Source organism: Micrasema longulum, unplaced genomic scaffold, assembly GCF_059751315.1.
Source record: "Micrasema longulum isolate JH-2025_06_02 unplaced genomic scaffold, ASM5975131v1 h1tg000107l, whole genome shotgun sequence".
NCBI classification, from domain to species: Eukaryota; Metazoa; Arthropoda; class Insecta; order Trichoptera; family Brachycentridae; genus Micrasema; species Micrasema longulum.
In genome coordinates this window covers 59,897-348,254 of record NW_028277313.1, presented here as the reverse complement: position 1 = coordinate 348,254, position 288,358 = coordinate 59,897, and the positions used below count along the sequence as shown (strand labels likewise).

At 32.5% G+C, this 288,358-nt stretch overlaps 1 protein-coding gene across 3 annotated transcripts; it reads right to left on the bottom strand.

Moving 5' to 3' along the window:
* Nucleotides 1-110,063: 110,063 nt before the first annotated feature.
* LOC148284599 (homeobox protein caupolican-like) lies at nt 110,064-277,982 on the bottom strand. 3 transcript variants are annotated; one of them, XM_088237671.1, is made up of 7 exons: nt 277,514-277,982; nt 197,562-197,924; nt 144,334-144,452; nt 122,766-123,085; nt 117,864-118,464; nt 117,675-117,736; nt 110,064-112,075 (listed from the first exon to the last, which is right to left on the bottom strand). In XM_088237671.1, exons 1-6 carry the CDS (start codon nt 277,601-277,603, stop codon nt 117,697-117,699), a joined length of 1,533 nt encoding a protein of 510 aa, XP_088093797.1. In that variant the 5' UTR covers nt 277,604-277,982; the 3' UTR covers nt 110,064-112,075; nt 117,675-117,696. The 3 variants fall into 3 exon arrangements, with proteins under 3 accessions (XP_088093797.1, XP_088093814.1, XP_088093806.1); XM_088237688.1 differs by having other exon boundaries at nt 117,864-118,377; XM_088237680.1 differs by lacking the exon at nt 277,514-277,982 and adding an exon at nt 217,314-217,838.
* Nucleotides 277,983-288,358: the final 10,376 nt, after the last annotated feature.

Below are 288,358 nucleotides of genomic sequence, written 5' to 3'. Positions count from 1 at the left end.
GGAGTTGGCAGCCGACAGAGATGCCTGGTGGCTCTTTGTGGAAAACGTATGCTCCAACTGGGGAGAGTAGGGAGCGGGCATGAAATAGTGATAAAATATTTTTTAAAGTTTTTAATTTGACTAAATCGTGTAATTACGGGTTGCCACATTATAATTTCTTTACACCTTACACTTTTTAATGGTAAAGAACAAAGAAAATTGATGATTTAAAGTCGGCTTGGTGATGATTAATGATTTTGGTGAAATTAAATGGTCTCAGGAACGTGCTAACAGATTGACGACGTAAATAAGAATTTTAAAATACGCTTGTTTAACACGGTTCCCAACACTACGTGTTAATTTAATACTCAAAACAACGGAGATGTCGATCTCGTTATGTTTACACAATTACTCGACGTCGTTACCATTTCGTCAAGATTGTAGGACATCGATAAACAGTCGCTTTCTATTGCGATGCTAATCGGTAGATAAAAACATACTTTATTGAGCAGTAAAATTAAATAAATAAGGCAGCGAAATTAGTGAGTTTGGTGAGTTGCGTGATGCGTGTCGAGAACTATTATTCTAGCTGCAAAAGGGAGCCTAGTGGAGGGCGAGAACTTAGCCGTTCATTTTTACTATCGACAAATGTAACGTGTCTTTTCTGTAACGACAGTACTTACTTAATACAGCCTGGGAATATCACAATCCCTGTTTATGAACGATGTATTTCTATTAATGGGGAATATTTAACACGTTCTCCATTGTGTTATTTACAGATTAGAGGAGTAACAGATGCATTGAACAAGTTCAACTTTACATATTTGAATATTGTTAACTGTTTATTTATGAGGGAGAGTGCATTTACGAATCCGTATACTGTAATACAAATATTGTTTTATTAAGTCAATAAGCTAGGGTAAATAGAAATAATAATTATTACTACTGAGCGTATTCTGTACTTCTTAAATTTTGTTCAATCAATTACTTGTTAAAAGCATAATAAAATATAACCAACAATTTTGCGTGTTGTCTAGATTGAAATATAAGTTTATGTATTCTTTTTATTTTGCTATTGTCTATTAATGTGTATGCTTCCTCTTTCCATTACGTTGTATCCCAACTCAACACGGGGCTCTAGACCTCGTAGAGTTAAGGATACGTTATTAAATAAATGCCATACATACGAAATTAGATAGAAAATAAGATGAGATTACCAATGAGGTGTAAAACGGAGTCACACAACTACACGTTGTACAAGGGTTTATAACAAAGGTTTAACCTAAAGAAATAAAAGAAATGAAAAGCCTTGAAATATTTTAAATCGATTTAAAAAAATTTGTTCATTACAAATTTTGGTATGAAATGTAATGTTTTAAAAGCTTACATTAGTTCGTAAGATGTTATGAACTAACTCAATAAAGCTCAAATAATTAAAAATAAAGTTAAAAAAAAACACTTTTGTTTTTAACAACTTTTTTTTACTAACCTGTTTTAAAGCTATACAAGCTTCTTTTTCGAGGTGTAGTTAACTAATTTTTTGAATCTTATTTCATTTTGACAGTGTTTACTAAATATTAAAATATATGGAGCTAATAAGTCAAATTTTTTGTTATGTTTTTTTGTAAAGATGGGAGGTGTGAAGTGAGATAAATACGACCATTGAAACTAGACAAGAGTGGACTAAAGAAAATACTATTTAATTGCTTTTTTTTAAATGTAAATTATTAGTATATTATTTTTTTTATTTAGAAAAACAGCAGTTGTTTTATAAAAAAATTGAAATATAAAAAGTATTACATACGTCCAGTTAAAGTTTTTCACAAATATAATGAACGAACATGTTACACCGTAAAGAGAAAAATAAAATAATATAAAGGACAAGCGAAAAAAAGAGTGGAGAAATGCAGGAGAGGGATTTTCATAATCTAGTTGAACCGATTAAAAAAATTTATATGATAATAACATGAACATAATTAAAGGAACATAAACTTATTACACAGTGACAAATGTTTTATTTTACAGTGTATAAAATAGTTATTTTTTGAAGTCACAAAATTTTGTTTTAAAAATGTCTAAATAATTAAGCCAAATTTGGAGCAACTACGATAAATAAACGAAATACGAGTTTTGATGGATTACATAAAAAAAAATGTCGTGTTGACTTTACGGGACAGTATATTGAAATACGCTCTAAGATATATATGAGTAACAAGGTAGCTGAAGAAAATACAGCAGCAATGAAACATCAAGTAAAATGGCTATAACCCCTTTTTATTATAATGCGTCATAGTCTTATACGCTCTTAAAACTTGGACCTTGAGGAAAAGAACATGGACGATATGAAATAGCATGTTGGGGATTTTATAAACAGCCTGTAGAAAAAACGTTGTATCCATCAAAGATTTTGGGTAACGAATACTTTCTTCTTCCTCCGTGCAACTGCGATTTCTCAGGTAATTTGTTCATGTTATAAAGCGAACATATATAACTGAGAAATTGGAAAAATCATAGAATAAAGTCCAACGAGGTGGACCGGCTTGCTGACGGGGCTGACCGACTTTCTTGGAAGGTGGATAGATGCGGCGATGCGGGACTGGCAACGAGCTTCCTCTCCCGTGTGATCACTCCGCCCAAAATAAGACTGAATAGTAAATAGACGTATATTTCACGTGTGAAGGAAAATCATTTAGTATTTGATGGGGTATGTTATTTTACACAATAAACATTGTGTAACGTACTCTAATTTTCCATTATCATCCAAAAATAAGGCCATGCAAATGTTAGGTTTTGGAATTCGTAACATTTAGCATTTTCAAAATATTTAAACAATCGTCATTTTATTCTTTTTTCAATTTTTATTTATTCATATATAAGTATGTACATTACAAAATGGAATATCTTAATTCATACATACAGAAATAATTAAAATTATAAGGTAAAACCTTTATTTACTATATTATGCTTGTAAATTTGAAAATAAACTGAAAAATAATGAGTTCTTTCATACTATGCAACAAGAGAACTGAATATCCCAGAACTGCCTTATGTACAAGGGAATATAATTATTTGAGGAAATGCCAGAAAGCATAAAAAATTTAATAAATGTAAATTTATTTAAAATTAAATGTAAAAAGTATATATATGTGAAAAATATTAGGTAATGTATAGTGTAAATAGTGAATATAATTAATGAAAATGTACATATAAAACAGTGAATATTATAAATTAGGATATTAAGTGTATAATAGTGTATAATAGTGATAAATAATGTTAGAATGAGTATAGATGTAAATATTGTTTTGTAAATATATATTAGACTATGTTAATCATAGAACTAAATAAAATAAATAAAAATAGTAAAAACATTACACTTATAAATAACAATAAGGTGAATACGTAATATTTTAAGGTAATGCAAAGCCCTGGCAGTCTTAATTATAAGCGCCGCCCCAACACGTGGTCATAAAAATACCATTCAAAAAAGCGCTGATGTATTGTCATCTCTTTTAGTTACATTCAATAAACGACAATTTCACATTCTTTCAGTGAGATAAAATGAGATCGAATTTTTCCAGATGTCGGTTGACTCGATAAAAGGTCTTCGAGTTTGCATTTCTTAAACATTTAAAGGAATATTTTGATTTAAACGATTGAATATTTAAATAACATAAATCCAATGTATAAGGTATTTTAACTACACATAAATAAATGCTATAATAATTGCTCAAATGATACTAAATGTTTGTGGTGTATTTATGTTGAAAACTACCGAAAAAACGTATTAATGTGAAAATTTATAATATTTGATAAATACCTGTAATAACTGAAGCGTTTTCTCCCTTTTCCAGTTATATTTATTTATTATTTAATTATTTATTTATTAAAAAAAAAAACAGTCGACAATGATTAAATATCATTTTTTTTAAAAACAGTTTAAAGACAGACCAGCAAAGTTTCTAAATAAAAATCATACATATTATTAAATTATTAAATTGTGTTACAACAAAAGGATGTGTTTATGTGTATTTGTAAGTGTAGATGTGTGTTTATGTGTATTAGTGTGGGAGTAAGTGTTCAGGAGGGTGCATCATTAAATAGTAAGTGGGATCGTATCGCAGCCAGAAATAATAAGGCTTAATTTATTTTTAAATAAATTAAGGGGTATGTGAAATATATCAAAAGATAAAAAAAAAACCTTGTTTAGAGGAAAGAGTGTTGTGCATAGTTAGTGCTACAGACTGGCAGATGGAATAAATACTTATTTCTTGTCATGTGAAAGGGAACATTAAGATTAATTTTGGAGAGTAGGTTAAAAGAGTCTACTTTATTATTCAATAATTTATGTAAATAGCATAATTCAGATACAGTGCGTCTGTTGTCAAGGGTAAAAAATCCATTTTGTTTGGCAGATTTTCTGTAAGTACAGAGCGTTTTATTGTTTTTTTATAATCTAGGTATTTAAAAAAAATTCGTTGAACATTTTCAATCCTTTCTTTGTTTGTTATGTATTGTGGGCTCCACACAACGGATGTAATTTCCAAATTACTGCGTACAAAAGTGTTGTATAAAGTTTTTAATGTATTTGGTTTTTTAAAAGGTTTGGAAATTCTTAAAATAAAGCCTAGCATTTGGTAAGCTAAACATTTAAAAATAACATCTTGAACATCTTTTCATGGCACAAGTCGGCATAGTCAATTTTGATGTAATTAGCACTTAATACGTAAAATAATAATCAAAATAACGACAGAGCGTTTGACAGTTCGAAGCAATTCTGCCCAGTACGAATTTTTTTTTTTAATTTAGAACATATTGTAAAAAATGAGTCAGCTATAATAGGCAACATGCGTTGGATTGGTAAAATTTGTTGTTATCCCTCTAAAAATGTATATACTGTAAGAAAAAACCTAACTAATTAAAAATAACAGCAGTTTTTTTAATTGGGAGATAAGGCTTGCTCATATTAACATTAATAAATAATATTTTTAAAAGGAACATTATGTTATACATATTAAATGATTAGGAATGTGGGATTAGATAATGAGTTTAGAAGGAGAGAGAAAGAGGAATTAAGGATAGAAAAACGAATTAAAAAATCTTCCTGAGAAAAAAAACAAAAAAAATTTTGGGAGTTCAGGATTCTGGGGATATATAATAATGTTTCAGGCGTTTAAACCTTGAAGGTTCTTAGAGAAAGTGCATTTTGCTGAAAAATGATTTTTTGACTTTAACATAGGTAATACAAATACTTTTACATATTGTTTTTTCTACGTACGCCAACTTATGTTATATAATATCTTGATTTTAGCCATCTAAAAAAATACAATTTACAATAAGAACAATCTTTATACTTTTGACAATTTCTTAACAAGTTGGAAAAAACATTTTTTACATAAATTTATATTTTATCTCAAGACGTTAAATGTTAATGAGTTCTATGTTATGTTGTTTTTTCTTTGTTTAAAAAAACAGATTAAAAAACGAATCAACATGTAAAAGCGTGCACAAAGACATTTTATTTGTTTTTTATGATCGGAAAACTGTGAGAAAAAAGAAAAAATTCGTAGAACAAACTGCCAACAAGTAATGAAATCATATCGAGGAGTAATCTTAGAAAAAATCCGTAAAAGAACTAGAGTTACTATTTATTATCTTTGGTAAAATCAGTATGGGTAGAATTAAATAATGTTATTGCTTCACAAAATGCCACGAACTAACAGAAAAGAAAATAAACCTTATCGATCTACATTACTGTTTGTTTGTAAAGACTGGTTTAAGTTTTGTGTATTACAAAGTAATATTTATTGTAGGGGCGTGCGTTAAACACATATTGTTAGGTTAATCTTAGCTCATAAAAGACTGGGGTAAATAATTTCTTTGCGCGCGGCGATGTAACATCGTGTTACCACAAAAGACGGAATATTTTAAAGTTCAGACAATTGCAAAAAAAAACACGGAGACATATTGTTTGATAATTATTTTTCCATAATAAAAATATATTTAAATCATAAATACGACCTCGTCACTGTTAATAACAGACTGAATCTGTTTCACATAATACTGGGCACAAAACAGCGTCTCTGTCTTCTTTGTCATAAGTTCTATCTTCAAGCTCTCTCTTATACAGATTTATTGCTGAAATGGCGGACATTTTTCTTCGCGTGGTAAGGATAAATATTTTTCTATTAAAATCCAGCATATTTATAAAAACTTTACTTTCCAAATCCGATGTGAAAATGTCAATTTGAAGATGACAGAAAAGTACAACTTTTAATTTAAAAACTTAAGAGAGATATATCAAGTCTTGTATTGAGAGTAAAAATAATGATTATCAAATGATGTTAAAATTTTGTTTTTAATGAAAATTTAAATTAAAATAAAACAAACTTAATTTTAAAATATATTTTACCGTCCGATTTCGAAGCTGCACAAGCTTCCTTATTAAGGTATACTTAAATAATTAAAATTATCCTATTTTTTTAACGGTGTCATTAACATATGGAGATAATGAATCTCATCCCGTATCCCTTCCCTTTACAAAAACAAAACCCTATACGACGAAAAGACTTAACTACATGTTTTAAGATTTAATATTATTATTATTTTTTTTTTTAATATAGTTGTCTAACACAATAAGAAAAAGCTGCATAAGAATTGAATGAATGTAAAACATTCAAACATAAGCAGAACAGTGAATATCACACAGTGTATAAAGTGGTCACTTAAACCAGTCAATGACAGCTCACAAGCCCTGCAAAAATGGCTAGACTATAAAATGTTCTTCATCTCTGTTGTAATAAATTGATATCTATAACTCCCAAGAAGGTTGAATCCAGTTCTGGTCCATAAAAACTTGGATAGACTCAAAATATCATTGATAAAATCAGTTGGTCCAAGAAGACGTATAAAAATTAAAAAATATTTTCAGGCGTTGCCTATTATGTTTGTGAAAAAATTTGGTCAGAATTTCCCCTTCATCAATGAAGGCTTCAGCTCTCTAATTTTTTAATGATCAACAGATGGATGAATTGAAGGAATATAGATATTCAACATAAGCAGAACGGTGAATGTTGACATGAAATGTTATGATCCTATAAAAAAAGTACGATTAAACCGAACTGATGAAATCTATAAAACCTCTCATAAAAACTAATAAACTTATATAGGTAATACTTGTAAAATATTAAAAGTTATTTTTTTAACTTTTTGTCAACAATAACTTTAATTTGTGCAAATTTTTTTAGACGAGCACTGAATTTCTACCCCTAAATGAATCTCACCCGTAGTAACAATGGTTTCAGCTCTTTAGCTTCAATCAACAAACGGGAAAACTGAAGAAATATGGATGTTAAAACATAAACAGAATGGGAAATACTAGACTGTGCGTAAAGCGGCTACTTAATAAACTAGCCAAAGTTTTTTATTTTTAATCGAGTAAACATAGACACAATACGAGAATATCAGAACAATATCGTAAACCTACCTACAACATTCTAGAACGAGGCAAGGAAAATTGCGACCAATAAAATTGATATAAGGACTGAAATTATACAATAAACTACCAGACAAAACTAAAAAAAGACTCAGATAACCTTTTCGTAAGGTGTTAAAAATATTATTATGAACAGTAAAATAAGAATTAAATAATATTTTGTTAAATTAATGTAATCTGTAATAAATAAATTTCAAATAAAACATAAAACTTCCACATTCTCTTCTGTAGAATGTTTTCCATTTCTGTTGTAATATTTTGACCTTAAATATTTCAGTTGCATACTTGTTGGGAATTGAAATCTGGACTTCATGATAGGTAAACGTGCTTACATTTACACCATGACGCAAACTGTCAATTATACCGAATCTCCGAACAATATATTTTTTAAATTAACTTTATTTAACAAGAAAGCTTTGTAAGTTGATTATGACGATTAACTTTTAAAATAATTTCACCGGCTCTGTTGAAATATCAGTAATTAAGTGTGTTCCTATCCTGTGGCATATATCGACTCCATTCACACTGAGATCAGTCAACGAAAACGACCCATGAATAAAATTCAAATTAAATCTAAGTTGGGTCCTTTGAATAAGCGCGAACGTGTTTGCATAGAGGGAGTAAAAAAACATTAAAATGGTCGAGCGCTAGCACTAATCCGGTGCTATAAAAAGTCGGTGTTAAGGACATGCTACGAGGAGACAGGCGCCAGAAAAGAAAAGGCACTTTTGAAAAAGGTTACAAAAAAAAATTATGTAAAATTATAGCGCGTTCAAATGGTTTATAAGCCAACGTGAATGTGTTGGTGCCTGTTGGCTAAACAAGTAAACTTGAAAATTTTGTTTGTCTTAGTAAGCACACATAGTTTATTACAAAACGTTCTGCCACGCACATATCAGCAAAACTAATTCAATATTTTTTTGGACAGTACATATGGTAGTAATTACTAAGATAAATCAACGTATATGCAAAATGTCATTATCATCATTCCCTTTCCGCACCTAATGGTGCATAAGGCACTGCATTGGTGCATCAATCCCAGCGTATCTTGATCATTTTTGTTACATGATGTGCATCAGTCTTACGCTTCAGGTACCAGTCCAGGGACTATGAAATATTCTAGTGTGATAACACCCTTTCAAATAAATATTTTATATCAACGATGTCGGGAATCGAGTTCGAGACCTCTTGCATGGTAGGCAAACACGCTGACCACACCACGAGGCCGACTAAATTCTAAATAATAAATACTTTGTGCAAAATTCAATGGAAAATAATTTCGAACAAAAAAATCTCTTCGCCATTAACACAACGTGGGATGGAGATGGATTGGCATGGGTTAGCTTGAAGTCTTTAATATTGATCACGTTTTAAAAAATATTGCGTAGCATTATTTTATTTATTAATTTAACAAATGTTGGTCTGCATTACTTTAAAGGCTGTTTTATCCATTACGTAACCCAGACTGTAAATACAAGTTAGAAGTTAACGAATAGAAAGAAAATAGCTGCCAAACTGCCGGTTTGTTCAGAAAATCGATCTATATTATACACAGAAGCCGTATTCAGCAAGCGAATTGCCCTATTAGTTGGTTTGTCTTAGCTACATTTTATGTTATTTTTGTTCAGTGTCTTGTACACATGTTTCTTTATATAATTGTTGTAATTGGATTAGGCCGTATATGTCAAAAAGATTAATTAAATAAAACTCTGTAATTATTAATGTTTTTTTTTTATGGAAGCAGAATTTATGAACATAAAGACAAATATAGTGCCTTATCCCCATCTGCAACGAACAGTATATCGATCATCTGCCACGCGAAGTCGGGGATCAGACTGACGCTTCAGGCTCCAGGGACAATTAAATGAAATATTACAGAGAAAAATGAAGTCTGTCAAATAAATATTTCATTTTGACATTACCGAGAATTGAACCCGATACCTCAAACATGGTAGGCGAACGCGTCTATCACTACTCTACAAGGCGGACGTATCTCCGCTCGGTTTCCTTATTCAAGGATTTTACAAAGAGTCGAAAACACACGTTCAGGATATTGGTTCTAATTTCATAAAAAAGTATTCTTTATCCACCCAGACACATAAAAATTTGAAGTGGATACATATTAATCGTCTAGCAATATGAAATAAAAAAATAATCAAAAAAAATAAATAACATATCGGTTCAGTATTGAATATTGTACAATAAAGAAGTTCAGTAGTTTTTTTTTTCGTTTTTTTTTTTGTTAAAAGACTTTGAACGAAGCCGAATTTTTTATTTTTTAATTTTCATATATTGTTTCATTAGTGCTACGATTTTCAAAGTTTTGTATTTCTGATAGAACTCCACGTGTGACATCAGAGGTTCTTTTCCGCTTATTTTCATTCAGTACTTCCCATTGGTCCATCCATGGCAACAAACCGAAAATCTTCCTTAGCTTTTATATCATAGGTTGATTCATATGAACTAGTGACGTCATTCAAATGTTTTTTTTTTTTTTTCATTAATTTCCAAGAAACTTTACCGTACAATTTAATGCTCCAGTTTTTACCACGCGAAAAAAAAACATTTATTGTATCCAATTTCCCGTAGGGCTGAAGTTCTTCACTGAGCAAAATTAATTCAAAATCAGTATCATTTTGCACGCTTCACATTGATTCATGACTTCAGGCTTACTTAAAACACATTAAATATATTTTATTTGCTTAATAATGGTCGGCAAAATATTAAAGGATCGAATAAAGGATCTCGGACCGAACTAACGAAATGAGTACATTTAGGTATTTTCGTATGATTTTTCTTTAATTTACGTACGGGATTCCCACTGACTATTAATTTCTAAGTTCCGTCAAACATTAAGTTATGGACAAAGTTATAAAGTTATAACATCGCGTAAAGCTAACTAAGCTGGTGTGTCAGGCATAGTTTTAAATTTAGTGATCCAGTTACACAATGAATTATTTGTGATCAATGATCACTGATCATGTTACAAAAGTGATTGAATTACTCACCCTAAATAAACCCCAACGTTAATTTTAACGGAGGCAATGTTTGCCCAACAGAATAACTAACCCAGACAATAAATATCTAATTATTTGCAATTCTCTCGAGCTTTATTGTCCCTGGCAACAATGATACTATTAAATGCAATTCTCGGCCTTTATGCAAATTGGCATTTTATTGAGCCCAATAAATTCACAAATAAAAACTTACTTCTCCTGGCAATGTTTATATAACTAATCGGAGAAGGTTTTACAAGCCCAAGTCATTTTAATGAAATTACATATCCCTATATTACGTTTAATCTAACATATCATGGTGTAAAGGGCCGTTTACACGTAGACAATACAATACTGTTTTGTCCCAAGACTCGACCATTGTCCACTTGTAAACAGCAATTTGTAGAACATAAAATTCCCCTGAGACATCGCCACTGAGAGACGGGCAGGCTATCTCAGCAGAACAATGATTATCCCCACCACCGCGCGCGACCGCCAGTGGCCACATCGTCCCTCGTGTGAACAAGCGCGGACAGGACTTTGTAACAATAGCGATCTGCTTGATGTGAACGTGACGAATAAATCTAGACAGCATCCCCATTTATCTATGCCTCGCGAAGCTTAAGTTCGACCTCTTAACAATTGCAATACATCTTGCAGAGGTGCGAGGCTGTGAAAGTGAAAAAACTTAAAACCCACTTGTTCTCTAAATCATTTGAATAAATACGTAGCACGTGACAACAATTATTAGTTAATTATTAATTAATTATTTTAATTCAATTACAAATTTAAAAGCTTCAATTAAATTAATTAAACAATAGAATCACCATGTAAAGCGCCCTTGAGGTATTTTATTACGAAAATAGCGCTATATAAGTTATCCATAATAAATAATAAATAAATCTTGATATTAAATAAATAGTATTTTTTGTGATCTTGCTTGTAATAAACGCCATCGTATTTTGATTTTCGCAGCGCTCACAGTGAACTGCAGCGAAATTTTTGTATTGTCTCGGCGTTTTGTCCTGCGCGTTTGAGGCTGTTCACGAAACTAGGATAAGACAATCATTGTCATATATATTGTATTGTCTACATGTAAACGGCCCTTAATACCTTACATATATTCTAGAAGTTGTTCTTATATGTTCTCATTATTTATAAAATCACTATACATTGTTTTTATTTTTTCGACTGTGTACTATATTATGTTATTTCTCTGAATCAGCGCGGACGAAGAATATAGCATGAAAAATAGAACCAAAAACCTGGACAAGTGTTTTCGATGGGTGCTCTCAGGTTAAATTACTGAACGAGGAAATTGAGTGGAGATGAGTCCGCCTCATTGTGAAGTGGTTGACATATTTTCCACCATTCTTAAGGTTCTGGATTCGATTTCTGGTAGGATGGACGTTAAGTATTGATTTCGAAGGTTTTCAAAACTGCAAAATTTCATTGTTCCTGGGTTCATGTTCTAATGGGAAGTTGAAATGTATCTTTATTCTTCTTCTTTAGAAAAAAATAAGTAAATGGCCAATATGTAACAGGGTTTTATATTGATTATAGTTTTATGTTAACAGTCATCTATTTAAGTTTTTGACAGTATTTTCTTGTAAAAAATACGTGTGCTTTTACTTCTTAAAAATGTTTATATTACTTTTTAAATTTAAATTTTTTCTCTAACTTTTTTCTTTGTAAAGGAAAAATAAAAAACCTGCTGACATGCTGGTTTTGCGTTTTTTTTGGTTTCGTTTTTTTCCTTTTATATTTTCTGTTCGTGTTTACCTTCTTAAATAAAAATAAATACAAAATGTAAAAAAATAATATTAGCACAGTGATTTTTTTTATAACATGCTCAATTACAACGACAACGAGCATATAGATAATACAGCAAATAAATCACTGAATTTACTTGGCTTCATTAACAGAATATCCTCTAATTTTACTAATGTCCGTACAATCAAAACTCTTTATTGCCCAACTGTTCGCCCTCTTCTTGAATATGCCTCAGTGGTCTGGTCTCCATTCTATGTCAATCGCATAAATCACATTGAATCAGTCCAACATCGCTTGCTTCGAAAAATAGCGTGGATGCTTGGACTAGAGAGAGATAATTATTATCATGCTGAAATAGAGTCAATGTTAAATATTTCTAGTCTACAAAAACGTAGAACTAATATTGACTCCATATATATGTTCGGCATACTAAATGGTATAATCGATGTTCCATCATTACTGGGACAAGTAAAATTCAATATTCCGACTCGTAGATTGAGAAACAATGAAGTACTGTTCATCGATCAGCATAGAACAAACTATGGCCTAAATTCTCCAATGACCCGCCTTTGTCGTATTGTTAACTCAAGACAGGATCTGGACTTTTTTGGTTTAAGTTTACAACGATTTAAACGAGCACTAAATAAATAGTCCAGATCTTGTCTCAATGTCCCTTATGTTTGTCAATGCTTCTTTCTTTTTTTTTAAATGTTTTAAACTATTCTTTTGTTGTTATATTTAAACCTTATAAATTGTATACATGGACAATGTCCGTTAAAAAATAAATAAATTAATTAATTAATTAATTACAGGTTACCGACCAAGGTACTTTAAATTTCCATACAAATATACACTTTTTGTGCATTAATATCGATTTTACCTCATAGCGTCTCAATATGCAGCCATGAAGGTAGCATTTGTAATAGCGGCCCTGAACTGGCACAAAAAGCGTAGAACTATTATCGTTACCCTTGTGTAACAGATGACTGAGATACTGCATTTGGTTAATCGATGCGATGCCCTTTGCACCAATGGGTGCGAAACGGGATCATTATGAGTTTGTAATATCTTAGTTTATATTATTATCCACACTCATGTCTGGGCATCCGATAATAAAAATTTTGTTGATTATTAGAACTGAATTTTAATAAACATTTGACCCTTAGATGAACACTCGATTTAAGTAGTAGACTTTACAAACTTTGGCACAGCCTAACACTAGATCCCAGATCGTGTTTTTGCCATAGCCAGCCCCTCTTTTGCCTAGAACTGATTGCCTTCATGCTTGCGTGTCAAGTCCCTGTCAGTTTGAATCTTAACTTCAGACGTTTTTACATTATATCCTTGAAATCCACGTCACAAAGAACCTGAAGGACACGCCATTAAAATTCTTCTTCTTCGTCCTCTTTGTCTAGGTCATATGACCCGTTTGTGGTAGTGGGCTGTCCTGGGATGATGATATCCAGCTGTTCTTTCATCTTTTTGGTGGCCTTCCTGGTGGTTTTCTGCTGCAGGGGTTTCCAGACTTAATGATTTTTGCAAGCTTTGTATCTTCTATGTGGTTCACATGGTCCCTCCGAAAGCGCCTTCTGCTTCTTCCCTACATCATTATGTTTTCAACACCACTGACAGACCTTATCGTTTCATTTCTAAGACGCGATTTCTAGGAGTTTTGCCTTCGATGGAGCATAGGTTTCTCATTTCTGCCACTCTGAGAAGGCTTTTTGTCCTGTTGGTGTCAGCTCTCACTTCCATCCCGTAGGTCATAATGGGTCAGATGCATGTCTTGTATATCTTGACTTTACTTTCAGTTAGCATGTGTTTGTTTCTCCACAAAATGTCCCGCAAGCAGCCAGCTATGCCTGTAGCTTTATTATTCTGTGCTCATACTTCCAAATATAGGTCACCGTTGCTGGGGATCTCTACACCTACATTTTAATTCGGGTTGTGGTCCTGTGGCTAGTGTCGCAGACTCACGGACCAAAGGTTTGTGGTTCGAATCCCACTTTACCCCAACTTGATTCCCATTTTCTAATAGTGAGTTATTTACAACTCGTTGAAAATGGCCCCTTGAAATTAAATATTTGGGTAAATCTTAAGAATGCAAATATTTCTTTTAAAAAAAATAAAATAATAATAATAATTCCCTTCTCTCAAGTGTTCTCCATCTGACGTTCTCTCGGACGAAAATTGGCCCAAACTTTGAATCAGCCGAAACCTGCGGTAGGGACGTATCGAATTAAGCTTGGCTGTACTCCGGGATTTTTATTTATTTTTAATAGCATATCCCTATATTTTGATATTTCGTAATTATTGAGTCGTAATTTTCAGCGGGTTAATTAATCAATATTTTACGAAAATATCATAAAATTCATCATAAATACATTTTTACCAAACTTATTTATGGTAATAAAATATTAAATAAAACGCTATGCGTACTCCCTAGGCTCACGTCAAATGTTTATTTTTATTGATTAAAAGTTGAGTTGATTTACTGTTTGTAATTTATGTACTCATATTTAGTTTATTCAGAATAAAATATCAGTTTGTAATATTACAACTAAATATAAATTTTATTTGAATTTAACACACATTTTTTTTTTATTTGTTATCATATAATATATGTAAAATTATACATTTATACAAAGTTGCTTTGACTATCTGACTAGGGTTGTGTACCCCGTTTTAAGCCAGTCAAAATATTTATAGATATATATATAAACAGTAATCAATACGTAGCAAAAATAAATAAAGGTAGTAGACATGGTGAAAATACAGTGATAAACATAGTCAAATACATAGTTTAAAAAAATACTAAAAATGTATAAAAAAATACAGTAAAAAATTAAGTAAAAATATTGTCAAAACGTATTTAAAAACCCAGTAAAATTCAAAGTCAAAACAAAATTCATAGTTAAAACAAAATACACAGTAAGAAACATAGGAAAATACATAGTAAGAAAATATTAAAAAACCCTTAGTAAAAAACAAAATACATATCACGAAACAAAGTAAAAGACGTATCGAAAATATTTCAACATATTTATGTATATAACAAATAACAAATTTAAGAAAAGCCATAGTAAAATACATAGTAAAAAGAAAAGAAAAACACGAAAATACACATATTTAAATTTAATTTAACTTGTTTACATTAACAATTGCCATTACGATATATGCCTCGTGAAACGCCCACGTGACCTTTCATATTTATATTTGTGTAATTTATTTATGGTTAATAAGTTCCTATTGCTTACATTGAAGAACTGTTAGGTACATGAACGTTATATGTAGATATAACAAAACAACGAACCAAAAGGCGCTTAAAATGAACAAATTTATTCCAATCATTTCATTGAGTTTATTATTAAAGACTTATTTTAGTTAACTCGTAAGATTTGACAATTAAAACGCCTCATTTTGGGCATTTCAAAGTGACTTTTAACTCATATATGTTTCGGTTTTGGCGGAAAATTCTTTTTTGGTCGGTCACAACTGTTATATATTTTATTGTTTAGTCTTAGTTATTTATGTTATGTCCTTTATATCAAACTAAATTTTTATTGTGGACTTTCCATATTTACCTGAAGTGAACATCCTCTTTGAGCGTAAATAAACCTAATGAAAAACATAGGTTGGGACTAACGGCCAACAGTCTTGAGCATGTTATTATGAAAATATTATCAGGTACTTAATATACTATTTGTACAAAGACGTTTAATATTATCCGTATAAAAAGTAGTAGGTAAGGCTTATTAGGAAATGCTGCATTAATTTTGTGTTTGCATTTGAATAGAGAAAAGTTTCTCAAACAATACAAATCATAGCATGTTAGAAATATGTAAATGTGCCAAACAATGGCGTAGTACTTGGTAAGACCAAAAATTTCATTGAAAACTTTCGCCAACACCTTGTATAAATCATTAGCATACACACCGCGCCAAGTTGGAAGAATAGTTTTCTCTGGGAGTTCGTTACGAGCGCCTACCTTTATTACCTTTACGTATGTTAATTCACCTCCAATCTTTCTGGATTGTTCTCGGCTCATCTGAGAATCCGGGACTAATCTCACACCACTTGTGTGTTTTTCTGCCATCGGGGATTCTCAGCACAGCTGAACTTGTAAAATGCAGATTGCTCGAGTTCTCGTACCCTTGCTTGCATAATATTACCCCAGCAAGAAACACAACTTTATATCCCGAGAAGTTTCCGACTCGAGAGGCTGAATATTAATTTTATCAAACATCTCGCAGGGGGAAAGTTCAGCCGTTAAAATTAATTGATACCGAGATATTGTTTTAGGATAATTACGGATTCGAACGATTCTCATTTCATACTGTTCATTGTTCTCTTTCTTTAGATTTGGCTTTTGTAAAACCACCACTAACTTGACTTACCTGATAAATGATTTCCAACTCCTGACATGAGCCTGAAATCAGTTTGTTCGACAAATTCAAACAAAATTCGTTAATTTTACTACGAATATTAAATCTGTTTATTAGCGCATTCACGAGAAGAGTTCTATTTGGAACGCAAAAACAAGCAAAAATTATGAAAGTACGTCAACTAATATATTTGAATGTAATGTTTTTTGTTCATAAAATGATTAATGGTTATACCTCAAAAGAGATGACTCAAAAGGTTTTTTCTAATCAATGTGAACAAGGATATAAAACAAGAAATAAACATGAAGTAAGACTACCATTTCGTAGGAAAACAAGTACACAGAACTCATTGACGCACCGAGCTGTACAGTTATATTAAACTAAATATTAAAATAATATAAGTCAATAAATTAGAACTAAATATTAAAAAATGCAAAATAATGTCATTTCATAGAACAAAACAACCAATTTCCTTCGAGTACCTATTAGAAAACTCCAAAATTGATGTAGTCAAGTCCATCAGAGATTTATGAGTTGTTTTGGACTATAAACTGACATACAACGAGCATATAGATAATACAGTAAATAAATCACTGAAATTACTTGGCTTCATTAACAGAATATCCTCTGATTTTACTAATGTCCGTACAATCAAAACTCTTTATTGCTCAACTGTTCGCCCTCTTCTTGAATATGCCTCAGTGGTCTGGTCTCCATTCTATGTCAATCGCATAAATCACATTGAATCAGTCCAACATCGCTTGCTTCGAAAAATAGCGTGGATGCTTGGACTAGAGAGAGATAATTATTCTCATGCCGAAATAGAGTCAATGTTAAATATTTCTAGTCTACAAAAACGTAGAACTAATATTGACTCCATATATATGTTCGGCATACTAAATGGTATAATCGATGTTCCATCATTACTGGGACAAGTAAAATTCAATATTCCGACTCGTAGATTGAGAAACAATGAAGTACTGTTCATCGATCAGCATAGAACAAACTATGGCCTAAATTCTCCAATGACCCGCCTTTGTCGTATTGTTAACTCAAGACAGGATCTGGACTTTTTTGGTTTAAGTTTACAACGATTTAAACGAGCACTAAATAAATAGTCCAGATCTTGTCTCGATGTCCCTTATGTTTGTCAATGCTTCTTTCTTTTTTCTTTAAATGTTTTAAACTACTCTTTTATTTGTAATATTTAAACCTTATAAATTGTATACATGGACAATGCCCGTTAATAAATAAATAAATAAATAAATAAATATTATAAGGAAAAACCATTGGAAATAAGAGAGCAAAAAAATATTATTTAATTTAAATGTCAATTAAAAAAACATGTGTTTAGCAGATTAATTTTCGTGTTAGCTTTATAGAAGTTTTCTTTTTAAGTGTACGTATATCGTTTGAAAAATGTTAATAATTAGTATATGTTTTAATAATAATTAGATATCAGTTAATATTAGGACATTCATTCATTATGTTTGTACTATTTAAAAACAAAATAAAAAAAATAAAAAAAAATAAAAAAACGCATTGGCATTCTGTTCGTCATATTGAGTTGTCTTGTAACATAGCACACAGTTAATATTTATTTATAGTCTCAACGCGTGTATTTACATGCTAGAATTTAGTTGATATGAATTCGAAACGAAAGCCGTTTTTGGGAGAGATGTACAAGTTAGGATTTTGTCTAAGGGAAGAGACCATTGCAGGAGACTGCTGCGAGACAATGCATAGATTTATATATAGGGATATTTAGCGGGTTGTCTAGTTGTTGATTGAACATTATGTAAATGTAATCGTTTCTATTTGTTAACATATTACAACAGAGATGAAGGATATTTAAGAGAAGGTAATATGGAAGTCTAGGCATCTACAGGGCGTATGACCTGTCAATGGCTGGTTTAAGTGTCCACTTTACACACTGTGTAACATTCACCATTCTGCCTATATTTGAACATGTATATTCCTTCAATTCTTTCATCTGTTGATGTTTGTGAAGTTAAAGAGCTGAAACCTTTGCTTATGCGGGTGAGATTCATCTAATTGAATTATTTCACCTACATACTAGGCAACGCCTGAAAATATTATTTTTTCAATTTCTATACTTCTTCATGGACCAGGTAATTTATCTACAATATTTTGAGTTTCTTCTCTTAAATGTTTAGAGTTTTCTTATCTTAAATGTTATTCATTTCTGTTGTAATATGTTAATATAAACAGCTCCCCAGGGAGTTGAATCCAGTCCTTGTCTACAAAAATTTGGGCAAACTCAAAATATTGTTTTTATTTGTAGTATTCCTCGATAATATGTATTCCTCCACTTCTTATTTTATTGTATCCCAACTCAAAACAGGGCTCTTGCCTTTATATAGTTTAAGGATAAGCTATTACTTTTTTTCTTAATATCTATCTTTATATGAATAAATAACTAAACAAATAAATCAAATTCACCCGTTTATGACGATGTTAGTAGAATTATTTATTTGTATTTTTTTTTCATCAAAACATCTTTTATTTTATAAAGTACATGAAAATGACTATCGCAAAAATATTAACAAAAAAAAGTTTGTGTAAAAAAGAGCATTCTATATATGACCCTATTTTTCAGCAGACTCCCGTGGGGTATGGAAACAAAAATTTAGGGTGGAAGCAAAAAGGTAATTTTGTGAAATTTGAAAAAAATACATTTCATCATGATAACTTTAAAGAAATTCAAAATGAGTAGTATTTCTTTAAAATTAACGTGGACATGAGTATTTTATTAAAACTTATAAATGTTCAATGTTTTGTGGTGCAAAGTTCTCTTTACTTTACTTTTTTAAACTTAAAAGATATTAATAAGCAATAATTTTATAAATTGTTTCATACATATGTGATTTAAAACTGATGTGGTGCATATAGCGTTGCACTTGTGTAGTATATTGTATTAACTGCGTTAGGTTTTCATCGTTTTTTAAAGTTTTTTTAAGAGTTAAATAATATTATATAATTAAAAGCACATTTTCAGAACAGAAAATTACTTTCAGGAGTTTCTTAGTACGGGAAATAATTTATTAGAATCTGACGAAAATAAATATTTCAGCACTTTTACTTACGAAAATTGACCGGCATTAGAATTTTAATTTAATTTAAGGTCGAATGGTATACTCGTATATAATTACAAAGTGTGTAAAGTTATTAAAACAAATGTCATGGTTTGTCATAAGATTAACAAAACCTTTTACAAGTACTGACGAATTAAGAAAAAAAAAAATTTTTGTATGTGCGTATTGTCCTAGAGTTTGGCTCTCCGATTTGGAATCCTCAAGAGTTTATAAAAATCGCATTGAACTAATAAAAACTGTTTTCTTACAATTAGACAATTAGATTTTAAAAATAATGTTACGTTTTCATGTAGGACTGAGTCCGCTAATTTTCATGTCTCGCAACTCAGCGTATCATGTTGGATGTAAAATTTCTTTATAAAATTGTTAATAACCTAATCGATAGCCCAGACATTGTTAGTAGAATTTCATCATATCGAATCCCTGTCTGTAGAACTCGGCATTCTGTACTCTTCGACATTCCGAGCTCACAGACTAAGTAAATGAAGAATAGCACTATTCGAAGAATAGCACTATTCGAAGAAGAGCACTATTCGAAGAATAGCACTATTCGAAGAAGAGCACTATTCGAAGAATAGCACTATTCGAAGAATAGCACTATTCGAAGAATACACACTCCCTATACGCATTCTATATAACTGTACATATTTCGTATTTTTATCGTAGGATGCATTCTTTTCAATAAATAAAATAAATCAGTTACGCAATTATGTAATAACTTCTATTCAAATACATAAGTCATGAATTAAAAATATCTGGTACACTTCCAATTATTTGCTTGACCAATTAGCGCGTTCACCCTATAAGGGGATCATTTATTCAAAACAAAATATTTTACATTTTAAAATCATGTCGAAAGAGACACAATAATATTTAATGGAAACAGAAAGAGACAAAGTTATATGATACATGTGTTGGTAGAATGGAAGTAAACCAAGTATTTTTAATTTATAACCAATCGATTAACCCTTCACTGCCCAACTTTTCAAATTCTAACTAAAATATACATTCGGGTATGTTTTTTTGTGTAAGTATTGAGAAAAATAAATTGAAACTCTATTTTTTTTTTTTTTTTCAGTTTTACTTCCATAGTTAAGGTATATTGACAATATGATGCATCGGGCATTAAACGTTAGAAAATATAAGGAAAACAAGATCTATTGAAATAATTCTATGAAAATTACGGAATCAAATATAAATTCAAATCATTAAAAAAAAAACACAATTCCAACTTAAGTTAAATTATACTTTTGACAGAACACGTGCAACTTACTTTTCATTTAAAATTTTATCGAACAATTTTACACTTTAAATTTAAATTTTAAAGGCTATTATGTATCGGTACAATACAATAGACTTTATCACCAAGTGATACAAATGTTTAAAATCACTTAAAATCATTGGAGTTATACTTGTATCGGTATGTAGAGCAGATTTTCTACATTGGGCACTGTAGGGTTAAGTATAATTACAAAAGAATTATTATATCATTTCAAAGGAATTCGATGAAGAATTGTCAATAAATAACATCGAATAAATGAAATATCCATTTAAAAAATATAGAATGATTTATTTCGTTGTTTTACTTTACCTTTGTTTACACTTACCATTAAGAATAACGCTGCATTCGTTCTGCGACCAAGTGGAATTTTTAGTTTATAAAATGAATCGCTTGAAATATTTGCGTGCAAATTAAAAACATAAACAGTAAAATCGATCATTAAACGCATTTCGGGGCTTTCGTGCTTCCTTGCCGCTTCTGGCCAAGTAACCGGACTCCAAAACCAATAAGGCAACGGTCTCACCAAATTACGTACAAATGCATAAAATATCGCGGTACAACGTGGTAAGGGATTTATCGGAGTATGTCGATATATTTAACTTGAATTTTCGATAAAAAAATGTTTACTTGTATAAAATAAATCGGAGTCAATTTATCGGTTTGGGCACCAAACTATTCGATCCATTCACAATGAGTAGAAAGAGTACTAAATAACATTTTGAAGTAGGAATGTTGAATTCAAAACAAATTCATCGGAGGATCGTTTGCCTGATAATCAATTGATTAGTTTACTTAATTTATTAAAGCTGGGTGATAGGGGAAAATTCTCCGATCTAATCAATTTATTAAAAATCTTAAATAATATTTTAGACTGTCTCTTGTTGTTTTAAATGATAAATCTTTATGCTTCAACCAGAAATACTAGAAACCATCAACTATTTTACAGTGTTTGAATTCAATACTTCTAAACATCGAATTCAAAACCTCGGCAATGAATTTGCAGACCACATCGATTTCTGGTATATGTCAGTTCCTATGTATAAAGAGATAACAATCGCAATATTTTTTGCTAATACAGTATTTTCTATTTAAGTATACCATTATTTAGATAGATATGAATAAGACTTTTTTTAGGAGGTAATAAATATAATTAGTTTCAAACCCCTAAAACATAATTTAGAAAAAAGCATACTTATAATACATACACGTATTGGTTCAACTTACTCGTTTAGTTGTACTTAGGAAATATGCACCACTGATATTTCAATAATAACCAATGAACTAAAAATAACATATTATTTTTTACAGAATGTTTTATTTTTTCTTTCTTATGCTATACAAAATTATTAACCGTCCATTATTTATTATAGGAGCAAAAATTTGTTAACATTTTCTTGTATACCCACGAACAGGCCATGCCTTTGTGGGATTTTTCGTTTACTATTTTTCTATAAATATGTATTTCATTGGTATGTAATTGTGTTTTATTTAAAAAAAATCGGTTTTATTAATATGTTAATTGTAAAAAACAAAAAAAAAAAATATATAAAAAAAAATTTTTTATAAAATATGTTCATAAATGCAAATCAATGTCTCTAAGCACAAGAGTCTCTTTTAAGAATGTAACAGCTATAACACTAAAAAGTTATTCAAATAGATTCCATAGAGAAAATAAAATATGTGATTTTAAACAAAAAAAAACAAAAAAATAGAATATAAATAATATTGTAAATTTTTTTTTTTAATAAAACGTAATACAATATTATAATATTTTTTCATATTATGATTAAAATATAGGCACATTATGTAAAGGAACACACATAATGTGCCTATGTGTAAATAATTATATTTATGTAAGATTTATAAACTGAATGCGTATCTTATATTTTATTTATATTTAACTATGTTGTACAATTCGGACAATTAGCTACGGCCGTTAATAAAGAAATAAATAAAATGAAGTCTGTAATATGCATCAACCGACGAATACGTGTAAAAATTCAACTTAAAATTTAAATACCTGTCTAAAATATTGTAAGCAACTTGATAGATAGTACTATTAAAAGACCGGTCAAGAGAAAAGTTGGTCAAAATTTTGCACTAAAAAATATATTAAAAGATTTATCATATGTGAATCAACATAATCAAATGAAAATAACAGCTGTATTTTCAATGGGAAGATTAAGTTTTCACGCATAAACCTAATAAAAGTACATTATTTTAGACACATTAAAGGATGAGAAATGTGGGATCAAGAAATGAGTTTTGGAAGGGACAGGAAGAAGAACCAGGAAAGAGAAATAATAAAAAACAATATCGACAAACATTGATACAATTTTTACTTTTCCATTGTTATGGTTTTTAGATGGTTTAAGCTCATAAGAAACTATTTATCAAAAAGCAAAATTTTATTCTAATACTTTTTCTCAAAAATAAAACTAAATCGGTTTAGTTTTGAGGTGCGGTAAACGAAACAACGGAAGTCTATTTTAGTCAGGCAAAATCAGTCCGGCGTGCAGTTGTCTCATTTGCACAGTATAAGTGAGCCATTTGCGAAAGAGTGACAGGAAAAAAGTTCAAAAACCTGTTTATCAAAATATATCTTAAATTCATAACTTATGTAACAATATAAATTTGTCCAAAATTTTTGAGGACAAGGACTGGAAAACACCCCGTAGGGAATTATTCATCATCATTCCCTTTCCGCACCTAATGGTGCATAGGGCACTGCATCGGAACGTCAATCGTGCCCTATCTTGATATTTTTTCTTACGAAGGTAAGATAATTGGTCTTACGCTTCAGGTACCAGTCCAGGGACTATGAAATATTTTATTGTCAAAACACCTTTTAAAATTATATTTCATGTCAAACAGGGAGATATATTTATTTGATATCGAGGGATGGGCTATGTGTTTAGATTTAACAAGACTTACAGATTTTTAACTACTGTTATACTAACTACAATTTTTAACTATTATTACTAATAGGCATACAATCCAGAGTAAATGTTTTTTTTTTTTTAATCTGTTTTTAATATCCGCCATTTCTACTTTCTAAAAATAAACTAATTTGCATGTTTTTAAAAATATTAATAATTAATAATGACTTAGACCCAAGACTTTATTAAAAACCTCATTTTTTGCTATTGGGAGAGCGATCTTTTTTTATAAATCAATTATTTTATTTACAATTAGAAATTTCAATTTCTTGAAATCTAGCGTATGGAGATGACGGGTATAGGAAATACTCAAATATTGTGTCAAAAAAATTATCTAATTTATTAAATTATTTGGTCTTTCCGATGACCGACTAAAGTTTCGGTTTCGGACAATTTTTTGTGCAAAGCTTCGGCTCAGCCGAAACCTGCGGTCGAGATGTTTCGATTCTCCCCACCACCGATTGATAATATTGTTTTCCAAGCAGACTTTTTTTTTATGTATTTATTTTAATATTTTTATTATACTATTCATATGTAAAAATTAGCACAATTAAAGCTATTAGATGGTTGTCCATTAAAATAATACGTTGACGTATTGCCATTGTTTAACATAAAAAATGAACACTAGTCTGATTTTGGGATTTGTTAACTATAGATAGTAATTCTAGACTTTTCATATTTATATTTTTTAAAGTATTTTATAGTTAATTAGCGGACCCGACAGACGTTGTCCTGCCTTGGAAGAAGCTTTTCATTGATAAGTAGGTACCTAGGTATTTGTTTGTGATTAAATTCCAAAACTAAAATTGTTAATATTTAAATATTGAATTAAGGTAGGTAGGTACCTAGGTACTAGTTTATGGTTGAATTCCAAAACATAAATTATTATTTTTTCAAATGTGGCATTCTTTTTGCAAACGTCAAACTCCGGTCTTCTCACCAACCGAGGGGTGTACTTTTATAGGAATTCGATTTTTTAACATGTATTGAAGTTAATATTATTTTAGTTTTACCAAAAATAAATGGGTAGAAATTATAAGGAATCGAAAGAAAAAATTTGATTGAGAACCACAAAAAACTAATGATGTTTGTAAACATTCAAAAACAAACTTTTTCTATTCACAAAAAAACAACATCTTTCCATTTTTTTGTAAATGGATTCTCCTCGAATGCAACCCTGGTAGATCGATGAATAAATCATTTATGCTCCTTACTTTCAAAAAAAAATTATATTGAAGATTTTAATATCTACGAACACGCACAGCGCAAAGATCTATATTTCTCTATAAACCGCACGTAAATCGGTTATCCGCTTAGAAGGAGTTCAGTGACATCACACGTATGGAAGAATTATATATATATATAAAGATAAGTTTAAGTCTCTTTAGCGTACATTAAAGAACTGTTACATATAAGTCATATGTACATAACAACGAGCCAAAAAGCGCTTAAAATAAATAAGTTTGCTTTTTAATTTTTTTCCTGTTATTTCGTTGTGTATTTTATTTAACACCTATGTTCTTTTTTTTATAAAATAAATATTTACGTTCTTATAATTTAGGCAAATATTTAATTTTGAGGTCCATTTTCAACGAGTTGGAAATAACTCACCATTAGAAAATAGGAATCAAGTTGGGGTAGAATGGGATTCGAACCCCGTGAGTCCGAGACACTAGCTACGAGAACCCGATTCATTGGGTGTTATAAAGTAACTTTTAACTTGTTTCAATAGGTTTCGGTTTCGATTTAGGTTTCGGCTGAAACTAGGACAGTAGCCGACATTCGAGTTCGGTTTCGGATTCGACTGAAAATCTTGTTTCAATCAGTCACTAGTTATTACCTTATTGAATAATAAAGAGACACATTCATAAATAAAGACATTTAAAACAAAACATTGCTAGCCACATTGTGAGTTTCAAAAATCATAAAAGAGACAAAAGTGAAGATAAAAAACAATAATAAAAAATAAGCCAAAAAAAAGGAAATCAAAAATAAGAACAAAATAAAACATATGAAAAAAAATTCTGGGCCAATCATCGGGAAACTTTTGTTTCTTATTAGTGTCTTTGTGTTAATTTAAATACTTCATAATTAATTAAATTATAATTAAAAATAAAGGTTTAACACCGACTACATTACGTAGGCTCAGAAACGTTGAATTAAAATTCCTACAAATGTAATAATCACATTTTTAAATCATTAATTTAATCACATTCCATAAACGAATGCTGTTTTAAATAATTATAATGAGGGTCATTAAGATCCTTTAATTTGTTTAAAGAATGTTGATGGTATTTGGTAAAGGTATTTTTAGAATTAGGACATTCCGCAGAAAATATTTTTGGAAACCGGAAGCTAAATACCTATGTATGCATACATGTAGATAAATAGATTTGATAATATTTTTACATTTCTGAAACAAACAAATAACCTTTTTAGACGTTTCCAGTGGGGTATGCACAGTGGATAGAACGCTGCACCACTTTGACTTTTTTTTTTTTTGGGGAGTTATACAATATTACAAAATAAGAAATACATAAAAGAAGAAAAGAACTTTCACTTTTTTTTCGTTATGCGAATTCTAATATGTAGATATCATCATCATCATTCCCGTTTTCGCACCTGTATGTATGCATATGTATATATGCTTACATCACATCACATTACATACTTTAATATTGTAATTTTTAATTAAATTTCTTTACTGAAATTTTTATTTCTGCTAATATTAGCAATTAAAGCAATATTCCTTGTATTAAATTTTATTAACAACCTTAGGTTTAAAATTTTCTCTTAATATTGCTTTTTTTTTAAAATTACATGATATACCTGTTATTCTTTCCTTTTTCTCAGCCACGCTGGACATGTTTTTATAATTTTAAACTACTCTTGATTACTTTTAAAATTCTTTCTAAAAAATATATATTGCTTTTCTTTTGTATGTCATTATTTTTGAAGATGTTTTTTTAAATTAGCTTAAATTTACTGTCTTTAATTTCTTTTGAAGTTTCTTCTCATTGTTTCTTTTTTGAATTCCTTAAAATATGTATGTATATATTATATACATATTTTAATATACGATTAATAATAATATGGAAACTTTACTGGTCCATTAGAATTAAGTCTAACTGTATGTACTATAAAACTATGTTATTGTTCCGTATGTTTCCTCAATAAAAGAAAATAAATTCAAATATCCAATATATATAATAAATGTAGGTATGGATTTATTTTAATTTTCAATGTATAAATATAACCTAAAAATATTTTACAGCGCGTTCAGTATGTGTGCGCGTCGACAATTATTAAATTACGTCAGAAACGAAAGAAATTGCCAATTTTATGAACCGTTGTCTCTGTCGCACCTGTCCGGTGTAAAATAATGAATGAACTACTGAGAGAGACAGTGCTTTAGGACGCATGTGTATTCCTATGGTTTCGGATCAGTTCAACTCAAGCTTTAAAGGTCGAATTGGAACATACGAAAATGAATCCGATTTATTTAAATAAAAGAGCTCTTATTCCTATCTGCCAATTAAGTCGAACGTTTAACATAGCACGGCACAATGAAATAAAATTATGTGGATTTATTAATAATTATTTTTTAAATTATTTCATGTATTAATAGGCAGGTAAACATACAAAACAGTACACCATGATGCCGACTAACTTCCCTACTCACACGTGTGTAGAAATTTATTAAATAAAACCAATAAAGAAAATAATAAATAAGTATCCACCCACCTTAATTTTAATAGACCAAATATATTGCCGCGATACATGTAAAACGGGCCTGTTTATAAGAGATACAATCAATCATTTTTAGAATAATAACAGCGCCCTTGAAGTGATTTTCACAAAAACGGCGCTATATAAATTATCCAAATATATATATGAGATTAACCGTTAAATTTAAGATTAAATCCTTTTTCTCGTGTTTTAATTCCACATGTTTATAGGCGAGGTAAGATTCCACAAAGATTTACGTTTTAGTTTCAGTGCTGCAGAGCAGCGTTTATTTAATAATTAAAAAATACACATAAGAATTTGTTACCCAGTAAGTCTAAAAACTTTTCGGTGGGACACACTTTTTATTTTATTTTTATGACAGGGTTTATTGCAACACAAGGGAAAAACGTTTATGAGAAGGGAATGTATAAAATTATGTAAATATTTACACTTTCTTCAATTTAGTGAGTTAACATATCAGAAAAACAAATGAACGTCCAAACTCCTTTTTTTCTACATTTGCTCCTATGTGGAGCATGTGGACATCACTAGAAGCCTCCGAGAGACGCTATCTCTAACCAGCACTCTCAATACTACTCTTAGTTCCGTATTAAAAAGCTGAACGATCGTCATTGATGGTTTTCGAGGAAGGCAGGAACCCAAACACCGCCGAATCCAAAAAACGCTATTTAGGAGGCTGCTGCGTCCATTCTTAGACTTAAATGTAAGTCATGAAATCGAACCTCCTTTTAAATTTTATTCTTCTTAAGCACTTACTCTTAAAACTCAGGAGATTCGTGTTTTGGGTCACTTAATTAAGTAATTATATGAAGACAATTTTTGTTGAAAAAATTTAGTCTTGATTTTCTCATTGTTACTTAAAGCTTTGCCACCACTCACCGCACACCGCAGGACATAAGTCTCCTTGGCGGTGCCCACATACACGTTAAAAATACTCGCACCCTAACGAGAAAAGCTGCTCCAAGAAGCTCTCTGTAATCTAGTAGCCTTAAGAATATAATCCAAAAGTACATGATATGCACTTTATTGGATTGAGAAAAAGAGAAAAGTGAATTATTTACTGACTGGGAATAAATTGATTGGGCATAATCAGTTCGTCAAAATTATTACAAAACTTTTTGAAAGCATTGAAATTCTTTTTGGAAGCCATCAGATTGATATCTCCGACAGGACTTATAACAGGGCCATGGAAATTAGTATCTTAAGTAATCTCCTTGTTACTTTAATATTTAATCTATTTATTCATCTTTTTCTGGGATGGTTTTCAATGATTCCCGTATATTCAGAATTCCGTACAACTCGTTGATTTGAACGAGAGTGCCTCGGTGATATGGCAAGAGGCAAAATATTCCATCCTGTTGGAGAGGGTTCAGAAAAAATCTGAGGTATCTCTACATGAGGGAGCAGGAGCATAGACCTAAAATTGCAACAGAGAGGGAAAACATTTTCGACAAGGTAATATGGAAGTCTAGGCAATTACAGGGCTTATGATATGTCATTGGCTGGTTTATGTGGCCTACGAAACACCATTCAGCTTTTTTTTTACCATTCTGACTTCTCTAAAATGCTTTTCCTCTCTCAGAACAATTTTAGATCTAAATAATTCCCTTGAGAGGAAAGTCAGTCTTTTTTTTAATTTTATTTTTTATACACTTCAAAACATTTGGGCATACTTAAAACATTGTCAAGGAATAAAAGTTCAATCGATATTCAACCGACTGGGAACATTATGGAAGTTTTTGCATCGGACGGTGCACGAAAAAGAAAGCACCTTTGTCTTGTAAAACAAGTGTCGTTTAATCAGTAGAAATCATAATATACACTTTTATGACACCTTAATTCTGTCACATGTTTTACATAATTAACATCCTCATAGTAAATACATGTTTAGCTTTGGAATATTGACATTCGTATAGTTAACAAAACAAATACTTACATCGTTATAGTTGATTATATGAATTTCACTCATAAACAAACATAAAGCCTACCAATTGCCATGGATTCGAATAAAACCGTAGCGTTTGGAATTCAATACGAAGAAAAAAAAGCAAACATTACACCCATATTTTAATATCACAATAACCAAAACATCTTGTCTACGAGTCGCCCGGCAATAAAAATACCTTTATCATGTTAATTCAACAAATTCCAATATAAAGGGAACAAAATTGTGTGTATAATAGTATTAATCTAACACTGGATGCAATAAATCGCCGGTGATCACATAGTATGACGTCACTAAACCCGCGGGTGGTGTCCAGAGGAAAAAGGAATATAGCTTACCAACTAGATAATATAGAGCTAACAAACCGCGCACAGAACACGTAGATTGCCACAGGTAGGCATTGGAGCTGGGCCAAATTTAAACAGTCAATAGCCAATAACTAATTTAGAGATAATGAAAAAAAAAATCAACTATCACGTAAAATCTAAAAATATAGATTTTAATAATAAGGAAATAAAACTTTTTTACATTGAATAAAATCTATGAAATAGGTACTCTCCGTAAAAACACTATATTTTTGCAAATTTTTAGTAGCATATTTTTTTTTAAATTTGTAATTTTGAATTCCCGCAAAAATGGTCATTTTATTGGCCACGCCTCTTATACGTCACGAATCATGTTTATTTGTTCCTGACCATTCAAATTTGTTCAGAACATTATCACAAATCTTGACGTCACAACTAACAAAGCCGAACATGTCATGTTTTTCAAGCGACATATTTTTTATTTTATAAAATGTATGCGTGAAAACATTTCTCCGCAATATCCATATTGATTTTCAAAATACAATTATTTATTCTAAATCCATTTAATATATTTTTATCGATATTCTTAGTATATAATATTTCCCAATTGGCTTATAATAGGCCGATTAAACGATGAGCATAATCATATGAAATATATCGCAGAATGGAAAATGTTACACAATTTGTAAAGCGGCCACTTCAACCAGCCAATGACAGGTCATAAGCCCTATAAATGCCCTTTCACGTTTTTCTTTACCCTTGTTCATTTCGCTGCTGGATGCCTCTTCCAAACGTCTCCATTCCTTCCTATCACCCGCTATTTCGCATCCATGTTTTACTGGCTATCTGACCCATCTTTTCTGTGGCCTTCTAACTTCCAACACAATTATTTTGTTTGCCCGTAGTCTCCCCTATATTATTTTGGGTGTCCACCTGTCATCATTTTGTCTCCACCAAAAAGATATCTTAACCCTTATATATTTTATACTCCTAAGATTGATTACCTTACCTTCCCTTACATTTCGTCTAGCTTCCACCAGTTTCGATAATTTGTTAAATGAAAGAAAAGTGATCAGTCTAGGAAAACTACAATATTTCAGTTTTAACAATTTTAAAAATCATTATTTCACATTCATCCTTCCAGGAATAGAACCTAAAATCTTAAGAATGGTAGGCTATTGCACCAACCACTACACTTATCCTTACTCGATTATTGTATTCATTATTTTAACCTAAGAGCAGCTATCGATCCGGAAACACTCGTCCTGGGTTCTGCTTTTTTTTCACGCGTAGAACTATATTTTTCATCCACCTGGAAACAGAAATAAATTGAGAAAACAATTAAACAAATTCAACGAAATTCAGAAATCCTGACTTGGTGATTTGACATTAATTTAAGGCTCTGGTTTTCTTTCTTTATTAATCGTTAGAAGATTATGTTAAATCCCTCGCGCCGGGACTGATGGCGTTCGAAAAACAAAAAAAAACGGTGGTGCACAATAGTACGGACGCGGGGTCGGTGAAAAATGGGCGATTCACACGGAAGAGTTGGGCCATTGTACCTTGCACCTACCTTCATGCTGTTAAAACAAGATCTACTGATAACATTACATGACATAATTTCACCTTTTGTACAGCGCAACCCTTCGTCAAAATGCCGCCGTTGGTTTCCAACTATCAGTTTAGCGACGTCGTTTTATCAACAATGTTTTAAGTATGTTCAAATTTTTTTTAATATTTAAATAAAAAATTATAGATGACCAATTCTTATTTCTATTCTTTGAAGGGAGGGTCAGTACTATAAAAGCTCCTGACGTTACTGTGACCTCTATATACAATAAAAGCACCCACCCCTTTCCCGAAACTGTTCATAAAGACTTGTGTCTTTCTTCAGTTTCGCATATTCACTACCAATTTTTTAGAACTAACTAAGCGGAAATGTAATATTGTTTTAAGCTCAAATCGCAAAAATAACAAAACATACAAACTTTCTAAGGTTTCATTGCACCCCTTACCGCAGTATCGTCAAATTGTAGTCAATCAAATACAATAAGTACAAATACCTTATTCTAATTTCCCAGCATTACATTGAAGGTTGACAGTTTGAGGTTCAAATTGTGACCGCAGCTATACGCTTTAGATCCCGCTTCTTGAAAAACAAGAAGAACGTAGTAATACAAATAAAACAAACAATTACACAAAACTCTCTAGGGAGGAAATCCAGCCAGTTTGCAAGCATTTGAACATACTCAAACATTGTTATATTACAGTATAATTATTTTGAGAAAATTATTTTAGATCGATATTTTGGTCGAAAAATGCCACTGTCAAAATCTTCAAATTCGATTTTTTCAGTTAAACGCGTTAAGTCTTATAGGACTGTAAATGGGAGAGTAAGATATTTTTGTATCTATTAAAATGTTTTTTTTTTCTTCCTTCCATTTTGAAACAATAATATTATGAAAAAAAATTTACTTAAATAGTTGGGTGAAAGAAATTGCAATTTGTCAATTAGCCCGCAATGTACAAATACATAAAATTAAGTAAATCCATAAAATAAAAAAAATTGTTAGGTACCTACCTATGTTGTAAAAATAGAACATTAGTATCAAATATTTTCATATGGCTAATAGACACGCAATACAAGAAACTCATGCTACGTATTTTATCAATATCACCGAATCATGTAAGCATTAGTTAAGTTCATTATTTGATCGCCACGTGCCGAGTGCCCACTACGCCTAAAGTAGGTACAAGGTACACGGTAGCACAAAACTGGCAAGTCTAATAATTATAACGCAACTCATTAAATCATAAAAAACAGTGATTGGCAATATCTGTATTCAAATTGATGGCCCAAAAAAATAATAATGTTTTCCATTTTATAAATTAGGCCCTTGAACATTAAACCAAAAAAATATACATATAAACAATAATTGTAGGAAAGGTTCATTAATTATAAAAAAGTTCTGCTATATTTAACAAAGATAATTTAACAATAACGCCTTTTTCAATGCAATATTACCTTGTTCCTAGACTGGCGCCTGAAGTCTATAACTGATCACCTAATTTATTTATTTATTTATTATGGATAACTTATGTAGCGCTATTTTCGTAATAAAATACCTCAAGGGCGCTTTACATGGTGATTCTACTGTTAAGTTAATTTAATTGAAGCTTTTTAATTTGTAATTTAATTAAAATAATTTATTTTGTTGTCACGTGCTACGGATTTATTCAAATGATTTAGAGAACAAGTGGGTTTTAAGTTTTTTCCGAAACATCACTTCACTTTCACAGCCTCGCACATCTGCTGGGAGAGCATTCCATGCCATAGGGCCTGCGACCGCAAATGCGCGTTCACTAAATTTAGTGCGCTGTTTGCGTAGAGGTATAATAACTTTTCCTCTCGCCGAAGACGTAGCTGATCTAAGCGTGAGACGCCTGTCAGCTAACCAACTATATAACGAAAATGATTAAGATACGCTGCAATCGGAGTACCAATTCAGTGTCCTATAACACCACTGGGTACAGATAGGGAAATTATAATTGTAATTTTTTTTTTGGAAAACTTTAGTCATCATTATCATTCCACGTCCGCTCCCTAGTCGGAGCATATGATGTCCACAAAGAGTCTCCAGGCATCTCTCTCGGTTGCTAGCTCATATGCCCCCTCATCCTTAGTAAGGTTCACGACCCGTAGTTAATAAACTTCCAACGAACAGTCAGCAATGAACGTCCAGGACGCCAAGAACCTGATACTTTATAGAGTAGGCGCAAGGTAATTTTTCACTATGGATTCTTACGTCTTTCTATGTTAAAAAAATAAATCCTGCCGACAATTCAGTCTCGCGGTTTACGGTTTTTTATTTAAATATTTATATTTATTTCTAATTCATTTTAGAAAAATTTTCAAATGCATTTCTTATTATTTCATGCCTTTACTGGAATTGTATCTCCATCCGCAACAAATTAGTTTGTGTACCAAAAACAGTGTCCTATAATAGTAAAAATTGTAGATTAGTTTTAGAAAAATTTACAGTTGTTGGCCTTTATCTTGGATATTATTTTATCATCATCATGTTATGATAAATGGACATCAAAGGAGAGTAAGATGAAATTAAAAAAAACCTAATGGAAGTTCTGGAGAATTTAAAAGGTTTTGAAGATTGCAAAAAAAGGTTATTTTTTCGTTATTTTGGTGATTTAAAAAATTCTTCATAAATCCGATACCTTACAATTCTATTTATTTTTAATGTAATTTTTCAACTCGGACCCCAAAAATAATAATGGCACAACTCAAAAAACGTATTTCTACAAGACAGTGGTTACATAAATACAACCCCGGGATATCAGTACATATTTACATTTTTTCTCAAAAACGTAGACACAACTGAAATTTTACTCACTTGGGTACATCTGGATTTTAATATTTTCACAAATAACAATGGCATTTAAATCATTTTGCAAATCTTACTTCTTGAATTTGAAAATATTATATTCTCATTTTTGCTTTTATGGTCAAATAAATATTTCAGAAAATTGTGCGCATAGAAAATCCACTCATCGGTAGCATTTCTGCATATTTTATGAAGAAACGTCAATTTTCTTATTATGGCTCGGGTGCGATATACTTATGTATTCCCTAAATGTTATTAAATATTTGTATATAACCACTTACCGACTTTTCCATGTCTACCGGTTTCGAACGTACCCGTCTCTTCGTCAGGACACCAATTTAACCAACATGAAAAAGATGTAACTCCAGCTGGACGTCATCATTTCAGGACCGTCACAAACAGGTCATACGACCTAAACCAAGAGGAATAAAAAGATAAAATTATGTTCTTAAATGACTGCTAAATTTTAATATTTGGCATGTTTATCTTATTCTTACAATCGTATGCTATAAGTTTACAAGTTTTGTGTCATTCTGTACCACGTTCTTCTTCAAAGCGTGCCGTTCACGTGGATGGCAATATTTATGATCATACATGGAGGGATTATTTTTCATGGAATGTTTTCTTGGAGTAATAAATCCTTTTGAAATAATAAAACTATCGACGAATATATTAAATCAATATGTTTAATTTCTTTGCATTCTTCTCATTATATAAATGCGTTTTGGTGCAAAGTTTGCTTCCTACATTTGTGCACAATATGCATTGCGTTTAAATGTTTTATTGCTATAGTTTTTTTTCCCTTTTCGCACCAAATATTGTCGAAGTCATTTCATTGGTTTCCAAATAATTTTTGTTACATTTAAGGTATGGCGATCAGTTGTGGACTTCAGGTGCCATCCACAAATAATAATATATTTATTTACACGTTACATTTTTTTAAAACTTTAATAACTTGTGCGGGAAAAATGGAAATCGATTTGTGGTAAAGTGGGATTTGAGCCTCGGAGTTTTGGGCCGTGAGTCCAAAATACTACCACGGTACCACGGGACCACAACCCGGTTAAAAGAGTTGGGACTTATATCTCAAATAATGTGTAATAAACTGCCTTTAAGTAAATTAATAAATAAATTGTATAATTGTATGGAATATTTATTTAAATATTTCTATTATTTCATTTACCATATTTGAAAATTTCAAAAATTCCGTTAGAGTTATATAAACATATTATTATATATGTTAAGTCGTTATGACTGGTCTGGTTAAACTTTTCTCTTGTTTATTTTTTTATTTAGTCAGGTAAATCATTGTAATGTGCAAATACATTTTATAGTATTTTTGACACTCCTGCATTTGCCCTCGTTTTTTTAATGTGGCAGTGTTGTTGTTGCCTGGTATTTAATGTGTGATGTGGCGTTATATCCTCATTGCCTATCCTTACGGGGACACGGCGTGATGGTTTGTTCATGTCATCGTCTTGTATGTTTCCTAATGCAATTTTACCGTCTAAATTTTTGACTTATATTTTATTTCAAACTAATGTATTTTTTCGTGTTTCCTTCCGAGCGGAACGCACACGTTCTTTTACTCTGAACCGGCAATCACATCAAAATTTCAAAATATATCAAAGTATTGAAAATATAAAAGTATTCAAATCCAAACTAAAGAATCATATGAAACACTTTCACTATTCTACTTTATATGCTGTATTCTTCGATTATTGTAATGAAACTTACCAACCTAAATATGACAAAAAAACTGGAATGTGGTGTCACCATGGCTGTTCAACGTGTATATCGATAACTGCATGAAAGAAATGAAAGGTTTAAGAACGGGAGCAAAAATGGGTGATTGAAATGTCAATTGTCTTTAGTATGCTGACGATGCCGTGCTTCTTGCTAACAACAAAGAGGTACTGCAATTCTTGGTAACAAAGGTCTGCGATGCATGCAAGTTAAGCGATTTACTGATGAATGTCGATAAATCGAATGTGATGATTTTTGAAAGAAATGAAAGTATGACTAAATATAAAATCACTGTAAATAGGGTTATACTAAAACAAGTGCAGGAATTTGTGTATCTGGGAAGTACGTTTTCTAGGAATGGAACGACTGAGAAAGATATTGAAAGGAGGGTGAGAGCCGGGAACAGAGTGAACCTTGGCAAATATTTTTTTGTCGCAAGAAGCAAAATAAGCAGTTCACAATGGGAGTTCCTGATGTATAGGAGCGAAGCATGAATTTGGAAAAACGGCGATGAAATTAGGCTGAATTCTGTCAAAATGCGATCTCTCGGACAAATTTGTGGTAAAACTATGTACGATAGATTCACAAATGTTGAGATCCGTACATTATATAAGGCTGAGATAAGCACTATCGACAAAATCAAGAAAAAAGCTCTGCGCTGGTTTGGACATACAGAGCGAATGGACAGCAAAAGAACGGCTAAGAATATTAACAACGTAAATGTTGATGGATGCAAAAATAGAGGAAGACCGAGAAAGACATGGCATGACAAAATCTAACAAATACTTTAGGATGGACATGTTAAAAGTTGGAATAATCGGCGCGCGTGCATGAGAAGATGTATGAATGTAGAGGAAGCGAGATCTGAAAGATAGAGTGATGTGGCGTTTTATCCTCTCTGCTTAACCTTACGGAGAAACGGCGTGATGGTTTTTTGTTGTAAATTGTAAAACGAACTCCTTTCCCTCTTTAAACACGAGCCTCAATATATGTATGTCAATGAACCTTTTTTTTTTTTTACTGGGACATCATACAAATTGAGAGCTGATGGGAGTAATGTAGGTGAGGTACTTAAATAACATTTATCCTCAAATTGTTAACATTAACAAAGTTATACACACTAAAATACTTTTCAAAACATCAAACCCTTTTTACAAAATGCAGTTACTTTAAAATACTTAATATTACACGGGTCTTGTTACCGAGATCTTTTATTTGAGTTTAACAGTAAAACACGGGGTCTCTTATCTTTAAGGTTTATTTAGGACCATATAAATGGCTAGCCAATTAAATAACTTACTGAGAATTTCGACAGAACCTCCGCCAATAAATTTAAAACCTTAAATATATCAGTATAACATTTTGAAATTTAGCCCCGAAAATGTGACATTATTAATTACTGTAACAGTTAAAAAATTAAAAGGGTGCCCAATTTATTTACAAACCTTGTAAAATAATTTCATTGTAATTTTTTGTAAATTTAAAACAAAAAAAAATAACATTTTGACATTATCATAATTATTATGAAGTGTTACGGAGCCCATCAAAAAAACATATTTATCGAGCTTTATATTGCAGTGCCGCGATTATGAACGCTATCTTCATTTGTGCATATCGAGACGGTACACATATTTAAATATATTTTTTAATTGATTTAACTTTTTGTACACAATGTTATTTGTACATTGGCGGACATATTACCAAATGGCAATTTCTTCCAACTAACCAATAAAATAAAAGTTTAATTTTTATAACTCAAGTTACAGAACATATTCAATAGAAAAAAAAATTAAAAAGCTAAAGATATACAAAAATAGAAATAAACGTAAAAAAATACCTTAAATCAAAACTATTACTCTATGGAAAAAAGGAAAGAAGGACAGATTAAGGAAGAGAAAGGAGATGTTTCTTCAGACGTGATTTAAACAGAGATAATGTAGTTTTAACTTCTGTACTATCTTTATCTACCTCAATATGTTCTACCGACTTGTCATCTCGACGTCTAATGATCGAATCCAGCCCCGAAAATTAAGTCCGCGTTTCTTGTTTTATTACAATTTCAAACGGTTCAATTTTATATTTTAAATAGGCTTCTGTGATAAAAAGTGCCCCCTTCAAAGCGTTTATAAACTTCAACCAATCCCAATTCAAGCAGAAAATACTCGCTAATAATTTTAATATTACTTTTGACAATTACCGAGTCGGTATGCTTAACTATCGTCTGTATTTATCTACTAAGCAATGACAAAGCCGGCTTCTTTAACTTCTCGATACGTGCACTCTGGAAGATAGTAATACAATTGGAAAAAAATAAAATAACTAAATCTGTTTTTTAAGGTAACAACTTAAATATATTAGACAGAATCAAGAAAGGGGTGCTGCGTTGGTTTGGACATGTAGAGCGACTGGACAGCGAAAGAACGGCTAAAAGAATCTACGATGCAAACGTTGATGGATGCAGAAAACGAGGAAGACCGAGAAAGACATGGCACGATCAAGTGCATCAAATACTTGAAGATGGACATGTCAAAAGTAGGAATAATCGGCGTGCGTGCATGAGAAGATGTATGATGAACGGCGTGATGGTTTGTTTGTTTGTTTTACTGTTATGAAACCAGTCCATTACAAAAGTAAGTAAAATAAGAATATTAAAAAAATACTATGTTTTTACTGCTTTTATTAGGGCCATATAAAGCATGATTTGAAATTAATTGAAACATACAATATTTATATTGTTTATAGCAACGATTAGTAGTTTTCTGAAAATTCTAAATGTTGCACGTTTTTCTTATATTATACTTTTCTGCCATAGAAGTCTGTAAGCGCGCGTTTTTTGCGCTGAATTTGGTAAACGCGCACATGCGCGTTTACCAAATTCAATGCGCTAGTTGCATAAGGCATAATGACTTAAATAATGACCCGGTAATGTCAACAACGCTAAGAGCAGATATCTAGTTGATTTCAATTAATTCGAATGAATAATTAATCGACTAGTTTATTTTCTCATGCTGAAAGAAGATAAATAATGATTCACTTATTATACAATACTCCTACATTATTTTGAACAGGTCGTTATTTTATCTTTCGAAAAACTATTTAGAACACCCACCCTCAGAATCGTTTCCACCTTTCTGAATAAAATTAATATCCCTTATCTGAATCCCATTTCCTTAGGCTGTTTCCGTAAAGAAACTCGATCCGTTAATCCAGATAATTAATCAAGGTAATAAATAATAATAATAATAATCTAAACACCTCCGAGTGTATACGGACGGAACTACACACATCTTGAAATCTCCGTCATCACTATACCATCTCATCAAGCGGAGATCTGCTGAGATATTGGGCTTGCCTTAATGGGGAAACCATGTTTGAATGAAACTGAGCAGAGACGACACATCAATTAGGTTCACTTTTTTATTTGTGAGGTTTATTTGAGATCGGTTGTGTAGACGAGAGTTACGAGCAATGGACGAAACTGTAATTACGATTTGTAATTCTGTGGTGAAAAAAATAGGTTTGTCAAAGCACATATGTTGCTTGCAAATTAAAAGCCGCGGACACGCGTTACCTTCACATCCTTTACCCCCTACTTCACCTTGGTTTTTTGAAAAGGTTAGTATTTTCTATTTTTATGAATTTACAATTCAAAAGAATTTCAATATTTCTTTATTCAAATAATTTAGCTTCTCTTTAATCACATTTACGTCATGTCTATTGGAATAATTTTACACTTTTAGTTTTAATATTTTTTTTATGTTTTTTGCATAAACTATTTAGGATAAGTATTTTTTTAATTACCTACAAAGTGTGTGATGTATAAAATTATTAATGAAATAATATATTGCATTATAAGTTATCAGAAATCATTAGAGATTCAAACATTAACAAATGAAAAAGGAAAAATGAGCGATACAGATTAATAAATAATATTATGCAAATAATACGTTTTTGTAGTATAAAATAGCGTTTTTCAACCGTAGATCGTTGACCAGTCTGTTGAGGTCCGTTGAGATTTTATGCCGGTCGGCAGAAATACTTGTCGCCCGTTTTAAAAGTCGTGTACTAAAAAAAGCGTCATTTGTTATTTCCATACCCGTTATAATATAATACTAAAAATTAATAATCAAAATATTACAAAAATATATGTTTTTATACATTTTTTAACGGTCTTAAACACAGGCTTAAAAATGTTAGAAAACGCTGGTTTAGAGGAACCTTCGTGTTTTTATAGATATTTTTTTTAAATTTCATACATGTTTTCACTGATGTACTGTAATGCTTACCTACGTGACTTTTACATTAGTTATTATATTTTAATATCTAAGGTAAAATGTGAATAAAATTGGAAATGTTTTTATTATTATTTTACTAAGCATTTTCAGTCTCGATAAATACAGAGGTTTTTTATTTTTAATATCACGAAAAGTTCTCAGCTATTTAAAGGAGTAAGCAGGTTAGCACAAAGGTTACAGAGAGTTCGTTCGTCTATTATCGGAAACGAAGCATAAATACTATTTGAAAGCAATACAGTACGAGTGGTATAGAATACGAACCAACTTACAAAACAAAGGTATTGTTAGTATCAGTATATAACCAAAAAATAATTTGTTGTATTACAAAATAAATAGACCCTTTTTTGAAGAAAGGAAATATGGAAGTCTAAGCACAATGTGCATTGCAAAAAGGTCTGAAGAAAAGTCTGCGTCTCTGTTGTAATATCATCGCTTCAGTTCATTTATGTCCAACAGACCAAAACACAAATCAGCAAAATTAGAGTTATTAAGAAATAAGCATAAGTAATGACCACAACTTTAGACAAAATTCGTTAAAAAACCCCTTTCACAATTAAAAAAAAAAGTTTTTTTCATTTGAATTTTTATAAATAAAGGCTTTCGCTGAACTCCTGTACACTTAACTCAATTTCATTTTCAATGGTCTGTTGGACAACAACGAACGAAACAACGATTTGTCAATCTTAATAACTCCTTCAAGGGTGAAATTTTGTCCTTGCGCACAAACATTTGAACAAACTCAAGATATGTAAAAAAAATAGCATAAGGTAATATTAATGAGTCAATACGAAAATCTAGTCACATGCAATATTTTCCGTTTCACTCCATTGCCTGCTACACTTCCGCCCGACTGACCGTAAACGCTAGTCCCAAGTTTCATAGCTTTTGGACTCTACTGGGTACCAAATAACCACCTATAGACTGGCTTGTATCGGCCGGACCCTCGATAAAAATCTCATCTATACCCTCGTTGTGACAGTGCAAGAGTGGGTTGATTTATTAGTGCTGTAACAGAGAGGAGACTCTTAGCCGGAACCTGCCCACGGACCAAGAAAAGTTTCAAATTTGGACGAAAATATTTAATCATTTTTGCCTGATACATACCGTATACATAGGCTTACCATAATTATGAATCTCTAAATCGGGACAGATTTTTTTTGTCGCTTTTGCAGAGGGAGAGGCAAAGAAACAAATTTATTTTATCCCACAAAACTTTATTATTAAAATATATACAAATACACATTACGGTATTACATTTAAAAAGTAAGATTATTAACAAGAGGTTAGGGTTTTAAAGGTAGTACTGTTTCAGGAATTTCTTGACGTGTTAAAGTTCTCATTTGCATTTACGGTAAGTTACATGTAGGTAAAGAGGTCAGTCCTGCGTTTCATGTGCCAGTCCAGAAACAATATAATATTTTATTTTATTTTATTAACATAAACGGCAAATCTTCTTTTTACAAACATTTATAATACTAACATATTTGGCTTTTTTTTTTTTTAAACATAAATTTCCTTAGACCCAAGATTTTTTTAAAAAAATAACCTTAAAATTATACAAAATATTCAGTAGAAAGTTTAAATAATAAAACATCTCACAGTAATATAACAAGAGATTCATAAGTACTGTTTCATACAGGTGGGCAAATTGAACAAAAAACTGTATATTATGAAATGCATGAATTAATAAAAATAATTACCATTCACCATCTTTGAAAAAGTTCAAAAGGTTTGTTCTATATGAACAATACCCTACACTAAATATATCAGATACGTGAGAATAACTATTGCCGAGTTCATGAAGTCTATTTAATACAGCATTACAAGTATACACCGTCCGTGAATTTACAATTTTGAATAAATTTAAAAGGTCTATTATTTTTCTTCTATCGTTAAGTTTTAACAAATTTAATATTTTTACTAAAAAATCGTAATTTAATATTGAAGAAAATCAATCGTTAAAATTAATATTTTACGTCCATTCTGTCAGGAATCGAACCCAGGACCTCGAGAATGGTAGGCGAATGTGCCGAGCATTTTACAAAGAGGTGGACTTATCTCCACTCGCCTTCCAGCCAAAGAGAAGCCATTGAGTCCAAAACACTCATCTAGGGTTCTACTTTTATTTCACCCACAGAACTGTATTCCTCCCCCCCATACATTTTTAAATCAACGCAAATTTTATACATAGCTAAAATGTTTTTTCAAAATATACATATGATCGGGAAGAATTAAAAGGGAAATGAATGAAATGAACGGAAACTTCGTCACTACAACTACTGTTGAGAAGTAAACGAGGTGTGAAGAATTCTTTGTCCTAAGAGGAAGAATATTTTTAGTGAATTGTATCGTTAGGGAAGAAAGGTTGCGCAACTCCACTAACCTGCTGATGATGAGACGTGACGTGTGCTGGTACCTGGTGGAGAAGATGAAAATGACGGGTAGGTAGAAAGAGATTTGGTTGAAAGTTTTCCGAACAACTACTACCACGCCATTTCTCCCTAGGGGTAGGCAGATGGACCGCCACATACATTTCTAGCTTCTTCCACATTCATACGTATTGCATATTGTCACGCCTGCCGTATGGCCGTGTCTGCTTTTGACACGACCATACTTGAGATTTTAATTTATCTGATCATGACGCGTCTTACTTGGTCTTTCAAGTCCTACGTTACCATTCATTCTCGCCGTATATATCTGTTTTACAATTCTTTCGTCATCCATTCGTTTTACATGACCAAACCGTCTTAATGACCCTTTCTTAATCTTATCAATTACACCTATCTCAGATTTGTACTCTCGCTTGATTTCACCTTTTGTAATCCTGTCATATATTGATTTCCTACCCATTTCCTTCGGCATTTGGACCGCATTTACTCTGCTTTCAACTTTCCTCTGCTAGTTCTATGTTTTTCTTCCATACATGAGTGTTGGGACTAAAAACCTATTGTGCACTACCATTCCAGCTTCGAGTAACATATATATATTAGCAATTACTGTGCTTAGGACGCCGCTTATATTGTTGCCTGCATTCAATCTCCTTTCAACATCTTTTTTTAATCTTTCATCTCTTAAAAACGTGCTTTCCAGATACGCAAATTCTTCAACTTGTTCAAGACATTCATTCAACTCAAGACACGTTTAGTAGTTTTATTTTTGCAACCTTTAAAGTTCAAGTACAGCCTTTCAAGATTGTTAATAATTATAATATCTTATAACTTTAAAATGCGTGGTATACATTGTATACAACGTAACATTACGTATTATTTATAATGGCATCACTTGAGTGTCACTTTCACCGTATGGGCAGATTTTGAATAATTATCGTTAGGTTGAAGCGTTCGGGGTTCCCGGCATAGATCAATTACGTCAACCCCGCCTTATCAATTCATCATCGTCAGAATATGACGAAGGGGAAAATTCCCTTTTATAATTTGCAAATAATATCATACTTCTTAAAATAATAGCTAGAGCCTTTTAGATTCGTTTGTCTCTTCGTCAATACTAATTTTTAAAGTGTGAAATGCACTCTTGTGCGGAGTGTGAAGAATTTTAATTAATAAAATGATTTATCCATGTAAATGATAAAACTCCTTATTGTAACTGGGAAATAATAATAGCACAAGTCTAAAATTATCATTTTTGAGTTTAGTATGCAGAAATCTTCCTAAATTATTTCCTATTCATATTATTTACGGCACAATTTTCAGAAATATTTTTACCGTCGTGTAAAGCAAAAATGTGAAATTCATTCAAAATCGTGTTTTTTTATTCAAACTCAATTAATAATACTGTTATAATGATTGTTATATTTGAAAAAATTAAAAACTTTTGTCGTCAGAGGCAAAATAAGCAGTTCACAATGGGGTCCTGGTCCCGACCCTGATGTATGGGACTTGGAAAAAAAGGGATGAAACTAGGCTGAATGCTGTCAAAATGCGATCTTTTAGGCGAATGTGTGGTAAAACAATGTACGATAGATACACAAATGTTGAGGTCCGTATATTACGGAAGGCTGAGATAAGCACTATCGACAAAATCAAGAAAGGAGCTCTGCGCTGGTTTGGACATGTAGAGCGAATGGACAGCGAAAGAACGGCTAAGAATATTTACAATGCCAATGTTGGTGGATGCAGAAATAGAGGAAGACCTAAAATTGACCTTGCTAAAAGCTAAATATAGTGAACGCGCATTTGCGGTCGCAGGCCCTATGGCATGGAATGCTCTCCCAGCAGAGGTACGAGGCTGTGAAATTGAAGTGATGTTTCGGAAAAAACTTAAAACCCACTTGTATTCTATATTATTTGAAAAAATCCGTAGAATGTGACAACAAAATAAATGGTTTTAATTAAATTACGAATGTAAAAGCTTCAATTACATTTATTTAACAATAGAATCACTATGTAAAGCGCCCTTGAGGTATTATATTACGAAAATAGCGCAACATAAGTTATCCATAATAATAATAATAAAAGACCGAGAAAGACATGGCATGACCAAATCTAACAAATACATCACATTGAGTTTTAAATTTCAATATTTTAGTTTCTTCATTGTGTGATTTTCTGTTGCGCAAAGCAAAAACAAAAAAAATAATGCAATATCTCGTTATCCTGCGCCTTTTACTTCTTGTTTTTACAGAGTTTTTTACAGATCGCAGCACCACCTACCGGGTCCAATTGTGAATCTAAACCACTCGGGGACCCACTCAAACGCACAAAAAAATTCATCGAAATCGGTCCAGCCGTTTAGGAGGAGATAAATGAGATACACGCGTACAGAAGAATTATACATATGTATAAAGACGACTTCATTTCGAATTTTTGTTTTCGATTTTGTTAAATAATATGCATTCGTCCCTTTCTATGATATTGTACCCCAACACAGGGCTCTTGGCCTCATAGAGTAAGGGATACGATAGTATTTTTTGTAATATAGATGTGTTGCATGAATAAAATAAATAAAAATAAATAAATTAAATAAATACCTTGCATGTTCCTTACGATTCTTCTAGGACAACTTTATACAATTAAATTTGTTGCAACAAAGAGAGAAAACATTTTAGAGAAGGGAATTCAATTCTATTCAATTCATTTATTTTAAATATAACATATACTTTACAAAAATATATTCAATAAGTACATATTGTAAAAAAGAAACACGAAAGAAACTCATGTTAAAGTAGTAGGAGAATCCTGCTCCGGAAAACCCCTTCGGTTACATGGAACTGATCAATATCCAGAGCGATGTTGTTCAGCATAGCGGTAGCTCTTCCAACAGGTATAACCATAGGCAGGTTGGTCCTGAATATCGCAATATGAAACAATCTATGCAGACGCTGTCTTAGGTAATTATCAGAAACATACAAACCAATGCAACAATCGATAAAAATGTAGAGTCAAATACACATTCCTTCTAGTCTAGTCTAGCAATATAAGAGTCTTGGCATTTACAGGGCTTATGACCTGTCATTGGCTGGTTTAAGTTAACATTCACCATTCGGCCTATCTTTGAACATCCTCATTTCCTCAACTCTTCCATTGCGGGCACCTATGCGTTCATTCTGCATGCGTTCAATTGGTTCAGCCGGATGAATCTCACCCGCATGATATAGGTTTCAGCTCTTTTACTTCACACAATTCAACAGATGGAAGAGTTGAGATCTATGTAAACCATCATACATTATTGCGTAAACTGGAAAAATCAATTAGAATGTATGACCACAGAAGTATTTTTCAGTCTGTTCATTCATATTTTGGACATAATACATGTTCAAGTAGCCAATCTTAGTTCCTTTAAATTGTTGCAGTAGATAAGATTATTAAAAAAATTCGGGTAAAATTAATTAATGCTTTTCGCCAGAAAACATCAAATAAAAAATTACTTTTGGTGGATTTATACATGCTAACTTTAAAACTATTCCTCTAAGGATTTTTTTAATTTTATCAACTAATATAATATGCTCAAATCCTAAAAAATGCTAATTAATTATAATATAATATTATACGAGTATTCTATCAAAATGTTAGTAATTTACAAAAAAAAAAAAAAAATCAGAAGTTATTTTTCTGTGTAGTACCTATACTTAATTTAGGGTTAACCCAATATGCTAACAACCAATGCACACATTTATAAACATGTTAAAAAATTTGTACAAATTGTTTTTTGTCACTTTTCATTGAAAGTAAGTTATCTCTGGTTTGACTTACGAGTAGGAAAATAATAATAGGAACCACCCAACATTTAGATAAAAGCTAAATGTTGGGTGGTTCCTATTATTCTGATGTTCAACATTGCGAACAATATAGATCACATGCGAGGTACAATGTTACCAGCATGTTCCTACCCTTAAAAATATGTTCGGCAACGAAAATATCCTGACCATTCTAAATAAAGGATGTTTGACAACATATTATAGTTTACTTGTACGTAAGTATTTTACTGAGCTGCCCTCTTCATTCGTAACTTGACATAAGCGAAAGCGAAAAATCTTTTTATTTTTTCTTTTCTTCCATACATTCTCTTCCCCTCAATAATTTGCATGGAGTTTGTAATCCTTTGGAATATTTTTGCTAACTTTACTCAATGTGCAACTGACAGTCTCCCAGGACTCTATCACAGCGCGGGTGGATAGTGGGTTTTTAGATATCCTCAATCAAATTATATAGTTCTAGCGGTTTTGTGATTTTTGCATGCTCACGACCACGATTTTATTTGATTTATAATGTTATTATTATTATTATTATTATTATTGGATGGATAACTAACATAGCGCCATTTTTGTAATATAATACCTCAAGGGCGCTTTACATAAATAAATTTATTGAAGCTTTTAAATTTGTAATTTAATTCAAACAATTTATTTTGTTATCTTATGCTACGGATTTGGTCAAATAATTTAGAGAAAAGTGGGTTTTAATTTTTTTCCGAAACATCACTTCACTCTCACAGCCTCGCACCTCTGCTGGGAGAGAATTATGTTATAATTTAGTCAATTAAGGTATTACTTTTTTCTTAAAAAATGCTTGAAACTTTTCAAGCTTCGCCAAGCTTGCACCGGACTTGGCCATAATAAAAAAGATATTATAAGTGCTTGCTTAATTTTTGCGACTACCATAAAATGAAATGTGGTGGTCATAATATGTTAATTGACTGTATATATTTAAAAATAATTCATCGTTTTTAATGTAGGTATATTACAGTAAAATTATGGTTAAAAAAAATTTTTCATATTGATCTGTGGACAAAAATTAGCAATTTCAAATATTTTAAAGTCATTTTTCTCAGTTTGACGCGTTTGATTTGTGGCACTCTTGACGGGGAGGGGGATGCGAATTACTCATCAAAAACAGAAGTATTATTAAATTGAGTAAATAAATAAATTGGCAGCATCCAATCGCTTTCTGTTCCTAAAAATCTTCCCCAGCTGGGATACAGAAAAACTCAAATAGCAGTATGATGAATTAGATGCCATTACATTTCACAATAGACGGATGCCCGAAGAACAAAGCTAACCTGCCATGCTCTGCCGCCACGAAGTTGTACTTCGCCCCATTATGTCATTTGGCAGATTCCGTGAAATGAAGATAGCAAATACCCCCCCCTGAACTAAAAACTATTATACTGTTTTACTACTGCTATCACGCCGTTTACCCGTAAATTAGGCTGAGAGGATAGAACACCCTATTTTTTTTACAAATTTATGCATCTTGTCATACCTCTCGATTGTGTCCGCTTTTGACATTTCCAGAATTGAGATTTTGGTCGTTTTTTGACATCCTTGTGCTACTATCAGATTCATTCTAGCCATACTGCCCTACGTATGAAGAGTAGAGTATATCATATTATTTTATTTAGGCTAATTTATTTAGCGCCATTTTGGTGAAAATCACCTAAAGGGCGCTGGACAATAAGCATCCCAACACGCCTTGCAGCTGCAGAGCGCATAGGTGGTTGCGATTCTAGTTCGTCATTTCCATTGGGATTAAATATTAATAATTATGTAAGTGCTATAAAACAATACGTCTTGCAGCTACATAGCGCACGGACGTTTAGAAAACTAGCACCCATTTACGCTGCACAAGAAATTAGTAAAAAGTGTTTTTAATTTATAAATAATCAGTAATCTTTTAAGTTTGTCCAAATTTTTGTAAACAAGGACTGGATTCAACCCCTAAGGAGATGTTAATATCAACATAATACAACAGAGATGAAGAACACTTTAGAGTAGGGAATATAGAAGTCTAGGCATACACAGGGCTTATGACCTGTCATTGACCGGTTTAAGCGGCCACTTTACACACTGTGCAACATTCACCATTATGTCTATATTTTAACATCTATATTTCTTCAATTATTCCATCTTTTGACGTTTGTGAAGTTAAAGAGCTAAGACCTTTATTGTTGTGGGTGAGATTCATATGATTGAAATTCACCTACATACTAGGCAATGCCTGAAATTGTTTATCAATTTATATACTTCTTCTTGGACCAGGTGGATTCACAAACGTCAACAGATGGAAGAATTGAAAGAATATAGATGTTCAAATATAGGCAGAATGGTAAATGTGGAGCGAGAAACTCCATTACAATCACAAAATTCAACAGATGACGAAATGTGGTTTAATCATAGGCAGAGTGGTGAATGTTACGCAGTGTGGCCACTTAAACTATAGGCACATAAGCCCTGTAAATGCCTAGATTTCCATATTCTCTACTCAATAATGTTTTTTCTCTCTGCCTCAACAAATTTTGATCTAAATTAAGAGTAATTCATTTATTTATCTAATATAATATGTAGAAAAACAAACGTATGACTATACATTACCGGTACACTTGTTATTTATATTATTATGTATTACGTAACTTTATATTTGTTAATTAACTAAACCATTTATGTTAAGGTAACATTATGTATTCTCAGCACATATGTATAATTTTTATTTATACATAAATAATCATTCAATTCTTACATTTGACTGACTATGCAATTATAATTAAGTAGTTTTATTTTTTTGTTGTTTTTGTTATTGTTACATTAGTAAAGAAATTGTATGCTTTTAAATCATAACAAGATCTTCATCTTAGAAACAGGCTGTGCCATGTAATATGGATACTATCCTAACCCGAGGACGCTCCGTGTTCATTTTCTAATTCACTAGTTTTTCATAGATTCCCTGCTATTAAATGTGTATGCTTATTTATGCAATAAATTTATCAAATAAAATAAATATCTCTCTTTGGAGGAGATCCGGCCTATCTACAAACTTTGGACACTCTCCGAACCTTGTTAACTTGTTCCGTTTTACTTTTTAATAACACCATCAAAGATGTTACTACATTATCTTTGTTTAAATCACGTCTGAAGAAACATCTCCTTTCTCTTCCTTAATCTCTCCTTCTTTCCTCTTTCCTCTTTTTTCCTTTTTCCCATTGAGTAATAGTATTGATTAAAGGTAATTTATAAACAAATACGATTATTTCTATTTTTGTATAACTTTAGCTTTTTAATATTTTTTTTCTATTGAATATGTTCTGTAACTTGAACTATAAAAATAAAACTTTTATTTTATTGCTTAGTTGGAAGAAATTTCCATTTGGCAATAAGCCCGCCAATGTACAAATAAAATTATGTACAAAAAGTTAAATAAAAAAATAAATAAATAAATTACAGGGTAAAGGTAAAAATATCATTTTTGGTTCTACCAGTGAAAACAATGCGCATCATATTCTAAATATTTGTATGTTACTTTTGCAACGATAAAATATTTTACAATATTCTTTGTTTCGTTTATACTACCTTCATTGTTATAAGGTAGGAATAACACAATAACTACGCAAGCAGAAGCCATTGGGAGGGTCCCATTATGTTCGACATGTGGTCAGTTTTAGGACTTACTGTTTTCAATGATTAATAGCACAGACATAACGTATCTGTTTGGCCTGTTTTTGTCCCGCGCCACACGAAATTAGATCTTCCAAGAATGGTGAAACAAACACTTGTCTTGATGAGTTGGTAACATTTCAAAACTAGTCTTCGCAACATTCAAAAACATGTTGTATAACTATGATACCTTCATTGGTCATTGTGAATAAACAAAACAATGAGTCTCTTCAATTGGATATCTTTATTTACTGAACGCGATTCGAACCGAATCGTGGTCCCGCGGAAGTGTCAAAGATCCACGGATCAAAAGTTCGAACCTTACTTTTCAACAATTCGATTCGCATTTTCTGTCATTGAGACACTGTAGGCCGCGGATGACCAAAAAACCGTGCCACGATCGGATAAACTAAGATCTCAAAGATCAAGACTCGTGAGGCATTGCATTCTCTTTGCCTACCCCTAATAATATTCAACGGCTTTCAGAAAGACCATAATATTTCCTTTATCATATTTTACCCAGTGGTGCAAAGGGCTTCAAGCGTGGAATACAAACGTGCCAACCACTAAACTACTAGGCGGACTTATCTCAATTCGATACTTTTTACCTGAGAGCAACCATTGCGTCGAAAACACTTGTCCAGGGTTTTGGTTTTGTTTCACACACACAACTGTACTCTTCATCCACCCGGGATTGAAATACTCGATGTAAATATCTTTAAAAGTTTGCCGTGTTTTCGCTTGCAATATTTTTCAAATTAAGTATGAACAACTGTTTACCAGCAGAAGAGAAAAGGACCCTACATTAATATGACAATGATGGATGGTTATCTCCGCTTTGTTGTTATTTTCCATGGGATGACATGGTCCCGAGGGAGAGTAGTCTATTTTGACAAAACAGAACTTTAGACACATTGAAATACTAGCAAATGATACCTGAATGTATATTTCTATGGTACTGTGTACCTATTTACTTTGCGCACGCCATGCTGATCAATAACATCAGTCACAAAAACAAAGTACGTGGAGTCCTAATGGAATGTCAGACTAAAAGTGAATCTCATCACTCCACTACTTTGGGGACAGGACTGGCTGCACTTTCCTTATAGACTGGGTAGCTTGGCTTTTAGATAGGAGTTGCTGTTATCTTCTGGTATCTTAAGATTGGGTTACATACCAATGCTGTCTTAAATCTAGACTTAATACCGGTCCAGAATATCATTAAAATGTGCATTTCTATTGAATTGGCCATATATATATATATAAATAAATCTTTTGTGTTTTCATTTTATTTTATTTGGAAATTTAATAAGGATACATAAAATTATACAATTGGTTAGTAAGCATTGATATAATTCTTCATATACAGGGTGACTGGAACTGAACCCGCCATAGCAAATTCGCGCATAAAGGAGGTCATTTACTAATTATTTGATCAAATTATTGGAACAGTTCAGATTCCAACTAAAATCCCACTTCTTCAGACTATCATTCCCCTTAATTTTAAATCTGGAAATAAAATATATCACTTTAGATTAGTTAGAATTTAAGTTTAGGTATACAATTGTAAAGCGCTCTTGAGGTGATTTTTCACAAAAATGGCGCTTTAGAAATCAGCCAAATATTATTATTATTTTGATTTTCCCGTACTCAAGTTTTATAGTTTTGGAGATATGTCTATTTTTATACTTTATTGAGATTTTTCAATAATTTGACCTTCAATCTTTCATAACTTAATTTTTTTTCATTATTTTACTATTTTTTTTATTTTTCGATGGTAGTCATAAACATTTGTAATTAAAATACGTCGGAAATACCCTTATACTTGGGATAAAAATAAGACATTACGCTTTTTAAAAAAAAATACTTCATGATCAAATTCAGCATGAAATAAATATAAAAACTACGGTCTTTCAATTATTAATTTATTCTACTCTAAGTAAGTTCTCTAGTTCGTCACCTTTTTTTATAAAGTGAAATATCTTATTTTTTAATCCTAGTTTGAGGAAGAGTCCGACGTATTTTAATAGCAAATATTTATGTGTATCAAAAAATAATAAAATAAATACTAAAATAATGAAAAAAATAATATTCTGAATGCTTGATGGTCAAATTTTGGAAAAATCTCATCAATCTTATTATTAAATAAAAGCGCAGTTATTTTTCCAAAAAAATTAAATAAATTGTTAACTGCGGATGCCTTATGACAGCCTTAACAACATACGCTTGTTTACTTATTATTCGGGGTATCAGGTTCTCGCGGTCCTCGACTCCACGGCCGGCAGCTCATCAACAGTTCAAGTCTGAACTCCTGGACGCGAGGATACACGGGAGTTGACCGCTAACAGAGAAGTCTCAAGAGACTGAGGATACCACATCCCCTAGAGAGCGAACATTGATTAAGTAATCAGATATAACTTTTGGAATGGAGCGGTTTACAAAAGTTGTTTAATGCTGTATGGAATGTGAATTCAAAATTAAGCAATTGATTCTGGAAATAAGATAAAAAAGAGGAATACAGATTAACGTTCTTACCTAGGTTTTATTAATGATTAGTTAAGACAAGAACCTACTAAATTGATAAATACATAAAATTTCAAATATCTGCCTTCTAATAACATACAAAATGATAAATCAAACTTCTATAACTAACTTATACAAAAAAATATTCATTTAAAAATGTGAATTGAACAGGAATGTTGCGTCTCATAAAATGAAATAATACGGACCAAAATGGACACCAAGTCGTTGGAACAATAGGCATAATCCCCCAGTCTACACACGTGCGTTTCCAGAAATTCTCCAGCAGCCTAGCGGACCACATGGTGACGATATCTACCTACTGTCTACAAAAGATTCTCTTCGGACATCTATCTCCCTTTGTTAACCATGGAGTTGATACAGTGCTTTATTTATTTAGTTTTTTATTGCTTAGTTCTTGGCATGAACACTTGACAAACTTACTACTATGCTCTGTTTTTTATAAATTTATTGATATCATTCTAACTTTGCTAGAATTCCACTCGTCCATGCGCTTTGTAGCTGCACGATGATTGGTTATCTAGCTTTCATATACCAACTTAAAAATACCTAAATTTTATAAATGGGGTCTAGAATTCCAATCGTCTATGCGCTTAGTAGCTGCAAGACGTGTTGTAATCTTACTCCTTTTTATTATTCATATTATTTTTATTTTTTTTTAGTATCATTAATACAGTAAATTTATTTGTCAATTTTTAAAATGTGTAAATGGGGGCTAAATTTCTAACTGTCTATGCACTCTGTAGCTGCAAGACGTCCTGTAATCTAGCTCCTATCTGTTATAACTATTATTTTTTTGATCTTAATTGAAAACGAGGAACTAGAATCCCAACCGTCCATGCGCTCTGTAGCTGCAAGACGTACTGGGATATTTATTAATTGTACAGCGCCCTTGAGGTGATTTTCACAAAAATGGCGCTATACAAATTATCCAACTATATATATATATATAAATTGCATTGTCAACTAAATGCTTACCTTTCTTTCTAAAATTATATTCTAAGGTTAAAGCAAATTTAGTATTAGGGTGGCTCAAATACAGATATAAATTTTTCAACTAGTTACCATACCTGTCAATGTTCAACTGAAGGTTCTTTGATATTTCAATCTACTTGCAATAAATCAGAAGACATAATACTCACGCAGAGAAATTTCCTTGAATCCCATTTCTTAGGATGACCAACTTTTTAGTTCCGAGAGGAACGGATTTAAATAAAAATAATATTTTATCGAGTTTTTAATTATTATTGATAATTTATATTGTCATCGCGTTCGCCTGCAATACGAGAGATCTCTAGTTCGATTTCCAACGTGGTTGACAAGAAATATTTATTACTACTACTACTACCATCGCGCCATTTCACTGTGAAGGTAGGCAAAGAGGATGAATCGCCACACACTTCTATCCTGACGTACGTTTCTAGCTTATTCTACATTCATGCATCATGTCATAAATGCCCATCGGTTGTGTCTACTTTTGCATGACTAGATCTTAGATTTTGGTTTAACTAACTATGCCACGTCTTTTTTGGTCGTTATATATATCTGTTTGACCATTCTTTCATCATTATTATTTATATTTTGTTAAACAGTTTTCTTTAAACAATAATATGTCATAGTTCATGGGCTGGTATTTGAAACGTAAGGCATTAGGTTCGATTTATACGGTGGAACTTTTAGTACAATATAACCTGAACGGCGATTTACTCGAACATTAAACTTTCTAGAACATTTTATAACTTTTTACTTAAAAGAATATCGATGAATAATTGTTCGTCGCAGGAAGTAACGTTAGTAGTTTACAATGGAGTCTTTGTGCCGACCATTATGTATAAGTAGGAGCTAAATATGAAATTGGAAAAACAAGGATGAAAGCAGCGGAATGCTGTTGAAATGCGTTTTCTCAGGCGGCCTCCGTTGTGTAGTAGTTAAGATGCTTGACTTACACACGGAAGGTTCCGGGTTCGATTCCCGGTGAAAACACCTAAAAAAATTGTGATTTTTCTCAAGCCTGGGTGTTCTGCGATGTAGTTCACCACTGTAATTGGGCCTCCTGGCTTGTTGTGGTGCAAAAATAAAAGAATAATGTCTGGTAAAACTATGTGCTACAGGTGCGGTACGCAAATGTTGAAATATGTACATAAAGTAAGGTTTTGAAAGCATTATAGACAAAACCAAAAAATAATTCTGCTTTGGTTCATATTAGAAGATGGGCATGTCAAAAATTGGGATTATCGGCGCGCGTGCCTGAGAAGATGTATGAATGTCAATGAAGCGAAGTCTGTATGTTCTGTCTTCTGTGTCTACCCTTACGGATAAACGGCGTAACAGTTTTGTTGGTTTACATAACAGTTTTTTTTTTAAATATAGTACTTTGACGATAAATGTAGATTACTGAATGGAACTGGAATACAGTACTTTGGTTATTCTCAATATTTGAGTAAATTTATCTTATTTACCTGGCTCATATTTTTTCAGTAATCGAAATAGATCAGATGTTTGAATATGGAAGAAGCCAGTATGGCGGTCCATCTTCCCTGCCTTATCTTTGCCAAAAATAGAGTGATCGTAAAAGTAGTACTCGTAGTAGTAGAGATTAGATCAGAGATATTATGTTACGAAAATATCGCTCTAGAAAATATCACATAAAAACAATTCTAATAACGGTAACCAAATGTATGTGTAAACATTTTATTTAAGTACTATATGAAACAGGTAAATTATATTTTAGTTCTTATTTACTTCAAATTGTTCAAAAAATAAGTTTCAAGTAGGTAACATTTTGAAAACTATTGTTCAATTTACAGGTAGAAGATAGATCTTTGCACATCATGCAGCTACGGAGCGCTTGGACGGTTAGCATTGTAGCCTCACTCTAGATCAAATCACTTTAATGTGTATTTAAAAATAAAAATAAATGATTGTAAAATGTTTGGGATTGAAATTATGGTCACCGTAATCTTCGCCTATTATTTACATTGGCTTGTGACATGATTGTAGGGCAGCCATTTGTTTGGCCATACATCATGTAGCGATCCTAAGAAGGGCCGTTTTGCGTGTGGTCAGAACGGACCACGGATGGACCCATATTATGTGTACGAACATCTGTTTCCTAGAATACTCGATGCACATTAGTGATGGAATAGTTAGCATTCGCATTGCGAATTCACCAATATTATTTAAATTTGTAAATACCAATAGCAATTGGTATGCGCTTGCTAATTTTAAAGAATGCGAACGTTACGACACACGGCGATTCAAATTATACGCAAAGGGAAAACTGAACCAGCATATTAAATTAACAACAAACAAACCTCTTTTCTAAATGATTTTGAATAAATCCGTAGCGTGTGATAACAAAATGAGTTGTTTTAATTAAATTATAAATTTAAAAACTTCAACTAAATTTAATTATTTATATAATCCCTACATAAAGCGACCTTGAGGTATTATATTACGAAAATGGCGCTGTATAAGTTATCCATAATAATAATAAAAACAAACAGTCATTAATAATAATAATAATAATTACTCAAGGGCGCTTTACAAAGTGATTATATAAAGATATAAATTTAACTTTAACTTTTTAAAATCAAACAAACAAACAAATCACCACGCCGTTTCCCCGTAGGAGTAGGCAGACCTCGCTTCCTCTACATTCATACATCTCCTCATGCGCGCTCGCCTATAATGTCTACTTGTGTATGTCCATCTTCAAGTATTTGATGGACTTGATCGTGCCATATCATCCTAGTTTTCTGCATCCATCAATATTCACATCGTAAATTCTTTTACCCGTTCTTTCGCTGTTCATTCGCTCTTCATGTTCAAAAAAAGGTGGCACCCCTTTCTTAATTTTGTCGGCAATGCGTGTCTCAGCTTAGGCTTTATTTATGTTAGCATAGTTCACGGATTTCGGTATTTGTGCACCTATCATACATCGTTTTACCACACATTCGCCTGAGGGATCACATTTCTACAGCATTTAACCTACTTCTATAATTATTTTTCCAATTCCATACTTCACTCCTAAACATAAGAGTTGGCACTAGAAATTCATTGTGAACTGCTAGTTTTGCCTCCTGCGACAAACATTTGTTTGCCAAAGTAGATTTTAGTGCACCGTTCACCCTGTTTCCGGCACTCACCCTCCATTCAATATATTTTTCAGTCTTTCCATCCCTAGTAAACATACTTCCCAGATACACAAATTCTTTTCCCTGATTCAGAACATCTCCGTTCACACTGATCTCACATTTAATTATATTTTCATCCCTTTCAAAAACCACCACTTTCAATTTATCAACATTCATGAGCAAATCGTTATTCTTGCATACATCGTAGACTATTAAATTAATATAAATATTAAATTGAGATATCCAATATCGTTAATCAGTCTTTTTCAACCATATTTTTTCTTCAAATATTCATAAATGTTTTAAAGTAAGTTAAAATGCAATTTTTCAGCCAATCTGTAGTAAAACTACACAATAGGTGCACAAATGTTGAGTTCTGTGTGTTTTCTGAGTATTACGAGTATTATGGATAACTTTTATATCGCCATTTTCGTCATATTATACCTTAAGGGCGCTTTACAACGTTATTCTCTGAATATTCATTAAATTTTTACACCAAATTTAAGTAAACAGATTATTTTCGCATTACGTGCTTCGCATCACGGGCGAAAATGAACGGCAACGTGAGACGAGGACGACCAAGGAAGACGTGGCATGATCAGAGAAACCAAAATCTTAAGTCTGGTCATGTCAAAAGCAGACAGAACCGAAGAGCATGTATGACAAGATGTATGAATGTGGAGAAAGCTAGGAATGTATACTAGGATAGACATGTGTGGCGGTCCATTCTCTCTGCCTACCCTTACGGGGAAATGGCGTGATGGTAGTAGTAGTAGTAGTAGTGCTTCAGATTTATTCGGATGATTTAGAGAACAAGTGGGTGTTCACTTCACTCTCACAGTTTCGAACTTCTGCTGAAAGAGCACTCTATGCTGTAGGGCCAGCCACCGCAAATGCACGTTCTCCGAATTGAGTGCGCTGGTTGCGTAAAGGTATAAAGACTTTTTCTTTCGTCATGGATGTAGCTGATCTAAGCGTAATACGTCTGTCAGCTAGATCATCTGTAATGCATAGTTCCTTTAAATATTCCGGAGTAGAATTGTGGATTGACTTGTACATAAGCCAACAGAGTTTATATTCCACCCTGTGATTCCCGAAGTAGTGGAGAAATACGACTTAACTAAGAGATTCGAAAAGTATGTCTCGCTTTGGCATTTAATACTATTTATTATTTTTTTATATTAGTACATTTCTTTTGTTTTTTATGTTTCTTAATTTATATTTGTTTTAATTTTCTTATTATTATTAGTATATACATTTACGCTTCATTTTTTGTTATTAGGGGTATGTTTTCCAATTCATATAATTTTTTTAAAACACATGTAAAAATAGAGGTCCTGCCTAAACGTAGAAATTTCCTAGCTAGTCGAGTTCTGAAAAAAAAACCTCTGTTTGTTTTAAAGCTGTAAAAAAATTAATAAATACTGACTCTAGGCGAGTCATTTATTTATTGGTCGACCTGCGTAGAAACTAATCCAATAATCGACTCTAGACAATACAAACGCATTTATTAATTGACGGGGGGCATCAACCGGCAAATTTTGTGCATGGATTTAATCCGTCTCAGCTGGTAAAAACATGAACTTATCATCCAACTTTTGGGCCTCAATAGAGAGGTCAGAATTACGGAAGACTCCCAATAGTTTAATAATGGGTGAAGCTGTATTTTGAATCATATTCCGTCATCTGGCTAAAGCCATTAATGATAGGGAAATATCACATACTACGAATACCTATAAAAATATATGAAATGGATTAAGAATAATTAATTGTATTTTCAAAATCTATATTCATTTATTTATTTCTACAAAAACGGCATAAGTTGCCTTTAACATATACTGAACATAAATATGAAAAAAAAAACATACATAACAAAAAATTATAAAATTGCATAACTATAACAATTTATTGTAACAAGTAAGTAAATACACATCAGCAGCCAAAAATAGTAACTAAATAAATAAATAAGTAAGAAAAAACGAAAAGGGAAAACATTTTTAAATATAAAGAAAAGTTTAAGAATAATATAGCGAGAGAAAAAAAGAAATCAGACTCGTTTTATAACTATCAAGTCCAGAACCAAATATATCAGCCTTGTTCTCATACTGATTGCCATATGCACGAGTGCATGTGATAGTTGGTCCTAGAACTTGCAGAACAAAAATGAGATCTGTGGCGGGTATTTCGACCATGTATGTACACGGAAACACACCAACTCCAGTAAATCTGGACAGTCAATTAATGAATTGTTCACTTTATAAGGTAATATTATAATAAAATAAATGTACGTTGGTAGAAAAATGCAACGTGTTTGGCCTTGGTTGTTGTGACGTCAAGATTTGTGATATTGTTCTAAACAAATTTCGATGGCCAGGAACAAATATATATGAATCGTGACATATTAGGGACGTGGTTAATGGAATGGCCGTTTTTGCGGGAATTCAAAATTACAAATTTATAAGCATTTTTATGCTACTAATAACTAGCAAAAAAAATAATTTATAGGACAGTTTTTCATATTGGACCTTAATAACTTTAAAAATGTAAAAAAACAAGTGATATTTCCCTAAATTTTGGTGGTTTTAATGTAAGTCTATTTTTAGCCATGCAGTTTTCTGTTTTCTCAATGCATTCATCAATTAAGTTAACAAGCCCACATATCTTGCCTGGTTTACTGAATCAGTAATGCTACGAACAAATCTGATTCATTTAACAGAATTAGCAATAGCATTTTAAACGTTTAACTAATATTCTACGTATGCACGAAAACACAATTAGTCACTTTGTCAAATAGGAACCACTCCGTCACACCAATGTGCGGTAGTTGGCGATTGTTTTGGGGTTTCGGGAAGACGCACGCCTGGAAAGCCCAGCGGGACGTTGCGTCATATTCTATGAGCATTTTTGATAAAACAAAAAATGCTCAAATTGTTTCTAATTTAAGCAATTTTTGTCAGCTTCTTGGTAAATTTTTATTATATTTTGGATGCCGAACATGAGATTTAAGTATCAAAATGGACATAATCGAGAAAGAAAAATGAATTAATAATTCTACTTCAAACAAATATCCTTTTTACTCTAAGACATGTACATAAAAAATATCTAAAATGAAACAAGAGGTAGACGAAGAGGTAGGATGCCATATCACTATTTATTTACATATAGATCTTCCTCTTCATTCATACATGTTCTAATGAAGGCACTGCTTATTAATTCGACTTCATCTTCAAGTATTTGTTGAATTTGGTCATATCATTTTATTTTCATTCATCCTTTATTTTTCAAATGAGGAAGTTCAAGGTGTTTAAATACTACTACTACTACTACTACTACTACCATCACGCCATTTCCCCGTAGGGGTAGGCAGAGAGAATGGACCGCCACACACGTCTATCCTGGCATATATTCCTAGCTTCTTCCCATAGTTGTTCAGTTTTTGGGTTTAATGTTAGTCGGTTTTCAGCCATCCAGTTTCCTATTTTCTCGATGCATCCATCCAATTTTTGCGCTGCGAATGCTAACGGAGAAGTTTTTGTTACTCTGACTCTTAGACATACACCGAGCATCTGTCTTTCCATGGATCGTTTACATAATTACAAACATTATTTCTTAATTTCTTATCTCGGACACCCTTCAAATACGTCACTCAAATATAAATCTCATAATGATGAATACAGCAATACTTATTTTCAGGTTAATAACTAGGTACATCATTTTAATCAAGTCACGATTCTATTGTTACCGCGTGTAAAAAAAACATTTTTCATATCCAAATTCCCGTAGCACTGAACGTTTTTCTTCCCAATCAATACATATTTTTTTATAGAACATAATTTAAACTCAGAACAAGTAGGCATATATATAAAGTTCGTATTGCATTGAACCGTTAACTATTTAATAAATTACAACAGGGACAGAGAAAACCTTAAACAAGAGAATATGGAAGTCTAGGCATTTACAGGGCTTATGAACTGTCATTGGCTGGTTTAAGGGGCCATTTTACACACTGTATAACATTCACCATTTTGCCTATGTATGAACATCCACATTTCTTCAATTCTTCCATTGGTTGATTTTAGTGAAGTTAAAGAGCTGAAACCTTTATTGTTGTGAAGAGATTCATCTGACTGAATTATTTCACATTTGTATTTCTTTTGTCTACAAACATTTTGACAAACTCAAATATTGTAAGTTAACTATTTACCTATATTTTTCATTTCGAAAAGGATGTCTGCCGAGTACGAACAACAATCTTATTTTATTTACGTGCTTAAAATACTGTTTGATTTCGATTGTACACGAATCGATTTGCAATACTCTTGTGTTTTCTTGCGTTTAATTTTATTGAATGCAGATGTGGGTCTTTGTTGTATCTCCATTGGTCCAAGGAGGTCCCGTCTCGAAGTCGGAACAAGACAAACTACCAAATTATTCTCGGCCGATGACAAAATTTGTTTGGACGCTCCTCACGACGAGGCTTACCCATGGTTTTTGTATCGTGTTTTACTTACAAAGTCAGTTACACCAAAAAAAATATTGAAACTATCGTGTTTTTGACCTAAAAGGTATTGGGTCTAAGTAATAATTATTATCAGAGACCCAATAGTTTCATGCGTAGTGTTAAGTTAGTTTAGAATGTAATTCTTAATATAAACATAAGTTCAAAATTGAAAAGCGTCCGTAAAAGTAAGTTTTCACGAAAACGTCAGAGTATAAATTGGCCGACAATAATTTTTTTTATTAAAAAAAAAAATACACATTTATGTTTGTGTGATTCACCAATTTCAATTTTGTGTCCATTTTTAACGAATTGTAAAAAAAATCACAATTTTTTATTAGGGAATGGGAATCAAGTTGTGATAAAGGGGTTCGAACCTCAGACCTCCAATCCGTGAGTACATGACACTAACTACAGGACCACTACCAGGTTCATTTATATTCACTTTCATTTGAAACATTTTTTTGGTCTTAATCAAAACCCTTTTTTCATGTTTGTGGTTTTGCACTACAGTCCTTTATCGTCTCTTGACTGGTACCTGAAGCGTAAGACTAATCACTTTACCCACCTGTATCAAATGATCATGATACACTTCACTGCAGATTAGATGCATTGCCTTTTGTATAAAAGAGTTCAGGTAGGATGATGCCAGTGCGAATGGTGATTTTATTTACAGGTAAGCTATAAAAAAATATCATAAAAGTAAAAGTAAAAAGTGCATAATATAATGTAAGTAATATTACTATAAATTGATATTTTTCTGTGGTTCTTTGTGATACAACAACTCTTATCCATGAAATCAACTTAAACGATGTAACTTCGTGATATATTATATTATTTTATATAGATATATTATCCATTACTTTAATATATAATATATTAAAAAATAAATAAAAAATACCACTTTGAATTCAGTCAATATTAGGTATCCAATTGGAATGTCAACTGGCCGCATTGTTCTAGTAATTAATAGTGCTAAAACCGGCCGCGTGGAGCGCTATATGTCCTGCAATATGACGCATGAAAGTAATTATTGTCTTATGTTATAAGTAGTAGTGGTCTTATGTCAAAAGTAATAGTAGTAGTAAGTAGAAAAATAGTCCTTAAGAAACAATGTTTGAAATACTGTTTTCCAAATCAAGAATCTTCAAGTAATTTGTGTAATCTGCAAGTTTAACCTAGGAGAAAAAACCCCTACTTGTTAATACATTCAAAATAAAGTATACTTATTTGTATGAAAAAAAGAGCTGGAATAATCGACTAGTTTCTTGGCTCACCCCAGGCGCTGGGCGCGTTTTATTAAAATTTATATATATATTAGGATAAAAATATAAACGGTGGAAATGATTTTAAATAATTTTTAATTATTTATTTGTTTTTCTGTAAATTAAGTTACAATAAAACATTATTATGGTTAGTCAAATATAATGGTAAGCTACGCATAATCGCTTCTATACACGGTTCACCCGTGGAGGATGCCGATGGTCATTTGATTTCAGTGGTTTTTTTTTATTCTGTCCACGGCACAGTCAGTGACAGCCTTTGAGTAATAATACGCCATTGGCTAATAGAGTCGCCCATACGGACAAACACCCTTCTATGACTATTAACCACAAAGTTAGCTTAAGTTTACAGCAACACAACGGGCCGCAGGTATTTAGGTGTAAGCGCTAACCGAAACCATCCTTTACACGTTTATTGTTAAATTAAAAACCAATCCAACAATTGGAACACTTTAGTTTCATGCAATAGAGATAAAGGGCTTCTCTTGTAAATTATTACGCTGAAGTGACATTTAACTGTTACTTGCTAATAATAATATTTGAAGTATAAACTAACAGTGTATCGTTAGCACTCTGATTTCAGATTCATTCATTATATTTTGAGGAACGTGAGCTAATAAATAAATCTTTGCTCTGTATCAGATGTAAAAAATGTACAAAACATTGTGTAGGAACAGATCTGAATTAAGCAGCATAATAAATTAATTGTTCTATCCTCAAACTGAAACCTTAAAACCGCGGGTAATATGGCGGATTTGATTGCGTGATAGCACGCTAGAACAAAAATGGAATAAAGATGGATTGATTTCAACCGATATTTTTTTACAATTCATTCATACGGATATAAAAAACCCCTCTCAAACAAGTCAACAAATCACTCCGAAACTGCCTTAATGCCTCTCAAAAATAATCAATGATTCAAATATGTACATATTATTATGTATAATATTATATGGTCTTTACAACCGGCCGGGTCGCTCAGCGAATTTGAATATGGCAGTCGCGTTTGATGTTTTATGACTTTATTCTAAGGTTTATACAGGACAAAGAAACTCAACATTTATTCATGCTGGGACTAATATTGATGTCTGTTTGGACAAAGTCAGTCTGAACGAATGGCCGAACATCAATATTTCAAATTAAATTTGCGCATTGATTTAATTTATCGATCGGATCTTTAAGGGTGTACCCATGTAAGGAGTTTCAATATTTTTTAACTCGGTACAATACGTGCTTAAAATATGGATCACTTTAAATAAAATCCACGTGAAAACGTTATTTTAACCGTATTGTTAAATACCAATGACGGGATTAGCAAAAACCACAAGATAAAAATATATCATCGTATGTTGTAATTATAAAAAAATCACTGAGCACAGAAAGCCCTGAACCAGCTCTTATTTTTAAAAAAATGTTTTCTTTGAAATTGTTTTATTTTATTGAACACTAAACTTCATGTTGAGTATGTCCAAATGCTTGCAGACTGGCTGGATTTCCTCCCTAGGGAATTATAGTATTGTTAAATACCAATGACGGGATTAGCAAAAACCACAAGATATCATCGTATGTAATAATTATAAAAAAATCACTGAGCACAGAAAGCCCTTAACCAGCTCTTATTTAAAAAAAATGTTTTCTTTGAAATTGATTTATTTTATTGAACAAACTTCATGTTGAGTATGTTCAAATGCTTGCAGACTGGCTGGATTTCCTCCCTAGAGAATTGTTATGATCCAAATTTGATGCAAAAGAGAGGAAAAACATTATTGAGAAGGGAATATAGAAATCTAGGCAAAGTGGTCACATAAACCAGCAATTACTTAAATGACAGGTCGTGAGCCCTGTAAATGCCTAGACTTCCATATTCCCTTCTTAATAATGTTTTCCTGCTTGCAATAAATTTAAATATGAATAACACCTTAGGGAGGAAATCCAGCCAGTCTGCAAGCATTTGAAAATACTCAAACATTGTTGAATTAACTACCTGGTAAAAGAAGAAGTATAAAAATCGAAAAATTGTTTTCAGGCGTTGCCTAGTAGGTGATTTGGTGCAGCCGGATGAATCTCACCCGCATGTTAAAGGTTTCATCTCATTTACTTCACAAAAGTCAACAAATGGAAAAGTTGAGGAAACTTGGATGTTTAAACATGATAAATTCTATCCAATAAGAAGACCTTTCCGTCTAAAATGAATTTTGGTTATGTGAAGGGAGTGCTTTTACTGTTCGTGATGATTGTGTTGCAAAAACAACTTATACAGGTGCTATTTCTGCGCAACTTTTTACAAATAAGATAGAAAAATCAGACTAGCATCTAACTCAGGGAAAATTTCAGCGGACGCGGCGTCTTCAAAAGATACGATAAATTTAGACACTAATTATCTACAGAATTAAGAAAGGGGTGCGGTGTTGGTTTAGACATGTAGAGCGAATGGACAGCGAAAGAACGGCGAAAAGGATCTACGATGTTGATGGATGCAGAAAACCAGGATGAACGAGAAAGACTTGGCACAATCTCAAGTCTATCAAATACTTGAAGATGGACACGTCAAAAGTAGGAATAATTGGCGTGCGTGCATAAGGAGATGTATGCATCTAGAGGAAGCGAGGTAGGTATGAAAATACTGAGTAAGGTGGCGTTATATTCTCTCTGCCTACCGCTACGGGGAATGACGTGATGGTTTGTTTGTTTGAAAAGTGTGATATATTATCCAACAATATTTTCACTACGCAAACTCTTGATGATTGATTAAATAATATTACAACAGAAGAGGAGAATCATTTTCTATAGGGTGTATATATTCATGTATCTAGTGGGAAAATAAGAATATAGTTATGTGTCAAAAAGAATTAAAACCCTTGATGATTGTTTTCAATAAAACCAATTGATTAAGTTTTTTTTTTTTTTATTTGTATATTTTTCCATACATATATTTAGATAGAATTTTAATTACAAATATACACTTTAAAAAAATACATCTTAAAATTCAGCTGTAACATAAATTGGAAAAAAAAGCCCACAAAGATTCAGCGTCTGAGCGAGGGCTATTTCATTTTTAATCATTAATAAGTTTATAGCATATAAATATGGTATGACATGACCATGAAAAGAAAAGAAAAGTAAAAGAAAAGAAAACAAATTTAACATATGCTGATATGAAAACATAATTTATTTGCTTTATTAATACAATTTATGTGCATTTAATTTTTTTAATTTTTTTAAATCTGTTTCTTCCATGCTAATCCAAACCCACTTTAAACTGTACCGGTGATTTATATTTTATAATTCCTTAATTATAAGATTAAAGGGTCTTGGACCAACATATAAGGAGTGCCTCCGTGCGAACTTAGTTCTGCATCCTGGAACTGATAGTACACTATCGGATATATTGCTAATACGACTTAAATTATGACTTAATAATTCCCTATTTAAGTGAACATATTTCCGGCACTGGATTAAATATTATTTTCTAAAACTAAGGAGTCCACTCTCTACGTATAATTCATTACTAGTACATTTGTATATAACGACTTATCGACTTTTTTATGTCTACCGGTTTCGAGACGTACCCGTTTTTTCGTCAGGACACCAATTAAACCAACATGCAAAACCAAAAGGTTGTTGCACAAAAATATAAAACTAACACGACATGCATTTTATCGACGATTTTACCATGCACGACAGAAATGGGTAGACATAGAAAAGTCGGTAAGTGGTTATATACAAATATTCAATAACATTAAGTTTGACCACAAAGTTAATGCTTTAAATATTAATAAAACCAAGTGAATTTGAAAGAGAAAATAAATTTTATTTATGTGTTATGTTGTTATTCGATAACCAGTAATTCACCGAAATATTTAATCGTCCATAACTGGCAACTGAACAGTCAAAATGATCATCTTGCCTTTAAGTATATTACGCTGATGTTAAGAGTACTTAGTTACACTTAGCAATGTGCACCTATGTGACCTATGCACCATTGGGTGCTGATAAAGAAATGGTAATGATGATTGATGTTGGTCAGATTTTAAGTTTTCACCTTTTTATCAAATGCCTTAATATTAATTAACTATTTTTTGTTTGAATCCGGTAAGTGCCTATCTCCAGTACTTTCCTGTTAACAATTATTTACCCTTTAATTTAATTTTAATTGGAACTGTTCGCATCTCGGAGTAAAATACAATCCGGCATTAAGTGTTCGTATTAATTTAATGAAATGTAAAGCTGATATCAGGCCATTGGGCATAACATGTTTTAGCTTTATCATAAGTGCGTGTAACTTAACTTAATGTTATGGATTCGGTTTAGTGATGCGCGCAATCGATTAATGTGAACAATGAGTTTTTGGAATAATTGTATTATTCGAAGTAATATTATAAACTCAAATTTCATAGCAGTGGAACACGCCATTATTTGGAATTGGGTATTTTATAAGTTATTGTTTTTTTTTATTATAAAATGAAAAGACGAATATTTTTTTTATTTTGTTAGTTTGATTGAAATAAAATTATCTTCTTGAAAAAGTTTGACTGAAGTTTTTTTACTAAATTTTTATAAAAAAAATATTAAATTGAATTGAATGGAGTTGGCCTCGTGGTGTTATGATCAGCGCGTTTGCTTACCATGCAAAAAGTCTCAGGTTCGATTCCCGATATATTTGATTTGAAATATTTATTTTTAAAATCGTGTTTTTGCACTAGAATATTTCATAGTCCCTGGACTGGGACCTGAAGTATTTTTATAAGCTATCTTTATCGTTTTAAGCTCTCAAAAATCAATAGCTGTCTATGTGATGATTAGACACCCCAGGATGTCCTTCATTTGTTGATGCATTATCCCATTTTCAGCTAAAAGCAAACGCAGCTAAAGGCGCGCTGTGAAAGTCTGGATAAGGACCTAGAAGACATCGTAACAGTAATAAGTCACAAGGCCTTATCGTATGAGGTAATATTATGCATGGTAAAAATAGTAAAGGTAATTGTTGAATTAAATAAAAAAAGGACACAAAATGCCGAACACTCTGAAAGTGGAACGGAAGGTCTGTTGATGCCTGTCAATAGTCCGGCTTTTCTTGAATGATTTTTTTGTGATTTCCTCTTCTTAAAGCAGATGCGGAGAAATTCCTTAACAAGGCCACAGCCGATTATCCCATCAGATCCTCACTCTAAAGTTAAAGTAATTAGAAGGAACATACATTTTGCAGTTAATGTAAGCCTTGTACATAATAAGCAAGACGAAAAATAAGCAATTACTATATAAATATAAAAAAAAGTGTGAGACTAATCATCTTACCTTCATGAAACGAAAATTATCACGATACGCTGCAATTGGTATAAGAATGCAGTTCTCCATGCACCATTAGGTGAGGAAAGGGAATGATTTATATTTATTTTTATTAAAAACATTTATTAGCATAAAAAAACAATACATTCGAAATATGTGATACAAATGAAACACTTAAGGTTGAACTTGCCAAAAAAGAGTCTAGCTCTTGTGCTTGGCAAGTTTACAAAATAACATAAAAAAGAAACAAAAAATGCAAAACAAAATAATAAAATAAATAAAAAATTAAACAACTTTAAAAATTGAGAAAATATAACACTAAAAAATATTAAATATAAACACAAAATTTATAAACACAGGCACATATTAAACAAACATCTCTTTTTTAAAAATACAGTTAATGTTAATTATGTCAAAAAACTTTTCTTTAATATATGATGATGATGAATGTATATATATTCACTTTTGTCAAATGCCCTTGCAAAATATTATACATAAAAATCACTGTGCAGAGAAAGTCCTCAAAACAACTCAGACGAAGCTTTCAATTTGTTTGTGGTGACCATGTTTATAGTGTATATATTATTTTCACCAAAAAAAAATTCAGATGGTTTTATACTTCAACTAATTAACCATAATGTTTTATGCGTTATAACTTTACTCATTGTATTTAAATAAAATATTATGTAAAGAGTCATTCAAACGTTTGATTACACATTTTTGTAAATTGATTTTGAGATCGCGAATCATAAAATTGATGGTAAAATTTGCATTTTTTTATATTTTTTTGTATAAAACAAATAAGTAACATTCCCATAAGTTATTGCAACTCAATCCGGGACTAAAATCTTATTGATATTTTATTTTTAAAAAACATATTCTGAACAACAAAGACACAAAGCAAGTTTAACATTATTTTTATTACTGAATATATAACAATACTGTATAAACAAAAAAAAATCTTACACAAATAAAACTTCCTTCATTCTTAAAGAAATAAAAACCTCTTTAAGAATGAAGGAAGTTGTCAATTTAAGACTAAGGGAGATAAGGTCGTTAGTATCATATGCTACGCAGACTATGCAACTATAATGGTAGAATCAAAAGATAATTTACAATGCGTGTTACACTAATTTATCTCATTTAAATTTTTGTGATTACTATTAACACTGTTATGACAAACATTTAACGAGTTAACTTAACTCAAACTGATCAGTTACTAGAAACATATTCATGGAAAAAAATATTGATTCGATTAAATTATCACAATCTGTTATGCCCATCACTAACATAAAAAAAAGGATGTATCCTTGCTGATGCGCATTTCCTCTTTTATAATATACACGAGAGAATTAAGATAATCATAAGAAAAATGTGCTTACTTACTAGGCCCTCTAAAAATATTATCATCGTTAGTCAATTTTTAATCGCCAAATTAACTTGTAATTACTCGACCTTTATTAATAGTCAAATTTTTTAAACAGATATCACAACATTTTTTTGCTATACGTTACGTCTTAGTTATTTTTCACAAGAAGATTGTTTTACTGTTAAATAACATCTAGTATTTTAATATACAGCGTTTTAAGAATGTCTAAATGTTATGAAATTGGAGTTATCAGGATCGAAATTTGTTTTAACAGAGAGGGAAAATATTTCTGAGTAGGTAATATGGAAATCAAGGCATTTACAGGCCTCATGACATAATTGACTGGATTATGTCAATTTTTTCACACATTTTTATTATTATTAATATGGATAACTTATAAAGCGCCATTTTCGTAATAAAATACCTCAAGGGCGCTTTACATAGTGATTTTATTGTTAAATTAATTTAATTGAAGCTTTTAAATATGTAATTTAATTAAAACAATTTATTTTGTTGTCACATGTTACGGATTTATTCAAATGATTTAGAGAACGAGTGGGTTTTAAGTTTTTTCTGAAACATCACTTCACTTTCACAGCCTCGCACCTCTGCTGAGAGAGCATTCCATGCCATAGGGCCTGCGACCGCAAATGCGCGTTCACTAAATTTAGTGCGCTGTTCGCGTAGAGGTATTCGACCCTCTGTGGAAAACGTAGCCAGTGTAGTTCCCGAAGTAGTGGAGTGATATGACTGAACAGTGTAACATTCACCGTTCTGTCTATGTTGAAACATCCATATTTCTTCAACTTCCTCATCTATTGACTTTTGTAAAGTAGAAGAGGAGGAAAACACTTTTGAGAACAGAATTAAGTGGTTTTAGTCGCCACTTTACACACCGTGTAACATTCAACATTCTCTACAATTCACAAGATTCACTAAATAAAGAGTTAAGGGAATGTGGATGTTTGAAAATAGGCAGAATTCGAATGTTATACAGTGTGTAAAGTAGCCACTTGAACCAGCACAGTTGGGTTGGATCGTTCCGACGTTTCGGAAATCATTGCAGGAGACATCTTCAGGGTAAACTGTTTACGTAACGAAAACAACTTACACGGGATCACCCAAAAAGACACATATTGATAACAGTGACTGAAAATCTACGCACCTATTCATCTAATGACAGGTCAAGAGCCCTGTAAATGTCTAAACTTCCGTACCCCCTTAAAAATTAAAAATATTTTCCTTATCTGCTGCTATAAATTTAAATCTAAAAAAACTCACTAGGGAGAAAAATCCAGTAATTTCTGAAAATATTTGGACAAACTCAAAACATTGATTATTGATCTTACATACATATTACTCATGCTCTGACTATCAATAATATCTTTATATCTGGAAGTATACTGTCATGGTGTCATGTCTTATTTGTAAAATAATCAAATAAAATTAAACAGAATTTGCCTCATAGAAAAATAATGCTCATAAAACTTTTTTAATGCGGTATTTATTTAATGAATTATTAGTGTTAGTAAGTATCACCTTGTAGTTTTTTGTTCAATAAAGGGCCATTGAAAAAATACACACATAAAGGGCAGAACACATCGTTCTCTAATTAATTACAACCGGATATGGGAAATGTCGTAACGTTGATAAGGCAAGTTGGCCCTCAATCAATAACCCCCTCTTTTGAACCGGCCCAGAACTCATCCTTTTTTGTTACATCTACAGGATACTAAAAAATAAAAGCCTACATTATTTTGTATAACAATTTAAAATACAGGTTTTATTTTATATTGTTTCGATTTGGATAAGTATTTTAACAGAGTTACAGAATATTCTGTTTTTCATGTAGACAAGGACTGGACTTTACCCCCTTTTTAATTATTAAAATTAATGTATTACAATAGAGATGAAGAGCTTTTTAGAAAAGGGAATTTTGAAGTGCAGATTGTCAAATTCAGTCAAATAAAAAATGAGTGAAATCTTGTTGATTTTTTTTTTTTACTTTCAAATATGTATTTTTTAAAAAGTATTTTTACGTTTGTTGCAATGTTTATTATTAAAACTATTTATTTTATTATGAATATGTTTTGTATTTTATATTTATGTTCCAATATTTCATCAAACAAGCACAAACAAACCATTACGCCGTTTCGTAGGGGTAGGCAGAGAGGATAGAACGCCATATCACTCTATCTTTGCATACAGACCTCGATTCCTCTACAATTATACATATTTTCCTGCTAGCACGCCGATTATTCCTACTTATGACATGTCATGTGTTTCTCGGCCTTTCTCGTTTTCTACATCCATCAACATTAGCATCTTAGATCCTTTAAGCCGTTTTTTTGTTGTCCATTCGCTCTACATGTCCAAACCAGCGCACCACACCTTTCTTGATTCTGTCGATACTGGATATCTCAGCCTTACACAGTTCGCGGATCTCGACATTTGTGCACCTATCATACATCGTTTTACCACACATTTGCCAGAGGGATCGCATTTCAACAGCATTTAACCTACTTTCATCATCATTTTTCCAATTCCATACTTGCTCCCATACATTAGAGTTGGCACTAGAACTCCATTGACTCTAGTTTAGCCTCCTGCGATAAACGTTTGTTTGCCAAAGTAGATTTCAATGCACTCCTCACCCCGTTCCCGGCACTCTCTCTCCTTTCCATCCCTAGTAAACATACTTTCCAGATACACAAATTCTTCGACCTGATTCAGAATATCTCCGTTCACACTGATTTCACATTTCGTTATATTTTCATCCCTTTCTAAAACCATCACAGCAAATTGCTTTTCTTGCATACATCGTAGACTTCTGTTTCCAAGAATTTCGTATTATCATATTATTATAATTGATTTTGGTTGTTAAAGCATCATTTAATGAAAACATACATGTAACAAAATGAATCCTGCCTACACATGGAAAATGTATAGCTAGTCGGGACGTAATACAATGAAACTTAAATAGTTATACACGAAAGTAAAATGAGTAAATAAATGTATTTAAGAAATACGGATGTTCAAATATGGCAGAATGGTCAATGTTTCACAACCCTGTAAATACATAAATGCTCTACTAACTTCTTTTATCTATGTCCGCTCCCTAGATGAAGCATATGGTATCCACGAAATCTCACCGGGCCTCTCTATCTGCGGCCAACTCCCGTGTGTTTTCCCACGTCAGGTGCGCGTCCCGTAGTTCAGAAGTGTACTGCCGATAAACTGTCAGTCGTGGACGTCAGGACCGCGAGAACCTAATGCCTGGTAAATTAAGCAAGCATGATCAAGGTTCTCGGGAGGCATTCTCTATACGAGCATATGGTTTAGCCAGCCGACGATTGATGGCGGTAATCAACGGGGGTTGCTAAGACCGTCGTCTTATTTTTACATTATTTACAATGTCACACCACCGCTCACACAGTCGCCCAGTATTTTTCTGAGGTAAATTTTAAAAACATAATAATTTGTGATTTTGGGCCAGAGTGAGGTGCCACGATTCTCATCTGTTGAGAGGAATAGGTGCTATACAAATATTTTATAGGCAACATTTAGTTTTTACCGAGTAAACACCATACATGCCTAGACTTCTATATAACCTTCTTAAAAACTTTAAGATATATGTTTTTCAAATTTATTTATTTTCATGTCGGTCTTACTAGGGTTATTTAGTCAGTTCTAAAAACAAACAAACTAGCACGCCATTTCCCCGTAAGTTTAGGCAGAGAAGATAGAATTCCATATCACTTTGTCTTTGGATTCAGATCCCGCTTCCTCTACATTAATATATCTTTTCATTCACGCCCTCCGATTATTCAGACTTTTGACTTGTCCATGCTAAAGTATTTGTTTGATTCGTTCATGCCATGTCTTTCTCGATATTCCTCGTTTTCTGCATCCATGAATGTACATTCAGATCGTAAGTAAATCTATTTATTAGCTTAACACGTCAGAACTAACGCAGAACTCCTTATCGTTCTAAGACAGTCAAAATATAAAAACAGTAAATCAATAACAATAATTAAAAAAAAGAAAAACAATATTATTAGAAAAATATAGTACACATAATAAAAACGTAGGAAAACACATAGTAAAAAACATAGTAAAAAACATATTAAAATTGACAGAAACAAATCAGTATAAAAATTATGTAATTTATTTAGACCCATTTTTGTGAAATCGCCTTCAAGAGCGCCGTTTGTTAAAATTAATTTATTTATTCATTTCAAATTACATTTCTGTCGTATTGTATATGTAACTTGTAAGGCTGTGCCTGTGTCAAGCCATAATAATGAATAAACAACACCAAAATACAAAGTAAATTATAATAATTAATAAAAGTTCAGACAAATCTATAAAGTAAAAAAATAAAATATTTTTTTATGTATATTTTTTTCCACTACAACAAGCCAGAAAGCCCAATTATAATGCTGAATTCAAACACACAATACCCTGGCTTGAGAATGATAGTAACTTTTCTGTTTTTACCGGAAATCGAACCCAATGTGAGTCAAGCGTCTTAACTACTACACCAAGAAGGCTACTTTGTTTAGTGGAGAAATCACATTATACACTGATGCAGCTTCTTAGTGCATGAACGGTAGAGATTTCAGTTCTTCGTTTCCAATTTGATAGCAGATAGAGTCTGGATTACAACACGCCTTGCAGCTACAGAACGCATGGACGGTATGAGATCTAGCTCCATTTACACTTTATTAAAATTGAATTATTAAAAGTTTAGAAATAAGAGCTAGATTACACGTTCTGCAGCCATAAAGTGCATAGATGCGGACGCGGACGGTTAGAATTCTAGACCCTGTTTTCAAACAATGTTTTCAGTATGTTCAAATACTTGTAGACAGGCTGGATTGCTCCTTAAGGAATTATTAAGATCCGAATTTGATGCAGAAGAGAAAAAAAACATTTTTTAGAAGGGAATATGGATCTAGGCATTTACTGGGCTTATGGCCCATTAGCTGGTTTATACGCCCAAACCATATTCCCTTCTCAAAGGGTTATCCATTTTTGTTTATTAAACATTTTTGTTACCAAATTTGGTATAATTTTTATAAAATAATTTTGTTTAATGTACTTATTAAAAGAAGATATATGAAGCCCACTATTGAAGATGGCCAAGCAATTCCATGCATAAGTTTTGGAAATCTGTAAAAGCACTTTATAATTAAAATATTTTTCAAAAATGCTTTGTATTTGATAAAATTTGGTGCCAAATACTTTGAACAATTAACCTGAAGGTTAACATAACAAGAAAGTTGTTTTTTTTTAAAGAATTAAATATGCTGTTGGCCGCTATTGACACTATTTTTAGCGTTTGGCCATCTCTGATGCCCCATACCAACTAGTCCATTTTTACAAATATTTTTCCGATTTTTAATTTTTGTATGGTAGTATTTTTCTCATTTTCTGCACAATATGTCAGCGTGTTCACTGTATGAAACCGCTGTGCTATAAAATGTACATATAAACTTTTTTTTCGTTTACCTTACTGTATATTTTAAGTGTTTATTTCTAAACACTAATTATTTTTGCACTGTAAAAGTCATTTTGTTCCATGTATATTTATAAATAAATAAGTTGATTAAATTTACTATGGGTAGCATAGTTTTTTTTCTCACTAACTCATACAAAATTAATATATCTGAAATTACAAAATTGGTTTCGTAAATATGGATATGTTTGAGTATTTTTTATTGTTTCCTCAGATCGAATTAAATTTATGAAAGTAAGTTTAGTTTTTTTTCTCCACTATCTTGTTCAAAATCGTAAAGGATCGGCGCAGGCGCTCACGTCAAATAATGAAATAACTCTGTCGCCACGGGGTTTGATAAATAGACGACATCTTTGAAAATATGTATTCGGGATAAAAATAATCCTACAAACGTTGAATTATTATATATTACAAAGGTAGGCAGTAAAATTTGAGTCATAATATTTATATTATGATATATGAATGCGCCCTGCCATATTTGAAAACTAATGCAAATATTTGTCTAATCTGGTGTATGTACATATAATATATAAAAAGGTTAATACATTTAGAAAAATGCGCCGGAAATTTTCTTATGTTTTTTTTAACTCATATTTTTTTAAATAGTACGCTTGAAAACTAAATATTATTTTACGTAAAAAAAAAGTAAATTATTGAATCATTTTCATCTCGATAAACTTTCAACTGATTATTTTTATCGAGTGTACAAAGGTTTAACAACTCATGTGAAATAAAAGGGTACAAGTTTCTAACATAATATTCTATCCGTACATATAAAATAATTAAAACGCTCTTACAATAGTTTTAATTTTCTAAAAAAATAAATTCATGTAGGTTACTCAAACTGCAAAAAAAAGGTTAACAAAAAAATGACCGTTAAAATAGTATAAAGAAAGCGCAAAAAGAAATAACACTTATTATTTTTGCTATATATAAAGATATATTTTTAATCTGTAACACATTTTTTTTTTCTTTTTTGGTCCAATTACAGTACAAAACAAGCTTATTTATTTATTTAACACTTTATATACATATACAATACAATATATATATACATATAAGGGCGGGCATATTGCCTTAAGGCAATTTCTTCCTACCTACACAAACCGTTCAGTTTGAGAAAATTACAAATACATGGACATATTCCAAGGACGAATTTTATACAAAATGTAAAAAAAAAAACTAACCTAAAAAAACAGTTAAGGCTATACTATGAAGAGAGGAGAGATGGAAAGGAAAGAAGAAGGAGAAAGGAACCACTCAAATATTTAGATAAAGACATTTCAATCTTAATTTTAAAGTAAATTAAGAAGGGGTGTCTCTAACATTAGTGAGTAGATTATTCCTTAATTGAGCAGCTTGGAATTTTTTTATATTTTTATTATTAATAAAACATTTAATACAAAAAATGCATATTATACTCCCGGGAGTTATTAAAAAAACTATTTTATTCGTTTCGTAACATTTTTGTAGTCTTACCGGGAATTGAATCCGAAACCCTTCGTGAGTGAGGCAAGCGTCTTTGGCATTTTACCACGGGGGCCACTAAATGTTATTTTTTTCAAATCATGTGGCAAGTTTAATATTTTCAGAATAATTTAATGTAATGTTTGCTTCCATAAATATAACTCATTTATTTAAAAATCGGATCGAACCCGAGACCTCAAGCATAGTAGGCGAACGCGCCAACCACTACACAACGAGGGGGACTTACCTCCACTCGTTTTCCTTATTCAGAATGTTTACCTGGCCATCGAGTCGAAAGCACTCGTCCAGGATTCTTGTTCTTGTCCACATTCAGAGCTGTATTCTGATTCCTTCCGGGATGGTTTCTAAAGTGTTCATAAATTCAAGCGGATTCGTATTAAATTTCATTTACTTGTAAACACCATTCTTTTGTTAATACGCCATCTCAAACATTTAACCATTCGTCGCGAACATTAATATTAATTTATTGAATGAACAATTAGTAGATAGATCGTGTATACTCCTCCTATCATATTACATCGATCGAACTTGGGTCCACAGCATGCTAAGATGGATTATTAGCTTTGTGACTAATATATTTCTAGACGCGGCACTAATATTTTTCTCAGGTGGTGAGATTTAACTTGGAAAAAGTGTGCGGGGGTCCCAAAATTCTTTATGAATTCCAAGCTCAGTGGGGCACTCGGTTTATCCCTGTCTAGCGACCACTCGTGTACATAAGCTCGTCTCTTTTCACTTAGCTCACCATCAGTGGTCCACTTGCCTGTCTCAAACTAAGTGACCCCTACTGTTTTTTGGCTCGTAGCTTTGATACCCAGATTCTGAATATCGTTGTTGGGTACAATATAGTATTCAGTAAAAGGATATTATTACTTTATCATTTTCGTGCGTGCCAACAAATAAATATGATCAACATACCCGATACTGCATATGGCACTGTATTAGTGAACCAGATGCATCGTATCTCGACTCTCGATCATCTCTTACATGAAGGCGCGGTGATCAGGCTAAACAGTCTTACGGACTGTGCCAGTCCAGGTTGGTATTTATCAAGATAGGGTATGTAAGTGTAATTCATTCTTCAGCTTTCCTATTTTGTTTAAGGTGTCTGACTTAGGAATGCGCTACTTCTTCATATAATTATGAAATCCACCTTCCTTTACATTATTATATAGAATATCCTTAGAATCCTAATTTTCCTTCATTTATTTTCTTTCCTGGATCCTATTCCAGTCTCCTTCCGAACTAATAACCTTTTCCTCATCATGTAATGTCTATAACAAAAGTATTTATATCAAATAGTTTATTTGTGCAGGATCTACCTGCCCACTAAAAAACAGCGGTAATTTGTTTTTTTGCACAATATGTGAATTTATATAAAAATATAAAAAAATGACTAATTTTGACAATTTTTTCTTTTGAACAGTCTGTTTTTGGTTACTACTACTTCCATAACGCCATTTCTCCAAAGAAGTAGGCAGAAAAAGTGAACCGCCACACACGACTATCCTGACATGAATTCATAACTTCTTCCACATTCATACATATTTTCATTTATGCCCTTTTGTGTCTGCTTTTAACGTGACTAGACTTAATATTTTTATTTATCTGATCATGCCACGTCTTTCTTGATCGTCTACGTCCCAAGTTACCATTCATTATTGTACTCATTCCGATTTTGTAAATATTACTTTTGACAATTTGCCGTGCTTTTTTTGTACTTGAAGTTTTAAATAAACAAATGAAATAACCCTGCAATCTAATATTTCATGCTGACTTTGCCAAGGATTGAACTCACAAGGTTAGCAAGCAAACATGCCAATCACTGTACTACGAAGCGGAGTTATCTCCACTTGATTCCGTTTTTTAGGATTATTATCTAAGTATCCATCGAGTCGGAAACACTTGTCCAAGAGTCCAAGATAGTTTTTTTCTTATTTTACCCACTGAATCGTAATCTTTGTCTGCCCGGATATGGACTAGATTTCATCATCATAATCATTATCATCGTTTCCTTTTCTGCACCCAGTGATGCATATAGCACTTCATTGAAAATCAAAACGCAAAGTATATCAATCATTTCTTAGATGAAGGTAGGTGATCAGTCTAACGCTCCAGGTTACAGTCCAAGAACGATGCATTTCAAACAGCCTTTAAAATCAGTATTTCTTATCTACCTCGTCAGGAATCGAATCAAAAACTTCAAGAATGGTTGGTAAGCAGGTTAATCACTTTTACCTGAGAGCGGCCATCGTCTCGAGTCGAAAACACTCGTCCAGGATTCTAGTTTTATTTCATACACTGTCCTTCATATACTTGGAGACGAATTAAAAAATACGACTAAAAATACAATTTTATTGTAGTCCGTTTTAGTTCCAACAACTGTTTAAGCAACAGAGAGATAAAACATTCATTGATCTGCCTATACTTAAACATCCATATTTCCTCGACTCTTCCATCGAATGACTATTGTAAAATAAGTTTGGACATACTCGAAATATTGTTGACAACCAACAACAAACTATTACGCCGTTTCCCCGTAGGTGCAGGCAGATGAGACAAAACACTACATCACTCTTCTCGTGAACGCACGCCGATTATTTCTACAATTGACATGTCTCTCTTAAAGTGTTTGTTGGATGTAATCGTGAGATGTCTTTCTCGGTCTTCCTCGCTTTCTGCATCTATCAACGTTCCCATCCTAGATCCTTTTAGTTCGCTGTCCATTCGCTATACATGTCCAAACTAACGCATCGCTTTCTTAAATGTTTCTCATAATGATTCTATCAACCTTACAAAACGCACGAATCTCGATATTTGTGCACCTATAACACATCGTTTTACCCCACATTCGCCTGAGAGATCGCATGTCGACAACATTCAACCTACTTTCATCATTATTCCATTCTTCGCTCCCATACATTAGGGTTGGCACCAGAATTCCACGGTTGATAACTGTTTTCTTTATCTACGAATGACTTACAAAATTTAGGCTTGAAAACTTTCATAGTGACGATGCCCCGAGCATCAGTATAGGCAAACAAAACACTCTTCTTATCCCTTCTCTCCTTATACAATTGTTTCGTTTAGTACGGCGCCATCCCTGTCTGCCGTTTTTTTTTAAGAGCCATGTTGAAGGAAGGAAGTCTCCCCAGGGGGCAAAACTTGACCTCCCTTGGGTCGAAAAACAAACGAAACCATCAGGGGGTATTATGCCAACAGAGTACCTAAAGCCTTATACACTTGATTCGGATTTAATGTGTTTATTTTAACTAAAGATCGCACCAAGCGATCGTTTCATTATTTTATTACATTTGTATGCTAAATAAGTTGGTTTTCAATACGAGAAAATCAACACTCAATAGGGAGGGAAGCTTGAAACAAAGGATAATAAGCGGTAATCACTTTAATAAGGAATTTATTTTTATATCAGCGTGGTTTATGTTGGTGCAATGTAAATAAATAATGTAAATTTAAAAATACACGATTCTATATAATAGCTATGGGTATATTATTATCAACACCATCGTTCCCTCTCCTCATCTAATGGTGCATAGGGCACTGTGTTGGTGTACCAATGGGGGGAAAGGGAATGATGATCAGTTTTACGCTTCAGGTGCCAGTCCAGGAAATATGAAAGATTATATTGTTAAAACATTATTTAAAATCACTTTTAAACATCAATAAATAAAAAATCACGTTTTCTCATCAGTAAAAATTTTAGCGCGAAAGATCTTTTTACAAAATTATATCAAAATTGCGATAGAGACGTCCCAAGACCAAATTTTGAAGTTACTTTTAAAAAATTTTGTTTACTTATTGGTTTTCATTATTTTATTATTTATTATATATATGTACGCGTATGTATGTGCATTAGTGTATGCGTATATGTTCATGTGTGTATATGTGTGTATGTTTGTATGCAGTGGCGTGCGTTCCATAAAGGCACATAAGCAGTGCCTACCCTACTAGAATTTCATTAAAATAATAGCAAAAAATAATATCAAAAATATTAGTAACAATTTTAAAAATTTGAAAAACGCGCCAGAGATAATTCAGTTAAGTAATATATTGTACCGATCAGCGCGCCGCTATCGGCCTGGGTCGGGAGAAGCACGAACTACAAATGCCTTTTTCTTCCATATGAACATAACGCGATGCGGGAAAGAAATGTGTATGCGTTGGTTTTATTTCAGTTGTAATTACGCTTGTATGTGTAAGCTAGTAGGCAGTGCTTTTCGAACGTTGGTAGGTACATTGTTTTAGAAAAAACAAACAAATACGTTACTGACATCTAGCGTTTTTTTCGATTATTATTTAATAAAAGACAGTGATGTCGAATAAATAACCTCAAATTGGTATCTGTTTTAGTTATACAATCGAGAGTATTTTTGTTTCGTGTTTATTTAAAATAATTAAGGTAATTTTTTGGAACTTACTGATTTGCTACCAAAATATATCGGTATCTTGGAAAATCACTTGCAATTATCTTGTAGTGCATTTATGGGAATATCATATAAATTTAGCATTTATTTGGATAGTTGATGTAGCTTAGGTAATTTCAATATTAACTACCTAAGGCATAGTGATTCAAACTAATGTGACTAGTGAAGGAAACTGTTTGGTAAGATTGATTAGGTACTTATAAAACGTACTTTTTTTCTACTGCCTACCCTAGTTAAAAATTCTGTGCACGCGACTGTTTGTTTGTGTATGTAGGTATGTATATATATATATACACTTAAAACACTTTATTGCTCTTTAGTTCGCCCTATTCTTGAATATGCATCTGTAATCTGGTCCCCTCATTATGCTGTTCATATCAAGCGCCTTGAATCAGTTCAACATCGTTTTATAAGAAAAATTGCATGGAAGATGGGATTGGAAAGAGGAGACTATTCATATTCTGATATGGAGAGGTTTTTAAGCATATCAAGTCTTGAAAAACGCAGATGCATTGCAGATATAATCTGCATGTATAAAATTATGAACTGTCTCATTGATGCCCCTGAAATTTTGCAAAAGATTCTTTTTAACGTTCCCACCCGTAGACTAAGAAATAATGAAATGCTTTTCCTCGGTCACTACAGGACCAATTGTGGTGCACAGTCGCCTTTGCCCAGAATGATCAGGCGGGTGAACGATCATCAAGATCTTGATTATTATGGTGTAAGGATGTCTTTCTTTACAAATCAGCTAAAGAATCTGTATAGTTAGCCTATGCTTTTTACTTAATCTAAAAAATCTATCATCTGTCTTTGCTGCTTATTTCTGTTCCTTATATTTTTTTATTCCTTTGTAAAAACTTCTTTTAATTGTAATGTTTATAATGGACTTTGTCCGTAAATAAATAAATAAATAAATAAATATGTAAATATATGGATGTGTGTGTATGTTGTATTTGTACATTTACATACATTATTATTTATTTTTTCATTGTTTGATATTGAATTACTATTTCTTTTTCTTTTCTTCCTTCCCTTTTTTCCCATCCCACTTCCTTTTCCCCCTAGCGAACCATACGTTTTGTTTTTTTTTATATTTTTGTTCCTATATGAAACCCATAAATATTCTTGTTGTATGTTGTTATTCTTTATGTATTGTTTATTACTATGACTGTGTTGGTTTCGGAAATAAATTAATTAATAAAATTAAATTTTTAAAAAACATGTCGGGAACGAACCCGAGACCTCTTGCAAGTAAGGCAAACGCGCTGACCACTACACCACGACGCCGACAAAAATAGATATTTATATTTCGTTTTATGTAACTCCCGTGAGTTCACATTATTTTTATTATTGTTTATAGTTTGTAAAAGTAAAATATCAATAAATAAAATAAAATAAATGTTTTTCGTTACCATATTAATTACTTTAATTCACACTCTACACACTGTGTTTTTATTATTATTTGGTTTATGTTATTTATTCTGTTAATTTGAATGATTCTCTTGTTTTAATAATAAAAATACGTATTTAGTTATATTCCATTTGTATTTTTATTATTATAATTAAAAATGCAGTTCCACCAAAAAATGTCAGTAGAAAAACTCAATGTATTATGATTCTATTGTTTTGAACACTGGTTTACGTTTGTAAATAAATATTCATATGTATATTTTAGGTAATTTATTTTATTTGGATTGTTATTTTTTATTGATTTATTTGATTTTTAACATTGTTTCACATGCAATTAAAATTTAAAGAATAAAATGTTGTTTTTTTCGATTCGGAATATTATTCTCAAATTTTAATAATTTTTTTTTTTTATTTAACAAGACTTAAATATTTCTTATAATGGACTTAAATAATAATGCACAATTTTTGTCTGAAACTGTTATTATTTTTACCTACCTACTTTTATGCACAAAATATTTTTTTTTTTTTCCAAGAATAAAAAACTATTTATTTAGTTAGGATTGTTATTTTTTGCGTTGTTTTAATACAAAATGTGATTCTAAAATTTTAGTATTACATTCTCAAAATATTTCATGTATTTTTTTCTATTCAATCTATCTAGTTTTGTTTTCACTATTAATTTAAAGTTACTTTATATTGTTTATGTTATTATTTATGGTTTAACAAAGGCACAGCCCATAAAGCCATAAAAAGTTAGCGGATATGTATGTTAACAAATGTAAATTACATGAAATGTTTTGAAAAAAAAGTGTAGATCAGTGTACAAACATTCTGCTAAGTACACCTCACACTTCGCCTGAAATATGTATGTATAAATGATTGACACAAATACCTGTGAGTTTTTTTTATTTAATAATTGGTATGCTTCAAAAAATTCAAAGCTCTTTTTTTTAGTATATCCAAATGTTTATATCATAGATATAATTGGCTAATTTTTATAGCGCCGCGCCGCTTGCATGAAAAATCACCTCAATGGCGCATTACATTTTTTTATGTACATAGTAAAACTTACATTCTAACTATACTATTTAACACAAAATATTGAACAAAACTGGATTGCTCCAGTTGAGAAAATATGGATGCTTAAATATATGCAAAATGTTGTATTGTACACTGGGGTCAATTAAACCCGCCAACCATAAGTCAGCCAAAAGACTTATAAATTCATGAACTTCCAAATTCTTTTCCTGAGAGTATTTTCCATTTCTGTCGCAATAAACGTCAATTCTACAAGTTTATCGCCAGGTTTAGTACAGTATAATTTTTCTCTACTTTGGATTTGGTGTTGAAATTCTGTTTTTCGTTAAATTATTAGCATCACAAATTAGTTTAAAAAATATTTATCGCGTTTCACTTTTTTGACAAAAAGTTATTTTTATTTGTTATTTAATATTTGGACCCTATTTCTTAATATTTCCATGCACTTAATTAGGTGATTTCTTATTTTCTTATATCCAAAATCAACAATGCAAATGGTTTCTCAATAGTAGGGATATAAAAAGACCATTTAATTAAGATAGGTGAGCAATTATAACAACAATTTTTATGTAAACTGTGTACGTACAATCATGATAAATATCGACACCAGCTTGTTAGAAAAAAGCACACAATTCCTGCAATTAATTTATAATTATCGACAAAGCGTATTTTCAAATTATGATTTCACGATTGGTTGACTATACAAAAAAAGTTAAGTAAAATATGCGTAACTTCTGCAAAGCAGCTTGCACGCATGCGTGCGTGTTTTATCAGAATAAGCCAATAGTCTATGAAAAAACGTGTTCACGATTATAATTACTTGCTGCCGGAAATAAAAAATATCGCGGAGTATTTAAAATTCTTTCCCTAGCTGCTAACTAAAGCACCAACAGTCAATATTTGCTTTTTTTAATGAAAAACTTGAATTAAAATGCAACTCGTTCAAAAAGCGCGTAATTGAGAATGAGAACAAGTTTTTCGCATGTATAAATTGCGGTAATATTTATGCTTTTATATTGTTTACACACAAGTCCAATGGTTTTCTTTTGGTTTAATAATTATTAATAGCAGGCTCTTGCACCAAGGTCTGTAAGGATCTTGAGCACCTTGAAATATTGTCTATTTGGGCCTAACAATTTTGTTTTGTTCAGAGTAATCTAAATGGAAAAAAAATAATTAGTCTTTCAGGATAATTCTATCGGAAGCGCACAAAATTTACAGATATAATATATTCAATATCTACAAAAAAAATCGATTAGTAAGCGATTAAGATTGAACAGCGAAGAATCTGTAATTTGAAATAATAACAGTCAGCTATGGCTGTTTATTACATAGTAGTTATTTCGGCACATCTGGTCTCATATAATCAGCCCTGCGGGCTTTAATGCAATTGTTCCAAAGTCTTTGGCATTGAAATTTCTAATGCGCTGTATACGTTATCCATAACACAAAAATAAAAATATATAAATCACTTTGTAAAGCGCCCTTGAAGGATTACATTACAAAAAGGCGCTGTATACACTATCCATAATAATAATAATGACAAAAAATACGTACGCCATTACTATCAATTATAAAATTATGCCTAGACATAGTGGTAGAACAAGGATGGTATTTCAAAATTTTGAAAATTCCATATGAAGTTATAATCGGTATAAAACTGTGGTAGCGACCATAGTTACTTATTCTACCTGGGTCCAACGTGAAATTGATTCTATTTTAAATGAAATTTAAACAATTTATAAAACATGCTTTTTTTCCGGAGATTTTATATTAAAATATCATTTATGAGTGTAAAAATGATCATCAAACTTTCATTTCGTTCGGATAAATTTTATTGAGCAGATATTTTATCAATGATTCTCGTTTTGTTTTGCCGTATGTAAACATAAAAGATTTATTGTAATGCATATTTAAATTAACCTTCATCCTATTGTCTAAATATTTTTATCAATGGCATATTTAGGTATGTAATTTATTGGTTTCATGACAAATGTCGATGCTAATGTCAATAATTTGTGAGAGGTGTAATATCTAAGAATGGACTTTCTTTATTTATAACAAACTCCGCGTGTTCTATTATAACAAACTCCGAGTGCAAAACACCACAGTAATCAAATAATACATCAATAAATAAATATCATTGTTGATTTTATTAGACTTAGATTTTGTTAGACGCTTGATATTTGTATAGTTTGTTTTGTGTTGTTACTAATACGAATAACGTGTTAATATTTGTAACTAAACATACGCACGCAGCTTCTTCATAGATGTGCGTTAAAATGGTGCATGGTTAAAAAATAATTAGAATAAGCTTAGTAGGTATACTTATTCTACGTCGTAAATGTTTTTATAAGTAAGGTTTTTTATTCCTGGTGCAAATAAGTGATACCGGGTATAGTTATTCCTTAATATAACCTTGGTAAAAGTAAATCTAATAAGTAAAGCTAATTTAATTATTTAAGATACTTATATTACAAAAATGTAGCTATATACGTTATTCATAAAAATAAAAATAGTAAAAAGCATACTATTGTTTACATTATTGGGAATATTTTTTTATTTTTTGAAATACATAACGTTGAATTGGGTGGTCAAAGGTTCGAGGAGTCCGCATACTAGGAATATTTGTGTAAATAAAAAAAATTGATTAAAAATGAAAATTATTGTGAATATTTTGTTAAAAAGAATTCATAAATGTAAATATACAGAAAAAATGAACAACTTACCCCTTTAAATATTTAAATGGCAAAGTACTCGAGAGCGCAGAATTGACAGCCGGATAGATCTGGTATATACGTTTATAACCTCAAATTGACACATTACTTTTCGTATGTAGCGTAATTTATTACATTGAGAAACATTATTCAATGTAATTGAATTGAAAGGTTGTAATTTTACTATGTGACATTTGAACAGTGTGTAGTTAAAAATTAGAGCAAAATAATATATACTCGTCTTACTAAAATTTTATGATTTTTTCATCATGTTAAGTTACATTTCAAAAAAATTTTAATTGACGTTATAAGTGGAAAATTTAGACCCCTTTCTCCCTCATACACCCCGTTTAGACGGTGCTATACCGAATGAGCTTTAAACAACAAATTTTATCAGACAAAACTGAGTGTATTTATTTAAGGAAGAGAGGTCAAATTCCCATCCGCTAATGACGTTGAACGTTCAACATAGCACTGCAGTATTAAATAAAATAGGGTAGATTTATTGGTATACGTATAGTTTTATTATTTCATTTATTAATAGACACGTAAACACAAAAAACAGTACACCATGTAGCAGACTAATCTCTACTCGATTTTTTTAGCAAAAACTTCACCCGAGAAAAGAAATTAAATAAATCAAATCAAAAAATAAGTTAGTATTCACCCACACTAATTTTACCGGACCGAGTGGATTGGCGCGATACATGTGGCGCGTGTGAAACGGGCCAGTGCATGACAGATGCAATCAATAATTTTTAGAATAAAAATATATAAGATTACAAAAAGAGCTGTATTATTTACCGTATAAAAATATATTTAAAGGATGTACCGATTTTTGCTCCTACATATATTGTATGTTGCATTACTGATTTAATTTTCACATTTGAAATGTCACTTCCTGAATATTTTAGTTTTTTCTTTCTCCGTCCTCTTTCCTTCCGTCTTTGCCCCTCCCTTCTCTTCATAGCATACTGTAAATATTTATTCAATTTTATTTCTGAAAAAGATTGACCAGCGGAGATAGCAAGTATCGTCGATGTCGACCTTGATAAGCAAAACAAGTATTACAGTAAAAAGCACGGACTGTTTAAATTTATCTACTGAAAGTTCTATTCTGTATGTCACTGTTTTCCGCATACTCGTCACCTTTGATTGTTGTTTCGCTTTACGCCCAACTAACTGAGCAGGACGGAGACAAAAGATAACTCACGAATTGTAACATATTAATAAGATGTTTTTTCACATTGAAATAGCTTAATCTTAAACAAGTATTTATTAAGATAAGAACATTACTTGCCGGTGAAAAGTTAAACCATTGCTTTTTCAAATCGATTCGTGCAGTATCTTAGCGTACATATAGGCATTTTAGTAATTTCGAGGAGAAAAGTATCTGGCGAACGCTCGCAACAGACTAAAGTCCGTTTTTTCAAACATAGACTAATTGGCCGCAGATTTAGGGAACACATTTCGAACGCTTTTGTTTAATTTAGTTATATACCTCAATGCATATGCCATGGATTTTTTGCAATTTAACGATTTGAGTAGGTAGGAAGAAATTGGCTAAGGCAATATCCCCGCCCTTATGCAAATATTTGTAAACTGTGTATGTATATAAAGTGTTTGAATAAATTGAAAAGTTTTATAGTCAAATTATTCAATGTTTTTTTTTGCACTGCAATAGCCCAAAATGTCAGATTCTGTATTTTCCCATGTGAGTGTGGGTTTTATTCTGCTGGTAGAGTTTTCCGTGCCATAAGGCTTACATTACACCCGCATAGACGAGTGGTACCTAAGTGAATCTAGTACGCTAGCTGCGTACAAGTATAATAACATTTTCTATAGTTATTAATCTTGCTGATCTAAGGCGTAAAACATTTATCAGGAAAAAGAGTACTTACCTACTAGGCGCGTGCGGTGAACATTATCAGTAGAGATGATGACAAAAAATACCCATGTCTTTACCTTTAGTAGCCATGATAGTGCATCGGTATAGGTAAATTTATAAATAAAATCAATACAGCATAGAATAATTTTATCAAGTGCACTTGAGGTATTATATTACGAAAATGATGCTATATAAGTTGTCTATAAGTACCTAAAACTCAAGATGTACTTCAATTTTTGTAAAATTTTAATAATACGCGAATAAAATCTTTATGCTATATTTTATACTTATCTTGGATACTCTTATCTTTATGAGTTTTGTAGAGCAATGTGACACGTTATGAACCTAAATGCGCGTGCGCGGAAATTCAATCATTTGCAATAGGACTGGACTCAAAATGAAGAGTAGTATCCAGATTCCATTGTATCTGACGAATTCTGTTTACATATCAGGAGATACAGTAATAAATTAGAATTATTACGATTTAGGAAATTTATCAAAATGGTTAAAAGTGAATAAATTAAAATTGAATATATCAAAAACAAAATACATGAATATTAGGAAAAAAAAATACCTCTGGGTTACAATAATAATATTGAATTTGATTATAAATTCTGTGAACGAAATAACGTATATCGAGGTCTACTTGGATAGATATTTGAATTTCAAAACACATTCTCAATATGAAACAATTTTTTTTTTTCAATTCATATATGGGAAGATTACGAAATGTAATAGATATAAAAAGAAGTATTGTTATATATAAAACAATAATATGTCCACACATAAATTACAGTTCTTCCATTCTTTTTCGTGTAATGAAGGAAAGGAAAGGAAGTAATGAGAAATTAAAAATATACAAATTCTTCAAAATAATGCGATAAGGATTATACTCAAAAGAAATATCTATTCTAATGTAGAAATAAATTGGCTTGCTCACATTAAAGCAACAAATTAAATAAAATGTAACAATTTTTATACATAAAATAATTAAGGAGATGAATAAAATAAAAACAATAATACAATTCAACCAACAATGGCATACATATGAAACAAGGGGTAAAAAATATATAAGATTACCAATGAGGAGAAAAACAGAATCTCAAAACTCATTGTACAAGGGATTAAAGCTGTACAATGAGCTACCTGAAGAAATAAAGGAAATAAAACAAATCGAAATCATCGAAAAATGTCATGGCTAAGGTACCTTGATATTCAGTACCTTGACAAAAAATACGGAACAAGATAATTTTGGGAATATTTAAAGATCATATTTGATATTTTTAATTTTTCATAATATACTACGTATTTTCAGACAGTCAAGGGATGCGCCGCATCCACAGTATGTACGGCGAAACGCGCCTGTTACCTACGTATTTTGCGTGAACTTAAATTATGAAAAAAAAGTTCATCATCACCATTGACTTTTTTTTAATTAGCGGAGAAATGATGAGACGAAAAAGGAATTAAGTACATATCGCCGTTGTTTATACGAATCAAATAATGCTACTTTCATAAAAAATCTAGTAATCAAACTGGTCTTTCAATTAAAATTTTATTAACGAAAGTATTTTCGAATGAAGCGTGCGCCAACCACGCGCCACTTAGGTTAATATTTAAAAAATGGTTTCACAAAATCTGTAATAAATCAGCAATGCCATAATTAATAACACTCCGTAGCAATATTCAGCTAACACGACCTAAGAAAAAAGATTCGCTAAGCAACTTAGTTCTCTTCGGCTGGGGATTATAAGGATCATGATTCGGATTTATTAAAATATCTTCATGTATTTATTTGATTACCGTACTTTCAAATGGTTCTAAACAATATTTCTACGAAAATATATCAGCTGAAGGAAATTTTTCTAATAAAATAATGTCGGCCTCGTGGTGTAATGACCACGGTGTTTGACTACCAAGCAAGAAGTCTCGGGTTCGCGAAATGGTTGATATGAAATATTTATTTAAAAGGGTGTTTTTACACTAGAATATTTCATAGTCCCTGGACTGGTACTTCATAGCATAAAAACACCCTTTCACAAACAAACAAACCATCACGCGTAGGCAGAGAGGATAGAACGTCATATCACTCTATCTTTGCATACAGACCTCGCTTCCTCTACATTTATACATCTTCTCTTGCACGCACGCCAATTATTCCTATTCTTGATATGTCCATCTTCAAGTATTTTATGGACTTAATCGTGCCATGTCTTTCTCGGTCTTCTTCGTTTTCTCCATCCATCAACATTCGCATCGTAGATTCTTTTAGCCGTTCTTACCCTGTCCATTCACTCTACATGTCCAAACCCATACAGCAGCCCTTTCTTGATTCTGTCGATGATGCATGTCTCAGCCTTATACAAAATGGCTTCAAAATTGATATATTCGGGTAAATCATTAGAATTAAAATATTTCTTTTTAAAAAATAATATGATGATATTTGAGATGCTATCAATATTAAATAAAATATATACAACAAGTTAAGTAATTTACAAATAAATATGCGTTGAAAATGTCGTCAACAATAATTCAAATGTAGTAAAATAAATATTTATAATTACCGCATTATATACATATTATTTTTATCAAAGCACCTCCAGTTTTCTAACATTCAGAAACATAAATAGACCCTTTTCAATGTAAGGTGGGAATTTTACAATGCTTTTGCCAGGCAACTTCGTTCTCTAATGCGACTTATGCTAAGGAGTTGTTCTTACCCCCTGGTGATTGGATGATTTATCTGCAAACTGAACAATGTCATTTGTGTGGCTATATAAATATTCTGTAACTAGTTTCGGTCGAAGTATGCAACAATTTCACGTTCACGATCCTCACGAAACCTGCGTCACGTGGTATATACACTCTTGTACATCATTTATATAAATATTATAAATTACAAGTAAATTAATATTGTACAAAACATACTTTACCTTCATGTAGGCTTTGGTCATTATAAAATGTATATTTTAATCATCACTACTACCATCACGCTATTTCTTCTTTGGGGTAGACAGAGAGGGTGGACCGCCACACACATCTATTCTGACGAAAATTCTTAGCATTTTCCACATGCATACATCTTGTCATATTTTGACATGACCATACTTTTTGGTTTATCTGATCATTCCACGTTTTTCTTGGTCGTCCTCATCCTACGTTACCATTCATTCTCAACATGGTTTTTCAGGGCCAAGCCGCGACACTTCAAAAGATTTTTTTTTGTGAGGTTCTATTTAAAATATCCCAATGATTGTTTTCTCTATATTTTTTTTTCATTGGGATTACGGGCGAATTTGACAAGCGAAACGGTTGGATTGGGGTTTTTCGAAGGGATGCTAGTCCGAGATAGAAAGATTTTTTTTATCGTTAAATTGTATTTTTTTTATAAAAAAACGAATTAAGAGAAAAAAATACTTGGATAAAAGTTTGCCATAAAGAATGTTGTTCTAAAAATTTATATACTTTATACATATTGGCACATTAAAATATTTTTTTAGAACGAATAAAATTTTTAAAAGTAAAATATTAAAAAAACAAATGGTTGCTAACTTCTGCAGGGGAGAAATGAGGAGGGGGAGGGGGGCGTCTGATACACCGTTAACCGCGTGTCTGCGCCTCCTTTGCTTCTCCCCTGCAGATGTAAGCAACCATTTGTTCTTTTTAATGTTTTAATGTTACAAATTTTCTTCGTTCTAAATATTTTTTTAAATATGCCAATATATCTTCTTGCCCATACTGATCATCGTGGTTTCGGATGTGACAGGGTTTAAAGAACACCCTGTATATTTGTTTTACCATTATTTTGTCGTCCATTCGTTCTACATGTCCAAACAATCTAAGTCAATCTAATCAATTATACTTGTCTGAAATTTGCACTTCCGATTTCATTATTCGTAAATCTGTCATGTATTGGTTTCTCACATTCGCAAGAGATAGCATTTCGACCGCATTCACTGTGCTTTTATCGTCTGTCTCTGCACAAGTCTTGGGGTTGAAACTTCGTTGTGCACTGCTAGTCTAGACTCGATTTATATATTTTTATTAGAAACTACTTAGTTTAGTTAAGAACCATCTTTTTAGTAATTCATTGAATTAAACTAAAATATAAAAGTTTTGTTTAAAACCACTTATTATTTATTTTATCTTAGCTTCTGTTTTTAAATAAATGTAAATGATTAAATTCCAATTCTTCTCGCGCCTCACTTTATACCACCCATAAACACAAAATACAACTTGATATATAATTGACTTAGATATTAGATTTAGTAATAAGTGTTACAAAATTAGCTCAGGTGAAAGTTATAAATATCTGGGTATCCACATAGATTATAGGCTAAAATGGGAAACACATATAGCTAAATTAACAGACAAAATCAGATATTTATCTTACGTTTTCCAAAGATTAAAAAATATTTTAACTTATGAAAAATTAAAAATGCTGTATTACGCTCTAATTCAGTCTTCTGTTACATACGGCATAATTGGATGGGGTGGAGTTTTGGACGCACATAGTCACCCTGTAGAAATCGCACAGAAGAGTATAATTAAGATAATGTACAAAAAGCATAGACTATTTCCTAGTAACGAATTGTACATAGAGAGCGGACTCCTTAATTTTAAAAAGTTATATTTATTACAATGCTTAAAATATGTACACAAAAATAGGGAATTGTTTGGCAATAATTTAAATAGGACTAGTAGCAGATCAGAAAGTGTACTGTCGGTTCCAGGATGCAGAACTAAGTTCGCACAGAGACACTCTTTCCATGTTGGTCCAAGATCTTTTAATCTCCTACCCAAGGAAATACAAAATATAGAATCCCTTCCAAAGTTTAAAGCGGCTTTGACGACTTGGATCAGCATGGAAAATACAGATATACACCTATTGTGAAAGAGTCGTGCAACAGCATATTCTAAACTTTGATGTCTTAATTACATTGTTTATGTCATTTTCCTGTTATTTCTGTATGATTTTTTGGCATTGTCATATTTGTGTTTGTATACCAAAAAATTCACCAAAAACAATAAAAAAGGAATGGCCCACGCTCAGACGTTTAAGTCTTTGTGGGCATTTTTTCCAAATTTAAGGCTATGTTTATTTTTAGAATATGTATTTTTTCTCTTTTTCTCTTCTAATGTTTAATAAATATAATGTATAAAATATGTAATTTAATACATGCATAATATGTAACAGTATGGAAAAATAAAAAAAAAAAATAAAAAAAGTATTTAGTAGACATTTTTTTAGTCTAAATAAAATTACAGAAAATGTTGCAATAAATATAGTATTCGTATAATAGAAGCAATGACCAGTATCATTTTACCGTGTCTCTTTATAATTAGGTTATCAGTGCCATAGTACAAGACAAAGCCAACAATAAATTAATTGTAGTTTGGAAAAAGGAATACTTTTAATCTGACGATTTTTATTTGAATAAGGATGAATTATACGTTGTAAAATTATTCGAAACGTCGCGTCGGCAAAGAGTGCGAAGGACATTTGGCATAGTAACTCAGAAAATACCATTGTACAAAGACGGAGAACACGATATATTTATATAAATAAGTTAAAAACCCTACAAAATTTTTTCAGAGCGTATCAGCGGTTAGGATCTTAGTTCGCCATTTCAGAGAATGGTTTATATGAATAACTATATGGGAGCTAGATTACAACACGTCTTGCAGCTACAGAGCGCATGGACATTAAAAAATTTACGCTTTAATTTTTAAAAAGTAGCTTAAACATCATCATTCCCCTTTTGCACCGAATGGTGCATAGGGCACTGCATTGATACACCAATCGCAGAGTATCTTGATCATTTTGTTACATGAAGGTAAGATAACCTGTCTTACATTTCAGGTACCAGTCCAGGGACTGTAAAAAATTCTAGTGTACATACACCCTTTTCAATAAATATTTCATATCATCAATGTCGGGAATCTAACCCGAGACCTCTTGCATGGTAGACCAACGCGCTGACCATTACACTACGAGGCCGAGGATATTTCGTAAATTTTAAACAATACCTAATCTTTACTTTAAATATATCGATCGTTGGCTACTTCTGAATACGACGTGTTCACAGTAAAGTCGTAAGGTGCAAAGATTTAAAATGTGATTTTATAATACCTTCATTGCGTACTATAAAACTTCATAAAATATACATCACTTTTGTAACGGTCACTTGAAGATTACGAAAATAGTGCTGTAAAAGTTTTTGATAAGAATAATGACCAAAAAAACAAATGAAAGGTAGGTTTAAACATAATTTATAGTATTTTTTACATTTTTGATTTTGGCGAGACCGACAATACCTCGAACAAATTTGCAAAACCGAAAACTTCAACATCAAAATTATTTTTGAATCAGTATAGCTGTAAATCCGTGAAATGCATTCTAAAAGAAATATCCGAATAGGGCCAGATCGTGACGGATCGCCCTATGACCTAAGGGGTAGGCTGTGCAAGAATGCCGAGCCGCATTCTCCGTCGACGCCAGAGTCAGAATACCTATACTTTTAAAGGAGCATTTCTAGTGCCTACTTAGATAGGTACAATAGTTGGTACATCATGTTTTTTTTAAACTAATCAAAAACTTAAATGTTATAAGTTTTTTGCTGTTTAATTTTTAATTTATTACTTAGTTTAGTATTTTTTAATTTTTAGTAGTTCAAAAAAATCATTTTTGATTGCTAGAATTTTATCCGTTCATGCGCTTTGTAGCAACAAGTCGTTTGGTAATATTCGCTTTTAAATTATCTAAAATATGAATACTTTAGAATTTAATGATTGCGTCTGTCCCTTATACTCGTGCACAGGAATTTAAGCCTTATTATAGTGGTATCACTCCTAAATCAAGGTCTTTTTAGTCTGTAAAAATTTAGTATTCGAACGGAGTAATAATTATACCACTTATTTTACCCCCTTATTTTAAAAAATAAATCATGAGATCGTATTTTTATTATGAAAATAATATTTACATCTAAACCGTTTTTTTAATGAGCTGCCAGAATGTATTTTATCAATATTTTTACAAAAACGTTTAGCAATTACTAAATCACTTTTTTTTTTAAAGCAAATGACTAAAAGAACATCAATTATATTCAAACTCTAGAATTGATTGAATACGTCTGTCGCTTATCACATAAAGTTGAGCCTCATTATCGTGCTATCAACGCTCAATCATGGTAATTTTCGTGTGTTGTAATCGTATGTAACGGTCGGCCACAGCTTTTGTAGCATTTATTTAAGTGAGTCCAACAACAAAAAAATAAGGTCCATGGGAACAATAATTTTAGGTGACAAAGATGTTAATCAACCGAGGCGTAAAGAACCGAAAACGAGGCCCGGAGGGCCGATTTCATGAGGGCTGAAGGCCCGAATTTTCTAGCATGTAACAGTCGTTGTTGCCTGCTGGTGTAAATTGAATAACTAAATATGTTCCACCATAAACTTCAACAATAAATAGGGTCTGAATTTTTAATTGTCCATGAGCTCTATACCTGCACTACCTGTATGTCGTAATTAAGAATCTATCTGTAAATGTTTATATTTTATTAAAAACATATCTTAGTCACTTTTTTGTAAAATCCAAATGAGAGCTAGATTTCCAACCGTCTTTGCGCTCTGTAGCTGCAAGACGGGTTGGGATGTTTATTGAGGTGATTTTTCCCAAAAAATGGTGCTTTGAAATTTATTCAGAAAAATACAAAAAAGATACAGAGAAAGAAACACTAAAATGTTAACAAAAATAAAACAAAATTTTATAAGGAAAAGACATTAACATATGTGCGAGGGTCAGTCGAAAATTAATGCTATTATAATAGACTATTTTTGTTTACTTAAAATTACTTAAGTAAATAATTTGAATACAGCGCTATTTTTCGAATCTTCTTCTATAATTTACTACAGTAGTAACTTTATTTATTTATTTGACAAATCGTAGTCTACATTACTTTACGGGCTGTGTAACCCATTACGTAATGCGGACTGTAACTATAAGTTAGAAGTTAATGAATAAAAAGCAAATGGCTGCTTAACTGCCGATATGGACAAAAAATAGATCCTTATTATCCGCAGAAGGCCGTATTAAGCAAGCAAATTGGCCTATTAATGAGTGAATTCTGACTTGTGTTTGTACGGCTTCTGGGTGTGTAAAACAGTGCATGAGATATCACTCTAGTATATTGGAAACATACAAGCTAATCTTTTTAACTTTCTGCATCAACAGGTGGCAGCACTACAGTCACTTGCAATATGGCCGACATCGATGTTCATATTAGACAGCGTTCTGTGATTAAATTCTTAAGTGTAGAAAGTGAATTGTCTATTCACATGAATGAAATACTAAAAACGTGTACGGTGATGAAACAATGGATGTCAACGCTGTTAGATGATGGGTTTGCGCTTTAACAAATCTGAAGGACGAACACTGCTAGTTGACGGAAAGAGGAGTAGCAGGCCGTTGACTGCAGTGATTTGAGGTTGATATGGAGCAGGGATGCACAATAAATTCTATCAAAATCCTTAAAAAGCTGAAAGTACGTTTTCAGCAAGTTCACCCAACAAAAACTATGGCAGATGTTTTTCTTTTGCATGACAATGCAAGACCACACACCGGTCGTCACACAAATTAAGAGATTGTGAAAATGTAATGGGTAATCTTGCCTCATCTTCCATATAGTCCTGATCTGGCACCATCAGATTACCATCTGTTAAATCCGCTAAAAGAATCTCATCGTGAAATTTACTTTGAATATAAAGAGGCCGTGAAAATGTCCGTGCGTTAATGGTTTAGGAAGCTGGACCGTGCTTTTGACCACATTGAAATACATGCTCTTGTTAAAAGATGGACCAAAACTGCGGAAATGGACTGAGATTATACATTGAAAAGAGACAAATTAATCGTCAATAGTGTGGGTTTTAACCTATAAAATTGAATTATATTTTTTTATCAATTAAAAGCAGAAAAAGTAGGAGTCATTAATTTTTGACTTCCCTCCTACAAAAAAATATTAATGAAAATGATAATTGCAAACCCTCCTCTTACAAAATTTTAATAAGTCTTCCAAGATATCAACGTTTTTCAGCGTCTTGTCTACATACGTGAGATAGAAGGTTATAATATCTTTTACTGGAGGAACATTTATCGAGTCTGAGTATATCTGGAAAACAATATCGCGAGACAGCGTGTTTACACGGGAAGCTCATTTTTACACGGTTTTGAAATAAAATGAAACAAATTTTTTTTCGGACATTAATTTATCAATGCGTACCTAATAATAAAATACATTTAAGTGTTCATTTTTGGAATTCTTTAGATCGCTCTTTGATTTAATATGAAAATCTCCATAGATAAAACGAAGAGCATGGGAGCCTCAAATGCAAACTTGAAATAGACAATAAAATAATAGAGCAAGTTATGCACTTTAAGTACTTGGGTGTAGTACTTGTAATATCCAGAAAAAATGGCCTCTTAGAAGAAGTAAAAAAACAAAGCCACCGTTGTGGCTGGATGCTTAAGAAATGCTGTATGGAGAAATAAACATATGCTGAAGGAGAGCAAAGTACAGGTTAATAAAACCTGCATTAGACCAATCATGACACACGGCACTGAAACAAGGGCCGACACCACTAGAACAAAAATTCTCCTAAGATCGAGTAAAATGAAAATCTCCCACCCATTGTGGGAACGATAATCTAAGACAGAGTAAGAAACTCCGAAATAAGAAGGATCTGTGACGTCAAAGATGCTGTGCGATGGGAAGATCAAGAAGACGTTTCTAGAAAGAGCACGTGGTGAGAGCAAATTCAGAAAGAGCGGGGAAAATAGTGTCAGGTGTAATACCAGTTGGCAGCAAATCCCCTGGAAGACCACCAAAAAGAAGCGGAACAATTGGACATCCGCATCCCAGGAACAGACTCCGAGCAATAACTGGATGCTGTACTAGAGAAAACAGAAGAAGAATAATATCAGTGATTATATTTTTTAAAAACGCAAAAGAACGGTAATTTTGAAGTATTCTTTTTTTGCATTATATTTTTAATTATATTAACGTTCAATAAATAGAAAACAAGTTGAAAAAAATAATAAAAGTAGAATTAAATCTAATAAAAGTGTTTTATTTTAGATACCTTACTAAATTTCAGTATGAAATTTTACCAATTATATGCATACACAATAAATTCATAGAAAATAGTGTTTTTTAAATCCGACCTATCGACCATTGTTCTTTTTTCATTATACTTTTTTGACGCCGTAGGTACTATGTGAAATGTATCCCCATATAAAGTAGTTTCGGTAAATAAATTTATAAATTTATTAAATAAATTCGTGTTTTTTCTAAGATTTTTTCAATGGCAACATGTTAAAATAATGGAGTCTTCATAAAGCGGTTAGAATGACAAATAATAGGCCGAGAAACGAATCAAGGACTCCGTAATATCACAGGTTAGCAGATATTGAACTCTATAAATTGTCCCATTTAAGCCGATGACAAAAGAGTCGGAGGCATCTTATGCAGTCTTAGCCCAAATTAGCTCGCGTTATTAATGCTCCTTTTATTGTTTGGCCAATAGCGTTTTGTAGCAGTAAACCGAATTTCCATACAGTTTTGTCTAATCAGGCGTATTAAATTTCCGGCCCGTATTTCTATTATTATTAATGTTTTATCTCAAATGTACATTACTCCAGTAAAGGGTAAAATGAAAGTTTTTAATGATTTCACGTTTGGTTATTTTCGCGGTTTAATTTTAAGGAAATTTTACATTTTCGCTAGATTGACATGCTGATTCTAATGTATAGGAGTGAAGATGGTACTGAAAAAAATGATAAAAGTAGGTTGAATGTGATCGTAATACGATCTCGCAGGCGAACGTGTGGTAAAACGATGCCTGAGAGGTGCACACATGTCAAGATTCATGTAAGGCTGGAAAGCACTTTCGACAAATTCAAGAAAGGGGTGTTGCGTTAGATTAGACATGTAGAGCAAATGGACAACTAAAGAACAGCTGATGCAAATGTTGATGGACACAGAAAACGAGGAAGACCGAGATTGACATGGCAAAGTCAAATCCAATAAATACTTGTAGATGGACATGTCAAGAGAAGGAATAATCAGCGTACGTGCCTGAGAAAATGTATAAATGTAGAGGAAGCGAGGAGTGTATGCGAAAAATGCTTCTATATCTAGCGTTTTATTCTCTCTACCTACCCTTACGGAGAAACGTCGTGAATTTTTTTTTATTTGTTCCTTGGCTAAATTCATAGATTAAAAAAATATATTTAACGGAATTGAACGTGAAATCTCAAGCATGATCTTTACGAGGCGGACACATATATTTTTTTTTATTACCTCAGTAATTAAAAAAAATGCACAGTTTACAAAATTTACCTATTGTTACATTTGTTTTAATTTATTTTATTTTGGATGTATCCACTTCACTGGCCCATAAGCACGTTCCGTAGAGTAGTGTTATATTTTTGAAATAAGTGTCAATTACTATTATGTTATCTAGATTTTGTTTTCTCATGTAACTATTCTGGGTTCAATTCCCGGTGAGAACACAAAAAACGAGATGTAATTTTTCTTAAGCCAGGCGTTTTGTGCATAATTCATCAATAATTATTGTTGTAGTACAAAATAAAACGGAAACTCATATTAACATTATATCTTTATTTTGTCTTTTGATTGACTATTAAATCGGGCAATGTTGTTTTTGTTTTTTTTTTAAACGGATGGAAAAAACAGAAGTCTAGGCATTAATAGTGCTTATGACCTATCACTGGCTGGTTGTATACCCTGAATAACATTCACTATTCTGTCTATGTTTGAAGATCCACATATTCTTAACTTTTCCATATGTTGACTTTTGTAAAGTAAAAGAGCTTAAACCTGTATTTATGTGAGTGAGATTTATCTCTGTGAATTATATCCTCTACCAGACAATAAACTTCATATAAAATGCTAAGACTTTCTCATTCCCATTTCGAAAATGTTTTCCCTCTCTGGTGCAATAGATTCATAAATCATGATAACTCCCCGGGGGTTAGAATCCAGCCTTCTCTACAAACATTAATATATACTCAAAATATTATTAATCCAGTTTTTATTTCACATATTATATAAATTATTGATATAATTTTAACCTGATAATGTGATCTATTATAAGCTGAAGGTTGTCCCTTACAATAAAAAAACAATATGCATGTCTAGGTTATCCATTTCTCTTTAAATAACTGCAAATGTATTGTTATTTATTGGTTTTTATACGGTACCTGATCTCTCTCTTAATCGCATAAGGGTCAAATATTCGCATAGGCCCTTAGACCTTTGAAGGAGTAATCAAGTATTAAGTACAAAACTTTCTGAATTAAACCCTTATAGTTGGGGATTTGACTAGCCCCGTTTGTCGAGACCAGTGGCGACTGGACGTTGGGAACATTGCCTCCTTCCCCCCCTCCGGTCTCAGCCCGTCGTCCTTATGCCTTATATTATCCTTATAAGTCTGCCTAATTTGCTTACAATGGGTGGACCGGCGCCACTCGTGCGGCCCAAAGATTGGGAGGCTCTGGAACTCGGGAAGCGTGAACATCGCTTGAGAAGCGCTGGTTGCAAATTCCTATAAATTAATCGTTTTGTATAAATTAATCATGTGCATAAAAAAATATTATTTATTTATAATTTACAATTAAACATTGTTCTCGTGTGTATACACTAAATTTATACATGCATACCTAAGTTTTTAATGTTATATTTGTTCAAAATTTATTATATGGGAAGATAATTTGTGGAAAATTACCTCCACTTTTTTACATAATTGTCGTTGTACTATTTTTTTTTAATATATAACTCATTCAGTTGTTCATAGGAAATACCTTCTACTGACATTATAACAATTAATAACGAATGAACCAAATAAATCTATTTATACGTAAAATTTTATTTATTCATAGTAACGTATACAACATAAATAATGTACATATTATGTATACATGATAATATTTATGTAATATTTACAATCATAATATGTACTACAACCATCACACCCTTCCCCCGTAGGGGTAGGCAAAGAGAATGGAGCGCCACACACGTCTATCCGGGAATATATTCCTAACTTCTTCCACATTCATACATCTTGTTATACATTCATTCGTCGTCCATTCGTCCCACGTGACCAAACCATCTCAGAGACCCTTTCTTAATCTTATCAATTATACTTGACTCAGATTTGCACTCTCGCCTGATTTCATCATGCGTAACCCTGCCATACATTTATTTCCCATACATTTGTCTCAGAGATCTGAAAGTAAGTCAAAAGTGATGGTATTTGAAAAGGGAAGTGAGGTTACGGACTGCATAATAAATGTAAACAACGAATGTCTCGAACGAGTAGAAGAATTTGTGTATCTGGGAAGCATGTTTTCAAGAGATAGAAGAGTAGAAAAAAATGAGAACGGAGCACTAAACACAGTAATTGCTAATAAAAATATGTCAATCTGGAAAGGTAATTTAATGAAATGTATTTATTGAGATAATTGTAAAAAAAACATAAACAACTAGTTATAACTTAAATTATTTATTGACAACACTTGATAATAACTAGTTTTTTTTTTTTTCAGAAATATTTGCGTTCTTATGATGTACCCAAATATTTAATTTTGAGAGCCATTTTCAACGAGTTGTAAATAACTCACTATTAGAAAATGGAATCAAGTTGGGTTAGAGTGGGATTCGAACCACAGACCTTTGGTCCGTGAGTCCGAGACACTAGCCACAGGACCACAACCTTATAGTTCTTGATAATAACTATTTATACAACAACAACAACAAACCATCACACCGTTTCCCGGTAGGGGTAGGCAGAGAGGATAGAACGCCATAACACTCTATCTTGGCATACAGACCTCGCTTCCTCTACATTCATACATCTTCTCATGCCCGCACGCCGATTATTCCTACTTTTGACATGTCCATCTTCAAGTATTTGATGGACTTGATCGTGCCATGTCTCTCTCGGTCTTCCTCGTTTTCTGCATCCATCAACATTTGCATCGTAGATCCTCTTGGCCGTTCTTTCGCTGTATGTATATTATGTATATTTGGATAATTTCTATAGCGCCGTTTTTGTGAAAATCACCTCAAGGGCGCTGTACAATAAATAAATATCCCACCACGTCTTTCAGCTAAAAAGCGCATGGACGGTTGGAATTCTTGTTCCTCGTCTCCAATTATGATATACAGGTGCTAGATTACAGCACGTCTTGCAGCTACAGAGCGCATAGACAATAAGAAATCTAGCCCCTATTTACATTTTTTATTTTTTTATTTGACAATAAAGTTTAGAGATTTAGTGATATTTAAAAAAAATAATAAAAAACAAATTTATAAAAATAGAAATTAGTTTACAACAAGTCTTGCAGCTACTGAGCGCATGGACGGTTGGAATTCTAGACCTCATTTACTAAATTTGGATATTTGATAGTTGATAATATTTACCTATTGAAGCTAGATTACTAATCGTCTTGCAGCTACAATGTGCATGGACGAGTGAAATTCTGGCACTTTAGAATTATCAATAAATTTACAAAAACAAACATTGAGCATAATAGTAAATTTGGTAAGTGTTTGTGCTTAAAAGTAAACAATTAAAAACTAAACAGATAAAGCATTTTAACACTATGAATAACAACAGATAAAAGTATCCAAAGGGTAGCTTTCATAGACTTTGGGTAGTCACTAGTCACTAGTCACTGTCGCAGTGTCGCACAAGTGCAAACACATGTTGTTTGCTAAATTCCTAGAAGATGGTCCGGTCCACGTGTAGTTGCCGGAGGGGGGAAAGAAGCCTATTGTTCCAACGACTTTGTATCCATTTTAGTCTGTATTATTTTGTTTTATAATAAATATGAAATTACGGCTCAATTTTTTTTTTTTTTTTGCATTATTATTAGACAAACGTGTGTATGAGAGTGGTTTGAGGATTGACGTATCATTTTGTATGTACGAGTATATTGGAAAGATCATTTTAAATCTATCGAGTATTTATCAATAAGTTCACTTTTAGTAGCACTGTTGTAATTTATCGTGGGAGGTAGTATTCCAGAGTTAAATCTTGGTACATTCGCATCACAAATTAATACATTCTTTAACGATTTTAATGGGCTCAAATACTTTTTTATGATTTTAAAGTAGGCGCACTGTTTGAAAGTTTCCGTTATTCACTACTTGTCACATATTTTAGTAAGAATAAAGCGCAAAATAATGCTTTAAAATGAATAGTCTTCTTATACACACTAACACAATGTTTGTTTAACAGTTAACAATTTATTTTCGAATTTTAAACTACGATTGGAGAGATAAACTATAATTCACGCTCAGCCGGTGTCCATTCGCTCTACATGTCCAAACCAACGCTGCACCCTTTTCTTGATTCTGTCAATAATGCATGTCTCAGCCTTACACACTTCACGGATCTCGACATTTGTGCACCTATCATACTTCGTTTTACCACACATTCGCCTGAGGGATCGCATTTCGACAGCATTCAACCTACTTTCATCATTATTTTTCCAATTCCATACTTCGCTCCCATACATTAGAGTTGGAACTTGAACTAATTATAACTTACATTATAATCAATATGAACAAAAATAATTGAATTGAATTTAATAACTTAATAGTTACCATATTAAGTTATTAAATTCAAACGCATTATGTTTCCTATTTTTTTTTTCGTATTTTCCCTTCTTCATTTAATTGAATTATTTGAGGAGATTTGTCTGCGTCATCTCCCGGTTTTTTAAGTTCAAGCAAGAGTTTTCATTATCTTATATTTGATATATTAACGTGTATAGGTACTTTTTTGGATCGTCAGTTTATTTCAATATATATTTTTTATTTTTTTATTTAATATAATTACTTATTTATATTACTTGCTCTTTGCACCTTTTATTTTTTTATATATTTTCAATTGACTTATGAATGTTTACATTCCCCATTCCTTTTTTAATTATATTTACTTTTACATGGACAGTTTCAATATTAGATTATTTATTTTTTTTGCAATCTGTGGCAAGTTCATTATATGAAATTGCTGTCTTAAAGTATTTACGTTTGTATAGATACTATATTTGAACTTTAAAATGTTTTTTTAATTTTATTACCATAACGCTATTTCCCATGTTTATTTATTTGTTGAGGCTACAGCCGTCAATAAATAAATAAAATCGTCAATATTTTGAGTTTGTCCAAATTTTTGTAGACAAGGACTGGATTCAACTCCCTGGGGAGCTGTTTATATTAACATATTGTCTGTCTCTTCTTAAATTTTCACGAACCAGATGCACAATAAGTTTTTCTGGGTAATTGTGCCGTGTATATCGTTCATACTATTTACCGACGTTTCAGATCGCATTACATCGTCCATCATCGGGGTTGATGTGTAACATCTTTGCACCACAAAACCAAGAGGTCCAATAACAGTGTTGAATTTTCAGCACAGAAAACCAAGATTTAAGAAAAATCACATAAACTACCATCTCTAATTCATCTCACTGGGAATCGAACCCGGAACCCTTCATCTTATCCATAACGGAGACCATTAATAATATTGTTATGTTATTTATACTTTTCCTGGTCTACCAATGGAGTTCTAGTGCCAACCCCAATGTATAAGACCAAAGTATGGAATTGGAAAAATAATTATAAAAGTAGGTGGAATGCTGACGATGTATGATAGGTGCACAAATGTCGAGTACGGTGCACTATGTAAAGCTGAGACAAGCATTATCGACAATATCAAGAAAGGGGTGCTGCGTTGGTTTGTATATGTAGAGCGAATGGACAGCGAAATTTAGACTAAAAGGATCTACGATGCGAATGTTGATGAATGCAGAAAACGAGAAAGACCGAGGAAGACATGGTACGATCAAATCATTTGGAGATGTGACGGACAAACAAACAAACTCAACACAGGGCTTTGGTACCATGGAGGTGGGATTTATGTTTCAATAAATGTCACATAAGTATATTGTAAATAAAATGAATAAGTAAATAAAAAAACAAACAAAAACGTGTTTTTTCAGTTTTGTAAAATAAATATAGGCGAATTATAGAAAAATAAATTGGAATAACCCTGCAATAATAAATACACAGGTACATATTTAAAAGTATTTACAATGCAAATTAATATCCATTTGGCAATTTTCGACCTGAATACGGCCCATTGTTTTGCTGCGAACTGTAGCTAACTTAATACCCAATAGTCATAGAATAGTTTTTCTACGTTTGGGCTCCTCTATAGCTTAGCGCATTATTACTCTGAGGTTTAAATAAAGACTTACAAACTCCCTTTGGGTGATTTTTTTGAAAAACGGCGCGAATAAATTACATAATTTTTATTTTTAAAAATAATTTTATTTCTGCACTCTAATTGCAACACTACATGTATTAATGAGCTCATCCTACGCTGCCAAGTCTTGTTCATCCCGAGTCAGGTCCTCATTCTAGAATAATTATGAAATTAACTGCTTAACGAGTTGACAGCAGTCCTTTTTATATTATTTTAGGAATATATAACTAACTAACTAACTAACTAACCATCACGCCATTTCCCCAGAGGGGTAGGCAGAGAGGATAGAACGCCACACCACTCTGTCCTGGCACACTTCCTTTGCTTCCTTCACATTCATACATCTTCTCATGCACGCACGTCGATTATTCCGACTTTTCACATGACCACTTTCAAGAATTTGTTGTACTTGATCATGCCATGTCTTTCTCGGCCTTCCTCGACTTCTACAACCAGACACATTCGCATCATAAATCTTTTTAGCCGTTCTTTCATCATTCATTCGCTCCACATGACCGAACCATATTTATGTATGTATTATTATAGTTTTTTTACCTCACTTATAAAAACGGTTTATTGTTCCCGTAACTAAATAAAACTTTTATTTAAAATTGAGAAAACACTAATTAAATGTCAGTATAAAATAATTCCTCTCGCTCGATAACAGATTTAAAAACAAGAGAGTTGTTTAAGATCGAAGTGTGTGGGAGTTAGGAATAAATTATTACCTGTCGTTGACTGCTAATTTATATCGTTTATGAAGAAATTTTTTGTCCAAATAAATTCAACTTATTGAACGTGGGAATTTTCTTATGCAAATTTCTAACCGCAAATCCCGTAAAAAATACCATCACACGTCTTCGTTCTTAAATATGACTTAAATAATTTTAATTTTTTCTAGGATTTTGTTCTGAAATTATAAAACGCATAATTTTATACTACGATATAAAGACAAGTAAACATTGACATCCAGTTTGTATATATAAGTCTTCACAAATTGATTTACTATCACAAACTGAAGAAAACATGTATAAGTGAATGTAAAAAAATTGCAGATGAATTTGAAAGACATGATCAGCCTATGTTGATCTATAGCTGGACATTGACTCGACCTGTCTTCTCCATTCCTTCCGGTTCTATACCGTCTTCATCTACTGTCTCCAGGTGAACTCCAAAAATCTTATTCCTGTCTTCACCCGAAAACACGATGTATTAATTTATCATCAGGAACTTTTAATTTCTACTTTAACCAAGCAATTTAATTTAATCTCTTAATGTTATTCTAACCATAACTCGTTCTCTGTGCAACTTGTAAATTATATGAAGACCGCTTGATCAGAGTATAGTCGCTGCAACTTTGTGAGAAACAATGAAATAAGAGAACGGATGCAACAAACTTTGAGCATACATCAACAATAACATACTATCACGCCATTTTGCTGTTACTGTTGGCTAAGAGGATAAAATGCCATATCACTCTGTCTTTTAATATATTTATATATATTTATATATCGCTTCCTCTACTTTCATACATCCCCTTATGTACGTACGCCGATTATTACGACTTTTAACATTGGATTTGGTGCGTAAGTATACAGTTTTACCACGCATTCACCTGAGAGATCGCATTTAGACAGTATTTAGCCTACTGTCACACTTGTTTTTCCTATACTTCGCTTCCACAAATAAGAGTGGGAATCGGGACTCCAGTGCGAACTGCTAATTTTGCCTTCTTTGACAAACATTCATTTTCCAATGTTGATTCAAGTAATCTGATACTCGTACATGTATAATTAAAAATATTAAGAAAAGGTAACTTACATGGTTGGTCATATAAAAACGAGTGGATGACGAAAAAATGGAAAAACAAATATTCATGGTAACGCAGGAAGAGGACGACCAAGTAAGACGTTATCATCGAAGGGCATCTATGGCAAGATGCATGAATGCGGAAGAAACTAGGAATGCATGTTAGGACAGACGCAGTGGCATTCTGTTCTCTCTGTTTCTAAATAATAGTAGTACGGTTATTTAAAATATCGAAACAATTGTGCAGTCTAAGAAATAAAAACAGCTTTTATTTACATTTTTTACATTATTATTTATAAAAAAATTACAACACAGATATTAAATCAAAAATATCAATCAACAACAATTCATTAAGCTGCAGTCTACGGCAAGTTTTTTGTAAAATCGGCAATTTGAGATGGCGCGGCGTGAGGATGAAGTTCTACAAAAGATATGCCCCTTTACCATATCATAAATTAACGTTATTGCATTGCACCGTTATAGCCAAGTTATGGCTCTACTGGGCAAGTCGACTTGTGCCCGTTTTCCGTGTTACAAATATGAAAATAATCGTAAGAAGGCACAATTTTAATAAGGTTTTTTTCTTTGACACTTTTTTACTAATATCGACTTAGGTCAAAATGAAGAATACATAAATTTGTATTTATTTTCCTTGTGAGTTATTGAGTAGAGTTTTAAATTGGAGTAAAAATTCAAAATAGCAAAAAACCCGACCTTTTCCGTGACACAACAGAATTTATATAGCGCCATTTTTGTGAACATCACTTTAACGGCGCTGTACCAGCCATGCTATTCCATAAGGAGTTTTTTTTTCGTAGTTAAAATGTCAAATCTACGTCCTGTGTTTATTTTATACTTTACCCTGAAACTTAAGTAACAAGAAGTTTTGCAATTCTTATATAAGTAAAAGTAATATCACTTTGCTACGACGATCATGGAAGTTGCATGCTGCTCCTAAAAAGGGGTTCTCTCAAAAAGGCCTATAGTATATATGATGAACCAAGAAGTAACCCTTTTACTATTGTATATTGATTTATCGTCTTCACATTTTCAAAACATGTTCCGGAAACACAGAAAAGGTTTCAATATTTTAAATAATTATTTTGTAGAACAATTTGTTTAATTCAAATATTATAAATGAATCACTGGTAAGGTTTACTTAAAAATATATTAAGCTATTTACAATAACCCTTAAAATATTATTTTACACGTGTATGGCGGTTTGATCATTGAAAAGAGATAGTATATATTCTAATAAAGATAGATAATATTTTTGAAAAGGTAATAAGGAATTCTACACATTCACATTACCTTTCATTTCGTTTCAGAAGGCATTATAAAAACTGTTTTATATTCACTATTGTCCCAGTTTGACTAAATTTTAACACATATAACACCTCCTGCTATAATATATGAATGTCTTCAATTCTAATATCTGCTGATTTTTGTGAGATAAATTAGCTAAACCTTTTATTCGTGTGTTTCGTTCACAACAATCTTCCCCGTTTCTGTTGTAATGTGCATTCATTATTATATTATCCCGGTTAGGTAAAATCGAGTAAACTTAGTCAATAAACACTAACTTGAACACAGGTATTCAACGTAATGTCGTTTAAAAGGGCTGATAAATGTCTAAATATCACTATATTCAAAAGTAATTTATAAATCCTTATTTGACAATACTTTTATTTAATATCCTGTTATTTTTTATTGAATATAATGACAAACTAACATTAAATATTAATAATTTGTTATAGACTAATACTATGAGCATAAGTTGAGTAGAGTATGTTACTTGACACACCCAAATATATTTACAGATATGGGCCAGAGGATTGCAAATGTCCATGAACATTATTTGAAAAAATATTATGCTTACTTTATAACTAAATTTAGAAGAATTAATTTTTTTTTAGTTATAATTGGCAATGCATATAAGATGTCCATATAAAAAACATAATTATATTCGATGTAGTTCGCCTTTCAAGCGTATATTTTATTTAACAAATGAGAGGATTTTCAGAAATATGAAATTAGGTGTGTGGATCAAAACAATTTTTAAAATTCCAAACATATCTGGGATCTGCTTATTTTTTAACTTTAGGATTGATATAATTATTTTTTCTAGTGGATGATTTATACAGCTCTATTTTCGTTATATAATGCCTCAAAGATGCTTCATGAATTGTGGTATTAGCCAACAATATGTTTGGAAATATAGTTCGGTAAATGTAGATGTATTTTTTCGTTTAAATTAATTTATGGTTGGATCTCGTTTCTAATAGAACATTATTTGATGCAATGCATTTGCATATTATAGTTCACAATATATAATTTCCACTTTTTTGCCGCACAAAAGATCTGACAGGCGTCTCACGCTTAGATCAGCTACGTCTACGGTGAGAGGAAAAGCTATTATACCTCTACGCAAACAGCGTACTAAATTTAGTGAACGCGCATTTGCGGTCGCAGACCCTATGGCATGGAATGCTCTCCCGGCAGAGGTGCGATGCTGTGAAAGTGAAGTGATGTTTTGGAAAAAACTTAAAACCCACTTGTTCTCTAAATCATTTGAATAAATCCGTAGCATGTGACAACAAAATAAATTATTTTAATTAAATTACAAATTTAAAAGAATCACTATGTAAAGCGCCCTTTAGGTATTTTATTGCGAAAATGGCGCTATATAAGCTATCCATAATAATAATAATCTAAAATATCCGACTTAACTGGTGAATCACAACATGTAAAATTAACTTTTGAAAAAAATCATATTTCGATTATGTAGCTTCACCAGGAATCAAACCTGGAGCCCCTGCACGTAAGACAAGCATCTTTCTTAGCCATTAGACTACGAGGGCATCAGTTTGACGTTATTACATTACCTTGATATGTTTGGGTTTGTAGGCATAGTGTTTTTGTCTTTACGTTTCCAGTTTTAAAAACAGGATTTTTTGAAAAGAGGGTTGTGGAAAAATAAAATAAAACGATTAACGAGAAATAATAGTATTTAATTATAATGTTTGTGATATTCTATAAATACATAACGACCTCGAGGAATACGTCAATACATTGTTTTTGAACATTGCATAATCCAAAACATTACCATAACTTTTTTACATGGACGAAATCAATGAATTTTGATTATTTGATAATTGAAAAATTATTGTATTGAGCCAACGATTGCAGGTATCTCCATATTTGAGCATTATGTTATGAACACTGTTATTTTACGTTCAGAATACATTTCAAATGGTAGTTTTAAATGTGTTTTTCTATTTTAAATAAAACTCAAACTACATTATTTTACGATTTTGGAAATAAAGTTTTTTTATTATATTCTACATTCGTTTCTAAATACATAATTTATTTTTATTTTGTGTACAAATGCGACCAATGGAACCCTCATCGTAACAAAATGTATCCAATATAAAACATAATAAGTGTCTAAATAATCATGAATATAAGTCAATAATTTAGACAATGGAGCCTTTATAATATATTATAGTGATGAAATAATATAAATTTATTCTGTATAAATCTGTTATCACTTAGTTTATTACCTCATCAAAAAGATATGATTAAAAATATTTTTATACATCTCCAAATTCTTCAAAATATACTTAATTTATTGTAGAAACTAATCTCACTCCTCAACTTAATTTTAATTGGTTTAAAATTAAAATACTGACAATTTATCGGACCTACTAAAAAACGTTGCAAGCATTTTCTATTTTTTCTAATTTTCCATTTACCTTGTAGTTTTCATTTTTAAATCTAAACATTATGAAGTACGATTTTTAGACATGTAAAAAATTTGTACTCGATTTCAACCTATGTTTTCCAGGTTCTATTAATCGCACTCGTTGTTCACAAAACAGACCCCTTAATATTGGTACATAAGGTCAATATAATACAGCATTCCGTCAAATAATGGAATTTTACACAGTATATCAATAATAAATAATGTGATCCTCCCCTAATACAAGTTGCAGAAACTGAGTTATTTTATAAATAATGCGATATATTGTAAATTAGTAGTACATTTATTAGGATTTTGTATACAAGGTTTTTATTTAGAAAGAAAAATGCCTTTTCTTTCCGTAATTGCTGTGGAATTATTTTTTAAACTACTTGTATTACACGAAATCAAATGATACAACATTTTATATTATATTTTTACGTACGGGACTGTTGAAAAATTAAACTTTTAAAGAAATGTGCCTATCTATTAATTACATCTAACTTAATTACATATCAATATTTGTGAGCCATTTGTCAAACATTTCACATAAATAAGGAGGATCTTTTTAGGTTTAGCGTGTCCCTTTGTTAAATTCAATATTTTGACTCGAACATGTCAAACCAGTCCATTTGATTAAGGACTTAATTTACTCTTTGTGTTTACTACAATGAATTACGAAAATTTGGAGGTTTCGTATTTAGTTTCATAAAATCACTTCAAGGGCGAAGTTTGTCCCCGGCTGTTGAGTTTTCGTACAATTTTATTCATACGCATGCTTCTAAAATTCAAAATAACATAAATGTAGGAATTATACAAGACATACTTAGGTACTCTAAATTCACACTCGTGTAGTGCCGATTCATAATAAAAACATCCCTTAGCTCATGGCAATAACTTTTTACAACCACCTTAACTCTAATAACTATAAGCATTCGGTGATAAAAGTTAACTATTTAAAATGTTCGTGACCGTAGTAATTATAATATTTTAGTAATAAAAAAATGTATCTGTGAATACTGAAACCTCTACAAATTCAAAATATAATATATTTATTTTCTATAAACAATGAATTGCACAAATCATCTATTTTTTAACACATACAAGATGAACTGTCATATTAAAGATAGATTGTTTTTATATTCGTGAACATATTTTCTTATTTCGCGCACTTGATTGCTGTAGTCTTCGCTTTTCTCACCCCGAGATGATTTCTGGTCCAGAAGAGGTGAGCAGAGAAGACTCAGCTACATTGCATTTCTGAAACAAACCAAAAATATCCATTACAATCCATAAAATAACCCATTTTGTCAAAAACGTTCAATATCATGTGTATAAGTAACGGTCACAGTTATTATTACTGCCCTTTAAATAATTAGGGTTATTCTTATAAATTCCTTTAAAATCATCAATTACTATACCATGGCGTAGAACTTTGTACATCAATTTTGAATTATTAAGACTGCGTGTCATTTAATATTAAGAACATATTATAAAATCAGTTTTCACAAGAAAACTTTGTACATTATTCTACAAGCAAAAAATAAAGACTGAATAATGTTTTTACTATATAAATACACCTTTTTTATTTGTCACGTCTTTTGTTATATTTTTTTTATGGTTTTTCTTTTTACTGTGTATTTTACTATGTTTTTTTTAAATATGTTTTTATATGTATATAACATGTAAAAAAAATTGCCATATTTTTTGCTAGGTATTTTATTTTTTGAGCTTTAAAATATATTTTTTGCTATGTTTGATACCTTTATTTATTTTTTTATGTATTGATTACTATTTTTTAAATACAAATATTTTTAACTGGCTAAGATTGGGGTAAATAACAATAGTTAGATAATCAAAGCAACGTTGTAAAAATGTAAAATTTATGTATTTAATATGATAATAAATAAATAAATAAAGTTTTAATAAAATTTATAACTCAGTCTTTAAATCTGTCATCAATATTTCGTAACTCAATGAAAAATACTCATTAACACCAGAATATTCAGCGTTATAAGGATTGTAAATCTCTTTTGACGGGTGATACTACCGTTCATAAAAAATACAAACATTTATTATGTGTGCACATCCAAAGATAGGTCTAATGCTGTTATTAAAATTTAAAGTCAATAAATTACGAGTTCGGAGACCGAGCGCTCCCTCGTATGCCGGGCGAGAATTAGCATCTTCTAACTGGAAGGACTTATTCTACCTTCAAAAGATAATATACCTCTGTCCTGGTCAAACAAAGGGCTACAAGGTGTCATGAAGAACACCTGCCTAAATAACTTCTTGACCTAATCATTTAGGATTATAAAATAAATAACGAATTAATGTTGAAAAATTATAACGATGCGTCTTTAATGAAATTCAGAGATATTTTTAATAATTACTTATAAGAATGGTACATTTAATGTTTAATAATAAACAGACTGGTGTTGCTTTTTCAAACACTTTAATGATGATGACGGGACTCTTACACTGATTTTAGAATAAAAGTTAATTTTTCTGATCCTTTAATACAAAATGAAATTTAAACTTACTAATCTCTAGCGTTATTTGGAGATATAACCCTTAAATAGAATGTAATTTTGATAATGTTATCTGACTTTGCGTTGTAGGAAAAATTAGGATGTATGCGATTTTTTTTAAAATTAACTACAATAATCCGCGACGTGTTAATATAATGAAAACTACGCAATTATGTTTAAACTGTGGCCTATCTTTAACGCAGACTAACATTATTATAATCAAGAAGATTGGAATTTGACAAAATTCAACCCCCTAGGGAGCTGTTAATATTGACATATTACAACAGAGATGCAAAAAGAAGTATAAAAATTGAAATCTCTGAACCTCTTCAACTTCACAAACAGCAACAGATGGAAGCATTCATAGAATAAAGATGTTCAAATATAGGCAGAATTGTGAATGTTATACAGTGTGTAAAGTGGCCACTTAAACCAGCCAATGACAGGTCGTAGGCCCTGAAGATGCCCAGACTTCTATATTCCCGTTTATAAAATGGTGTCCATTTCTGTTGTAATATGTTTTTTTTACACAAAATCTTTTTATAATTCTCAAAATGTAGATATGTATTAACATTGAAAACCGTATTCTTGTCTGTCTAAAATTTCATAACAAATAAAATAAAATATGAATTGTAAATAAAAAATTGTAAAGTTCTTCAATTACTTTAGGTAAACCGATGAAGACTTTCCTGTGGACATTATTTTGGTTGGTTTCGGAGAAAAATGGTTACAAATCTGAGAATACAGAGGTTTGTTATTCCGAGAACGAAGGATGCTTCCCGCTCCATGGAACTGCTTCTTGTAAAAAAGGACCGAGTGCTTTTTTATGAGAAACTGAAAAACAGTTTTATTCGCCGTAAATATCAATTATACAATAAACAATTTGAAGAGTTTTAGAATGTTGTTTTTATATATGTACTACTTATTAAAATTTATTTATTCTTTCTTTATTTTATAGCAGTTAATTAAAACGCCTGAAGACTTGATAAACACTAGCTTGCCTGTTATTTTTTAATGCACGAAAAAAAATATTTATGCGCTTGTAACTCGTTAAATTACGTAAATTAAATACAATAAAAATACATTATGTGGGTAATTACTAAAACGGTGTAATTTGTTCGCCATTAAATGAAATATGTATTATTAAGAACACACGATGTCGCAAGACGCGAAATTAGCAGTTCACAGTGGAGTTCTGGTGCCGAGCCTGATGCAGGGGAGCGAAGAATGGACTTGGACGAAGTAGGCTGAATGCTGTCGAATTTCGATCTCTCAAGCAAATAAGTGGAAAAACGATGTATGATAGGTGCACAAACGTCGAGATCCGTGCACTATGTAAGCCTGAGACAAGCATTATCGACAAAAGGGGCGCTGCGTTGGTTTGGACGTGTAGAGCGAAAGGACAGCGGAAGAACGACTAAATGATCTACGATGCGATGTTAATGGATGCAGAAAACGAGGAAGACCGAAAAAGATACGGTACGATCAAATCTTACAAACACTTGAAGATGGAATAATGAATCATGAGAGGATTTATAAAAGTAGACGAAGCGAGATATGTATGCAAAGACAGAGTGATATGGCATTCTATCCTCTCTGCCTACCCTTACAGAGAAATGACGTGACAGTTTGTTTGTTGTCAAAAGCGTTTGATTATGTTTTCTAACTATATTTATTTATGCTAGAATTTGACTGTTTTATGAATCAATTGGTATTTGGCCAGAAATATAATTGAATATTAAATTTGCTAAAAACAAATGTCGGTATTGTCTCATCTTATATTCAATTAGCGGGCTTTTTGTGCAGTGGTTGAATTTTACGAGTTCCATTTTTGTGTCAACGGCAATATTATGCGATTTCGGATTCAGAACTTGAGGAATGCACTTAAGCCCATGAAAATATTTGCGGTCGTTCAGGCTCGCCCAAAAAATGTTCAAAAAAAGTTTACCGCGTTTTAACTCGAAATTCAGTCTAAAGATCTTTATGTTTGCGTAAAACTAATAAAGAGGAAAACAGATTTAAAAAATACAATTATACTATTATTGGATATTATGGTATCTTATGCGTGTAAACTCACGATTTTTTGGATTTTATAAACAAATATTTGCGTTTTTATGATTTACCCGAATATTTCATTTTTAAGGGGGTTTTATCTAGCCATAAATAATGAATTAGTTAAAAAAGGGAATCGAGTTGTTTTAGGTACGCTGTTGAAGATTGTTTTGAGTTTTTGTTTTATATTTTAATATGTAAAGCTTACAAACAAATATGTAACTTTTTTTTAATGCTGAGTTTATAGAAATGTAATGTTCACTCCAGTAATTGTATCAGATGATACGACAAATTAATGAGTTAGTAAAGTGTTGATAAAACCTTGATGAGGTGACTTTGATCCAAACTTCTTGTTTGTTTGAAGATCAAAGTTGTTTTAAAAAGAGTCATATAAAACAAGTGTGAGAAAAGGATGCATCGGGCCCACCGCAGCCTGGCTGCGGGAAACAAACCGACCTCGGACAATACTAATCCTTCTCATCCAAAGCGCTAACTGTCCGCCTGCGGTGAGTCTCGGCGAGAGGGGGTTATTGAGAACTTTTAACGCGTGTCCAGTCTGTTTGGATATATTATTGTCACTTTGGGATAAGTCCTATCGCCACCTTGGTGACAGTGACAAATGGAGCGAGATCTGATCTGGTCGCGGGGACACAAAAACCCAGCAGTAACTACGAAACAATGAAACCGAAGGCCCAATGTAAAAAGTACTAAATACATAATGTAGTTTTATGGTTTATACAAAGAAAACTAAAGGTTTGAGTAGATTTATTTTTTTAATAAATAGTTTTCTTTTTTTACATAAATTGTTTAATCTCCATAAAGCATGGCGAAGTCATAAAGTATAATCCCATCGGTATCAAAATTTTTTTTTCCAATTTAATTTAATATTGTATTTCGTAAATATACTCAAACCAAATAAGTGTGAAACAAATTATTTATGTACTGAATAATATGAATCAGATTTATGAATATGTAGTAAATTGGTGTTACCAGTAATTTAAAAGGCAATAAAATTATTTCATTTTATTTTCGATTCAATAAAATAATTTTATGTATTTACCTGGATTTTATAAATTAGGTATTATTCACTTCTGTGTGAGTTTCCACGTTATTTTTGTTTTGTCAATATGGCAAGGTTGTAAGAAAAACTCTTTAAAGAGGTTCCTTCCAATCACGTATTTTAAAACGAGGTTTAAGGTTTCATTCAGGATGTCGAATTATTCGGTCTGCCACTCCTCTTATCTTAAGTCTGAATGTCGCGTTAATATATTCTCAGACAAACAGGAATATGGGTGAAAACTGAACACGACGAAAGAACTAAGGCCGGATGAATGGACCCCAACTCTTGAATGGGCCTCGATTATTAATGAAACACATTTGATACTCTAAAACTTGTTTTCATTCAGAATAATTATGACGCGACCCAACCAATGACCACTTGACAGTATTTTTTCCCATTGATGGTATTAACACGGACAGTTTAAAGCAAGTTTTTTCACCTCAGACAGATTTTATCAAGCTTCAAGCGGACAGCTCTTAGTTTGACATTTAGCTTAATTACGTTCAACTCATTTAGATCCTGCTGAGATTTCATCGTCGCATAATGATTACCTACCTATCAAATACATGTACAAAAAAAAATTGCAGTCCCTCTAAGCTAAGTTTAAAAAATAATGTATTTGGTAAAAACCAGCCAAGTATTTAAGTTAAAATATTCAAAAACCTTTTTGGTTTTCTGTGAGAAGTTAACACTAGTTCGAGGTTCGGGTGGAGAGCAGTTATGTGAACTCCGCCTAATGAATGTACGCTTTGGAGGTTTTTCTTATCTCGCTGGAAATCTCGCGCGGTCCCTCGTATAAAAATCTGACACCATATTCTGGCCGCAGTGAAATAATGGTACCAGTTTTGAGGACACAACAGGAAACAATAACTTCACGGCGGGTCTACAAGAACGTCGTTTTTTCGAATTTTTTTATTTGACTTAGAAACCGGAGTGTCCATAGTTTAATGGGAGACCCCGAGCTGCATGCAGACGTATTCATTAGACTGTTGTATGTGCTGACTGGGATATTTTTCTTAAACCTCCTCCGACTTGTTTTTTTATGTCTTCCGCTTGATACATTTCAAGTTTCGTTTACACATTCAGAAATAATGTGGGTAATTAAATAATAGCGACTCGCGCACGGGCCATTGAATCCGGGAACGGAATACATGGCCGAGATTTATTTACGATTTATGATGGAAAGGTTCGAGCGATAAAGTAAATAATTCCTTACCTTAAGAGACTCGGAATCTTCCTCAGACTGGTGAGACGAAACCGTTAGTGAGTTGCTGGGAGCTGAAAACAAAAGTTGAAGAAATATTTACTCGAGATACGGGAGTAATCAAAGTGAGCTTAAAGTAAGTAGAGGCAACAAGGATAGGTGAAACGAAGTGGGAAGTAAATGAGGGGAAGTGGGACTCACCTCTTGTAGAAGGGCTTGAAGGCGGCGTCGGGGTGGAAGTCGTCCCGTGAGGGCCGCGGGGAGGAGCCCTGCGCGCTACTGCCACCGCTGCCGAACGGCGCCGCTGCAGCCGGCAGCTTCATACTCGGTGGAGTCTGCGGCGGGGTGTCCGTCTGGAGCTCCGGAAACCCCGCCGGGTGCGCGCAGGACTGCTGCCCGTTTCCCGACTGGAAGAAGCCGCGCCCGTAGTAGCCGCCCTGCGGCAGCGCGAAGTTCTGGTAGTGGGCGGGCCATCCCTGCGGGGGCGGCGGCGGCGTCTTGCAGGCCGCCGTGTCCGCCAGCGACCAGATTTTGGGCTTGGTGGCCGGGATGGGCACGCCGCAGTCGGGCCCGCGCGGCTCCTCCTTCATGCCGTAGCCTAGCATCTGGTGCGGGTGCGCGTGCCCGGCGTGCACGGCGTGCCCGGCATGCGCGTGCGCGTGCTGCAAATGGTGGTGGTGCTGGCCCATCATCTCCTCCGACTTGCGCTCGTCATCTGTAAGGTCATCATCGTCATCAAGCGGTTTGTCGTGATGCTGGAGTAGCTGCAGTTGGCGCTCGGATTTCACATGGTGCATGGAATCTGTATCGAGAATAACACTAGTCAAGTCACCTCGCTCACGGAATGGAACAACTCGCAGGGATCAAAATTGGCTTTCTAACTATTTATGATCAAATGACAAATGTTTCGCGACAAGCGACGCTTAATATTTATTCTAAAATAATTCAATCGACCCCGGAATAGGAATGTTGTCTAATCTGCGATCCGTTCAATTTATAATAAAAGCAGATGGTAAATAACAGAAGGAAGTTTGAATATGGCGACCGCACCCAGCACACATCATCACTAGCTATCTGACCGTAATTTGAATTACGGAATTCGAGTATATTTCAAATCAACCACTCTTGCGGGTAGGAACAACGGGCGAAATTTGTTTACACTTATGGAGTTATAAGAATATTTCCATCGGACGAAATAAAAACATGATGGGATTTCAAATAAAGAACGAAAGGCTTAAACAAACATTATTAGGAAATGAAGTAAGTGCCCCGCCGGTATTGATGAATGGCCCGACCTGCGGAGACAGCGTGTTGGCTGGCTTCAGTCCACACAGCGTGTGGTAACTGCTAACATGCGCTCGTATATTCGTACGCTTCATTTGAATGCCCATTTGGATTCTTAATTCCCAATAATTCTTTTTAATAGTGTCTCTGGCTGGGATAGCCACCCCTCCCACAAGTCCGCATACTTGGAATAGCGAAACGTCGAAGAGGACTATCAATCTGTCCCCCGATACATATTCGGCTGTACCCCGCTAGCTCTGCGCGAACATATCGCGCTGCTTGAAGAACGCTAATTAATGTTACCGGCTGACTATTCATCTACAATCTGGTTTTTATCATTCATGAAAACATTTTATACTTGCGATCAGAAACGCGAATGGACTCCATTGATTAAACTCGGTTGGTAGTATTACGTTATACTTTGTCATTAGGTTATTGAAGAAATCGAGCAGTGGTTTTAATATTTATAAATTCATGAGAACCGCTTTCTGTAAACTGAACAAAAAACTTTTGTTCGCAGTTTTTCATAAGCAATGTAAACGTCAGTTAGATTATTGAGTAATCTACACATTAAAGATACTCTCCGATTTCCCAGCATATTGTCCCTAAAACCGTATGTCTTTATTATTAGTTTACCGAAGGGATAAGCTTAAAATCTAATAAAGAAATCGCGATTGCTTCGCAATGAACCATTTGCAGAGTGGTTATCCGATTAGCAAAGTGAAAACACCACTTGTGGCCCTCTGCATCCCCTTCGTCTTTATTTCTTATTTCACCCCCTGGCTTTTATTTGAAGCCAAACGCCGGAGCAACCCTGAGAGCTATAATGCCTACAGAGCGTATACAAAAGCTTTAAACCGTTATTGTGTTGTGATTTTTTCTTTATTTCTATTACTAGACCTATTTTCTACTTTAAAACACGATTTCAATTTCTCATATTGATTGTAACGTATGAACATTTAAACAGCTTAATAAATTTCTTCTCAAAATGTCAATTTAAGGATAAAAATAAGTTAAAGCAAGGCTGGTAGTATTTCTGATTAACATTGAATTTGTTAGGTAAGTAATATTTGAAAATATATTGAAGGGTACAAAGTAAGGTTTGTTTACCCTGTGCGTATAGAGGGGCATCTAAGTAAGTCGTGACCCATCAAATAACGTTTGGGGGCTCTCTGAACGGTATAATGAAATTCACACCCCGGCCCACTCTCCCTCACTTAATGCTCACAGCTCTGGCTTTTAGGGAGACCGAAGGGGAGAATTAAGATACTTATCCGCCAAATTATTTTCATTCATTACCGAAATCATCGTTTCCTGGGCTTAAATTCTGATTTTTATCTCGCTCGTTACAAACCCTAAAACGCTCCGGGCAGTTTACGCATGTTGGCTCCATTACAATTTAATATCGCAGCATTTCTCGAAATAAGCTATTTTATATTCATCAGCAGCCCTAATGTTTGATAACGTTGTTTTTATTAAAAATACGGCTATCCTTCTCCGACTCTAAGTGCGGCGGGAAGTTTATTTGCCATGTTGTTTTATTACGAAATAAAAGGTTTGTAGATGGACCCTAAACTTGCGTTTACAGATAAAAAAATGTAACATTCAAAATTAACGCCATTTTTGCGTTTTAATTTTTAACCGAAATAAACGTTATATTAAGGAATCGAAACTGGTTAAATTACTTAAAAACAATCCGAAAAATAGGGGAGAATTATTACGATGTGCATATTTGACAAGACCTAAAATCGATGAAGTGGAGTGAATGTTCTAGCAATAAACTCCCCACGCGCGTAGCACACACTGCTCGGTATATTTATTATGAAATATATTTTTCCAAACTACCCTACTTCGAGGAGAGAAGGTCCCAGAGTGCAGCGTTTGTAATGAAAAGCGGGGCGCGCCACAGTGCGGCGCGAGGCGAGGCGAGCTGCGGGCCTTCCTCGCTCGGAGTCGGCTACGGGCGGCCTACCGTGGCGGCTCGATGTGACGCGCGGGGCATATAAGTAATAAGGCACTTATATAAAAGATCTATAGGGACACGTGTTGTTTGAAACTTGCCTATAAAAATATCTCGTTTTCTCTTTATACTATTTGCCAGCCTCGACTCTCGACGCCGCCGAGTCCTTCCGTGTACGTATTCTGAAAGCTTTTATTTATCCCTTTCCCTTGTGGACCAACGCTTTCCCCGACACAAATCTAGTCTCCCCTCACGCATTCCTGCGTGCTACACGGACGTCAATATTAAGAGCTTTCATCCCCCGAGCCACCTCCCCACCCCCGCAGTCAGCAGGCGACTTCGCTCGCAACTCTCACTTTCGAGGCTTTCGGGGAAAACAATCAATTCTGTCTCTATTATATTATACTCGTTGGATTTATTGTTATAGGCTGTATGCGAACGTGCTCGAGTAAGTATTTGTTTGCTTTATTTTGAAAACTCGTCAGGAATCAATTACTTTGTTCCTTAAAACGAATTTTATTTTACGAATTAAATTTTTGTTAAAAATAATTCTGACTTAATTTTGAATCGCTCGTAAAACTAACTAATTACCATTTATGTTTTACGCGTGAAACTTCGGGTTTTCGGTAAAATATTTTGATCTTGCAATAGATGTCCGCGTTTATCGATCTACAGGCATTGTTCGCGTTGGACTAGTACTCTCCATAGGAATGTGGTCCCAGGCGGGTCCAGGGTGCCGAGGCTTGGAGTGGGTACCGCGCCATTCCGAAGCGTTCGCCGCAGTTTCCCTTTTCAGATTTCCCCCACGCAGCCTACATAATAAATGGCGCAAGAATACGAGTATATCTGCACAAATAATAAAGAGATGGGCGATACGCGTATCGGAGGGTGCTCCACCCCTAGAGAGAGAGAGATGCACAATAGAGAGTACTCTACCGCAAGAAGGAAATCCGGAATAGAGAAAAGCGGTTACGCTCGGTTTCTTCCCGCCCTTCTCTCTGAGCGAGATAATTCACTTACTGAATTATTCTCCAATAAAACTAAAGTGGGATTTAAAAGATCGGCTATTTAGGTAGTCGGTTAAGGGTGGGAGGGCTGTTTGTATTTCTGCTGAACTGTCAGTAAACACGATCCCCGTCGCGCTTTGTTCTCCGCAAAGAGAAATTACTCCAAACCTCAGAAAGCGCTCGTAACACATTATATACGTCGTACAACGGTTGTATTTTACATGCAAATCAAGTAAATGCAATAGATACCTCATGAAACTAAAAGTACATTTTCAAATATAAAGATGGTCTTTAAGAATCGCAAATTTTACAACAGTATTAATCGCAAAGCAAATTTATCAACGTTATTAGGAAATCAGTTAAAATGAACAGTATTTATTTCAGAGCATTAATATATTATCGCAATCGCAAAGAATGGCATAGCAATTTCGCATGTTGAAGGGGACGGGCGGGCAACAAGCATAGGTCACATTTGTTTCGAGTAATATTATGAATGTTTAATCAATTTTCTCCAGTAAGGAGACATTGTAAATCAGCAAAGATATACATAAATATTTACAAGTTTAGAATTAGTAAAAATCAGCAATAAAATTACACGTTGTCTTAAAATTAAAATTAGTTAATTTTAAAAACAAAATATTCAATTTAACAGGGCGGGCACAAAGAATTACGATAAATCGACCTAATCATCTAAATGCAATATGTTTATTATAAAATACTCATTTAAACTACATGAATGATTTTGATTGAGATTTTTACCTCTGTTAAACGATTCAAGTAAAAAAGATGAATAAATCTTTTGAATTCTTTTTGCCCGCCCTATTTGATTTTGGGCGCCCGTCCCCTACATACCTTTTGGACCCTTCATTTTATCTTCTAGAAGATCGTCTTTGTCCTTCTCGTCATCGGAGACCATGGCTTCATCATCATCGTCCGTTTTGTTCTTGGGTTCCCAGGTCATCTTGTTCTCCTTCTTGAGTCTCCTGCGCGCGTTGGCGAACCAGGTGGAGACCTGTGTGAGGGTCATCTTGGTGATGATGGCGAGCATGATCTTCTCTCCCTTGGTGGGGTAAGGGTTCTTCTTGTGTTCGTTTAGCCACGCTTTTAGGGTAGCAGTGGATTCCCGCGTAGCATTCTTACGGCGGGCTGCAAGATCATAACCCGCTCCATATCTGTAGACAAGTGCGTATATTTGTAATGAAATTATGATTACCTTCAAACTCACTTATAAAACTTTATCCACCTCCGTTGTATGAAAAAACATAAATTCTCACTTGAAAAATATAACAAATACATACAATCCAATCTGACTACCAAATTTATAAATACAACAAAATATGCGCTTCAAATTACATTAACTAAATTATAAAATTAACATTTGTAATGTACATAAAAAAATGTCGAGCTCTCCCTTAATTGTAGTTACATCTATCTTGGCGTTTAACCCTAGATACTTATATTTTATAACATCTTCTCAAGATACGTATCACGCTAAAAATTGTTTATTTATAACCAATCAAATTCATTTATGTGAAACATTTTTAAAATATGCCAGTACATTTTTCGTGAATTTATTCGCTATCGCTTGAGTTGCAAATCTGAGTCACGAAATTTAGTTTCATGAGATGATTGGAAGACACCTTTTGATAATTTTAACTCAACTTAAGCGGGGGATAATAAGAGCCTCAAGGGTGAAACTTCAATTTAGGGTGGAATTGAGTTTCGAGCTGGCATCCAAAAATGCTAACGCAAAGCTGAAGATAATGTGCATTCGAATCTTTGCCATGAACTAGAATTATTATTGCATGTTATTTCGGTAGTCAGATGGCCAATTACGGATGGTTCCCATCGGCAACTCTTTCAGTATTTTCATTTTCGATAGTTTAAGTAGATATTTCAGTAAAAACACAAAAAAAACAGCATGAATGTTTGGAAACGAATTTAATTACCATAAAGTAGACAAAAATTTAATGTTATAATTTGTTCATTGAAACAAGGTCTTAATTCAGCTCTCCTGAACATTTTTGAAAAAACACGGTCTCTTCTGCCATCTGACTATCTATTTATTTATTTTTTTTAAATATGCGTAATTTTATACAAAGATACACAAAAGGTTTTAAATAACTCTGGCATAAATGTAGTTGTCAAAACATGAACATGATTTGTTAAATGTTTAGACGTCTAAAAGAATAAAAATAAAAACCGTCAAAAACCGTCCAAAAACGCATTTGTTTGAGTTAACTAATTTCAATAAAATATATTTAAAACAATTTTTTACCCTCTTTTTTTCTTCTACCAACTGGTTTCAAAGCTTTACAAGCTACTTTATCAAGGTATAATCTACTTACTATACTATTTTATTCTAACAGTGATTACTGAATATTACATGTATACATATATGAAGTCAAATATTTTGTCATGTTGTTCTAATAAAGATGGGAAGTGTGAAATGTAATAAGTAAGTGAATAACCGCAAAGTTAATGCTTTAAAAATAATGGATAAAATAAACTTTATGTAATTATTTAGTTTTTTTTTTTATACATTTAAAGCACTAACATATTAAAATAAAATATTATTCAAGCTTAAGCTTAACATCTGTTAGCAAGCAGCAAGGATGATTTGCAACAGATAGTCTCTAGAATGTATGATGTATGCTTGGAGAGCGAATTGGCGATGAACAAAAGTAAGTCAAAAGTGATGGTATTTGAAATGGATAGTAATGTAAAGGTTACTGACTGCATAATAATGTAAACAACGAATGTCTCTAACAATTAGAAAAAGTTGTGTATCTGGGAAGCGCGCTTTCAAGAGATGGAAGAGTAGAAAAAGATGTTGAAAGGAGTGAATGCGGGCAACAAAATGAACGGAGCACTATGCACAGTAATTGCCAATAAGAATATGTCAATCGAAGCTAAACTGGCAGTGCACAACGGAGTTTTAGTCCCAACACTTATGTTTGGAAGTGAAACATGGAACTGGCAGAATAAGTATGAAAGCCGAGTGAACGCGGTTGAAATGCGATCAATATATGACAGGGTTACGAATGATGAAATCAGGCGAGAGTGTAAATCTGAGTAAAGTATAATTGATAAGATTAAGAAAGGGTCTCTTAGATGATTTGGTAAAATGGTTAAACAAGTAAGTATGGCGAAAATGCACAGTAACGTGAGACGAGGACGACCAAGAAAGACGTGGCATGATCAGATAAACCAAAGTCTGGTCATGTCAAAAGCAGACAGAACCGAAGGGCATGTATGAATGTGGAAGAAGCTAGGAATGTATGCCAGGATAGACGAGTGTGGCGGTCCATTCTCTCTGCCTACCCCTACGGGGAAATGGGGTAATGGTAGTAGTAGTTATTTAAGACTAACTTTAAAGTTACCTATTTGTAGTGATGACTCCACGAATTGCTGGTGAAATGTCACATGTACGATTTCAGTGTGTATCAACCAGTACGCAAATAAAAACATTGGTGAATTTAACTTTTCGATCTGGTCGGGATCCATGTGCGGTCATAGCACAAAGTATCGCTCGTTTACAACACCATATAAGACTTGCGTCATAATATTATCAAACTTATTATTTATAATGCATGTTTACGAAGTGTAAAGAAATGCATTTCCAATGTTTTTTGGTCAGGAGCCGCTTGTGGTTACATTGTGCAGTTCAACTTAGAAAATTAATTGGTGTATACTTTTTAATATATTCTCGTGGTCTGAAATATACATACATATATCTCGCAAGTACATAAACATCGTGCAGTTTATGTCGCGTCGTTTCTAGTTGTTTCATTGTAGTAACATTGAGGGTCGTGACTGATTGCATCGACTTGTTTTACCGTGGACATGCTTCGCTGTTTGCTAAGACGGGGATACTCTACCGAGACTTGGATTTCAAAGTTAATATTGATCTGCTGAGATACAAGTAGGTTCGTTCAAGTAACGCACGCTAGTTCTCATCCCACTCACACTGGAATAGAATATCCATTGACAGACGTTCCTCCAGAGATGAATAACCTTTGCAGTAAGGAAAAATATAAAATATCGTATTGCATATTAATAACACACAATTTATTTTTTTTAAATTTAAAAGCAATTTATATGCAAGAAAACTTATCCACCATTGTTATCTGTTTATACAGTACTTAGCGGAACGTATCCGCCAAATAAAAAGAGGTTCCAGTGTAATTAAAAATGTATTTTTTTCGTACTTAATGTCATTAAACGTCGGCCTCGTGGCGTAGTGGTCAATCCGTTTGCCTACCATGCAAGAAGTCTCGGGCTCTATTCCCGTAATGGTTCACATGAAATATTTATTCAAAAATTTGTTTTTACACTATAATATTTCAAAGTCCCTGGACTGGTACCCGAACCGTAAAACTGATCATCTTATATTTATATGATAAAAATATCAAGACACACGGATGCGAATCGTGACACCTCACTAGGTCCCAAAATAGCACAATACTGAGTTTTGAGAATAGGTGTCTCAGAAGAATCTTGGGTGTCGGTGCTTTGACTTTGTACGGAATGAAGTAATAAGAGAACGAACGCAGCAAACTCCGGTTACAACTGTCATCAAGCGGAAGCGATACGGTTGGCTTGGCCATGTACTGCGGATGCCTCCTGAGAGCCTCAACCACGCTTGCCTTTCAGGTTCTCGACGTCCTGGACGTCCACTGCTGACTGACTACGAGACCTACGAGACGCGAACCTGACTTGGAAGGATGCACAGGAGCTGGCCGCCGCAGATGGTTTCATGAGTAGGTATGTATCACGTCCAAAATATGAATTAGGAAGACCGGAAAAACTTTTATTCGTGAAACATTTCAACTGAGTTTTCTCAGTGCGACAGTAATGCATTTAGAGACTTTTATCAATACACCGACGATATAATAAAGTGTACATGAACGTAGCTGTTTGTATTAAAAGCGTGACTCGACGAATCAGAATTATCGTTAGAGTTGCTAATAAAATGGCTCCTCTTGGATATAATTGAGAAATACGATATTGGTTTCCACGCATTTCAATATTCACATGGTAAACTATATTGTGCTAGTGACATTATTATTACGAAGATAATTAAATTAAGCACCTACTCTGAATCTAAACAAAAAGCATTCTCTATCTAATGGCTCATAAGATACACATAATTGTATAATACGCTTGACGTCCAATTCATTAACGTTATTCATACGTCAGTGTCAAATAGAGCACTTAAATATTTAATATTATAATAACTTCAAGACGCTAATTGAAAATATTCACGGAAAGATTTTCCGGTGATAAGTGCTTTATTGTGCTTAAAAAGATTAACGTGAAGTGGGTCTAGTTAGTGAGTTTGGTTTTGAGATTTATTATATACGTTACTACTAGACAAGTTACTTGTTTGGGTGCAGAACGATTCATGACACTCGTAACAATGACCTTATTATTAAGACATTAAGCTAAAAATTAACAGGGTATTTTTCATTTCATTCCACAGAAACGCGAGCTGCAGGTGGTGTGACGGTGTGAACATACAACAATGCTCTCGAAGGGTTCTGAACAAGGGTCCGTGATGGTTGCGTCGCAGAGGAAATTGTTCAATGGAGTATAATTATACAAATAAGGTGTTCTAGCCTCCGCTCGCTACTAACCGAGCAAGATCACTGGATAACGCTAATAATTATTATTTTATCCATCGCTACCGCATTACTCCCGCTTCACTCATATAATTAACAAACAAAAATAGTATCTCGATTTTGTATTACAATCCGCAAACGGGTGAATCCACGAAACCGCGGAAATGTTTGGAAAATAATCTCTTAATAATATTATATGCTGCCACGGAGTGATGCCGAGCCCCACTTCCCCTACACCGTTAAAAAAAGGCATTGAATAAAATATTTCTTCAGTTCCTTCTCGCAGACTACATAGATCATATCGAACGACTTAAATATGAGCGATGTGCAAATACCCTAAAATGCCGCGGAGAGAAAAAGTAAAAGGAGAATAAAATATTGAAAAACGACGGAACATTATTTCTTACAATATAAAATGAAACCCGAAGAGAATACTTCAGAGGCAGAATAAAACTCCTCCGGGGGAAAGTCGGGAGAAGTTTGAAGTAAAGCTTATAAAATCAAACAAAAAGTGTGATTGGATTAGGATAGGATCAACACGGTATAGTTAAACTGATATATCTGTGTCCGTACGTGTAACAGGGGCCCAAAAGCCATTACAAAGTACACTGTGGAGACGGGAACCCAAGGGTGGCCCGTCAAACTTTGGGGATACAATACCTACCCCACCTAAACTTGTCGGATTGACACAGCATTAATGCTTTTAAGAATGTAACAAAAAAGCTATCAAATAGTACTCTACTCATTTCAAATCACAGATGCATTGATTCGCACTTTATAGAAATAGGGGATCCGCTGTAACTTTATAAAACGATTTTATTTGAATTTCTGGATCATAATACTTTGATCCAAAATAAATTCACGTTTTTTTTCGAATCTGAATGGCCAAAAACGTGATTTCGTGAATTTTGTTTTGTAATGTGATTTATATACGTATGTAATTTACGAGGCAGCACTGCCTCCTGTATCCGAGTTCAACGAAGGTTTCTTTTTTCCCGGTAAAAAGTTAACAAGAGAAAGGTGGCCATAGGAGACCAATAAAATAGCGTCGAACTCGAAAATATAAACCCATAGCAAGAAACAAGAACAAAATCGCAGCCGCTTATTCGAAGGAAACGTATTTTTCAATATGTCCGCATGATATATGTATCGAAAGTCGAAAGTACATTCTTTTGCCATTTTTGGATCAAATTTATGCTGTATTTTTTTCTCAGGGGTAAGTATATTGATTATGTAGAAATACATCTCGTTCAGTAACGATTTCTACCTTTTTTGTTTTAGAGATAAAAAAGTTATCCAGTTTTATAACAAACTGACCATTTCATTTTATTGCCATTTTCTGAACAAATGCGTAATGTTTCACAGTGGGCATGTGAATATTTACATTTGTTTCACATATCCTACCGAAAGAGTGCTATGCGCAGAATATTAACCGACATTAAAGGCAGTACCGACGGCGACGGTAAAAATAAATACCTAGATATAATTAAATGGCATGTGAATATAAATACATGTGACAATGGAAAGATTCAAAGGAGATAACGTTTCATTTCCAACAGTAAAATGGAGAATAAGTGGCAGTTAATTGTTAAGGTAATTGCCAGAATTAGTGCAGCGAGCCTGCAGAAGCAAAATATTATGATTAGTAAAATAGCGGGGCCGCCGGGCGGCGCTACCCGCGCGGGGAAAGCGGCGCCGCGGGTTTCCCGCCAATCGATACCTCCCGACCGCCATTTTATCTCGCGTCCCTCTCTGCCGAGCAGCGGAGAGCGCGGAAAGACGCGGTTAAACTTCTTTATTCTCCATTCTCCTTTCCGTTTCGGTTTCTCCGTTACAAGGAGAGACGTGTTTTCCTTCCCGACGGCTGAACGAAACGCTCCAAGCACCGCGAGCGGGGCCAGCGGATGTGGAGTTTATACCCATTGAAATACGGCTTGTTATTCCTCGATCGTGTTCTTCCCTTGTAACAGCTTCGCCGGCGGTGTAATTCTTATTGAAACTTACCATTGTGGCTCTTTTCGGGATACTGAATAAGCTCTCGTACAAGGGAGGCCCCGGGGAGATGGGGAACATTTGTAACCTTCGACAGGGTGGAACGCTTTTTTCTTTTATCGAGGGATTAATCATTATATCCGGCCGTTTATTATCTGAGTCTCGGCGGTGTTTCCTTTGTTAATTCAATTTAAGTTTTTTTCATCACACCGTGCCGTGTCAGAAAGATAGATAATTTCGTTAGGTCATTCTTCCCGAAATAGCTTGTTTACATATCCATACTTTGTCATATCGAAAAAAGGTATTTCGGTGTTTAAATTTCTTCGGTAAAAATAGTATCAACTTCACGAAAACATACACAATATATGGTCAAAATTAATAAAAGGTATGGTTCTCATTAAAGATTAACGTATGGTACGGGGCACTAATTAAAAATTCAAAGCGCTGGCGTCGTATTTCGAATTCGATACGCGTTAAAGTTTAACATATTCGAAATCTGCATTCGATAATGAATAGTAAATACGCGTAAGAGAGTAAGTAAGTATTACGGCGCGGCGGGGTTAATTAGAAATGGCGTCCGCGCGGTGACGGTGTTTAGCTCGGATATTAATTACCGCCGCTGTCGTCACGGCAAATAAAAGTAATTCCTCCCGTGAGAAGGGATACGCGGGGACGGAGCGGGCGCGGGTGCCTCGTGACTGCACGTATCGGAATGCCTAAAGGAGGGCGGAACAAAGCTACGCGAAATTGGTTTCATGGAGGATTCCGGTTTGTCGGGCGTTTAGTAGCGCCAACATCGGAAAGGTGTGTCCAATTATCCCCAACCTACCCACATAAATTACGATCCCCTAGTTCCCGCGGGAAACTGGAAAAATCTGCGGAAGGGAAGTAAACACTTGCAACTACTTTATCGGCTATTAAACGACCCATTTCGAGCTCGTCCAGTCACTCCGATACGCGGGCCCGCGCAAGATTACTCGAGAGCAAAAAGAAAGATTAAGTTCGTTCCGAAATAATGGTGTTCGCACTCGGTCAGAACTCTCCGCTCCGGAATAGCGAAACTTCGTTCGCGTAGAAAACCTTTAGCACTCGGGACTCGGTTCTCGACTCGAGTGAGATCTGTTTAGAGACAAGAGACACACAAATCTTCTCTTTTCACGCCCCACCGTTCGCGGGGACATTTATCTTGCCGTTACAGGAATACATACGTAAGTCTACAGAAATAGGTACCGTCACATGTCTGCTGGCTCGCCTCGGCTCCCGTCTGTGCGTAATTAGGCGGAGGATAGGGGTTCAAACATGAAAATATATACAACACAATTAGCCGACACTCGGGAAATAAGAAGTGGAGGATGATAAAGTGCCAGAGGAGACCCGGAATGGAATACTTTACCCGGGAAACACGTTTCTAATTTAATTTGGAGCCAAAACATCGGATGCATATTTGTTACTAGTTCCGTTTTAAGATGATTGATTAAATAAAAAGTACAAACCGTATTTGAAACTATTTGTTTTTTTTTTCAAACAATCGGTGGGTTATTTATCGGTTTTCCATTCAGTACCTATTTGGCGATTTTGAACGGACTATTTTCTCAAATAACTTTTAAAATCAAATACGATTTTGTCTTTCGCGAATAATAAAAACTATTCATTAAATGTTAAAATTTATACGGAAACGAATGAGCAAAAATAAACGGGGATTATTTGTCAATGACCGTGAGTAGAAGTGTGCGGTGAGAGGTAGCGCCGCGACGCCGACGGCAGCTGCTGACAACCGCCGACGTGACTCGTCACCGAACAAAGGTGGAGCACTGCTGGCTTAACTTAATTCCTTGTTTCGTTTTGTAAGCGAGATAAGAATGCTAAAACGGTTTTAAGGAGGAATCTTATTTATCAACATCACTCTTAACTCAACGGCAGCCCGTGCCGTGAATATAATACCTCCTTAAAAATTGTTTTCGCGAGAGTGGCGATTGATTGCTTTTTTTATTTACTTTTGGAATAGCGGTCGGCAGTGTTTCCGCTGTTTCTTCTCTCTTTTTAAACGTTTTTCTTGAACCCCGAGATTGAGGCCGAATACCTTCGGCCCGCAGCGCTGCAATATGTTCACACGGCCCGACTAATAAATACTGTCCTTGTCGCGTCGCTTAGAACGAGAATTCAGCAGCTCTGGTTCAGAACAAACGGAATACCACAAAAAGAAGGAAAAAGGTGTTAAAAACGAACTAGGCGAGAAAAGCATTTTTTTCCCTTTAAAATTGGAATCTTTTTCTTGCGGGAATTTCGCTTTTATTCTCGCGCGAAGGAAGGAATTTAGTGAAGGCCTAGACCGAAAATATACGACACTTCGAGCGACTCCGGACGTCAAATTGTCCGACTAAAAGTGTATTCTTTTTACGTCGGCGGAGACGGTTCTGCCACACACTTCGCCGCATTTCTGTTCCCGCTAAAAGGTCTTAACATTTCTCTCGCTCGTGAAAAGATGTCAACTTTGAAAAGGCGTCTAATTAAACATAATCAATTATTGTTGGAGAGGGAAAAATAAACTACAGGACAATGCACTAGCGTTGATTTTAATTAGCTTCGAGAATGTGCCAAGTAATGTGATTCAAATATGAACATTTCGTTTTCGTGGTGATTGATGACTTGGAGTAAAAATATATTAAGACATGCGCTTTCATTTTTCGGCACTTGCTTATTTTTTTGTTTTTTACTAACGGTTTTACATTTTTTGAGTACGTTTGGCCATTTAAATTGTAATATTTGACTCAAGAAGAAATAAATCAGTAACCTCGTTTAAATTTCTTGCAGCGAATAGATAACGTTAGTTTAATAAATTTAAGTTTATCCGCAGCTTTCAACGCAAACTGGAATAGTACATAAATAACGGGGCTAATTTTAACAGTCACCATTGATTGGTTTAATAATTTGAGAGTTTAGATACTTGGAAACATGCAGCGCTTCCTTCCTTAATTTGTTTACAAAATGTCAGCTACGAGTCGTTAAGCCATTATTTGCTCCGTCGCCTCATCGTGAAATATGTCTTTAATCTCGTAATAAAAGAAATGGCGGGATTTTAGTTCGTGAGATGTGGATGTGGATGGAAGGGGTTCTGAACGATTATTCCGACCTCGTGGTGTGACAGCCGCCGAAAACAGATCGTAAAATATATACCAGCTACCACTATTTGTCATTCCTTCCCGAGCTATGCTATCAAGAGCAATACAGCGGTGTCAAGTTATGTGTTCTGATGGGTGGCGTCATGAGTTTCAAATCATTTTTGTGATTTACAATTATTATAGAACAATTAACGACAAAAATATTATGAATATATTACGAGAGAGATGGATAACATTAAATAGAAGGGAACATTTTATACAGGGCTTGTGACATGGTTTCAGTGGTCACGATACACACTGTATAACAATCACCATTCTGCTTATGTTCAAACATCTTTATTCCTTCGATTCTTCTATCTGTTGATCTTTGTGGAGCTAAAGAACTAAAAAGTTAAAGAAATACTATAATGTATTCCGAATATTATGGAAGAATTGAAGGAATATAGATGTTCTAACATAGGCAGAATGGTGAATGTTAGACATCCATAATCCTTTCTGAAATATGTTTTCTCTCTTAGTTTTGGTTCAATATTTTTTTTCTTCATACATTTTCGAGAAACTTGGACGTATAATTAAATTCTTCAATGTTTACCGCGTATAACAACATTTTTTGTAATAATATTTTTATTTTACTTAATAATTCTCTGACGGTACAAAATTGTAATTTTTTTTCTAATTGAGTTTGTTTTTTAAATAAACGAGAAAAATATGTAAAAAAAAAATTAAGTAATAAATAAAACAATTCAAAAATCAAAGTTCAAAAACACTGTTAAATCATGTTCAGAGAATCTAATAGGGTTAATGAAATGAAAATTATCACAGGACATTATATTTAAATAAAAAAAAAAACAAAAAATCTAATAGGTAAAAAATATTATCATTCCCTTTCCGCATTTAATGGTGCATAGGGCACTGCATTGGTACACTAATCACAGCGTATCTTGATATTTTTTTTATACTTAAGGGTATGATGATCGGTTTTACGCTTCAGGTACCAGTCCAGGGACTATGAAATACTCTAGTGTAAAAACACTCTTCAAAATAAGTATTTCCATGTCAACTATAAATCGAATCCGAAACCTCTTGCATGGCAGGCAAACACGCTGAGTATTACGCCACGAAGCCGACAAAATAACCGCATATTCACTTCTAAAAAAAATGTTACTTCTCAAGAACTGTTTTTTTTTATTTGTTATCTAATATTAACGGTGGAAAGGGTTTTATCGATTACAGTCTCATCTACGAAATAAATAATGAACCAAGAGGGTAGTTATATGAACACTATAAATACTATAAACGCTTTTAATTAATGTTCCGAACCCCGTTAGGGGATCTTAACCTATGCCATATTGCTTTGACAGTTTTATTTGTCGACCACTTAACAGATACTCAATATGCTACCCTATCTGTTTTAATTGAATAAGCTATTCTTGCTTTGAAACTGTCTGTAAATCGTCTGAGACTTCATGAGAGATTCAACCACTCAATTAACTGTTAATCAATTTTACGAACACGTTTATAACAACACATGATTATTTTAATGCATATAGGAAAACGATTTAAACCGAGTTCAGAGGCTATGCTTAAATGTCACAAAATGAAAAAAAAATGTCTATAACAATTTTACAAATATTATTGGCTATACCTTTGTAGGAAATTAACAGAAGTTTTTTTGTAAATAAAAAGTAGTAATATTTTTTTTGTTATTTTCAACGTCGCCGTCGCGTCGGTGAATTGGATTGATTAAACGAAATTTAGAAAATGAGCTATGAGAAGTTATCTATGTAGGTTTAGATTAAGGAATGATAACTATTGTCCATGCGATGATATTTCTTCACAAAGTATCGAACATCAGTTATTTCAGTGCCCATTTTTTAGTTTACAGCGCCATAATCTTGAAGCAGAATGCATTAAAGATGGAATATCCTTAACTTAACAATAAAATCACTATGTAAAGCGCCCTTGAGGTATTTTATTATGAAAATGGCGCAATATAAGTTATCCATAATAATAACAGATATTTCATTTTTTTTTTTTGCACCACAACAGGCCAGGAGGCCTAATTACAGTGGTGAATTACATCACAGAGCACCCAGGCTTGAGAAAAATCACATTTTTAATTTTTGTGTTCTCACCGGGAATCGAACCCGGAACCTTCCGTGCGTGAGTCAAGCGTCTTGACCACTACACCACGCAGGCCGCCGACATTTATCGACATTCATCAGCAAATCGCTTCTCTTGCATACATCGTAGACCTTTGTTACCAAGAATTGCAGTTTCTCTTTGTTATTAGCAAGGAGTACAGCATCGTCAGCATACAAAAGACAATTGACTTTTAAATCACCCATTTTTGCTCCCATTCTTAAGCCTTTCAGTTCTTTCATGCAGTTATCGATATACACGTTGAACAGCCATGGTGACATAACACATCCCTGCTTCACTCCTTTATGGATGTCAAACCACGATGTGTATGATCCATTTACCCTAACACATGCTGTGCTGTCTTTATACAGAAAAGCAATAGCACGTGTTAGATTTCCGCTTACTCCACTTCCAGAATACATGTAGAACGAATGGACAGCGAGAGAACGGCTAAGAATATATACAATGCGAATGTTGATGGATGCAGAAATAGAGGAAGACCGAAAAAGACATGGCATGACCAAATCCAACAAATACTTAAAGATGGACATGTCAAAAGTCGGAATAATCGGCGCGCGTGCATGAGAAGATGCATGAATGTAGAGGAAGCGAGATCTGTATGCAAAGATAGAGTGTTGTGGCGTTCTATCCTCTCTGCCTACCCTTACGGGGAAACGGCGTGATGGTTTGTTTGTATAATAAAGATTTATTATTATTTATATTATTATTAAAAGATTTTGTCTGAATTGCTTCAATGATTCGACATATTGACGTGTTGACGTGACTTCTTCACAATACCTTGAACAATCCCACTTCGCCTGTTTATCTGAGAGAGCTCTTCCAACCTCTATCACAGCATAGGCTATTTCTTCCTCCTCGTAACGAGAAAACCCTTTCAATACCCATTCACCATTCTTTTTTTTTGCCTCCCCTTTCACAGTAGTAGCTGCTTGATTATGCAATAATCTCCCCACTTATATTAGAGACTTCTTTATCTACATTCATTTGAGTCTTCTCCTCTCGTTTCATCCCTCTTTACCCCCTCCTCTAATCATAGCATGGCTTAGGCATTTAGTAAATTTTTATTTCTAATATTTCATATAGTTGAAGGAACTAAGATGGTTACATATGGGCAGAATGGTGAATGTTACACCGTGTGTAAAGTGACCACCTAAACCAGCTAATTACCCGTCATAAGCCCTTGTAGATGCCTAGACTTCTATACTACCTTCTCTGAAATGTTCTTCATCTCTGTTGTAATATGTTCAATTCACTTTGATGCTCAGCTCATAGTGTATTGTATAAGTACGCCAAGTACAAGCATATTTGTGTGATTCTGAAAAAATATTATAGGTTTTATACTTCAGACCTTGGCTCAGAAAAACTATTTAATTACCAATAAAAATTCAATTGGAATGAAAAATAATGTTATTCTGGCGAGAATCGAACCATTGATATCTTGCTAAGTAGCCAAATACGCTTACTACAAGACAAGATGTTTAAATTAGCAGGGGCGTAATCAGAATACGAAATCGCTCATTTAATCTTTGCATGCACGATTCAAAATGCTCGTAAAAAATTCGTCGTATGCGCGTAAAACAAAACCGTTGAAAAAGCCGTCAGATTATACGATGCAAATTTCAGCCGTAATTCGAATGTCACGCTGCATAATAAAATCATGCGTGCTTCACGTATATATCATGCAGCGAGCTTCACGTCATTTATTCCGTGAAGCGTGTACCACGTATAGATACACGGTCCATGTACTTCACGCGTGTGTTGGATCACTCGTAATATTTTCCATTCACTTGAGAACAATGCGGTCCCGATCAGGCGTTGTGATAGGCTACTATGCCCGACAATTCATTAGGCAAATATCACCGAGTCGCGCCATTGTCACCATTGCAAATCCAGAAATTGAAAAAAATGACGCATGCACCATTTGGATTTTTATAAAATTAATATTATTCTGTTTACTGGTTCTAGCTCCTAAATAAATGTCTTCAAACTTACAATGTTATTTTCAGATGACGCGATTTTTATACATTCATCAATAACCAAATTCACAGTGCATGTTGCTTCTTACTTATCTTACATTATGGGTCCGAGCGGATAAAGAATACAGTTTCTAAGCCTGAAAAAGAACTAGAGCCCCGGACGAGCGTTTTCGACTAGGTGGCTACTGTCGGGTAAAACTCCTGAAAAGGGAAATCGAGTGGAAATAAGTCCTCCTTGCAGTGTATTGGTTGGCGCGATCTCCTATCATTCTTTAGGACAAGAGTTTGATTCCTGGTAGGGTAAACGTTTGAATGAAATGAAATATTGGTTTTAAAGAAGGTTCTACACTGCAATAATTCAGTTTTCCTAGACTGGGACCTTAAACGTTAAACTGTTCACCATACCTTCCATATACCAAAAATAATCTAGATGCGCTGCAATAATTGTTCTACTATATTTAAGATTATTCATCATCATCATTCCGTGTCCGCTCCCTAGTTGGAGCATATGGTATTCTGACACGAACTGCCGACGAACAGTCAGTAGTGGACGTCCAGGACGTCGAGAAACTGATGCCTTGTAAAGTAGGCAAGCGTGGTTAAGGCTCTCAGGAGGCATCCGCAGCACATGGCCGAGCCAACCGTATCGCCTTCGCTTGATTATAGTTGCCACTGGATCTTGCTGCATCCGTTCTCTTATTACTTCAGTCTTACAAAGTCAAATCACCGCACACCCAAGATTCTTCTAAAACACCTATTCTCAAAACTCAGAATTTTGCTGTTTTGGGCCCTAGTGAGCTGCTAAGATTCGCATTCGTAGAGGAGAATAGGTGTTATGCAGGCGTTATACAGGCGGTATTTGGTTTTCACTGACTAAATATCCAACTTCCAGACAGCCTTCATACTGTTGAATGTAGCGCCTGCTGTTCCTAGCCATACTTCCAGTTCTTTTAGCAAGATGCCTTTTTTTAAAGATTTAAGATTATTCATTATCATCATTCCCTTTCCGTACCTAATGGTGCACAGGGCACTGCATCGGTACACCAATCGCAGTGTATCTTGATCATTTTTGTTATATGAAGGTAAGATTATCAGTCTTACACTTCAGGTACGTTCCTGTCCAGAGACTATGAAATATTCTAGTGTGAAAACACCTTTTTAAATAAATATTCAATGTCAACCATGTCAGGAATCGAACCCGAGACCTCTTGCATGGTAGACAAACGCGCTGACTACTGCTCCACGAGGCCGATTTTATTATTAGCTACAACAGAATCCATTTATTTGTTAAGTTCCTTCTTACTGGTTGATAGTTCCCCACGATGATTTCGTATAATGTACCATACTAATAAATATATATTTTTTTTAAATACAATAATCCGCGAGTCTGGCTGATGTGGCAGCCTGCGATTTCTGTCGGTAGAGCAATGCACACATGTTAGCAGTCCTAACATACCTACAAGAGTAACGTTTGACATTTACAAAAACCACTGCGGACCCTTGCACACGCATTGTCTTTTTCACTGTTTCCGTCACGCCCTTTGTATTTATCTTTAATCCAATTATAACTAAATTTGATTCAGATGCTTGTCCACGAACGGGCTTATAAAACGCGTAATCGCATTACTCACAACACTTGCATAAAACATTTGTTGAACAAGCATGTACCTACTTGGGTATAAAATCGATCACATTTTATCTATTGATTTACTGAGAAATACAAATCACAAAATCTTTACAAAGGATTCATTGAATCACTTATTAACGTCAATAAATGACAACTAAATATTAAAATTCAACAATACGGAAATATAAATGTTTTTTTTAAATATTTTCAAAGTTATAAAAGTCCATGAAATTCTTTCCAGTAAGTAGCATAAAAAATATTTTTAAATTTGTAATTTTGAATTCCCGCAAAAATGGTCATTCCATTGACAAAGCCCCTTATACGTCACGATTCATGTTTATTGTTTTGGCCATTGAAATCTGTTTAAAACATTATCACAAATCTTGACGTCACAACAACCAAGGCCAAACACGTCGCGTCTTTCTAGCAACGATTTTTTATTAAATTTTCTCTTTACATTTATGTATAAAATCATTTCTCCACAATATCCATATTGATTTTGAAAATACAATTTATTATTCTTATTCCATTTCATATATTTTTATCGGTATTCGTAGTGTGTGATATTTCCCTAATATTAAATTAAACTCAGATGAACATATTCAAATCAACAGCACAATTAAAACCAACAAACTAATCGAGAAACACGAATCAAATGCCAAATTGTCTTGTCCTGCCAATATTCTATAGAAGCTCTTTAGTAGGTCTTTTCAAACAGCCTGTGCTTGACAAGAACATAAAAAAAAATTGTTGGCAAAGCCTGAATTTCAAGAGGTCCCTTGTTGTAAAATTGTATGCAGTTTGAGTCAAAATAATTCCTTTTTTTGCAGTCTCGTAGTGGGCACAACTAGATAATCTTCATTTCTCGTGTTATTAGCACATTCGATGGACTTGATCGTGCTATGTCTTTCTCGATCTTCCTTGTTTTCCGCATCCATCAATATTCACATCATAGATCCTTTTTTCGGTGTCCATTCGTTCTACATGTCCAAACCAACGCAGCACCCCTTTCTTGATTTTGTCGATAATGCTTGTCTCAGCCTTACATAGTTCACGGATCTCGACATCTGTGCACCTATCATACGTCGTTTTACCACACATTTGCCTGAGGGATCACATTTTAACCGCATTTAACCTATTTTCATAATTATTTGTCCAATTCCATACTTCGCTCCATACATATGGGTTGGCACTTGAACTTCATTATGAACTGCTATATATGTAAAGAAAATACTATAATTATAAAAAGTGTTGTATCACCATTATCACCTTTCTCCTTTTGGGACCCATTGATGCACAGGGCACTCAATGATACAAAAAATGCAGATTAGTCCTATGCTTTAAGTGCCGGTCCATAAACAGTAAAATATTTCCTTTTAAACGACCTTTAAAATCATTATATTACTTTCAACTTTCCATGACTTTCCACTCGATTTCGTTACTTGGCATTTTTACCTGAGAGTAGCCATCGAATAGAATTCACTCGTCCAGGGTTGTGGCTTTATTTCTCACACAGATATGTATTTTTTTTTATCCTTTTCGAATCGCAAAAATGTGTTATTTTATTAAAACGTGTATTATTTCTACAAAATGTAATTTTCGCTAAACGCCAAATTAGTTATAAAGATAAAGTGTTTTGTGTTAGTATGACTACATAATTATTTATGTCCCTCCACCTATTCTCCAACATACCACTGATTATTATTGACCTAATTTTTAGTGCATGTTCGGACGTGGTGGTAATTGTTTTCTCCTATATATCTGCACGTAATTTATGTTTTTTTTTTGTTAAAACTGTACATATTATACTACACTGAAGGTGAAAGTGTAGTAATTTAATTTATTATTAGCGTTTTTTTATTTACAAATCATACCTATTGTAACACCAAGTATTTTCAGAAGATCATGCATTTAATTTTAAAGCGTATAATACATTATTCTTGTATTATTTCATAATTTTGTAATATAACACTCTTATGTTTGATATTTTTGTGTTCATGTTTACAAAAGGCATTTATGGCGTATGCACTAATAAAATATAAATAATTGAATATCCCCGGATTTACTACAGTTCGATTCGGCACTTAAATAATATTATCATTAAAAAAAAAACACATGCCTATTAAGAACAAAATAATGTGTGAGACGAAAACCATTTCTTTCACGAATAAAATAAATATGCAAAACACTCTCAAGAATGGAGGAAGTGGTAGATCTAGAACTAAGGGAGATAAGGTCGTTAATATTACACGCCACGCAGACGATGCAACTTTAGTAACAATGGCTATTTCTGATGATTAGAACATATCTATCTCAGTTAGTAAAACAAAAAGTTAAAATATTTACGTTTTCAAATCTAGAGCCCCAGCGTTCTAAACTTTGAAGTGAGGGAACAAACGAGTAAAGCCTTGGCAGGATCTGAATCTCTGAGAAATGTCATATGGTACAATAAACACTTACGGATTGGAAGCAAGATTCGGATATTTAAAACGTGGGTTAGACCAAGCATGGTGTATGCGATAGATACGAAGATAGATACAGTAAGTACAAAAATAACTGAAAATACTATAAGCAATCGCAGGGAAACCCCTAAGGGGCAGAATCTGGCATGTTAGTATATTGAAAGTCCTGACGAAGAGACTAACGCGTCTCGAAACCAGTAGACAGAAAAAGTAAGTAAGCGGTTATATTAATTAACTTACCATTACCAAAAGCATTCCTTTTTTCGGAGATACTTCACAATAAGTCTAGTGTTTTATTTTAAAAATAAATAACACTAAGACTTGTTGTAGGTTGAGAATGCACGTTTGTTATCTAATAATGATAAAGTCCATTGTTTTAGCATATTTGGCTGAAGGCGTCAAATCAAAACAAACAATTACATTTGACGACTTGCTTTACATGAATTTAGACTAGCATAACAAATACTTATAACCGGAGATAAATGTATTTGAACGCAATGAATTACGAGTATCTGGTTTAAAATCAAAACTGAACCGATTCATTACATGTTTGTTTTAACATTAACATAAATAGATCAAACAAACAGATTCGACAAGCCCCTACGATGACAAACGGGGGTTTCTTTCGGCTGAACAACCCCAATACTTAGTGCGTTTACGTGTTAGGTATAAGCCACACTTCCATCTTGATAGAAGCAAAACCTGACAAAGTTTATAAATGTTATATATCCGGACATCGATATCTATCTATCTACTAAAGATACTCAAGGGTGGCGTCAAACTTTATTGTTGACATTAAATAAGTGACGTATCCGAATAAAATCGTTATTTATTGCATTGCCGACGAAACAGGTAACAGGCACGATACAATAAAATCCATTATGTCTTTGCCAGAGCCACAAATTTACAAATTTTAGATCTAAAAGTCACAATTTCAAACATGATGACATGGTCTTTTATGTGTTATCTTTATGACATCAAAACTGTGCCTTGCTGACACGGGAACTTTATTCAGATACCAGAGTATTTTATTGCCGAATACCGATATTGATTTTATATGGAACGGCGTTAATAGTTACGGTTTGTATTTTAAATCAATAATGCCTTCAAGCACTAAAATTCAAAACAAAATCATGTTTAGAACAAGACGTCATACATTCAATATTAATTATTTTGTGAACCCGAGTCTTGCTTCTTGGGCATCTAAATGTTTAACTAACTGAGATTGATATGTTCTAATCATCACTGCCACTATAGCTGCATCGCCTGCGTGGCATGACGACCTTATCTCCCTTAGTACTAGATTTACCGCTTCTTCTATTCTTGAAAGCGTTTTTATATATTTTTTTTTTTTTTGTGTAAGAAAAGGTTTTCGGCTTAAATATTGTTGCGTTATATTTAGTTGTAAAGGTGCTAAACTTGCTTCGTTGTTCTTAATATGTGTTTTATTTATGTTAGTTTTATTTTAGTCCGATATGTACACAAACATATGTCCATATTATCCGCAGAAGCTGTATTCAGCAAGCAGAATTTACCCTCTTAATGGGTAAATTCTGATATGATATGTAAACTGTTATAAGTAACAAAAGTAAATAAAATATGTATGAAACTTTGGCTTTGTCAGAATCTAAATTTGCGTTAAATATAGTGAAGCGCCCTTAAGACGATTTTTCTCAAAAATGGCACTATATAAATCAGCCATTACAAACAGGACAATTGTAATGTCTTTCATTAATATTAAATAACATAATTCTATTGAATATGAAATAATATTAATGAAAGACAGTTGAATTGTCCTGTTCTATAAAAAAAAAAGTTAAAAGACATTGGAGGAATTCTAACGCAACAAGTAGACATTTTTTAACGATTATGTGTTATAACACTGACGAGCAGTATAACGTAAGAAAACGAAATTTAACAAACATTAATTACTTTCATTTGATAACTTAAGCCAATTGTTTAAGAAATCACAAACAGCACATGAGAACATTATTTTCCAAGATAAAAACAAGAAATATATATTTATAATTACCGGATTTTTCTTGAATAGTTTTATACGATTCAGACAAGGACATAGGTTTATAAAAGTTCATTTATCCACAAAATTTAATTATTAAATTTATTATTAAATAATAAGTTTTTTTACCATTGCGTTTCCATGGTTTGAAATTATCTAATAAATTGATTGCTTTTTTATTTTGATATCACTTTTTTGACTTAGGTAATTGTTTAATAAACGCATGTGTTCTCATTAAATCAAGTACTGATGGAAACAGGCAAAGAACATTTACATTAAAACAACACTCGCTCAAAACCATTGTAATACAAAAGCAAAAATAAAAATATGCCAACTGAAATACTACATACATAAATTTTTTTGATAAAATTATAAATACCAATAAATATTTCAATAAGAAAATCAATAAAGCTATAAACCACCAATAATTGATCTCCATTGAAAAAACAGTATGGTTGTATGTTAACAGAAGAAGCGCGTAACATTTCATTGCTTTAATTCGTTTTTTTCCAACATGTCTACAGGAGTTCTTAGAAATCCTTTATTTAAATTTAAAAAATTGTTTTGTTTTAAAAATTTTTCAAGGTGTTTTTTTTAACAAATTTCATCTTACGATATAGTCATTATTTATGCCTTTTCGTAAAAAAAAACTTCAAAGCTCTATTTCTGCAGATATGAGTTTTGGTCTGTTGGGCGAAAACGAACTGAAGCGACGATTAAATTTTGTTAAGCAATTTGATTTAGTAAATATTTCAACAAATTACAACAGAGATGGAGAGTGGAATATGGAAGTCTAGGCATTTACAGGGCTTACGACCTGTCGTTGGCTGATCACAGTGAGTAAAGTGTCCACTTAACCAGCCAACGACAGATCATAAGCCCTGTAAATGCCAAGACTTCCATATTTCTAAAATGTTTTCAATCCCTGTTGCAATTTTTTAATCTTAATGTCTCAATAGGGGGTGGAATCCTGTCTTTTGTCCACAAACATTGTAGTAAATATGTTAGTTAAAACATATTTCAATCTGGTGAAACACTCGATGTACTTTTATGTAAATAATATTTGATATTATATGTAAAATGCAGCATGAATAATTACAAAATCCAAACAAAAAATATATCCATAGGCCTTATGAATTTTTAACATTGTCATGTTTAAATTAATTGTTTCTCCTTTTATTTAAAACACAAATAATTAAAATTTTATGATATGACGGAAATAATTCAGTGTTCAGTTTTTGTTCAAGATTGCATTCCATTTTAAAATTAAAAGAAATTATGATTCATTGCCTTAGTAGCAATATCGTTCTTAAAAAATAATTTTTAAATTATGAGATACAAGTGTGTCTACGCCAATCTATCCTCATTGCTTTTTTAATACCATTGACAGGTATCTTTTAGAAATATGTTCATCAAATAAATAAGTATAGATTTCCTTACCCATAGGCTGCTAGGGTTGGATCATAAGGATAATATCCGGTTGTTGGTTGAAGTCCTGCGGAGGTCCAAGCTGACATGTCACCAGCCCCACACCCGTCCTTGAGAGCGTAAGGGTTGCTCTGAAATAACAATAAAATTATTAAGATTGGCAGATATAAATATGTTAAGAGAAACGGATTACCTTTATCAGAAGCGAATATGGAAATTTTGTTTGAGGGTTAATCCGATTGGATTTTAGACACTGTGTAACATATGGATTAAAGTATATATATATCACACTGGTGCTATGTATTATATAAACTCAGTATTGGCAGCCTCCGTGGTGTAGTGGTCAAGACGCTTGACTCACACACGAAAGGTTCCGGGTTCGATTCCCGGTGAGAACACAAAAATTAAAATGTGTATTTTCTCAAGCCTGGGTGTTCTGTGATGTAATTCACCACTGTAATTGGGCCTCCTGGCCTGTTGTGGTGAAGAATAAATAAAATTAAATTAAATTTAAAAAAATATCTAAGGGAACTATGCATTCCAGGTGAACTAGCTGACAAGCGTCTCACGCTTAGATCAGCTACGTCTACGGCGAGAGGAAAAGTTATTATACCTCTACCCAAACAGCGCACTAAATTTAGTGAACGCGCATTTGCGGTCGCAGGCCCTATGGCATGGAATGCTCTCCCAGCAGAGGTGCGAGGCTCTGAAAGTGAAGTGATGTTTCGGAAAAAACTTAAAACCCACTTGTTCTCTAAATCATTTGAATAAATCCGTAGCATGTGACAACAAAATAATTTGTTTTAATTAAATTACAAATTTAAAAGCTTCAATTAAATTAAATTAACAATAGAATCACTATGTAAAGCGCCCTTGAGGTATTTTATTACGAAAATGGCGCTATATAAGTTATCCATAATGATAATTTAAAAAAAAACTGCTTTATGTATACTGCGTTTTTACAATCAAAAGACCAGAGAAGTGAATTCAGCATGTTTTTGTTAGGTTGATATTGCTTGCAATTTTACAAAAACATAAATTTTCATTTTTACAAAGTTGCTTTGGCTGTTTAACTAGGGTTATTTACTCCCTTCCAGACAGTCAAAGTATAAAAACAATAATAAATACTAAGTAAAAACTAATTTAAAAGATTGTTTTTAGAAAAAACATACTTAAAGACGTAGTAAAAAACATGAAGACACAATAAGAAACTCCAAAATTCAATCATCACAAAAAAACAAACAATTAAATAAGATTGTATATTAGCCAATTTATAGCCATCATCAATCCCTAAGACTCTCCGCGACCAATTTCACTAAGGATAGCTTGTGGTTCCTTCTACATTTCCAAGGTTCTGACATTTTATTAAATAGCTTTGGTTCCTGTGCAAAAGAAGTTCTAACTGTTTGTCGGAAAATCAGACCGGTATAGGATCTCCAAGTCTGATGAGAAACGTTCGTCATTGTTTAAAGACAGCAATGCCTTCTTTAAAAAATATTTTACCAAACGATAATGCCTATTTGAATAAAAAAAAAATATTTTACCAAAAAACTTAAGAAAGGGGAAAATTTTATTTTGTTTTACAATACATCCATTTTCAGAAGTAAAATAAACAGTACCTCAGCTGTATTATAAAATCTGTTGTTATTAATTAATTAATTACGTGAAGTAAGAGTACGGGAAGAGAAGGAATTTCTTCTAATGAAAATGAAACCTCATTCATGAAAAATATTTTGTCGTTAAGCGAGTTATCGCAACGGTAGTAAAAATATTTCTTAAGAAAGTTTTGTTTTGAGGAACTAAAATTATATGCTAATAGGGTCTTGTAGTTTTCGTAATTTAATGAGAGTGATAAAAAAGAAATTCCAGTTAGACCTTATTTGCGTAGATAGGCATTTTTGAAATTGGCCTAAAATAAATATGTTACACATTGGCAGGAATTTATCGGAATTTCATAAAAATTAAATTAATATTTGCAATATTTCGGTAATTATTTTTACAAAGCTATAAATGAATTAGGTCATTTAAATAAAATAAAAAAACATTATAATACGAAACGTTTACAAGCTAAAAAATATTGTATTCGTAATATACTCGAGGTTACGCATTTGTTGAATTTGTTATTTTTTGTGACAAGTTACTACAACTAATATTCAAATAAGCAAAGAGCTGGAACTTAATCATGCATGGCTACTTAATTTGAATATTGCGTTCATAAAAATTGAATTTTATTCATAAAATAAAATTTGAATAAGAACATGTCATCACAGATTTGTTGTGTATAAATACTAATATATATATTCATGTTCTTAAATTTAAGTCATGTGAGTATTGTAAATTTATAATTTTGTTATTATAATTTTATTTTATCAGGAAAACAGAAAGCATGTAGCCACGAATGCCAATAAACGAATATTTGCATTAAAAGTTTTGACATCGATGCACACTTCAAAACGTTTTTTTAAAATTATGTATGATCAACAATATTTTGAGTTTGTTTAAATTTGTCTCCCTAGGGAGTTATTGAGGCTGCAAGATATCTATCGGAAATCTGTATTAGTGAAAATATGTACTTGTTAAAGAAAATCTACTTCGATTCAAGCAGAGGAAAACATTTTGAATACCGACAATGCCCCAACACTAGGTTCGGAAAATGCGAATAATACCTCAATTTTAAAATAATAAAATATAATGTGGAAAGTTAGCTTAGTATAATGTGAATCTAGGCAAACGGCGCACTAAATTCAGTGAACGCGCATTTGCGGTCGCAGGCCCAATGGCATAGATTGCTCTCCCAGCAGAGGTGCGAGGCTGTGAGAGTGAAGTGATGTTTCGGAAAAAGCTTAAAACCTACTTGTTCTTTAAATCAATTGAGTAAATCTATAGCATGTGATAACAAAATAAATTGTTTTAATTAAATTGCAAATTTAAAAGCTTCAATTAAATTTATTTATCCATAGTCACTATGTAAAGCGCCCTTGGGGTATTACAAAAATGGCGCCATATAAGCTATCCATAATAATAATAATAGGCATTTAAAGGGCTTTTGTCCATTAATGTGGTTGGTGTGTAACATTTGCTATTCTGCCTATGTTTAAATCCATATATCTTCAAATGTTTCATGCCTTATTTTTTTAAGTTAAAGAGCTGAAACCTTTACTAAAGATGGTGAGATACAAAATCGAAAACATTTTTAGGCGTTCCCTTGTATGTAAGTGAAATAACTCAGTCAGAATAATCTCACACGCATAAATAAAGGTTTCAGCTCTAACTTAAAAAAATCAACACGTAGAATAATTTAAGAAATAAGTATGTTAAACAGAAACGAAATTTTGAATGTTTTAGTGTTAAGTGGCCACTTAAACCGGCCAACGACAGGTCATACGCCCTGTAAATGCTTAGGCATCCATGTTTCTTTCTCTCAAACTTTCTGTGTCTGATTTATGTACAACGACAGGCGCCGCGCCATGGCGCAAGTTTGTTAGACGTCCTACTGTAAAACTGGCGTCTTTGGTTCGATTATCGCCAGTTGCAAGAAAAATATTAAAGAAAGATTGTTTCCTCAATTGGTCTGGATTTTGTGGTGTATTTTTCATAACTTCCTTCCATATCCCACCTGCTGCTAAAATTGAAACTTAACGGATTATTCCTTTAATATAAAATATAGAAAACATTAATATATATAAATATATTTATATACAAAAAAACAACAATAACCTAAATAAATGTTTCTCTTAATATTTTCACATAAACCTATACATATCAATTATTTAACAAGAAATGGGTTATTTGGAGTTGCAAATTTTCAAAGATTTATAGCATTGCATAATTTTTTTATTTTCTAACAAGTTGCTTAATTTTATTTTTATATAAACTATGCATTTTATGTAAGTTATCTCTACATTTTTATTTGAAAATAATATGTGTTTTTGCTTTATATGGTAGAATTGGCTCTGCATCATTAAATCATTTTACTGGAATACAATGAAATATTTTGCTGTTTATTTTTGTTCCACAACAGACCAGGAGGCCCAATTACAGTGGTGTATTACAGTACAGAACACCCGGGTTTAAGAAAAAAAATAGTGTTCTCACCGGGAATCAAATCCGTAACCCTCCGTGCATGAGTTGAGTGTCTTAGCCATTACACGATGGATTATTGCATTGCGTAATAAGTAAAGTTCTCCTACACATATTCGTATGTACATATTTATGAAAAGGTAAAACATGGAATTGTCTTGAGAAGGATGAAAGCCTGATTATCTGGTTGAAATGCGATCTACTAGACTCGTGTGTAAATAGTCAAAAGTGAAGAGTTACGAAGATTAGTATGGCAGGAATACAAATGGTGAAATTCAACACGAATGCAAATTTCATGTAGGACAAGCATGATAAAAACAAATTGTTCAACATTAGGACTTTAATGTTTTGAGTCCGTCCGAATGTTTGTAGACAAAAGACTGAAATTCACCCCCTATGGAGTAATTAAGATTAACAAATTACAGCAGAGATGCAGAAAATTTTAGAGAAGGAATGACAAATGTATAATCTCTCCCTCCACACAACAGAAAACCGTTTTAAATACCACTGGTTTTTTTATCGGTTTCACTTATACTTAAAAATAAAGGTTTCTTTTTTCAATAATCGAGTAACTATTTGAAAATGTTCAAGTTATTTTATTGTGAGTTTGAAAAGACTATTCTAGTGTAAGAACCCTCTTGTGAATAAATTTTGTATTTCAACCATGTCTGGAATAAGATCCGAGACCTCTTGCATGGCAGTCGAATGCGCTAACCATTAAACTACGAGTCGGAAAACTATTTGTTTAATTGTATCAAATATTATGTTTTATTTAGATTACCTATGAATATGTAATGCGCTCCAAAGACTCAGCTATAATTCAAGCTTAAGCTGGCCAAATGTCCTGAATTGAATTGGTTAGATATGATGCCCATAGGTCACCTTGAGACCCGAGCGCAACAATACACAAATATACTCGTACATGGACATAAAACAATAAACTTTCTTTTATTAATGTTTTTAAAAGCATGAGTCTATTAATCTTGTCATTTTAAACATGTGCACCGCGGTCCCTTGGCGCAATAAACATGACTCCATTACGTCATTAAGTTTATCCAATAAAGTTTCGTAATTTGAATACGGAATGATATGCACCCTCTGCAGAGGCCCAACGATACCAAGTGAAAAGTACTCTCTGATAAATGTGATAAAATAAAGCCTATATCTTTCCCCTAACCATTTGGTGCAGTTTTCTCAGTTGATAATAAAGTATTATAACACATATGGAATGACAGTTCTCTACTCTATAAATTGAATGCCCCTTCTGTGTTGGTTGCACCCCTGCCAAATTGAAACACCGCGAGCGTGTGTGCGTACTTTGTACGTACGTATGTATGCAGAAAACAGACACCAACATTACTGCACTAAGCCTTAATACAAACAGAAGTATGTTCGTATGTGAAAAGCAAAATAATTCGAGTTTTTACAACTGGCGGCAATCGAACCCGCGACGCTAGTTTTGCGGTTGACCGTCTAACCAACTGCGCCACGGCGCCTGTCGAATTTGAGTATAGAGTTTAATAAACGTATTACTCTCAGGTAAGAATCCTAAAAAAGAAATCGACTGGAGATAAAATTAGCAGTTCACAATGGAGTCCTGTTCTCGACGCTGATGTATGGGAACGATGTATGGACTTGGGAAAACAGGTATAAAAGTAGGTTTAATGCTGTCGAAACGCCATCTCTCGCAAATGTGTGGTGAAACTATGTAAGATAGGTGCACACATGTCGAAATCCGTACATTATGTAAGGCTAAAATAAGTATTATCGACAAAATCAAGAAAGGAGGTCTGCGTCAGTTTGGACATGTAGAGCGAATGGACTGCGAAGAGGGCTAAGAATATTTACAATGCAAACGTTGATGGATGCAGAAATAGGGGAAGACCGAAAAAGACATGGCATTACCAAATACAACAAATACTTGAAGATGGAAGTATTAAAAGTCGGAATATTCGGCGCGCATGCATGAGAAGATTTGGGAATGAAAGTAGGGGAAGCGAGATCTGTATGCAAAGATAGAGTGACGTGGCGTTCTATCCTCTCTGCCTATCCTTATGGGGAAACAACATGATGGTTTGTTTGTTTGAGTGGAGACAATTCCGCCTTGTGTAGTTGTTTTGATCGAGTTCCTGGGTTTGATTCCTGGCAGGACGGACGTTCAATATTGATTTACGAAGCCAAAGCGTAAGACTTATCACTTTATCTTTCTTGTAACCGTATCAATCCAGGTTCGCTGCAAGTGGAGCGCTAATTCAGTGTCCTATGGAGAAATGATCATAAATGGTAAGAAATTTACTGTAAATCGGGCGGGATTAGGACAAGAATGCTTGAAGAAAGGATAAGGAGGGGAAGGGAGATGTACATATGTATTATTATAATGTCTACTAAGTTACATAATGCATTTTTAGTGTAAATTTAAAATCTGACAGAGTGATATTTGTGTAATCTATATTTTTAAATTTTGTATTGTACACTGAAAAAGTCCTACGAAAAAAATCATTTTTAACATACGATGTTTTACTTATTGGTACATGAAACAGGTGGTATTGTCTACAAATCCTACTATTAGTTGTCCTATGGTCATATCATGTTTTTAAAAAATCTTTTTACACCCATCAACAATTCGTATCTTTAGCCATTCTATTGCTTTCCATTCGATCTTCACGTCTAAATCACTACAACACCCCTTTCATGATATCGGCAACTAAGATTTATTTAACGTTTCCGTGGGGATCTCGTCATTTACGCATCTATCGTCGATAGTTTCTACATCAGATATTACTACTATAGACGCCAGTTTATAAACAGAGATAATGGATCGCCACCCACGTCTATCCTGACATAAATTGGGTACTGATTGTGATTTTATTAAATATTTACAAAACCGCGTGTTTTTCATTCTTTTTGCCAACGTTTCGCCTGGATGGAATGACCAAAACTGTTGAAATTTTGCTATGTGAGCTTGACAAATCTTTCTTAGCCGTCCTAGTTCTGGGCTGTCTTTCACTCTCGTTAAGTATTGTGGCTCCAAGAGTGTTCAATGTCCGGGATGAACATATTAAGTTCTCCAAAACGAGAACCATTTTCAGGAGACGTGTACAAGTTTGGATTTTGTCTAAGGGAAGAGACCATTGCAGGAGACTGCTGCGAGACAGTGCATAGATTTATATATAGTACTATTAAGCGTGTTTCCCAGATGTTAATTGAAATTTGTATTTATTTAATAATTTGTATTTGTTGTATTCTTTAATAATATGCACGCTTTCACTTTCTATTTCTTTATGTCCCAACTCAACACAGGGCTCTTGGGCTAATAGGGTTAGGGATATGTTATTATTTATTTATAATATGTAGCTATCTTTATATGAATAATTAAATGAAAAAATGTATAATATTAGTAAATATGATTTAATTTATTTTATTTTCTGTAATAATCTTTTCTTTTTTTTAAATTATCGTGTTTAAAGCTGTCTTAACATTTCGTCATTTTTCACTGTTTATCAAGTCTTCTTTGTATATTCTGTAATGTAAAAAATAAATAAACGTATACTGTTAAGCTTCTTTGGCACGGTCAACCCCAGTGAGGTCACATTATTTTTATTATTATTTACAATGAGAAAATAATAAATAAAAATTAAATTAACACTCCCCCTAGATTCGCATGGTTACTTACATTCGGATTTCATTTTTATTGCACTTTTTGTTTTAAATGTAGTTTTTTCTTCATATTGCAATTTTTCCATGGACTTTTTTTAGTTTCTACCCCATCCCTTAATAACGCTGAACTTGAATTAAGATTTATAGCTTGGAATAAATAGTTGCCCAATATTTTCTCAATGGTGCTTGTAAGAGAGGCTTTTTCCCCCAAAAGAGGGTAGAAAAAGCGGGAAAAGGGGCCATCCTTCAACATTGCAGGGCTGCATTAAAGGGAACGCTTATGACGCTCCGTCAACTTTATGGACAAATAGAGCACCAATGAAATTCGAATACACGATGGTGCCAACTTATACTTTGATTATTAAAAAAATTCCTTAATCTAATTTTATAGATATTGCAAAAAAGACGGGGAACATTTTGAAAAAGAAAATATGGAAGACTTGGTCCAAGTGTGAGCATTTGACCAGTAAATGACCAGTATAAGTGATAATTTTACACATTGAGTATCATTACCACTGTCCCTCAGTTTTAAAATCCATATTACTTATATTCTTCCATCTGTTGATTTTCGTCACCATTATTTTGATAAATTACTTTACTTCAACGCCCATCATACAAGTCACCAAAAAATAAAAACATCGTAAATTCATAATAATCTATAATATTTCAATTATAAAAAAGCGTAGCAGAAATTGATTTTCGTGGCTGGGTTTTTATTAAACAAGTAAATTAACACTCAGTCGGATTACTCAGTGAAAACTAAATACCGCCTAAATAACGCCAGCGTAAAACCTATTCCTCTCTACGGATGCGAATCGTGACACCTCATTAGGGCCCAAAACAGCAAAATCCTTTTTTTTAAAAATAAAATAGAGTTTTCAGAATAGATATTTTAGTATAATGTTCTATGCGCGGTGGTTTGACTTTGTAAGGAATGAAAATTTAAGACAACAGACACAGCAAACTCCGGTGACAACTGTTGTCAAGCACAAATACTAACGACGCTTGCCTACTTTACAGGGCATTAGGGTTTGGCGTTCTCTGCTGACTGTTCTTTGGCAGTTTGTGTTCGAACTAAGGGACGCAAACCTGACTTGGGAGGACGCACAGTAAGCAGCTGACAGAGATGCCAGGAAGCTTTTTGTGGACATCATATGGTCTAACTAGGGAGGGAACATGGAATGATGACGGATAATAAAATTAACACCATTTTAAATCATTGCAATACGATCATGAACAAGAATGACAATATCCCATATTAGCTTTCCATACAATTTGCCAAACTCACAGTGAAATTGGCAATGAAATTAGTACAATTAAGTTTTAAAATTATTAGGAAAATAAAACTTTGTTGTTAGTGTTACACAATTTTTATTATTTTACAAGAACACTTCTACAGTTTCGGGAGAGCACTCCTCCTAATATAGTAAACACAGAATTTAAACAAAAAATAAACATATTAATCAGTGAAACTTAAAGCGGGGGGGGGGGGGGTTTATTCCACTTATCTAAAGTGTTAGCATATATATGGATAGTTATTTAAAATATAGATACGAAAATATGATCAATGAGGGAAAGAATTAAGTTTAATTTAAATTGAAATTTTTGAAAGCAACTCATTTATTGAAAAAAAAAATAATAAATCGATGCACACGTGCGCCAATTTTTTTTATTTTCTGTTTTTTAGAGATTTAGGAGTAGAAATAAAATTACTTTGTTTTATGAACCACTTTTTATTGACACAACCGACTAGTTTCGGCAACTGCACGTTGCCCTCTTCGGGGTTGATCAACAATGATCCAAAAAGTTAGTGCCACAAATGTCCCAAATATCTTTTTTTTACCTTTATTTGCGCTTACGTGTGTCTTTAATTCAATTAAATTTAGTAAAATTTGAGACCCAATTTGGTCCATGACATGCAGCATCAGTATTCGAGGACGTGAGTGTTCAGTGTATGCTTTAAGAGGGCGGAGCTTAAGATTGAGTGAGCCAATCTATAAGCGGCCGAGCGCAGATGTTTTTGTTTGTTCATTATTTTGTTTCGCTTCCGGGAATTTCCTTTTAATTACACGCAACATTTTACGGGGATTAAACTCGATTAAGGGAAGCTTTACCATACCGAGCCCAATAACAAACCCTTAACGCGAAAGCCTTATGCAAATTTTTTGATGAAGGCGGAAAATGAGACAGTTAGCCGGTACCTAATAAGATTCATTCGGTTATAAAATTAGGGTACTAAATTATCATTTGAAACTTCTCTGGAGAAAACCGATTATTTTACAAATAACCGGTGCGTTATTGTTTTCGACTTTTCAATATGTCCAAATTTAATGATTCCTGCACACCTTAAACTACATTAATAAAATAAAAACATTTTTAATTTAATGTAAACATTTAGTTGAATAAATTAGTCAATAAAAGAATTTCAAATTTATTTATTTATTTGTCTATTTTGAACATCATTTTCTACCTACATTGACGATTGCATTTTATTTTCCGAATAACCAAAAATATTTTATTTTATTTTATTTTCATTTTATTCTAATAAACGTCACTTAGTGCCTTTTACATATAAGTTACAAATACAATTAAATATACATTTATGTAAGCATAAGTAATACAGAGCATTTAAAACAATATTAATAATTAAGAAAGTCTAAGAAATATAAACTATGTAAAAGAATAAAATATTACCAGTTATACAATTATAGATAAAAACAGAAAATTTGGTATTTGAAATACTTTGAACCAGTTAAAAAAAAAACAAAAAAAAACAATTTTGAATAACATTTAAAAATATATATATATATGTATTATTATTGAAAACTAATATTTAGGTAAATAGTAAATGTTTATGTAAAAAAATATATAATCATGTAAAAAAAATGATAAAGAGAAATATTTTTAACTTATAAATTAATTCAAGAAAAGAAACAAAAAAAAAAAAACCCTAATAAAGAAGTTTAAAACAAATTTTTAACAATAGTAACAAATAGTTACCTAGAACTATTACCAATGAAATAAAGAAGAAGAATATAAATGCTGTAATGTATTTTTTAGTTTTATACACTTCCAATCAAAATAGTAATTAGAAATAAAATACGGACGTGAAGAGCGAATGGACAGTGAAAGAACGGCTAAAAGCATCGACGATGCGAATGTTGATGGATGAGAGAAAACGAGGAAGACCGAGAAAGACATCGCACGATTAAGTCTATGAAATACTTGAAGATGGACCTGTCAAAAGTAATAATCGGCGTGCGTGGATGAGAAGATGGGTGAATGTAGAGGAAGCGAGGTCTGTATGCCAAGATATAGTGTTATGGCGTTCTATCCTCTCTGCCTATCTCTACGGGGAAACGGCGTGATGGTTTGTTTGTTTGTTGTTTGTTTCTATGTTATTGTTCTATTATAATTATTATCATTTTGTTATTATTATTATTATTAATTTCTTATGTTGCGCCATTTTCGCTATATCTTCAAAGGCGCTTTTGAAAGTGAGTCTATAAAATAATAAATTTATTTTTTACTATTTAAATTTGTAATTTAAGTACAACAATTGAGATCTAACCTTGTTGCAACAGAGAGGGGAAACATTTTTATTAAGGGAATTTGGAATTCTAGACACTTATAGGGCTTATGACTTGTCATTCGCTGGTTTAAAAGGGCACTTAACACATTGTGTAACACCACTCTGCCTATGTTTTAACAGCCACATTTCCTCAGCTCTTCCATCTAATGACTACCCAATAGATGAAACATTGTTGAATTAACTAACTGGTAAAATAAGAGGTATAAAATTAGAAAATTGTTTTCAGGCGTTGCCTAGTAATAGAACTGGAAAAACTGGATGAATCTCACCCACATTATAAAAGTTTTAGCTCTATTACTCCACAAAAGTCAACAGATGGAAGAGTAGAGGAAATGTGCATGTTTAAACATTGGCAAAATGGTGAATGTCGCATAGTGCGTAAACTGGCCACTTAAACCAGCCAATGACAGGTCATAAGCCCTGTAAATACCTAGACTTCCATATTCCTTTCTCAAAAATGTTAGATCTGAATAACTCCTAGGGAGGAAATCCAGCCAGTCAGCAAACATTTGGACATAATCAAAACATTGTTAAAACAGGGAACGGTAACGTGAGATGAGAATGACCAAGGAAGACGTGACGTGATCAGATAAACCAAAATCTTAAGTCTGGTCATATCAAAAGTAGACAGAACCGAAGGGCATGTATGACAAGATGTATGAATGTGGAAGAAGGTAGGAATATATGCCAGGATAGACGTGTGTGGCGGTCCATTCTCTCTGCCTATCTGGAAATGTCGTGAAGGTAGTAGTAGTGGTAGTTAAAACGATTTACTTTGCTATCACATGCTACGGTTTTATTCAAATGATTTAGAATCGTACCAGCACTATGCACCATAACACCATATTATTTCGATTTAAATATGATTGTTTGATATAAACATCGTAGGTACACGGTTTTCTGAAGTTTGTATTTCATTAAAATAATTAAGTAATACACCACTCTAATTTAAGTAACTACGTTATCTGATAAGTTTGTGATTAATTTATATTAGGCATTTCGCGATTAGGCACTTACAATTTACTTAGCTGTTTAAATTTCATAAATATGTAATCGGGGTAAAAAAATATATATTTGGTTGAAATTCCTTTTAGTAAAATTTGATTAAAAAGGCGATAAAATGCACATAATCATTAACACTTTTTATTGAAACTAAGTGATAGTATAAATATTTTTTTAATAGAAATTCGGATTAGAAAATAGTTTTAAAATCATCGTATTCAATTGTCTTTAGTCAATAGATATTTATTTTCAATACAAAGAAATAAAATTGATTTCCATTAAAATTATAAATGAAATAACATACGCGAATAACAATGTTTTGAATAAATTTGTAAATAATATTAGACAATTTTTCAAACGTTTGAAAACTCATTATTTTCGATTTATACGTATTTTGTTTGTAAAAGCACATCATGGGAATGTTTAATTTAATTTAATCCTGACCCAGAGCAATTGACGTTGCAAAAGAATGCAGAAACATTAAAATGGAATTATGAACAAATACCAAAAAAATACATATGTTAGTAAAAAATACTGTATAGATGTAGTAAATAAAAAACTCGTCGTAACAGATTATGTCTCTTAAAATAATTTAATAGATTGAAATTTATAAGTTTTGTTAATTATCGGGGGTTATTTTTTTGTTTCAAATATAATTCTCTTGACATGTTTATAAACCCTCTTTATAGAAAGGAACAATGGATTATGTGTACACAGAACTCCAAGCGCGTTGAATGCATAATCGCCAATTAACCTTTAAATCTGTGACAGATCGGTCAAGCGGGGAACCGAGACTTAAAATGGCATAAAATATTCATGCCCTGTGAGAGGTCTTCACTCTGAGGTTTCTATATCATCCTACTCATTGCCAGAATAAATCTTCCCGGCGCCGATATAAGGGAAAGGCAGTGGAGAGGAGATTAATCACTTTTAGTCCAGCTCTTGGGCATTGGGGTTGACCGCCCAACGCTAACGATCCAAGGCATTTTGGGGGTGAGAAGTCTATTTGGAGGGTGAATTCCTGAATAGGGTTGGTCCGCCATCCGTTCTGTATTAGCGCGGGACGTCTATTTTTTCATCGGACGCTAGAGTGATTCGCCGGTTTTCGATGGACTTCGAAAGACTTTAACTTACGCATTTTACATTTTTTAATTTCGTTAAAAACCCGTTCAAAGTCAAAAGTGCCGTTATTGTACAAAGTACTCATGAACTGAAAAACCCTTTAAAAGTTTTATGAATTGTTTTATTTATTTTACTCTTTAAGCTACAATTTGTCAAAATTGGAGTGTCTCTAACTGAAAATTTTAATTAAACTCAATTTTATGTTAATACATATTTTTTTAATAAATATTAAAACGTTTTTTCTGATATTTATTGGATATTTTTAACAACAACAAACCATCACGCCGTTTCCCCGTAGGGATAGGCAGAGAGGATAGAAGGCTATAACACTCTATCTTGGCACACAGACCTCGCTTCCTCTACATTCATACATCTTCTCATGCACGCACGCCGATTATTCCTACTTTTGACATGTCCATCTTCAAGTATTTGATGGACTTGATCGTGCCATGTCTTTCTCGGTCTTCCTCGTTTTCTGCATCCATCAACATTTGCATCGTAGATCCTTTTAGCCGTTCTTTTGCTGTCCATTCGCTCTACATGTCCTTATACATATTTTTATGTCCGTATATTATTGAATTTTTTTTTTTATTGTGGATAACTTATATAGCGCCATTTTCGTAATAAAATACCTCAAGGGATATATGCGGATTATTTTTAACGAGGAATTTCGTAACCTTACAAAGTTTTTTAATTATATTTTCCAATTTAGACCTATGTCGTTTTTTCATTGACTTGGAGTAGAAACAACACAATTCAAATTAAAACAAATCACAAGTTAAACGAATGTTTAAAAGAATTTAATAATCACACCTACTGAACTAAATGTGGGTAATTCATTCACTCTTACGAGAACTGCGGAAAATACAGTATTCATTCACTTCAATTTAAAACTTATAAAATTTTATTAAGTCGTGTGCATTGGGCTTAGGCTCTTTAGGTTAAAATTCGTGATGGGCGAAAATGTGTTCTATATAAAGTAGAATAATTGAATATGTATTTTTTCAGTATATAAAATACATAAGTTTGGAAATAAACTTTAGGATTGCTTAATTGGTAGACATACATAGATTACTGTATATAATAAAACAAATTAAATAAAATTAAATAACTGTAAAACTCCCTCTTATTTTATTTGAAATGAATATTTATTAAACGGATATCGGTATTATATATATTAGATAGTTACACAATTGCAAGATTAGAAAAATTAGAAGAAACATACATACTAATTGCGGTAAATATTAAAAGCCTTCAGCATGTACCTACATACGTAATTAGCAAGACATTGCATCTCCCATCTATAAATAAATATATGGACTAATTGCTTCAAGCTAATACCTTTTTGACAGTTAATAAACTTATCGACAGGGGGTAAAAGTAATTAATATCAAAAGCTGTTAACGTCTCGGCTTGTAATAAGACTTAACTATTTGGCAGTAAACTCTTTCATTTTTTATTTAAGAGCAGACAAGTTAAAACAAAATTAAATTTTATTGTTTTCACCGCTTTCAAATTATCCATAAATTAAACGGGAAGATTTGCTGGTTGATCGAAGGGAGCGGAGAAGAAGATATTATAACGTTTTACAACCGAAAGTTGATGACTGACCATAAAATCAGAGGAAGAAATAAAAATATATAACCTTGTAGGGTTGCGAAAATTTATTTTTTCCTTAAAAAAACTTTAAATGGTAACATGATTAAACTCAAACAATAAAAAAATTAAAAACAATATTGTTATGTATTTACTGAAACAAATATTTTAGTATAGAAATAAAAAACGAAAGATTCTTAAATCCACAAAATTAGAATAATCAGTGACCGGTTTCATCGCTTTCACAACATCACCGAGACTAGTATATTTATTATAAAATTCAATGAATGCTTTTTTAGACGTCACAAAAATAATAAAACCGGTCATTGATTGTTTATTCATTATTTATAGATTTAAGTATCACTCGCCTTTTATATCTACAATAAATTAACACGAACTTCCACGGAGAATTTTCGCTAACAAACTTAAATACTTTCATATTACCAAATAATTATAACAAATATTTGTTGACGATAATAAATAAGAAACCTTATTAATAACCAGTTAAAAAATGGAATATATAACGAAAATATGCATTTTTATTTATAAAATTAAATATAATTCTACCTTGAAGTGATTATGCATAACTTCAATCTATCATCAAATAATTATTTATTCATCGTCTTCAAAACATCCTCCAAATACACAGAATTAAAAAAAAAGGGGATTTATATTTGAGGAATATGAAGATATAGAATGAAAAAAATAAATAAACGCAACTTTGTTTTTAAGCATTTTTTTTTCTATCGACTGGTTTTTAAACTATACAAGCTTCTATATTTATCAAGATATACTTAACGAATGAATTCTAATCCATTTTATTTAATCAATGTTTACTAAATATTTTATATGGAGCTAATAAATTATGTCTTTTTGTCTTGTGAAAACGGGAAGCGTAAGGTGATATGAATTCGATCTTTACAACTAGGTCGGTAGAAAAAAGTGGTTTAAAACAGTTGATTTAATTTATTTTATTACAATGAATAACCACAAAGTTAGTGCTTCAAATATACATTATATATAGCATAGTGGTTAATATATAAAATCACAATTGACCTTTAAAGTATTATAGTATTAAAATTACAGTTCCTAAGTAATCCATAATATTTTTATTTTTTTAATAAATACAAAAAAAATACTCGCTACTTTTTATCGAAATTCGAAGGACTGTAAATCAGAAAAAATACGATTTAATAAATTGTTATTTGGCTTATATTTGTAACCTTTGATAATTTTATCTTGAGTTAAAAAAAAAACTCATTCACCGATTTAGCTCAATTAAAAGCATGAAACCTCAGTTAAAAGTATGGACTGCCTGCTAGGAGTAGGCACTTCCAAAAAAAAAACATGATAATATTCTGGAAAAGATCAACCTTTATGGAATTTCACACAACCTTTGAATCAATGAAATAAAAGATGTTATTTAGTTAACAATTGCCTTTTAATATAAAAGTAGTCTAAAAATACATTACCAACATTTTCATAAAATAAAGTTCATACTAAAAAATATAAATATACAAATAGTTTAGAATATTACATTCTCAGCAAATTTGATTAATTTATTTTGTTTCAAAATATTTCAAGTTAGTCAAGGTTTAGTGAAAATGGTTCATGGTGACAGAACAATGGGTAGTGTAGTACCAAAACTGTACAATTTAATACCAGCTAAAAATCGTGAAGAAAAAAACCTAATTTCGTTTTTAAAAATAGTCAAAAAATTATTAAACAGCAAGTGAAACTTAAGTGTATAAATATATTTTATTCTTCAATTATTATTAAACTATGTACTTACTTATAAATTTTAAAAAAATAAATGTAATGTAACCCGCAGACAAGCTTCGGCTTTGCGGAAACAAAAATACAATTATGTATGTTACTTATTTGTTAAAATGAATAAAACTTAAAAAAAAAAAAAAAGAATAAAATACATTGAAATATTTCAAATTCATTTGAAAAAATATGGTCTTGAGAAATTTTGAAAAAAAAAGTAATATATTCAAAAGTTTATATTAGTTCTTAAGATATTATGAACCAACTTAGTAAAGCATAAATAAATAAATAACGACTTAAAATTTATTAAATACAAAATCAAGGGTTTAAAATTCATTATTTTTATTTTTTTACCAAGTTAGTAAAATACGTGTGCATTTCTTTTATTGTAAGGCTTATACGTATTATGAAGCAATGTAACAATATTCGTTATTTGACAACCCCTTTGGCTGCCGGTAATAGGGAGGGGTGAAAAATATGGCGATACCTAAATGCCCTGTGAATGATAGCTGTGCAAATACACTTACCCCCCCATCCCTACTCATCATTCTGACTAGTGGCTGTATCATTCACTTATTCAGCCAAAGGCATAATTTATTGGATAGGGGGCCAAACATTACTACACTCGCGATGGAAATGTACTGCGCGAATAATCTGACTTTTGTTCAATTGGGCATCAAATTGACTAAAATAATACTTTGTACACAGTAGAAAAATCCTAATTTTTCGTGTAAAAAAGGTTAATCCGATTGAATTACAAATATGTATATCAATTATATTCTTGTTGGAATTTAAAGTTCTTGTTAACGTTCTATTCTAAAAATACTGTTGTTATGTACCTACATTACATAATGTTGACTTTTTGGCTAGAAAATTATATTTTTTTGAATGTATTAGAACAGGGTTACTAGCCCTAGTTAAACCGTCAAAGCACTTTATATTATTGTAATAATTTTGTGCGAATAAAATAAGGTAATTAGATCAATATATACGGATAAAAGTATTTCTTCATGTTAATATTATTATAAACATAATTTGTACAGCGCCAGTTTCGTTATAATACCTGAAAGCCTGAAGGGCACTTACAAATATAATTCTATAAATACCTACAAAATGTATTTTTTCTTATAACCTATAATTTACGTAAAACTCATTCGAAAGAAAACAAACCATCACGCCGATTTCTAGTGGGGGTAGGCAGAGACGATAAAATGCCACATTTGTCTATCTTGCACGCAGACCTAGTTTCCACTACATTTATTTGTTTTATTTATTATATATACGGCCTAAGCCAATTACAATAAATGCAAGAAACTGATCAAAAAGAACATAAAACTATTTAGCAAAGACAAACAATAATCGTTTACAATATATTAAAATAAACGAAAGACCTGAATTTTTGAGCTAAACCATGCCAATCCAACTTCACCTCAAACTGTTTAGTCGCGAAGAGATCTACGAAAAGCCGGAAGATCTATCCCAAAAAAATTCAAGTCGTGTGATGAATTGACTAATCTACACATTCTGGACATTGGGGCATAAAAACCAAAGTTGCCCTTAGAAGATTTTATAAATAGCAGATTTTGACTTCTGGTGACACGGTTGGGAACATGAAAAGAAATTGATTGCAGCAGAGATGGGACATCACTTAAAGCATTAAATATTTTGCAAATTCATGTAAGGTCCATCTCAGTTCTACGTCTCTCCAATGAAGACAGATTAAGAGATTGCTCTATTTCAAAATAGGAATAATTACCCCTTTGTAATCCGAGCAACCATGGTACGTTTATCTTAAAATATTAGTAAATTTAGTCATGACATTTTTTTCTTGGTCTTCCTCATTTTCTGCACGCATCAAAATTCGCATGGCAATTATTTTTAACCATTCGCTCTACATGTCCAAACCAACATGGGCAGAATTTAAACATGGGCAGAATGGTAAATATTACACAGTATGCAAAATGGCCACATAAACCAGCCAATGATAGGTCACAAGCCTTGTGGATGCCTAGACTCCTATTTTTCCTTCTCTAAAATGTTCTACATCTCTGTTGTAATATTAATATTAACAGCTCTCTGGGGATTTTTTTTATGGGATTAACCCGCTAAGCCTCTATTTAGAGGCTTGTCAGACGGTGGGAAAGAGAGGATACGGAAGGAGGTTATTTAATTTAATTTAATTTTGTTTTATTTTTTTGAATTTATTGATTATGACTCTACCTGCGAGTACAAATTCACTGAAATAATGTAGATTTGTTAAAAAACTAAGTACCTATAAATCATATGTTATTGAACGCGCTTTGATAAGAGTCCATTTGTCAAGATTACAGTTATGATTTGAACTTTATCAGGTCGTGTTTACTTTCAAATCAGAACCCTCGTTATCTTTATTATACCGACATATGTTATTTCAAATTGATTTTTTAGGTAAGCACTATCTACACATTGATATCTACGACCGAATTACAATTCCAATGCAAAAAAGACAAGGTGGGTCAGTATGCGCTAGGGCCCTTGTCTGTAAGATATGGTAAAAGTTCGCCGTTTTCTCGTAAGGGTAGGCAGAGAGGATTGAACGCCACATCACTATATCTTTGCATACAGATATCGCTTCCTCTACACTCATTATACATTTTTTCATGCACGCGCGTCAATTATTCCGACTTTTAACATGTTCGTCTTCAAGTAATTGTTAGATTTGGTCATGCCATGTCTTTTTTGGTCTTCCTCTATTTCTGAATCCATCAACATTCGCATCGTAAATATTTTTAGCGGTTCTTTCGCTGTCTATTCGCTCTACATGGCCAAACCAACGCAGAGCTCCTTTCTTGATTTTGTCGATAATGCTTATCCCAGCCTTACATAATGTACGGATCTCAACATTTGTGCATCTATCGTACATCGTTTTACCATACATTTGCCTGAGTGATTAGTATTTCGACAGCATTCGGCCTACTACTAGGGGGAAAGGTAGTTTGTGATAGTAAAAATGGTGTATTTGGTTTTTTCCAATTTTACTTATAACTTTAACCAGTGACTAGGTTTCGTGGTGACCGAAATCAAACAGTTTAAAGATGTGGAAAAACTAAAAAGGCAGTAGATATGTTGATCTAAATTTGTTGCAATAGAGAATTAAAACATATTGAGAAGGAAATATGGGGTCCGTGAACTGTGTAAGGCTGAGATATGCATTATCGACAGAATCAAGAAAGGGGTGTTGCGTGGGTTTGGACATGAAAAGCAAGTGGACAGCGAAAGAACGACTGAAAGGATCTATAATGCGAATGTTGATGGATGCAGATAAAGAGAAAGACCGAGAAAGACATGGCGCGTGGCACGATCAACTCTATCAAATACTTGAAGATGAACATGTCAAAAGTAGGAATAATCGGCGTAGGTGCATGAGAAGATGTATGATTGTAGAGGAAGCAAGGTTCGTATACAAAGATACAGTGAAATGGCGTTATATCTTCACCGCCCACCCCTAAAGAGAAACGGCGTGATGGTTTGTTTGTTTGTTTGTTTGAAATATTTCCATATTTCAAACAAACAAACAAACAACAAACTTCCGTTTTCCGTCTAGGCATTAACTGGGCGAATGACCTGTCTTTAGCTGGTTTAAGTGACCCCTTTACATACAATGTAACACTCACCATTCTATTTATTTATACTTTATTAAGTTAGTTCATAACATCTTAATAACTAATATAAACTTTTAATAATATAGGCGTTTAAACATCCACATTTCCTCAAGTCTTCTATCTCTTGATTTTCGTTAAGTAAAGGAGCCCGTGAAACCTTAGAGTTTGCGGGAATGTGGATGTTTAAACAATATATGAAATGGATTAAAAAAAATTATTTGTATTTACAAAATCAATATGAATACTATGGAGAAATGTTTTCATACATAACATTAAATATAAATTATTGAAAAATATGCCCAATGAGCCGTTTTTGTACGAATTCTAAATTTAAAAATATTATTTTTGAGTTGCAATACTAATTAGTTTTTAAATTTAATGAAAAAACGTCAAATTTCCCTATTGGATTCAGATTAAGAACTAACTTAAATATGTCCAGTAAACGAAGTTGCTTTGATAAAGAAACTCTTTTACAAGCAGCGAGGTCGTTAATTCAAGGTTTTATTTCCGGATATTTGGCGATCCGGATGACTGGAGCTCGGATAAACAGAATTCTAGTGTATTAGTTTGTTCTTGTTCACCTCGGTTTCCTCTTTATCCAACCATATTATTTGGGACAATTTTGTCGAGGGAAACTATCTCTTATCAAAAAGCATCAAAGGAACCGCCCTGGGCTGATCGATTTGAGAGTTGCTTCTAATCAGACAATTTTCGTAGCAAGCACTCGAGTATGGAGCCGCGAAAGATAGAATCAAAAATTAGCTATTAAAGGTGTTTGTCAATCGTCACAGCACTACAAACGCATTTTATAATCCTTCTATGAATTATGGAAGATTTACATTATCAATTATTGATTTTAGAAATTTATGTACGCAATGTATTAGCTAGATAGCAGATAGACGTAATTATAAATATGTTAGACGGTAAAATCATTTGACTAACCAAAATAAGTGTTCTGAAATTAATATTTTGAATCTAGTTGTGGTCTCGCGGATAGTAAGTGTTGCGGACTCACGGATCAGAGGTGCGAGGTTCGAACCCCACTCTACCTCAAATTGATTTCCATTTTCTTATAGTGAGTTAATTACAACACAAATTTGAAATTGGCCACCAAAATTGAAACACCAAAAGAACGCCAATATTTTTTTATTAAAAAAAAAAGAATCTAGCACAGTTTAATGTGTTAAACCCTTTCAAATTGACATAATTGGCTAAAGCAGAAATCGTCTCGCTGTTTAATGTGTAGTATTAGTTTATTTAAAATGTAAGGTAAAAATCTTGTAAGAGTCCAGGTCCCGCCCTGATGTATGTGAGCAAAGTATAGACTTAAAAAAACAGGGATAAAAAGAGGCTGAATGCTGTTGAAATGCGATCTCTCAGGCGAATGTGTGGTAAAACTATGTACGATGGTTGCACAAATGTAGGGATCCGTACATTATGTAAGGCCGAGATTAGCATTATCGACAAAATCAAGAAAAAAGCTCTGCGCTGATTTGGACATGTAGAGCGAATGAACAGCGAAAGAACGGCTAAAAATATTTACAAAAATAGAGGAAGTCAAGTCAAAAAAATACTTAAAGATGGAAATATTAAAAGTTGGAATAATCGGCGCGCGTGCAAGAGAAGATCTATGAATGAATGTAGAGAAAGCGATATCTGTATGCAAAGTAAAGTGATGTGGCGTTCTATCCCCTCTGCCTGCCCTTACAGGGTAACGACGTGATAGTTTGTTTCATATATTATGTTTTATTATACCCAAACACTTGCTTCCAAATTTATACATAGACAAAGCGCATGCGCCCATCTTTCTATATACAAGTGAGAAAAGGTTGTTGCTATTGGTTAGAAAATAGAGTACCTACTTGTGAAAAGGAAACAACTACATACGTACATAAAATTAATTATTTAGGATACACAAATTGTTAAGTAACTCCACCCCATACACATCTCAGCTCTATATTGTACTGCGTTCTATATTTGTATTACGCTGTTCCTGTATGTGTTCCTGTACTTTGTGAAATAAATTAATATGTACTTTATTTATATTTATCTGTGTCCGGGCAAACTGAAAATACAGTTATATGAGTGAAAAAGAACCAGAATCTCGGACGAGTGCTTTCGACTCGATGGGGATACTCTCAGGTAAAAATCCCGAATAAGGAAATCGAGTGAAGATAAGTCCGCCTTATACGGTAGTGGATGGCGGGTTCGCCTACCATGCTTGTGGTCTCGGGCTTAATTCCGGGGAAGGCGATATAATTTTATTTTTTTTAATTTACTGCGATGTTTTATGTTCCTTGACTGACACCTGAAGCGTAAGTCTGATCACCTTACTTTTATGAATATTACAGGTAATCAATGTATGCTGCATTTAATGACGCAGAGGTATATATTTTTTCCCTCTACGTAATATTATTTGGAGTTCTTATTAACGAAATCCAAACTTGTACATCTCTTTTGAAAGTAGCTTTAATTTTAGAAAATTAAATACGTTCATTCAGGACTTTGAACACTCTTGAGGCCACAAAAGAGATATTTTTCTGAGCAAAAGTCGTACGTGTTTTTTGTATTAAATCATTCAAATTACAAGAAAACCTCGTACGAGCATTCTGCGGGAATCAATCAATTACAAAAATTCTTGCAGCTTGCAGCTACTGAGCCCTTGAACGGATAGAATCTAGACACCATTTACCAAATTTTGAAAGCATTTACATATGAAGGCTAGATTTCCAAGAAAATTATTCTCCATCCCCGTTGTAATTTGTTAATCTAAATGACACCTTAGAGGGTGAAATCCAGTATTTTGGATACAAACATTTGGACAAACTTAAAACATTGTAATAAAACCAACTAGTCCAAGAAAAAGTTCAAGTTCAGGCGTTGCTTATTATGTTAAATAATTCGATCAGATGAATATTTTCACAACAATAAAGGTTTCATCTCTTTAACTGATGGAAGAACTGAAGAAATATGGATCTTCAAACATAGGCGAAATGATGAATGTTACGCAGGGTGTAAAGTGGCCACTTAAACCAGCCAACGACGGATCATAATTTATTTATTTATTGTGGATAACTTATATAGCGCCATTTTCGTAATAAAATACCTCAAGGGCGCTTTACATGGTGATTCTATTGTTAAGTTAATTTAATTGAAGCTTTTAAATTTGTAATTTAATTAAAATAATCGAAGAATTTGTATATCTGGGTAGTATTTTTACTAGAGATGGAAATATGGACAAGGATATTGAAAGGAGGGTTAGTGCCGGTAACAGAGTTAATGGTGCCTTAAAGTCTGTCGTAGCAAATAAGTGTCTATCGCAAGAGGCTAAATTAGCAGTTCATAATGGAGTTCTGGTACCAACCCTAATGTATGGAAGCGAAGCATGGAGTTGGAAAAAAAGGGACGAAAGTAGACTGGATGCTGTTGAAATGCGATCCCTCAGGCGAATGTGCGGAAAAACAATGTATGATAGGTGCCCTAATGTCGAAATTAGAGCAGAATGCAAGGCTGAGTTAAACATTATCGACAAAATTAAGAAAGGTCTTTTGCGATGGTTCGGTCATGTGGAGCGAATGAATGATGAAAGAACGGCTAAAAAGATTTATGATGCGAATGTGTCTGGTTGTAGAAGTCGAGGAAGGCCGAGAAAGACATGGCATGATCAAGTACAACAAATTCTTGAAAGTGGTCATGTGAAAAGTCGGAATAATCGACGTGCGTGCATGAGAAGATGTATGAATGTGAAGGAAGCAAAGGAAGTGTGCCAGGACAGAGTGGTGTGGCGTTCTATCCTCTCTGCCTACCCCTCTGGGAAATGGCGTGATGGTTAGTTAGTTAGTTAGTTATTAAAATAATTTATTTTGTTGTCACGTGCTACGGATTTATTCAAATGATTTAGAGAACAAGTGGGTTTTAAGTTTTTTCCGAAACATCACTTCACTTTCACAGCCTCGCACCTCTGCCCTGTAAACGCCTAGACTTCCATATTCTCTTCCTCTAAAATGTTCTCCATCCGCATTTGTTAATTAAAATAGTATTTAAATATTTACAAAAATAAAGTCTTCAATACTGGTATTCGTATTTAATGGTATAAATAAATATTTGTCACCAGTTTTTGGTTTTATTAATTCCATGCGCAAATGGGCAGAATGCGGCAGAAGGTAGAATATTATGTAAATAAAATTTGACACCTGAATTCAAAAGTGCCACAGCACGAATTTTCATATCTGCGATACGCGAAAATATTTATTTTCTGCTACTTAGTTAGACATGAAAAGTTAGTGTTTGGACGTGCAACATAGCATTTATATTCTCATGTTACCAAGAGTTGGCCATGCAACTTGCATTTATATTCTCATGTTACCAAGAGTTGGCCATGCAACTTGCATTTATATTCTCATGTTACCAAGAGTTGGCCATGCAACTTGCATTTGAATTTTATGGACTTACAAAAACGCAAATTGCCCCATTTGACCCTGGACCAAAGCCAATATAAGACGACAAGACCTTAAATGTGTCAGCCGCTTATAAACTCATAATTAAATAAGAAAAATAAGAGGGTGTACATTAAATATAACTTTCCAATAAAGTAATTCAAAGCTGCATACACAGAAGTGCATATAATAAAATAAAAAGTAAATAATATTAAATGCTTCTTAAAATTTTTTTATGTGTCCGAGAGTAAGCAGAATACAGTTCTAAAAAATGAAATGGAGTAAAGATAAGTCCGGTAGGGTCGAAATGAAATTTACGTTTCAAATGTAGATTTTTAGTAATATTTTACAATCCCAGAACAGGCACCTCAAGTTCAAGACAAAACAAACAAACCACCCCGCCGTTTTCCCGTAAGGGTTGGCAGAAAAGATGGAACGCCACATCACTATATCTTTGCATACAAATCTCGCTTCCTCTACATTCATTCATATATCTTCTCGTACTCGCGCGTCGATTATTCAGACTTTTAACATGTCCATCTTGAAGTAATTGTTGGATTTAGTCATGCCATACCTTTTTCGGTCTTCCTCTATTTTTGCATCCATCAACATTCGCATCGAAAATATTTTTTGCCTGTCCATTCGCTCTACATGTCCAAACCAGCGCATAGCGCTTTTCTTGATTTTGTCGATAATGCTTATCTCAGCCTTGCACAATGTACGGATCTCAACATTAGTGCATCTTTCGTACATAGTTTTACCACACATTCGCCTGCGAGATCGCATTTTGACAGCATTTGGCCTATTTTCATCCCTGTTTTCCCATACATCGGAGTCGGGACCAGGCCTCTTTTTTTTGTTTAAGACAGTTCATATTATCATCAAGTAACAAAAATACCCGAGATAAGATGCAGTTGGCGTCGGTATGCAGTGCCCTATGTACCTTAAGGTGCGGGAAATGCAATTCCGTGACTAGTGTCGCAGATTCTGGATCAGAAAATCCAAGATTCGCAACCCGCTCTACCACAAATTCTAGCACAGTTATTTACGACTAAAATAATAAGGTCCTAAGGTTAATAATATACGAATATTTGAGTAAACCATAAGGACTCAAATATTGATTTTGAAATAAAAAAAAAGTAAAATGAATTTGTGGAACGTACATATATACAAGCTGTGTGATTGTATAATTACAATATAAAATATGTAAACAAAATTGATTTTTTGTATTGTTTTGCTGACAACGTAAATCTGTCGGCTTCCTATTAAAGAATCGACACCTCAAAAATTTGATTTGAAATTTATATTTGAAGCATTTACTTTAATGTTGATTTTAATCACTCTAATTACGTAGTAAAATGATTCATTAAAAGAATTGTCTTGAAACATGACCAAACGTTTGTAAAAAAAAGTACCTAAAATATTTACTAGTATTTGTTTTTTTATCATTCACTTAAGAAATCAAGGATTTAGATCAAATTGTAATGATACCACGAACCATTTTAAAAGCACATATAAAAAATAAGATTATTCTAAAAACTATAACACGAAAACAAATTTTGACAATTGTTATTCGAATAAATAATTTAATTTAATCTTGTTGTACAATCGTCAGTTCACGTTTTCCCTTTTAAAATATTTTTTGATTGAAAGAACAAGGGGGTTGCGAGTAAGGAGGTAAATATTGAAAACTCGTTTTAAAAAACACGGATGTGGAAGTTTAGACATTTACAAGGCTTGTGACAATAGCTATAAATGCGAAGACTTTCCATGACTTTCACAAATATATTTTCCATCTCTTTTGAATCAGTATTACTTCAAATACTACAAGCCATGTGTTTATATTCCAATCAAAAGTGGGAATACTACATAATAATATAAATGGTGTCCATTTTATTCCAAATTTAAAAATGAGCTCCTAAAGTAAAACAAACTTCGTTCGAAAGAATTTTTTCTGCTCTACAAGGTATGTTTGCTTTCACGTAACATATATTATTCTATTTGATTACAATTCTTTAAAGTGGAATGTCAAGTCGACGAAAGTGAGCATTTTCGACACCTAATTCTGTTTGCGTTCAATCGAGGGAATAAAGCTGCTCGATATTGCGCAGTTTGTGGTGAAGATGCTATGAATTATTGACTTATTTGTTGTAAAACAATGACGGAGAATACATTATTAATTATTTTGTTGTATCCTCTTGTTCTCTTAATTTGAAAAAAAATCAGACACAACTTATTTTAACACCCAATCATAGACATAAGCAAGCTCTATGCCTTCGAAAATGATCAACACTTAACTCATGCCCAAACACTAAGTCATGCCCAACGCGTATTTAGTCGTTCTTCGACCTCCAGACAGGCGTAACGTTTAGAATCGAAACCAAAGCCTTCTTGCATCATGAAAGGAGTGAAAACCTTTTGGATAAACATTTAAAAAAGGATTTTGTAACTTCTCATTGGTAAAAATTTGTTCATGAGTGATTAACAAAGCTATTAATTAAGCTATAACAATTACTATTTAAATATATGTATTACTTTTTGTAAACGTCAAACTATGCCTAGCGGCGCAATTGCGAAGCTCTTCTTAGTTAAAGGAGTGCACTAATAGATATACGTTTTTAAAATATAATAAAGGAGAATTAATATTTATTCTGAATTTAAGGTCAGAATTAGATTGGGATCCGTCAAAAACGAATGTTGATTATCAACTTTGAAATAAAAACTTTTTATTTATAAAAAAGGGTATCCTTCAATTTTTAAACCATATGCAAGATTGTTGAATGCGTCCTGGTGTAAAAAAACAAACTAAGTAGCTATGTGTACGTACACAGCACTGCTTTAATATTACGGTTAACAAAATAAAGAAAGATATCCGAAGGGCAGCTTTTGTAGATTGTTGGTAGCATAGTTACCGCCGGACATGTGGCTAACAGGCTATTCGCTGATTCCTGGAAGATGGTAGATGCATATATGTACCGTCACCGAGGGGTGGTACCTATTTTGGTCTGGTTTGTTTCGTTTTACTTTCGGTACGCAACATTCCTGCTCAATTTACGTTTTTACCTTAATGTTAGACAAATGCGTGTTTGAGAGTGATATAATTATTCCCATTTCTAAAATCACGTAACAGATGATTGAAATACCCTGCATTTTATTTACCAAAACAGTGCCCTCGGAAAATAACGGTAAAGGGTTCGATGATGACGGCGATGATTAGAGTATTGTTTTGGTTGGTAAGGCAAATTACCACGAATTCATTAGACTAAATAAATACTGAATAACGTACGTCAACCGTGATCGGCGACAGGTGTTCTCTAATTCAGCGCAATCTGAGCACCGCTATTACCGTCATGGGATTATCAGTTACGTGAACGTGATTATTGTTACCCACGAATTATCGGTGAAGAGGACGCTATTACTGCCGTGAATTATCAGTTAAGAGGACCGCCATGGCGGCGGTACTTTGGAACCAAAGAGCGACGAGATATATTAAAAAATAATCGCTTAGATCACATTAATTGCCCGATAGATTACACGTCACACTTCACATCTACCTGGTCTAATGAATGATTTCGTGTAGTAATAAGTTTTTTTTTATTTCTTAACGCAATCGACAGATTTATAAAAAAAAACCCTTTTGGGTTAGTATATTAGCAGCGATGAATTAATGACACCTACAAAATACGTTCGAAAGAACATCAAACAAACGACAAAAATATTAATAAATATAAAATTATTTATATCTTAATTTGTTGCAAAAGAGAGAGAAAACACTTTTGAGAAGGGAATGCGGATGTCTAGGTATTTGCAGGGCTTATAATCTGTCGTTGGCTGATTTAAGTGGCCACTTTACACACAATTATATTTATATTTTTTTTTAGCCACGTAATTATTTTCCTAGAGAGACAAGACAATGCCTTATCGATAAGTTTTATGTAACAAAATGTGAGCTAATTAGTTGAATTATATAGCGCCATTAAATTATAACTTCTAATAAATGAAATTTGTCGAAATATTTATCAACCATTTTATGAGTTTGTCCGAATGTTTGTGACAAGAAATGCATTTCACCAGCTAGGGAGATTTTAAGATTAACAAATTACAAAGATGGAGAAAAACTTCTATGAATATGTTAGGCATTGACGGGGTGTATGTTTTATCATTGGCTGGTTTAGGTGCCTGCTTTTCACTCTGTGTAACATGCGTCGCACTCCGAGTGTAAACTAGCTAAAGGCTAGCTGTTCCTAGATATTGTAATAAATATGGCAAAAGGACACTTCAATACAGTATCCCTAAAATATCTAACATGTTATAAAACAATATTAAAAATAGAGTGTTGAATACTGGAGTGAGACGTATGCTCAAATTATAGTGATAGTCTAATAAAATATAAAATATAATAAAATACGGAATGTTATCAAATTAAATGTGGCCTCCGTGTAGTGGTTAAGACACTTAACTCACACGCAGAAGGTTCTGGGTTCAATTCCCGGTGAAAACACAAAAAAAAACAATGAGATTTTTCTCAAGCCAGGCAAGTGCACTGTGCTCTAGTTCACCACTGTAATTAGGCCTCAGGGCCTGTTGTAGTGCGAAAAAAAAGGTATTGAACATTGAAACAATGGCAGGACTTTAGTTTTCTGGGTATGTTTTAACATCAATATTTCTGTAATTATTCTGTAATTATTTCTGTTGATTTTTTATTTAATCAATAAAGTGCCTAATATACTATTAAGGAAAAATATTAAATAACACAAAACGCCTAACAATACACGAACATAATTGCATTTCATCTTTTTATATTAAAATAATAGTCTTCATAAGAAATGTAACCGCATAAAATAATTACTATTTACCTAAAAATTTCATATCATTTCCCATTAGTAAAAAAATATTTGTATGAATAAAGCAGTGGATAAAACGCTGCACTAGTACTCCGATTGCAGCACATCTGGATCAAAATTCTTACATGAGAATGTAACGTAATCAGTCTTACGCTTCAGTCCAGGGACTATGAAATGTTGTTGTGTGACCTTCAAAACCAATATTTTACGTCGACGAACATCCAGAACCACAATCGTGGTAGGCAAACGCGCTAACCACTACAATTCGACATCGAGATAAAACGTTCTTCCAGGGGTTCTGGCTCTATTTTTCACACAAATCTCTGTTTTTCATCCGCCCGGACACAAAAAAATATTTAAAAAAATATTATTATTTCACAAGGAGGGTGTCGTATATTGAGAGCATTAAGGAGGGGTCGTTAAGTAAATTTGTCTTATTATTCATATGTTGGGGGACAAAAACATTTTGATCTTCCGGAAATCTTAAAATCGATAGCAAATTTTAAAACATTTCAATCTAAATTTAAAAAAACACATGAGACCTACCCTATCCTAAACTCCATACAGTAGAAAATTGTGTATATTTTAGAATATAATAACTAATTTTAAGGAATCTGTTCTATATAGTACAAATTAAATGTAAATAAAATAAAATACATATACACATGTTTACATATATATATAAATATATAAATTAATGTAAAACAAACTCCCTCTCTAAACACGTATGTAAATACAAATCTATGTTTGCATGTACAAAACATTTAAAACTTTATAATTACTTTATCAAAGAATCTTTTTCAATAAATACTTTTTGAAAAAAGCTTCCAGTTGAGGGACAAAGGAATATCCTATTGTTAAAACACATTTTTAATGAATATTTTATGTCAACCGTTTCGCGAATCGAACCCGAGCAGGATAGGGAACCCATAGTAGGCAAATGCGCTGATCGCTACACCACGAGGCCGACGTCATAAGAACATAAAATAATTTACTTATAGACGCTGCTTTAGGGTTAGTCAATGGTAAGGTCTTATCGGCAAAATCTTGAGCATGTATTCTACGGCGCTAATTAATTTCCTTAATATTCCTTTTTAACATTAGTTACTGCGCGCACTAATGAGGCAATATCTTTGATTTTATATTTACGCTGGCTGGGTGAGGTAGGTATTCCGAATCTAGAGCGATGAGCATCGGTCGACCGCACAGTAGGAAGCGTTATCTTCCATCGCGGACTTATTAACATTTGAAAACATCAGATCTAATCGCAAGCGTTAGTATTCGCATATCTATCGGGGTTAGCAACAGAAGTCAACTTTAATTGTGCATTTAGCGTCAGTAAAACTATTTTACCACGGCAAAGTGTAACATTACATTTGAGAATTCCTGGTCAAATAAAGCACTCATCAAACTTGACGTACAAATGTAATACGAATTTCAAACAAATTATTTCAAATACTATAAATATATATATAGTTGGATGATTTATAAAGCGCCATTTTTGTGAAAATCACCTCAAGGGCGCTGTACAATTAATAAAGATCCCAGTACATCTTGCAGCTACAGAGTGCATGGACGGTTGGGATTCTAGTTCCTCGTTTTCAATTAAGATCAATCAAAAATTATAAAAGATAGGAGCTAGATTACAGGACGTCTGCAGCTACAGAGCACATAGACAGTTAGAAATTTAGCCCCCATTTACACATTTTAAAAATTGACAAATAAATTTAGTGTATTAAAAAATAATAATATGAATAATAAAAAGGAGTAAGATTACAACACGCCTTGCAGCTACTAAGCGCATAGACGATTGGAATTCTAGACCCCGTTTACAAAATTAAGGTATTTTAAAGTTGATATATGAAAGCTAGATAACCAATCATCGTGCAGCTACAAAGCGCATAAACGAGAGGAATTCCAGCAAAGTTAAAACAATATCAATTAATTTATAAAAAAAAGAGTATAGTAGTAAATTGGTCAAGTGTTCATGCCAAGAAGTAAACAATAAAAAACTAAATAAATCAAACACTGTTTCAACTCCATGGTTAACTAAGGGAGATAGATGTCCAAAGAGAAGCTTTTGTAGACAGTAAGTAGATATCGTCGCCATGTGGCCCGCTGGCTGGTAGATAGTTTCTGGAAACGCACGTGTGTAGTACTATTATGCCTTTTGTTCCAATGACTTGGTGTCCATTTTGGTCCGTATTATTTCGTTTTATGAGACGCAACATTCCTGTTCAAATTCACTTTTTTACACGAATATTACACACACGCGTGTATGAGCGGTGTGATTTATCATTTTGTATATTATTAGAAGGCAGATATTTGAAATATTATGTATTTACTCATAGTTTTCCTGAATATTTCTGTTAATTTGTAGCATTATTCATGTTAAAAAAACAATGGAAGTCTTTTTAAAGTGTTTTAAACTAAAAACGGCACCTGACAGCAAGTAAGATGATCGACATTACTATTTCCCAGAATTTTGGCATAATTTCTCTACTTTCCAATGTAATTAAACAAGAATAATATATACACAGGGGACAAAGAGTTGTGTCAGTTAAATACTGGAGTTAAAGCGATAAGTTCATGTTTATTTGTTTATTGTACGACACAAGTGCCTTGTACAATATAAAATATTACAATTTAAGGAGTCAGTTAGATAGTCATATTAGTTTAGTCAAAAGAGTTTTAAGTCCCAACATTTGTGTACAGAAGTAAAACATGGAACTGGCAGAGGAAGGATGAAAGCCGAGTGAACGCGGTTGAAATGCGATCTCTTAGATGATTATGTGGGAAATAAATTTATGACAGGGTTGCGAATGATGAAATCAGGCGAGAGTGTAAATCTGAGTCAAGTATAACTGATAAGATGAAGAAAGTCTCTGAAATTTTTTGATCATGTAGAACAAATGGACGACGAAAGAATGGTAGAACAAGTAAATATGGCACAAATGAACGGCAACGTGAGACCAGAACGACCAAGGAAGACGCGACATGATCAGATAAACCAAAAGTAGTAGTAATTTCATATCAAGACTATTTTAGATTATATAAAGCAGTATAGGCTATTTAAGGTATTTATTAAGAAGGTTCATTTATATTTACAAGTTTATTTTTATGTCGAAGAAGATTTAAAACTTAAAAACATTGTAAAACATCCTTTTTCGACATTCCTCTTTTATATACAGTACCCTTCATATGTGATTTGGCTTTGATGTACTTTTTTAAAAGGTATCAATCATTTTTAACAAATTACAGCAGAGATGGAGAACACCTTAAATAAGGTAATATGAAAGTCTAGGCATTTACAGGGCTTATGACCTGTCATTGGCTGGTTTAAGTAGCCACTTTACACAGTGTGTAACATTTACCATTTTGCCTTTGTTTGAACATCCAAATTTCTTCAATTCTTCTATTTCTTGATTTTAGTGAAGTTAAAGAGCTGAAACCTTTCTTGAAACCTAGTAGGTGATTTGGTTCAGCCGGATGAATCTCACCCACATGATAAAGGTTTCAGCTCTTTTACTTCACAAAAGTCAACAGATGGAAGAGTTGAGGAAATGTGGATGTTCAAACATGGGCAGAATGGTGAATGTCACACAGTGTGTAAAGTGGCCACTTAAACCAGCCAATGAAAGGTCAAAAGCCCTGTAAATGCCTAGACTTCCATATTCTCTTCTCAAAAACGTTTTCTCTCTCTGTTGAAATAAATTTAAATATGAAACCTTTATTGTTGCGAAGAGATTCATCTGACTGAATTATTAAAACGAATCTAAATAACACCCTAGGGAGGAAACCAGCCAGCCTGCAAACATTTGGACATACGCCAAACATTGATGAAATGGGCAATTTAAAAAAATTTGAAAATAGAAAACTATCAAAATATGAAAATGAACGTTCATTTAAAAAATTAACCGAATTAGTAAACTAAAGTTGATTTTTATGTTTTTTACTTGCATGCTTTTTTTTACTTAAAATGCATTGTTTGTTTTTAAGGTACTACGAAAAACATTTATGATATTTGTGAGCAATTTCATCAATTGGTAAAATAATAGCATAAAATTTAGATTTAAACTTTTTTATTCGATTATTGTTACGTACGTACGATTATAAGCGGTAATTATTTATTTATTTATTAAGGAAATCATACAGTCTTTTTTTACAAATACAAGGTACAAAATAAAATTTTTAAAAAGTAAGACCAATTACAGATTTCACATAAATTTATTATAAATGCAGGGGGAGAGGGGAAAAAAACAATTAAATTAAATAAAAAGTACATTAAAGGGAGAAGACATTGTATAGCTCCAACTCCATTTTCCTCTCATCTCTTTCTGGTTCCATGAACATATACGAGTATATTTCTTAGTAAAAATTAGTAGTAGATGTACATAGGAATAAGTAAAAATTAAGAGTTGAAATTAAAAGTCAAAATTAAAATTAAAAGTTAAAATTAAATGTTAAAATTAAAAGATAAAATTGAAAGTTAAAATTAAACGTTAAAATTAAAAGATAAAATTAAAAGTTAAAGTTAAATGTTAAAATTAAAAGTTAAAATTAAAAGTAAATTATTATAAAATAAATCAGACAAACATAGCAACATACGTAATCATGCGCTTAATCTAAATCCGTTGGCTTTCGAGGTGACTTCGGTTATGTGGCTTCGGTAAAAAATGCACATAATACTCTTGTATTGTACTCGTACTCAGAGAAATTGAACTACGCTCACCGTGTGACTTGAAAACATTTTGTTACAAAACCGCACATAAAATCGATTGTGTTCGATGATAATTCATTACACAACATTACTTTTGGTACGTGTACTTGTACAAATCTGGATTTTCTCCCAAGGGGGAGTAGGTATATATTTTTATTTATATCCCTAAAGTAAAACATGTAATCCTGAATTTGAAAAAAATTCTACCTCATCTCTGTAGGGATATAAATAAAAATAATTCATTACATTACCATTATTAATGGAGGTCCTGGTCCCAACCCTGAAGTATTTTACACTAAAATATATCATAGTCCGTGGACTGGCATCTGAAGATTCAGACTGATCATCTTACCTTCATGTAATAAAAATAGTCAAGATACGCTGCGATTGGTGCACCGATGCAGTGAAAGGGAGTGATGATGATGATAACAATTATTAATGATTTAACCAAATACTAATTCACACATAAACATCAAACAAATACAAACAAACCATCACGCTGTTAGAAAGCCCTATCACTTTGTCTTTGCAAACATACCTCAATTCGTACATCCTCTAACGCACGACGATTATTCCGACTTTTGACATGTCCATCTTCAAGTATTTGTTGGATTTTGTCGTGCCATGTCTTTATCGCTCTTCTTCGATTTCTTCATCCGTCAACATTCGCATCGTTAATCTGTTGAGCCTTTGCATGGCGTCCATTTATTATATTTACATGTCCAAACCATTGCAACCTTCCTTTCGTGATTTTGTCGATAATGCTTATCACAACCTTGCATAGCGCACGGATCTCGATATTTGTGCACCTATCATACATAGTTTTACCACACATTCACCCGAAAGATTTGATTTCGCATTTCGGGCAGCATTCAGCCTACTTTTATATTTTTTGTTTTTTATTTCCGTACTAAGCTCCGATGTATAAGAACGGCACTAGAACTCCTTAGAGACCTGTTTATTTTGCCTTCAAAGGTATTAATGAAATATATCACTCACATTATATTTAAGGTTAATCATATTACAACATAAATAGAGAAGGACACATAAAAGTCTGGGCATTTATGATGCTTATGAACTGTCGTTAGCTGGTTTAAGTGATCATTTTAACCCTACGATGCCCAATGTAGACCGATAATCGGTGTATAAACGTGATTTCAAACATGTTTTCACGCGGCGACTAGTTTATTATATTGTATACATACTCATAATTATTCCCTTTCCGCACATAATGGTGCATAAGGCTCTGCATTGGCACACCAATCGCAGCGTACCAGTCCAGTATTAGTACTAGTACTAGTCCAGGAACTATAAAATATTTTTAGTGTAAAAACACCCTTTTAAAGAAATATTTCTTGTCAACCATGTCGGGAATCGAACCCAAGACCTCTGGCATGGTAGGCAAATGCGCAGACTATAAAACTGAGTCCAACAATTATACATACTAGCCATTATAATTTAATTTAAAATTCGCCACCACGGTAAAAAAATTAGATAAAATTTGAAACAAAAAGTCAGTCAGTCGCTCACGTATTATATCAAGAGTGTAATTTAGCTAAAGTTCAAATGGTGATTTCTATGTTGTTTTTATAGATTTGAAGCTATACCTACTTGTTTCCGAAACTTTTATTATTATATAAAAAAATGTAAGTAAGAATCGTTACTTCTTGTTTTCCATATTTATATTCTTGTATTTTATAACCTTTCCATACCTAATGTAGCATATTGTCAACATAACTAAAAAAATAAATTAAAGCTGAAAAAGTTTTTTTTTTTTCAGCTACATACATAAAAAAATATTTTTAGTCAGAATTACAAATATTGGGCATTAAAAGGTCAAACAATTTAAAACAATTAAAGAATTTAAAAATAGAAACGCTTAAATATGGGCATAAAAGCAAATATTACAAAATTTATTGATAGCAATAATCTTCCAATTAATTAGATTTACTGGTTTTAGCAAACATTTCACTGTAATAATTACAGCACCCAAGAACCTACCTGTATCTTACACCCTTGCGAAATCCTTTACTAATTCATATTCAAAGACCTATTCAAAATTTCAGATTTCAGAGAAGTTTAATGAGGGCTTTTAGATATTCAAAAGCTTTCTGACTGAATTTGTGTTTTAATTATTTCTTAACCTTACTTATTTGGAATGGGGCCGTTACACTTTTGAATATGGTCTTTAAATGACAGATTGAGAATCAATTAAGTAGAAAAAAAATTGTGCTGAATAACGGTGTTTTCATTGTTTAGATGGTTAATTTACTATGCATATGTATTAAATTAATTCGCTATTCATGACATTGAATTTCGTATTATTGAAATCAGTCGATGATTTTGTCTTTAATTTTTAAATTATAAAAACAGTTCATCTTAAAAACGGATTTTTAGTATTTTAAAATTTACCCTCAACTAGTATGGTAATAAAAAAGAAATTCAAGAAGATTAAGGCTTCGTATATTTACTAGAAACTGGCTTAAGCACTAGATACAGGTAAAAAGTACCAATGTATTAAAAAATATTAAATTGAATATTATTTATTGATTCCACTTTATTTGATAAGAGTAAGGATAAAACAGATTTGTGTAAATGGTTTTTATGAAAATATAATTATTTGCATTTATCCGTGTCCAGAGGGATAAAGAATACAGTTCTGTGCGTGAAATATAACAAAAACCCTGGACAGGTGTTTTCGACTCAATTGCTGCTCTCAGATAAAAGTCCTAAAAATAGAAGTCTAGTGGAGATAAGTCTTTCTCGTTGTTAACGAATTTGCTTACCATTTTTTAGGTCCTGGATTCAAATCCTGGTAGGGTGGACGTGAAACACTATTTTTAAAGGTTGTCATAACTGCAATATTTCATTGTTTCTGTCCGGGCACTTATTTACCAGACCTTCATATAACAGATTATCGAACTACCCTACATTTCGTTTACCAGTGCAGTGTCCTATGCACCACTGGGTGCAGAAAAAAGTGTGATGATTATGAAAAACATTTAAAAAATCTTTACTTCATTGAGTTGTTTGGGTAATTTCCCTCTTGGCTCGTAAATGCAGTAATTATCCAAAGCAATAGTGAAAAATAAAATAAACATTTTTGAGAAGGTAATATGAAAGTCTAGGCATTAACAGGGCTTATGATCTGTCATTAACTGGTTTAAGTGGCCACTTTACACACTGTATAACATTCACTCCCAAGGGAGAAAATCCAGCCTGTCTACAAACATTTAGACATACTCAAAATATCGTTGATGTAGATTGTGTTTAGAGTTTTACATAAAATCATTTATAATATCTTATATGCATGAGGAATTTCAGTGGTTTTTTAAAATTTGTTTATAGCCAAATTATCAAACTAAGCAAAAAAAAAAATTTTTTTACGTCGTATTACAGAGGTATGATTTTTAAAAGCTTTGTATTTCTGAAATTAATCCGCATGTGACAGCTCAAGTTTTCTTCCGTTTCTTCTCGGTTAGTTCTACTAAAGTGTAAATTGGTCCGTTGATGGTAAGTAAACCGGAAATCTTCCACAACTCTCTTATCATCGGTTGATTCATATGAACTAATACTTTCAGAATATTTTCTTTTCTATTCCACAATATTATACCTGTCTATTTATTATAGGAGCAAAAATTCATAAACATTTCTTGTATACCCACGAACAGGCCATGCCTTTGGGGGATTATTTCATTGATATGTATTCCACTGTTATGTAATTATCCTTTATTTTTTTAATACTCTGTTCTACCTCTTGCGTATATTGTAAAAAAAAAAATATAAAAAAAAAACAAATAAATATATTTTTTAAACTAGTGACGTCGTTCAAAGTACTTCGTTTTTATTCAAACATATGTATTTATATTCAATTTCCCGTAGGGCTGCAGATCCTCATTATTTATGTTTGGATGGGATTAAAAGACTTTTACTAATTTGTCTACAAACATTGGGACAAACTCAAATATTGTAATTGAATATGCTTTAGCGCTGAAATCTGCAAATCCAAAGTCTATGTGAGATATTTTTAATCATCTATAACATTGTATTACACATGTGAATTCAAACATGAACATCTATTTACATAGATTCAACAATGCGTGACTCTCAGATATTAATGAACGCGAAAAGCTAAAAATGTTCTTGTACATACTATCAATCTTTTCCATAGTAGCCTTTTGTAACAAGAAACTAACACCGGTACCATGTCGTAGATATTGAAACTGAAGTGCAGGTACATTAATTTGATTAATTAATAAAAAAGTTCCGCGTGACGAATTCGTCCTTTAAGGAAGAATTAATGCCTGACATTATGTTGAGCACAGCAACCCATCCTCGATATGACTCGACATGCCAACTCTGTTTATTGCCCTTAAACACGAATTTCTGGAAAAAACTTGACGGCGTTTTAATGGTGTTTAAGAATTATTACGCTAGAATTTTGTACATTCTAGGTTCCGCTTAGTAAAATATTCTTGCACTTATATATTTTACGGTATTTTATTGGAATTTATTTATTTTATTAGGTAAACAATCATCATGTTCAAAATATATTATGCACAAACTAAAAAAATGTTTACACTGTTTACTGTTATTCAAATTATGTTAAATAAAACAAATGTAGAAGATAAGACTGAATGAAACAGATAAATATAATAATAATAATTAATTAAATATATATTTTTCTCTATATTTCTATGACTTTTGACTTAAACTTACGCACATTATCATGAGATCATAGTTATAGAAGAAAAAAATGCTATCAACGCGATTGTATATTTTTATTTATTTTATTTATAAAATAAATAAAAATGTATTCATGTATCATACTGATATTCATGTACGATTATTTATTTTTCAATTTATATTACCTATTCAATTATATGCGTCTCAAAATACTATAAAATAATCAAGTGAGTTAATTATGTGAATTGCTATTCGTGATGACATGCGAAACCGTAAAAATGTAATATTAAATGAATAATTCAAACGTATGATTTAAAGTTTATGACCCATAATCCACAAACATCTCCCTCTTCGAAATTATAAATGAAGGGCTCGTAGTATTCTTGATTAGGAAACCTTTGTTTATTTTTCTTTGGGGGTTTCATTAATTGGAATATTTTCTTCATATTCTTTGCAAACCACGTTCATAATATTCACTTCTCTTTTTCCTTGATTTTTATATGATATAACAATATGATTTTTTCATTCCAGTATCTAACCAGAAGATACATTTGAGTGTCCTTAAACCTAATTAAAAAGCGTGCTCGTAGTCATTATAAATATTTTAAATATTTCATCGTGATTTCGTTAATTTCTAAATGTCGTTGGGTTTCAGGCACTTTATGTATAGTAAGCCTTTCGTCGTGGTCCAAGTTTATAAAATTTATCGGTCTATCTTTTATGATACCATCTTCTTTTTTTGCTTATCTTTAACCTTTGTGTCGGCCATGATGACACATAAAAATAATGAAGTCGTACTTAGCTACAACAGGATTATTGTTACAAATTATGGAACGTGTATTATAAAACAATATGTAGTACGTATTTAATTTTTTTGTACTTGAAAAAAATTGCATATTTTGCGTACTGTAAAATGACGTTACTGCGCCGCTTTTAGAAGATTTTTATAGCAAAGCTTTTTAAGAGTTTTTACACAGATTTTTGAGTCTTAATATATCTGATAATATGTATTTATATTATAATTCATTCATTTGTTCATGTTTTGTTAATTATCTTTCCTTATCATAAGAAACTATTAAGTTTAAAGCAGAACAAAATAGTATTTCTGCATTTTGGGATGAGTCTTTCAATTACTCGTACCTTGATAATTAATTAAGGTCTAATAACAATCATAAGAATTATAATTACAAGTATAAGAAAACTTTTATTGCTTCGTTCCCCTTTCGGTTAATATTCATGACATTATTGAAGAACATATCTTCACTGGATAAATATTAGTTTATGCTGTTAATATTTAGTAAATTTTACTTCTATTGATTCAAGTCAAAGAAAGATTTGACAATCTGATGGAGTGCCCACTTCTAACCCCAGTAAACACATCCCTATTTCAAAGGCACCCCAAACTCTAATACGACATCAATCTCATATAAAACAAATACGCATATAGGAAAAGTATTTGCATTTTAACTACTCGCACAAAAAGCTTTACAAAATAAAGTGTTTTAACATTATCCACATTGTAAACACGTAAATAAATTTGAGTTTGTATGGTACTTACTCAAAACTGCATCTAAATACTGTTTACTATCCCATTTGTTAAAGTAAATTATTTTACAATGAAATTATGCTTGAGATAAAGCTGATATTTATTCTTATCGTGCATCTCAAAGCCTTTTCATTGATTTTTCTTACTTCATTTAGCTATTTATTGGAATAAATAGTGAATTTTATGTTTTAATAAAGCGTTCAAACGAATAAATTATCAGGTTCATCCCCAACTCTGTCAATTGGCAGAGTTGGATATGGGAAGCCATTTTTAATACATGTCTGTTAATTAATCATAACTAATCCATTCAAAAATATATATACAGTAGCTTAATTAATCCATAACAAAAATATATAATGGCGAAGTTATCATTTTTACATTTTTTACAAAATGTGTACATATTCTTTTGCCTTGTTTTGCATTTTTTGACTAGATTTTATAACTGAGCCAATATGATAATATAACTTATTCGATTTTTTTCGAGATTTAAATATTTTAGGCTGGCAGTGAACGTGTTAAATGTTACAGTGACATATATTATAACCATAAGTTTAAATTGCGTATCATAGTAAAATTCAACAATCCAAAATGTTAGTATCTCTGAAAATGTTATGTAAGTGTATTTATTTTGTTTTTATATGTAAATAAATGCTATAAATAAAACGTAATAAGACAAAAGCAGAAATGATCCTTTTTTTAACAATAAAAACGTATTGTGAAAGTTAAAACAGTATTTCAGTCAACTTGTATTGTATGTTGAAAAGCTGGCTTTTCAAATTGAATTTCGATTAATATGCGAAAGATTATTTAACGTGTGGATTGTGTGATGAATTCACCCCAGATTCGAAATTTTCCGCCCCCTCACTATGATATATGTATTTTTCTTCCAACCCCCTGTAGTCGGGTGACAACTGAAAATGCCACCCTTGACGTTCGGCAGTTTGCCACAAACCCCAGTCCATTAGCAATGTATTTTTTGTCACATTTTTTGGTGATTTTGAACCCTTTTTAATTCCCCCAACTTGCAAGCGTATGTAAAATGGAACTTTTCCAATAGAGCTTATTAAAAGTCATAATTGGGAAATTGTTTTTAGTTTTCCCAAAATAAAGAACCTTATTCTTCGAATTCTTAAATATTGCGGGCGTTGTGTTTTGGGCCCAGTTACATTTAAACGTAAATTAAATGTTAAAATCACAGAGATAAAATAAATCATCACAAATGCTTTTAACATAGTTTTAAAGTTGATAATTTAAGCACAAATTAAATTAATGTAAAGTAGCCACTTAAATCACCCAACGATAGTTCATATGCCCTGTAAATTCCTAATCTCCAATATTCCCTTCTCTAAAATGTCCTCCATATCTTTTGTCATATGTTAAACTTGATAACTCCGTAAGGGGTAAAATCTAACACTTGGACGAACATTCGGACAAACTCAAAATATTGTTTATCAATAAAAATATTATCGACTGTTTTGAGTACAAAGGTTTCAAAACACAATTCATTATCATCATAATTCCCTATCTGCACCTTATGATGCATAGGGGATTGCACTGGTACTCCAATCGCAGCATATCTTGATCATTTTTAATACAAGAAGATAAGATGATCAGTTTTACGGTTCAGGCCAGTCCAGGAACTATAAAATATTCTAGTGTAAAAACCCCCTTTTGAATCGAAACCGGTAAACATAGAAAAGTCGTTAAGTGGTTATATACAAATATTTAATAACATTTATTAAAATGTTGGACCACAAAGTTAAAGGATTTAAATATTAATAATAATAAAATTAGTCTTCAGATTGGCCGATGTGACCCTGCTTGGCTTCGTGTCTATTCGTAATACAAGAAGGAGACAACACACCTTTATGTCTTACGAAGCGTTCGTTCTTACTCACCTTGCAAGGTCTGTTGGTTTTTCACTGAACCCAGTGCAATTAATAAAAGTCAACAACTTAATAAGTTTGAAAAATCATTCAGAGAATGTAAATTTGTATATCTAACGAGCTGAACAAATCAGCAACGGTTTAATTAAATGGTGAAAATTAAACAATTGTGTGGTAAATTTTGCGCTTAGTCTTTTGTCCATGTTTTCGAACTCAACATGTATAAATTTATATCATTTGTTTGTATTGGGTGTTAACATAAATTGTATCCGTTTCGTGGGAACAAAGCTGTCAAAGCTGCTCGCGATATTTACGCAGTGTACGGTGAAAATGCCTACCATGCAAGAGATCTCAAGTTCGATTCCCAACATGGTTGATATGAAATATTAATTTAAAAGATTTTTTTCACACTAGAATATTTCATAGTATCTAGACTGGTACCTGAAGCGTAAGACTGACCATCTTACCTTCATGCAACAAAAATGATCAAGATACGCTGCGATCTGTGTGCCAATGCAGTGCCCTATGCAATATTAGGTGTGCAAAGGGAATGATGATGAATTTATATGAAAATGCAGTTATTTATATTTTCATATATCTTTTACTTTTTTTTTTCTATTGAATATGTATACTTATGTTTTCTTACTGGAATTATAATAATAAAACTTCTTTTTGTTGGTTGGTTGGAACAATTGCTATTTGGCAATAAGCCCGCCAACATACAATTAACATTATGTGCAAAACGTTAAATAAATACAGGGGTTTGAAGGGTTTTTGAAGGGTGCTTGACACGTGCTACGCATGTCTCAGGAGAACTGAAATCCAAAATGCCTGTTCTTTAAACCGGCGAGCTCACGGTATCCGAAAGGCCGTCGATGACGATCTTTTGAATTGATTCGGCGGAACTAAGGGCCACTGGATTGACGTTGGAGGAGGCAAGAGTGCTGGCTGGCAAAGGGGTTTCCTGGAGGCAACTGGTGATGTCCACATGCTCCACTTAGGAGCTGATGTAAAAATGAAGAGAAAAAGATAATGTCCACTATGCGATTGATATTCAAGTGTAAACTTTTTTTTAAATGGCATAAATATTTTTATATACTAAAAATATTACAAGAGCTACACGATTAGTTATTTTACATTATGTATTACGAGGACATTTATGTGACAATTTTTTATATTACCAATATTAAAGGAAGTCTCTAATTCGACTTTATGAAATGTATTTTTAATATGTATCTTATATTTTTACAAATGTCGTTGGCTTTCCAATAAAATAAAATTCTGATGAAATACTTGAAAATGGACATGTCAAGAGTAGGAATAATCGGCGTGCGTGCATGAAAAGATGTATGAATGTAGAGCAAGTGAGGTATGTATGCAAAGACAGAATGATATGGCATTCTATCCTCTCTGCCTACTCCTACGGGGAAACGTCGTGATGGTTTGTTTGTTCGTGAGCAACTTTAGCGGCTTTATTTCCTTGATTGAACGCGATCAGAACGAAAGGTGTTGAAAATAGTCGCTTTAGTCTAATTGTCATTCTATGCTGAAGGGTTGCAATCAAATGAATTATGTTTGTAACGCGAAAACAAACTGTTTCTTGTAGAGCTGAAATTTTTTTTTCGAATGCCGAAGTAATTCAATATGTCTACTGGGGTTAGGCGATGCGCAGGTGACGCCGCCATCCATAATGAACTTGGCGTGATTTCTCCCCTCCGCTCCAGTACCCACTCACGAGTACACCTTCCATCTCAGTAGAACGCACTGCCCTGCCTCTTCATGCTATTATTATTAGGGATAACTTATATAATGCCATTTTCGTAAACTAATACCTCAAGGGCGCGTAACAAAGTGATTATATAAAGAAATCAATTTTATTTTGTTTTTTTTAATTTAAGAAAATCAATTTACTCGTATTTGTCACCACGTTATTATTATTATTATTAATAATAATAATATTACACTAGCAACTATTTAGCTGATGCGTGTATATTTATTTATTTATATATACGCCCAATGGGCATTTTTATGGATACATTTATACATAGAAAATTATTGTGAAAAAATTAGAAAGACTCAATGGTTTATAGTAGACTTTGTGGGAGTGGAAGCGGGAAAGAGGTGCTTATAATTGAATTTAATTCAGTGATCGTTTGAAAGAAGACAACTTGTTATCAAAGAAATCAAGACTGGTATGTTTGTTGGCATTCCTAAGAATTAATAAGTTTTGTCTGGGGTTCCTAGTTGGGATATTTAATTTTATTGAGCTCAGTAGTTTAGGCGCATCAAAGAGTGAGTTGAGAATTTTAAATAGGACTATAAAGTCGGATTTATTTCGATGGTCTTGAAGAGAAGATATGTTCAAGGTAGTTTCTAACTCATTATACGTATATAGGTCTCTGGATAAGCCCAACCTCCAGCCTATCTTTCTTAAAAATCGATGTTGAACTGATTCAATATTTTTGATGTGAACATCATAATATGGAGACCAGATAACAGAGGAATACTCCATATATCAAGTGTACATGGTTATTAAACGTTATAAATTGATATGTGCATCTAGTTAACATTAACTGAACTAGCATCAATCACTTTCTCGGGAAGGACATTCCATTTCTCCACAACTCGGTTTGTCAGGAAGTTCTTCCTGGGGTTGGATGAGAAGAAGGTAGTGTTGAGTTTCAATGAATGGCCTCTGAGATGGCGGTTTTCATTTATAGTGAACATTGATTTCAACTTGGGTACATTATATTGCTCAGTTGAGATTTAGAACGTTTTAATCAAGTCACCACGCTGCCTCTGCTCTTCCAGCGAACTTAACCCGAGCACCCTTAAGCGGTCCTCGTATGATTTATTTCTTAGAGAAACTACATGCTAAGGATTTATTCAAATGATTAAGAAAACAAGTGGGTTTTAAGTTTCTTCTGAAACATCACTTCACTCACACAGTTTCGGACCTCTGCTGGGAGAGCATTCCATGCCGTAGGGCCTGTGACCGCAAATGCGCGTTCACCGAATTTGGTGCGCTGTTTGCGTGGAGGTATTTTGATTTTATTTGATTTAATAGCATAATTATACATTTTTACAATTTAAAAAAATTTCACTTGTTATATTTTTACTAAAACTAAAATCCCACTAAGCCACTTTTTGTAGCTTGTTGGTGAAGATTATATTTATACTGACTTAATAATATTATTTACATTTATAAAAACAATGAATAACACATAAAAATTAACAGCATTATAATAACTTTTTCTTTCGACATAGATGTAGCTGATCTAAGCGTTAAACGTCTGTCAGCTAGTTCATCTGGAATGCAGAGTTCCCTTAGATATTCTGGAACAGAGTTGTGCAGTGACTTATACACGAGCCAACAGAGTTTTGTATTCCACCCTCTGTGGAAAACATAGCCAGTGTAATTCGCGAAGTAGTGGAGTGATGTGACTGAACTTAGAGATTCCAAAAATAAGTCTCGCTGCGGCATTCAATACAGACTATAGCCGAGTCATTTTATTCATCGGTGGACCTGCGTAGATACCATGACAATAATCGACTCTGGACACTACAAACGCATTTATTAATCGACGGGTGGCATCAACTGGCAAATTATTGCGTGTGCATTCAATCTGTCTCAGCTAGTAAAAGCATGAACTAATCGTTCTTCTAACGAATTATTGTAAGACTGATAATCTTATCTTCATGTAATAAAAATTATCAAGATCAGGTGTGGATCAGGGTTTGATGATGATCGTAATACAAATTTGCATTGCAAGATGTAACATGTTTCATCAATTAAGATGAAAATATAAATTACTTGGTATGGATGAGTCAAGTAGATTATAAATAACTTATTATGCCACAATAGTTTTTAATCTTTAATTATTTTTAAGCCTGAATTAAAAATACATTAAAAAAATTATGTCAAAAATTTTCGAACTTAATGACAGGTAGGTACTTGGTACTTATATACATATGTTTACTTTTTTTCATCAAATAAGCCGTTCACAATGGAGTCCTGGTGCCGACCCTTTTGTATATAAAGAAGGAAGCATGAAATTGGAAGAACAAGGATGGAAGTAAGCGGAATGCTATCGAAATATGATCTCTCTGGTGGATGTGCAATAAAACTTTGTACGATAGATGCACAAATGTAGAGACCCGTACATAATATAAGGCTGAAATCGGCATTATTTAAAAAATCAAAAAAGGAGTTCTGCGTTGGTTTGGACATGTAAAGCGAATGGACAGCAAAAAAACAGCAAAAATGATGCAAAAATAATGTGGGGAATTAATTGAAAAAAATAAATCATTTACACTTCTCGCAATATTTTTCTTAGGATTCGAAGCATTATTTTTACCATCCGCGCGTTTCTCGCATCCCGCTAAGGTGCTTTGGGCATTGCGTTTGTAAATTTATTGCGGTGAAACATAAATGGGTGAATAATTCACACCTGAAATCATTTCCGACCTGGAGACCTAAATACTTTATGCGTAAAATTGGTCGTTGCAATTTTTTGCAATTGTTTTTAAAAAATCACAAACCTTTTGTCATTGATTTGGATTTATAAACCGTTTTTAATTTTTTTAATTTTTGTGTTAGCTTGAAAGTAAATATGGTGAATATTGTTTTTTTGCGGTCGTTCATTAGTCTGGAACTGATTTGATTGATAAAAAAGAAAACATTTTATCAAGTGAGGTGTTAAATCGGCTTATAACTTATAACGAGCCGCGGTTGGCTGTCGGCCTAGCGATAAAGCTGCCACAAAAAGTTCAAAATTACAAATCCACCCCTTGGTCCGCGTAGAACTGGTATTTGGAGCTTGAAGGTGCACAACTGAATATAAAAATTCAAGGTACGCATATGAAATTGAATTTGAGAGAAGGTAGTTCCACGCAGCGACATCCGAGGCGCCGAGCGTGAAAGAAAAGGGAAAATAATGTGAGTAAAAAACGAATATATAGTATGTGATTTCTGCCAATAAGATTCTTTCCCGCTATTGAAAATGCAATGGCGGAATGGTGTTTGGTATTTGGAATAAACGAATTCTGAAGTTACTCAAAAGAAATTTTCAGTCCCAGTTGCCGAGGCTATGGTTTGTTTATAAATACCCTGTTTCGTTTTTTAAACAACGTCCGCAAATTCTTGATTTGAATTACAATAAGAGAATGAACAGTTTTACCATTGTCTGGTTGTACTTAAGTTGTAAAAACTCACTGTGTACTCGCACACCTTTTGAGTATTGAAGTATACACACGTCCCAAAATAAATATTTAAATGAACTGATCGGAGATAACAACCTCTTACTTATTTGACAATATTAAAAGCGAAAAATTATTGCTCCGTGAGTTTTATTTTGCATTTAGGATCTATCAAAACAAAGTGCGTTATAATTCTGTACATTTTGCGACCCGTGTACAAATTCTTCACAGTAATCCTCAGCTTTATCACAGCCCATAAAGGAAACGGGCAAATAAATATATAAGTCATGATGTTTGGCTCCATAAAAACTGTTATTGTATTTTAATTGGCAGCGTGACACATTGTCCCTGGGCGATTTCCCATACATATCCTCCCTAACCGGATCGCGCCCGGTCCGCGCGGCCGAAAACCGTCTTTATTACTCCGAACGAAACGGGCCTTCTCGCTCGGCCAAAACATCGACTTTAGGCCTCTCTGAGCCGGCCACAAACAATTTACAGAGGAGCACCTTTTTAAAATTTAGTTTATTTAATTTATGGCCACCTTTTTCTCAATAGTTTGGTTACGCGATTTTTTTATGTTATAAAGATATCGCCATTTTATTGATTTGAGATGATTCATGAATAATAGTTATTACTTTACTGCTGTGCGGAAATAAGCGCGAGAAATACGATATTCACTGCTGTCATACCTTCGTAACCGGCGAATAAAAGATAATTATCTTTTATTTACCTGTTGCATTATATGTATCTCACAGTTGCCCGTTAAGTATGGCTTGAGTAAAGTAGGTGAGTATTTTACTTCAGCGAGTACGAATTAACATTGTGAAGTAATTTTCTGAATGCATGTTTCTCTAAGTGCACAATTTAGTTTCGCAACAATCCGTCGTGTGAAGAAATGGAAAATCAAACAGAGCGATACGTTTTCATTTTATCCGCAGCAGCAATAAAAGCGTCTGCGTCTGGTTGAACTCGTAATAAGGGGGAACGGAAATCATAAGTGGCAAGCCGTAAAAAATGAAACAAAACGCCAGTATTTACGGAATCGCAAACTATCATCAACTATATTTGTTAGTTATTTCGTTATTTTTTTTCCTCAAAAAAAATTACAGTACATAAAATTTCAATTTAAAACGGTAGCGGTTAGAAAAAAGAAACAACAATTTGATATACGACTTCCAAAGGTAAACGTAGTCTCGGTTTTGTTGGGTTAAAGAATATCACATTTCTTTATTCTTTATTCCATGTACAGTGTGTGCTGTCTTAAGATGCTACCACCCTTCCGAGATAAAGCAGTGAGAATTTATTGTAATGTTTCTGGCGAAGTCTTTGAGAGCTACCCGTGGAATTCATTTAAAATTAATTATCGGTATTGAGTGTCATTGTTTATCGTTCATTTAAATTCATTCGAAGAACCGCTTTTTACGCCATAGAATAAATGTATAATTTCAAGCAGCTCTAGTGAGTAAAACACCTATCTTCTGGCTAGGAATTTCCACGTTTCTAGAATGAAAAAAACAAGTTTAGTGAAAAACAAACTGAATCACGTTCTTCAATTTAAACACAAGCGTAAATGAGTTAATCCGGTGTTTGTAAGCACCTCGGCTTAATCTTAATAGATGTATCAACATAATTTGATATCCAAACATATTTTATTCTCGATTTTCTCACACCATAATTACTTTAACAACATTTCAAATCAAGTTCGCGTGTCGAAAGATCGGCAAACACAGAATAATATTTAATTCGGGTATGGAAAGAATCTCGTTTCGTTCAAAAAGCTCAAGTAAATATGAAATATCTGGTTGATATTGCTGCGATTGTCGTAAATAAAACCATTTGTAAGTATCGCCTAACCTATGTTTAAGTTTCCAAGATTTCAGTAGCGCAACCTACTTCATTATTATGCGTTATCATGAGCAGGAATTTTTATTATAATTTGAAGAAGCAATCTTGATAGGCCTAATTTCGTACGGGGTTTAATTTCAATATAATTATTTTCGATTCTAAAAATGAGGCTGTTCTGAATATGTAATTGATGTTTTATACGCGATTGGTCGCCGGGACGGGCCGGTTTTGTTCAAATAATTATGCGAGGGTCGCTCGAAAATCTACGCACATATTTGAATAGATTAAAATATTGTTTGATCAATGATCGAAAGACCTCGACGTTGAGCGACGCGACGGTTTCAAATTAGGGCGTTTAGTTTTAAACTCGACAGATGCAGAATTTTAATTATAATTAATTACGGAAAGGTGCATAAATACATACGAAAGAAAATGATGATTTTGTTTATAAATGCGTAAATTTAATGACATCATGTAATCAGATATATTAAATGCCAAACATGTTACGTTATTATTTTTAGATAAAGCGTTAAACGTGAATGTTTATTCTTCCTAATTGAGATACCATGAACTGAACGCATTTTCGTTTGCCACTTTTTGAACCACGTTCATGTTGTTGAGAATTTTTTCATCACGCCTCGAGCGACAATCTTCGAAAGATCCTTATTTTTTCCCACACCGTTTTGTGGTTTTTAGCGAAATTTATGAATTTTTTTATTGATTTTGTATTTTTAAATAAGGTATAAATTAACCGAATGTTCCTCTTGTGGCTGGAAGGCGACACCAGCGACGTAATTGCACCGATACCCACTCGCCATATACAATTAAGTGAGACTTTATATTATAATAAATTCATTCGTTATCTTTATACGCATTATGTTCCAACACTTTGTTAACATAATTTTTGATACTGCCTCGATAAACGTTTCATGATTATAGAATGAGCTTTTCATTGCCTATAGAAGAATATTAGTTTACATACCAATCATACAATCAATATCACCCCGGAGATCATACACTCGACAGAGATTGCGACCTCTTAGAATGCAATTTAATACGTACTTACCTTTTTTCATTTGAAATTTATTTATTTATAAATCCTTAAAAATAACATTTATTTAAAAAAATATCTTTTTTTTTTATTCACATCCTGTGATAATATTTTCCACATCTTTTGTAAAGGTTGTCTGAGTCTTTTGTTTAGTTTTGTCTGCTAATTTATTGTAAAATTTCAGTACCTAGTTTATTCGTCTCGACTTTCCTTGTCTCATTTTAGAATGTTGTTTATGATATTGTTCTGATATTCTCGTATTGTCTCCATGTGTAGTACTTTTTTTTTCAAGATGGGTTTTTCTTGTACAATTACATCAGTGGCTAATATAACTTGATTTTTTTTAAAATTACATACAATAATAAACAAACACCTATGTTCAGTAAATTTCTGTATTCCATATTATATTTTAAAACAGAAAATTAGCTTCAGGTGTTATATTTAAGGTTGGAAAAGAATACATCATTTAGAGTTACCTAGACTTAAAATGATGCCTTGCCTTCTTGCGTGAAAAATTTCAACGCTTATCAGTTCATGGTTTACCTCTTCATTCTAATTCTCAAGGCACTCACTTAATACCCATCCACAATTCCTCTTTCTTCTCTCACTCATATAGTGTCCATGCCGCTCGACTGTGAAATCATCTCCCTTCCATATCTGAGTTTAAATCACGTATGAAGAAACATCTCCTTTCTCTTCCTTAATCTCTCCTTTTTTCTTCTTTCCTCTTCTTTCCCATTGAGTATTAGTATTGATTTAAGGTAATTTTTATCCAAATACACTTATTTCTATTTTTATACATATCTTTAGATTTTTTTTTTCTTTATTTTTTATTGAACATGTTTTAACTTGAATCATATAAATAAAACTTGTATTTTATTGGTTGGTTGGAAGAAATTGCCTTTTGGCAATAGGCCCGCCAATGTACAATTAAAATTATGCAAAAAAAGTTGAATAAATGAATAAATAATGAAAACTATCAAAATAAACCGTAATTAGGTGCACCTTTAGAAGCAAATTCGGACTAATACTAAGAGCAGATTGTACGAGTAGCATACTCATTGATTCTTTAAATGAAACCCTGGATCAATTGGGCCTGACTTACTATTAGCAAGGGCAAGAGAGAGCGTCCAAACAGTAGTCTAACCAGATCAGCCTCAGTACCTCGACAGTTGAGAGCTTGAATAAATCGAGTTATTGAATATTAGTGAGAGATGCTGCATGTGGAGCTCTAATTTAGACCGTCCTGGGAGTTAAAATTCTCTTCAATCAAAAATACGATATACAAAGGGATAAAAAAAATTTAACCTGTTCAATGCAATGACTGGTCAATGTCGCTTCTAATAAATGTATGTGTAATAAATTTGATCAATTTACAATGCAACTGGTGGACAAATACAGTGATCTATGAATATGGGAAGAATGAGTTCAAGTTATAAGAATAAAAAATATAAAGCAAAGATATCAAAGGCAATGGTAAAAAAATAATCGTTTTGCGTTTATGAATATCTAACTGATGACACCATATGCTTCCCCTGGCCCCTGGGGTTGAGAACGTGAATCAAGCTAGCAAGTAAGAATATATTTATCAAATACAGAATACAGACTTATCTGCACTGGGAAAACTTATCATTTGATCTTTATGTAATAAAAATGATTGATAAGCGACGATTCGTAGAAACGAGAAAACATAAATAAGCTTTATCATCATCATCATACCCCCTGTTCGCACCCGATGGTGCATTGGTACATCTGTTACATGAAGGTAAGGTGATTAGCCTTACAGTTCAGATGCTAGTAGAGAAACATGCAATATTGCAATGAATTTTTTTTAATCAATATTTCATGTCAACCTTCTCAAGAATCGAATCCAATGGCAAACCACTACACCACGAGGTGGAATTTTCTCCATTTCATTTTCTTATTCAGATTGTTTACCTGAGAGCAGCCGGTCGAAGGTACTTGTCTAAGGTTTCGGTTGAAGTATTTCAATTTAAATCTATCTGACCTTAGAAGTTATATTATACGTCATAAGAAAAAAAAATAGATATTGGCTTCTTAATCAAGAGTTTTTATATTAATGTTCCATAAATAATGTGTTCAAATTTGATTTATATGAATATGAGATTTTTTTACATAATACATTTGTTTTTCTTATTGTTTTTTTTATTGAACGGACACAGTCTAACTACTGCCCCGTATTTTGACTGTAATTGTTTATGTAAAGATATTTATTAATGAGTAGGATTAATATTTAAATATGTAAACTTTACCAACAAGCCACAGAAAGTGGCTTGAGAAGGTTTTTGTATTTTTTAGGTTTTTTTTTTTATCTGTCTTAATTTTTATTCATGTGTACTTTTACAGTTAAATGAATAGATAATGAATTAAATAAAACAAAACTTTGCTTTCAATCCGCCCGGAGACGAGAACCAGAGCTTACCAGAGAAAAAAATAAAGCAGTTATCTGCACTCGGAAAACGCATCATTTTGGCTCCATAGGAACAGGTGGATAGGCTGCAGTATGTATACACAAAGAAGGGATGAATGATGAATAGACTTACCAGAGGAGAATAGAATGCAGAGCTATCGACTCCGATGGTGGGGTAGGGATTCTGGTCTGTGCTGGGGTACGGCGTGCCGTAGACGCCGACACCGGAGGAGAGGCGCGGGTAGCCGCCGGACAGCGCCAGGCGAGCCTGGTCGTACTGGCACGAGCAGACGGTCTGGCCGGACACGGGGTCCGTCATGATGGGGCGGCCGCCCTCGCAGCAGGCGCCGGGCGCGGGCCCGCCCGGGGACGGCGCGCCGCCCGCGGCCAGCCCGCCCGCCGAGCCCGCGGGGCTCAGCGACGGCGCGTGCGCCGACGCCGCGCCCGGCGACGTGGCTGACGCCCCCGTCGTGGGCTGCCCGCCCTGCACCAGCAACTGGAACAGCGTCAGAATATTTTATTTATTGAGGATATCAACAGAGAATAAAAAATAGTATAAAGGAAAAAAACAGGAAATAAAACCAATAACAGATATCCACGAATATGTGTATTTTTGCGCGCTAGTGTGTGAGAGGGTTTGTGTGTATATTGTAAAAATATAGTACAAAAATATTTGTCAACATTATAAAGCATTAAATATCGATCTTTCTGTTCATGGTCTTTGACTTCGCTCTTCTCAGGAGAGAACACTTTCCATTCCTCGACATAGCACATCATTTTTCAGCTATTCCTTTTCTCTCCAAGCTGCTAGACTTTGGAATGAGCTACCTCTTCATATAAAAAATGCACCTTAGCCACCTTTGAGAAACGCCTGAAACATTATTTTATATCTCCAGAATCTTGAACTCCCTGAATTATACTTTTTTTTTAAAAAGTATATTCCTTATCATTTAATATGTATGACATAATGTACTTTTTTAAAAGTTAATATGCGCAAGACTTATCTTCCAATTAAAAACAGCTCTTAGTATTAATTGATTAGGTTATTTTTATTTTATGTGTGTATCTTTTTATATATATTAATGTTTTTTTAGTACAAAATTTTGACCAACTCTTCTTTTACCCAATCTGTTTTAAGGTTGGCTAAAGGTTATGCTTTTGGCAATAAGTCCGCCATAGTACTTATTCTTTGTACTTAAAGTTATTAATAAATATAATATCAATTTTAGAGCTCGTATTTTGAATGTCATTTGGTTACAATCGAATGGGTCGATAGAATGATTTTTTTAATTATACTCTCGAACGAAGCATACAAGTAGAGAGTTCTGTGCATAGTTTGTAAGGACGGATGTTACGCGGAATAAATAGTCTAATTTTTAAGTAGTACAGTAGCCAGGGAATAAGGTTTTTTTTAATTTTTTTTAAATTTGAAAATATATTTATAAACCCTAAAGCTAGGGTTTCCTAGGACAGCGGTGCCCGTATTTTAACGGCCGTAGTGAACAGTGATGCGGTGGATAACCGTCGTAACGGTGACTAGAGTGTGGTTTCCTAGGAAAACGGTGTTATCAACACCATTTAACACCGTTTCTCTAGGAAACCACTCTCTAGTCGACGTTACGACGGCTGTCTACCGCATCACCGTTCACTACGGCCGTTAAAATACGGGCACCGCTGTCCTAGAAAACCCTAGCTTTACGGATTATTATACTCATTTTACCAAAATAATATTTAAAAAATTCATTCATACTCCGTTGTTCTAAATAATATTTTTTACATCTTTTGAAAAGTTTGTCTGAGTCTTTTGTTTTGTTTTGTCTGGTAGTTTAATGTATAATTTCAGTCCCTGGTTCATTAGTCTTGATTGTCCTTGTCTTGTTTAGAAAGTTGTGTATGGTATTTGTCTGATATTCTCGTATTATTTCCATGTTGACTACAATTTTTTACAAGTTTTAGTTCTTTGTCTACAATTACATTAGTGGCTAATTTATGGATAAATTTTAATTATTCTAGTTGAAACAGTTCAGTTATATTTAATTGCTTAGTTTGTTTAAAAAGTTCTCTAGTTGCAGTTAGATAGGGAAGGTCATATACTAATTTTAATATTTTATTTTGTTGTCTTATTTTGTTGCCTTATTTTGTTTTCTGTGATAATTTTAGGACTACAGTAAAAATATTACTAAAGGAATACACCGGGCGACTTTATTTCCATTGAATAGTGATCGTTTTTTAATACTCTTTTAAAAGTAAGTTTGTTATATAAATAAACATATGAAAGGGACAGAGCTAAAACCCCTGCATTGCATTTTTTCGATTTTAGAGATATTTATGCCATTTTCTTCTCAAATGAGACAGTAAAATGGATTATTAAAAACTCACAAAATGTGGGTTCGTCACATAAATTTTAGGAAACGAATGTGGAGTCACGGCTGGCAAAACAAATAGTCAAAATGCGATTATTGCTGTAACAAGTTCGTTTTTTCAATCCAAGAAAACGGTTTTTTTTTAATATAGTTTTTTTTACTTTTGTGACTGTATGTAAAAATACGTATTAAATTAATTGAAAATAAATCAATATTTTCCTACACAAGACAGATAGGAAGTTAAGTTTTTATGTTTTTAAATCTATGAAATAATAAATAACATAGTTATATGGTGCGTTACCTTGTTTAGGAGCTTTCTAATGGACTTTCCGGTTTAGCATGTTTACAAAATTCTTTCGTACTTGCGTTCAACTAGTTGTGTTTCAGCAGAAAATATCTAAAGGCATTTTCCAAGCATCGCGCTGTGTGGAATGCCAAAAGACCTCTCAATATGTAAGCCATATGAGTCGCGAAGATTGTTAGTGCGCAGCCATAAAAGGAGTTAAACATTTATCATTGACTACGATTCCGCAATATTTTCTCTCTGTATTTCTGTAGAAAATTGCTAATGCTTAGAAAACATTCCACTCGACAAATATCACTAAGTTCACAGCAGACGGGAAAACTACCGAGAGCTTTTACGGCATCGCGATCGGGAGAAAAAGAAACCGTACGTAAACGGAGATATTTAAAAAAATCTAAACGTGAAATAAAATACGAAATTGTTCCGAGCTTTGCACTCCCGCGTATAAATACACTTCCTCTTAACCTCCGCCCGACCCTGGCATAATATTATTATGGAAGACTTAAAAAGCACCGATGGCCGTAAGTATTTATTCACTCGATATATGATTTAATATTCGTGTTTACATGGCGCAAACAAATATCAGTCAACGATCAAATCGTGTCATTGTCTTAAGAGGGAGAGGAGTAGTATCGTGTCCTGTCCCCGCTTCGTGAACGGTATTCGGATGGATGTTAACAGCGGGTTAAGTGTGCCGGTTTAGTTTTGCCGACAAAAGCTCTGTCAATATTTAAAACTGACTTTCCGCGGCTTATATTTACTAAAACTGGGGAAACCGGGCTCACTCGAGATGGCCGGTGCTTTGATTTCCACGAGTGCCTCTAGACTCCTAAGTAACTTCGCCGCCTATTTACATATATTTATTCACGGGCCTTTGTGCTGTACGCGAGAGACGCAAAATAAATTATTTACACACATTTGCGACGGGTAGAATATTTAAGCCTAATATTCCGTTCTATTCCTCGTGCGTACCTTTCATTATCTCTTTAAAGTCTCCCATAAAGTGTCGAATGAAGACGTTTCTGCTTTTTTATAAATAGATAAATATGTATTTACTTCGAGCTATATATTCCGAGATATTACAACAGAGATAGGGAACATTTTAGAAGGGAATATAAATATGTATGTCTCAGCTGTCATTGGCCAATTTACCTTATCACTTTACATTCACCATCCTGTCTATGTTTGAACATCCGTATTTCTTCGGTTCAGTCCTTCCACTCATTTATTTTTGTAAAGTCATAAAACTTAAACATTTTATGAAAATTTATAATAAAAACTTTAGAATTTATTCGGCAACGCCTGAAAATACGTTTCAAATTAAAATAGGCAGTTTTAGTTTTACGTGGCTTTATTGCGAATCGATGTCTTTATTTTCTCGTCAGCAAACAATCTCAATTATAACGAGATGCAAAGTGTTTGTTACTTATTCTAAGCACTATTATATTGCCGCTCCCTGTCTAGTGAGCCATAAGTCAAAATAAGTCAAACTGAAAAAAATCGATTTTGACCTCGCAATTTTTGAGCACAGACTTATATAAAACAATTTACTCTATATGTATTGTATCACACATTTAATAACAAGAGTATAAGTAGGCAAATAAAAAATCAATTACTGATTATCAAACTGCCGCATATTTATGTTTCGCTTACGATTATAATGTATTTTTTAGTTATTTGTCACAGAGCATTTTTTTTCTCCAAATTTTATGAACTTGACTCAAAACACTATAGTGCTAATTGTGACACTTTTGCCGCTAGGGTGTAAAAATGCATAAACATACTAATTACGAAAGCGTAAGAGTTTTCAATTTCTTTTAGACATTGTACAATCGTATTTAGAAGATATTCTGAAGGGACACCGTGAAATGGAATTATGTTCAAGTGCATTTTAATTAATTAGCTACTATCATTACCTGTTTGAAAAATTAAATTTACCGATTAAAATCACTATTTTCGTGTACCTAACTGATTTATATTTCACCGAATTTAAATGACTGGGGTGATATTAATTTAAAGAGATATTATATGAAATATATATAAAGTCATCATTATCGTACACCTACCCGTACCCGATGGTACATAGAGCACTGCACTAAAAAATGAAATGCAAAGTACCTTTAATCAACTGTCACATAAAGGTTAGAAAATCAGTCTTACTCTCAAAGTACCATTCTATAGACAGTAAATTTTGTAGTAAAAAACTACCTTAGAAACAAATATTTCACGTCATTCATTAGATAGTTTGTTTTACACTACGATATTTCATAGAACCCTGAAGCGTAAGCGTGAGACTGATGATCATCTTACCTTTATGTAACAAAAAATATCAAAATACGCTGCAATTGGTAAACCAATGCGGCTATTTATAATTATTAATTAGGTGCTGGTGAGCGGGGTGATGATGATTAATAATTATTTAACTTGATGAATCTCACCGACATCAATAAAGCAATCGGCACTTTTACTTTACTTAAGTCAACAGAAGGAAGATTTAAGGAAATGTGGGTGTCAGATAGTGAATGTTACACAGTGTGTAAAGTGGGCAAATAAACCAGCCAACGACAGGTCATAAACCCTGTAAATGCCTCGACTTCAGTATTATTTTCCCAAAAATTTTTTTCTGTTTCTTTCTGTTTTAATAAATTTAGGTTAACTCGGAACTATTTTTTTTACTTGTGGCACTATTTACGAGGGGATGCAATATGCCCGATCCGAGTTTCAAAATACATATCAACTTTCATGATGTGGTACTTTCCAATAGAGATTACAGTTGGCGACCGATACGGTGAAGTGGCTCGCAAATGTTTGCCCATCTTCCACTCCGTCTAGCGACCCCTTTGTTTGCTCTGTAGTACGATGATGGTGATATAACAGCTTTATTTTTGTTACTCTGCCTTCTTTCTACAAGGGAGAACCGCCCCCTACCTGAAAACTCACCCCTATTTAATTAGATCGTAGACTTTCTTTTAAGAAAAAATCTAGTTATTTAAAAGAGGATTAATCAACACGACGGACTGAGATTTTTAAATTCCCCTAATCGTTAATTCGAGAAATAAAGTTTTTCGTTTTGTAAAGGGTTTCAGCGCTCACATTTTGGGAATTAATTCGGACTTTTTTACATAAACTTTGACAGTAGTTTTATTCCTGTAAGTTTTCAAAAAAAATAATTTTCCCTCTTGTGTGGTTTTTTATTCCTATAGAGGAATAAAAATTCGATAAAAATTCGAAAATTCGCCACGATTCGCACACATAGGTGTGCGAATCGTGGCGTCTCACTCTTGAATCGAAAAGAATCTTGGGTGTGCGGTGCTTTGAATTCGGTGACAACAAGCGGAGGAGATACGAATGGCTGGGCCATACTGCCGATGCCTCCTGAGAGCCTTAACCACGCTTGCCTACTTTCAGGTTCTCAACGTCCTGGACGTCCGCTGCTGTTTGTCAACAGCTAATGCCAGAACTACGGAACGCGAACCTGTCTTGGGACGACGCCCTGGAACTGGCACCCAATAAAGATTCCTGGAGGCTCTCTGTGGACACCATATCAGAATGATGCTGATGATTATGATAATCTGACTATCATGGCTCATGATTCTAAGTATAATACACAACTTTAATTCATATGGGTCTCATATTTAAAAAAATAATAAAGTCGTACTGTGCCATAACAGGCTTAAATCATATGATTATTTTTACGAATTAGTATTAATAAACTGTCAAACATTATATGTGTATATGTTTATTATATGTATATGTTTACATATGTTTATTTTATTTTATTTTATTTGGGAAATCAACAGTACTACATATATATTTATAGTAAACAAACAGATATAGTGTATAAACTCAGAATTAATAACAGATTTCCACAAAGTATACAAAGTTAGTAAAGAAAATATATACGTGCTAATTTTATTTTTTTATACCAGTATTCAAACATTCCATATTTTGCTTGACGTAACATGACATGACATTACACCACCATCTCTAGTGGAATTTTCGGCATAGTCTTTTGACTTTTGACTCATTGAATCACAACTTTTTATTTTAATACAAAGTAAAAAAAACCCTACTATTTCTTTAATTATAGTGTAAAAAGATGTAATGAAGTTGAAAACTACTTATATTTAAATCAGTCAGGGACTAGTGGCCTATGTTAGCAAGAATGAAATGTCTGGGTTGTTTTATAAATGTTGTTATTTATAAAATATTATATTATATTTACCACGGTTCTAGTAAAAAAATCAAATACGTGGTACGTTTTTTACACCACTACGCCTTAAATAATTAAGAACAAATAACACGCGAAGAGTAATGCAATTTAATTTAATAAATTCTAAATTATACGTTTTATCGATAAGGTCTAAAAAATTTATGTCAAGAAATGTGTTTGACGTCTAAATTACTTCTTGTAAACAATGCAACGAAGTAAATAAAATTTAAAATATAATTTATCTAATCCACATTTGATCGTGCATGGGGCACTGAGTGACAAGAGGATAAGGTGAGGGTAGTCTTATACCTTAGGTGCCAATCCAGGGACAATGAAATATTGCGGTCTGTGTAACAAACATTTCATGTTGACTTTCCCAGGAATCGAACCCAGGACCTTAAGCATAGTAAGCAAACACGCTGACCACTACACTACCAGGTGGACGTTTCTTTACTCGTTTTTTTTTTACTTTTTCTCCATGCAAGCAGCAAGCACAATAAATCATTCGCTCGACAGTTTAGTAATCTTCGATACTATGGTCAGTTTGCACATGTGCTTCTTGCTATTTGGTCACATATTTCTAGAAATAACCACAATTTACATGCATTCCCCCGCCAGACTCTAGATAAGCACTGTTTAACGTGTGACATTTAAAAAATTTAAGAAGAAGACCGAGAAAGACATGGCACGATCAAGTCCATAAAATACTTAAAGATGGAGATGTCAAGAGTAGGAATAATCGGCGTGCGCGCATGAAAAGACGTATGAATGTAGAGGAAGCGAGGTCTATATGCAAAGACAGAGTGATATGGCGTTCTAACCTCTCTACCTACCCCTGCGGGGGAACGGCGTGATGGTTTGTTTGTTTGTTTTTATTTATTTATGTAAATTAACTGACCAAATAATTAGTTAAAATAATTTAATATTCGCCATAATGAGCCAAAAATTATTTGAAATGATACTCGTATATCACTTAATAAATTCAAAGGCAATCTAAAGAAATTTTTTGAACCCAAGTATAACAGCATTATATTTTATTTGGTATTACTGTAGTATTGTTTTCTGTTTTTTTTTTTTTTTTTTCGTTTATTTTTTTTCTCGCGTTTATTCAAAATTATATTTACAACTTCAAATTACTAAATAACTGTTTAAGTTTAACATCAATATTTTGAGTTTGTGCAAATTTTTGTGGACATGTAGTAGTTTTGTAGACAAGTTTTGTAGACAGTTTAGTTTAAGTTTAAATCACTCTCCAAGCACAAGAGCTAGTCTCTTTTTTTGGAAAGTTGTAGTTACAACATTAATTAAATGTATTATAAAAGTAGATTTTATTAGGAAAAAAAACATGCGTCATTTTATAACACTATATTAATTCATAATAAAAAAAGCCATCGTTATAATAATTTATTAATAAAAATATAAAATGTAAATAGGGGCTAGATTTCTTATTGTCTATGCGCTCTGTAGCTGCAAGACGTGCTGTAATCTAGCTCCTGTATATCATAATTGGAGACGAGGAACAAGAATCCCAACCATCCATGCGCTCTGTAGCTGCAAGACGTGGTGGGATATTTATTTATTGTACAGCGCCCTTGAGGTAATTTTCACAAAAACGGCGCTGTAAAATTTATCCATATATACATACATTTTTTGAGTCAATATGTCCAAATGTTTGCGGACAGGTATTTGTTTGTGGTTTGACAGATGGAAGAGTTGAGGAAATGTGGATGTTTAACATAGGCAAAATGGTGAATGTTTCACAGAGTCTAAAGTGGGCACTTAAACCAGTCAATGAAAGGTCGTTAGCCCTGTAAATGCCTAGACTTCCATATTTCCTTTTCAAAAATGTTTTCTCTCTCTGTTGCCACACATTTATAACTAAATAACAATAACTTCTTACAGTAAAAAAATAAGGGTTAAAATTTCTAAATCTCTGTAGCTGCTGTTATCGTTATCTAGATTTCATATGTAATTTTGTTAGAAACACGCTAGTCACTTTATTCGTAAAATGTTAATGGGGGCTAGAATTCTAACCGTCCATGCGCCCTGTAGCTGCAAGATGTGTTGGGATGATTATACGGCGTCCTTGAGATGATTTTTACGAAAATGGCATCATAGAAATTATCCTTAATAATAATAATTCTATTAGAGAGGTAGAAACGTTATTATTAATTATGTATGTAATTATCCTGTAATTTTATACTCATTTGTCAAGATATTTGTTAATAAAAAAAATATATAGTATGCAAGTTTAATATGTTCCTGATAAAATGGAATTCACATTTCCCATAATTTAAAATACGATAAAAATATATGTACAAATAAATTATTTAAAAATAAAAACAATTTATGACCCTTTCGCTACACCCAGCATTTTATCAGCCAGCTGTTGTATTTCTGGCCAATCAGGATAGTTTCGAGTCCATAGATTATAAAAACGTCAAACATGGCATCTTCAATACCTAACGTCATGTAGATAGTGTGAAGATACATACATATTTTTAAATATACCGTCGTTTTATCACAGATGATACGCCAAAAACGATAAAATAGGTCGACTCGTAAACTCGACTTAATACGCATTCGAAAATAATGTTGTATTTTCAAACAAATGTATTTTGTCATCAGGTCCCTATCCGCACCCTGTAGCGCCCGTAGGGCACAGCACTAATACACTAATTGTAGTGCATACTGCCCTTATAGGCAAAAAGGCACCAATTTGCAAAGGTCATATTTTGAGATACGACATTTAAAGTAAATAAAATATTTATAGAACAAAAGCGTCCAAATTTTTGGGTTTGGTTTTTAGTTCGACACCAAACGTGTACGGACGGCTCCGTTTTGCGCTTGCGATTCCCTACCTGAGTACCTACGGTCCCTTGTATTGATGTAAACTGTAGCTAACTTCGTGGTTGATAATCGTATAATGGATTTTGTCCATATGGGCGACTCTATTAGCCAGTGGCGTATAATCACTCTGAGTTATTTATCAACTTTAAGCTAATTTAAATAATTATAACTAAAAAAAACATTATGTCAATTGTTTCTCAGCATAAAACCTGTGTGCGTTTATAACGCATATTATTAAAGCGCCCTTGAGGTATTTTATTACGAAAATGGCGCTATATAAGTTATCCATAATAATAATAATATTATACAATGTGTTTTTGCTTATGAATTTTTGGATAGGTAGGTACTAAGTTATTGCTTAAAAACTAAAAAAACATGATTCTGTTTTTGGTACAGAATTATTCGTTTTTGGTTTTTGTATCATATCAAATAGTTCTTTTTTTGTTAACATTGCCTCACATTAATACATTTAGTGATTTTTGTCAAATAGCTGCGTTTTTGCTTATGATGGTAGAATACTGATCATACTGGTTTCGTGAAGTTGAGGTGATCAGCCTTTCGCTTTTGGTGCCCGTCCATGAACAATGGCATATTTCAGGGCAAAACTAACTTTCAAATCAATATCTATTAGGTAGAAGTACATTTATTTATTTATTTACTTATAAATAGTTAGTAACATATTTTTTGAGACACAAATCCCTATTGCATAGGACTAAAAGTCCTGAGTTAAATTGGGACGAGTAATTAGTTGACACAGACATACGAGTATATCATCACAAATATTACATTGGGTCAAAAACATAATATTTAAAAAAAAAAAAAATATATGGTTCATCAATATAGAAAACAGCAAACTCAAATATTCGGAAAATCGTCAAGGAGTTTCCCACTCATACCCCTCCCACTAAGGAAAATCCAGTCCTTGACTCCTCTTGAAATGTCCTTGAGAGCTTAATACGCTCTTTCAAAATATTAAAAACTCTCAGTGCGATAAAGGAGAGATGTAACTGAACAAATATTTAAAATATATACATGTATAAAATATACGTAAATTCATACATTACAAGATAAATTAAAATACTTTAAAATTTAGAACAAACAATAACATATATCGAGAAATTAAAGCTGTATTGGTACTAAAACATCTCTTTTTACCATGTTCGGGTGAATTGAAGAATATAAATTTGTGTGTGTAATAAAATTAGAATCCTGAACGAGTCTTTTCAACTCGATAACTACTCCCAAATAAAAAATGACTTTAATCATATGTATCGTATACCTACTATAAAAACTCGTATTTTTTATTTTTTACTTGTTATTTTGATATTTTAAATAATGTCTCGTGCCGCGGGAAACATATTACATAATTTTGAAACATGCCCTAACTAAAACATGATTTTTAAACTACGAAATATGCATAATATCTTTCAAGTATTAAAAAAAAACATTGAAATTACACGAAAGTAGATTTAACCTATTGCTTAAAAAAATTGTTTAATTCAGGTATATTTACACATAATTTTCTTCTAAAATGTATCTATACTATACTAGTAAAAAACATTTTTTTAATTATTTTATCCGACCCCCCACAAAACCATTCAAAAATTTGATTGAAGTTATGAGACTTAAAAGTAATAATGTATCATTATAATACGTATATTAAATATTCACCCAAATTACATCGAAGGCTTTCAAAATCGTTTGACGCATAAAAAACTCTAAGAAGCCATTATTGGACTACATAATTATGGCTATCTGAATTCTTTAATCTAGCAACTTAATGCATTATACAAATCATGATAGTCTGTAGTCATAGATAAGTGTATTAAAAAGGCCTACCGTTTTACGAGTACGAAGAAAAATATTTGTATGTATGTATATGGGTAATACAATTTTAAATTAACGGATTATTGGAAAATTCACTACATGAAATTATTTCACCTGTTAAGAAATCTTCTAAAAAATGCAATCAGTTCTACACATTTAATGTGTGTCATTCTATAATAAACATATTGAATAATTTTTACTGACTAAAACTGTTTTTTCAGTAATAATTATTAACTATAGTTTCTTTTGTTATCACGTGCTACAGATTCAAAATAATTTAGAGAACAGGTGGGCTTTAAGTTTTTTTCCGAAGCATTCCTTCAGTCTCACAGTTTTACACTTCAACTGGGAGAGCATTGCACGCCACAGGGCTTGCGACCACAAATAATGGTACTATTGGCAAACCCGCCGAAATCTATCATTCTTTATTTTGAGCAAATCACGACAAACTGATACAATAATAATCGTCTTCAACTTTTTTTTTATATTTCATTTTTTTATTATAACCGGTAAATATTTTTGGCGAAGGTAACCAAAGCTGAAATAAGCATGATTATATCAAGAAAATAATTAAATTAAAAAATTTACTATTGTTTTCCAACATTGCAATTTTTATGGAGAGGTTACCATGTTAGCAACATTTCTTTTTGGGTTTTTCTTACGAATTCTTACAAATAAAACGGATTTTAAACTGACAATAATGATTATTGTAAATAATTGTATTTTTAATAAGTTTCAATTCAGATCTAACTATTTTTAGATTCTGGATTCTGCCCGGTAAGCAAATAATACTCTCAAATGCACGTTCGTCGAATTTAATGCGCTGGTTGCGTTCAGCAGTGGCAAACGGTGTTTTATTTTAAGGTAATCTACAAAAAATATTATTAATTGGTACCTACACATTAGTACATAATATAGAATTTAAGGAATGTAATTATTATAGATTACTATTTTTTCTTTGGTTCTGTAAAAATATAAACTCAAAAACTCAAACAATATATATTTTATTATCTACTAGCTATACGTAGCTTTATTCTACACTATTTAAATAGTACACTTGTACATCCGTTTAGTAAAAAATACCACAATGACGGTCAACAGATATTTCTATTATTATTGAAATATCAACACTAAGCACTGGCCGATTCCTGTTAAAATAAATAATGCTAAAAATGGCCACTCTGAACTCCACATGTCCTCTGTGATGCATTATATGTCAACGGTATCTATCAAAGAATAATACCCTTCGAAAATAATGTTCGAAATACTTATTTCCAAAGAGAAAATCTTCAAATTATATTTTTAATTTGCAAGCTTTTTTTTAATGCAAAAAAAAACAAAACTGGGTTAATGATGTAAAATATCGTATACTTTTTTGTATGGAGGAATGAGCTGAGGTAATAAAATAGTTTCATGGTATACTGAGAACGGGCTGGGCGCTGAGCTATATAGATATTTTTTTGTAGAAATATATAAACGGTAAAGGTGATTTAAAATAAATATACAAAAATAAAAAAAATATATAAACATAGTTACTACTACAAAACATTATTTTCGAAAATGAAATATAATAATAAGCTGTGCATAATCGCTTATTTGGACGTTTCGCCCCTGGCGTACAGATATAATAACTATTCGTATTTCCGAGATTTAACTGATCAAAGCGTAAGAAGTCTGTCAGCTAGTACATCCGAAATGGATAGTTCTTTTAGATTTTCCGGAGCAGAGTCTAGGTCGTTTTATAATGATAGCTTGGTCAATTGCATCTTTTACGCCAAACTCACGTCAACTTGCCGTAGGTACTTGGTAAGACTCTTGATTAGCTATTACCTTAATCGGCGGAAATCCTTTTGATTTTCCATCATATTAATACATTTTTTTGTTTTTTTAAAAGAAAACTAAAATAATCGTTTTGTGTATAATAATTTATTTGAAATAAAAGTTGATTGTTTTTACTGTATTAATTGACGGTCCTAGCAATTTGATGAATATTAATCAGCGCATGTGAAAAGTAATTAAGTATCTTCTTTTACGAATATAAATAAGGAAGATTTATTATAATGTATGCGTTTTGCAAAGCGTGCATGTCTATGCGTTGCAACAAAAAACATTAGAATATTTAATTTGCTAAATTATCGTTATTACAAAAATCTTGTAATATGTTCAAGCAAACTTGTTTTTTTACAGCGGAAGCGTCATTTGCAATTAATATTATTATATAAGTTTTCCATAAAGGTACACATGTATTTTACTATTTTATGTAATGCAGATCTGTTGTTAACTAACAAAAACTAAAGGTAGATATTACAATATAATATATAACAATTAATTGAACCGTTATCAATCGATTATAACTTTCAGAGCAGGTATTTACTGAAACTTGTTTTGATAACATATTTAACATGAAAATGGTTAGGTACGGCAATAAACATTGTCTTTTAAATAATAAAGGACTTTTTAAAAAACTTTAACGAAAATTCATCATTTTGTTTGTTTTTTTTATTTTTAATTAAAGATTGTTTTAAGATGGTAGGTATTGGGTTCGTTGATGAAATATATCTTTATACCGTTCAAATGAACAATTATGCATCAGATTATTTAATACTATAAAAAGTTTGGTGGACGAAGAATACAGATATGATAAACAGAGCGGAAGTAAGTCCGCTTCGTTGGCGCTTTCGCCTTCAATTCTCGAGGTCCTGGGTTCGATTCCTGCTGGGCCGTACGGAATTATGTTCACTTGTAATTCAATTGTTCACAATTGTATTACACTTAATTTTACTTGGTTGGACCTTTTTCACCGTTTTGCAAACAAAACATATTTTATTTTATATTATACCAAACGCCGATTTTCTGCAATAAACTGAGCTAATGTGATTATTTTACTGTAACTGGGTGGACGCCTGAATCGTAGGATTGATCAATTTACTTCTGTATAACAGATTGAAATACATTACATTAATATATATATATATTTGGATGGTTTACATAGTGCCATTTTTGTGTAAATCACCTCAAGGGCGCTGTACAATAAATAGACGTCCCAGCACGTCTTGCCACAGAGCGCATGGACTGTTGGGATTCTAGTTCCCCGTTCAGGTATATTACAATTATGATATAAAGGAGTTTGATTAAAGCGCGTCTTGCCGCTACAGAGCGCATAGACAGTAAGAAATCTAGCGTCGATTTTCATATTTTTTTAAAAAAATTTTTTGATAATGAAGTTTAGAGTTTAAGTGATATTTAAAAAACGAAATAAAAAACAAATTTATAAAAATGAAAGTAAGATTACAACAAGTCTTGCAGCTACTGAGCGCATGGATGGTTGGAAATCTAGACCCCGTTTAATTTATATATTCGGGTTGTGGTCCTGTGGCTAGTGTCTCGGACTCACGGACTAAAGTTCCGTGGTTCGAATCCCACTTTACCCCAACTTGATTACATTTTGTAATAGTCAGTTATTTACAACTCGTTGAAAATGGCTCTCAAAATTAAAAATTTGGTTAAATCATAAGAACGCAAATATTTCTTTTCATTAAAAAAAAAACGATAATTGATATTTAATATCATTTACCTATTGAAGCTAGATTACTAATCATCTTGCAGCTACAAAGAGCATGGACGAATGAAATTCTAGCAACTTGAAATTATATTCATACTCGTCGTTTGGTGAAACAGTCAGGAAATAATATTGCGCTTTAATATTAATTTTTAATGCCTAAGTAATAAACCAAACCCAAACTTCCACCTAATATTAAAAAATTCCATAATAATGTTTTTAATACTATTATTATTCACTATCCTTATTTTGTAATACTTACCGATATAATCTAGCACATAATTTTATAATCAAGTTGTTTCTCAGCGAATGGAAGTCAACGCTACTGGTTATTACTAACACACTCTCTATCATATTATTTCATACAGGGTGTTTGAATAAATCAAAACTGCAGAATGATTATTACTTACTCCAAGTAATGCAGTGAGTCCAATATTCAATGTAATTTCATCTCTCTCCGTGGTGTTATTATATTTATATTTTTATTTTGTTTACCTTTATTTTTATTTTCTATTAATGCTTAGTTTAACTTAATTATTTATTAATATACAAGGCACGCAGTGCCTTTTACCTTAAAAAGATACATATTAAATAATATAAACACTTCAATATAATGCTAAATTTTGTAAAATTAAATTGAAAACTATTTTGTTTCATAAATACTATATATAACACAGCAGTTTTGTATAAAGAACATATTTAGATATGAAAAAAATATTAAACAATGTGGGCAGATAAAATTTTAAAACGAATAGAATTTTTATATTTTTTACTTTAAGAGGTACAAAATACAAGTATTTTAAATACACTAAATTCTTTTGTCTCAAAAAAAAAAACAAAAAAATAGTAATAATAATAACAATTAAAGTAATTTAAAATATAAGTAAACACGTAATTATGGTACACAATAGTACTGATATAAAAGTAAACATAGAAAGCACTATAATCTAAAAAATGGAAATTATCTCTTGTTTATGTGTATTGACGTTTTATATAAAAAAAATGTGTATCCATATTATTATTCTTTACTGATGCTTAATATAATTTTTCTTTTGTACACATTGAGATATATTATTGTACACCGATATTAGAAACAATTTTCTATTGATTCAAAACCAGTAAATTCACAATTTATCAGCTTTAGAACAGGCTATTGTCTTGTTGGATGACAAATTGTGAAATGCCAGTGTTAAAAAAATGTACCTACATTGTTTATTGTTTTTTCTTTGTTATTTTGTTTCTATCTCTCTCAAAAATAATATATAAATATGTATTATCGACAAAATTAAGAAAGGTCTTTTGCGATGGTTCGGTCATGTGGAGCGAATGAATGATGAAAGAACGGCTAAAAAGATTTATGATGCGAATGTGTCTGGTTGTAGAAGTCGAGGAAGGCCGAGAAAGACATGGCATGATCAAGTACAACAAATTCTTGAAAGTGGTCATGTGAAAAGTCGGAATAATCGACGTGCGTGCATGAGAAGATGTATGAATGTGAAGGAAGCAAAGGAAGTGTGCCAGGACAGAGTGGTGTGGCGTTCTATCCTCTCTGCCTACCCCTCTGGGGAAATGGCGTGATGGTTAGTTAGTTAGTTAGTTAGTTGTTAATTCATAAACCGCTAATGCCTTTTTCTTTTTAATACTCGATTTTGCATAGGGCACTGTATTGATGCACCAAATGCAGCGTATCTAGATTATCTGTTACTTGAAGTTAAAATGAACCGTTTTAAGCTTCGGACGCCAATCCAGGGACAATAAAATACCGATGTGTATATATTTTACATATATTTTGCCAAATTTCAAATGGGATTGTTTTTAAAATTATATTTTTAATTGTGTTGGTTTGCAAACAATACATAAGATGTTTGTATATGATACATAAGAATCACAATTTCATATCTAAGTTTTAATATTGTTCATCAAATTTTAGGTAGGAGAACACATGTTACAAATAAGTTTTAAAAATCTTAAAATTACGTTTTATATTAAACAAACTTGATTCAATTTTATCAAGTTATCGACTTATTTCAATAATTATTATACCTACAAGTTATTACAATTTTACCAATATATTGAACATAAACGACTATTTAATATTATCTAGATTTGGTTCAATCAGTATTAGCCCTCCTATAATTTTATTATTAAAGTTCGTATTTCGGTGTGACAGATAAAAGGAATTTTATCTCCATTAAAATTTGTAACAGCCTGTACATGATACAAATTTGTAAATATTTATAAATTTATTGGTTCAAGATGCCCAAGGCACATCGGAATTATTAGGTCGCTCCAACATCAATAATTATGATTATTACGTTTTATTATTAGGTATTATAAGGCAACTTCTTATTATTTTAATCAGATTTTAAAAATATTTTTTGATTCCCGCCTCGAGCGCTAGGTGGCAGCGCCTACCCACGCTACAACTATTATCAAATCTCAAAGAAAGACGTCAAAATACGTTGCATCTTTCAACAGACTCTTGCGACGCATTCAATTCGACAATAATATAATTGTATAATGCGCCAGTGCTAACGTCATGTCACTTCTTCAGTTCACAAAAGCTTTCACTATTTTGACATATATCCCCCCATCTATTGGCAGATGTCAGAATTCGCTTTAACAACCTACCAAACTACTTACGGATTACAAAAATAACATTAAAATTATTATACATACGCGCCATACGCGGTTATATTCGGAATATTCCTGAATGCAAATAAAAGTTTCGTACTGAAAAATTGGGGAAACATTATTAAAAATGACTGGATTACAAAATATTTACATAACTGTATCGTTTCATAGAAAATACGCATTTGTTTATAAATAAAGTATTACAAAAGTTTGTATTTTTTTGGAGCTTTCGTTAAGTGAAAAAAACTAATTTCGTCATTTTTCATTTTAAAGTTATTGTGAATCGATAAAAGGCGACACTACTCTAATTGTATCTATAGTCTAGGTATCTTTTATTCATATTAAGTATAACATATAGCGGCCTCCGAGGTATAACGGCTAAGACATTTGTCACGCGTACAGAAAGTTACGGGTTTGATTCCTTCTGAGAACACAAAAATTGAATGTATTTTTTTAAAAGACTGGGTGTTTCTCGCTGTAAATCATCACTGTGATACAAAAAATATATAAAAAAAATAAATACATTTTTCAAAATCAACATACCCAAATCTCGAAGAAATATGGATGTTCAAATATGGGCAGAATGGTGAATGTTGCACAATGTGTAAATTGGCACCCCTATCCCGTTTTTTAAATCTGTTTGAATGCGTATTTACCCATGACTTATAGATTTTTTTTAATAAAAGAATTTTTCAAAACGACCATGAAATGTGGTATACCTAATGAAAATTATGCTTGACAGACGCACGGGTTTCCGGGTTCGATTCCCGGTGATAATAATTTTGTCCAACCTGGGTTATTTTTGCTTTATTAAAAATGACCAAAAATAAATAAACAGCTTATTGATAATGACTTTTGCTCTACAGGATTCTCGGCTTCCCTCTCTTTAGGTTTCAGTTCTTTGACTTGACAGTTTTGTTTTTCAAAAATGTTTTTCGAATAATAGATGTTAAAAACAATAAACAATATAAATTCGAAGATTGGGGCGATTTCATTACCCTATCAAAATAATAATTAAACAAACAAATTCCATTAAGAAAATTAGTAGGTATACCTACCTGCATTAGTTATTTTTCGTACCAACAGCTGATGAAATCAGAAAAAAAATTTAATTATATATATGTAGGTAATGTTTTCTTAATGTTTTATTACACACAAAAAAGAGTTACGAATATAAATTAAGTACCGATTTTACACGTTTTATTAATAATAAACTTTATTTATAAGTACCTAGATTGTAAGTACATACCTAAGTATAAAATATTCATAAACTTAATACGATTCCAATGCTGCTAACAATTTTAATTGTAAACGAAAGAAAACTGACAAATTGCGTCGGATGATTTACTCATTTTGTAATAAAATACTTTTTATAATAAATGACTTATTTTACGTTCTTTAGTCATTTTGACCTTTTTGAAATAAAAATAAATACTAAGACCACATAATTGTTTATAGTACCTACATTTACATTATTTTACTGTTTTTTGTGCACTTTAAAGAAAATATCTGTTCTTGTAATTAAATTAACAAGAGAATTTTGCACAAATTACGTAGATTCATATTAGAAAGTTATGGCCAAGATAATAATTAAATGTGAATTTTCATTAAATGATTTTTCATTCTGATTAAATTTGTATCTACTTTTAAGTACGTACGAACTATATAATTTTCATGGACCAAAGATCAAACAAAAAAATTTATAAAGGGGAACATGAATTAAGATATGCGTTTTATATGTTTTAAAAATGAAAAGATCACAACTGAATTGATTATACCTATTGACTACCCTTATTGTACACATTATTTCCAAAAGTATTTTTTATACCGAATTTGCCTTCAAATTATTATTATTAAATTTTAATTGTCTCAGTTGAAATCGTAACCTTAATACTCTGAATTGAATGTAAGGTACATGTCAATAAAGATTTATTGAGTTTGTTTTTTAATTTATAGTAAAATTAGTTGTGTTTTTTAATAATTTAATGTTCAATATAAGTACGCTATGAGTAATCATATCCAGTATAAACATAATGCCGTAAATTTAAAGCTTTTTCTAAAGAAACAAAACGGTGTCATTGTTTTGCTCAATTGTCACATAGATAAATGTAACATTTTAAAATGTAAAAACTCACCTGCGATGCGGGGGGATATGAATACCCAAACTGGGCGTAAGCTGCCATCTTCTAATACAAACAATTCACTAATCTATCAACTAATTAACATTAACACTAGAGTCACCTCTCTTGCTAACTACTCACGAACTGTCCATTGTCCTTCATCGGTCCGTCACTTTAAACGCACGCCGTGCAACATTGGCCCGAGTTAGTAAAACATGGGCCACGAATTAGTGTAACATTCGGACAGGGTTAGTGAAACATTCAACCCGGGTTAGTGAAACATTCGACCCGGGTTTAGTTTGACTTTTGTCCCGAGTTCAGTTCCATCGCGTAAAGCGGCGGTCACCGCGAGGTTGAAATAATTCTACCCATTAAATAATCAGTTTATTCAAGGAAAGTTGAACCGATTTCTTAACGCGATTGCACTTTTTTTAATGATTTGAAAACTTGTTGCTCGGACGGTCGGTCATGTGTCACTGACTCGTAAGATTTGGTCCAGAGACATGCGCTGTGCCAGCGGACTGCCGACCGCGATTGCCTCTCGCCTAAGACTGGCATAGGTTCACTGTCGCCCCCTCACCTCCGCTCTGCCCCGCCTTCTCCTCTCGAAGAGGCGGAGTCAGGCCCGCTCGCCGAATAGGAAGCCCGGAGAGCTTTTAAAAAGGCTTCTATAACTGTGAAAACTACGGGTGTAAGCGCGCTGCGCGGGCGCCTATTGGCTCGTGTATCCCCACTCTCGGCTAGGCCGCGCCTTTTCCGGGTGAGGCTCCGCCTCTGGCCCCAGGGCTTGGCGTTACAAGCGAAAAGGTTTACGAGGAGAGCGAACAAATCTCTTGTGGCAAAAAAGTGTCTCGATTGGGACAAGGTGTTCCAGTGTACTACAGGTCCGCGGGGACGTCCCGCCACGACATATGGGACAACTTTACAGATGATGACGATGTTACCCACTCTTCGTAGTTGTATCTACCCTGCGAGCATTTTTCTTCTCTATTTATGTACCTTCTGGCCCAAGATGTAAATAATTCATTTTCATTTAAACTAAATTTAAATACCATAAGATTTTCAATATTGGATCTTTATTTGATTCATAACTGATTTAATGAGGAACCCACATTGTGTACTCGTACATATATTACATTCATAAATAGGTAGGTACTTACTTCTAGGCATAAAATAAGGAACTAAATATGCATTCAATGTTTTTTTAATACACAAAGATAATGTATTGTTGACTACACGAGTATAATGTTGTGTAGTCTTTGTTAGGTTTTTTTTTATTCAAGCAATACGTATTCAGGCATAATCAAATCAATTTTTAAAAATTAACAAAGTTAAAAAATTTACACTAAATTATGCAGAGGAACGTGTTTTTAAAGTTTAATTTGCCCATTAACATCAGACATTGTTGTAATTATTGCTCACTTTGTTTACATTTAAGATATTAATTATTTTTATTCAAATTTAGTCATTTTTGCACACTCCTAACTAAAAAAAAAGTGTGTATTGTGTAAACCAAGCGATTAAAAAAATAATTACTTTGTAAAAAGAAAAAACCTTTTTATACCTTTGCAAATACATACATATTACGGAAGCGTACTTTTAAAGTAATTTATTATTTTTAATATATTTTCAAAGGTTATAATGATATGAATATTTAAACTAAAGAGAGAACATGAAATTGTTTATATGTATTAATTCATATTTAATTAAATTAAGCTGGCCCATTTATTTAAATACTTGACGCAGTGGCCTACTTTTTTTACGTCTGCGCCGATAGCAAATTCCGTGACAAATTATGAAAGAAAAGTAGATATTAGGGAAGAAAAGTAAATAAGTTAATGTGGGTTTTAGATTTTATATAAGTAGCCACACATTAACACGAAGGTAAGTAACAACAGAAAACAGTATCAATTAATAAATTTAAATGTAGAATTAGTATGCAAATAGGTAGTTGTAAAAACACAAATAAACTATCACGCCGATTCCCCGTAGGGGTAGGCAGAGAGGATAAACGTCATATTACTCTATCTTCAAAGATACAGACCTCACTTCCTATAGATTCATGCATTTTCTCATGTACGCACGCCGATTATTCCTTCTTTAGACATGTCCATCTTCAAGTATTTGATGGGTTTGATCGTGCCATGTCTTTCTCGATCTTCATCGTTTTCTGCACCCATCAACATTCACATCCTAGATCTTTTTAGTCGTTTTTTGCTGTCCATTCCAACTCACCACCTCTTTCTTGATTCTGTCGATGATAAATGCCTCAGCCTTACACAGTTCACGGATCTCGAGTTAGATATATGTAAGATTAATAGGTAGGCATAATTAGGTAGGTTAATTTTCTCAAAAGGAAATTTAAAAATCTAGGCATTTACAAAATTTGCAGTCTATCATTAGCTGGTTCAAACATTTTTTTTTCTAAAAACTTTGAACCAGAAACCCAACACAGTTTTAGTTATCATTTTTATTTTATTAATAACAACAAAGAAAGGTATACTGCAAATAAGATAATGTTTATTTTTATTCAAAAAAATAAACTAGTCAAGTACCTACCTACGCTTACGCATAAAATTATTAATTCATTGGTAAGTTGAGTAGGTGGTTTGTTGGTTCTATGCTTATTTTGATATTATATTATACCTAATGCTTGTTTTAGTTTTGTATACTTTATTATTTATTTCAATAAATCCAGTTACAAAAAAAAATGCAAACAAATTATTGTTTTACACAATTAACTCATATATTATTTTGTTGGAACCTACCTACCCAGTTGCGGCTACTCTACTGGTCCATTGTCATTTTTTTTATTGTGTTACAATAGTAAGAAAGTCTGTGCTTGGACATTTAAACATTTATACATTTATTTAATTAATTTTACTTTTATGCAAAAAAGTTTTAAATACGTTCAAATAAATTATATTTAATATTTAAAAAACAATTAAGTATTTAAAACAAAAAGCAACATTTATCCAATTTGTAAATCTGTTTACAAAACAAACTGATAGCGATAAAACAAATAACCAAGTCAAAAATAATTTATGTTGTCATAAAGAATCGGTTATCTGTCTCAATTTGAATATAAGGAAAATCAATCTTATATTATTTTAATTTAATGAATATTTAAATAATAATTTTAAAATTTTCTTTGTTTCAGGTCCCGGCAAACTAGGAAATTTTTGTGTTTAGGAAGGACTTCTCTGTTACATGTGTTGAACAATTTATTACTATAAATACCTAATTTATTTCGTAATTTTAAAAAAAATATATGTAACATGGTAGTATACAACACAATATTGTTTGATCAGATAGTTTTCAAATAATGTAAGCATTTAAAAATTATTTCTGTAGCTTGGATCTATAAGAGCCAATGTCGAAAACCGTAACATTTATCATCATCATCATTCCTCTTTTCACACCTAATAATGCATAGAGCACTGCATTGGTACACCACTCGTAGTTTATCTTGATCATTTTTAACACAAAAAGATAAATAATCAGTCTTACGCTTCAAGTGTCAGTCCAGGGACAACAAATTATGATAGTAATAAAGCATCTTAAAAAATAATATATTTCATACCAACAAACAAAAGGATCTCTTGAATGGTAGGCAATCACACTGACAACTAAATCATTTGGATAAATCCGTAGCACGTGACAACAAAATAAATTATTTTAATTAAATTACAAATTTAAAAGCTTCAATTTAATTAACTTAACAATAGAATCACCATGTAAAGCGCCCTTGAGGTATTTTATTACGAAAATGGCGCTATATAAGTTATCCACAATAAATCAAATAAATAAAACTACACTATGTATTAGTACTAACAAATATTAATAATCAAAAAAACATAACAGCACATGTATGTGTTTATAAAATAGTTAAATATGCAAGTTTTTTACTTGACATCGAAAATGGTGACAAGAAAAAAATGCAATTTGACATTGGTTCTTCTAGATACAAGCCACAGATTTAATGGCAAGCATGTTGGGAACCGACCCCGAGATCTCTCGTATCGTAGGCAAACGAGCTGATCACTAGACCACAAGGCGATTGCTATTATAAAAACCACCTTAAAACTCAACCATAGAATTACAATATAAATATAGGGGATGGAATGGTGTAATGGTCGCCGAGTAATGCTGGTCAATACATTATCAAAGTACGTATTATGCTAATGCGTCTTTTTTCACCTGTCATATATATGTATACGTATTTGAAGCGTTTGAATCTTGTTGTCAAATATGCCATTATCCTACCCCGTTGAATAAAAAGGTGATTTGAGCCAAAAATATTAATTTTATAATGGAAACGATAGCTCTGCGTTATTGGAAAACCTTAAATATTACCAAAGTAATATTGAATTTATTATGTACATGTCATGTAGTTACAAAAGTTTACCAAGTCAATCCTATTTCTTGACGAACAAACAAAAATCATGTGTTTTTGTTTTCTTTTTAGTTTTTATTTAATTAACTTCTATGATTTTGCGTTGATGCCTGATACTTTTTTGGATGTTTTTTTTGAGAGAATTTTTTTTTCCTAATATATAATTTTTATATGCTATGTGATTCATAAAAGTATCAAAGCCAAGTAATAAACTGAATGTATATATAAACCTACAAACTGTTTGGAAGGTACTAACTTATAAACCATATGGCACTGCTATTTTTATATTGTAGGTTAGTATAATGGAGAGAAAGGAAAGAGATTTTTTCAATTCAAAATCAAATATTGTGTTAAGGCCTTCCTTATATATATAGTACAGCTGAGTAGTTTTTAAATGTTTTTTTAAAAATAATTATTTGGCGTTTTACATATTTTGTAGTTTAAAAATATCATGCATTGATTTTTCATCGATTTATCTGTTTCCTTAATATTTTTTTATTTATCATTTAATTTTTTAAATCACCTTATTTTTTTTGTAATTTCCTTAACTTCTTTCTATTCACATCAATAATATAAAAGTGTTCTGCCAGGTCACACATAATAAACTACATATTTATTTATTAATGAATCGGTTAATAACAAAATATATTTTAAAACTTTATTAATAGTTAAATAAGCTTGTGATTCGAGCAGAAGTTCTCAAACATCCTTTTAAAGTATAAAAACGTTTATCTTTTACGGCGATGAATTAAAAATGAGCACGTTGGGTACTTTTAGAAAATGGTTGTCCTCAGTGGAAAATATCCGGATTCTTATCGTGTGAGAATGAACCGCCTGCTTGCCGGAAGTGGCGATTTGTTCGAAGAAGTAAGTACCCCTAAGTTTCTATGTACCAACCAACTGAGTATCAGGAAAGCAGACGGACACGGAGGTACACGGCACTCAGGTGAATGGACATGGAAACACACTTATATTTCAGTGGGATCCGTGTTAGCCTCCTAGGCAAGGCGGGACTGTTCCCGAAACTAGCAAACTTATAGGCCGCCGCAGATTTCTGCGCTCCTAGGAGATACATGTAAAGAAGAGATTTGTCAATAATCAGCGGTTTGCTCAGAATTGAAGGAAAACTTGTGTCCTGTGACCGCAATAAATAATTCGTGTTCCTTTAAGAAGGGTTCTTATTAGGTTGGTTTATTTAATGTATTAAATCAGTGTATTTGGTGCATGTAGGTACGATACATCTACCCATCTCACTCTTTATCCACTGCATTATTAAATTAAGCACATGCATATCATTAATTTCACGAATACAATAGGACCGTATTGACGTTTCAAATACCACGAAAATATTCATTTTGAACTCTAAATAAACATTTTATGTTAACCTTTTAGAAAATCAAACCCTGGAATCATCTCATGGGTGGTATTGTAAATTAACGCGCGAACCACTATAAGTACTAATAAAAAAAATATTTTTATAATCCTATTTTTTTCACTTTCGCTCTCTGAAAATTCAACCAAAAATTGAGGTCCGTCTTATGGTCTGATGCGTCTTATCGTCCAAAACGTATTTTATTTCTAAAAATTGATAGATAAATTTTGCGGTTTGTCTTATGGTTCAATGTGTCTTACCGTCCGCAAAATACGGTTATAATAACTTTATCTTACCTAACCCATCTAATTTTAATTTAATTTATATTTGTGGTAGTATCTACGCATATATACACGTGCATATACACATAAACATTTTCTGCATTGTCTAACCAGTTTTTTTAAACGCAATAATAATCTTGTTCGTATTATTAAAGCTTCGTTTACGAACAATAACTTATCAGCGTGTGTGTCTACATTAAATTTATTTTATCGCAAATCGTATTAAAACTTAAATCCGGTACGAAGACTGATGAGGTGATTCGCAAAAGGCGTCTTTATTTCTGAGATTAGGCAATGACATTTTTCCACCTTATAAAAAACTTGATTATCACATATTAAAGCATTTATCCAAGTCAATTTTAAGGTAATTTATGATCAAATCATATAAATCCCCAAAGTATAATTATTTCGCGTTCCCAACCGAGACCACCCAATGCAAGACATTCATAAAATTATTTATTCACTCAACATTCATTCAACTTATTCAATTAAAGAAAAATAACCATTTCATATTTTTTCTTCAAATCGTTCGCTACCCAGACACTGCCATTGCTTTTATTTATTTATTTAATTACGGTTTAAGCCAATTACAATCGTAAACATAAAATTGTGAAAATTCCCACATAATCCAACTATCATCGTCATTTTTAATATTGCTGTCGGAAATAATGGCCGTTTTTTAAATAAATTGTATTTAATATGAGTTTTCAAAGTAATGCTTCATCTCTAAACTTCAATTTTCAAGTAATAATAGGAACCTACGGTTGTTTTTGGTAACTCAATAAAATGATCCAATTTTTAATTTATCATTAGAACCTGGATTAATTTTTTTCTTGAGTAAAATTTATTTGTGAATTATTTTTAAACTGATTTTCCGCGTCCGTTAATAAAATATTTGGTAAAACATTTGAAAAGTAATTTAAATGTATGTTATTTTTCGATTCCAAAGGGGAAATGTATGCAGTTGAAGATGGAAGAAAACTTTTCGTCAAAATTGAATAAGTAGCGAATAAATGTTTATGAAATAGAGAATATATTGTATATGCAAAAACTACGCGCACAGATTTCTAAAAATTTTTTATTGAAAATATTTTCGATACTTCGCGCTCCGCCAAAATTACAGTGAAAAAATACGATTCATTGCGTTTTGACAAGTGTTAGTATTAGTATTTAGCCACTTATCTTATACCTAACTTAATATTTTAATGCATGTTCAGACGCGGTGGTGTTTGCATTCTCAACAACTCTGGATATAATTTATGTATTTTTCGTGAATACTACGGTGATGGTAAAGGTGAAAGTGTATTTTATCATTTGCATTTTGGTCTAGTGAGTGTCCTGACAAAGAGACGGATACGTCTCGAAACTGGTAGACATAAAAAGTCGGTGTGTAGTTTTATACTAATATTAACTAACGTGAGTTTCAACTTATTTCGTCCACTTTGGCGAAAACGCAAAGACTATTTAAAATTCACTCCTTTAAATCTTAATAAATTCTACAATGGGAATTTTAGTACATTTTGTGCTATTTAACGTTTATTTTTAATTAATACTGGCCCTCAAACTAATAATAAACCCGTTAAGTTTATAAAACATTTCACAGTGTATGTTTATTCAATAAAATCTATTTTAATTTTATTGATTCATATTTAAAACTTGCTTGAAATAAAACACAAGAATTCCTATTCGTAGAAGTTCTACCTGTATCGAGTAAAAAAATATCGTTTATGTATGTACATGTATACATACATATATGTTTACGTATTGTAGCAAGCTTGTATTGCATTTATCTCTTCTTTCTTTAAAATAAATCAACTTGTAAAAGATAATGTATGAAAATGTAATTGCCTAGCTTGAAACGAAATATGTACTCTTGTAAACTTGGCAAAGTTTTTAATAAAATAACGTAAATATGGTAAAATGTATAAATAAATAAATAATAAAAAAGAACAGACATGCCGCGGATCCAAAAAAAATGGACGACGTGTTGGCCTATGTCCAATATCCATACACCCTTCCCCCTCGTTAATCAGCATAATTTGTATTCTTTAAGAATAGTGCTGCTATTTTTATCTATGGGCAGCTGACAGAAAGTCCTCCTGGGGTGTATTTCTGAATCTTCTCGCGGGGGTAGAGAAGAAAGAAGTTTGTGTTTTTTTTTTTTTTTTGCATGCGAATATACACATATGGCCACCAGGCGCGTGCGGTGAATATCATCAGAAGGGATGCGGACAAAAAATATTCATGTTTTGAAATAATCACATTTGAAATAATCCCATTTAGTGGGTGTGATAGTACATATGGGTAAGTTATCTAGTTAAAATAAATATTGCATAGAATCACTATTGTAAAGTGCGCTTGAGATTGTATTATTGTATAATGAAAATGATCCCATGCAAGTTTTCCATTATTATATTAATTAAAAGTTGATCATATTTAAATTACTGGAGCAGGTGCGTCTATCGGTAAGCTGTAAGCATTTGCTTTAAATGGAGAAGAAGATAGCAACCATTTGCTTTTTTTTATATTTTATTTTTTTAAACTTTAATCGTTCTAAAAAAATATTTAAATGTGCCAATATATCTTCTTGCTCATACTGATCATCGTGGTTTCGGATGTGAAGGGGTTTAATAAACACCCTGTATATATGGTATGTTTTTTATACCACTGTGCTTTAAAAAGTTATGTTTTACCCAAAAGACATAATTGGGTTTAATTGACCGAACCGTATTCGCTTTTTTCCGTTTTTTAAACAGTTTCGAACTATGAAATGTCAATCATAAAACTGTTTATTTTAGATCTAAATTTGTTGCAACCGAGAGGGAAAACATTTTGAGAAGAGAATATGGAAGTCTAGGCATTTACAGAGCTTATGACCTGTCATTTGGTGGTCAACGGCAGGTCATAAGCCCTGTAAATGCTTAGATATCTTACATGATAGGCATCGCGCTGACCATTAGACCACGAGGCGGGCTAATGACACTAAACCTCATATAATCAACCCAAATCAATATACTAGTGAATAATAGTTTTGTCCGTATTTTGGACAAAGTTTTTAATGTGCTTTCAACCGGTCACGTGGTTCATACTTTACACATTTTTTTATTTTTTTTAAATACAATTCCATGTTCACTTTGCCCAGGTAACAAGGGTACATACCCCGTTCCAAGCTAGGCAATTACATTTTAATATATTATAATAGTTAACAAATTAATATAGAGTACAGACAAACAAAATATAAACTTATTCGGATACACATTTTGATTCATATACATACATACAGACATACACATATATACACACATATATATAAATATACACATATATACACATGTACATACACACATACGTACATACACCCATGCGCATACGCATTCATACATTCATACGTTTTGGCTTAATGATTTGACCAAATACGTGTTTACGGTTCAATTACTTAACTAGAATCAGGGACGAAGGAGCATATGAAGCAAGTGAGGCTGAGCCTCATTAAGAAATCATTCCTTTTCACCAGTACCTAATATGTATTTTAATTCGCATTACATCAACACATTATGAAGATAAAAAACTAGCAACCAATATAAAAATGCTCAAAGATGCCTACAACATGGTCCGTACTGTGTTATTTACTGTAGGTACCTACTTAACATTTACGCATATTATACTTATCCTTAAAATCTGAGCTTCACTAAAAATTTGGAATCAAAGACGTCACTGACTGGAATGTCAACGAAACCTAGGTGATTGGTTAAAAACATCATCATCGTCATCATTCCATGTCCGCTCCCTAGTTGGAGCATATGGTATCCACCAGGGGCGAATCGTCAAAGTAAGCGATTATGCACAGCTTACCATTATATTTGACTTTAAATTATAATAATTTATAGTAACCATGTTTATGGGAAAACATATAAAGTAATTGTTATTTATTATACACCGTTTATATCTTTCTACAAGAAATATCTATGAAGTGCGCCCAGCGCCAGCGCCCAGTCCATTCTCACTGAACGATAAAACTAGCCGATTACCTCAGCTTATTCTTCCATACAAAAAGGTACACTGTATTTTTCGTCTTTAACCCAAGTCGGCTTTTTTAGTACTAAAACAAACTTGCAGATTACAAATATTTTTAGAATATTCTCTATTTGGAAACTAGTATTTCGAACATTATTTCCGAAGGACTATTTTTCTTTGATGGGATACCGTTGACATATTATGTATCACATAGGACAGGTGGCGTTCGCAGTGGCCGTTTTAGGCATTATTCATTTTAAAAGAAATCGGCCAGTGCTCAAGTCTTGACAGTACTGTCAATGACAGATCATAATGAAAATATCTGTTGAATGTTATTGTGGTATGTGTTAATAAACTTTTGTACAAGTTTAGTATTCTAATAAAATAGTGTTGATAAAAGCTACGTATTTCGCGTGGTTAGTAATAATTGTTGTTTGAGTTGATTTTCACAGAACCACAGAAAAAGTAGTAATTTATAATAACATTACTTACATGTTATGTAAGTACTTATATGTAGTACAAATTAATGAATATTTTTAATAGATTACCTATAAAATAAATCACGGCTCGCCACTGGTATCCACCAAGAGCCTCCATGCATCTCTATCGGCTGCCAACTCCTTTGCGTCCTCCCGAGTCGTCATGTTCTCGTCCCGAAGTTCTGACATAAGCTGCCGACGAACAGTCAGCAGTGGACGTCCAGGAAGTCGAGAACCTGATGCCTGGTAAAATGGGCAAGCCTGGTTGAGGCTCTCAGGAGGCATCCGCAGTACATGGCTAAGCTAACCGTACCGCCTCCGCTTGATGACAGTTGTCACCGGGGCTTGCTGCGTCCGTTCTCTTATTACTTCATTCCGCGCAAAGTGAAAACACAGCACACCTAAGATTCTTCTGAGACACCTATTCTCAAAAATCAATATTTTGCTGTTTTGGGCCCTAGTAAGGTGCCACGATTTGCGTCCGTAGAGGAGAATAGGTGTTATGCGGGCGTTATGCTGACGTTATATAGGCGGCATTTAGTTTTTACTAAGTAAATATACGATATCCAGACAGCCTTCATACTGTTGAATGTGGCACCTGCTACTCCTAACCGCCCTCCCAGTTCTTTCTGAAATCTGCCTTTTTCGTAACATACTTCACACACATTAAAAATAATGAAACTGCTAATCCTGAATTGTGGTTTGAAACCTTTGTCCTGAACAAAGCCGATGGAATTGGCTTTAGTATAACCTCTGATGGTAAATAGTAACTAAATATTATTGTTATAAGCTGTATAAATAAAATAAATATATCGTGGTGTTCTCACTGGGAATAGAATCCAAATTCCCCGTGCGAGAAGTCATTGCACTTCGATAGTTTAGTCTTACAAACAATTAATTAAAAATGCACTAATTATGAGTACCTTGCATAAATACTAACAAATGCATTATTTCCACTTGCACAATGGCAAGGACGTTTAATCGCAGACATTAATGTTTATTTTAATTCTAAAAAAGTATTAATTTATTCCCTAAGTAATTATTCCATCGTGTGCACGCTAAGTTCATCCTGTTGCTTTATAACTGGTTACTTGAATTATTTCAGAGCACTTCATGAATGATCCTGCTAATAACGTATTATTTTATTATTTATAACATATATATATATTTAATATTAATTATGATTTTATTGTATTGTATTTTTTTATTTGTTATATTATAAATGATGCTCAGTACCTTTAAAAAAATGAAATCGTACACAGGCACTTTTAAATAATATAAAAGAAAATATAGAAATAAAACTATTACAACAATATTTTGGGTATGTCCAAACGTTTGCAGACAGGCTGGACTTCCTTATTAGGGAGTTATTCAAATCTAGATTTGTTGCAACAGAGGGAAAACATTTACATCACAAGTCAACATATGGAAGAGTTGTGGAAATGTGGATGTTTAAACATGGTGCAATGGCAAAACAGCCAGAATGGTGAATGCTACACGGTGTGTAAAGTGCCCACTAAAACCAGTCAATGACAGGTCATAAGCCCTGTAAATGCCTAGACTTCCATATTCCCTTCTCAAAAAAGTTTTCCCTCTGTTGCAAAAAAATTAGATTTAAAATTATTACATGTAAAATAAAACTTTATCGACTAAAAACTAAACAAATATTTTTTTTACAAAAATATTGCTTCATTAAAATTTGTCAAAATATAAATTACACGTTGAAGTTTTATCCCTAAAAAAATATATCATAAATTATGTAGGCAAATCATTAAAGTTTAACATGGGCAATGCCCTAAAAGGCCTTAATAATAAAATTAAGATTGTGAAATGATAAAATAGATAAAAAGCTGATGGTTTGTAATGCAGTCAATATTAAAATAGTCGCGAATGACGCAATGCGCTATTTTTTATATTTTTTATAATACATGAAAAATATTTGGCTTGAGTTAATTCCGTTACAAAAGTTAACAACGCTCTAATAAATTGTGCAACAAATTATTTAAAAAATAGTTAAATATTTTATAAACAATTTGTTTTCATATAAAGTAATAAAATATTATGGAATCAATTTAATATTGCAAATATGTAAATGGATAAATGCGTTTTGTTTTTCTGAAGAGAATCACATGATTTTTTCACTGCCTTTTTTGTAAGAAGAAATAATCTACAGAACTGTTTTCCAGTCAGCAAGCATCGTTTTTGCTGAATAAATCAATTTGTAGGTTATGGAAACCCCAATAAAAAAAGTGTGAATGAAGCATTACTCGAGTTAATTAATTTAATACCGGACTAATTAAAAGTATATCTCTTTTTCCCACTGTCGACGTTATTACTTATGCAAAAAGTAATAATAAATTATCCGTATTAAAATATCCTATCGGGATGCAGCGTTTAGTAAATGAAACATGTTTTGGTCTCGAAGTGGTAAAGATTAGATAGTGTCCGAGGTCTAAATTGAAGTTCGGACAATCCTCGGGCTCATTAATCAACTCATTACGGTCTCGACTTCTGCCTAGAATCAATCTTCAGTTTGTAACTGTTTAGATTTGTAGGACCGATTAAACACATCATCCATTATCTCTCCAGTTTTCTCGGGACGGAAAACCGCTCGAAAGAATGACGTTCATAACTGCTTAATTAGATAACTACAAGAGGATATGTAAATAAGTGTTTTCTAACGTGCGTGTACCCCGGTATGCAAAGTGGAAGTTTCATTTTTCCTCCTTCAATCCGCGCTCTTCTTCCAGTTCAAGTTGACTGATCACTTGAATAATGAGTTGTGTTTTGATATACAATAGACGATTAAATTATCTCCCAACGGATGGTTATTTACGAAATTATGCGGTAGCAAATACTGGAAGATAGCGCGGTATAATGAGCCGTAATAAAGTAACGGCTAATTTCGCGCTCATATTTTACTTTCCAATCTGGCGATGGCGGTACGAGCGTTCTACGCAGGAGACGGATGCTAATTCGAGGGTTATCTGCAATTCATTCTTCAATCCTACGCTCCCTGTCAAATGTGACGGGCTTCATGATCGACAGCCTACGTAATAAGCGCTGAACGAGTAAACCATAAAGCTGCCAAGTGGCGATTGTTCTGTTTTGTATTACTCAACGCTTCCATCTTCATAGTGCAGCGAAGATTTATTACGAATTGTGATTGTGAATCTCTCCAATCTCCTAAACAATTAAACACGAATTCACCTAAGTGAATTAATATTCTATCGCATCTCTATTTGTCCTCCGGCCTGATTCAATCCATTTAGAATTCTGCAGTCTGTATGGAAATCTAAATAGAGGTTTATTTGAGGGATTTCTCAATTCAACCATTTTACTTTAGAAATTGCGCTGACTGCGATTTCCTAAGGGTGGATTAGAAATTCAGTTTGCTGATGTATATCCTATGAAACACCGATTCTGTGATCCGTATAAGCTGCACTTTGATCGTTGACATATTAATATATAGACATGCCCTAGGCCCTCAAAAATGATGACACTCAACTCATACCCAAACGCTCAGTCATGCCTAACGCGTATTTAATCGTTCATCGACCGCCAGCTAGGCGTGACGTTTAGAATCGAAACAAAAATGCCTGCTTGTGTCATGAAAACGTGTAAAAACCTGTCGGATAAACATTGTAAAAAGGATTGTATAACTTTTCATTGGTAAATATTTGTTCATGAGTGAATAACAAAGCTTAAAACAATTAACATTCGAATATATATTTTTGTACTTATTTGTTTATAAATTTGTATAAACCACTTTAATTTTTTTAATTACACTTTTTAATAACAGTTAAATTCCTGACGATGAGGTAGTAATCTCGAAACCGGTCGAAGTGTAATTAAAAAAATTAAAGTGATTTATACAAATTTACAAACAAATAAGTGTAAAATGTCATACCACAAAGTGAAAAATGTTTTTGATAACAATAATATATATTTTTGTATTGAATATGTTTTGTAATTTGAATTATAAAGATGTTTTATTGGTTGGTTCGAATAAATTGTAATGGGCAATAAGCCCGTCAATGTACAAATAACATTATACAAAAATTTAAATGAATAAATAACCTCATTTAACAGTTTTTTTTTTATTTATTTGAATGATTGAATTTTCTAATTAAAACGTCTATTAATAATGTTTCAGTTCTTTTACTTTACATATGGAATAACTAAAAAATCATAGATGTTGCAATAAAGGCAGATTTGAACATTTCACCCAGTAAAGGACCGATCATAAGCCCTGTAAATGCCTAGACTTCTTTACTACCTTTTTTTTAATCGCTCTAAATATCACAAATCACATTTTTTTTTAAATTAAATTAAGACACTCAATCAAAATAATATACACGTAATATTAGTGTTTTTATTCCAGCTCGGATGGGCATGTAGTGCAATACATAACCAGCTATATAGGGTTTTTCAGGGCCAGACCGCTAAACTTCAGAGGCACATTCCTCGTGGTAAGCTTGAAAAATATCCGCTTAAATTTTTTCCTAAAAGTCATTTAAAAAAAAAATGTAATCTCAAAATGAAGTAAATCCTTCATTTCTCGGACAAGCAGTCCCTCCACAAACCTTTACCCCTCTCTTACCCAGCCGCTTCCCTTGTCCGTGTCTGGTGCGTATAGCTTCGTTGGTCAAATACGTTTTTATCGCTTTTTTTGTCGGGGGGGGGGTAAGGGTTTGCGGAAGGGATGCTGGTCTGAAAAATTAAAGATTTACTCTATTTTAAGACCATATATTTTTTTTTAATGACTTTGTAAAATAATTATTAAGTTCTTTTTAAAGCTTACCATAAGGAAGTTCCTCTGATGTTTCGCGGTCTGGCCCTAAAAAACTGTGTATAACTAGTACAAAGCATTTATAAATAAGGAAAAAATATAAAACATAACACGCAATTTTTTTTAAATTTTTATTATTACGTAAAAAAAACCCAAACAGAGTACTAATATCATCACGCCATTTCCTCGTAGAGTTAGGCGGAGAGGATGGATCTTGTCATCCATGTCCTTCGGTTCTGCCTGCTTTTGACATGACCAGAATAAAGATTTTTTGTCTTCCTTGGTCGTCCTCGTCCCACGTTACCGTTTATTCTTGCCTTATGTAACTGTTTTACCACTCTTCGTCATCCATTCGTTCTACATGCCCGAACCATCTCAGACACCCTACTCTTTCTTAATATTATCAATTATACCTGACTCGAATTTACACTCTATTCCGATTTCATCCATTCGTCCCATTTCGATTGCGTTCACTCGGCTTTCATCCTTCCTCTGCCAGTTCCATGTTTTATTTCCATACATAAGTGTTGCCGGATTAGCGAAATGGATTTTAAGATAAAATTGAAAAGTTAAGTTGAATAATCTTATTATTATAATTAATATTTTATTTTTTTAATAGTGACACATGTTTTTTTTTCTATTGCAATCTACTTATTATTAATGTTATAACCAGTTTTCTAAAAAAGAGACTAGCTCGACTGCTTGGAGAGTGACTTACACTGTTTATACAATAATCGTTTAAAGTTATATAATTTCTCATGTACTCGTACGAGAATAAAAAAATTTATTACACGAAATCAAATAGAAAACAGAAAATAATAAAACGATAATACTAATAAAAAAATAATGCTGATTTTATTCGGGTTCAAAAAACTTATTTAAATTTATTTACTGAAATATTATTTTTAATAATTTTTCGTTCGTTGATGAGATTGTTGTATTTTTTTATTGCTTTGAAAACAAAATTATTCTGACCATGTCTTGTGTGGAATTTAGAAATTTCGATATTATTTTGGTATCTGAGTAAATTATTCATTTCAAATTCGTTTTTTTTTCTTCTTTGTAAATTGTCTAAGAAAATTAATTTTGTAAATAGTTTCTACTGTATGAACTTGAAAAGTATATTTACATATTTGTATTCTCTTGTAGAAAGGGTGCACAAAGAAATTGGCTCGCTTGCTTGAAAAGCAGCAAATAAAATATAATGTAGCAATTTTTATAAATAAAATAATTAAGGGGGTCAATTAAATAAAAAAATAAACAAAACTTAACTGACAATGTCATACATATGAAACAAGGGATAAAAAAATATAAGATTACCAATGAGGAGAAAAACAGAATCTCAATACTCATTGTACAAAAGATTGAAGCTGTACAATGAGTTACCTCAAGAGATAAAAGAAATTGAAGGAATTTTATTTTTTTTCAAATTAATTTGAAAAAATATGTTCTCGAGATATTTCAAAATAAATATGTAGTAATATTAATAAAAGTTTATATTAGTTCTTAAGATGTATGAACTAACTTAATAAAGCAAACTAATAATACATTAGATAAATCTCACCCGCAACAATAAAGATTTCAGCTCTTTAACTTCAAAAACGTCAACAGATGGAAAAATTGTAGGAATATAGATGTTCAAATATAGGTAGAATGGTGAATGTTACAGGTGAATGGTTTTGAATGTAAAGTGGCCACTTAAACCAGCCAATGACAGGTCATAAGCCCTGTAGATGCCTGAATTTTTATATTCTCTTCTCTAAAATTCTTCGTCTCTGCTGTAATATGTTAATAATACATAAAGCTTCAAGATTTATAACTGCACTGGGCTCAAAAAAGTCAGTGGAAGCGCCTAGTCCCATTCACTTTTGCATTGAATTTTTTCAGTCCCGAAATCGTAAAAGTCCTCACTTCTGGCAGTCCTGGCGCCACATCTTCCTTTGGCTGGGATTATAAATAACTCTCAAATTGCACCAACTAGGGTAGGGGCACCGGGATTGAGCAACGATTTTACACTTAGCTAGAATTTACTATGGATTTTTATGATTAGTACAGATTTTTACTACTAGTATACCGTTTTCTAATCATAACCTCAGGTTGCTTTACGGAATGGATTTTGGTCCTTTAGCGCGCTATATTATATGTAAAATGGCAAAGATTCGATTTTAAATTAAAAATCATTTTGGTAAGGAAGAATAGCAAACAACAGTTGATTCCTCAATAAACATTGAAATTATGCTAGTATAATTGAAAAAAAAAATGTAATTATCAAAAATATTAGTTCAAAGACCCATAATACCTCATTGTTTGCATGTGGTAATGTGCGACTTAAAAAGAAAGACTACACTTTGAATTCGAAATCTTTACACCGTTTTACTTATCGCACTAAAATTAGGTTTAATGTCCGATAATTAAACACAAAGATCAAAACCCGCTTTTGACTGCTCGAAACCCATATAACTCTTCTGCATAATACGTTTTAGGAACCGCTGGTCTAGATGATGCTATAAAAATAATTTTAATTAATATCTTAACTTTTTACATTACTTATTTAACATTGTCTATGACTTTCAGATATTCTGAACTATAAACCATGTTATGAATTATGTCTTCTTTTCTTCTTCAACCTGTAGTCACCACTGTACGCAGGCCTCTTCAGACCTTTTGCATGTAAAACGGTCTTGGGCTCTTTTTATCCACTCTGTTCTCGAATGCTTTATCGTATGTTGGGGTCGTCCGGGGTTCCTGGTTGTAGTCCAAGGACACTAGTACAAGAGCCGCGAGTGAAATAATCAGCCTAATACCATTTCAACATTGCAACTCTTTCAATAATGTCCAGCGCTTATTCTGGTAACTATGATTTTATTTCATTCTTTATCTCAAAAACTAATCCTTAGCTTTCCTGGCTCCATGGGTCTCTGTGTGACTCAATTTATAAGCACTTTTGTTAGATAGTGTGATAGTTTTAAACTCATATGTGAGTATTTTTCAAAATACGACAAATAAGTATGTATGTGGCGACAAATCAAATAAAAATGTTTCATGTTAAGATGATTTTTCTTCATATTTTTAATTTTTATTATTCTTTCTAAAATCATTTTTATTTTTTTCTTTTTTCGTACAAAATACATGTCTGTCTTTATATGTATATAAATGTACGTAAAACATATAAAAGCCTACAAGGCGTTTAAATAAATAAAAAGCAAAATGTGTTTCATAACAGGCAATTTATCCATTATTATTTTTTTTGTTTTCTGTTTTTTCTTGTTTTTATTCTTTCTGATTAAGGTAATTTCGTCCGTGTCCAGGTAGATAAAGAACTTAACTTTGCGTGTAAAATAGAACCAGAACCCAGGGCAAATATTTCCAACTCGATGGACACTGTCAGGTAAAAATCCTGAAAAATAAAATCGAGTGGATAGGTCCGTCTCATAGCGTAGTGGTACTGAGTTCGCCCACCATATACTAACTTAATAAAGCATACAAAAATAAATTAGTAGTATTTTCTGGTTATCTTTGTATGGATCTGAGCCATCAATATTTGTTTTAAAACAGAAATTTATAAAATATCTACACATACAATGAAAAGAAGTTTATGGGTTTGAAAAAAAAGGTCTGTTTCAAAACCAGTGTATTCACCCATCAATCCACACTAATGGGTATCGTTCGCCATCAATATAAATAAGTCACTAATTTTTTGAACAAAAAAGGTGTTTGACACAAAATGGCCATAGAGATGAATGTTCCAAGTCTGTTTCCTTTTACGTTTGAATCTTGGTATTTTGTGCTTCATTAAATATTGGAATCGGAAGAGAGATGTGTTAGAGTTGTATCACTAATAAGACAGCCTTGTAAAGTGTAATATAAGGAGAGAAGAAGGCTGAGAAGATGAACGACCAATGCTGTAAAACTGTTTAATTAGTATTTATGAACCAGTAATTTTTAACGTCAAACATCTGTCCTTAGAACTTTAAAACATAAATAGATTTAATTAATACTTATGTACACTTTTGACATGTTTGTGAGGCAGAAAGGAGAATGTTGTCACGAGGTGTGCACCTACCCAGTGATTGCTTAAAGTTTAGTCATCGACATTCCCTTTCCGAACCTAATGGTGCATAGGGCACTGCATTGGTACACTAATCGCAGCGTATCTTGATCATTTTTGTTACATGAAGGTAAGATGATCAGTCTTACACTTCAGATACTACTAGTCTAGAGACTATGGAATATTATATTGTGAAAACACCCTTTTATGCTGTGTATGGAACTAATAAATCAAGTATTTTTTGTCTTGTAAGGATTGTAATGTGAGATGAATACGCTCAAAACTAGACAAGAGTAGACTAGAAGCTTGTGTAGCTTTGAAACCGGTTGGTAGAAAAAATAATAAATTAGTGGTTAAAAACAAAATTGTTTTTATTCTTTTATTATAATAATTAATCACAAAGTCAGTGCTTCAAATATAAAATTTATAAAATAGTATTTGTTACGTTAAAGTAAACAAAATATCTCAGAGGGCAATAATTTTTCTTTCGAATGACGATAACTTAATTTTTAAATTTAAAAAAAAACTGACACAAATAAGGTTAACACCTAATACTATTAACGAATATTTATATTATAATGTATTTATTTAGATAGTTGTAAAAAAAACATAAGCAACTAGTTATAATTTACTGTATTATCAAAATGTACAAAAATAATTTCAGTTACTATATTACAACTTATTGAATTCAGACAAATTTTGTTTCCTAATTTTTTTCGTATTTCCCGTTTTTCATTTTATTTTCTTTTTAATGATCCATTCATATTTTTTCTTTGCGGTTTTAATTTTTTGTTTTAAGTTTTTATTAAATTTTTTTAATGAATCTTCGAGTAAATCCTATAAATAAATATTGTTTTGATATAGAGAATAACATACCATTTCATATATTCTTGTTATAAATTTGTTCTTAAACTCTATAACGAGCTTCGTGAATTTCAGTTCTTGCAGAACCTCATTAGAAATTATCTTGAAAGAAATTTTTCTTTAGATTACAATCATTACGCCTCATGTATGCCACATCACACCGACAGTTGTGTATCTCCGAAACATTACTTCATTATTTGTTATTTATTTATTTACATATATTTGGTCGTGTAGAACGAATGGACGACGAAAAAATGGTAAAACAAGTATAATGGTGAAAAAGAACGGTAACGTGAGACGAGGACGACCAAGGAAGACGTGGCATGATCAGATAAACCAAAATTTTAAGTCTGGCCATGTCAAAAGCAGACAGAACCGAAGGGCATGTATAACAAGATGTATGAATGTGGAAGAAGCTAGGAATATATGCCAGGATAGACGTGTGTGGCGGTCCATTCTCTCTGCCTACCCTACGGGGAAATGGCGTGATGGTAGTAGTAGTACATATAGATACTGTCGATGTGTTCCTACAGCAAGGACAGGCATTTAAGAAGAAAGCTGTGTTGTCTCTCCTGACTCGCGATGTCACACTTGCCATTTCCGCCTAGATAATGCCATATTTATACCTTTTATTAATTTAACATTTTGTAAATTTAAATAGATTTTAAGACTGTTTACATTAAGTATTACTCATTATGCCAATGTATTAGGGCTTCCTTAAGCCTGTTGATTTGCTTTAAAAAAAAGGTTTCACCAAGCATCGGCATACATGGTTAATACTCAATTACTAAAACCCTTTATCACTCCATTCGGATGACGTAACGCACGATAACGTGACCCTAGATTATAAGAATTGTTATTTTAATAAACCATTATTATTATAAAAATACTTGTATTTTGCAAAATACATACATTCGTCAAATATCAACAAATAGTGTGTTCTGAGTCGTGTCACACCGAGTATAAATATTAGATTAGCAGTGTATTTTTAAACCCTTGTATTTGCTGTGATACGACTGTAATCAGAATACGATCTACAAAATAATAACTGTTATGATTCACGCAGTGGCCCTCGGAATGAAGGAAGCCATTTTGACATTTATCGCGGCATAAAATCTGTGAAACATAAATGAAAATTGTTCGGCAAAGCGACCAGCTAGCCAATAGGCGTCAACCAATGGCACCTCCACAGAGTATAATGAAGGTTTAATAATATAGACTCAGAATAGTGCATAATTTTTGTAGCTTGTGTTTTTTATTTAGACACAGGGAATTAAGTCGAACGTCAAGACTAATATAACTAACGAGGTATATTAGTTTTTACTTTTGTCTATTTTAAATTTGTTTTTGGGCTATTTTAAATTGACAGGTGCCGCGGCGCAGTTGGTTAGATGGCCAACTGTGAAACTGACGTCGCAGGTTCGATTCCCGCCAGTTGCAAGAAAAAATAAACTAAAGATTTTTTTCTCTATTGGTCTTGGTGTTGTGATGTTGTGGTGTATTTTTCATTACCTCCTTCCATATCCCCTCTTTCCCAACTGCTGACAAGCCTCAAGATAAAGGCTTAGCAGTACATTAAAAAAAAAATAATAACATTGGAAATCAGTCTTGATGTGTATCTATGTATAATATATTACATTATGTTTTGCATAAAATCATTTTTATTTATTTAACTTATTGTACATAATGTTATTTGTACATTGGCGGGCTTATTTCCAAATAGCAATTTCTTCCAACTTAAGATAAGATAAAAGTTTCATTTTTATAATTCAAGTTACAGAACTTATTCGATAGAAAATAAAGATTAAAAAGCTAAAGATATATAAAAATAAAAATAAACGTATTTGTTAATAAATTATCTAAAATCAAAACTATGACTCAATAGGAAAAAGAAAAAAAGAGGAAAAAGGAAAGGAGGAGAGATTAATGAAGAGAAAGGAGATGTTTCTTGAGACGTGATTTAAACAGAGATAATGTAGTAACATCTTTGATGGTGGATGGCAGATGATTCCTCATTCGAGCTGCATGGACACTATATTGGTTAGAGAAGCAAAAAGAATTGTGGATGGATATTAAGAAAGTGCCTTGAGAATTAGAACGAACAGGTAAACCATGAGCTGATAAGCGTTGAAAATTTTCACGCAGGTATATAGGAGCGTTAGGGCTATGAAGTACATTGAACAGAAGTAAGAGGGAGTGATAGTCTCTCCGCAGTCTAATTTTGAGCCATTTCAGTTGCCTTCTATAATCAGAAATGTGGTCATATTTCCTAAGACCAAAAATATACCTTATGCATGTATTCTGAAGTCGTTTAAGTTTATCGAGTTGCGAATCATCAACAGTCCCCGTCAGTTCAGATCTTTCTTCTTTCGTTTATTATACCCTCAATTCAAAAAAATAAATATTATTATTTAACTTTTTAAGTTAGTTCATAACATCTTAAGAACTAATATAAACTTTTAATAACATTACATTTTTTTTAAATCAAAATTTCTCAAAAACATATTTTTTCAAATTAATTTGAAATATTTCGATCTTTTTTATCTCCTTTATTTCTTAAGGTAACTCATTGAACAGCTTCAATCTCTTGGACAATGAGTTTTGCGATTCTGTTTTTTTTCTCATTAGTTATGCAGTGTTAGCTTAGTTAGAATGCAAGTTTAAGTATAGAATTTAAAGCGCCCTTCAGGTGATTTTTCACAAAAATGGTGATATTTAGATCAATCAAACATTATCATTGTATTCTTCATAGGAATAAATGTTTTATCTGTAAAATTGATCATAAAAGTGATTGATAAGTTGCCGAAAAGAGTCGAAAGTACGAATTTTTTTTTGGTAATTTTCGTTTTGATTTTGTTTTTTAAGTACCTAATAACCCGCTAAGGCTTTATTTTAGAGATGATCAGCAGATAGGACATACGAAATGTGGAAGGAATGTATGAAAAATTCACAACGCCCAGGCCAATTCAGAAAAATATCTTTCTTGAATTATTTTCTTCCAACTGGCGGAAATTGAACCCGCGACGCCAATTTCATAGTAAGCCGTCTTACTAACTGCGCCACAGCGCGGTGGCATCGCTGCCCGTTCAAAATAAATATGCGTTTAACCCTTTTGAACATGAACTAATTCCTGTGGATGCAAAAAATATTTTTTACATCCACACGAATTTATTTCTTGAGTAGGTACCTACTCAAGAGATCAATTGAAAATTTATGGATTTGTTTTATTTTACACATTAAAACGACGGTAATTTTTTATTGTAATATTTTTCATCTGAAAACACAAAAGTACTAGTCGTAAATACTCTTCTAAACTTTTTGTTCTACTTTACGACAGAGTGAAACAGAATCTTCCATTTCAAAAGATTTTTCAATACAGATGGAGAACATCTTTAGGGAGTTACGGGGCTTATGATCTGTGTGTCAAATCAAATACTTGTATTCTAAGATTAGAACATTATCAAAATATTGAACAGAAGCATAACTTACAAGTGTCAAATTCTGATTTTAAACTGTTATTTATGTTTATAATAAACACGACATTAAAAAACTATTTCATAAACATTTTACAAAAAACTTTTTTTCAAAATACCTGTTAACGTGCGAATGAAAGAGGACAAAAACGTGAATTAGTTTAAGCAACACTTTTATTTTTACAGAAGTGAGGTGTATGAGAAAGTTCTGGGATAAAAGGCAATTGGTTTAGCGCGTGACTAACCGAATGACCCTTTTAACACTTAACTTTATTGTACTTAAGTGAAAAGACTTACTCAAAAGTAGTTATAAAGAGTAAACTGTGTTAAAGTGACTTTTGTCATAAATTATCCATAAGTATACAAAAATTAACAGCCTCGTGGTGTAGTAGTCAGCGCGTTTGCCTACCACGCAAGAAGCTTCGGGTTCGATTCCCGGCATAACTGACATATTTTTTTTTTCCTTCTTTCCAATCTACAATTGATCGTCAACCGTGAGTAGCCTTTGCTGGTACTCCACACTGAATTTTCTTATCTCGTCTTTTACTCTTCTTATTCTTATTCTTAGTAGTGGGGGTCAGTGCTATGCAAGCTCCTGACGTCACTGCAACCTGTGAAGATCTATTGTGATGGGTCCCCGTGAATAGTTCTCGCTCTCCAAGCCCAGGTCCTTAAAGAGCCTGGCTACTGTGTGGAAGGCGAGAGTTCACATTTTGCTAAATCTCGGGTATCGGGCTATTTGGTAGGGGGCAAGTTGTGTAACATCCTCAGGTTAAACCGGTGGTCCCCCGAGGATGAGGCTCTTTTTATGATGTAAGGCACCACATTCACATATGATGTGTCTTGGTGTTTCCTCATCTGCTCTGCAGAACCTACATCTAGAAGTTTCGGAAAGGTTTATTCTAGCAAGGTGTTTGTTCAATCTGCAGTGCCCTGTAAGGGCTTCAGTGATAACCCTCTCTTGATTTCGGCTAAGCTTTATTAGGTCAAATGCAAAACTTTACAAGTACCTTTTCGTCTTTTACTAGAAGCATTTGTAAATACTCGAGTACTTCGCTGTTTCTGGCAAACTAGGAGGCATTCACTGTAGCTCGCAATACCTTATTTTGACGTATAGACTTATGTGGAAGAACCCCATCGAAGCCAAGAGACATGATTTGAATTATCGATTCAGTCAAATACAGTGGATCATGGGAAAACACAGTAAAAAATAAATTAATAATATGGAATACAATTATGGGGCACAGCGAGTCAATTCAATATTGAAATATTAGAAAGCTTTTAAAACATTTCTTTAAAAGGGTATTTTTGCACCATAATATTTCATTGTCCCTGGAGTGGCTCCTGAAGCGTAAGACTGATCATTTTACCTTCATGTAACAAGATTAGAAACGAATGGTGTATTAATGCAGTGCCATATGCACCATTAGGTGCGGAAAGAGGAATAATGATGACAATTTTTTGTTTACGATAATAAAAAAAAATTGGTATAAACTGTCATAGTATTCTTAAAATTTTCCTCGACCGCTCAGCCACAGCTCACATATCAGCGCCGCAAAAATCAATACCCGACGAAGCGGCATTTGTTACGAGCGATTCACGAAAAATATAATAAATTTTACACCAAGATGTATTGAAATTGTTAAACGACGAAGCAAACAATAAAAAAAATAAAAACCTGCGCTAATTTTAGCAGAATTTTTTTCGGAGCGACACGTTCACGTCAAGCAAATTGATATTTACACAAGGTCCTGTCCGTACGTGTTCACACGAGGACGTGGCTACGTGGCCGCTGGCAGCCGCACACAGTGATGATGGCGTTCTTGGTGGCGATGTCTCGGGACAATGTTTTGTCCTACAAATTGCTGTTTACGCGTAGACAATGGTCGAGTCCTGGGACAAAACAATATTTTATTATCTACATGTAAACGGGCTTTATGTCACATAAGTATTTATAGAAAACAATACTCGATACAGATAGCTCTTATTTTTTTTAATAATGAAGTAGTGTTATGCTGAATTGAATTGGCCTGAATTGTGTCCATGCGGTTTAACTGTGAAATCATCTCCCATCCACTATCAAAGATGTTACTTCAGTATCTCCATTTAAATCACGGCTGATGAAACATCTTCTTTCTCTTTCTTAATCTCTCCTCCTTTACTCTTTTTTTTATATTCATTTTTCACATTAAGTAATAGTATTGATTTAAAATAATTTATATACATATACAGAATGTAAGTTCTTTCTATTTTTGTATGTCTTAAGTTTTTTATTTTATTTTCTGTTGAATATATTTTGTATTTTTAATTATATAAATAAAACTTGTATTTTATTAGCCAAATGGAAGAAATTGACATTTAGCAACAAGCCCGCCAATGTACATTTAACGTTAGGTACAAAAAGTTTTTAAAAAATATACATACAAAAATATAATTATTTTTGTGAGTAAATTATAGAAAATAGATTATTAATATATATATATATACACACACATCACTCTGTCAGATTTAAAATTTAAACTAAAAATGCATTATGTAACTTAGTAGACATTATAAAAATAAATATGTACATCTCCCTTCCCCTCCTTATCCTATATTCATGCATCATTGTCCTAATGCCGCCCAATTTACCAATTTTGAGTTTGTCCAAATTTTTGTAGACAAGAACTGGATTCAACTCCCTGGAGAGCTGTTTATATTAACATATTACAACAGAGATGAAGAACATTTGAGAGAAGGTAATATAAAAGTCTAAGCATCTACAGGGCTTATGACCTGTCAGGCGATGCCTAGTATGTAGGTGAAATAATTCAATTGGATGAATCTCACCCGCATAAATAAAGGTTTCAGCTCTTTAACCTCACAAACATCAACAGATGAAAGAATTGAAGGAATATAGATGTTCAAATATAGGCAGAATGGTGAATGTTACACAGTGTGTAAAGTGGCCACTTAAACCAGCCCTTGACAGGTCATAAGCCCTGTAGATGCTTAGACTTCTATATTACCTTCTCTTAAATGTTCTTCATCTCTGTTGTAATATGTTAACTTACTGTTCTTTAAAAAATAGATATATTCTTGGATTATTGAAAAATACATACGATTACATGAAAATAACATTTTTATATGTATAAACTTATATGTATTTATTTAATATGTATTTTATATTTTCTATACTAACTTTGTATACTTTGTAGAAATCTGTTATTGGTTCTAAGTTTATACTCTATATCTGTTTGTTTACTATAAATATGTATGTAGAACTGTTGGTTTCCCAAATAAAATAAAATATCTCGTATTTTCGTAACACGACGTTACAACACCGTTTGCAAAGGAATATTTTAGCAGTCTCTAAGAAATTTTCAAGTAATACCTACATAATATACAATACCAACTATCTCAGGACCAGAACTTCAAGATATCCTACTGGCATTGCTTAATTGATATCTAGGTAGTAAATAAAGTACATGGGCTTAATAAAGAGACTGCCGCCCTTTTTTTAAAAAAATTAAAAAGAAATATTAGCGTTCTTATAATTTTCCAAAATATTTCACCTTTGGTGGCCATTTTGATCGGGTAACTACTTTAATAAAACTCTCTATTAGAAAATGGAAATCAAGTTGGGGTAGAGTGGGGTTTGACCATGGGACTTCTGATCAATGAGTCAGCAACACTAGTCACGGGACCACAACCCGATTCGACTTTTGAGCGTTGTCTCCATCGCACGAGTCCGTTATCTGTATAAATGAAAAAGACGACGATTTATAATACCAATTAGGCCAGAAGTCTTTTTATTAAGCCCGATGTCCTTTATTTAATGTCAGCAACTGCGCTTTCTACTTGTATGAGTACTGTGAATAAGTTATAACAATTTACTTCAGAATATTCTAAATTTATTGCAACAGAGAGGAAAAACATTTTGAGATGGAATTAAGGAAGTCTAGACATTTACAAGGCTTACGACCTGTCGTTGCCTGGTTTAATAGTTACTTCACATATAGTTAAACGTGCACCATTCTGCCTATGTTTTAACATCCAAATTATCTCAACTCTTTCATTTGTTGACATTTGTGAAACAAAAGAGCTGAAACCTTTATTGGTGCATGTGAGCTACTAGGTTTTCTATATTACCTTAATACTCTCTGGAGTTAAATCCAGCCTGTCTGCAAACATTTGTACTCACAAAACATTGTTGATTTAAAGATTTCTTTATCGTATTTTAAAACTAAAAGTGTGCGTCTGAACAAGTCGTTGCGTGAGAATTTTCTTCCTTATTGGTTAGGTCATTGATTAAAAAGAATGCAGAGATTAAATAGGTACACAATTCTGGTGATTAAATAAAGCTTCGGATCAAGGTTGTGGCGTATAATTTAGCTGTGTGAGGCATTTAGTGCCGCCTAAGGTGAAGTAATTTGCATCTACACGCTAAAGGCTGTACGCGAATCACCACATTTACTTCCTCCTACCCCACACATTACATGCACCCTCGGTGTTCAGTTTAGCGAGGCTCTCATTTATTAGAGGGTTGTCAATAAATTATTTACCGAAAAAAAAATCAAATGCGTTTCTTTCTCTGTCTTCTAATGCTTTTGCTTCAAAAGCATGCAGTTCTGTTCTTGATTTTTGGCTAATAGGGAAATATCACTTTTTCAATGATGATGACGATAATCAACAAATGATCATCATCATCATCATTCCCTTTCAGCACCAAATGGTGCATAGAGCACTGCATTAGTACACCAATCGCAGCGTATCTTCGTCGTCAGACTGATAGTCAGACTGGACTGGCCAGTCTGACGATGTCAGTCACTGTTATAAAAATTTATAAATAAAAGTGGAATAAAACTACATACGTATTTTTATTATTATAATTAAAATGCAGTTCCACCAAGAAATATCAGTAGAAAAACTCAATTCTAACATTGTTTCTTCAACATAATGATACATATTTTTTAACAGATTTGGAATGAACATTTCATTCAATGTAGGTATAAATATCATAAATTATGTGATATCTTCCTCAGTGTTCATCACAGTAAGCGATATGTATCATTTCAGGTGGCGTTTTGTATATAAACGACGATATTTATGAGTTTTTAATAGCGATGAACGTTAATAAAATGATAATTCTAAAATTTAACTCGTTTTGAAGCGTTAAAATTATCATGGCTTGGTTACATAATGGGCAGTAAAAGAATTAACCTTATCTACAGAAAATCTCCCCCAGGCTGTTAGGCAATTTCTTACTTTTGTGTTTTGCATATACGAGGCGGTCTGTTCCGAAGAAACGTCAGGATTAGACCTACAAACAGCTTAAATTTCGAATGAAATTATTAAATATCTTTTGAAAAAAAACTTCTATCAAATACATCTCAACTGAGATGAAGCAACTTTTCGGGATAGGAATATGAAAACCTAACAGGGCATGTGATTTATCATTGGCTGTAATTGATCACGAAATACTTGAAAAATATTTATTATTTTACTATTTAACAATTTCATTTTAGTATTTAATTCATTTTTATTTCTGAAATCGGCACGTTAACATGAAAGCAGTCATGTGTAATCTAAGTAACCATAATAAACAATATTCTGAGTATGCTAAAATCTTTGTAGATCTTAGTTGCTACACATATTGAAAAACATCTTTAAGGAGCAAATTTAAAAAATAACTGTATCATTGGCTGATTTGTAATATTCGTAATATTTACCATTTACTTCACAAAAGTCAACAGACAGATTTGGATTAATATGTATGGACTAACATAGGCAGAATTGCAAATAAAATTCAAATTTGAAGTCCTGAGTTAGTGATTTTGTATGTTGAATAATTTAATTATGATATTTTTTGTGTAAAATTCTTAAATTATAATTGAATGTTGAAAACAATGACAGATATTTTATTTATTCGGGAATTTTACAGCTTAATCATTTTAGTAAGTTGAACTTTTAAAGTTCCGGTGAATCTATTGCCAATAGTGGCATAAATATGTTTTTCTGCACCAACATTTATTTCGTAAAAAAATTAATAGAACTAGTCAATGATTAAATCGTGTACTTGAAATTCCCTATTGTAAATCCAGACTCGCTCAGACACTCATTTTTTATAGCTCTAATGCTGTCAAATGTATTTTATAAGGATAATATGATAGAGATTATTTATTCGAATTTCTTTCGTTTAAAGTTTTTGTTGTAATTATGGATTAAAGATGCAAATTTAAATTGCTTATTTTTTACTAAATAATCATATACGCATTACATTTTCTCATTTTTACTGACAAACATTTGTGTTCTAATATTAGCACTCATTTTTTATATCTATCGTATTCTTCCAGTAGCCTTTATTGAAATTTCAAATTAAATGTAAACCCACAAACAGGTCATATCTTTGTGGTTTTTTATGAGTTTAAAATCATAAAAAAACAATAATATTTATTTTTTTTAAATAAAGAAAATTTATGAAATAATAATTATATCAAACAAACACCAAGCCAATTAAATTATTCCACATGTGGGGGGTGTGTGTGATTTATCCATTATCATCATAGATAGACCTTCATGTTAGTTTTATTTTTTAAGTTCTTCACTACGTTAAAGTACCTTTTTTCTATTATTTACAAGCATTTCATATTAAAATTTCGATTGAAAGCACTTTTTCTTTACAACACGAAGCGCTTTCTAACGATTGCATTTTTATGAGGGCGTCTTTTCCACGTGTTAATATATTCACAGGGGTGACTGGAGTTTGAAAGTATAATGATCTTTGTGCGAATGTGTCATTTCTCTTTAAGTTAGGAACACCCCTACAAATTACCTTTATAATAATCTTAATATTTTACATTTCCTCAATAACAGACTGGATTCGCTTGTTGAAAAAAGTACGAAACAACAATTCATGCTACAAAGTAATTTAACTTGATTTTCAATACATTCAAACACGGTTGTCTTATGTATAGAAAAATGATATCATCATCATCACTATCCCTCTTCGCCATCACCACCCAGTGGCGCATAAGTCACTACATCGGTAAACTAAATGCAGCTTAGTTCGATCAACCCACCAATCAGCAGAACTCACCGACCAAAACATGTGACGTCACTGGTGGAGTAATATCTAAATTACAAATCTTTAAAAAATCGCCTTGCTGAAAACACGTTTATTTTCTACCTAACAAATAAATAACCCAGCTTCTTTCACTTTACTATTTTGAATTATCTGAATATCTTAGATCGTTCTTACCCTACGTTTCCATTTACAGCTGTTTTACAAATCCGTTTAATCATTATTCTATTAATTATTTATTTCACGCTACCAAACTTTTAAAGTGACCCTTTTTACAAGCTAATGAAATAAATTAATGTGATCTTCAGATGTGAAAAAATCTGCCTTCAAAAAATATGCAGGAGCAAAACGTTCACGTCGAGCAAATCTCTATTGTCACCAAGTCCTGTCCGTTCGTATTAATATGCAATGTTTTATATACAAAATAAAACAAAGGTATACATGGTTAAACAGCGTACTTATTGCCACTAGCAATTTCTTACAGCCTGACCAAAAACAAACAAAAAATATACTTATTATAAAAATTGCTTTTAAAAGACAAAAAAAGTTTTTCTGTCTACGTGTATACGCTGTACCTACTCCATAGTTCTAACGCTTTACCATACTTGAAACGTGAAAAATGTTAACGATGATCTTATGATGGATTACCTCTTCGTTTACAGTCTCAAAGCACCCTCTAATTTCCCATCCGTGAAAAATCCAGGAAAACCTCGTCCGAGCATTCTGCTAACATCCCCATGACCAGAAATGTGTACATGATTCTTTTTTTTTAATTGTCTAATGTCCAGTACCTTCATAAATTCAAACATTGTCTCAGATGAGAAAGTGGGGGACATCGAAGCATCACATCATGTGTATGATTGAGCAGATTCTGACACCATACCGAAAGGATCGTGTGCAGCAACAGACTTTTGTATGCTGCAGCTGATGAAATCCCATCTGAATAACGCGACCGACCACCCAAAGGACAGTTGGACCTCATCACCTCAGGAGACCAATAATTACTGTTCTGTAAAACAAATCTTAGTAACTATTAAAACAATTAAAAAGCCGATGAATACTTTAGACTGCACATTTGTAATTAACGTATTCGTGTGTGTGAAAATAACTTATAGGTAAGTAAAACAGATAATAAAAAAGTAACCCTGTTATACATCGAAAAAATAATAATAATCGTAATAGATAGCTGAGATTTCATTGTATAGCTAATGCATACATGTTCGATATTACCATATTCTAAAACAATTATAATCCGCATTAGAGAAATGCTAATAATGGACCGACACCTATTCATTAACCGGCGTATTATTTTCGCATTGTTATAATTTGATGTCTTGGAATCGTATCGAGCAACAAAAGCGATATTTTCACACTAAACACATCTATTTAGATACATTATTCTATATTGCCATACATTGTTCAGTTAGTGTTGCATGTGAAGCTCCCATCGAAATGCACGCGAGTTTTCATACACACGGTAGCTGCATTAAACATGCATTGTGCGTAACATACCCAAAGCACGCAACGTCTTCCCCATACTCTATTAAAGATGTCGCTAATTTCGTGATACGAGCTACCTATCAGCGATGCTAATTATTGCTATTTTAAGCTTAAAAATTTATCAGCTGAGCATGTGAAATTGCTTTACTAAATTCTAAAGTACTTCACTTTCAATCTTAGTTATTCAATTTATGAAGGTACTGGACATTAGACTTTTTTTTAAAGATTATTTGACACATTTCTGTTCGTGCGGTTACCAGCAGAATGCTCGTACGAAGTTATCCGGTTATTTGAATGATTTTTTACATAAAAACGCGTACGACTTTCGCTCAGAGAAATTTATCTTTTGTGGCTTCAAGAGTGTTCAATGTCCTGGATGAATATATTAAGTTCTCCAAATCAAAAGCCATTTCTAGGAGATGTGTACAAGGTTGGAATTCGTCTAAGGGAAAAGACTATTGCAGGGGACTGGTGCGAGACATTGCATGGATTTTTTTATATTTTTTTTTATTAACCCTTACGGACTTACATTTATTTTATACATTATTTTTCATGATTACATTCATTTTTTATATACTATTGAGCGTGTTATCCAGACGTTTATTAAAATTTATGTTTAAGTAATCATTTTTATTATTAGTATCCTTTAATAATATGCTCTTGGCCTCATTGAGTTGGGGAAACATTATTATTTTTTTGTGATATGTGTCCTTGTATGAATAAAGACAGAAATTGTTATTGATTAACCACTTAAGAAATCTCTTAACTCAGTTGTTTTTTTCTCCGCACTAATGAGCCTTTTGTTCTATCTATTTTTTTTATTTTCAGGACAGATTTTTTTAATCTTTTCATCTTATTTTAATTAATGTAGGTAATAGGTATAAGAATCTCAATGTGTGTCATTATTTGTTTTAGGAACTTGCATGTTTTTAAGGAATTTTCAGTTAATGCGGTGACAAATGAATATTATGATAGCTTTTCAATGAAACAGTTCATCAATTTTTATATTATTTTCATTTTTAATCAAACGACATTTTGTAATATTTTTTAGAAAACCGTGAGACCCATTTTTTTAAAATTAGAAACAAATTTTAATGAGAAAGTTCAATGCTACGGGAAATGGGATATTAAAATGTTATCTTACAGGCGATAAAAGTAAAAGCATTTAATTGTACCACAAAAATTATCTAAAATATATTAAAAAATTGATAAAAACTATTTCAATAAATAGGAACTATTTTAAATGACATCACAAGTTCTTCTAAATCAACCAATGACAGAGTGTTGTAATAGATTTCCAGTTTCTGCGAACCCTACTCACTAATCAGGACAACTCATCGAATAGAACTAGGGACGTCATGCGCGGAGTAATTAAATACAAAACTTTTGAAAATCGCAGAGATGATAATACGGTATACAATTTTTTTTGGGTTACTTTCAGTCTAACAAAAAATATAAATATCACTAAACTTACTCATTGAGTAGGGTGTGAATCTTTGACCTCTGATCCAGGGGCACAAACATGGGGTCACAACTCCACAAGTAATTAGCAAATACGTCCCGCAGATGCTTTTGCTATTTTTTTTTTGTTATTTTTTCAATTCATAATGCTAATGCTAATTATGGCATTATAATATCCGTGAGTATTTTTGCCATCCATCAACCCTTCCCGTGCGAATCTACAGATAACACATTTAAATTCTATAACCAATTTAAATAACTCATTTTAATTTGGGTTAAGTAGAATATAATAGGTTTACCCGTTGTTTTACGAACTGGAGTCTCGTAGCTACTTTAAAAAACATTCAGCTTGACGAGAAATTGTCCCCATTTGGGGTAAATTATATAGTTGGGATGGAAGAATGCCAATTTCAGATACTTAATACTGTTCTCTAGACTGCAGACGCCAGCGTTATCCGTGCTTACTATATATGTACATAAATATAATTAGAATAAAACGATTTTTCAGAGAATTCAACATGTTGGATTTTATTCTCAAATAAATTAATTTAAATACGTATGCCAAGTTAGATAGTACGCTTGGAAGATTGTCTGAATAAAACCCCCTTTCAAACGAAGAAAAAAAAGAACGATAAAAATATTTCATTTGAAATGTATCTCGGTACTTTTTTACATTTTAAAATAATGACACGACGTCGGTTGGCGTGCAATACCGCCAATCTACTATTTTGACAAAAATAAAATATATACATTGGGGGATTAATAAATCTTATTGGATGTTTCCTAATCATACGATATGCGTGAGACCAATAGGAAGCGAGCTTTTTGATGAAGAACAGTACCAAGATTTTAAGACCATTTGATTTTAAGAACACTTTTTCTGTCTTCTGTAAAAAGTTGATTTAGTGGATTGGCGATATGCACGCCAACCGACGATATATCGCCACATTTGTAAAACTAAATTTAACAAATTAAAATACAGTACAACTCCAATTATCCGAACTTCGACCATCCGAATCACTGATTATCCAAATTGCTTTCAGAATTTCAGAAAAAAAACATTAAGACGGAAACGTACTGCGATTTGCAAAATTACAACTTGGCTGCCCGAAAACGAATGATGACGGTCAGTTAAAGAGCTTAATTTGACCGAGATGTTCAGCAAGCGATGACTTTCATTTACAGTACGGCACATATATACTGTACTAATGTCCAGCACTTGTAACTACGCTTAACATTTAAAAGTGTTGCGTTTTCATTAATTAATTAAAAACTCATTATTTATTTTCAATCTTTAATTTTCATTTTCAACATAGACAATTAAAATAGACCCTTTTTCCGGAAAAATTCCAACTATCCTAATTTTTTATTTTCCGAATTGGGGATCGGATTCGGATAATTGGAGTTCTACTGTAATTGTATTTAAAAATTTATGTTTTTATTCTAGGTAACCAAGCTCGCTGTTGGTCTGAAGAAGATAAAACATTGCGGTAAAGCAATGCCCTTTGAAAAAAAAACTTTTTAGTGAAGCTCAAAAAAAAATTGTCATGAACAATTTATGTCGTAATTCGAGCCCGTACGACATTAGGCTGACACTTTTATTTTGAATATTTGACGGTAAAGAGTTGTTGGTAAACTATTTCCTACAGCAACTATGCACGGAAGCATAAGACAGGGCGAATGTATGCAAGTAGTCATGACTGGGAGGGATGTCAGAATGTTAACGATAATAATAACCAAGAGTTGGCGCAATTAAGTAGTTAACATAAATATACGAAACGACATATTATTGGGAACACTTAAGGACACACGTAGGAGCAAGGACTCCCTTAATGCACGCTAGAATATGTACGTTGGTATATGCAGGATACTGACATCCCCTATCTTGATCGTAAATTAATATCATCAGTTATATAGGGGTAACTAGCAGCCGACAATAAATATTATGCTTTTATCACTTGTTACCTGCGTCGAAAAGTGTGAGAGGTTCATTACGACCGAACAAAATATTAAAAAGTAAAAAAGTCGTTCTGATTTCTTTCATTGAATCTACCAAAATATCATACCGCGAGCCACATTTCTACAAAGGGCTGTTTTAATGGCAGTAAACCCTACGATGTTTTGCCCCCAGCTTATGCTCGGTCCTGTCCGTAATGTAGGCCAGCCATTTAATGATAGGTTTGTATTAAACACCTTACTAATAGATGGTTACGTGGAAAAAAATACGACGGTTTGGGCGTCAGTTCCTCATTATCGAGTTCAATCAAACTTCCTTAACATATCACAATCTATTCACGACTCGGCTGGTGCGAGTGCCTTCATATTTTGTACGTAATTTGTTTTATGCTTTGTTGACACTAAGTGGCCGAATTAACTCTTGTTTTTAATGCCTGCGCCATGATTTTTCATATGATGAGTTTTTTATTAGATTATTTAAAAAATATTTACACTCATGTTTTTATTTTAGCCGTGTGTAAAAAAATATTCACATTTATTGCATGTTGAGAGTGTTTACGGACGCTGAATTGTGGATATTATTCAAAAATTATATCTTTATATTTAAGAAAAAAACATACCATTATTAAATTACAATTTAAAAAAATTATAATTAATTTTATTTCTTTATATCATCACTTTGTAAAGCGCCCTTGAATAAATAGTTCAAGAGAGGGAAAGGAAATAAAATAAAAACATTACTTGTTTTTATCAAAAAATCAAATATATTTATTTTTAAAGTATTCATTTTAGTATAAAAACCATAAATATGTCAACAAAAACAAAGAATACCGTTTTAACTTTCATTCCTTTAACAATTTCAAATGTTCGTCGACAATATCATAATAGTTCATATAATATTCAATTAGTGTAAGGTTTTTATTATAACACAAATGGGTAAGTAATCTTTATTCATTATATATGCACTTTTTCAAAAAAAAAATTACACGTATACAATAATTACAGAAAGATTCTAAGCATCTGGGTGGCTGTAAAAATCTATTAAATTACACATTTTTATGACACGTAATATCAAATAAAGTTTAATATGTTTAGATAAAAATAAATTGTTGGACGATGCCAGAAGTTTTAAGTTCATTCATCCAGAAAAAATGTAAAGCTTCCTTGAGATACAAGATGCATTATAAATTAAAGATGATATTAAGTCATTTATTACTGCTGAATGGTTGAAAGTATCACCACGCTAAACTGTTCATCACGAAGGTATATTCGCGCGCAATATTGTAAATGCATCTTCAATTTAAAAAAAAATAAGAACACCTAGCAAGATTGGATAACGCCTTGACCTAAACTCATTATAAATAAATTGATGTTTGTGAGCTCTGAAACTTGTGGGAATATGTAAAAAAATGTTTTTATTTATACGATGGGATGTTTGGGGTAAATGAGCCAATAATGGGCCTGCTAGGGTGTCTTGAGACGCACCTGCAGTACCTAAAAGCCGACTGACGCGTTCAGGGTTGAGCCGAAATATTTTCAAAAAAAATTACAAATATTTTTCACTGTCATTAAACGAATTTTGTAACTCGTGATTGAGAATGAGATAAAATAGTGAGGTCATTAACGGCTTTATTATCACTTTCTTATCTGTCCCCAGAAGTGCATAGGGTGCTACATTTGTTACGCAATTGTAGCGGCCCTTGATCAATAAATGCAAGGCAAACATTCGGACTAGGGACCTTGAAACTTTAAAATACAATCACTATTTTAAACACACACGTTATGTCGACCTTACGGGAAATAGAACGTGGTCTTCTGAGCATTAAGACGGACTGATCTCTACATTATATTATTTTAAGAAGTTTTACCTGAGAGTAGCCGTTAAATCAAAAACATTTATGGGTTATGGTTCGATTTCACACACCGAAACGTCATGAACTGTTTAAAAGATAAATAAATAAAATTTAACCAGTTAATCATGGGTCGGCAAGTAATATGTACAGGTTTTTTCAAATTTGTAAAACCAATGCTATTGAAAACAAAAATGCCATTAAACGCTTGTAAAAATCTTAAAATAAAGCAAACTACATAAAATATTATTATTAATACGCTTTTACTGTCAAATACAAAAAAAGTGTTCTAGCGATAATGTGTGTATTTTTAAAATTTCTGAAATTATTATTACATTGACCGATTTGATTTTAGAATTTACCAGACAGTCAATGCGCTATGTAGCTGCAAGACGTGTTGAGATATTTATTGTACGCGTTGTTGAGGTGATTTTTAAGAAAATGGTGCTTTATAAATAATGCACAATAATAATAACAATATATATATTGGTATATAACATATTCTATTCGGTCAACTAATTCGTAAATACATAAATACATTAAAAATTATTACACGTTCTGTTTCTGACAAATATTACGAAGAACTGTAAAAGCTATTATTATTTTATTTAAATAAAACTAATTGTTTTTTTTTTTTTTTTGTAAACCTGTTAGTGACAAAAAAAAAGAAAAAAAGATATGATTACTATTGTGATAACCCTAGCGGTTCTGACATATTATTATATATTATGACAGAATACGTTCTCAAACTTAAAGTAACTATCTTCATAATAAGTCTGAACGTCCATTAGAAAGAGGAAGGATATATTTTATTTTATTGATTGATTGATTGATACCCAAAGCGCCCTCTACCGTAATATGGATTAGAAACATTTATGAAAATTATACCTTCGTAATTATCTCATTCACTACCGGTTTGAATAAAATAACACAGAAAATACACCCAAAAGAAACATTTAAAAAATACTTTTTTTTAGCAAAACTTTTGAAAATTGTTTTTTTTACAAAAACGCTTGTTTTATAAAATTGAATCCGTGTCGTGTGGGTTATTATGTGTTTTATTTAGATGCCAATATTACAGTTTTTATTTTAAAGTTTTAAATATGAATAAATAACACGGTTTGTTCAAATGTTTGTTGACGGGGATGGAATTAAAAATATTTACACAGTTTTTATTACACTCAAAACTTATTCAACCCTTTTCTAACAATAATGTACCTACATATGTGAAGTAAATCATAAAACAAATGATATTGGGAACATTCCGAAATTAAATCATAATAAAATATACGTTTGTGTCAGTTTCGTAGCCTAGTGGTTGATGCGTTTGCGTACTATGCAAGAGGTCTCGATAAGATACGATCCATGACATAATTGACATGAAATATTAATTTGAAAAAGTGTTTTTATCCTGCAATATTTCCTTTGACTGGCGCCTGGACCATAAGACTGAATTTCTTGACATTGAGTGGTAAAAATATTCGAGATAACTTCCGATTGGCGTGGCAGAGTGTCGTATGTACGTCGGTGCTTATGAAAGTGCGATAAATTATTATAAATATTATTTTTTTCTGCACCCAATTGCAGTGGTAAATTACATCACAGAACACCCAGGCTTGAGAAAACTAACATTTAAGTTTTTGTGTTCTCACCAGGAATCGAACTCGGAACCTTCCGTGTGTGAGTCAAGCGTCTTGACCATTACACCACGGAGGCCGCCCTACGCTTTACGCCCTACGCCCTACGACCACTATATTTTATGGGTTTATCGACAGTAATCCGATAAACATAAACAATTATGTAGTGTAAACATATACGATTAAATTAATATTAAGGCATTATCATTTTGCCGAAAAGATTTTCACATTATAACCAAAATAAATTAATCTGGAATTATGAACGTACTTCAAACAGAAAATAATATACTTGTATATTATTATATGCATTGTATATTAATACATAAGCGTCAATCAACATTGTAGAACAGTGACTTGTTGGGTGTTTTTTTTCCTTCAACCGCTCGTGGCATCCCGAGCCAATTAATTTAGTTTTTCAACAAACCCTGTCATCAGAACTTCCTCTTCGCACCTATAGTCATTTGTTTGTTTTCCAGTAAAAGGGTCTTTCGTTATGTCCGCCTTGTTTTTGTTTGTTTTGTAAGTTAGAGTCACTCCGTGTGTTTTAACGCTCGACCTACCTGCTTATTAGCAAGTTTAATCGTTTTTGACAACTTCAGCGTATACATATTTTTCAAAGACAGATTGTTTATCTTTACTGTGTGTTTGTTTGGAAATTGGTTTAATTAAAACCATTTTTACATAATCATAACGGCTGTATTCAGGACTCGTAAGGAAGTTAACATGTCATTAAAATCTAGTTATGGTGAAATACTAAATACGTGATATTAAAATCTAGGCAGTGCGGTGTAAAGGTAATTAACGACAAATATGTTTTATTATACGGGATTATAATCTTAACTAAACGATTTTTCCAAACTATCTAGAGTACTTTGTTAGATGTTTCATCATAATCTAACCCCACACCCGTATTAGTTATGAGGACTAGCCAAGAAAGGTAACATTATACTTAATAAATATTAAGAGTTTTCAATGTCCTGGATGAACATATAAACTTCTCCAAGACGAAAGCCATTTTCAGGAGAAATATACAAGTTTGGAATTAGTCTAAGGGAAAAGACCATTGCAGGAGACTGCTGCAAGATATTGCATAGAATTATATACCATTAAGCGAGTTATCCAGATTAAAATTTATTTCAACAGAGAAGGAAAAAGTTTTCGAGAAGGGAATATGGAAGTCTAGGCATTTACAGGGCTTATGACCTGTCATTGGCTGGTTTAAATGGCCACTTTACACACTGTGTAACATTCACCATTCTGCTCATGTTTGAACATCCACATTTCCTCAACTCTTCCATCTGTTGACTTTTGTGAAGTGAAAGAGCTGAAACCTTTATCACGTGGGTGAGATTCATCCGGCTGAACCAAATCACCTACTAGGCAACGCCTGGAAACAATTTTCCAATTTTTATACTTCTTCTTTTCAACAGATGGAAGAGTTGAGGAAACGTGGATGTTCAAACATGGGCAGAATGGTGAATGTTACACAGTGTGTAAAGTGGCCACTTAAACCAGCCAATGACAGGTCATAAACCCTGTAAATGCCTAGACTTCCATATTCCCTTCTCGAAAACTTTTTCCCTCTCTGTTGAAATAAATTTAAATATGAACAACTCCCTAGGGAGGAAATCCAGCCAGTCTGCAAGCATTTGGACATAATCAAACATTGTTGAGTTATCCAGATGTTTATTGAAATATATGTCCATTCAATATTCTTTTTATTTTTGGTATTGTTAAATAATATGCATGCTTCCACTTTCCAAAATGTTACATCCCAACTCAATACAGGGCTCTTGGCCTCATAGAGTTAGGGATATGTTTTTGTAATATATGTATTCCAGTGAATAAATAAATAACTGTAGTAAAGGTAAGAAAAGATATAAATGATAAGACATCAAATGCCGAAAACTATTCAATTTTGGTTCGGAAGGTCTGTTGACGAAATGACAACCGTCCGCCTTCTCCTGACGAGTTTCTGTGGTTTCCTCGTCACTAGAGCAAATGCGGAAAAGCTCCTTAAACAGGCTACAGCCAAAACATTCCGCCAGATCTTTGCGTATTATAACCATATCAAATATAAATCATGTATACTGCCAGTGACTACATATGCATTAGAGACCATAGTCTTCACAAAAAGAAATGTAGAAAAGCTTGAATGCACACAGGGGTCCATGGAAAGATCCATGCTTGGTATACGCATAATAGACAGAGTTAGAAATGAGGAAATTAGGAACAGAAACAGAATAGCGGATATCATGGATCGCGTAGCAAGACTAAAATGGCAATGGGCAGGACATGTTTCGAAGCAAGACTCCACAAGACGGACCCCTAAAATTTTAAGATGGAGACCTTGGAAGAATAAGCGAGGCGTCAGAAGACCTAAAAAAATATGGTCCGACGACATAGATTCCGTGGGGGGTAAAAATTGGCTGCAAGCAACAACCGACCGAAAAAATGGAAGGATATGGAATAGGCCTATATCCAGCAGTGGAGGACCGACGGCTGAAGAAGAAGAAGCATTTTCACGGCTTATGACCTGTCGTTGGCTGGTTTAAGTAGCACACACGGTGTAACATTCCCCACGTGATAAAGGTTTCAGCTCTTTTACTTCACAAACGTCAACAGATGGAAGAGTTGAGGAAATGTGGATGTTCAAACATGGACTGAATGGTGAATGTAACACAGTGCGTAAAGTGGCCACTTAAGCCAGTCAATGACAGGTTATGAGCCCTGCAAATCCTAGACTTCCATTTTCTCTTATCAAAAATGTTTGCCATATCTTTTTCAACAAATTTAAATAGTTTACCATACGGTTTTCTAGGTATTTACAGGGCTTATGACCTGTCATTGGCAGTTTCGAGAGGCAACATTGTACAATTTTGTTATTTATTTATTTATTTATTTGGTATGAGCATTTACCAATCTGTCTTTGTTTCTGCATATTTCTTTAAGTTCGTTTTATAACCAACTTCTCGCATTATCGAAGGATATTAACCGTGAATAAAGTAAAATTAAAATTAATTTCATATCAAAGGTTTTTGAACAGACGTTAATTAAATGCGTGCACTCCATAAGTAAGTGGACTACAAGATGGTATGCGCGATACAGTAGTCAAAGGAGCTATTATTATTTTTATGACGTCAGAGTTTAGTCGGACCTCAACGGTTCAATGCAGGTGTCTAGATATAGGGGCTCGTACAAACAAGCATACAAATGTAAAACATAAGTAATTACAGCATTATCGTAATGTAGGAAAGAAAAAACAATACATTCAAATTATCTATTATAAATACATATGTTATTATAGGATTCAAAAATTGCGTTCGCACTTTGGAGAGAATTTAAGGTAGGCTGATAAAAATTAATGAAGGAAATCATACAACTAGTCATTTCAAAGCACTGTTTTTTTTTCGAAATCACGCTATTTAAAAAATTTTGTAAACATACATTACACACAAAACATACAAAATACACAAATTTATGGTACTCGTATTTCTGTTAAAAAATATACTCAATAATTTTATAAAACTAAAACGCAATTACTTTTTGAACGTCTTTTAAAATTTAGACCAAATTTTGGTACACTAATTCTCATAATATATAAAAATTTAATATTAAGGCAAAATTCGTAAAAATTATTTATAGATAATAAGTAGCTTAATCTTTAATTTTTGTTTTTGAAAAAAAATACCAACATTTTAAAAATATTGTAATATTTTCCAATAATTGTACGCCTTCAATAATCGTTTAAAAAAATATATAACAGTTAAAATAGTTTGGTTTAAATCCCGTTTTTTTTTTATATTTATTTATTTTAATAGTATAATTATACATTTTTACAATTTAAAAAAAAAAATCTCTTATTATATTTTTACTAAAACTAAAATTCCACCAAGCCACTTTCTGTAGCTTGTGGGTGAAGATTATATTTATACTAACTTAATAATATTATTTACATTTATAAAAACAATAAATAACCGATAAAAATAAACAGCCGGCAAGATCAGAATAAACATGTTTATACAAATAATAATATATACATTTATTTTTTAAATACAAGAAAATATATGAAAAATTAAAATATTTACACCTAAGCTACTAAGTTTATTGAAATTATACCTACTCTTTTATAAATTCTTTAAAAAGTATATATATAAAATGAGTGATTGGGAAAAATTTTCAATAAAAAAATAATTTATATAATTAATCAAACAGCAAACTTCAACGGATGGGAAAATTGAAGAAATATTCCATATAATTAATATTAATAATATAATTGAGAACCTATTCTGTGGTTAATAAAAATAATATATAAACATAAATACGTTGTTTTTAAAACTGTATTCTTTTTTGTATATTCTCATTAGTAAAAAAATAAAATAATATTCATATATTGTTAAGTGTCCTCGGCACGGATAACTCCATTGTGATCACATTTTTTTAGTTATTAATTATTTATAATGTGAAAAAAATGAATAAATTAAACAGAATATGATATTCTACTAATTAATTGTCTGAATCTGTTTTTCGTGTAAAATTTATTCATGCATAGTATATTTATTTACATAATTTCTTTTTTGAAGTGAGTTTAAAATACCTGCATCACTACTATTATTCTATAATTAATATTTTAAAATAAAATGAAATCACGCTTAACGATTATAAATATCCCAGCACGTCTTGCAGCTACAGTACGGGCTTCTATCTTACTACTAAGTGTTTTGATTAAAATTCCAGCCCATAAACGAATATTTACACATTTTTGTAAAATATGCATATTCTACCATAAAATTTTAATTTTTCAGAATTAAACAATTTCATTGTCTTTAAATGTCAGTGCCGACAAAATACATGTTTATTTTAATTAATTACCGCTTTATTTTCACAATAGATAATATAAATAGTAACGAAAAAAATATACATTGTATATATTATAAGAATGTTACTGTTCTGAGATCCGTTAGTAACCTTAAAATGGCAGTAATAATCTATAATCAAGCGACAATGAATATGTTTAACAAACCATAAAAATATTGGAACAATTTATTATAATACATTTGGAATTAGATCTGGTATATATAGTAGGAACATATTTAATTATTATTATTCAAACCCGCAGCGTCACTGCTTGTGCACGTGCTGTTGTGGAAGGATTACAACTGCAGGTCTTGCTCCCAGTGATTTCAAAGCCTAATTGCCATTATTGCTTGTATTTTCTAGTAAAGAGAAGGACATTATAAGTGTTGCATTTGGCGCGGAGCTAGCGCACGAGGCGCGAGAGTCTTCGGCCGTTGTTGCTGGCAGCCGATTGAGATGCAGGAGGCTCAATGATTCCTTAGCTACTTTTTTTCATATGAATTTGATTAAGAAGAATAGAAGAATATGTCACTGCGACTAGTGAAGATCTTTTGTGACGGGTCCTCGTGCGTAGTTCTCGCTCTCCATGCCCAAGTCTATAAAGAGCCTGCGTGTGTGGAAGGCGGAAGTTTTCGTTTTGCTAAATCTTCCCATCCAAGCCCAAATCGGTAAAGTAATTCCGTAAGCTATTTGGTATCCTCAGGTTTGACCAGCGGTCCCCCGAGGATGAGGCTCCTTTTATGATGCAAAACATCACGTAATCACAAAACTCATCTGCAAGGCAGAACCTACATCTAGAAGTTTCGGAAAGGTTCATTCTAGCAAGGTGTTTGTTCAATCTTAAGTACCTCTTAAGGGCTCTAGTAATAACCCGCATTTGTTTTCGGCTGAGCTTTATTAGGTCGAAAACAGACCTCGGCGAGCACACTTTTATCAGTAAAAGTACATGGTGCTGACCGAGTACTTTTTGCCAGAGCATTAAGCTCTGCTTTATGTAAACTTATTTAGTCACAAATACCAGTTTTATTATTTTTTTAAACCAAATCGAAATGTTTTAAATGTATTTTTCAATTAATTTATTTACTTAAAGTTTATTTCGGAAAATTCTGTTTTATAATTTTAATATTAAAATCAATCACCGATTCGAGTCTCTTGAACCGTTTTTTTTTTTAATCATTTATCTGTAATTCGTTTTAAAATGCCCCGAGAAGGCAAAATAACGGTCCGATTTTGTTGTTTTGTGTTTAAAAATAAAATTGACTATTTTAAGTAACTAGACTCAAAAAAGTGTTCAATACAGAATTTATGGTTGGTATTTTTGCATATTCGCTACATTCGCACGCGTCATTTGTATATATGTGAATGTTGTATCGTCTTTAATTTAAACTAGATTATAATAGACTAAAATAAGGAAATATGCCATTCTTTACGTAAATATGGAGACATAAAACGGTTTAAAATGCGTATACTGAAGGTTTTTTCTGTTGTATTTCGCAAAAGCCTGAATTTCAAGGACCTATCCAATAAAAACCCTATCATCAATCACAGTAACTTTACCAGCAAAAAGTATATTTTACAAGAATGGTGAAAAGATAAGATTGTTATACTTCAACAGCTCTTATAAAAAACAAGCAAATATCTATACACCTATTCAATTAAATTCGACAGCCTGAGTGGTGTAATAGCGACGACTCTTGCCTCTCGCTCGGTGGGTTACGGGTTTAATTCCTGGTTATTTTCAACGTTTAAAAAGTTACGAATAGTTGTGTAAGCCGAAAAAAAAAAGGTCAAATAATTTATTTAAAAAAAATCTTCGATGGGTATAGTAAATAATGAAAATGAGGGTTAAAATTATGTTAATCCCTTGATGCTCGTTAAAACCAAGTTCTGTTGTATTATCGTTTTTTATGACATTTTTGCAAGCGAATTTCATTTAACCCGACAGTGTGAGGTGGGGTGAGAAACATCCAGAAAAGTTTTTTTGCATGACACTCAGATATGAGGTGACGGATTATTTTTAATTTAAAAGAAATATATTTGCGTTTATATGATTTACTCAAATATTTCACTTTGAGGGCCATTTTCAACGAGTTGTAAATAACTCACTATAAGAAAGTCGGAATCAAGATAGGGTAGAGTGGGATTCGAACCACGGACCATTGAGTCGTGAGTCCGAGACACTGGCCACGGGACCAAAACTCGATTCAAATTTTAACTCCTTTGCACCTTTCACCAATGACCGACTGAAATTTCAATTTCGGCTTCGGCCTGTTTAGGTCAATAAAACAAGTTCCAGCCGCGGTTTCGGTTCGGCCGAAAATTGGCCGAGACTTCGGCTCAGCCGAAACCTGCGATCGGGATGTGTCAGATTACGTTCGGCTATACGTAGATTCATCTTGTGACAAGTAACTCGGCCGCTCGACCTGTGACTTGTGACTTTTGTTTCATTACTTTTTTTATTAAACACTCATTTTAGTGAATTCGTACAGTTTAACAATAAAAACGCCTTATGTTGAGCGTTTTGACGTAATTTTTCACTTATTTAAATGCGTTTTGGTTTTAGTTTTGGACAAAATTCGGTATCGGTTTTGGTTTCAGCCAAAAATCTTGTTTTGGTTGGTCACTACTAAGTAATAATACTAATTTTCACTAAAATTAACACGTTCCTGATGTAATTTATTTCTCTGAAAAAGTAAGAAAAAAAATTATATTAGTTAAAACCAGTAGCGTGCCTAGGGTTAACCAGTAAGGCAAGCCCATTATTTTTCACTTTTGTGAATACATGATGTACCTATAATTTTTTCACTTCTTACCATTCCCAGTTCAGTAAGCAGTAAGCACCCAGAAGGCATAATGAAGATAAACATTGTGTTGTAATAAGTGTGAAAATATGCATAAACGTAACTTTTGTAAGGGATAGCCATCACCTTTAAATATAGGAAATGTTCACTATAATAAAATATGTTTATATGAAAGTTGTTCCTCAGATATCAACCATCACCAATGAGTACCATCACCATATTATGGCATGCATAGATTGCATAGTGTTTAATAATCATCATCGGAACTCATAAATACATACGTATAAATATAATAAGAAAGATTGATAAAGTGCATATTTGCAAAATAATATACGTAATATTATATATACATATAATACAACAAGAATGATTGATAAAGTATAAACATCAGTTTGGTATATTGTAGATAGGAAAACAAACAATTAATAATAACCCAAAAAAAACATATTTGCCCAAACATTATTATGAACTATGAATAAAGCTTTAATATTATAGAAAATGTATCCGTACCTAATATATTATATTTAAAATTAGACGAAAATAGCTGCGCAACGTGCTAAAATATTTTTATTTGTATTCTAAAGCGAACCGCCTATCTTTTTTCAAAAACGATTTTATAACATCCTCATAAAAAGTCACTGAACGTTTGAGATCTGCTAATAGTTTTTTTTCTATGGCTATCATAGAGAGTTCGGAAAGGCGATTTTGTCCTTGTGTATTTCTTAAGTACGCGTGTATTCGTTTTAAAGCTGAGAATGCGCGTTCTGCTGAAGCACTTGTAGCTGGTATAGTAACCACCAAATGAGCTAACCTTAGCAACTCTGAAAATGCATCTTCGAGACTATTTTCGTTAATAAAATCTACAAGCTGAAAAACATTAAAATCTTTTAATTCCGAAGAAGAGTACAGACATATTAATTGATTTTTTAATGATTGTTTATCAAAATAATTACCGTAGTGTAATTTTAAAGATTCAAATTCACTATTTGGAAAATTCAGTTTATACCTGTCTACCAGTTTGTTGTTTAGCAATTGAAAAAAATGGAGTTTGAATAATTCAGAATATCTATCATTAATTTCGGAAGATATGTTTTCAATAATTTGGATGAAAATTCTTTTGTATTCCGTACGAGCACACGATACATTTCGTCTTAAGCGAGGGGCAGAATTATTTTGCGATGCAACGACATATATTTTATCAAATTGAGATTGAAAATCAGTACTCAACCATTTATGAAATTCCTTTATCTTATTGCTGCAGTAACCCACGTCGACTTGCGATTTTTGTATGATATTATACAAACTATCGGTTTTTTCAAATATTACGTGAAATACTTCCAAGAAAAAATTAAAATTAAAAGATTTTAAAGAATTATAAAAAGATTCCACGGACAAATTTGTATCACCTTCCCATTGCTGAGGATTGTCAGCCATTTCAGTAAATAAGTCAATAAGATTATTTTTTTGTTCAAATATAATATTTACAGTTCGCGATGAGTACGCCCAACGAGTTGCAGAAATGTGTGGTATTTTTTTACTGCAAAATTTATCGTAATAAGCAGATCTTTTTGTACTGTTGCTAAAAAAATGAACCAAAGCCTGAAGGGCAGAAAAAAATGAACTGACTTCGCCAATTCTGCTACAAGACTTGGATAAAACTAAATTTAATATATGGGCATTACACCAAATATAAATAGCCTGAGGACAAAACTCTTTAATTTTTTGTTGCACTCCGTTTCTTACTCCAGACATGACGTTTGCGCCATCGTAGCTTTGCGCAACTAATTTATTTTTGCAGTCATAAATATTTATGTAATGCATAATAATCTCAGCAAGTACATCTGCGGTTCGATTTTCGGACACGTCAATAAATCCTAAAAATCGATCATGTATATCATTTCCAGAGAAATATCTAAATATCATACATAATTGTTCTTTATTACTAATATCTGGCGTTTCATCTATAATTACTGAAACAAAAGTAGACATTTTTATTTCCGATTCTATTCGATTTTTCATTACTTCCGATACGCTGCAAATAATATCGTTTTGTATTTTATTAGACAGGTAACTGGGAGCCTGTTTGTTGCTTTGCAGCATATGTTTCTCTAAAACAAGATCATATTTAGACAGCAATGAAACGAGCTCTAGGAAATTGCCTCTATTCAGTGATGTTTCGAACTCATCGTGCCCCCTAAAAGGAAGCTCTTGTTGACCTAGATGGCACACAACATCGACTAAACGCTGAAAAACACTTCGATTATGGTCTACTTTCAAATTATGTCTAATTATCTCCTCAGATAATTGCCGAGATATGGAAGTTTCTATTCTTTGTTTACCGAAATTATGGAAACATATTACAGCGTTCAAATGCTTATGTGTATTTTGATGTCTTTTTATGGCGTTTGTTAAATTGTTTAAATCATCATAACCGGCAGAATTCCATATATTTTTGTCGTTGGAAAAAAAAACGCAATACCAACAAAATAATTTATTTAAATGAGAGCAACCGGCAATCCAATGAGTTTTGTATACTGATCGATTAAAATTCCTTTTATGTAATTTAACAGTTTGGGATATTTTCAAATCAGGAGTAGGTCTTTGAGATGTAATCATTTCTTTTTTTAAAATGAAATTCAATGCGCTCACCTTTCCATTATAAATTAATTCCTTCAAACACTTTAAATCAGCACAAGGGACGATGGCAGTATCCGAACTCATTATGACGCTTGAACGAAAACGTGCAAAAATAATAAGAAAACTTATTCAAATCTTAATAATTCCTAAAATAAGCGTGTTTAATTGTGTATTTCGAACTCTTCAAAGGCGTAAAACTAGTTGATAACAGTTTGACGGAAGAGCATATGAACAGAAACAGATAACAATAATGAAATTCGTTCGATACAAGTGAACTGTGAAGCGCTTTCTTGTAGCTAAGTTCACGTTAATGAAGCGGGCTTCAAAATTCCATACAAAATGCCATGTGTGTACCACATTTTATGATTTAAAGTTGTGTTTTTATGCCAAAAGTCTGATACATTTTACTAGAACCAGAAGCCTGTACTGAACCTAATAAGAGTGAGCGAGACTCAACGAGATGGCTACACTTGTATCGCCTGCACCTAACAGATACGGAGAAAGGTTCGGATTTCCTCGGCTATGCTCGGTTCGTGTCGGCTAGATGCTTCTAATGTATGATTCGAACGCTGACGAACGCGCGATAATTTGAAAACGACGATGCATTAATAACGTATTTTTAATTATTTGATTCAGATTTCGTAATTTTTCTTTGGAGTTGTTAGGCAAGCCGGGCTTATGGGCTTCTATGGAAATACCGCCACTGGTTAAAACATATGTTTACTTTTGTAACACTTTTTTAAAAATAAAATAAATCAAGTTTCAAAAGTACAAATCTTTTTTTAAATTAACGAGTGATTTTTTAGAACGACAAAAAATTTTCTGCCGTTTTCTTTTGAACTGGTTTTTAATAATAGGGTTTCTCTAACCCCATCTCACAACTGCCGTAACAAATTTTTGCCTCACCACTGCCGGGTTAAAAAGGGCGGCTTGAATTGAACCATTTGGAGAAGAAATGTAACATTCGGACGGAAATGTACGGAATGTGAAATATAAATAAAATATAAATAAATATGAGATAAGAAATGCTTTTTTTTAAATTGGTTAATTCAAATTTACGCCTTAAAACTTTATAAGTTTTGACTTTTGGTAACAAGGCTCCACATATTGCAAATCTTGTTTTTTTATTTTATTATATAACGACAAAATATATAGGTATTACAATTGACTAAAAAACACAGTTTTTGGTACAATTGAAATATTTAATTTGTTACTGGTCTTGACGAAAAAATGTTTTTTTAGTACAAGAGAAACCGATAGGAAGACCCGCAGTCATAAGAACGGTTTTCGGATATGTGGAGAGAGTGCTTTTACTAAAGTATTTCACTGTCCGTGGACTGATCACCTTACAATAATTGGCTGTCTGGAACACATTGACAGCCCTGCTCTGCTTGAACTAATTCAAATTCGAATACCTGGTAGGTGCACTAGAAGTAAGGAATTATTTTTTTGCAATAATTCATTGACCAATTTCAAAATGCACTCACCTTTACCCAGGATGCAAAGGTATGGAAATGAATTAGAACAAATATTTAGTATTTTTAATACAAATACTGTTCATGAATTAAAACGTATTCTCAGTCGTTATTTTTCAGGAAAGTAATGGATTTATTTTAAATTATATTATTAAATTTAACTTTGTTTCCTGGGATACGTAATTCTTTATTTCTTTATTTTAACATGTTAGACATAATTTAAATTGTACATTGGTGTATTTATTGCCATATGGTAACTTCTCCCAACCAACTGATGATGAGGATTTCACCAAATAAAGACATTATTTAGTTAATTAAAGTTTTTTTTATTTTATTTTATTGCTCAAAAAACTTATAATTTTTAAAGTTTTAATTTTGTGTTCATTTTTTCAAAATTACTATCTAGTTATTCTCAACTTTACTGTGTTATATTTATATTTAGAACATAAGATTTTCTCATGGTGATTGTTATTTTTTATTTAGAGATGTTATGTTTCTTTTTTACTTTTTTGTTTTTTGTAATATATGTTAACTAAATGATTATTGTGCACTGCTGTGATTAATTCTGTAAAATATTATTTTTTTGTAAAGGTTTTTTGAACCGTTGATGTATAAATAAATATTGCTTTAAGTAATAATCCTGCCAATGTGCATTATTTTGTACGTAATCTTTAATAAATAAATATTTAATAAAATAAATAAATAAACGCTGAGCAAGGATGTCTTTGAATCATTTCTATATTCCTTTAAGTATTATAAGGTAGTTACTGAAGGTAGTGGCGCCAGCGATTTGCGATGCCATCTTTTCTATTGTCCATACGGACAGAACACACGGTTGGAAGCGCATTGTCCACTGTTTTTATCGGTCTTTGTGGTATGTGTAGGCCGTACCTACTACGCAAATATAATTATATAAACATATTCTTTTAATTTATTGCAACAGAGAGGAAAACATTTTTGAGAAGGGAGTATGGAGGACTGGGCATTTACGGGGCTTACGACCTGTCATTGACTGGTTTAAGATGCCGCTTTACACACTACCATTCTGCCTATGTTTTTTTTATTTAAAAAAAGAAAATTACTTGAGTTCTTATTATTTGCTCAATCATAAGAATTTTGAGACCATTCCCTAAATGTCGTTAATAACTTGTGCGAGAAAAATGGAAATCGAGTTGAGGTAGAGTGGGATTTGAGCCCCGGAACTTTGACCCGTAAGTCCACAATACTACAACGAGACCACGACCCGGTTCGTTTATTATATTTCTTTCGCACTATAAACAATAATAAATAATAAAAATAATGTGTCCAGTGGGTCCTAACTGGGGTAACCCATGCCGAGGACACTTAACAATATTTTTATTTAAATTTATTTCAACAGAGAGGGAAAAAAATTTTGAGAAGGGAATATGAAAGTCGAGGCATTTACTTGGCTTATGACCTGTCATTGGCTGGTTTAAGTGGCCACTTTACACACCGTGTAACATTCACCATTCTGCCCATGTTTGAACATCCACATTTCCTCAACTCTTCCGTCTGTTGACTTTTGTGAAGTAAAAGAGCTGAAACCTTTATCACGTGAGTGAGGTTCAGCCAGTCTGCAAGCATTTGGACATGCTCAAACATTGTTGAATTTTTTATTTTTTTTTTTACATGTGAGAAGACTTTATATAAAGAGAGAAATTACAAAATGTTAAGACAGCTTTAAACACTACTTTTTTTTTTTTGTATCCCTTTATTATTTATAAATATTATAATATAATAAAATAACAAAAACAAAATATAGGTTTGTGGAGCAGGTTATTCAATATTGGTTTAAACGTCAACGTTTCCTCAACTCTTCCATCTGTTGACTTTCATGAAGTAAAAGAGGTGGTGAATGTTACAAATGAATGAATGGTGGTGAAAGTGACCACTTGAACCAGCCAATGACAGGTCATAAGCCACGTAAATGCATAGAATTCCATATTCCCTTCTCAAAACTGTTTTCCCTCTCCGTTGCAATTAATTAAGATCTAAATAACTAACTCCATAGGAGGAAATCCAGCCTCTCTACAAACATTTGGACATACTTTTGTCACTCGTCAACTTCAGGGTGCCTGGAAGGATAACTAGGCGGGTGCCACCGTTTTGCAGTAGTAACTCACGCACAGTGTATGATTGTAATGCCGTATTGAGCCGACTTCATGAACTCGGCAATAGTTGTTCCCACATATCGGATATATTTAATGTGGGGTATTGTTCTTATAGAACAAACCTTATAAACTTTTTCAAAGATGAGCAGTAATCATATTTAACGTAGTTACTTCATATATGATTTTATGTTTTTTTTTTTTTTTTTATATATATTTTTATTATAAACCTTATTATGTTTAAAATTTGATTTACTTTTTATATTAATTTTTAAAGTTCTCGTATACTTTTTATTTCAAACTTTTGTTTTATTTAAACTTTTTTTTTTTTTATTAATATTATGTCATATAATTTTTAGGCTTGATTATTGTTCCTTAGTTTTGAGTGCAAATATGTAGTTTAAAAAATATCAAACCTTATATGTTTATATTATAAATTTGTAAAAGGCAATTATGCCATGTATGTTAATAAATAAATAAATAAATACTCAAAACATTGTTCATATACATATGTATATCGTAGCTTACATTATAACCCCGCATATCTTTATTCTATTGTTTTTGGGTGGATGAAGAACTAGTTATGTACGTGAAATAGAACCCGCACCCTAGATAAATGCCCAACATATTTTTTCTAAGCTTTAAAATTATAAAAATGTTTACTGTCCCTGATAATTTGACACGTTTTATAGCTTTTACCTGATTTTATGTTTTATTTGTGTCAGGGCGGATGAAGAATACATTTCTTCATTCTTGAGGTCCTGGGTTCGAGTCATAGCAGAATTGACGTGAAATATTGGATTCTCTACAAAATTATGAATATCCGGATTCTCTACAAAATTATGAATATTATGGAATCTCTACAAAATAATGAATATTATGGATTCTCTACAAAATTATGAATATTATGGATTCTCTACAAAATAGAATTTTTTTCCGCGAAATGAGAATACGAGTAGTATATTTAAAATGTTTTGAATATGTCAAAATGTTTGTTGACAGACTAGATTTCCTCCCTAGGGAGTTATTTAGATATAAATTTTTGAGAAGGGAATATGGAGGAAATGGGGATGTTCAAACATAGGCAGAGTGGTGAATGTCACACAGTGTGTAAAATGGCCACTTAAACCACCTTATGACAGGTCATAAGCCCTGCCTTGTAAATATCTACATATTACCTTCTCAAAAATGTTTTCCCTCTCTGTTGCAACAAATTAAATAAGTATATTGAGTCGAGTGTGTTCCCGCGGAAGTGCAACAGACCTATAATCAGAGGTACATAGTTCGATCCCTGCTTCTTATAATAATCTTGAACCATTGAAACTATAAAATTTTCGCATTTTTTATTATGTGCATTACAGGTAATTTTTTTGGCTCAACTTTTTAAAAAATAGCCTTAAAATTAAAATATTTGATTCAGTAATCATTATCACAATCATCATTACATGTCCGCTCCTTAAGTGGAGCATATGGTGTCAAGAACAGCCTCCAGAGCTTTCTATTGGCTTCTGGCTCCTATGCACCATCTCAAGTCAGGCGTTCCGATGAACTCTCGACGACATGTCATAAGCTCTTTAAATGCCTAGACTTCCATATTCCCTTCTCAAAAAGGTTTTCCCTCTCTGTTGAAATAAATTTAATTGGCGTTTGCCTAAAAATGAACGTGGATTCGGTTCACATCCAAAACCGTTTTTTTTTATTTTCATTTTCTTCATAAATTTCTTTTCACAGTAACAACATTGATTGATGATTGATTGATTTTAAAAAAATTACCTCACTGGGGTTACCCGTGTCGAGAATACCTAACAAAATACTTTTTTTTTACATGTGAGAATATACAAAAAAAACTTAATATACAGATAGAAATTACAAAATGTTCAGTTTTAAACACTACGTATTTTTACAATCCATTTTACTTCTACCCAGCTCCACTATCCATTTTTTATAGCCTTTTTGAACATTTTCTCTTTGCTAATTGTTTTAATGGACCGTGTAAGTAGTAGTAGAAGTACGAATTGACCGTTAAAGAACTTAAAAAGGCCCTTTCTTCCTTAAATAAACGTCTTCCAGTTTAAAAAAAGTGCGTTTTCATTTTTAAAATGTTTTTTGTTCGCATGTAGGTGATCCCCGTTCAATTCCAATTTTGTCGGAAACGTATCCCTCGTGCTCAGCGGGGGACCTTTACTGAAAACTCGGTATTTTGCTGTTTAGGGCCTTGCGAGGTGCGACGATCAAAATACGAATTACAACTTACTGTGGTATTTAATAGATATTTAAGTTCCTACTGCGGATCCCTAACAAGCGCCGCGTCGTTCCTCACAAACGATCGTAATGACAGATAGTATTGACTGTCGCGTGTTTGTTTTTTAATATGTTCAAGGTACACTAGCTTGAATCGATACTACAAGTACATTTTACATTCGATCGAACAATTTGTTTAAAAACCACACAGACCGTTATACTACTCATATATTGTAAATGGTAGTTTTAACATCATTTTACAATTGATTTATGCGATATAAAGTTATTTTATAACATCTTCAGAACGAATATAAACTTTTGATTCCATTATATTTCATATAAAAATCTTTTTAAATTAATATAAGAAATTTTCAGGATTTTTATTTCTTAAGGTAACTCGTTGTATAATTTTAAAAATTGTACAATTTTGAGACTCCGTCTTTCTCCTCGTTGGTAATCATATCTCTTTTTATTTCTAGTTCGCTAAAAATGGTGTTGTTGGTTAAATTTTGTAAATTAAACCCTTTAATTATTTTATGAATTTTAAAAACTTGGACAATGAGTTTTGAGACTCCGTCTTTCTCCTCGTTGGTAATCATATCTCTTTTTATCTCTAATTTGCTAAAAATGGTGTTGTTGGTTAAATTTTGTATATTTAACCCTTCAATTATTTTATGAATTTTAAAAACTTGAACAATGAGTTTTGAGACTTTATTTTTCTCCTCATTGATAATCTTATTTTTTTACCTTTAGTTTCGTATTTATAGTATTTTTGGTCAAATTATATTTATTCTTAAATTTGATTGAACTTCCTTAATTATTTTATGAATTTGAAAAACTTTTTCAATGAGTTTTGAAATTCTGTTTTCCCCCTCATTGGCAATTTTATCCTTTTTTATCTCTAGTTTCGCATGTATGGTATTGTTAGTATATTTTTCATATTTAACCCCTCAATTATTTTATGAATTTTAAAATCTCGTGCAATGAGTTTTGATACTCTGTTTTTCTCCTCTTTGGTAATCTTATCTTTATTTATCTCTCGCTTCGTATGCATGGTATTTTTTATTTAATTGTATGTATTATGATATTTGACCCCTTAATTATTAATGAATTTTATAAACTTGTACAATCAGTTTTGAGACTCTGTTTTCCCTCTCAATGGTAATATTTTTTTTTATGTCTAATTTCATATGCATGGTATTGTTGGTTTATTTTTTGTATTTTTTTCAACTCCATAATTGTTTTATGAATTTTAAAATCCTGTGCAATGAGTTTTGATACTCTGTTTTTCTTCTCCTTGGTAATCTTATCTCTTTTTTTTATCTCTCGCTTCGTATGCATGGTATTTTTGATTGAATTATATGTATTATGATATTTGATCCCTTATTTTTTAAATAAATTTTATAAACTTGTGCAATCAGTTTTGAGACTCTGTTTCCCCCCTCATTGGTAATCTTATCCTTTTTTATCTCTAGTTTCATATGTATGGTATTTTTGGTTTATTTTTTACATTTAACCCCTTAATTGTTTTATAAATAGAAATTGCTACATTACGAGTAAATTGTATTTGTTGCTTAACTGTAAAAAAAAAACAATTTCATAATGCATTCTTTCGACAATTTAATATAATATTTGTTTTGAATTTTATGCTCATTGCTTTCTTCAGTGTGAATTTTTTTTGCCCAATATTCGTACATGTCAGGTGTGAAATGTGAAATAGCACCAAAAACCCTGAACGAGTGTTTTCAACTTGATGGGTACTCTGTAAAACCTTAAAGGGGAACCGAGCGGAGTCCACCTAGAAGTGAGTAGTGGGTTCGTCTACCACGCTTGAGGTACTGAGTTTGATTCTTAGCAACATTAGTAATTGATTTCAAATATGGTTTTAGACTTTAATATTTCACTGTGACTGGAACATGAAGAGAAAGACTGATCACCTTACCATCATGCTGCAGATAATTATGATAGGCTCCGTTTAGTGCTCTAATGTAGTATGCTGATGGTGGTAATTTTTTATTTTTTTTTAATTAGTGAATTTTAACTATCTACTAGTTTCGGGTTGATCAACCTAAAAGACATATTCGTGATATTATTTATTTAATTTTAGAATACTTTATTATTATTAATTGTGGGTGACACATTTTCTAAAAAAGACGTATTCTGTCTCCAAACAAATAAAAAAAATATAATAGATATTGCATGTAGATATTTTAACAACAATAACAACAACCCAGTAAAAGTAGGCAGAGAGAATAGAACGCCATATCACTCTGTTTTTGCATGCATATCGGTCTCCTCACGCACGTACGCTGATTACTCCGACGCTTGACATGTCCATCCTCAAGTATTTGTTGGATTTGCTCATGCCATGTCTTCCTCGATTTTTGCATCCACCAACATTCGCATCGTAAATCTTTCAAGCCGTTCTTTCACTGTCTTTATATAGTATTTTATGTGTTTTTCGATCTTCCCCGATCTTTCACGCATAATATTTTTAGCGATTATTTGCTTTTCCGTGATCCAGCGTACCCTTTCTTCAGCGTCGCATTCTGCACGTACATATTTCTACAAGTTCGCGTCGGATTTCCTATATCAACTGTATATCATATAAAATCCTACAAGCCAACGCCATTTCAATTTACGCAAATTTATTGACTATAAAAAAGATTTATGCTGTCATTCATTGTCATTTTTTTATTTGCCTGGCTGGTGATTTTGTATTTGATGTTTTTTTGTTTTACTGATGCTGTTCCGACCTCTTCTCGTTTATTGTGGGCGGGAACATTGGTGAGGAGGGGTTTTAGTTTGTTTTTAGTTTGTAATGATTTATTTCAAACACAACTGATGCGGGGGCGAAAAGGGGGGCAGAGGAAGAGAGGACTTTTCTTGTACTTAAATAAAAAATGTTCGAACATGATTATGTATTACATACTTTCAATCAATTAAATTCTTAACTATTATTAAAAGTTGTAAATTTTTATGAAAATAAAACTTAATAGTAATCAAATCGGCATTCACTTCCTTACACTTAATTATAAATAATGATAAAAATTAAACTTTTTTTTTTGTGTTACATAATTTATTTTTTTACAAAAACGTTTTTACAGTTTTGAAAGAGCACTCATTGGTAAATAGTTTTCGTCGATAGGAGTGCTCTCCCGAAACAACTGTCATAGTGTTCTTGTAAAATAATAAATTTGTGTAACACTAAAATTTTTATTCATTTTTATAATAATTTATAATTAAGTATTACGAGGTGAATACCGATTCAATTACTAATATTTGTAATAGTTGTGTTATCAATATCGATTTACGTTTCCTATAAAACAATTGATACTATAATTACATTAGGTAAACAATTTTTTTATTAAAACGTTTATTTTTTAAATATTGTGGTATGTTTAAATACAAAAGAAGGAGTGTTCTCCCAAAGCTGTAAAAGTTTTCTTGAAAAATAATAAATTTGTGTAACACTAAAAAAAAGTTTTATTTTCTTAATAATTTATAATTAAGTGTTACGGGGTGAGTGCCGATTCAATTACTAAGATAAGTAAAAGTTGTGTTATCAATATTGATTTACATTTCGTTTAAAACGATTGATTTAATAAGTAAATTATGTAAACAAATGTTTTATCAAAATGTTCCTTTTTAAAATATTGTGGTATGTATAAATAATGTGTTAAAACTTTAACGTATTGTACGTACGTTTACAAAATGAAACATTTGTCATTGCCCAATTAATTTATGTACCTTTTAATATATTTATGTTATTGTCGTAAGTAAATTTCGAATTGATCTAACAAGTTATATTATAAAAGTCACTTTTCCCCACTCACTCCTCCACATTTTTCCTCATCCCCAACCTTCTTACAGTGCTCAATATTTTTTCTCTTTTTTGTGTAACATATTCTATCATATATTTGTACAAAACTTTAACTGGATGGATGTACTATTTTTGACATCTTATTATTTTTCGTATAATATCTGTAGTTTTTCCTAGTAAAAAAAATAATAAAATAAAATAAATTTAAATAAATGTATAAAAGAGTCCCGACTTAACGCAGAGCTTTCAAGCTCGGGACATAAAAATGACATAACACAATAATAATAATTTGCATGTATATTAAAAAAGGGGGAGAAAACGTCGTCTGATTTTTTTAAAATTGATTTTCTCAGTACATGTGTGTTTTTTTTCTTGTTTTTTTGTTTAATGTCCACGAAAAAGGTTAACCACGTAAGGGTTAGTAATATTTTAAAATATTACCAAATTTATTTGAAATAGACATTAAATGTTAAACTTTTTAAATGGCATGCAATTCTAAATTCATTCATCAAAACAGTTACATTTATTTGGTTGTAAGTAATATAACGCTTTTTTGGTATAAATTTTATGGGAAAACATCATGTTTTCACTTGTTTATCATACGTATTAAACCAAAATTACGATCAATAAACAATGTTCACTGTGAAAACATAGTTTTGAACTCAAGAATAGTGATCAAATTGTCGCAGACTCAGAATCAATCCGAAATCTCGTATCTAACATAGGATTACATATTTTCAATAAAACTTGTAGAATATATAATTACCTTTAGTTTCATTTAAAAATAGTTGTTATATTATAATAAATGCTATTAATAAGTTTGATCAGTTTCTTAATAGATTCTTGTAAGGACGAATTCACAAATAAATTTATATAGGCTTTTTTTTCAAATGAATTTTAATCAACAAATACAGAATGCCTGTCATAAATATAATATTATTTTATTCTTGTACCTCAGTAACTAAAGTTTGTTAAGATAGCGCCAATAAAGTTTTTTTATAAACAGTTTCAATTATTGTCAGGTAATTGTAATTTTTTTACAGGAATAAAAAAAAAACACTCCTACCTCATGTGGGTTAAAGTATTCTTCAGGTCCTTCGCCAGAGCACCCTATATCCTGCAGAAGGGGAGTGACGTGTCGTTCCCACTCGTCCATGATGAAAACTTAAAAACTTTCTTCAAATAAAACAAACCATGCACGGAAAATCTATTCAAACCATTAGATGCAAAACAAAACCAAAGATATAAAACATGTAAAATCAGTTCGTGTAAATATTTAAATGAAAACAAATGTTTTGTTCTGGAGCACGATTTCAAAAGTTTAAAAGTTGTTTCTTTCCGGCAGATAGCGCGGGAAAGTTCGGCGCGCTTGAATTCGGAACTGTCAAAAAATCCGCGGGCGGGAGAGCCCGCGCGCCCGGCGCGCCGCCTGCCGGTGGCCGCCGCGTCGATTTTTTTTCCTCTTTTAAAAAAATGACAATTTGGTTTTTTTCTTGTGTCCGAAGAGGATAGAGTTACTGTCAGCGCGAGGTACAGCCGGCGTGTGACGTCGGGTCCGGACGGCGAGAGCGCGGATTGGCTGCCGTCGGCCGGGCGCGGGAGGGCGGGGGGCTCTATCTGTCTCTAGTCTCTATGCTCCGCTCTGCTCAGCGTAGGCCCGCCCGAGAACGCCGTTCTTCGGCGCAGAACATTTGAACGTAATGTTGTTGCTCGTGTACGTTGCAATTATTTGTATTTTTCAGAAAGGTCTTCCATTGCCTGTTGAGCTAAAACCGCGAGGTAAATAAAAATAGGTAATACAAAACCCGGGAAATTCCACCCCACGATATTATTTTATACAAGACTAATACTTTTACCAATTATCATCTTAAATTCAACCCTTCTTAAAATGTTTTCGATTCTTGTCAATGATGACTTTATTGTTAAAGAATTAAATTCGGAAAGTATCTTCACATAAATGGTTTTTAAAAACTATTGCATTTTTTCTTTTACATAATTTATTATATTTTATTTTATTTATTCAAAGAAAACAACAGCCATTGTAAGCAACAATTGCCAAAAAACAATATTAGGAAATAAACAAAAATCATATGCCAATTATAGTTTTCTATAATAAGTAAATAAAAAGCAACAAAAAATGGCGTACCTGTGAAAAGCCACTCCGTATATTTCCACTGGTATTTTTTTTTCATATAACAATTATTATAAAAAAGAACATGATCATTTTTTTTTTCTTGACTCTGTCTTCAAAAATCCTTTCCTCAGCGGATGCACACGGAGTAACCCCAGATCAGACTTTAGCCTTTTTTTATTCTTGCGCTTTTTTCGGTATTTATTCAGGATATAACAAAAAAAAAATGTAAAACATTGCCCAAACGATGTATGTTTTACACAGTGCATAAAAATATTACGAAAATTAGCCAATAAGTCATTGGTCATTAGAAATCAAGTTTATTAGTCCTGTAAATGTCTAGACTTCCATATTCCCTAATCGAAATCAGTCTTCATCTCTTTTGTTTTCAATCTCGCATAAAAGTAGTTGGTTGTTAAATTTTGCATTTTTGATTGCATTAGAATTCCACACCAGAAAAATTAGACCATGCTGTATTTTTTTTTAGAATAAGACTCAAAATACTTCTTTAATTCTATCGCAGTTTTAAGTTGTTCGAAAACTCTACAAAAGGTAATAAACATTTTTAAATAAAATGAAAGGCGTTTTTCTAAATCTTTACTAAAATACCATTCTTAGTATTATTATCAAATTACTTACTATATTAAGACATACATTACTATAAAATTAGTTATAGCTTATTTTATCAAACTTAGATCACAAATCACCATTAATTTTTATTTCGTTCAACTAACCGACACCTATTTGCAATATTTAGTTTATGACTATTTTTAATAATATAATTTACGGGTGAATAATTATAACTTAATATTTTCTGTAAAATAACTAGGCATAAATAATACATATTTTTAGATTTGGCGTTTATTTCGTAGAAGTTCATTTTATTCTTAATATTTAATCAAACTCTGATTTAAGTCTGTACGTGTCATTCGTTTAAAAAATAGCTTGATAAGGCAAAACAATTATCCAATTTCCTGTTTACAAAAATAAAAATAGTTAGGTCAAATCAGTGTTTGATTTATATATTAATATTACACGTATATCGTTTGCTGATTTGAAATAAGTATGTTCAATGAACAATGTATGTCCAATAATTCGCAAAGATTTTTTACTAAAATGCTCCCATCTCTAAGAATCTCATGTAGCTTTATAATAGAAATTCTATTTATTCTACGCCTACATAGATGGTACGCGATAGGACGACCTGTACCGAGAAACAGGACAAACAATCCAAATGATTCAACCGGTTGTGAAAAATGCCAATAAATAACTCATGTAAAGTCGAGCTGACAGTATTTATACTAAGTAAAACTGCAAGTATTTAAACAATATTTTCCCCATCCTAGTAAAATAAGGAAAGAAAATTTTACTCATATTTTTTTTAAATAAATACAAATCTTCGAAGAAAACGGTGAATGATAGGCACACAATAAATATCAATCTATAGTTACGAAATAAATGTGTATTTTCACTCGTTACAAGTTCTGAAACATTGAACACAAAGAGTGACTGGGAAGATAGATTATTTATCCTGAAAATTGGACTCTTTAATCGTTTAGCCTCTTTTGTCTTTAAATGGAATTAAAGAATTGTGGATGTACAAACATGGACAGAATGGTAAATGACGCAAACTGTGTATAGTGATAAATTAACCCAACCGTTATTGATATTTATTGATAATAGAATTCGTTATTTAAACGATTTTTTTTTATTTACATGCATTTAAACTTAAAAAATAACGCTATTGTTAGTTTGTTGATTGGTTGGGTTAAATTTTCATTTGACAATATGTTGCTTTAGTTCGTTTTCGTCCAACAGATCAAAACACAAATCTGCATAAATAGAGCTTTAAAGTTTTTTTTTTACGAAATAGGCATAAATAAAGACCACTACTTAAGACAACATTCGTTATAAAACCTCTTAAACAATTTTAAAAACATTTTTTTTTTATTTGAATTTTATAAATGAAGAATTTGTCAGAACTTCTGTTAACTCAATTTCTTTAAAAATTATCTGTTAAACTAATCCGAGCGACGAATAATCGACGACAATGTAGTACTTAGTTACATTTAAAAAAAAAAAAATTGACAAAATGTTTTCCAAATGAACATTTAAAATGCCTTCCAAATGTTGATTTCGTAATTAAAAAGCATTTAAGGTATATTTTCGGTTTTGTCGCTTTCACTACATCTTCAAAACTCATATCTTTATTTCAATTTAAAACACATTTGTTGAAAATCAAACTCACGTTCATCTTTTATTTCTATAGTAAGTTATAATGAACAACCACTGAGAATTTGCCATTAAAACTCGAATTACTTTTAGAAGCGAATAGTTAAATTTGTATTTTTAATATTTCTTAATAATTTACATCACATTTTCCATGAACTAATTACATAAATGCATTAATTTGGTAAATGTTCCCAGTTGCTTCTGAATCATTTACTAATTTGCGGCTTGAATTGTTTCCTCTGAATGTAATATTATTTGGTTCGAAGTCCTTATTAGTAAAGCATACTTATGGTCGGAGCATTATTTTCCGTATATAATGTATATTGTATGTATAACCTACCGCGTGAAAATGGATCCTATACCCTCTGGTGCGTTTAATATTAGTTTGTAGTTATACTCAGGTATCCACCTAATATTTTGAGGTATATCTGTATTCAGTATAAACACATTATTGGGTACAGAATATTAACGAACGGCCCTACGTTTAATTGTACAAGCCAACGTCTCATATACAAAACTAGCTACAATTGTATAATATATAACTCGACAAGGAAATAGCAGGGGTATATCTAACATACTTCAGCCAATACACGTACAAGGTAACCACAACATTCATTCCACATATTTATTACGAAGTTTAATAATGTTTTTAGCTTACTTAAGTTACGTAGCATACCGTAAAGCTCGTTTACAGTTTAACAAAGTTCTTTAAAATGTTGTACTATTTTTTTCTAGTTATGTGTGGATGCACCAGGGGTGATATTTCAAACGCTCTCGCAGCCGTAGAAAAAGCTTTTATCTCGCGTACTTACATAAAAAAATAAGCGAAATAAAAGTATTTTCTACGGCCGCGAGAGTGGTTCAGAATAGCACCCCAAGTGACAAGTATGGTTATCAACGTGTGGAGTCAAGTGATTTTTCAAGTCATTTCTATGTATGTATATAATACTCGTATAAAGACATACATTAGTAATACGCTTTAGTAAAATATATGATCTAGATTTGAAGTTGCTTTGTGGGTAGGTTCCAGTGCATTAGATGCATATTTTTGTTTGTACGTGGAGCTACCTACAAAGGCTATATGAGGTTTAGGCTATTAAACCGGGTTGTGGTCTCGTGGTAGTATTTTAGACTCACAGACCAAAAGTCTGAGGTTAAAATCCCACTCTACCACATTTCGATTTACATTTTTCCAGCACAAGTTTTTTAAGACTTTTAAGAAATAATCTGAAAATTTTAATATTTGAGTAAATAATAAAAACTAGAGTATTTCTCCTTTTTTTTAAAAAAAGGCAGTGAAAAGGGTTTTCTTCCTCTTTTCTGCTCCTACCTTAGGTACTTGCCTACCACCAAAAATAACCGTAATTTTCAGCGGTTTCCATTTTTTTGGATCCCTGCAGTACCAGAGCCTTCCTGATTAACTTTAATCTTCAAAGAACCAACGCCTTTCAATACAGTTCACAGCTTCCTTTACATTAGAATGATTATTTAACATACCTCATCGTTAGTAAAATGCACAGATATTATTAATACTCACAATTCAAAAATATCTACTAATTCTGATAACTCACATTTTGTTTTCTTACACTGTATTGTTTTTTAATTTCTTCATTTTCATTTTATTAAATTGTAAAAATACTAGTAAATTTTCAGCAATTTTATTCCTAACTCATTAGTATTTTTAACGCTTAAATATGTTTTATGTATTACTGATAAATATTTTCGTATGTTTTATTTAATGAAACACAAATGACAGAAATCACGAAGTTTAAAAAACAGCGAGCAAATTAAAATATTTTTTTATTTAAATATTAAGTCCTCCCTTACCTAATACCTTTTTTTGCACCACAACAGGCCAGGAGGCCCAACCATAGTGGTGAATTACATCACCTTATAATCTGTACACGGGTACTAATACTTGTATATTTGTGCGTAAAATATTATTCTTACGCTGTATTAAGAAATAAAATTAAGAGGAACATAAAAACTAACGTTCTATGTTCTGTATAATTATTGTATAATCGACAATCCACGCACAGCTCATATTTTCTTATTCTGAAACCAAGCGCAACTTGAAGACATTCTGTGGGACAGTGCCATATTATAAAATATCCATACTTTATTTTATAGAGAAATCTAAGAAATTTATTTTTTACCTTCTCCGCTATGAAAGAGTTCAAACCATTAACTCACACCGTCCTCAGACTAATACTCGTATGCAGAGGCAAACCTTAAGGTGAGGTAAGTACATTCTATTGTCTTCACCTTTGGGTTATTCTCTGCATATGAGGTTAGAATGTACTTTCCTCACCTTAAGTTTTATCTCTGCATACGGGTATAAGCAGGCATAATTATTTACTTTTACTAAAAGTTTTATTCTTGTATTAGCTTGAAGATTAAACAGTCAAATTGAAATGCAATTTTTACTAATAAAATAAATATTTAATAACTTATACATTATTTAAATTTTAATACTGGTCAGTTTCAAAGCTACATAAGCTTATTTATCAAGGTATAAATAACCAACAAATCTAATCCTTTTTTATTCCGAACAGTGTTAACTAAATATTAAATCAAAACATATGGAGCTTATAAGTATTTTTGTCATGTTATTTTGCTGTAAAGATGAGAGGTGTACTGTGAGATTAATATTTTGTAAACAGAAATAAAATAGGATAAGATTCATTTATTTAATATATCTTGATAAAGAAGCTTATGTAGCTTTGAAACCGGTCAATAGAAAATACAAAAAAAGTGGTTAGAAAAAAGGATTATAAAAAATATTTTATTATAAAAAAATAACCACACATTTTGCGCTACAAATATAAATTTTACAATTTAAACGGTCCGCTATTTTCCATTTTTTCTGATAAAATCAACCACACAAATCCTTATGAATGAGAATTTATAAATTCTCCCTCTTTGTTTTGCTATTTGTGGCTTTTACAACAAACAAACAAACAAACCACCGTTTCCCCGTAAGGGTAGGCAGCGAGGATAGAACGCTATACTACTCTGTTTTCGTATACAGATCTCGCTTCCTCTACATTCGTACATCTTATCTTACACGCCTGCCGATTATTCCGACTGTCGACAAGTCCGTCCTCAAGTATTTGTTGGATTTGGTCATACCATGTCTGTCTCGGTCTTTCTCGACTTCTGCATATATCAACATTCGCATCATAAATCTTTTGGCCGTTCTTTCGCTGTCCTTTCACTCCACATATCCGAACGAACCAACGCAAAACTATATTCTCTACAATATTTCTGTACGCCTTATATGACTCGACACTTGCGCACCTATCGCACTTTTTCTTCGTGGCTTTTATATTTTTTTGAACATGGATTGTCCAGTAAAAACAGTATTTAAATAAAATAAAATGTTGAATAACACGAAATTTCGGGATCTAATAAAGGAAATAAAAGTAGTTCTAGAAACTCCCTACTTTTTTAAAATAAACTTGTTTTGTGAGTTAAAAAAAAAACAATTCTGCTTTGGTTTTTTTATTCAAAATACAATATATTCTATGTAGATGATATAATTGAACTCCCGAGAGGTTGCGAACTCATTCTGAAACAGTAACAATTAATTTAAATAAGACCCCAATTAATAAATGCGTTTGTAGTGTCAAGAGTCGATTATTGTAATAGTATCTACGCGGGTCTACCAATGAATAAAATAACTCGCCTACAGTCTGTATAGAATGCCATAGTGAGACTTATTTTTGGAATCTCTAAGTGCAGTCATATCACTCCACTACTTCGGGAACTACACTGGCTACGTTTTCCACAGAGGGTCGAATATAAACTCTGTTGGCTTATGTATAAGTCACTGCACAACTCTGCTCCGGAATATCTAAAGGAACTCTGCATTCCAGATGAACTAGCTGACAGACGTCTTACGCTTAGATCAGCTACACCTACGTTGAAAGGAAAAGTTATTATACCTCTACGCAAACAGCGCACTAAATTCGGCGAACGTGCATTTGCGGTCGAAGACCCTAGGGCATTGAATGCTCTCCCAGCAGAGGTCCGAAACTGTGAGAGTAAGGTGATGTTTCGGAAGAAACTTAAAACCAACTTTTTCTCTAAATCATTTGAATAAATTCTTAGCATGTGGTGACAAAGTGCATTATTTTTCTTAAATTAAAAAGTTAAAATTAAATTTATAAATTTATATAATCACTTTGTAATGCGCCCTTGAGGTATAATATTACGAAATTGGCGCTATATGAGTTATCCATAATAATAATAATGATAATGAAATAATATAAACAATTCATATGTACGAGTAGGTATACAATTCGACATGAACAAATTATAAAGTGAACAAACATTTGTTATTTTAATTTTTATTGTTGCTTTTTTTTAAAATGACGAATAAACATAATATTACTTTAGCACAAGTCAAGGGTTACATGAGAATAGTTTCAGGAAACGATTTTTCAGTGGGACACGATTATTATTTATATGACTAAATAGAACTTTTAAATTTATTGCAACAAAGATAGAAAACATTTTTGAGAAGAAAATATAAAGGAAATGTGGATGTTTAATCATAAACAGAGTGGTGAATGTTACACAGTGTGTAAAGTGGCCACTTGAACCAGCTAGTGATAGGTCATAAAACCTGTAAATGCGTAGACTTCCATATTCCCTCCTCAAAAATGTTTACCATCTCTGTTGCAACGTATTTAGCTCTAAATAACTTGCTAGGGAGGAAATCCAGCCAGTCTGCAAACATTTGGACATACTCAAAACATTCTTTAATAGAAGTGAGAAGAACTCTTTCCGGTGATGTGGAGATAGTACACGTTGCATCTCATACTTGAATATCTCTATAAATAAAACAATTTCTGGATTAAGATTTAATTAATACTTATCGGGAACAGAAAAAGCATTATATCCGAAATCGCAGATAAATAACGAATACAATAAAATGTTTACCTATATGTTGCATGTCACGAAAATACAACTATCTCACTCACTCTTTACGTCTCACTCTCGATACTACAGATATGTTCGGGAGCGGGAGGGACAATTCACGCGTCACACGCGCTAACAGAAAAGTTGCCAGTACTTCTGCCAGACACCAATTAATAGCTCTTCGATTTTTTTCAGAAATGGTTCTTTTGTTCGCGTTGCGAGCATAATCAGGTGGATTTTTCATGTTTTTAGCAATTAGATGTAAAACATTATTACTTTTGACTTCAACTATAAATAATTGATTCCCTATGTATATTTTATGTTTCCGATTAAATATGTCTATTTTTTTGTGAGTGGAATGACTACACAACACCGTAACGGGCGGATATTTTTGGCACGGTAAGGGTGGGGTTAAAAATAAATAGGCGGAAGGTGACATTGAGAAGAAAAAATGTAAAGGAGCGACCTCAATCTGAATTTAGAAGAGTGCACAGTAAGTAAGCGCATATATGATACTACTGAAATACTCTATTCCTTTTTGAATGATATTCTCTTTCTAACTTTAGGGGGTAGAATTAAATTTTTACCTACAAATATTTTGACATACTCAAAGTTTTCTTATCATGATTATAATCTAAGAAAAAGTAATTTTTTTTTTTTTTTTGGGGATATCAACAGTAATTCATGTAACAAAAATATAACAAAAAACATATACAGAGAATAAAACCAATGACAGATATCCACAGAAATACATTAAATACACGTACAATACATACTAGTGTGTTTGTGTGAGTTTAAGTGAGTGAGAGGGTGGGTGAGTGGGTGTTATATTGGAATGAGGGTGTCAAGTGTCGAAAATATAAATTTGTTTAAAATATTAATAATTAGAGATAAAATGTAATAAAATAAAATAAAATAAGATAAAATAAGATAAAATAAGACTTTATTATTAAAACTAAGTATAAGACAAAAAAGTATGTTTTAAGACGCGCATTTTAAATGTTATTTTTTTTACAATCAAATGGATCAATAAGGGGAAAGTTCAAATTATATTCACTAGCAAAACGTATAAGTGGAGAGTTCTGGGCATAGTTCGTACGAACTGCTGGCACATGAAATAGAGAGCTCGACGTGTGACGGGTGCGGTAGCCGGGGACATTTAATGATAACTCTGACAAAAGAGCCGGACTATCAAGGCGTCCACTGAATATGTCATGAAGCACCCCCATGTCCAACAGTAATATACATAAATTGCTTATTATTTTCTGGCGTTGCCTATTTGCCTTAATAAGGATTACAGCCTCTACTTCACAAAAGGCAACAGACGGAAGAAATGTGGATGTTCAAATTACAAAAAAATGTTACAAAATGTGTAAAGTAATAATTAAAACCACTTGATGGCAGGACATAAGCCTTTTAAATGCCAAGATTTCTACGTATTTTCTCAAATACTATGTTCTCCATATTTTTTTATTAAATGAAAAGGCCGAGTCACATGTCAAATTAATAATATGTCTTATCATAAGTGTTACAACTGCAACAAATGTGTTATACCATATAAATTATTTAGATCCGTCAAAAAAGTTGGAAAAGGTGTTCGTGATTCTCTAATCAATAGCTTTACTAAGTATCGTGAGCTTTTGATTATGCAGAATGTAAAACTAATATCTTTTCTAAACTGAACTAAACTGCTGGAGATAATCGAAATATGAAGAAGGCTCTCAAATGCGTAATTATTACATTTAAGAGACGATGACCTGGACAAGACTTAAAAAGAAAACAAGAGAGTGAGTAATTTACGAATGTTTGGCGAAATCGTCAGGCTCCATACAAAATTTTAAGGTGTTTTGTTTTTTAATCATAAATTCTTTATTTACAAAAGATTTGCGTTTTTTTTAGAATTTTCATTTACTGCTTTCAATGCCCTATCGCCATCAAAGCTATCTAAGTGCACATACTTAATTTTTCTGTCACCCTCAATCTAATTTTACCAATTCTGACGAAGATAGAGTACGTTAGTTCATAGACTTGTTAGTAAACCGGAAGAAACAAGTCCGATCGAGAGAACCAGGGCCGTCACCACACCTCCACCGACATTAGATCAACATGGAAGAATTGAAGAAATATATATGTTCAAACATGGGCAGAATGGTAAATGTTACACGGTGTGTAAATTGGCCACTTAAACCAGACAATGACAGGTCATTAGCGCTGTAAATGCCTAGATTTATATATTCCCTTCTATAAATTATTATTCGCCTCTGCTGTAATATATAAATGTTAATAACTCCCATGAGGGTCGAATCCAGTTCTTATCTTTTTTACTTTACAAAAGTCAACAGATGGAAGAGTTGCGGAAATGTGGATGTTCAAACATAGGCAGAATGGTGAATGTTACATCGTGTGTAAAGTGGCCACTTAAACCAGCCAACGACAGGTCGTAAGCCCTGTAAATGCCTAGACTCCCATATTCCTTCCTCAAAAATGTTATCCCTCTCTGTTGCAACAATTTTTTTAAAAATTGTTGATGAAATTATTATTTATTAATTAAATGTGGTTTTTAGATTGCACCTCTTATAAGGTTTGTTAAAATAATATCTCACGATATGTATGTGTATAATA

What these genes read in the sequence shown, in the direction of transcription:
- LOC148284599 (XM_088237671.1), bottom strand. Translation starts at nt 277,603, where the DNA reads ATGGACGAGTGGGAACGACACGTCACTCCCCTTCTGCAGGATATAGGG. An exon ending in CTGCATTCTATTCTCCTCTG is followed by an intron (nt 144,453 to 197,561) that starts GTAAGTCTATTC and finishes TTGTTATTTCAG; the next exon opens with AGCAACCCTTACGCTCTCAA. An exon ending in TTCAAGCCCTTCTACAAGAG is followed by an intron (nt 117,737 to 117,863) that starts GTGAGTCCCACT and finishes TTTTGTTTTCAG; the next exon opens with CTCCCAGCAACTCACTAACG.